A 218,518-nucleotide genomic window follows, 5' to 3' on the forward strand; every position below is an offset into this window, starting at 1 on the left:
AACAAGCTTTCAGGAAGCTTGTCTACAAATTTCAGTTAAATGTTTTTTTCTTGAGAAAGAGTAGTGTCTAAAGGGAAAAGGAGCTGTTCCATTAAATAGTACGCAGAACTCTGGGATTTTTTTATAACAAGCAAAACTGTGGTAAAATCCTATTATAACTCAACCACCATCACATACACATCCATGTATATATAGAGCTAAGGTAAATGCTAAACTAAACAATTTTGACCTAGTCTATAAGAATTTCGACGAACCAGAGAGTACCTCAAATAAGAGAACTTGCAAGGATTCACACAAGTGGAAGAAGCCAGAGAAATCAGTTGTCAGACGCTCTGGGATACATAAATTACATAATTGTATAGACGACCATAGCACAGCATGGATTCAACGTGTCAGGTCTAGAGTGGGAGATCAACTCCGAACACTGCCGGAGATATTACATAAAAATACGTACACAAAGATGTAAATTGTCATTTTCGGAAGATTGCAAAACAAGTCACCAATGAACAATTCAATTTACACCTTGTAAGTCAATAATCAAGTACAAATATGAAAATATTTCATAAAAGCAATAACGTTTACATTCGCATGACCTCACAGCAACAAATCAAAAGAACATTTTAGGATAAAATAAATAATGAATCAGACGATTTTAGAACATTTATGAGGATGAGTCGGGCGGTCGCGGTGGCGAAGCGTGTCTATATATGGAACAACCAACGCGTCGATACATTTATGTTTTGCGAAATGAATTTAATTTTTGAATAAATTACAATGTCTTTGTGAGTTGTGAACATTTTTTATGTTTGTCATTTATCACTAGTATTCATTGTAATATCAACATAACAATTACTATTTTCTAATTTCATAATATATGAATGTTTCTAAACGAAATATATGAGAACACCAATATTTTGCAATTTTTGTTTGTAAGTCCAGTCTTATATTCGAAGTTACTGGACCTGTTTTGGCAGGATCTCTCACAAAGATATCTCATGTGTGTAACATACCTACTTTTAAAGATAACTGAGATTTTTTTTAATATAATCGACTTTAACTTACTTTTACGAACTCTACATCAATTAAAACATGTGTGTATTTATTTTACTTTTAAATCTTTAATTATTTTTTCTTTTTAATTTTCAAAACAGCTTCGAAATTACTTTTTAATAAAGTACCGTAAATCTACTCATATTCAATGTGAATCGATATTTTTTTTGTAAATAAGGTCATATATGAAATATCGTATTTATATCATCATCCTTGCTTTGATATCATCAAGTAAATCAAGCTCCTTGAAGTGGTGAAAATTACTATAACCAGAAAGATGGTAACGGTTTGTAATGTGGCTGAACAGTTCTGGGTAGTCCTGCCTCTCTGCCACCAATATGGTTTATTGTGTTAGCCATCTATAAGTGACATAGTCGCGTAAAACTTTAACGACCATAGGTATAGGCCCAGTAGGTAATAACTCTGCCTAGACGTCCCGGTTCCGAATCCCGGTAGGTGCAGGCAATAAATTTGGATGTTTGTTTATTAGTATTTCTGTTTGTTATATATCGTATCGTTGAATTAAATATATCGTTGTCTTGCACGTATAGCACAGGCTATGCCTAAATTGGAGTAAGATAATTTGGGTAATAGTGTGACAATATAAAAAAATGTCGCCGCGCAGGACTTATACCTACACCACCAGCTAGTAAGTAGTGATTTAGTATTCATCGGACCGGCGCACGTGACGCAACGCGTATATTTGGAGTATTTTAATAATATTGTGTATATAACTACGCAAACTCTTTCACAACTTGCAACTTTACCAATCAGTACATAACATTTAATAATTAAATGTTTTCTTACCTAAACTGCTGTTTTTTAAATAAAATATGTGTTACTATGAGATTCTGAATTTATTCGTATTGCCGTCATTTTTCACATACTTGTAAAAGTGGCTTAGTAGGCACCCAGAGCGTGGCAAGCATCGATCTGCTGTGCCCCGATCCTGGTAAGGATACGTAGGTTTTCCCTACTTAACCCCAAGCCTTACAAGCAGCTTCTTATGGAATGTCAAGTGTTTTGAAGTGTGTTTAACCTGGAGTGCTTTTCCAGAGTTAACTGCATTCCTGCAAACATAATAATGTTAAGAGTAGATTCAGCAAGACTCCTTTGACACACCCTAAAAGAGTTGAGGGTCACATTGAGTGCTTCTAGTGGTGCCAACTGCCATTATTACTAGTTCGTCAGCACATTAAATACCTCCGATCTCCGCATATTGTGACACCTATTGATGACTGCTATTTTGTCCCAGAGTATGTGTATATCAAGAAAAAGGCGCCTGACTGTCATGAGAATGTACAATGTAAATATATTGAGACTGACGTAGCCCTAATAAAGATGGTTTCCGTTCCACACATTTAACTATGACGTAAATCTCCGATTCGAAAACAGAGACAAGATTTCCTTAATTGACAGTTTCGTACTCTACGTTAGTTCCACGGCCAACATCAGATCTTGATAATATGGAGCCATCGGTGCACCATTGAAAGCTCCCATTTGTCAATGTAATGAGGTTAACTAACCAGCCCTCTCTTGAGGGTAATTCAATACAAAAATTGCTACGGTGCGTAACGCACCATAACTTCTCAGCAAGGATTGCTACAGTCTGGACGCGGCCATACAGATGTATGTATATGTATAGGTCAAAATAATATAACAACCATAACAAACATAATTTTATGCTGTTTTAAATGTTTAATTCACCAAATGAGCGTAATAAGGCCGTATCAAACGCTGGTGAATTTCCTTTGTTTCTCGCATGATATAATAATGGAGGTCAAAGCCGCGCCGCGATCGCACTCACAATGCCACTCTGTTTTCCTTTCCATGATAAACTTGACTTACTTAAATAATTAACTTATGCTTTTAATTATAAAATAGTGCACCCGTCATCCGGCAGTTGGAATTTGAAAATTGTGATGTATGTATTTATAGGTATACGTAGTACCTATAGCATAACGTATATTTTTTTTTTATGGAAAAGGAGGTCAAACGAGCGTACCTGGTGTGAAGTGATTCCGCCGCCCACATTCTCTTGTAACACCAGAGGAATCACAGGAGCGTTGGCGGCATTTAAGGAAGGTGTACGCGGTTTTTTTGAAGGTATCCATGTTGTATCGTCCTAGAAACACCGCACAAGGACGTTCATCGAATTTGTAGATAACACTTTTGACGCCAACCCCAATAAGACCTCGTTAAGGAAGGACGTGTTTTATTTACAACTACCGCCATCTACATGTCACCCTATATCTCTCACATCTTATATATTTTTATAATTCGATAGTTCACAATTCACATCGCTTTAAAATCCCTACTAATATAATAAATGTGAATGTAAGTTTGTTTGTTACGCTTTTACGCCGGAGCTACTGAATCGATTTTGATGACATTTGGTACAACGATAGACTAAGGGATGAGATAGGACATTTATCCAGGAAAAATCCATGGTTCCCGCGGGATTTGTGAAAAAGAAAAATTCACGTCGAAGAGCTACAACTATACCAATAGTAGGTTTAGTTTCCCATAGCAATCTTCCACGAAATAAGATTTATATAATATGTTGGCAATTAGAGCGAAAACGGGAACTGGAACAGAAATAGGACATGGGATAAACTTCAATTGCAAACTTGCTTATAATTTTTAAAAACCCTTTATCTAGCGGACGAAGTCGCGGGCTTCAGCTAGTTCTAATTAAACTAAAACGTGTTGGCTTGATGCGATTGTACAATGACGTTATACTTTTTAAAGTGGTTAGGTTGTGAAATTTAAATTTTTAAATCTTATCATTTGTTGTTCATTATTTTCCGCGTAAGTGTTTGTTATATCTATATGTTTTTAAATAATACTAGCTGACCCGGAAGACTTCGTACTGCCTCAATGCCTCAATAAAAGACATAATTTTTTGTATAAAATAAACATAAAACAAACAAAAGGAATCTTTTTAAGTGTTATTTCCCGTGTTTTAAGGAATTTTATTTTTTACCTCCTAAGAAAGTTAGAAAGATATAAAAACTCTAATTAGTTATTCATTTTAAACTATTATTTTTATTTGATTTCTGAACGACACACGGGGGACACATTAAAGGAAATAGAAATTGTTGTTTTTATATATTCCGAGTATTTTCATATTTATTCAACCTTTTAAACCTTCTCCGGACTTCCACAAATAATTCAAGACTAATATTAGCCAGATCGGTCCAGCCATTCTCGAGTTTTAGCGAGACTAACGAACAGCAATTCTCTTTTATATATATAGATTACGTAGCAAAGTGTACATTCCAGAGATTATTTAGTTTCTACTTACCTTGTGAGTATGTTCGGAATTAACAAAAGTAATTTTGTACACAGCATCTCTTGAACGCGGCATCAGAAAGTGGACACACGGTAAAAAGCTTTTAGCACACTTTGAGCTGTGTCGTACGCTTCCTTGAGCTTTACATAGCCTCTCAAAGGCTGCAGCGTGTACCAGAGAACTTTATTTAGACGCTGTTAATATACTTGAAAATTATCAGCCTTTTAAAACTTACACTTAATACAAATAAAGGGCATTTATTTTCTCAAATATTTTTTTCGCTCTTTTTAATAAAATATACAAATAATATTGACGCACTTTTTACACAAATTATCTTGCCCCAAGTTAAGCATATATAGCCTGTGTTATGGGTTACAAGACAATGATATATTTAATACAATATACTTACTTAAACATACATAAATTCATATAAACATACATAAATACATTTAAACATCCATGACTCGGAAACAAACATCCATATTCATCATATAAATGTTTGCACCTACCGGGATTCGAACCCGGGACCTCTAGCTTAGTAGGTAGGAACGCTAACCACTAGGCTATACAAATCGTACTGCTATTTCTTTTAAATTATCATAATCTAGTCCCAGGCTGTCCGATCACTCAGAGCTGTAGAGTAGTAGCATTTACGACAGAGCCATTTTTTAAAAGGACATTTAAATTTATGTATAGATGATGCCTGAACAGTGACTGGGACTTAATTATAAAAGTGTATAGTAGTAGTATTCTTTTTCGTATGATAACATTGATAGCGTGATTATTTGTTAACTTCCACAAAAGTACAAACACTTGAACAAACCAGTATATGCTGAGGTATACTTATTCACGTAATGCTTAACTTGTTCATATTAGTACGTACAAATTTAATTTGTACCAAAATTAATGGACGATGCGGGACATAGATTTCGGATTTAAATTTGTATATATTAATCCCAGAAGTGGGGGACTCATCACTTAAAAATTATAACTGTTTAGATTAGTATGGAATGTATTGGAAACTATTTTACTTGCTCCATTGACTTATAATCTGATATACAGTCGTCATAAAAACATAAATTATCACGTATTAGTGTGAAAGCTGTGTAAAAGACATAAAATAGTGAATGGTGCCCAGTGGCACGGAGCTATAATTGATCAGAAGCAAACATTTGCAATTATAACGTTGTTAATTGACTGTAGAGAAGTCAAACGGCACCATTGGGCTTATTAGAAGACACACGATTTGATAAATTAAAAAAAGAACGTAATCACTTTTAAATTATCCCAATATTTTCTTGCTGGAATTTTATTACAATATAATTAATATATTATACATGCTAAATTCCAAAATATTTATAAAAAAAAAACTAATTAATATAATTTTGTTAGAAATAATAATCATCAAAAATTTTATTTATTCAAATAATAATAAAGGTTGAGCAGGTAATCAATTGTAAATGGAGCTTCGACTGAAAAATCGAGCTAACAGAGAGAGTTTCTTGCGCTAGTAGTGTCAAGTTTATTTGAAATGACATCAAAAAGATATTTAAAGGAATCAATTGTGACAAAATAAATGCCTTTAACATGCCAAGATTGACGTACGATTCGTCTTAGTACGATTAGCTTAGCGATACAGGAGCCGTTAGCTTGGGTTAAAAGCGCCTAAATGAGTAATGGTTCGAATCCGAATCAAAGTTTGTATATATTTTCAGCATCGACGATATCAAATTAAAATAATATTGATTTGTTAATCATAGGGACAGCTAGCGACTCCTACCGTGGGTGATTTTTTTAAGCAAGAGACAGAGTCGCAAACCACAATACACCCGAGTCGTGGAATCCTACTTTCCTTCGGATATTCACACATTAAACGCATTAACCCTTCCATGCATTCTTATTCTTGGTAACATGACTATCGTGCTTCGGGCACCATTAGCACTTTCCAGTGGGAGGCTTCTTTACTAAGGGAGCATGCTAGATAGTACCACAGCGGCGCCTTTGAAGGGAAGCAGTAATGTGCAAGCATTATTGTGTTTCGGTACGATACTTGTTGATACGACAATAAGGTCGTATGTCTCAAAATAAACAGCGCAAATGCGATGACACAGAGAATTTATGTCTCGATCAAGAATGCTAATCGGTACTGAATTGTGCAGAAAAAAAATATCTTGATAAAGAAGGAAAGGCAGAAGTGATCCCAAGAAGTATAAGATAGTATATAAATACATATAATGTGGAAGAGGAGGACATATCGATCGAACCGGGGGGCACCGTGGTGGGAGTCTACGGTTGTGCTTATTGTTACACCAACGCTTTTGAACTCACGCTTTTCAGAGATACGGTAGCCCTAAAATGTCGTCATACATGTTCTATGCTGGGTTGGGTTTCTAGTCTAATTAAAAAAATAAAAATGAAAAGAAACTTCACGCTAAGATACATCGGTAATATCGTGTCCAAAATCGCCGTCAGTTAAATTACATCGACAATTGTTAGATATATTTCCCAGATACATGAAATATACATCGAATTGCTCGTGCAATAATTTAAGAAAACAATATCTTGGACCGTTTTTTAAACAAAGTTGAAATATAAGAAAAATCCTTGAATCACGCTTAAAATCCTGCTAATTATTGTAAGTGCTAAAGCACGCGTAAATCGACCACCTCCAACACTATCGACAAGGAATAAAGACTAACAGTAACTATCGTCTACAAGTGCACAGTCCTCACTAGGAAAATAATGAAGATTATAAAACAACACTTCTGCTAGTAGTCTGTGAGTAGGTACGTAAGGTCTCTGGACTCTCAAGTCTCAACAGAAGTCTATTAGCTGAGTCAAGTAAGTAATGATATCTTGACGAAGTGTAAGTGAGAAGCAAGTCGCGGTCTCCACTCGGTCACGTTTACGACGTGTTTACGGCTTCACTTGATGCTTTTAGCGGTTTTATGTGCGAGTTAACATCACGCCTGGGGCAGAGTGAACTAGCAGCTTACTGATAAATAATTAATATATACTTATTATACTAGCAAAGTCCTTTTGCATATCGTATGTACAGTATATACCAACACATTTACTTATGTACACACAATTAATTGCAATGCCACTGAACATATTTTTTTTGGCCATCGACGTACTATCGTGGGGTTAACTTATAAGTAGGTGATCACCAATAATGCAAGTTTTAGGATCGAGCATTACGGAGTTATAATTGAAGACGTGCCCTGAAGTGCCTATATATATATATATATATATATATCTGGACGACCGAGCCTGGCTCGGATTTGTAAGAGGGTACAAAACTTGAACAAAAAAAAACTAATAGGACATCTGGATTCGAACCGGGTGCTTCTGCTTTCCGGATCACCCCATCTGAGCTATTATAGTCTTGTATATTGTGGCGAAATTTACATTTGTACTCTAATGTTATTGTAGCTGTTTCTCATTAAAACACTGATAAAACTCCATTCTTTTTTTATTGAAAGTAGCTAGATCGATTTATCGCCCTCGAAACTACCTGTATACCAAATTTTATGAAAATCGTTGGAGTCGTTTCCGAGTTTTATATATATATATTACAACATTACACAACAATTGCTCATTAAAGATATAAGATATATATATACATAAAAGAATGACGAATTGTTTGTGAGTATGTTAAGGGAGAGTCCGTTCGTATAAAAATATGATCACTTCTTTTTATCCGTTTGTTATTCAAACAGGCATGTTTAAAAGCATTAATGTGCATAAGGGTAAAGTACCTACTGTATATAATGTATCTTTGGTGAAATAGGTGAATTTTAAAAACATTTGATTTTATAAACAACAAAAACTTAATTTTTTTTTTACATAATCATGAGATTGGCGAGTAAATAGTAAATATCATACCTAGCACATACATATAAAGAAATTCGAAAAATCATTATAATATATGCATCGGGTCATTTACGTGTTAATAAAAATGACATTAAAACCATAAGGTCGGAACGACAAGATGATTTTAGCATCAGTCCAAAACTGAAATACAGCTGCACGTAGATAAACATTACTGGCCCAATGACTTGTAGACAGCTTCAATGGACATTTGTAGAAATGTTTACTCTCGCCTGTTGACAGATGCTAAACGAGCTACAAATTAACAGCCGTTCCCAATATACTATCAACAGATAGAGATAAATTAATACCTGCTACTGTCAGTGATTAACTGTCAATAATCTGAAGCTGTCCCTATATACCCGATACGTCATTCTTATCGCCTTATATTGGGACGCGTGAATTGCAATTTCCATACAAACTTCTATCGCTGGTCAGCTATTATACGTCGTCCCATTGACAGACAGCGTGCACGGATAAGTTTAGATACCGTCGATAAGATTATTGGGACAGAAAAGTCAACGATAGTTACGATTTTTATCTTAAGTAGGAGATAGACTGAATATTGGGAATGGCCGTAAGTGAACGATCGAAGAAACTAAAACGTAAGCCCTACTGTAATATTGTACACTTACATTCTTTTAATAATATTAATACACACTTTTACACAAATTATGTTGCTCCAAACTAGGCATAGCCTATGAAATAGGTTGCAAGACAACGATGTATTTATTACGATATCCTTACTTAAACATACATAAATACAAAAAGACATCCATGAATCGGAAATAAACATCCATATCAATCACATAAATGTTTGCACCTACCGGGATTTAATCTTTAGGCAGGGTTACTTACCACTGAGCTATATGGATTATCATACTGTTTTTCCTGTTAAAAAAATTGCCTTAGTTCATAGTCACAGTGCGCATTCTTGTAAAGCTACAACAATTATTATTGTTGAAGTTGCTTCATGAATATTGTTTGTAAATAAAGTACGCGCCACGTAAACCTAAAAAATGTTATGTTAATAATATTTATTTCAGTTAATTTAGTAATAATGGTTAATAACTTTCCTAACACATAGTAAAGCAAGACCAATGCGACGAGCTATAATAAGAATATATATATTATAAGAATAAAATTCAATTGTGTTCCCGCTATACTCCGAATTTTCACCACTAGAGACAGCAGATTTATTTGATAATTTGGACAGGTGTTTCTGTGTTCTTATATAAGGCAAACGAGCAAGAGCCTCACGTATCAAGGACCTATGAATAAATAATACTCTCATAACTTTGGTGTTATTCTCAGGCTGAGATCTATAGAGCCTACATAGACTTTGCTCAGACTCTACTTACGTATTACTTAGCCGAGTGTGATAAAACGCGAACATGACTTTTGCATTGGGCTGTCTTAGCTTGTTCAGTATAATAATGCGTTCAGAAAGTTACTGCAGCGCGTCGGGGATGTTTGCTGAGGCGCACGTAGATTGTTTTTACGCGACTATGCGTCAGCGGTGTACGTCCCTATTGCGTAGGGTCCGGGCTAGCCCCAATGGTATTCTGAGGGCATTTTCGCACAGGTTCGATTGTCAGTACCTGAACCACTGCTGTATGTTACATGTGCGGACAAGTCGGTACTGAAGAGTTAGATATCTTGTACTATCACTAAGTCTTAAGTTACTTTGTTACTAACACATTATGATCCTTTGTTGGTCGAAATAAAGAATTTATTATTATTATTAAGTTCAAGTTCAACGACTATAAAAACGAAATTAAAGATTATGCTAAGCTTACACTCAAGCTTAGTTTCTCGTAAGTAAAGTCTAAGTATAAGTATCTATAGATGTCACCTTAAGACACCAGGAACATTCATTCAACAATGTAGCAGATATATTGTATTTTTTATCGCCTTAATGTTTGCTAATTCTGGTATACTGCCCATATTTCCTAGCTTCGTATTATAATAGTATTTAAATCTGTGCGTTCTCTCTACGCCAACAATATACCTATTTGTATCGCACAGGTGACATCAGTTCAACCTTGAACAAGTAACGTGATCTTATAATAACTTACAACTTAGAAATCATATTTTTCTTATACATATCGGTACACATCCGTTATTATGTAATTCTGTAGACTTAGTTTTTCTTATTAGTGGGGCAAACGTAAGGGTCACTTGATAGAATAGAAATATATTTGTTTACCATAGGGAGTGACAATACCATAACATATTGCAACAACACTTGGTAAACGTCATGAAGATAAATCAGTTCGTAAAGTGGCTTTGACAAAGGCAGAAGAACTGATAAGAAACTCCCAGCTCACATTCCATGTTGGAGTTTGAGTTGGGGTCTCCAAAATGGCCGTTTTGTAGGCGTCCACAGCTTCTTCAGGTGATGAAAATCTCTGACCACGCAATTTATTCTTTATTTTAGGGAAAATATAGAAACCATTAGGGTTTAGGTCGGGGCTGTACGGCGGATGGTCTAATAATTCTATGTTTTCTTGCTCTAAAAACTCTTTTGTTCTGTGCGCGGTGTGAGAACTCGCATTGTCGTGATGGAGGATGATGCGACGGTTGCGGTTCTCTTTACGGAGTTCAGAAACGACCTGTGGCAAACAAATGCTAGCATACCATTCTGCATTAACCGTTCTTTGTCCCTCAAGAGGAATAGTCGCAACATGGCCGGTTTTGGAGACAAACGTGGCCACCATTTTTTTTGCAACACTCCGTGAACGAACAATTTTTGTTGGCTTTAACTCATTTTTGAACATCCAAACTCGTGACTGGTTTTTTGTTTCGGGTTCTTACGCGTATATCCAGGATTCGTCACCTGATACGATGTTGTATGCAGCATTTGAGGATCCTGCGTGGAATCTTTCGAGAGTTCTGACGCACCAAGTAACGCGAGCCGCTTTTTGCTCTTCACAGAGGAAATGCGGTATCCATCGAGAAAATAACTTTTCTACACCTAATTGTTCATGCAAGATTATTTGTATTTGACTCATGCCAATGTCGAAAGTTGCCTGAATTTCGCGATATTCCACATGTCGATCTTCCTCAATCAGCTTAAGCACAGTATCAACGTTTTCTTTGGTGACTGCAGTTTTTGGACGACCTTGACGGGGATCACCACTGAGCTTGACACGTCCACGTTGAAATTCAGCAAACCAGCGATAAATTGTGGTTTTGGATGGGGCTTCATCACCAAATGCAGAAATCATCCGGTCAACACACTGTTTTTGTGTTAAACAACTTCGAAAGTCATAATAAATCATAGCTCTAGAATTTTCTCGAGTCAATTCCATTTTCTCAACGACTAAACAAGCTTGACAAGACCGAGAATCTTTTTTTAAATAAATAAATGGTATTCGATTTTTAAAACCAAGGAGTTTTCAATTAAAAAGATTTTAATATGACAGGAACAGTGGAAATATTCCATTCCCGATACTTTTAGTGCAGCCTATGTATCTTCTATATAATCTACTATACTATAGTAATCTTCCTTTCTCTAAGTAATATTCTCTAATAATTAATGCTCCTGTCTGAGTGAATGAGTATACTGTCTGGTATTTTATTGTAAAATTGAATACCAAAACCTATGAAGAAGCCCGTAACTCTAGCAAAATTATTAAACTTAATAGGGGATCATTTCAAACGCGAAAGATCCGCCACCGAATTTTTTTTAAAGAATAAAATAGATTATTATCGCCGGCGCTCACACACAACACCTAAAATGCAATGCGCCTAACTCAAACATATTATGCGGAAATCTATAAATACTAAATTTTTTGAATTATCTTGAGTGTAAATTTCGCTAATATTTGTCTTCAATCAATTCGACACGTGTTTCGTGCAGAATTTCGCGAGTCGCAATCTCCTGAGGCTACCTCGTGTAATAATAATAATTCTTTATTTGCATAATGTGCGTATAAAAGTTTGAAAAAAATACTATACGAGTCAACACATTAGCCAAAAGAGCATGCAAATTACATAAGCTCCACATCATTATATAATAATAAAATTCTAACGTTAGGTACAGCACATAATATTTAATTGTTACATTATATTAAAATCTACACAAAATATACGTCATAAACATATGTAGTCAACGTTAAACACAAGATTACAAAAAAGAAAATCACAAATTAAAAAGGAGTTTTAAAAGGACCGATATTTAACATTTTAACCCTTTCAGACCTGGCGTGCACAATTGAGGACATTATGTATTTTTAGAACTATCCTATTAAAATTAAATTTTACGTAGGTAAAACCTACTGCTATCGCTTATGGACATTACAGGCTATTAAAATCTATACTAATACCGCCATCTCTCGCCACGTGTTTGCAGAATTTTGACAGTTTGGCCCAGTAGTTCGACGAATTTTGAAGGGTGTAGGTAAGCGATTTCTTTTATTTTGATATCTTGAGTTATTACGATAGTTACGCCTTGAAATAAATGTACATTGATAATTTATAGTGTATAAATACAGAAAAACGTGAAGAATCCGCAAATATTTAGATATTTGTCCAATAAAACATGATAATTCGTTATGTCCCCAAAAGAGGACAAGTGGTTTTAACTACATATTTTTATAACATTTACAGGCTTCAGCAGTTGAATACTTTTAGATTCTATAACGCATATTAGTAAGTTGTAGTAACTAATTTTAGGGTATAATTTTAATTTTAACATTCTCCCATATTCTATTATCTTTCAGATGATAATTACTCTTTGAATATATTCTCAAGCGATGCATTGAAGACGCTGCAAAATGATCACCTTTTAGATTCGTTGATGTCTTTGGATGATGAAACTGTATTCAGTAACAGTCATAGCCGAGATACTAAATGTCCTTAGTTGGGTGCCGATGTGATCCGAAGAGAGTTCACTTGACTCCCCTTACGAAAATGAATTTGACAGCGAAGGTGATTGTGGGTGTATCTGCTATTTTGATCCTGAACAGTCATGCAAGCCTTTCGAGACTACGAAATAGACAAGTACTTGCTTGGAATACCGAAGGCGAAGAGGCTCTCTCTTCTGCATTTTCGCCGAAAATTGGCCGATACTCTAAATTTTGTGCAGCAAAATGAATGTACGGAACGAGCTCTACAAAACAGAAACAGCCCTATAACAACAGTTACTCCAAGAAGACCTGGAGACGTGCATCCATCTACTGAAGCTCATTTTCCTATACGTCATGTTCCTGCCATGACGATAGGTTTGGAACACATTGCATATTAGGGCTACACAGGAAAATCCCCCATCAAATGCAAAGTGCACTTGTGTGTCACATGACAAAAGCTGTTTTATTGTTTTTTATTAGTAAACAAAGTTCCAAAGTTTCTAAAATGTATGGTTTTTGTTAGAATATACCTTTTTTTTTCTTTTTTTTACTATTATTTAATAATTAAGCAGTAAAAATTAAATTGCGTTTTTATTTTACACTTTTATATAAAAAACATTATAGCATAATATACGTTTTTTATAACATTATCAAATTCCCCATACATGATTTCTACAATCACTGAAACCGAATGTCCCCATTTGTACACATAAAGAAAATAGCGATTTTCTCAGTAATTATTTTCCTTACTACTATTTTTTTATTGTTTTCGCATTCAGTCAGGCGTATTTTAATTGAATAAAAATCAAAAGTAACATACACTTAAAAATAAAAAACCAGGTCTGAAAGGGTTAATAGCATCAGGAAGTTTATTAAATATTTGAATATACATGGCATGACAAAGTAGTCCTGGGTGCTTTTTTGTAAACAAGTCTATTTGGATGTCGTTGGTCGCGGCCATGGGCATGTAGAGGAGAAACACTTGATTGAAGACCAATATTAACAGCATTTACACTCAAGATAACCCAATAAATTTGGATATACAAGACTTACCTAACTAGTATAAGTAATTATATTAAATATTTTTTCTTAAATAAAACTTTTAAACAAACAAAAACATATCCTTTATTTGCATAAAAATCAAAAGTCAATGACAGACAAACACATACAATCAATGACGCAACTATTACCGCATTTACTGTACGAACCGAGACACCAGCGCTAATTGAGCCTCGCGCCAAGTACAACACAGTTCGCGGCCTTTGACAAACGCGGTTCAAGCTTTATCAGTTGCATTGTGCGCCTATACCAGGCTATATTGAGCTCTATTATCCCCCGCATCACGTACGCAATGTAACAAGGTGGAGTGCTTGATGAGGGTCTGATAAGACTGGTCAGGTTTGGCCTGTTTCACATGTGCACTGGTATAAACACCGTAGATTGTAAATGCTGATTCTATTACCGTGTGAACCCACTTCTGACTTGCTTTTGGATATAAACGATAATATATCTCTATGTCTGTTAGTTTTTCGTTGTTTAGAGCTAGAATGTTCTATACTCTTTATTATAATATTGTCACACTTTTTACACAAATTATCTTGCATCAAACTAGGAAAAGCCTGTTCTAAGGGTACAAGAAAACAATATATTAAATACTATACTTACATAAACACTTATGAACATCCATTTTTTTTGCAAAAGGAGGACAAACGAGCGAACGGGTCACCTGCTGTTAAGTGATCACCGCCGCCCACATTCTCTTGCAACACCAGAGGAAACACAGGAGCGTTGCCGGCCGAAAAGGAATATGTACGCGCCATTTGTTTAAGGTACCCATGTCGTATCGTCCCGGAAACACCGCACAAGGAAGCTCGTTCCACAGCTTTGTGGTACGTGGAAGAAAGATCCTTAAAAATCCACATCCAGATGATGGGAATGATATCCTAACTTATGGCGTATAGTGCGAAGGTGAAATTATGACTCGGCAACATCGATATTCATCATATAAATGTTTGCACCACCCGGGATTCGAATCCGGGACCTCTAGCTCAGAAGGCAGAGTCACTATCCACTGGGCTATATGGGTCGTCTATAATATTTACTCTGTGCGTGTTGTTGATACCTATAATACGCGCAAAACAAGATAAAACTTAAGATGAAGTGGAGGATGGAAGAATCTTAGAAAGAAAAACTTTAGTCGTGAAAACTACAAGAAAATCCGATCGTGTCAAAATGTGTGTGGTCTATTTAACACGTGTTACGACTTAATAGGACCTCTTACCAAAAGGTGTTAACAGATTACTTTGTAGGTAACAAAGTAATCTGTTAACACCTTTTGCTTACGTAACCATATTAGTTACTCGTTGTGGTTACTTCGTTTACCAACACACTGACCTCTAATTGAGGCGAGTTGAGTTTGTTTACTCATGCATGGACAACGGATGAAAGTAGATTGTCCGCATAAAGGATACCAGACATTTACCGACACAAGCCGGCCCTGAACTTTATTTGGCGCGTTCACATACGAAAAATACTTCAATTTTCTTGTCAACAAAAATTATATAACATTCAGTTTCAATATTAACTCCATAGTCTTTATTAATATTATAAAGAAGCTCAGTATCAGATCGAACCATTTCACCGCGTGCAACGCAGAGATGCTCGAATTATCAAACGCATCGCCAATGCGTACAGATGTCGCTTCATTGTGTGTCTTCTACCGCATTTATCACATGAAGTATTCCGAAAAGCTGGTTGACTTGATTCCTGCCGCTGAATTCCACCTTCGCACGACACGCCACAAGTTAGGATATCATCCCCACCATTTGGATGTGTGGCGTTCCTTCACTGTGAGGTATTCAAGGAACTTTCTTGCACGTACAACCAAGCTGTCTTGAGTCTTTCCAGGAGGTTATGTCATGGTTACCTTCAAAAAGCGCGTATACCTATCTAAAAGGCCGGCAACGCTCCTGTGATTTCTCTGGTGTTGCAAGAGAATGTTGGCCGCGGTGATCACTTAAAATCAGATGACCTGTACCCTAATTTGGGCTCCTCCTCCACAAAAAGACATCTACAGATCTCTGGATCTACTGAACCGATTTTGAAAATTCTATTATCAATATAAAGCCACATTATTTCATAGGCTATATTATATATTGACACGAAAAATTAAGTTTTTTTTTCGAAAGAAAACGTAAAAGCTGGTATACAGTACACAATTCACTACCCGGATTTTCAGGTTACGAGTTATTAGTAATTATAATGTAGTTTTTAGGAACCAATGACTAATACATATATTGTTTGTGCATAATAAAATACTTTCGATTTAACATTTAAAAAAACAAACAGTAATACGCGATCGAGGGTACTAGCTCACGGTCTATAATCTCTGTCGACCGTTAAACGAAACACAATGAACCCAAAACAATGTCAACATGACTAGGCGAGTTTACTTTTATATCTCAATCCTTTGATCCAATCTACCTACAGTGATACAGGCTCTATCAAAGAATACACCGTCACTGTATACATTTTTGGAGTGAACATTTCATTTTCTTTATTTCGTATTGAATGAAATGATATGAAAAATGTTTATTTGAAACGTATAGTACACATAAATATTCAAATAACTAAAAATAAAACTTATAAAGGTGACAAACAATAAACGTACAAACGTACCTATACGTTACAAAAATGGTACCAGCACGTTTGCTGGTGTGAAAACCAACTCTGGTCTTCCATTGGACCATTTGGTGACGTCACGCTAAATATAATTTAAAATATAAAACAAAAGTTATTTTAGCTAGTAAATTAACATAACGAGAAATTAATACTTGATTAAAAACTTATAAACTTACATGTATAATTTTAAGTTTGTACTTGTATGATGTATATATGTTACGGGCAACGTGATTAACTGGGCATTATTAATAAGGACCGGCCATTATTAATAATGCCCAAGAGCAATAATGGGCAAAGTGATTAATTTATCACTTTGACTGGCTATTATTAACAATGCCCGACGGCCCGTGGTCCATGTAATAAGTCAGTGTTTGGGATAGCTTGAATTTATCACTTATTACATTCTTAATAACTTCCTTGCACAGTCAGTCCTTAATTATTAGATATTTTTGTTGATTTTTCTGAGCTTACTAATTTTTAAACTATTTTTTCGTAAGTAATATATTTGTCAAAATAAAAGCAGTTAACTAATGATCTTATTACATTTTGAACTGTTTATCTTTTAACTACTTTGTTCAATAGTTTATTTTTTTGCTAACTTTTCATGATAATTTTGTAAGTTTAATTTCATTTAATAAACAAAAACACTACAGTTCACCTATTTTATTACTTTGCCCATGATAGGGTGGGCATTATTCATAATGGCCGGGAAAAGTGGTTAATCATGCTGTTTTAATCACATTGTCCAATTGAGTCGGGCATTATGAATACAGACCGGCCATTATTAATAGTGCCCGGACTTATCAAATTGCCCGTAACATATATATATATATATATATATATATATGTACCTAAATTAATTGACGATACGGGACTCGAACCCGCCCATGTCAATTTCCGTCCGAGCGCTCTAACCAACTGAACTACAGAGAGTTGAACACAACATACCAGGATTTACGATCGATGCGTCACTCGGACGGTTAGCTTACGGAGCGCGATCAGTCCAAGCAAAGAGTCATTTATATACGATTATTAATAACTATCTGATACCCCGCGGCTTTAAGCAGACTTTTGGTTCCACTATCAGACTGTGAATGATAATATGTCCTTATATGTGTATAGAACAAAAAAAATCGTATTATTAACTTCACCTTGAAGAAGTTATCATTTCTATCGCGCGGTCAAGCATACGTTTCTTGCTTTAATATACAGTGTGTTTTTTTTAACTGGGACAGTATGGGGAATTCCTTATCCTGTATATATGTGTATAAAAACAAAGTCTACCGACAACTAAAAGAAACACCCTGCATATATCTAATTTTAAACCTTTGGTGCAAAATTCACGTTTTGGTTGCAGCATGTGTATGTCGGAACATTTCCTCACTCAGCGGTTATATACAAATGGTCATGTTTCCATTTGCCGCGGTCCAGACATACTTCCCAGGATTCTTGTACTTGCATCAAATATTTCAATTAAAAATATTTGTGGTCTATTTAACACGTGCTACGACTTAAATGGGACTGCTTTCCTACATAACTTACGTACTCACGAAGGTAATAATTTGTTAAAACCATAGACTTACGAGATACGATATACTAGCGTTAATAGTCAAAGAAAGCGTTCGAGAGAGAAAAATAGAAAAGGTAGACGAATCTATTGTCACTGTAACAGATTTTGATTGACAAGTCGTCAATAGTCAGCCACTATTGAAATTAGCTCCTTAGTATTTTGAATCGAATATATATAAAATTCTCATGTCGCGGTGTTTGTAGTTAAACTCCTTCGAAACGACTTGACCGATTCTTATGAAATTTTGAGTGCATATTGGGTAGGTCTGAGAATCTGACAACATCTATTTTTCATCCCCTAAAATGTTAAGGGTGGTCCACGCCAATTGTTTTTTTTATTTTTTTTTAATTTGTTTGATTATGAGTCTACATTAGAAAATACATACAACTTCAAATTTTCACCCATCTACAACAGTTACTTTTGTATCGCGATTTTAATATCGGCAATACAACGTTTGCTGGGTCAGCTAGTATTATATATAAATCTCTAGCTAACGCAAACATTGACAAATCGGTGACGCATATCGGGCCGTAATATCATCTAAACGCCAGTATATTCTGGGTGTTTGGTTATTGTCATGTTTCTGATCCAGCTGCTGGGTCCATCTGTGTTCATAAAAAATACATCGATTCTATGGAACTCGCAATCAGAACTCGCACGAAATTAACATGTTTAATTATACGACTGTTTACGAGACCAGCCAAGCGTGAACGGACAGTTACATCTAGGGTTGACACCCACCCTCAAAAGTTAACTATTTTTTTTTAGGTTAACTAAGGCTGTGTTGCACCATATTAGCTATAATAATTAAGGCTTAAGTCAAATTTAAGTTTAACCGTAACGCTGACTTTAACATATACTACGGAATGTGTTGCACCATCGTTTTCTTTGGCACAGTTAAAGTTAAAAAGTGAAATAACAAGTCAATATCGAATATTTATTTGAAACTTTTGATAGGTCGCTATTTAACAATAACTTTAACCAGCGAAGATTGGACGGTTACGGTTAACAGAGAAAGTTATAACGTCATAAAACAAATTGTCAAATGGTGCAACACATCGTTTGCTTAACCGGCTAAACTTTAACATGTTTGTTATTGTTAAGTTATTTGGTGATAGGTTGCACCAACTTGCCTATGTATGGGAAAACAAGTTGGAAATTAAATCAAATTCGTTGTAGCATAAGACCTGTTGATAATAAGAAATATAACAATTGAGTGCCATATATACGTGACTGGCGACTCTTTATTATAGAAGGACAAATGAAAGAACAAAAGGACTGATGTTACTAAGCAGCATTGATGATCACCCAGAGCAATCACAAAAGCGTTACCGCCCTTTTTAGAAGGTGTACTGGCTTTTTTAAAGATACTCGTACCAATGTCGTATTGACTTGGAAACACTGAAAACGCATTGCGGAGGATTACGACACATTTTCCTGAGGATGATATCCAAATATATCCAAGTGTGATGTTGATAAGTAGTAAAAGTGAAATATCGAGTAAGTCAGAAGTGGGATTACATTAATTATAGGGTTGATTTATTATTTCGGAGCGACTTCGTCCGCTTTTACATTATATTAATATCCTAGACGTAAGTTTGTATGGAAAATAAAACATTTCTCAAGTAAGGTGTAACAAATAAAAATTAAGTAAAACTGATTATAGTTCTTGTGAGGAAGAGAGAATATACCGATCGAAAGTAATGTAAGGATTTAAAGGAAATTAGTCTTATGTGTTGAGTTGGGAGGAGGGAGGGATCGCAATACGAAATTAACGCGAACGAAGTCGTTGGCAAAAGCTAATGTTAAATATGTATCTAGGCTACACATTACTGTATTTTGTTTAAGCGATTTAACAACGGTCTGAAAAAAATTATGGATAGGTTTATCAAAGAATCGGTACTTAGATGGACAATAGTGTTCACTCCTGATGTGTGGTCTTAAAACTTCAACCCCATTTTATTTCTTAACATTCATTCAACATAAACGGTGGCAGCCCTAATGATATCATTGCTACATTTCTCTCATAAGTATACATTGACGCGCTCTTTTGTTTTATATATCTCATAGTGGCTTTTAAAACGGAGATGAATACAACACTTTCTAGAAACGTACTTGAGTCCGCATCGCAATGAGATACTTGCATTTTTGATGACCTTTGGACTTTTACTAAATTATCTATTAGAATAGGTTCAAGTAAAGAAAACGAATGTATAGATAGCTATTTAGAGTAAAGATAAGAATTGAAGCGATTTTGAAGGAATGGATGCCAAAGTTCTTCAACCTAGGCGTATATTATTCGGTTACGAAGGTCACTCCGTACATTCGTGAGAGTCATAGTATTCGATAGGTACTTAGCGGCATTAAAGGAATAAGTAATAAGCAATACGAAGCAGAGTTGTTTACAAAAACATGTTGTTTTTCTTTCTGTATACTAACTAGAATACTACTTTTCTTTATAGAATCTAGACTGTTCGAGAACTTTCGAGACGTATCCTTACTTGTATAAATAGAAGCACCCTTGGTTGGTTGAGCCGTTCAGTAACTGAGTGATAAAACTGAACATTCGGAGCTATATCACTAACGAGCGATATAGCTCCGAATGTTCAGTTTTCAGTTAATGATGATCATAATTAGTGTTATTGGTACTTACCTAGTATAAGTAGGTATACATAATAACTGCTGCGTCGGAAATAAATTACATGCAGAGTTATACTTGTGTTTTCCAAAGCCTGAGTCGTAACAATACGATCAGTCCGGGAGCCAATTACATGACACTAATAAGGGCTTGGATAAAAACTAAGTTACGCCAGATTCTTGGCTATTATTTGCCTATCCAACTGTTATTATTGTCTGTATAATATGTACGGGTCGGAAATCCGCCAACACCAGACGAGTTAAAGGGTTATTTTCAAGGTACCCATAAGATAGCGTCCTGGAAAACCCGCGAAGGACGCTCATTCTTAATTCGTTCATTCATAATTTTAATTACTAAATGTAGGGATGTATTCATCTTTATAGTTGCTATACGGATGTTTTTCTGTCGAAGCGGCCGCGGCAATGACGTGGATAGTGAGAGTTTATATGGCGCCTTTATTAATACTTAGTCGACAAATAAAAATAAAATTATATGAACGATGCGGATTCGAACCAACGACCGACGAATTTTATTTTCAAATTTTATTTGTGTATTCATCCAAGAAGTGAGGGTTATCACTTTTAAAACATAACAAATTGTTAATTCTTAGTGGACTGTAATACTTAGTGGACTGTGTTATGTAACGCCTCCGCCTAACTCCTTTTAATAGTACTTACCTAAAGTATTGCAAGATAATCAAACATTGGCGAAGGTTACCTTTTTTGCAATACCTAATCCGTCCTATTAATGAATGCAATGAAAAGTAATTCCAAGTTTAAAATTACTTCTCCCTTGTCAAAGTTTAGATAAGACACAGTTTTCAATTTAAAAAATAAATAAATTTGGAATAACTTTACTTTGCGGTCATAAATAACACAGTATGTGATTAACGTAGGCTTCTCTGTTTCAAAAATAATACTAATACTATTGCAACATAATAGTAAATGTTCTAATACACAGTCAAAGTAAATAAATATATATTTCTTTTAAATTACTAAATCTGCCATATGTTTGAAGAAAAAGAGTTGAGCTCGTGAGAAGAACATATAAGATACTCAACGGCCACTCTTTTCAATCAAATAGAGTATTTTACAATGGCTGTAATATACATAATGAATAAGTTTCTAAGCTGCTGCATCCAATATAAAATATTCTAGACTTAGAACTTGAATTCATTGTTTCTGGCTCCACAAGCAGCACCTGTTCCCGAGTTGATGAATGGATTGTTCCCTTCGCAAATATTTGAGAAGGGGACGACCTGGCACACGATACCGCCGCAAGCAATGCACTTTCAGTGAGCATTACGAAGAATGATATAGCATATCGTTCCTTAGAGATAATAATAATACATTCGTATAAAACCCAACATGTTTAGTTTCAGTGTTTGACTGTCCAAATCGGTCTGTGCTAAGATAAGACATAAAATCGTGAGAAGACCGAAACACGCTGATGGCTTGGACTTTGACTAAGGGTTCTTACTTCTTGTCAGCCCTCAGGTTTAACTAGCCATGCCTAGAAGAGACGGAGCTTCGAAGTTTGACTGTAACACATACTTATAGCAGATAAAAAAAAAGATTCATTCATAAAAGTTACGGTAGCACAATTAGGGGACCTTATCGCTATTCAGCGATCCTGTAATAAGATAATATAGAAAAATAATCCAATGAATATAATACTTTTTGCCAAAGTTAAATTGAAACTTGTTCGTTGATACGAACGCAATAAAACCGAAATGCAATGTTACTTTTATTTCGTGCTTCACTCAACTTCACAGTTCCGAACTAAAATATAATGTAGTAAAGTAGAATAGCTGCGAACTTTTTCGTTGACTCAACAAGTTCAGCATTTTCGCGGAGACCCATTGACCTCGATAATGATGTTTCATTACCCAGACTTACGCGGCTTATTCAGGCACTAGTAAAATAATTGGAGTTAGATATGAGATGCTCTTTAAATGGTTAAAATTTGTACGAGTACTCGGTTGGCGTGCGCTGAGAGTTTTTTGGTTACTGAATGACATTGAGCCGTCACGGTCAACTATGTAACGCTCGTTCGTCAGCTAGGGTCAACTAAAGATGAGACCACACCCGCCCATTAGATCGTATAGAGATATGCATATATAAGATATTGAAGTGAATTTTTTTAGGTTCAATAAGCGATTTGTAGGTCGGTATATTATTTTTTGGCGAATTTTGTAGGTCTTAAATCGGTAATCTATCGTGCCCCCTACATAAGCTTCTGTTGGTGGACACCTCAAAATGCGGATATCCTAATGGGGTTTAATTAGGATAGGTCCTCCGTTTGAAATGTGAGGTTCTGAGGCACCCCACATGGTGTATGTCTTAATTGACCTCTTGGCAGAATCTGCAAAGGCTTCACTGAGGCCTTTCTTGGCTAGGTGCTCTTTTAGCTTGAAACGTGAAGACAAAAAACTTGTGAGGGTTCATATTTGACTTCTGCCTAGACTTTTGTATTGCCCGCCTCTGTTCATATCCACCTAAGAGCAGCTAACGTGCCTATGTCCAGGTGACGCAATCCCACTGGATTCAGCCACTGCTGATTCTGAAGGAGTTTAGATTAGGGATACCTCGACACCACAGAGGGGTTCAACTTCAGAAGAACTTTTATATTATGATAAGATTGAGACCTAAGAAATTGAGAACAAAATTCGAATCAGACTGCCATTTGGCACGTTAAAGAAATCTACAGTGGCAAATTCATGGGCGGTTTATATGTATTATTAGGGGAGATTTTCGTAGTGCGTCACAGTGCCACCACAAATTCATAATTCACAAGTAATGACGTCACGTCTCCAGATGCGAGCGTCGTCCGTCGCTACGAGCGAAAAAAGCGACACGGCCACATGTGACACGCACCTAAACCTACGTTAGGGCAACGCACTAGCCTTATAAGGAAAGCTAACTAGAGAGCGGCTTTCTTAACTATAAACGTTATAATTGGGTGAAAATATCGAGCGGGTGCTAATTAAATGTTTTTCTCGTCGTGCTGTGCTCCTGAAATAAGTAATTTAAACTGGATGAGAAATACGGAGATTGTAATTGCCGTAGTCATTATAATATTAATTTGTGTATGTGTGTTCATTTTTTTATTTTTCATTTGTTCATATTTTGTTCTATTTGATACATTATATTGTTTACGACATTTAAACTCAGTTTAACGTGAATGCTCTCAAAACGGTTGGTTTTAAGTATAATTGAGTTTTATTAAACTCAGTTTGAAGTATCATTCGTGAAATCGGGGCTAAATGATACAGTTCATGCTACATCGTGCGACGTGCGGGTCGCGGGTCCCTGCGCCCGTCCCTTCGCACTATATCGTAATGTTCGTGGAGTTGGTACACCGTTCCTCGCACGGGGCACGGCTGGCGACCCCCCTAGCTGCCCCATGTCAATAAGTATTCATTCTTATTATGAGTAAAAAAATCACTTTGAAAATTCCTGTAACAAAGTTTAAGTAACATCATTTTTATTTCGTTTAATTTAATAGTTATCTTGAATATAAGTAGTAGAATTTAATATAATTCTTGTACATACCAATATTATATGCTATTTTTTTCACTCTATTTATCGTACCACGAAAGGGCTCTAACGATTTGTATGAAATTCATTACGCGTATATAAAATGGGAGCGAAAATCCGATCTAGCTTGGTTTCATCTCCAGGAAGCAATGTGGCCCTCAAGATTCTTGAAATAATCAATATTCTGAACGACATCGCAATTGCGCTCGTAACTTTAAGATTACATGTTAAGTTCCATCAGCTCAGTAATATGATTCCCACTAGCTACGGCGCCCTTGAAAAAACGTGTTCATGTCTCATGTATGTCGAAAACGGCTCTTACAAACTACATGATTTTGATGATAACTACACAAGGATACGTTGGTAGATGTTTCACGCAACTTAGGCCCGGTATCCACCAAAGCGGTGAGGAGTGGAGACGAGAGGAGATAAGCCGCGAAGCTGTCATGTTATTTCCACCAAAGCGGAGAGATGTGAGCTGTAAAAGCTCAAAATGAGTCAAGGAAATTAATGTCTACGAAAGGATGACGTCATGTCGTTACAAAAGTTCTCAACGCATCTCCGCTCTGCCGCTCGCTTGATCGCTCGACGCGGTTCAAAATTCTATAGAAAAATGAGACCTCTCCTCTAGATCCATTTCCACCAAAGCATAGCAGAGAGGAGATCTGGAAATAACGAAATCGGATTGGTTATCAAAATATATCTCCTCTCCTCTCCGCTTTGATGGATACTGGGCCGTAGCATTTATTGTGAAACTGGCCTATTGCGAGTTGCTCAATTTCAAGAAGACCTCCTTCACAATAAGATTGTCGAATGAACATTGGTGTATTTATGAATTTGAAAATAAAAAACACACGGCACATGGCGGGGTTCAAAACTCCCACCTCCCGAATGAATGCAACTGTGCTAAATGCAAAAATCCTTTATAGCACCCATATAATCATATATCATTTACTCCCCTCTGCTACCTGGTATCTCACTCTTCTTATTCACATTAAGCTGGATCTAATTCACTTATTTCGAACTATAATATACGTTAATTATAAATGTATATTGTACTATATCACATTGTAATCCATATTTTTATATAAGAATAAAGCCTGCTGAGTTTTTTGCGCCCATTCTTCTCAGGTCTGAGGCAGTCTTTTTTGAATGGATGGTATTTATTGATGTTAAATAAGTGATTTTGAGTCCTATATTGAATAAAAATATTTGAATTTGAATATAAACCAACCAAGTATTGCTTCCAATCATACACAGCAGGCACTGTGTAATTTACTTAACTTGGCTAAATATGCCTAAATGGGTAAAATATGGGGGTAAAGATGTCATTCAATACCTCTTTGGATGAAATTAATGTCATCAATAGTGCTATAATAAGTATAGCTTCAGACATAAGAAGGTAAAAACTTCTTTATTTTTCGTTTCAAATACAACTTGCAACAACAAGGAAACCACAAATATTAGTTATTTTAAAAGGAATATTTAAACATACATTACATGTGCCATAAAAATACTAAGAAACCATAAAATGTGGAAGTTGTTCCAACATTATAGCTTTTGTAACTGCACAATGACTATGTTACTCACACATATACATTTGTTTTTTAATGTTTCAGTTATATATAAAATTTATGGCTAACAAGACATTTAATATTTTTTTAATAATTTTCAAGCAATGTTTAATCATATTCAAAAACTGGCTCTTGAAAATTATCTTCCCAAGTTAAATTGATTTTACTTTCTTGCATGTTTACTGTTAATTAAATCTCTCTTTATTTTTAATTACAATTTAATCACCCTAACTTCATTATTAAAGTCCCATAATACTCAGTGATAAAATTGTTCTACTCACTGTGTGTGTGTATGTGTATTTAAAGAAGTTTACACTTAAACCCTTTTTAAATTAAACCAAAATGGATACCATTTTCTAAAACTGAAATTGGTCTTTATTCTTACTACCTACAGAGATATTCATACCAAAATAAATGATTATATTTTATACGTATTAATAATTAATATTTTTTTTAGATTTTTGTAAAAGAAACATTTGAACACTAGTTATTTACTGTAATGTGAGTGTAAACATAGATTAAATCTATTATTTCAAAAATGGAGGCAAGATGAATCAATAAATTGCATAAATCCAAGATATTATTATAAGTTTGATCATATTGAATGCACCTGCACTAGAATAATATTTTTAAATATGTTTTTATGATAATTTCTCTGGTGGTCTTAAATTATATAGTGAAAGTGTTACTTTAAAACTATTAATATCATGCCTAATATGCAATGTATGTTTTTCAAAATATATAATTAAGAACATCTTCTCGTAACTTAACATGTTCTCATAATATTTTAATTGTTTCTATTTCCCATTGTATTCCAGTATGAATGAAGCCATTATTTATAGCTAAATGTAACGGATTCCGCAAATTAAAGCTCCTTGTTCTAATTACCCTTAAAACAACTATTTAACATGTAAGGCTGAATCTAAAAGAAAATAATAATAGTATTGATTCATTACTGTACTCACCATAACAAGCCGGCGAACTTGAAATAACACACGAATTCACACACTTAGGTACGTTATTGTCAACAAAAATTACTACGTACAACACAAATACATAAACCACTTTCTTATGTTGAGTTATTAGGATGAATTTATCAAATTATCATTCACAAAACTAAAGAAATAAAACACATTCAGATCAGATTATATTATTAGCGCTCAACCTCTAACCAGTAACACCGTCCACCAAACACAGCGACCGCAATAAACTGACGTATTTTACAATTAAACGACATTGACAAGCGCCTAGGGCAACTGACAACTAACCGTGAACGCAGAACGACTATAGACTTTTTTTTTTGGTTCTGTTCGTCCACCTGGACAGGCAAAGGGGTCAAAAGCCCATACAGCCAAGTCTTCATTTTTATTTTTCTATTCTTCAGTCTTCACTTTACACCGCTTGTTCAAAGTCAAGCTAAGTCTTTATATCATCATCTTCAAACATAAATAGTACAATTTCTCATAAAAGTAGTATTTCGTGTTCTTCATGTTTCATTTTCTTCATATACATATAGGTTCGCATGAAAGGCCGAAGCCAAGTCTTTTATTGATAATATTCTTGTTCCAATGAAGATCAAGCTTAGCCCGGGGCTTAATAATAATAAACTTTTATGATGTAATACCTACTAACATATAAATCTCATATACGTTATAAGAAATATATTATACATGAATTATAAGTAATAATGATGAATATTAGTTGAATATAATTATAAGATAATATGAAACTAACTTAAGGTATAACTACAAATATACTATTTACATTTAAACATTAAAATTTACATTATAAACACAAGTCCAATAATAATTTATAGAAGAATATGTTGTTGTCTGTGTAAGGGATTGTGTCAAAAGCCAAGCCGTATTTTCAAATTTCGCCTACCGTTGAAACTATAAATTTGTAAAGCGGCACGAAGCAGTCATTCCCAGCGGAAACTCCATAGGGAGTGCCGCTTGCGCCTCTCTCTCCCCATGAGAAGGTCGCCTTCGATGAAGGCTTAGAGGGCACCTGCCCAAAGCCAACTGCAGGTGGTGTTTAGTGGGTAGGCACCTAGGTTTCACGTGAGTCCCACATAACCAACGCAGACTTAGGCTGCGTTGGTATGCATGAGCATTCACCACCTCCCTCCCGTCGTTATCCCGGAGGGTAGCCCATTCCCTTGCTTGGGCGCAAAAAAAAAAAAAAAAAAAAAAAAAAAAAAAAAAAAAAAAAAAAAAGAAGCAGTCATAAGTTTTCAATAACTGCTGAAGTGAGCGCGGGATGTCTTCAGCATTCTTATAAATATCCAAGAGGCAGTCTATCAATGTAAATCTTTGAACATTATATTGGGGACAGTCAAAGAAAATGTGATCAAGAAGTTTGGATGGATAAATTACAGAATTGACAAGTTGGAGAATCTAAAACACCGATCCTAAATAAATGAGCACCACTACGAGAATGTCCCAGACGTAACCGACAAATTGTGGTGAAAAATTTTCTGTGTAAGTATTTTTTCGTTTTAACAAACCAGGGAGGAGAGATTTCGTTTTTAATGTCGGCTAACCATTTGCCTTTTGTTTGAACAACTTGTTGCCAATAATTCTGAAAGTCTTGCAAGAATGTACCTTTAAAATGTGACAGTGCATCTGTGTGTGGTATGGGAATGTTCAAAGCAGTATGTATCTGATTACTATTCACAATAGATTTAGCAAGATAATCAGCTTGTTCATTTCCTTCCACGCCTATGTGTGAATGTGAGTCCAGAATAAAACAATATCTTTTGTTAGGGATAAGCATTGATATTTGTCTCTAATATTGTAAATGATGAAATTAGTTGTAACATTACATTTAGGATATTGTAAAGCTTTTAAAACACTCATGCTATCTGTTATAACGATCCAATTATTATATGATTGTTCTCCAATATATTCTAGAGCAGCATATATGGCAGCACATTCTGCTGTGTATATACTAGCCAAGGTATTTAACCTATGACCAAACCCACTCTGCAGTTGTATGTCATAAACTGCCATAGAGACAGCAGTATTACTTTTAGATCCATCAGTATAAAGTTGGTTATAATTTTGCCACTCTGACAGCATACTATATACATCTTCCTTATATTTTAATGATTCATTAATAATTATTTGAATAGGTGTATATTTTGAATTATAAGAATTGAAATAACATGGCCAAAGAATACTAGAAAATAGATTATGATCACAAGAAAAATGTAACAAATCAGAGATGCCTTCTACTTGATAGTAGGAATTATTGTCAGTTGGGTTAATATAGTCCTGTATCTTTAATAGGAGTGGATGATTATTAATAGAAGTTAATTTGAGAAAGAATTTTGTTTGTAGATATTTGAATCTAAGAGCTAGTGGGGGAATATTACATTCTACTAGTAATGATATAATAGGAGTAGACCTAAAAGCGCCTGTTATGATCCTTAAGCATTTATTTTGTATTTTTACAAATTTATTCACTAATGTAATTACTCCACCATAACAAAAGAAGGCATACTCAAAATGGCTACGGACTAATGACTTATATAGTGTTAGCAAGATGTGTGGGTCTGCACCCCAATATGTACTTTAATGCTTGATTTTCTAATATTTCAACATACTTGTGCCATCTAAAATTACTTAAAAATGTAACTCCTAAAAACTTTATCGAATTATCTATTGAAATTTCCTGAGTACCATAATATATTTTTGCATCTCTTATTCTTATAGAATGCTTTGAAAATATTACTACTTTGCTTTTGTCAATACTGACCTCAAGATATTGAAAATAAAGCTCAAATTTATTGAATGCTACATTAAGATCTAACACAACATTTGATAATTTAAGCCCTGAACTATACACTACTAGATCATCAGCAAATTGGAGGTTAGAAACTCTATTACCCAAAACAATATTTATTTGATTTATGTAGATTATAAAGAGCAATGGACTCAAAATTCCGCCCTGTGATATGCCTCTATATGAATATCGAGGACCTATTAATTCATTATTGACTCTAACATAAAGTTTACGACCATGCAAGAAATTGAATATCCAACTAACTATTTTTTCAGGGACATTTAAGGATAGAAGAATGGATGTACTAAATCAACATTATTAAATGCTCCTACAACATCCAAAAAAACACCAGCCAATATCTTATTGTCAATCTAGGCACTATGGATGTCAAGACATAAATGCTCTCATAATATACTCTCACAAGCAGAACGACCACATCGAAATCCAAATTGATTATTAGGTAATAGGTTGTTACTTTCAATATAAAATATTAATCTCTGTTTTATTCATTGTTCAAAAATTTTACCAACACACGAGCTTAGTGTGATAGGACGATATGAATCAGCTGAACTAGAATCTTTCCCATGCTTTAAAATTGGAATTAGACAGTCTGTTTTCCATTCTTCTGGAATAGTGGAGTTCTTCCATAGGAGATTTAATATTTTTAGAAACTTATTTAAGTTAGAAGAGTTTAGGAGTTTAAACATTTTATAGGAGAGCCAATCCAAACCGCATGCAGAGTCCTTTCTTGATGATAGACCAGCTTTTAATTCTTCAATAGTAAAAGGGGCAATCATAAAAGAGTTGGTGCTATTTAAAGGATGATTATCTATACTAATATTATAAAGCTGCAGTGTTTGTTTGTTTGAACGCGCTAATCTCTGGTACTACTGGTCCGATTTAAATGATTCTTTCAGTGTTGGGTAGTCCATTTATCGAGGAAGGCTATAGGCTATGTTTTTTTTCAAAATACTAATATTATAAAGCTGCAGTGTTTGTTTGTTTGTTTGAACGCGCTAATCTCTGGTACTACTGGTCCGATTTGAATGATTCTTTCAGTGTTGGGTAGTCCATTTATCGAGGAAGGCTATAGGCTATGTTTTTTTTTTTCAAAATTAGGGATTTTGAAAAAGATATAAATAAAAAACCAAAATCTTGGTTTATTGAATTTTTCACCTAAATTTTGAGGTTATGTGAAAAAAGTGTAATTACAAAAGTTGTAAATCTCTTTATTACCTACAACTTTTCCAATTAACTTTTTGCCGTAGGACTTGTAGTTTTGCCGGAAATCGAGATAAACCGTTTTTTACCCTAAAACACCCGCCCTTTTCCACTCCCCGACCTCAGATCGCCCGTAATTTATTTTTCCTTTAATTTTTGTTATATTCTCATCCTTTACCAATGGGTTTCATCCTACTACTATTTTGTTTCACTTATCATCATTTTCAAAGGCTTCGGCACTGGTCTATAATGTTTGTTCTACTCTCAGTCTACTACCGGTCTGTAGATTGAATTTGCAATCATGGTTAAAACTATTATAAACATACCGGTTTTCTGTATCTTGCCCCAAAGATTAAACTCCAATCCCTCAAATCACCTCATGTCAGACTTCAGACTCCCCCTGACTTATATGGTTTAATAATAATTGACAGCTGTGCTGGCTGCTGACACCATTTTTATCAAGAGAAAAGTCAATATATGAGTCGATTTTATAGGGCTATGCAGGTTGATTGACGGGTAGCTATCACATGTGAGTCGAGTTTTAGTTACCACTTTTTTTAAAAAGGCTTTATCTACTGCAGCCTATTGTAAAATTGATTGCACCAGTTTTCTTTTCTGTTATTATACATTTATTTTGGTGAGTGGTCTTAACATTTTAATATAGATATTAGTTCATCATACATCTAACCTAACTAACTTCTACACTATGGAGATCTCTCCTCCGGAACTCCCGGATCCACCGGATATTCCTGCTCTCACCGGCTCGAAACGACGGCTAGAACATAGTTCTTCAGGAAACGCAGCGCCTAAAAAAACAATTATCGATACGGACATGGCTTCTGCCTCTATCCAAAATGTATATAGTGATCCATCGTTAATAATTGGTATCAAACAGTATACAACATTTGATAAAGGACCTTTTTTGATCCACGTCTCCCGTACGGAAGAAGACCCTGCCTCAGGTCTCACTATAAAGCCAATTAAATTCGGCCAGCTACTCCACAGGCACAAAATTGCTAATATTTGCCCTGACGGAATAAAAAAAGTAGGTAGAAATAAAATTTCAATAGTATTTAAAACAGCCAAAGATGCCAACAGTTTTCTTGATAACCCACTTTTAGCCTCTAATAAATATACCGCAACAATTCCCAACTATAACATCACCAAGATGGGTATAGTTCGTCAAGTCCCAGTGGACCTGTCTATGAATGAGTTTGTGGAGTCGGTTGATCTTCCCACTGGTTGTGGAAAGATTTTAAAGGCTCGCAGACTCAATAGGAAAGTAATTGAGGAGGGTAGAGTGACTTGGGTACCAACCCAAACCATTGTATTAACATTTCAAGGCCAATTGCTTCCACAATTCCCTCCCCATAGAAACATACCTGTTCCCTACTATCCAATGCCAGAACTGTTGCCGCTTTGGCCATATAAAAACAGTATGTAGATCTAAGCCAAGGTGCTTCAAATGTGCCCAATCCCATGCTGGTGATACATGTGAGGTTATTGATAAAGATGCTTCTTGTATAAATTGCTCAGGTCAACATTTTGCCACCAACAAAGCTTGTCCTGAACATGGTAGACAAAAATCCATTAAAGTAATCATTTCTCAGGAAAACTTATGAGGAGGCAGCAAACCGTTGTCCGAAATCAGTAAAGCCTTACTCTGAAATTCTCCTTAATCCCTCATTACCCCATAACTCTTCCTCAACTCATACCACTCAGCCACCCATTTCTCCTACTGTCAGTTACAGGAAAACTGTAACACTCTCTTCACGCTCCAGACCCATTTTAAGTAAGTCCTACGATCATGCTGCTCATCAGGCCATCATTGCCGATGTTCCTTCATCCTTCCCGAATGGTTCTGCACTATCCCATCAATCCAATTTTTCATCATCAGCGCAGGATGATAACCTTTTGGAGGCCCTCCTGTCCATCATTCTATCCCTGATAACTAAACACAGTCTAAGCTTACCATCCAACGTTGCCCATCAACTTTCACAAATTCTGTCCTTAGTTAATAACCATGGCCCCAGTGTCCATTCTGCAATGGAACACCAGAAGCCTACGTCCTAAAAAACCCAGTCTTACACATCTCATAAATAAATACCTTCCTTCTGCCATCGCCATCTCTGAGACATGGCTGGTCCCTGGTTCACACTTCAGGGTCCCCGGCTATGTATGCCTTAGAGATGATCGAGCAGAAAGTGTTGGTGCGGGTTGCGCCTTATTAATACAAAATACAAAAAAAAAATCATTTATTTCGCACTTTTCATATACAAATTAACATTTTATACTGATACAATAAGACGCACCCTTCTCTTCTCATCGATTACCCTTCCTAGTCCTCATCCAGGTATAAATATTGTTGCAGCAAAGGTTATGAACATCTCTCTAGTCTCAATCTATGTGCCTCAACCTCAGTCAACCATGATTGCTGATATCCTCTTTTTAATTTCATCTATTCCCCCTCCTATTATTATTATGGGAGACTTTAATGCTCATCACATTTCATGGGGCTCAAGCCACAGTGATTACTTTGCCCTCTCTCTGTTAGACATATTTGATGAGTGTGATCTGTGTATTATCAATGATGGCTCTCCTACCCGCAGGGTAGATGTAGTAGGTAGGCAGTAGGTTCACCTTCTCATAATCCCAAAAGTGCAGTTGACCTCACCTTGTGTTCTACATGTCTGGCTCCTCTCCTTTCTTGGAACATTTTACAAAATTTCTATGGCAGTGACCATTTCCCTATAATCATATCTATCCCTGACAAAGTAATCCCCCCCGATAACCCTTCCTCATCCTTTAAATATACATTAGTAGATGCAAATTGGCCTTATTACTCTTCTTGTCTAGATAAAAAATTTGCAGAGTTGCCAGTCACTAACCATCTTAATGTAGTAGATAACTATATGAAATTTACAACCGCTATTATTACTTGTGCTGACAATAACTTTCCTTTGAAGAAACCTATTTTAAATAAAATTTCAACTCCTTGGTGGGATGCTGAGTGCACTGCTGCTGCCAAAGAAAGGAAGTTAGGGGAAAAAAATTATAACAGAAACATGTCACTTTCTAACTTTATTCACTATAAAAAAGTTGTGGCTAAAGCTACATATTTATTTAAAAAAAAGAAAAAGCAAGGATGGATTAACTTTTGCCAAAATTTGTCTCCAAGCACTTCATCCTCAATGGTTTGGAAACAAATTAAAAAATTTAGAGGTTCATTTTGTGCTGAAGAGCATGATTTAAGTGTGGATTCATCTTTATGGCTTGAATACTTTTCAGATAGAATGTCCCCCCCTTCAGCTCCAAACATGGACTATTTTCCATCCCCTCCAAGCCCTCTTGCCTCTAGTCATAGTTTAGAGTCTCCTTTCTCTTTTTCTGAACTCCTTGCTTTAGACGGTCTAGCTGATTCGGCTCCTGGCGCAGATGGAATCCCCTATTCTTTCATCAAAAACTCATCAACTACATCCAAGAAATATTACCTAGATATTATAAATAACCTTTTTGATTTTGGGGTCATCCCTCCACCCTGGAAAAATCAGGTAATAATACCAATTCTTAAACCTGGTTAGAATCCATCTAAAGCCACAAGTTATAGACCAATTGCCCTCGCTTCTACTCTTGCAAAAGTTTCTGAAATCATGATAAAACACAGACTTGAGTGGTTTGTTGAAAACAATAATCTCCTTTCCAACTCTCAATATGGTTTCAGAAAGGGCAAGAGTTGCCTAGATAGCTTAGGTATCCTTACAACTGACATAAGAATAGCACTCCTCAGTAAAGAACACCTTTTGGGAGTTTTCCTTGACATAGAATCTGCATATGATAATGTATCACTTCCTCTACTCAGGAGTAAACTCAACCAGCTGAGTATCCCCGTGAAGCTATCTCGTTTCATATGTAACATGTTAATGGAAAGAACAATCACTATCAAAGGTCCATCCTCTTACCTCCCTCCTAAGTCAGTTTGGAAAGGCTTACCTCAAGGCTCAGTCTTTAGTCCTTCTCTACAATCTATATACATATGACCTCAATAGCTCTGTATCCCCCTTCTGCCAAATACTGCAATATGCAGATGATATTGTTCTGTATACTTCCAACAAGTCCATACAGGATTCATCCAATCAGTTAAATTGTGCACTTGAATATCTTGCTGATTATTTAATGTTGGGAAATTTAACCCATGTTGGGTTGTCACTATCAACTGCTAAAAGCAAAGTAGTTTTATTTACAAATAAAAGACTTTTTCCTCATATTAAAATTAAAATTTATAATGTTGAGTTACCTGTTGTTACCAATGTTAAATTTCTAGGGATTTGGTTAGATCAAAAATTATCAGGCATAAAGCATTTTGATTATGTCTCACAGAAATGTGAGAAAAACATTAATATTCTGCGCTCTGTATCTGGTGTCTGGTGGGGATCTCACCCCTTCACCCAAAAATTATTCTACCATGCAATCATTCGCAGCCACATGGATTACGGCACTATATTCTTGATCCCAGGAAATAAAGCAGGTCTGAATAAACTGGACAAAATTCAGGCTAAATGCTTACGCATCATATTAGGAGCCATGAAATCTAGCCCAATTAATGCCATGCAAGTAGAGTGTGTGGAACCTCCCCTTACACTTCGCCGTCAATTTCTTGCCAATAATTTTTTTCTCAAATTAGCTGAATGTTGTGGACATCCCTTGCTTCCAAAATTAGACCAACTATTTGCTTTATACAATAATAATAATATTCCTGAGAACAAAAGACCCTGCATTCTCCACAGTTACTTATTATTCTCTCACCTCTCTTACCCCCTCTTCCAATATTCTAAATTGCCTCTATTTCCTTTTAGTGCACTCACTTTCCAACCATCTGTAATTTTAAACTTAGGTATAGATAAGTTTTCCATAGAAGCCAATAACACTTTTTCTCAGATAATGTACTCTGATTTTCAAAATTGGCATAAAATCTACACTGATGCTTCAAAAACAGACTTGAGCCCTGTTGGTGCTGCAGCATGGATTCCTTCAACAATAATTGTACTCAGTTACAGCTGCCCATCTATCACTTCTGTTTTCACTGGGGAATCAATTGCCATTCTTGAAGCAATTTTATTTGTTAAGGCTCATGACATGAACAATTCTATTATTCTTTCAGACTCCAAAAGTTGCCTTCAATCAATACTGTCAAATCCATTTAGGTCTAAAAGTCATTTTCCAATTATATTTAAAATAAGGGAATCTTTGAAAGAATGCTATGACCTCAATATTAACATCGTTTTAGCATGGATTCCAGGTCATTCAGGCATTCTTGGTAACGAAAATGCAGATGCCTGTGCAAAGACAGCTGTTGCAACAGGTTCCCTCCAATACTCAAAAATTTTCTCCCATGACTTGCGCACCATCCTGAAACCCAAGTTGCATGAGAGTTGGTCCAGCATTTGGCAAGTTTCCAAAAACTCTAAAGGCAAATTTTATGGAAATCTACAACCCGTAATTCCTCAGAAACCTTATTTCTCGAAATTTAAAATTCCCAACAAGTCAGTGATTTCAACTATTTGTCATTTACGTTTTAATCATGATTGTACCCCAGTATTTTTGGCTAAAATAAGAATTAGGGACAATTCCTTGTGTGAATGTGGTCTAGATGAGGGAAACGTGGATCATTTATTCTTCAATTACCCTTTAACGCAACCTTCTTTATACAATTTTATACCTCCTGAAATTCCCCGCCCAACTTCCTTTAAATGTCTCCTCTCCCTAGTCCTCTCACTCCTTTTGTATATCTCCCCTCCTCTCACTCCTTTTGTATATATTTTGTGTAAATATATTAAAATAAATAAGATTAAGTTGTAAATAGCACTAAGTACTTATATCAAATAATTTAAGTAATTATATTTGTGTTTGTCCCTTATAGTCCTAACAGCATGCATATTTGTTTCAGGTATAAGAAAATAAAACTTGTTTCAATCTTAAGCACCGATCACTACCATTAAAATTAGTAAAAGAATACTCTAAGCTTGGTGGTCTACCTTAACGTGACATTGGCAAACTTGTGGTATGCCTTCCACAGGAGCCATAGTAGGAAGAATAGAATATATGAGTCCAAAATCTAATACTAGCCCAATGGTCATAACACTAGGTTATCACAATTTATCTGATGGCTTTAATAGTCACTCAATTTATTTAATAATGTTATTTTTTATTTTCAGAGATTCCAATGCATTGTTTCCCAGATGCTGTCAAATTTCCTGAGCAGTTTAAAACTTGGGTCAGTCTTGTTGGTGGAAACCCTTAAACATCTGATTTTGAATGTTATAAGAAGAAGAGAATTTGTGATATACACTTTTCTGACAGACACAGAAATCGTAATCAACGGCTAAGCACATTGGCAGTTCCGATGCTTCATCTGCCTGGTAAGTCCCCTAATTTAACACATATTGAGTTAATATTCGATTCTATTCCTTATTCTGTTAGATTTAGTCACACCACTAAGAATCTTTGTTGAGTTGATGGTTTTTTTGAAGGTATATTGTATCATTCTGGAAACACTTGATTTTCTTACACACACAGTTGTGATTACAAAATTCAATGGTTGCATTTCTAGCTGAAACTGGTTCATTATCAATGATAATCATTTAATAATGAAACATAATCTTTACATATTCACATTATTTTTCAGGACAACTACAGAGTCAAGTAATCTGAGGACAAGCTTCATCCACACAACATTTACTGCCTACAATAATACAGCAAGACTGTTCAGGTAAATTATTTTTAAAACTTATTTACAATGTCGTAAAGATTACTATCACATAAGTGACATTCTTAATGATACCACAGAAATGGCATGGAGCGGCCACCCTCAGGGTATTAAATAATAAATTTTATTGTATGATTTAACATTTTAACCATATTTTTATGCAAAAAAAGGAGCCCGCTGAGTATCTTATGCCCTTACTTCTCAGGTCTGAGGTATACTTTCTGTAAGTGATATTATATCCTATTTCTAATAAAATATTCAGAAAGAATATAAAGTCAAACTCAATTGCTGATAAAAATCTGTCAAAATTTAGCCTAGAAATGGGCATTGACAATTTGATTTTTTTCTGCTTTTAAGCCCATGTCTTTTATGTATCTTCTTGTCATGTTTTCATATAATATAGTCTTCATAATTTCATTTCATTTACATAAGATTTTACAAATCACAATAAAAGTTCTCCGGTTCTGTGTGACATAAAAATAATAAATAATCATTAATCTATTATTATATTTATTATTTACAGAGCCATATGTAAGCAACTTTATTTTAGAAAAAGCATCAACTTCAACAACATTCCAACCTGGAATGTGGCTGCAGGTAAAATTCACATATTTTTTTCAATGTTTTGGATATTATCAATAATAAAAAATATATAAATTAATGATTATATTTTGCTTTGAAAACATACCAAAATATTATATAATATATTTCTATCTATTATACACAACTAAACCATAAATAAAAACAAAATTTTATAATTTTAAATTTTGTGAGTAGTGTCGGTATGTCTTTTTTTCTATAATGGTTTTGTTTGACAGCTTATTTCAACTTGTGATTTAATTTGAGCTCTAGACTCTTAAGAAATGCTGCCCTGGTTCTACATTTTCTGAGTGCTACTTCATTATGATTTGATTTTTGTTTCTTTTTATTTTTCTCCATTATCGTCTGATTGAAATTGACGATTGAAATGATTTGAAAAGTATAGTTAAAATTCACCTTAACAAAGTGGGCAACAAACTACATAAGTATTATTTCCAATTTCAGATGCATCTCAACAATTTGCTTCAGCAAGGTGCTTGATGCTGGAACATAATTATAGTGTTATTAGCAAGCCTAAAGGAACAGCTGAAAAAGGTATTTTAATATTATTATACTAATATTACAAATGGAAAAGATTCTGATTTCTTTTGAAAATATTGTTTTAATACTTTTTTATCCAAAAATGGCTGAATAAATTTGTATGAAATTTGGCATAGTTTATGATCTTTTGTCTAGGTGGGCAAAGTAGTTCCCTCATAGTCCCGGAGCTGGGGACAAAAATCAGCAAGAATCTTGTAATGGCCCATGATTTATTTTGTAGTATGTGAGTCAGGAAAGTTAGGGAGTAGCACACCTGACTATGGCGGGCTTTGATGTAATATTACAACACTCATAACAAATTAAACATAATAAGAAATTCGAAAGGTCTTTATTTAACAAACATTAACCATAAATGTGACAGTAATTTTATAACAGCAGTTTAATGCATGACATGACATAAGACCTGATAGGATTGAGAACAGCTAATGTCCGTGTGGGAATGAAATTTTGAATATATTTTTATTCATTACTAGTCATGCTGTATATATTAAATTATTCTTCTTATCAAAACCTTTACTGGACTTCCACAGATATTCAAGACCTAAATTAGCCAAATCGATCCAGCCATTCTCAAGTTTTAGCAAGACTAACGAACAGCAATTCATTTCTATATATACTAGACTAGAGAGACTTAAGACTGAATCCCTTTTCATATTGTCCATTTATTTAATACCATATAATACATATATTATACTATACAATTTGTAAATTAAACATTCTTTCACAGATCTAATGGCTCCACAGTGCACAAAGATCAAGCATCTTCAAGCAGAAATATCGCGCTTGCGAAAAAAAGGACAATCTTTCAAAGCAAGGTTAAAAGGTGGTGCAGATCGATCAATCGAATTTTGTCCGGAAAATTAACATATGTGGGTGAAGACGAAACAAAAACAGCTGCCCAAAAATATTATGATAAACATAAACATTATAAAAATAAAAAATAATATGCAAACATTGCTTTTTATTTCTCCCACCCAAAAACTTCAATTACTCATACCAACACTACTAAATCCTATCCTTTATGTTCTATGTTGTGGCAAAATTAATAACTCTACGCGCAATTTCAACATGGTAAAAAATTGCAATACCTACTTTAAAAAGTAGAGTTAGGTAGTTATTTAATTGCGTCACAACATTAAAAATGAATTTCATATTATAGTTATTTTCGGGGCCAATATTCAGATGGCGCTAGTTTTCAAATAGACAGCTCATAATGCATAGAGAGGGGTCTCTTTTTCCCTATATATTATTATACTCTTTGGTTTCTGACGATCACCGTGATTGAATGTGCTCTTGTTTCCCGTTCTAGTTGTTAAGTTTTCCTTATTTCGTTTATCAATTTTGTTTCATTTCATTGTTGTCATAATAAGAATTATGGATGCTGAGCCAGGTTCGTCGACTTAACAGGACATTCTGTCACCGCTGAAAAATGCGTGCATCGCACTCCTATTTCTGTCTGAAAAGGTTATGATAATCAATGCCTTATAGACATTATTTATCATAACAGCATGTCTACAAAAATTGGCCTCAGCATCAGTATTGGTCTTAAGATGAATGCGCATAGAAGACCGCATAGATTATGGGTATTTCTGTAGCGACAGTGAGCATAAGTATTAATTGAAAATAAAACCACTATGAGCCCGTGCAGACAGAGAGCGGTCTGAGTTCTGCGTTGTAGTGACCGTTGACCGCCCAAGACTTCCAACGCACACAAGCGGCGTGCAAATTCTCGCGTTCTAGTTTTGTTTGGGTCTTTGCACATGCAACATGTCACTAGAAAGTTCGTCATCCGATGAAGAATTATTGCTCTTGTGTAGCTCAGCAGCTTCTAAGAAGAAAAGGAAGTATTGGGTGCACCCATTTAACACAATGCGAGAAGAACAAGGCGAATTCAGTAATCTTTTTCAGGATTTACTTAAAGATGAACAAGGATTCTATATTTATTTTCGAATGTCGATTAATAGTTTTAATGAATTGTATAACATCATAAAACCTGATATCGAAAAACAAAATACAAAATAAATTTTTAAGGTATGAATTTATTTATTAAGGTTAAGAAAATACATAGTAAGAGTATTTAGAAATAATAACAAAATATACGAAAGGTTAATTTTTAATCGAATTTTCTAACGAATACGACATGTGTTCGTAATATTCTGTTAGGTTTCCAGTCAACTGCGGCTGCGGTGCACTAGCTGTTTGAAATGTTGGAGTTGATTGTGATGGAAGGACGTAAAACACACTATTTTCTTGGTGAGATGCATTAGCAGGTCCCGGAAACTGTTGAGAAACAGGGCTAGGAACGGCCCACGAACTTGAACTGTGATCATAGGGACTTGGAACCGACTTTGATTGACTGATTGCTGTGCAACTCGAGAAGCACTTGCATCACTCCCTTCTGCCACTTGTAGCTCGTACCGGGCAAAAAGAGAAGCCATTTATAGCTTTACCATACTTTGCAATCTATGTGGAAATGTCTGGAACGTTTGCGGATAACTTAAAAAAAATGATCGATTCCATTCATTTTGGCTTTGTTTTTCATTTTTATTTTTTAAATATTCTAGTATTTTATGACAATACTGCGCTGTCTTCTGTTTTTATTCGTTTTTTAGTAATTTGCTTGCTTGGTTCAGTTGCACATACAGAAACCTCAGAATTTGTAGTATTTTGGGTTCCATTCATCGTAGAGTTCTCTGTGTCGGATATAACAATGGTATGATTGTTGGCTGGAGAACGCTGATTATTACTTTCTGTTTGTCTTTTAATATTAAATCATCTAAAAAACTCAATTGCGAAGCCCAGGGATAAAACTTATACTTTTTATAAGCCTGGTCTGTAGAAGATTCATTATTTTTCTTGTACTTTTACAAATGTACTGCCTACAGTAAAAAGGGTTAGTATATTAACAGTATAAATTTTATGTAAAAGTTATCTGTAATGATATCATTATGATAGTTCGGACATTGGGTTGTATGTATGTATATTGGCTACTCTTGCACTCAAAGTTATTTGACATGGGTGATTAAAATATTTATAATTATTTAAGATTGTTGAAGCTGTTCACTCCGATCCTGATCTGCACGATTTTTCTATGCACACAATGAGGATAGTCCTAAAACATAAATTTAAAAATACAATATGAAGATTTTATGATTACATTTAATAGTAGTAAATACTTTTACAGGTCACGCAACATCGAAAATATGATTTGATACTGAAATTAAAACTCCTAAGCAAGCCTTCTAAGAGAACCTTACCACAGGCTTAAAAGCTCGAACCAGAAAAGGAAGGCGTCTATAATATAATAGTTTCGTAGAGGGAGCATTATTGATGTTTGAACCCAAAAATAACACTGAAAATTCGCTCATTATGAAACGTGATTAAAGGTAATACTGCCAAAGCTAAAAACCAATTCGGTGTTTGTTTTAATATCCCTTACCGCTCCCTAAGATTAGAATCGAACCCCACAACTGCCCGACGGAAAGCGCAAACTATTGAATAGCTCATATCCAAAAATATAAATTGTGAAGAAAATATTATCGCGTAACAACGCTTCGGCGTATATATGATGAGAGTTGTCAAACTTCATATCGTGGAACAACGTACATGACGAGAGTTGTCAATATTCAAGACATTGATAATTTCAACAGCTCCGTCAGTCATACTCGTAGCTCAGCGGAAAAGAGTTTACTTCAGACGCTGTAGACCCGGGTTCGATAAACCTACCAGTGTTAGGAATATTTTGGGTTTTGTAAAATTAAAGGAAATTTCTAGAAAGTTCAAGATCAAATCGAACAGAGTAAAGAGGATGGAAAATGTGTAAGCAGGATAAAAAAAAGATAAAAGAAATTTCTAGTACAATTTAAAGATGGAATGGGAGAATCATTTTGAAAAAAGAACAGATCCGGGGGTATATAAGCCGTACTAAGCGTGGCCTACGGCAGTTCTAGTTCAGACTCGAAAGTGTAATATATACCACTACCTATAGAAATGTTGATAATCTCTGAATTGTCATTTTGACAATGACATTTCTTTGTTTACATTTTTGATCTCGAATTACATTTTCGACTATAGTGACTAGTGAGTAGTGTCAATATTACTATTAACGACCCGCTTTAACTATAGGAGTTGATTAATATACACTCGTCATTGGTGAAATCTAAAAAGGATGCGCCATTAAGCCAAACAAAAGTAATAATAATTATTATTAACGACAAGAGCGCTGGACAAGAGCAATTTTTTTCCTTATTTATTTAGTGGCACGGGATGCAATCCATAGGCCAAAATAAGGCTAGTTATATAAGGCTGGAATTTGCTGGCACAATTTCGTAGAGTCTCAACGCCTGAGAATCGTGGTGCACCGCTTCTACTTCCAACGCATGTGCCACCGCTTCCTTCATGCTGGTATGATGTTTCAATCGTACGGCTGCTCTAACTTCGGCGTCCCGTATTCAATCGATGAACACCTGGAGCAACATTTCTTCTATTGCAGCTGGTGACGACTGATATGGTTTAAGCACTAGCTTCTCAGCTTCCACGGACCCCTGCCGCAAAGGTTCGCTGGCCCTCTGCGGTTCTTAAGTTGCGCCCGATACACATGCTTGAGGTGTTTATCACCATAACGTGCCTCCAACGCGTCAAGAAGGTCCGTGTAGGTAACTTCCTCCTTTCCAGCGCAGTGTGCTTCCAATACGGAGAGTGATTCGTCACGGAGCGCTAGTGTGAGGGCAGAGTGCGCTTCTTGGTCACTCCAACCACTGGTTCTCCTGACCGTCTCTAATTGTAGTTTTAAGGTAGCCCAGGAAGACTTGCTATCGTAGGGAGGTACTTTTAAATTTCTGGTCGATGTGGTTCCGCAGGTGACTCTTGTGTTGGCTGAAGGACACACGACCTTCCTACTAAGTTGATGAATGGTTAGTTCCATCGGAAAGTAATAAAGCAGCCACCCATTAACATCCGCAATACCAGAGATCAAGGAATGCGTTTTTGGCCTTTGAGATGGGAGCATGGTTATCGTATCGATTCGGAGTGAAATCAGCCGGCAAATGATTCCACAAAGTGGCTATGCGTGGTAAGAAGTTTTTAGGGAAATGCGCATAAGTGGAATGCCAGGCATCACCGTGATGCGGGTGAAATTTCGCAATTTGACGTGATGTCCAATGGTGAAATTTGATATTAACCTGAAGAACTCCTCGGAACACTCCCTGTGATATATTGTAGAAGATACAGAGAAACAAAAAAATCTAAGCAAAGCCAAATAATCAATGGGATCGTCGATGACTTGTTCGTCGAGTATTCAGTAATTCCTAATCGCTATACAGTATTCCTAATACTATACGCCATTAATTTTACAGCCTTGCCTTCTGACTTTGCGTATGGGCGTTTTTAATTTTTGGACTCCTCCTATTAAATTGATTGCCGGTATACATCAATAGTATATTGAATCAATAATGATTAATATATCTTCATATCACTAAGAAACAAACTTATCATGACGATTAATGTCGTGCTAGATACATATGGACATATAATTCGCAGTCTGATAGCGGAACGGTAAAATTGTGCTTAAAGACAATTTAAGCACACTTTTCACCGCAGTCATTTGTCAACTGTGTATCAATCACCAAGCCTAAGTGTACTTTTAAAAAGTTTTCAAATAGTGCTTAATGGTGTGACTTTTCACCGGTAAGTTTATGTTATTCACATAAGGTTTGCAAATCTGTCGCAGGCTGCGCTTAAATTGCGACGACCATCCGACATAACTCATACCTGTATAGGTCCCATAGCGGAATCGGAAACTAAACGGCTCCTTGAGCACAATCAAACGGCTACATATTTCGTGTTGTAGCACATCTGCACGGCAGAAACTAGGTGAATGGCTAGGCTCCCGTACCACAGATCATAAGGGGAGACACAACGTTATATTATGCCGCGCAAATTCCAGACGTGGAGCCTTTACTGTCGGACCTACTTGACATCCGGACGGATACCTCATTTCCGTTGACCCAAGTCTTATATCGTCGGGCCACTGCCCGATTCGGAGCGCTGACTGATTACGCGCCTAACACGGCTCTGATTTTCAACTTGCCACCGCGTGTGGCACTACAGGTCTAGGTCAATTGAATCAAGTGAAAACTTCTAGCGGCGACCATTTATTGGGATGGGTATAAAATGTTAAGCTCGCGTCATGACACGTGTCCTGATTGAAAATTCGTAAGACAATTAACACAGTGTTTCGGTACCAGGCAATCATAGTTGCAGAAGAGATTGTCTTACGTATAACGCGACTGTACCTTAATTTTTATCCAAAATAGGATTCAAAATCACTTATTGAACGTCATAATCTACCACAGGTCAGCAGCGTGGGATGTGATGCGGCAATTTTTGCATGGAAGCAGATGTTTTTCGGTGGAAGATTCAGATGCTGCTTCCAACGCTGTTGCTAATGTGTTATTGCACTCTTCATTACATCCCCCTCGGCGCCTATTGGTTGCCGGCAGGTGCAGGCACTAGGTACCATGGATTGAACCCTCCTGCAGAATTCGGACTTCTGATTTGCGGGAAATATTTTGTTTTATAGCACAGTCTCAGGAGTGGGCCAAGACTACTGTGGAGTATGAGACACACAAACCCAACCATCTTCTGCTTACTAGATGTCGCTGTGAGGGATGTAGTAAGGAAGGACCAAATGTTCCGGGTAGACCAGGGTCTCACCTGCTTCAGAGAAAATCAATCACACACATACAATAACAACTCGGGTCACAATATCTGTACTGGCACCACGTATACGCGCTTTCTACATAGGGTTGTTCAGCCTCTAAAATAGAGTATTGTTCATGAAGGTGTATTTTATAATCCGTGTAACTAATAGAGCTGCAGAAATCAGAAATGTAACCCTAAGAAGACAAAAGTTTGTGCGTTCATTGCTAAATAGTCCCTTGTTTTATCCTTGTAATTAGTGTCGTATCCCATCGATTCGAGATCACTCCCCTAACTGCTACAGCGTGTATCAGGATACTCAGCGTCGATATATCGAGCCACGTTAAGTTCAGCAGCCGGATTTCACTAATGGACCTTCTGTCGAATCGTGTCGACGTTTGGCAATCTACACCTGCACGTTTTACCAGAAGTTTCTTTCCTCGTACAGCCACTTTGTGGAATCAAATACCGGCTGCAGCTTTCCCGAACCGAAACGACTTTCAAGCATACTTCCAACTTAAAGGCCGGCAACGCATCTCTTGACCTTACTTTTGTGGATAACCATGGGCGGTTTCCTGACCACTTCCCATCACATCAGCCTCTTGCCCGTTTGCTCCCTCTTATATAAAAAATAATATGTGTAATACAGAGCGATTGTTGAATATCCAACGAGTAATTAATCTATATGATAGGAGACGATAAAAAACATATTTACATATAAAAACCCTTTATTTCTATCTCCCTCTAACATCATTGTGCCTCTAAATTCACTTAAAAATACACTTTACAAATTCACGTACACTTGCACTCAAAAAGAATATAAATATAATAGGCAATTTATTAAAAAATCAATAATAACACAAAATATTAATTAAATCAATTTAAAAAAATCAACTCATCCATAGAAAAATAAGCTCTTACACGACAAAAAGACATCAAATTAAGACGTTACTTGGTTCTACACGAATCAGTAAGCCAAGCCAGCTCTTTATTAAATTGCATAACATTTAATTTGATTAGTTATAATAAATACCAAAAGTTGGCGACGTGTATGCCTACTTGTATTTCTACTTATAAGTCTATTATTTATAGTCTTATATTTATACATTATCACACAATGAATCTCCAAGTGTAACAAAACAAAACGTAAGGCTCTATGGACAAATTACAAGTTAAATAGTTATGGAAACTATTACGATTCTTTGTTGCAATTGATTGTCAGAATAATACACAGCAAAGGATGTTGTTTTTTCTTAAGTATTGTTATTTAGAGAGCAGAATCCTTGTATTTCATAGAAAGTACCTACAAATAATTTTTTTAAAATTTACGTACAGTTGCGAATTTTTTATAATTACATTTATGTTAAAACGACAAGGCGTATTGGGAAAATTGTAAATAAAAAATATATAGAAAATAGGTGTTAACTAAAGCAACTTAAATTACGTAAATCGCATGCAGGACACTATTGTTTATCTCCGTTTTGTGACGTTTTAATTGACACCTGTCATTCACCATCCGCCATCTTTGGCTTAGAATAATGCTGGCATAAGACGTCAGAGGGCGTTGCATATCTTTTTTGACGTTTTTAATAATTTAAATCAACCGTCATTCCAATATGTAAATAAACGAATCTCTTTTATGTTCCATAAATACTTCAAAATTTAATAATTAAAACACTGGTGCTACAGATAAGTTTGGCATCGACTTATATAATACTACAATCATCACTACCTACGAGTGCCAACTGAATTAACTAGGAAATTGAGTTACAGAAATAATAGTGCCAAATACCTCTGGCTATATTCTAACTTTATTACATATTTTTTTAAGAGAGTTTTACATTTTAATGAACGAAGATTACGAATAATTGGTACTGCTAGAACATTTGCGAAAATATTTATTCCTAGGGAACCAATGTGGCCTACGTACTTAGTCCACTGGTTCAAAAAATCTCTAATATAATACATGATTCAGGAAATGAAAAGTAGGTAAATTAAAATTTAATTATTATAACTCACTCACCCAACTATAACATTTATAACTTAACCTAAATCACAATTTCACTATCACATATTCACATTATATTATAGTGTCTTTAAAGTTGATTTTCATGCATCGTCAAATATCCGTGACGACTTAAAATGTTCTTTCAGACCATTTTAGTAATCAAGATTTTAATTTGGGATGCAAATCTCGAACATTCTAATATGACATACGGAAATAATCACAATTATGACACTTTCTGTTTCAGTGTTGCAACATTGTTCACTCTATCGCCCAATTTAATTTCAATATCAAATCTCGAACATTCCATTTTCAAATATCGCAATAATCACAATTTTGACACCTTTCTTATTGGCCTCAGAAAAGCAAATGGCGTGTGTGTGTTGCTATGTCACTCGGGTCATTCGCTCAAAGCGTCCGATGTGTTGCCACTCTCTAGAGATTTGGTTTCGCCATTTTCCTTCTGTCTGGTGAACGGTGTTGCCATTAACGCGGGCGCGTCCTTCTCTAAAGGTCGGAACGACCAGCCCCCAGCTCCATCGAATTCTAGCACGTGAGTGTGGTATCTCCTGAAAGCAAATTATACGCTGAGTAATAGATCATTATTCAATGTCAACTACTGAAGTCTTTGCCAACATAATTTGCAGACGTTTAGGTTCTATAAAACATACATTTGACTTGAACAAGAGACTTTTTGCAGTTATTCTTCTTTAGGCGTGTGACACCCTGACCCTCAACTAGACCATTTTTATCATATTTCAGCTACCAAGCCACTTGTAACTCATATATCTACTGAACCACAACCGACGGACGAGTGTTATATTTTCAATATATAATATTAATTTATATACAAGTTCTAAAAGAAAAAAAAATCTCTCCAATTGTATAAAAATAATTTAATAACACGTTATTTAACTAAATTATGCGTTATAATAATATTTTTATTGGTTGTATTTAATACCTTCATTATTACAATATTGTTCATTCTACAAATGTAAAATAACACGAGGAATATTTTAATCAAGGATTTTAATTTTATAACGCCAAATAAGAATATCTTCTTGCGTGCGAACATTAAAGTATCGGTGGTGGGCTCGTCAGGTTTAAAGAAAGTGTTGTTAAACACTTAGCTGGTACTCAATCTGCATTTGTCAAATAAGTAGTTTTTCCTTTTTTTTTCGTCTTCATTATTTTAATAAGTTAAAGTTATAATTTGTTTTTTCATTTGTTATTTTGTTTTTATTATAGCTTAGATAGTATTAGTTCTATTTTTCAGAAGTAATTAGGGAGTATTTTTTGTAATTTTTATGTTCACAATAATTGTCGTATACTTTAGAACTACTAATTGTAACATTAGATTAAGAAAATTGTATTGTGGTGTGCTTTAATAAATAAGTAAAGTAGATAGTGCGTAAAAAAAGTGTATAGTACCTACTTCTATGCACACACACTTTTTTTTACAAATTTTATTACTTTAGAATTATGATGACCTATATTAATTTTCTATAATAATTTCATCTTTAAAATACTATAAAAATATTACCTATTTTCCCTTTACTTGTGGTGTAAGGGCTAACTACTCGCCACATTACATAGCTCATGTTCGATACAATAAAAAATAATAATAACAAAACGGGCATAATATATGGGACTTATATGGCCATATTTTGTTATAGGTTAAATTTGAAGATTATACTAACTAGTGTGTATGTGTATAGGTATATATATAGTATATAACGGAATCTTCCTTCTCTTACAACGTGATGTACGTCTCTTACATAATTTATACGTCTAGATAGTCTCTTGCTGTTAGACAACCGATAAAAACAGGCTAGGAATATTAGTTTAGTGTGCGTGACAAGCTACGTCTTACACTCGCTATTTGTATGACACTTAGTTAGCGTGAATTGCTCTAAAATCTAAATCAATGTAAGTTCTAAACTTAATTTTTTTCGCAGTTTTCACAGCTGTCATAGCCTATCTAGATTCTAGACGTATAAATGATCTAAGGTACATACATCTATTTCAAGACATCTTATTATATTGAAACATTAGTTTCACCCTGTATCCTTGCCAAGATCCAGAGAGAAGAAGGAATAAAGATCCTTATTCAATTATTTATAGGTTGTCGTTGGTTCTATATTCTTAAAAATACATATCAGTGACCAACTTACCATACACTAGGTCTATGTGTAATCGAGAGCAAAGTGATCCCCTCTTTGATAGCCTCTTCGTACATCACCACTTCGGTTTCCATGGAAACAGCACTCGTACACTCGTCCAGTAGAGCGTACACAGGCCTGTTGATATCAAATAATAGGTTTCATTACAATAAAATCGAAATAAATAAATCTTTGTCTTGCACGCCATTGTACAGGCTGTGCAGAGTTTGGGGCGAAATAACCTGTGTGTTGCAAAAAAAAAAAATTATGAAACAGTTATTTTTTAGGAGAGGCGCTTGGGTATTAGCTTAAATAAAATGCGCGCTTAATATATTTATTTACTTACAGAATGTTTGGATTGATGCATCTACTGTACTCAATGTGTCAACTTTACTTATTAATTTACATTTACATTTTTTAACTTACTCATTTATGGTATTGTGTATTTGATGTTTGAATATTTATTTATTTGCATCACTTTACTTATATTGTAACTGAAATTATTTGTAAAAATATGAAGTTTAAATGTTGATTTAAAAGAGCGGCAATAAGTTTCTTGACACTTGTTCTCATTAAAGCTCAAACTTATCCGAAGTGGTGGTAAAGGTAAAAAAAACTTTTGACAGTCATAAGTGTAATTTCCTTGAATGTTGTTCGATTAAAGTGATTTTGATTTGAGAAATCTATGTCACTAAGAAGCCCCACAGGAAGTCCCACGACCCGCGAGAAAAATAATACTCTGTAGCTTTATTATATGGATCGAAAGACTTTATTATAAGGATTATTTTTTGCTATATAACATGGCACTAGAAATAAAAGGAACATTGTGGATTTTAACATTTGATGTAAAATTTTATTCAGTAACATGAAACCCTGATATTGCCGTAACGACATACAAACCATGTAACCAAAAAAATGAAGGGATTCGGGACTTGAATCCGCGACCTCTCGGGTCAAATTTAATTTAATGTGCACAATATTTTATGAGTAGGATATAGTATAATAATTATATGTGTAATCCTAGAAGTGAGAGATATCGCTTTAAAAATAACAAATTGTTTGGATGTACAACTGTGACTAACATTTACTATCAGACAATTATTTAAAAAATCTATGAATGCAGTTTGAATTGCTTTTTAAACTAAACATCTTACATTAAAATGTTACACATACAAAATCTATTTCCTCTTCATGTGGGACTCACTGTATACACACATGAAAAGGGGTGCATTTATATATATATAGGTTTTTATGGTATTAATATTTATTACCTTTAAAGTACTCAATTAATCTATGATATGTGTTAAAAAAGTTTAATTAATGGTTCTACTTGTGAGTAGGTATGCCGATCTCTACTATTAATTGGTTAAAATGGTTACTCGGACCGTCCCCGTAATGGTAACTGGGACCGGCCTCATCAATAGTTAAACACTAACTGCTTTACTGAAGCCAACACAGGGATATAAATATTTAATTTTATGTACTAAGCAATATTTGTAATACTATAATGCTATTTGATGGATTTACTTCGAACAACACATTGATACAAACGTACCTGTGGTAGAACATCCTCGCGCAGGATGTGGGCCGGGGACACATTGAAACAAACGTACCTGTGGTAGAACATCCTCGCGCAGGATGTGGGCCGGGGACACATTGAAACAAACGTAACTGTGGTAGAACATCCTCGCGCAGGATGTGGGCCGGGGACACATTGAAACAAACGTACCTGTGGTCGAACATCCTCGCGCAGGATGTGGGCCGGGGACACATTGAAACAAACGTACCTGTGGTAGAACATCCTCGCGCAGGATGTGGGCCGGGGACACATTGAAACAAACGTACCTGTGGTAGAACAGCCTCGCGCAGGATGTGGGCCGGGGACACATTGAAACAAACGTACCTGTGGTAGAACATCCTCGCGCAGGATGTGGGCCGGGGACACATTGAAACAAACGTACCTGTGGTAGAACATCCTCGCGCAGGATGTGGGCCGGGGACACTTTGAAACAAACGTACCTGTGGTAGAACATCCTCGCGCAGGATGTGGGCCGGGGACACATTGAAACAAACGTACCTGTGGTAGAACATCCTCGCGCAGGATGTGGGCCGGGGACACATTGAAACAAACGTACCTGTGGTAGAACATCCTCGCGCAGGATGTGGGCCGGGGACACATTGAAACAAACGTACCTGTGGTAGAACATCCTCGCGCAGGATGTGGGCCGGGGACACATTGAAACAAACGTACCTGTGGTAGAACATCCTCGCGCAGTATGTGGGCCGAGGACACATTGAAACAAACGTACCTGTGGTAGAACATCCTCGCGCAGGATGTGGGCCGGGGACACATTGAAACAAACGTACCTGTGGTAGAACATCCTCGCGCAGGATGTGGGCCGGGGACACATTGAAACAAACGTACCTGTGGTAGAACAGCCTCGCGCAGGATGTGGGCCGGGGACACATTTAAACAAACGTACCTGTGGTAGAACATCCTCGCGCAGGATGTGGGCCGGGGACACATTGAAACAAACGTACCTGTGGTAGAACATCCTCGCGCAGGATGTGGGCCGGGGACACATTGATACAAACGTACCTGTGGTAGAACATCCTCGCGCAGGCCACGCGCTGCTTCTCCCCGCCCGAGAGCGTGGCGCGCCAGTCCCGCACCGCGCGCAGGCCGCCGTGGCGCGCCGCACACGCGTCCAGCCGCACCACACGCAGGATGTGGGCCGCGCGGGCTTCCGCCTCCGTGTCGTTGTCGGCCACGCGCGACGGGTACGTCACCTGGTCTATGAGGGACCCCTGGGACATGTACGGCCTGGAAGACATCGCGTAATAAACAATTACGACACCTTTTATAATCTGCATGTGTGGCGTTCCTCCACAGTGCGGTTTCCCAGTTCACAATTCAAGTAACTTTGTAACAAAATAGCACCACCCCATCTCCTCCCGTGGGTATCGTAAAAGGCGACTAAGGGATACAAACAACGGAGGATGGGCAGCAGCATCTTTCGTTAAGAGCACACCATTTACTTCGATCGCCAACCCGCCTGCCAAGCGAGAGGATTGTGGCAAAAACCCCCCGAAAATATGAGAGACACTATAAGGCCCCAGCCCCCAGTCCCCGGCGAACCCGTTCGTGGTGGCCACAAGTTTGAGGAACTGGAGGAAGCTGTGAGCAGCCTACGATGGGATGTCTTGGGGTGATCTGGGGTCCGAATACAGGGTGAGGACTCGATAATCCTAAATTCTGGACACATGGTCTACTTCCGGGAGAGCGACCAATTGTCCCAGGGTGGTGTCGGGTTCCTCGTTCACAAGTCCCTCGTCAACAACGTAACTGAGGTGGGGAGCGTGTCGACTAAGGTGACGACTTCGACACACTCAGACGACGAGTTAGAGGCCATGTATGAGGACATCTCAAAAACCATTCACACTCCGAAGACCCACTTCAACGTTGTCATGGGAGACTTCAATGCAAAACTGGGTAAACGTAGCAGCGATGACTGCGTAGACGTGGACTTATATAATAACAGGTTCGTGGCAGCTGTTCAAACGGCTGGGTCCAAGTTCTTCAAGGTCAGCCCTTCAAAAAGAATCGGATAAATCTAAGACTATACCCTCAAATTAATGGATGTAAGACGCCAAATGAACCTTCAATCCCCGAACGATGCTTCCCAGTATAGGTAGCTAAATAGACAGATCTCCAAGTCATTGACTCGTGATATACGCCGCCACAATACAGATTGTGTAAAGGAGGAATAGAGCGTAACAAAGGCTCAAAAGTATTCGCACGAGATTTGTCTATTAGGCAGAGTCAACTGACGAAGCTGAAGTCCGGTGATGGCAGGGTCGTTTCGTCTAAACCCGAACTTTTGAGGGAAGTCGAGAAGTTCTACGGACAGTTATACACGACCGCACGGGAACCTGTTACCAACAAGGCTGAAGACCCGAGAGCCACATTAACCCGACACTATACCGAAGATATCCCAGACGTCAGCCTGTACGAGATTAGTATGGCCCTAAACCAGCTTAAAAACAACTAGGCGCCGGGTGATGATGGAATTACAGCTGAGCTTCTGAGAGCTGGTGGTACCCCTGTACTTAAGACCCTCCAGAAATTTTTCAATTCCGTCATCCTCGAGGGCAAAACATGGCACAGAAGTATAGTGGTGCTGTTCTTCAAAAAGGGCGATAAAAAGCTTTTGAAGAACTATAGGCCCATATAAATTTTGAGCCATGTATATGAGCTGTTTTCTATAGTTATTACGAATCGTCTCGTGCGCAGGCTTGACGACTTCCAGCCTCCCAAACAAGCCGGATTCCGAATACGCTTTAACACCATAGACCACATACATACGCTGCGGCAGGTTATACAGAAGACAGAATAGTATAACCAGCCACTATGCTTGGCGTTCATGGACTATGAGAAAGCTTTTGATTCGATCGAGACCTGGGCGGTGCTTCAGTATCTCCAGAGGTGCAATCCATTGATTACCGATAAATCGAAGCGTTGTAATAAGTTTTTGTATAGAAACGCCACCATGTCAGTCCGTCTCCAGGATCAGATCTCAAGGCCTATCCGACTGCAGCGAGGAGTAAGACAAGGCGATGTCATATCATAGCGTTCACCGCTGCGTTGAAAGATGTCTTTAAGCTTCTGGACTGCAACGGACTGAGCATCAGCATCAACGGCGGATACATCACTCACCTTCGATTCGCAGACGATATCGTTATCATGGCAGAGACCATGGAAGACTTAAGCCATATGCTCGATGGCCTCAATACAGCTTCCCAAGGTACTCCTTGGGAAGCTGTATTGAGGTCTGAAAATGAACATGGACAGGACGAAGATCATGTCAAATGTCCATGTCCCACCTACTCCCATAACAATTGGGAACTGTACTCTCGAAATTGTCGACGAGTACGTCTACCTCGGACAAACAATCTAGTTAGGCAGGTCCAATTTCGCGAAAGAGGTCACTAGTTGAATCCAACTCGGATGGGCAGCGTTCGGAAGCTCCGTAAAATCTTCTCGTCCCAAATACCACAGTGTCTGAAGACGATGGTTTTTTGGTTTTCAACCAGTGTGTGTTGCGAGTGATGACTTACGGTATGCAGACGTGGTCGTTAACTATGTGCCTGATGAGAAAGTTCATAGTCGCTCAGAGGGCAATGGAGAGGGCTATGCTCGGAGATACCCTGCGAGATCGAATCAGAAATGTGGAGATCCGTAGGAGAACCAAAGTTACTGACATAGTCCAAATGATTGCGAAACTGAAGTGGCAGTGGGCAGCTCACATATTTCGACAGACACATCGCCGTTGGGGCAGTAAAGTCCTCGAATGGCGACTAGGTACCAGAAGATTCAGTGTTGGTACCCACAAGATGGAGCGACAATCTGGTCAAGATCGCCGGAATACGTTGGATGAGGGCAGCGCAGGACCGATCGTTACGGAAATCTTTGGGGGAGGTCTTTGTCCAGCAGTGAACGTCTTCCGGCTGATGATGATGATGACCTTCCTTAAAGGCCAGAAAAGCTCCTGTGATTCCTCTAGTATTGCAGGAGAACGTAGGCGGCGGCTACGACTTAACACCACCACTTAAAATAACCCAAATTACAAAGAGTTTTAGTAGTCTCACAGCTGGATTCAATATTCGATTTGGGGATGTAGTGACCGCCCTCAGGCTATTTAAATCATAATTGATTGTATCGAAATTCTATGACAAAACAAGAAGAAACCCGCTGAGTTTCTTGCGCACGTTCTTTCTAGGTTCAACTTCTTCGTCTGCATCTTTCATTTCCGATTATACGATTCGGACAGTGCAAATGCTCAGTGAAACAAACACACGTTGAACGTTCACGCGGCATAAGAGAGGCGGTAATAAGAGCCAAATGCATTTACTTCAGTAACTCGTCAGCCCTCAGGGACATAATAGTGGTATTATTTATCCAATATTTGACTCAATTTACACAATTATAAAATTAGAACTATATTCGATGTAAATTAAGATAACTATGTGGTTCTTTTACAGAACAAATTATTGAAGTAACTCTAAAATGGTAAAACAGTTATGAGAACAGTCGTTAGTCTTCCTTTCGTATTTTATTTTGATTCGCTTTGTGACCAAATTAAAACTATATGTCACGGCATGAGTTTGTATGAATACAAATAGACTACGTCAATCGTTTCTCGTGTAAGGTACCTCTGCGGGATGTAGAACATGACGGGGCGGTCGGTGCAGTGCGCCGGCGCGTTGGGTTCGCCCGCACAGTGGGCGCACGCACACGGCCGCGGTACGGACAACTCGCCGCCGAACACGGGCCACAGACCCGATATGATGCGGAACAGACTGGCCAACACAATCACACATTGCTTCAAAACAACTATTAACGCAAGTGTTTCACATTTAAATATAACACTTTTCAAAACGATTAAAACGCGTGTAATTGTAACTGTGTTTTTAAATTCGTTTTTGCGTAAGTATTTTATTTAAATGAAAACAACTAACCTATAGTAAAGTAAATTAGTTTTGTTATTTTGTTCACTTAAATTTTAATTTTTACATTGTCATATACATAACAAATTAGTTTGTAAGGTTCTGCATCCAATATATGAGTCGTCTTTAAATAATATAAATTATTTCATAAAAAGTAATAAAGAATTAACTGTATAAATATAAATTATTGTATATTGGATGCATCAACCTTCCTGACCATCAACCGAGCTTGAATTTATTGTTTATGCAAAGATGCTTCGTGAACATGATGGTCGTGATTACTGTCACAATTATTTATCATTTATCACGGGAAGTGTTCCGAAGAGCTGTTTCACCTGATTCCTGCCGCCGAATTCCACCTTCGCACGACACGTCACAAGTTAGGATATCATCCTCACCATCTGGATGTGTGGCGGTCCTCCACAGTGCGGTTTTCAAGGAGCTTTCTTCCACGTACTACAAAACTGTGGAATGAGCTTCCTTGTGCGGTGTTTCCGGGACGATACGACATGGGTACCTTCAAAAAAAGCGCGTACACCTTCCTTAAAGGCCGGAAACGCTCTTGTGATTCCTCTGGTGTTACAAGAGAATGTGAGCGGCGGTGATCACTTAACACCAGGTGACCCGTACGCTCGTTTGTCCTGCTATTCCAAAAAAAAAATATATAATATTAGCCTTTCTCCGTAAAACAGCAGCAATAGGAAATAAAATTTTGCTACGTAAAAGAAGCATAACCTTTTGAATCCGTAAACACATTCTTTTTTATTACAGTATATATATAAAATGTTACCTAGACTTCCCGCATCCGTTGGGCCCCACGATCAGCATATGTGTTCCGGGAGTTATGTCGAGCGTGACCCCGCTGGCTACTACGTCACACGACGGTGTTACTATTGGCATGTTCCTCACGCGAATCGACAAATCGTTCGTGTAAGTCACTTTACCTGAAAAACATATGTGCTACAGGGTATTTGATAATATCCATTAATTTCCATCCCTCCATTAAAACGCGTTAAATGGGTCTAGGAGAGTTTATCAGGGCTACCTGTCTATGAGTCAGGCGTAATACAAAATATTAATGGAATTCAGAATCATTTAAAATAAACAGAAAAACATTGTGGAAAGTTGCTTCTATAATAAATGTCTTTTTAAATGGAACGGCAGTGCAAAAAATCACCGTCCCAAAGAAATTCTCACCACTTCTCATATTAAAGTTCGCTGGTCCGAATGGATTATTAATTTTGACTTTATAGTATCATCTCCTTCAATGTTATCGGCTCTTAGACGCACGCACATACCGCCGTCGTAGCCTAGCGAAACTGTAGTAAAGAAGCGATTATATGAAACGTGCAGTCATTGATAGATTGACAAATGACGGATATATTCTTGTTCAAAACGGAGATCCACTACGTTTTAAGCAACTGTTCGCTTTCAAACTTATCCGGATTATTACTTCGTGGCCATAATATTGTAATTACTATTTCAGACTTATGTCAAATGACTGCACGTCTCACTAAACTAAATTCCGCCTCTTATTACGTAGTATTTACATCCTCTTTGCGCCGTCCATCACAGCGGACTGACTGTATCACGAACGCACGTGCGCTAGAGATGACATAATACTTCCTTCTCTTTCTTTCACACACACTATAATGAGTACGTTGACTTTGACAACTAGCTTTTAGCTGACGTTTATATTATATGTATTAAATTACGTCATCGGGAAGTCACTTAGAGTTCAATGCAACTCACCTTGTGGCACTGGCTGCTTATCCCGGAAGGTGACCTGGAAGCCGCCGTTGGAGGGTGACGACACGTGTACGGCGCGAACACACTTCCCACGAGCCACCTCGCCGAATACCACCAGCATGTCGGACACACGCGTCGCATAACCGGCCAGGGTTACTATCTCCTGGTAATCACAAATAGGTTTAAAACATATTGCTTTGATTTAAAATTGTTTGCCGATCATTAGATATTTTAATATGTTATTTTAATACGCGTATATTATATTATCAATGTCAATATATGTGTTTCAAAATAAGTGGATTGTATCTGCGGATAGATTGCTTCGCCCATAGAGAATATAATGTAACAACTTCGGGCTACGTAGATAATTATACATTTACACCAAGGATAAAACTAATAAAAATACACAAACCATAAAATATTTTCAAATATATTAAAAAAATAGTTTCCTTTTTTCATCTTTACCATTTAGCCACAGCGAAGCATGGCATTTTTTTTTTTTTATTTGGGGACCTTACAGCAACAATTACAAATCGGTCAACTAAACATAATTCTAAATGGCAATTAAAAGCTTCCACATTTAGAAAAGAAATTGACTTATTCTAACTATAACTATAGATTTAGAATAGAAACACTTATACAGAATCAGATATAAAGATATACTTATGATACATTTTTTGATTTCGTAAAATCATTTATACGTAAATAAATTCAAATATTTTCATTCAAAATAGGATTCAATATCACTTATTGGACGTCAAAAACTACCACCCTTTCAAAAAAGACTGTCTCAGACCTGAGAAGAATGACAAGAATCATTATACGTACTATATGAATGGCTTTATTGTTTGGCGTTCCGTAGAGAAACCACTTAATTGTGTGTTTTCGACCATGATAGAAGCGTCGAATTTTCGAGGGAGTCATAAAAATTCCTATAGGTATAGGTACCTACCTAGAGACGACTCACACACTAAGGCAGAGTATGACATACCAAGTTGTTTTGTCAATAACTTGTTTATTCTTTCTTGTTTGTTGTTTATTACCATGCTGTTCGAGATCATTTGAGAATAATCGTTATATACCTACGTATAGAGGCGTACTTGATTCATTCATTTATTCATCATCATTATTCATTAACTAAGCCATCAAGATGAACATGCGGTACGATATAGTAAGCGATACAACTACATAGCATCATAGTATCTACACAGTGCACTTTTCAAATAACTTACTTCCACCATACCTTAATTGTACATTAAAATCAAGTATTGTTCTTTATTTATAGCTTTAGATTCTATATCTGTGCTCTGTAATCTATAAAATGCCACCAAACCACATTAATATAACATAACACAAATAACTTTTACAGAGTAAAATATGTTTGTTGGCTAAAGCCATAAAACTCATGTGTTACATCTACAAACCGATACATCAGTTCCAAAGAATAACAATTCAGAAAAGGGTTCTCAAACAAAATAAAAACAATCTCGAGTTGTTACTGTATGAAACGTAAATATCCTAGACTTATGAAGAAATATTGGAAGTAACAACTAAAATCTTATGAACTTGTTTCTCATTAGTAATGGTGGGTTATCGTTTATGGAACAATTTCTCATACTTATCTCAAACTTACTAAATTTAATACTTGTTACACTTTGGAACTGGGGTATCCAAATGTTCGAGAAAAATTGGCAACTCTACATACCTACCAATACATGAAATGAAACTCACTTGGAATGGTTCTAGGAGAATATATTATTACGGCCGGCGTCTGTCTGAATCTGTGACTCAGGGGTAATGACTTACATTATGTTATCAATGTGCATGTATTATGTTATCAAACTAACCTTGTAGCTCGACATGAGCCTCTCGATGGCGTCGGCAGCCGAGTTGAGCAGGTTTCGCGAGGTTGTCATGTATTCCGTCCGAGCACTGATACCCTCACCCACGGTACCTGCAAGTAATTAATGATAATTTTAATATAAACAAAATAATAAAAGATTTTTTCGGAACAATGGCACAAGACTGAGTATGAGATCTATAGAGCGTATTTTGACTTTGTTCAGATTAAAATATATGTAAAAAAAATACTCCAAGCTCTATAAAGTAGTTTGTCATGAAGCGAAAAGACGGTCCATTGCAGATAAAATTAAAAACAGTAAAGTAAAAGACTTGGAGTGTAATTAACAATGAAACTGGTAGATCGAATTGCCGTAACACCGCTATCTGTATAAATATTAATAATCGCGTTATAAATTCGGAAATAGAAATTGCAAATGAATTTGATAAATACTTCTCCGAAATCCCGATTGTCACGAACAAAGAACTTAACTCTTCACCAAAAGCAGCACATGATATGCTTAAATTACACGTACCAGTATCTTACACTGATTTGAAATTTAAGTATGTTACAGTTAGCGATATAATAAAAATCTTTAAATTAATTAACCTAAAAAATACAAAAGACCATTTGGGGCCATTCGACTAATATTGTAAAATACATACTTGACATTATAGCACCTGAATTAGCAATAATATTTAATGAATGCATAGATGAGGGTGTGTTCCCTGACCTCATGAAATACAGCAAAGTTATTCCTTTGTTTAAATCGGGCAGTTCTTTTGACCCTGCTAATTTCAGACCTATTTCTGTGCTGCCTGTTTTTAGTAAAATTTTTGAAAAAGTTTTGCTTCAACAGCTACAAATGCATTTTTGTAAATTAACGAACAAAAATCAAATTTGGTTTGACTAGGGGCTTATCAACAATTAATGCGGCTACTAAGACTCATTGAGCACATCTTTGACGCCTGGGAAATCTTCCCAGGCGTCAAAGATGTGCACAGGATGCATTGGGCATTTTTTATGATTTGTCCAAAGCATTTGACTGCGTCTACCATATAGCTTTACTCCTAAAACTATTGTATTATAAAGTGAAAAATAGAGCCTAGAGCTAAATCTGTTAAAATTATATTTAAGCGAAAGAGTTCAGATAGTCGATGTAAATGGCAAACGGTCTTCGGGTAAACCTGTGGGAATAGGTGTTCTACAGGGTCTATTCTTGTTTCTTATATATATTAACGATCTACCGTTTGTGGTAGATGATAGCCATGAGATTGTTTTGTTTGCTGATGATACTTCACTTATTTTTAAAGTGAAGCGACGTGAAGATATTGATGACGAGGTAATTAATGCACTCTCAAAGATAGTGCGTTGGTTTGAGACGAATAATCTGCACTTAAACAGTAAAAAAAAACAAAGTGTTTACGGTTCGTTACATCAAACACAGCGGAGGTACAAACCAACGTACTTATAAATGACCAGAGATTGGAGCTTGTGGACACTACGGGTACGGGTACTCTTCTTGGGTATCACGTTAGATAAAAAGCTTCAGTGGGGTCCACATATTGCCCATCTAGCAGATAGACTCAGCTCTGCGGCATATGCCGTTAGAAAGATTAGAGAGTACACGAATGTTGCGACCGCTAGATTAGTGTATTACGTATTATTATTATTTTACTATGGGGTTATGCTGCTGACATTGATATAGTGTTAGTTCTGCAAAAGAGAACTGTTCGTGCTATAATATCAGCTTGGTTATAGACAGTCTCTCAAAGGAAAATTTAAAGAAATAAATATTATGACTGTTCATTGTCAGTACATTTATGAAAATTTAATATATGTTCACAAATATCGTCACCTTTTTTCTCTTAATAGTGAAATTCATTATTATAACACTAGAAATAAGGGATTGCTTGTAACTAATTCTAGTAGGCTTCATAAGATACATAATAGCTTTAAGGGTAAATGTATACTCTTCTATAATAAAGTCCCAGCCACTGTTCAGGCATTATTTATAAATAAATTTAAATGTTTTACAAAAAAAATGACTCTGTCGTAAATCCTATTACTCCACTGCTGAATATCTAAATGATCGGACAGCCTAGGCCTAGATTGTGATTATTTTATAGCGATAGAAATGATTGTAAAATATTGTATATTTTTATTGAAAAGAGCACAAAAAAAGAATGCTGGGAGAGTTTCTTACGCCTCTTCTTCTCTCTCAGAGCGCCATTTGTTTCCGAAGCGGTTGTAGTATCTAGTAGTTATTAGAAATGACATCAAAAAGAATTCTAAAGGAATCAATTTTGAGAAAATAAATGCTTTTTATGCCTTTGTTTGATAAAACGCGCTATTTCAGTTGCCAAATGACAAACGAAAACAAAGATAATGTTAAGCTTATAATCAGCTAAGTTTCATAAATTAAATTAATTAAATAAATTATTATTTATCACTGTGACAAATTCATAACTTGTTATTATTTAAAGTAAAGTATGCATTTATTCATGACAACACAAAATATATATACATAGTAAAATTAACAAACATAAAATACGGCGTCATGAAAAGGACATTCACTCAGTATTTTTGGAATTGACTTCCAACACTGTTTTTCAGGTACCTACCAAGTCGACCTGTTGACAGCAGCTGTAGACAACACGGTTCCTTTTCTTATTGAAGAAACTAAAAAGATTGAATTCGAAAGCGAGTTTAAAAGATTTTCGTTTTAATTTTATTAAATAGGACATATTTTGATTTTTTTATTTATTTATGCTGTTTATTTTTTTATTTTATGCCTTTGAACACTTTTGTACCTTATTTACTGTATCTTATTTTCAAGCTTAACCATGATGTCCGTTTTGACCTTTTTACTTGTAGTCCTCGTGTACCTAAGAATGTCCTTACCAAAGACAGTGTCGATGTAAGTCTAACATAAAAAAGAAGCACTTAATCTCATAAGTATAGAATATAGAACCTATTTTGTATTATATTAATATTTGTGTTATATGTTATTCTGAGCTTAAGCAATTTAAAAACATAATATGTGGAAGGTTGTAATAAGCATTTATTAATCTATTTGTTGTGTAAAAATTTTGTAAAAATGGCTGTCTGTTTCCCAAACAAAAAAAAACTAAAACTTTTTCGTTTAAGGTTGCCTGGAAGAAATCGATTTTAAGAGATAAGGCCGCCTATTGCTTGTTATGTATTCTTGATTTATTTAATTATTTTGTGGTGTGCAATAAGGATATATTTCATTGAATTTTTTTTTCTTTCTTAAACTTCAGGTGAGCCTAATATCTCATTCTATCACTTATTCGTAAGAGCTCTTACCATCCAACTTCTTTCCGGTAAGGATAGGCAAGGCGAGCATCACCATCCCGGTGCCGGACCAGAGGTACTTCATACAGAACTGCTCCAGCATCACGTACCACAGCTTCTTGTTGAACACTGACGTCATCTGACCGACTAGCTCCTTGTAGGCCGATTGCAGTTGGTCCAACTCCACCTATAAGATTCAAATTTTAAGGGTTATTCTGTGAATAAATAAAAGATCTGAAACATATCATTAATTTTACAATTATTATAACTTGACTGGCAAAACGGTGAATGGCCGCGGGACTGGTCGAAATCCGTAATTCTTCCGATGCATAAGAAAGGGTCAACCAAGAGCTGCGGCAATTATCGAACCTTATCCCTCATCTCGCATGCCAGCAAAATTTTGCTTCATATTCTCAATAATCGCATCCACTACTATCTGGATTGGCAAATTCCGGAGGAGCAAGCTGGTTTTGTGAAGGGCAAGGGCACTCGGGAGCAGATTCTCAATGTCAGGCAGCTCATTGAGAAGGCATACGAGTTTGATACACCAGTGCTAATGTGCTTCGTCGACTACAGTAAGGCTTTCGACTGTGTTAATTGGAGTTGCTTATGGAGGGTTCTGCAAGAGCTTGGTGTACCAAATCATCTCATCACTTTGCTTCGCACCCTGTATGGCTCAAGCCAGGGAGTTGTAAGAGTTGATAAAACAACCTCGAAACCCTTTAAGTTTCATCAAGGAGTGCGCCAGGGATGCATTTTGTCGCCCATTCTCTTCAACGCCTATGGAGAGCACATTATGAGACGTACCTGCGAGAAATGGGAGGGAGGCATCACAATTGGTGGCGTGAAAATCACCAACTTGCGCTACGCCGATGACACTACTCTTCTTGCAGCAAATGAGTCAGAAATGGCTGCACTTCTTGAACGTATGGAGCGGATTAGTGGAGAGATGGGACTTCCCATAAACAGGTCCAAGACCAAAGTCATGGTGGTGGATAGATCTGGGAAGTTGGAACTAACTGGTACGCTGGGCCTAGAAATGGTGGACAACTTTATCTACCTGGGTTCCAACATAAGTAACGATGGTTCGTGCGAGAGGGAAGTACGCAGGAGAATTGGCATGCCTAAGAGCGCTATGTCTCAGCTTGGAAGAATCTGGAGAGATCGCAACATTTCCGTAAAAACTAAGACCAAACTGGTACGGACCCTAGTCTTCTCAATATTTTCGTACGGCGCTGAGACTTGGACACTGAAAGCTGCAGACCGCAAACGCATTGACGCTTTTGAGATATGGTGCTGGAGAAAGATGCTCCGTATCCCCTGGACAGCATTTCGATCTAATCTCTCCATACTGCGTGAACTCAGGATCTCCTCGCGATTGTCTTCCGAATGTCTGCGCAGAGTTTTAGAATACTTCGGTCACATCGCAAGGAAGGACGATGGAAACCTTGAGAGGCTCATTGTGGTCGGCAAAATAGATGGGAAGAGGCCTCGTGGACGCAGTCCAACACGATGGTCCGATCAGATCCGCTCCGCCCTCGACTCTACGGTTCACAATGCCTTTCACACCGGCAGAGACAGGAATAGATGGAGAGCGATCATACGTGAGAAAGTGATACAGAGGGGTGGTCACGACCCTCAGTACTGAGGATTACGACGCAGGGAGGAGGAGGAGGATAACTTGACTTAATAACTTCAAACACACTTTGAAGGTTCAAGATTCAATGTGACACAGGCAAGCATATTAGCGCGTTTTTATGAAGTTTCACATAAAAATTTTGGTTGTTTATTGATTTGTTGTGTCACGATTGAGATCATAATATTATCAGTGTAACGGAAAGATAATATCGCTTCACACAAAGCTGCCTTACTACATACCCAAAAGGTAAGTCCGTAGATATTTTATACGTCTAGATATTGCTGCTAGACAACCGATGAAGACAGGCCAGGTTTATTACTTTAGTGTGCGTGAAAAGCTTCGTGCGAGCATTGCTCAAAATAGAGCTAATTTTTTTTTCGACGTTTTCACAGCTGACACAATCATACCTTATGTCCACCATAGAAGGCAACTTCTTCAGCGTGGGCGATGAGTCTCGAGTGCACGTGTCTCAGGTTTGCCTTCATCCTGGCCTCCTCTCCAGCCAGAGCACCGAACCTTGGGCTTAGTATCCTCAGCAACTGACCCGTGCAGCAAATTACCACTGTAGCAATTCCGGGGCCTGCAATTTGGAACATAAGGTTATTTATTTTTTTATGAAAAAGTAGGACAAACGAAGGTACGGGTTCTTCCCCCGGGCATAAAAAGAATAGGGAAGTCCCAGACCCAATGGTGTCGTAAGAGGCGATAAAGGTCATTTACCAGTGGTAGGCTACTTTGCACACGATGCCGGCTAGATTATGGGTACCACGACGGCGCCTTTTTATAACGTGAAGCAGTAATGTGTAAGCATTATTGTGTTTCGGTCCGAATGGGCGCCGTAGCTACTGAAATTACTGGGCAAATGAGACTTAACATCTTGTGTCTCAAGGTAACGAGCGCAATTGTAGTGCCGCTCAGAATTTTTTGGGTTCTTCAAGATTAGACACTACATTGTGATAAGGAGGGCGAATCAATTACCATTATCTGAACATCCTGCTTACTACATTTGCGAAACCTATTTTTTTAATTCTGTACGTTCGCGTTATTTGAATAAAATTATATTATATTATAGATCACCTATAAAGATATTCCCCTTCATCTTGCTGGAGTAGCTGGCCAGGGTAAGCACAATGAGGAGCAGATCGAAGCATGGCTTCGTTAGGGAACTGTAGAGATGCGCCACGGACTGTGTGAAGACCGACACATCTTCGGTCAATCTGAAATAGTATTTAAAACTAGTTATCGTGCGCGTTAAATGCAGTCGAGTGTAGTGCTGTGACATAGTCGTCGCTTATCGATTTATCGCGTTTATATTAAAGTTGCGATTCCGTGTTCTCAAAGTCAAAGTTTTTATTTGCATAAACCTGTTAGATTGATGTTACATAAATATTATAAAATACATGTTTGCCACATCTATGACGTGCAAATTTTACAAAATACATTACTAACAAATAAAAACAATTTAACAAAAGATTAGTAGCAGTATTATGTATATTATTATATTTTATTAAAAAAATGTCAATTTTTTTATATTAAATATTCGTTTAGGAAATATAAGCAGTTTTTACGAAGGTATATTTTCAATTTCGATGAGAAATGCCTTATAAAAGATTATAGAGTTTTATGCAGATACAAAAAACAGTTTCTCTGAAATAATGTACTTCTACAGCAAAGCACTTGTAGTTTTGTGGGGTCCCTGGATGTGAAACGAGAAGTGTTTTTATATTTAGTGTTATTTATTTGAGTTTAATAATACGAGTTTTTATTCATCGCCAAACACTAGAATTGACGAAAATTGTTTAAGACCTTTTAGCGAAAAGTGTGTTGAAAAAAGGCAAAGCAAAACAATTGAGATTTAATTATTAGGTTAAAATTGTAAGCTTGAAGCTTTTTTTAAATTTATCGACACACTCGTGATAATCGTTATCAATTATAATTAGGTCACATCACTATCGCATTCCTAAAATCTGCATTCAACTCGCGCGATGTCTGTACGTATATGAAGGTCTTGGTAATTAATACTTTTTGTAGTTTTATTAATAACTAGCTGACCCGGCAAACCTCTTTACATTTTTGCCATATAAATTATTTTTAGATTTAGACCGTTTCTTGGACATTGCAACATTACTTTAATTTTTCTAAAATAAACGTAGGCTTATATACTCGTTATTACATCAGCTACCTGCCAATAAAAGTCCCGTCAAAATAGGTCCAGCCATTTCAGAGATTCCGGAACAAACAGACAGACAGACAAAAATTGTAAAAAAAATTATTTTTGTGTATGTTACATGTATATATATTCATATACATGTAGTAAAAAACGGTTATTTCAATATTACAAACAGACACTCCAATTTTATTTATAAGTATAAATGTGCGTTTGATTTTTTATTAAATATGTGCGTTTCATAAAGAATAATTCTAGTCAATAAATAAAATAATTTAAAATGGCGCCTTGTATTTGCAAGTACAGTCAGAAAAAAAGTAATACTAGCTTTAGTAACTCCGCTCTTCTCATTGGCCCTTATGATTTTTTGTACTTCATTTAGATTTGATTTTTTTACACGAAGTACTGAAGAATGTATATTGTATACAGTGACAATTATAAAAAATGATAAACGACGCCATTTTGGATTATTTTCCCTAGTGACTCAGCTTATAGACTGACAACTAATTTTCGATGGAATTGTTGGGTAAGGTTTCCCCGAAGCAAATTATACATTGCTCTAATAGCCCTGTTTTGGAGCACAAAAATACTTTGAAGTATCCGCAGTATTCTCCACAATAAAACCGTATGATATAATGCTTTAGAAGTACGCAAAATAGACCAAACGATCTGTATTCACATCAGGCAGCTGTCTGATACGGCAAAAGCTACAGAACTCAGACAGTATTTCAACATAGATGTACTTTCCACAATTAAGTCATGTATTAAGAATGGATTTGGTCAGGAATACCAATAATCAGATAGTGTTAAATGCCAGGAAAGTTTTTTAGGAATGTGATTAATGTAAGAAAGGTAGTCTCTTCCTTTCCCCATTAAGAGACAAAGGAGGTTGTGTTTATTTCTAAATTAAATATGTTGTAGCTAAGCGTGTGAATGTGACTTTGTGTTGACAGGTATCCGACGAGTAACCGCAAATAGCGTTCTCGAGCATGACGCATAAACTAGGCATTTCTTACGACCTGTATAGCCGAGTGGTTAGCGATCCTACCTACTAAGCTTGAGGTCCGGGGTTCGAATCCCGGTAGGTGCAAGCATTTATATGATGAATATGGATGTTTGTTTCCGAGTCATGGATGTTTAAATGTATTTATGTATGTTTATATGTATGTTATATGAATTTATGTATGTTTAAGTATATTGTATTAAATATATCATTGTCTTGTAACCCATAACACAGGCTATATATGCTTAACTTGGGGCAAGATAATTTGTGTAAAAAATAATAATATTTATTATTATTTCTTCCCCCGCCATATATAAAAGAACAATGACTAATGATTCTTTCGGTTAACCTTTATTTTGGGAAAGAGAATCGCTGTTGCCTGCACCGAAATGCTTACAGCAGTATAACTGTAGCTATACAGCTGACGTATTTTGTAACATTAGTGTTGTGTATATCTTATAAGTTAAATTGCAGTGCATTTTTCAAATAGTGTTTTTGTTTGATTAAAATATAATAGAAAATAAGTTTTAATTAATAATGTAATTGTATTTAAACATTATGAAATATTTAATTTTAATACTAATAGTTCTATGTTTTACTTCTATTGGCAGTCTCTACAAATGCATTTTTATTTACCTGTGATCAGCATTCTCTATCCTGGCGTCGAGGTTAGCGACCCTGTAGTAGGTCTGGTTCTTGAAGTACAGCTCGTAGGCGTGGTTCACCAGCCGGGTGCGGAAGGCCAGCGCCAGCCTGCTCTCCAGATACCTGATCATGGAGTTGATGAAGGTGGCCGGGATCGCGATACCGAACCACTGCATCAGAAGCGCTGCGAACGCTCGCATATCCTTTTGTACTATGTGTTTTACTGTAACAATAAATTATAGTACGTGTCGTAGTCAAGAATGTCGAGCCAAGAAACAAGTACGAAGATGATTCGGTATTCGTGTTAGCTCGGGTGTAATCGGCGTGCGGTGCGAGAGCCGATACCGGGCAAGCGCCAAGCCGGTTTGTCAGGGGAAAACTATCGAGCGAGGCGGTTGTGTCACACGCCCATGCCGGGAACACCACGATCTTATTACGTTAATTATTTTGTGAAGTGTACCTGTGTGTTTGCAAGACTTACTGTCGTGTTAATTGCCTACAAACAATGGACAAACATCAGGATCCCACACCATGTGACCCGCTCTCCCCGTCATATACATTGATTTCAAAATTTTAGTTGTGCTAATATTTTCGATCGATGGGGTAAATGAAGCAACATCTATGGAGATAACGTCTCCAGCACTCTTAGTTTAATGGTATTTCGTTTTGTTATAAGAGATAACTTGAAAGGAGTTTTTTTTTAACTCTTTTATTCCACAATTAACTTTATTGATGAAATAAAAAAATAGTATTTACTTCACGATTATTCGCAACCATTCGGGTTTGAGATTTAAAACAGACTGACTACCTTGGTAAGACGGGCACTGGATGAGCTCAGGGGGCGAGAACCCAGGGCTAACTTTTTTTTTCGATAGTACGTTTATTCGATGCTTTATAAGGTCGACAACGCTCTTGTGATTCCTCTGTTGTTACAAGAGAGTATGAGCTGCGGCAATCACTTACTATCACGTGATTTGTATGCTCATTTGTAATACTCTTCCATGAAAATATTAATGAATACCGGTTTTCATAAGCTTTTTTTAACCAATTTTTTTCAATTACGAAAAAGTATTGTTACCAATTACCTTTATAAGACCATAACGACTTACCAATAGATCCTTCCAGGGACGCAACATATATGGAGAGGAAGGTTCTAGAAAACAAGCAGAGTGTGTGCGCCGTCAGGAGCGCCACCTCGTGACTTCGGAACCCAGGCACCATGATCTTGGCCAAGGACATCAGCTGCCTCAGGAACTCTAGGTTGAGTCCTGGCACGTGTTCTTCCACCGATTGTGTATCATCAGCATCTTCCTGAAATTAAAGTAATATCCGCTGTTATTCCTGAAACTTTTTGAGGAAATTATAGGAGTTCTGGTGGTAAAAATGGCTCTGTCGTAAATCCTACTACTCCACAGCTGAATATCTAAGGCACTAGTCCCAGACTGTCCGATCTATTATGATTATTATAGTTAAATTCAAATTCAGTCGGTTAGCGGTGAGAGTAATAGCAGAGCGGGATAGATTCGTATAACAAGCGGCTTCTCTGCCACGAATTAATTAAAAAAAAAAAATATATGCTTTATGCATTTTAATGTCAATGCCGTTAACGACAACCGTAGCTCTTTATCAAGGGTACAGTGAGATGGTCTTTCGGCGGCCTTTATCGAACCTTTCGTTGTTGCGAACAAGGAACACGGATGTGGGTATGTTTATTTTTATTTCTTTATCTTAGGCGCGCGCCCTAGGCCCCATCCCTTACACATATGTGACAGACGCGATAGCTGGTCGATGCGTCATGCTCGTGAACGGGCACTGCTTGTGGCCAATCATGATGCATTCAAATTTATAAAACTACTGCACTCTTTACTCTTTTGATTTTTGTTATGATTGATCATTTCTTTTTTTTTTACTAACACAAGTAAGTCCCTAAGTCAAAACGTTTGAGTAATTTTGGAACCTACATCATTTTATATACCTGCAATTGTATAAAATGCTGAAATTGTAAATACGGATTTAACAGAGTTGCAATGACTTTTTTGTCACTTCTCATTAAAGCTCAACTTTTCCAAAGTGGTGATAAAATCTTCGACATTCATAATTGTATTCATTTCTTTCTTTCTATCCATGATAACTTATTTTTAGCATTTTGGCGCCCCTGTCTATAATTACAATGAAACCCGTCGCCTTCAAAACGGAACACAGCAATAAATTATTCAGCACAGATTTTCTCAGAAAGATCTGTTCATAATTATGCCTGATATAATAATATAACGACAGTTACAGGACCCAGTGTTCTGTGAACGGTTGGATCACTTGACGTTGCATAGAGAAGTCGCTTCATTGTGTGCCCTCTATCGCATTTATAAGAACTGTTTGACCAGATACATGCCACCGAATTCCACCTTCGCACGACACGCCACAAAATGCAGTTTTCAAGCAACTTTCTTCCACATACAACTAAGCTGTGGTCATCATTGTGCGGTGTTTCCGCGACGATACGACGTGGTTAGCTTCAAAAAAAATCGCGTACACCTTCTTTAAAGGCCGGTAACGCCCCTGTGATTCCTCTGGTGGTGCAAGAGAATGTTATGAGTGACCCGTAGGCTCGTTTCTTCTCCTGTTCCATATAATATATCAATAATAACGTACTATATTCTGTTTGTTGTCCGTGTCGACGTCTCCCCGGCAGAGCGCACACTGATCGGCCCCACACCGTCCGCCGCACGTCTGTTTCTCCGCCGCCGCTCCGCCGTTCGCCACCGCTTGAAGCGTACCATTCTTCGCTACCTGAAATTTAGCAGCAACAAATTTACTTGCATGCACTCAAAATATATACATAAAATATTGCTTATACTTACTGTTACAAGACTTGATAAAACTGAAGGCCTACCATCAACTTTTAATTAGCGATTCAATTCCGATGCATTTAGGCACCTAAGCTGAATCTCTAAGATTCGTACCATGAAGTGCCTATAACTGAATGGCGTTTGAATCGCTTATGGAATGGACGAAAGAAATTTCTGTGGTCCGCGGCGTGAGAAAGAGATGACGCTGTTCAGTTGTTGCATAAGTCTGTCTCCCTTATATACCATTTTAAGCTTCGAAACCGTACGTAGAAATTATTAGCCATGACAATCGGTCCTGCGATAAGATCCGTAATATAACATACATCAAACAAATTAATAATCTATTCTTTTTCATCTACATGTATATTATAATATGTAAAAAATCAAAGAAAAAATTAACAATTTATTACTCAGGTAAACGCACTGTATCGAAGCAATGCTTTAATTAACCTTGACCGTGTTGTATTTCTTATTGATTGCTTTAAAAATAAATCATAAATAATGTTAGCACCAAAAATTTATAAATAAATTATAGTGGTTGAAGCAAAACCTAAATTGTAATTAAAAAATCTTCAATACTTTTAGTAAGTTTTTTTTACTAAGTATAATATATTTCATTTATTTTTTGTATTAAAAACAGCATCAAAAGTACATATAATAACTAAACCTTTCTTCTTATACCTGGTCATCTAAAAAAAAAATAGAGGTTAAAGTATGAAATTGCCGTTTTATTGTAATAGGTTGTGAGATTTTGAGTGAAACTTTTTCACATAGTATATGGTACCTATGCAGTTCTTCTTTGAAAAAATGTGCAACATTCGATTATCGACTTAGTTAGTTGTTTTTTTTATTCAGCTTAGACAAGAAAGATGGATACTTCGAAAATTCGAGTGATTTTTGAATACGAGTTCCGACGCGGAACTAACTGCTAATGTTGCGTTTGGAGAGGGGACTGCCAATGAACGTACAGTGCGATTTTGGTTTAAACGCTTTCGTGATGGATACTTTGATTTGAAGAATGAACCACGTGGAAGACCGCTCACACAGGTGAAAAACAATGAATTGAAAGAGATAGTGGAAGCCGATCCGAGTCAAAAGCACCCAGGAATTTGCGGCATGGTTTAACGTTACCTAACCAACAATTTTGACTCATTTGCGTCAAATCAATAAAATAAAATAAAATATGAAAGGGCCTCATGATTTGACTGATCTGCAGAAAGAAACGCGTGTTGTAACTTGTGTTGCCTTGTTGAATCGATACAAAAAAGAAAGAATATTGAATCGATTTGTGACATGCGACATGAAAATTGGATTCTTCACAATAACCGTAAACAAAAAATGCAATGACCTTGTTGTTTGTTTTGACTTGTTTGAGCTGGGGAGATCAAACGCCGCAACAATGTGCTAAAGCAAAGCTTAAAAAGGTAAATAGTAACTATTCGGTAGTCTCAGGTGGTGTTATTTACCGCAGCTTTCTCCGATCTGGTCAAGCAATAATAGCAGATGTCTACTGTGCCGGGCACCGAACAATGATAGCAAAACTAGCAGTGAAACAACCCCGATTGAATCGATCTTCACCATTATTGCACCATGATAACGCGAGACCTCATATACCACGAGAAACCGTTTTAACTCTACAGGAAATGCAATTAGAAACCATTCGTCAGATTTTGCTCCAACGGATTACCATTATTTTCGTGATTTGGACAATTTGTATGATAAAAAGTTTTCTTCTCAGGAGAAAGTACAAAATTCTTTCACACAGTTTGTCGGATCTAGATCACCACATTTCTATTGCAAAGGCATAAATGACCTTACCATTAGATGGCAGCAATGTATAGATAATAATGGTAAATATGGTTGATTGAATAAATATGTTAAATTAAAAAAAAAACGTATTCAATTTTTTCAGTACAAATCCGTAATTTTAACCACTAATATATTGTATTCTCCTCGGACCTTGGTATGCAAATTTCAAGTAATTTGGACAATTCACAGATTTCATTACACAGATAGACATATAGAAAATATTATAAATATATTGATTTACCACAGGAAGTGACAAGAACATAACATTGCGACAACACTTGGTAAACTTCGTGAAGCTACATCAGTTCATAAAGGTGCAGAGAAGAATTGATAAGAAACTCCAGCCTATCTTTTAACATATAATAACATATACAATTTTGCAGAACCAGTCAAGAATCATGCATCATTATCTTCTATATAATCTGCTATAACTATAGTAAGCGTCTTTGTAAAAGAAGCTTTAATATATTAGTATACAGGCGAAGCATATAAAAAAGCAGCCCATGGTTATCTTTGCCCCAGATCACAAATGTGGGACAGATATCAATGTGATCCCCGCAACTTATGCAACTCCTTCACTACGTCAAAAGCACACGAGTTTCCGGCTTATAAAGAGTAAAAACGCTACTCTTCTAGTGGCTGTCACTTAAATTGCCTCCTAATGTTAGTTCATCGAAGGTGAACGGAAGAAGCAATTGTAATAAAACAACATTAATAGCAATTCAGGCGAATAACATTTCGACCCGAATTTCATCACCGGACATCGCGTCTAAATGTGAAATTGCATCACGCTGATGTTTCGCATTCCACAATCGCACGTTCCGCAAGAAAATATTTGCCTCGTACAGCCACTTTGGGGAATTATGTACTGGCAAATGACTACAGTATTCCCGAACCGCTACGACTTGGGATATTTAAGAGCCACGTCGAGCAATTCTTGTATATATATATATATTTATAATCTGAATCTCGGAAACGGCTCCAACGATTTTTATAAAATTAGGTATGCAGGGCATTTGGGGGGTGATAAATCGATAGAGCTAGGTTTCAATTTAAAAAAAATGGTTTTATCCATGTTTGAATGAGAAACAGCTACAATAACATTAGAATACAAAGGTAATTTTCGCCACTATATACAAGACTATTATAGCTCAGATGGGACATTGGGTGATCCGGAAAGCAGAAGACCCCGGTTCGAATCCAGAAGTCCTATTAGTTTTTTTTTTGTTCAAGTTTTGTACATTCTTAAAAATCCGAGCAAGGCTCGGTCGTCCGGATATTATTATATTATTATTATATTGTATCGTAAGGCGTAATTATAAAACTTGTCCAGTTTTTAATTATAAAACTTGTTTAGATACATACTTTATTTTAAGCATACTGCCATCTCAAAGGCCTCTTCTCATACAAAATAAAACACCCTAATATTTTATTTTTCCTAACATTTTCCTATTTACACCAAATTTTGAATAGTATTATAATATATTAAAGCTTACTGATTTATTATTATTCAGGATTATTACTCTCTGAAAGTACATTCGTACTGAAGTTACAACTGGGCCGAAACTGCATCATTATACCGCCGAAGAAATTATATAAATACATCTGTTCATTTTTTTGGCTATTAAATATTTAGTTGATACTTTTACAATTTTTATACAAGCTAAGTATATCTCTTTTTTAAAAGGCTGTCAAAGAGACTTCAAATAGCTCTCATTAGTTTGGTAAAAATTTATTTCATTATAATAATAATTTCTTTTTCTTTTCATCGTATGTGTATTATAAAGCTCTATACATCATCATTCGGGAGAAAATGGGATTCACTACCCTGGTGTATTGAGGCTGGTGTCCCAAATTACGCCGCAGGAATCCCTAGCATTGGTGAACAATGTACTATTTGTAATAGTCAGGTAATAGGCCACCACCTTGTGATCAAAGCCTCAGATTATGAATTATCTACAAAACGTTTCTTCTATAAGATTGTATGATATTTATAAACGCACATCTCGTGATGCAGTTATCCTTGTTCAGAGTAATTGTGAAAAAGTTCATGTTCAAGATATAATCGTGTTTTCCTGTTAAGCTTATTTCTGTTCCGAGGATACATCAGCGTCCAATAATCCATTATCATAATTCAAGTAAACCTTCTTTATCGACGTATCAGAGAAATTTTATATCAATGTCGTCACGATTTTCGGTTACGCGCCATGTTGTTTTTTTTATCAAAGTTCAGTATAGTGACGTAAATAATAATATTATATTAGATTGAAAATGATAAAATAAAAAGACATATTTGTATGCATGTCTATAATAATAAAATAGCTTTAATTTAATACGGATTTCTTCCTTAGCTTTATCGACCCAATTTCTATTAAGTTGTAAATAGTAGAAAAATTTTATGTCAAAAAGAAGTTTCACTTCTTTCCTGTCTACTCTGTGGTTTTTTGAGATGGAGACGTCGGGTCAATTAAATGCGTTTTTATAAGTGGTTCCGTACCCGAAGAAACCGTACACTAAGAGTCGCTGAATCCGTCCACTCACCCACATACATTTCATCATCATCATAATCTCAGCTGGAAGACGCCCAATGCTGGACAAAGGTCTCCCCCAAAGATCGAATAATAATCGGTCCTGCGCTGCCCTCGTCGAAACAATTCCGGCGATCTTGACCAGATCGTCGGTCCATCTTGTAGGGGGCCTACCAACCTTTCGGTAAGTAGTCGTCATTTGAGTACTTTACTACCATAACGGCCATCTGTTCTTCGAACTATGGCCCTGCCCATTGCCACCTCACAACCATCTGGGCTATGTCGGTGACTTTGATTCTCCTACGGATCGTCTCATTTGTGATTTGATCTAGCAGGGAGACTCCGAGTATAACCCTCTCCATTACCCTTTGAGCGACCGTGGGCTTTCTCATCAGGCCCATAGTTAGCGACCACGTCTGCGTACCGTAAGTCATCACTGGCAACACACACTGGTTAAAAAACTTCGTCATACATAGATTTATCGCTCCACAATTTGCACGCCACAAATGTTTGTCACTTTTCGGAATATAACAAATCCTACAACAATTTTAAGACCTTGTCTACAAATGACAATATGCCATTGCAAAGATGACAATTTAAATTAAACCACACCCAGATTGACAGTTCCGACATTTCAAAGATAATAATTAAATCTTGACTACTGTGAGAAGCCGTGAGCCATTATATTAAATTGTAATGTGTCTAAACACGCTGTATCTGTGTGACAGCGACTAGATGTTATCATAAATGAATTATATATGCACGTTTCAATTGGTACTTATAATTTAGAATTGCAACTTTACTTGATTTAATTTAATCTCGTACGAGCTTCGGATGCCAACTTCACCGGCCACTAAGCTTTTTGCTTTATTACCCTTCCTCATATAGACAAGGGAATAAGGGCAATAGGGAAAACCAGCTTGTCATCTGATAACAGCGCTGCTAGGTATAGCGATAATTAATTAAGTTCCCTGTGCTTTCCCGGAGCATAAAAAGAATAGGGAAGTCCCGGCCAGTCCTAGGCCAAAAGATGTCGATGGCACAAAATGCCGGCTGGATTATGGACACCACAACGGCGCCTATTTCTGCCGTGAAGCAATAATGTGTAAGCATTACTGAGTTTCGGTCTGAAGCGCGCCGTAGCTAGTGAAATAACTGGGCGTATGAGACTTAACATCATAAGTCTCAAGGTGGTTGTGTATATGACGTGATTTGTCTATAATATCTATAGAATGTCATTGTTGTTACCTTATAATTATTGTTGTTATTGCAAGGCGGGGGTTGTTTTTTCTCGCGGGTTCCGTACACAGCGCAGGCGGCTAGGGCCACCCCAATTCCTACTCCCACGGCTATCGAAGGCTGTACCCGAGAGGCCTGCTCCCGGATCTTGGATAGTATCGCTGGCATATCGCTGACGTCACTTCACAGTATATACCAAAATATATGTTTCAAGTTATGTTACGTATTCACATGCTGACTCCACTTGAAGTACTCGTCCATATTTCTGAAACAAAAGAAAAAAATTATAACCAAAATGGTTTAAATATAGTTGTTCGAAGTTATCGCGATCGCCAGTCGTAAACAGAATTCATAACTCAAGAAAATAGCATTTTTTTTAAATAGACAGTAAAGTGCTTTTTTCATATACAATATACTTATATATAAACAAAGAGAAATAACGATACACTTTATATACCAATTTTCAGAACTTTTCCTTAACATGTCGTGTGAGAACTTAGACTCGTAAAATTTTATGACTCACTGTCAATGGGAAATACCCTTTAAGTTTTTATGTACCACCGAAGTGTTAAAATATTAAGCTTAAATACGTACGTTTTGATTGATATTATTATCTAAATCAATCTTTAAAAAGGGGCTTAAAAAGCATAAAGTTTGCCAGGCTTACAAATAAACTTGGTATAAAGTTATACCTCAGAATAAACAAAGAATATTCAAAATGTTGAATATATCGCTGACAACACTGTTAATACAATAATTACTCGTGCAGGATTCCGAATGTCAGGCAGCCTTGCAAATAAACGCGGGAAACGTTATACGTCAGAATAAACCAATCATAAGCAAAATGTGTATTGGTTTATTCTCAGGTATAACTTTTGTACCAAGTTTATTTGTAAGGCCGTAAAAGATAAATGCCCAGAAATATAATTATTTGATTTTAATTTCAATATAATACCTGCACAGGTTTCTGAGAACTTTAACAGGCGAACAGAAGAACAACGAAGATTATAACTTTATTGAAGAGATACAGGACCCTACATAGCCGACACAAAATGCATTTAATATCAAAGGTGAAGGATGTCCAAAATTCGACGCAGGACGTGCACGTGAATAATTTTATTTCTAAAAATACTTTAAAATTAATATGCGACTTGAAGCAAGGCTATTTTTAGTATCATAATGCGGTTTTAATGCCACTGACAGACCAGACGAGATGCACTTGATAGTTTTAGTCCAACACCGACCGGAATTCAATATGTGGTTTAGATTATAGTGTCTTGAGAGATTGACGTATTGAATACGAATCTGTCAAAGGTCAGGGGAGTTAAGTATTTATAATCTTTAGTATAGACTTAGAATATACTAACGTAGAGACGATCTGACAGCTCGATAGTGAGTGAATGTCGACTTATCAAACAAAATCGGTTACAGTTACAATAGATTCCCTTTCCTTTTCTATCTTGCTGGATTATCTCCGTTGATTTATTTGAAAAAATAGCACTTGACACACTGACACAAGTTCAAAGTGACAACTAAATAAAAATATCCTGTTATATTATACTGTACTGTGACACTGACAAGACTATTTGATTTATTTGCATTTAATCTAGGAGTAACTTTTTGTCTTAACAAAGTGGTGAAACGTACTTTGAGTTATTCCGAAAGTCAAATCAAGGGACTAATTTAATACCTGGTACAGTTATTCTCGTATAATTTCACCATTGGTGAAATTGGACATAAGTAAATAAAGTAGGTTTCGGATAATTAATCACCATAAATTATATACCATCTCCATCTTTATCAGTGGGAGGCTCCTTTGTACATGATGCCGGCTAGATTATATGTACCACAACGACGCCTATTTATGCCGTGAAGCAGTAATGTGTAAGAATTCTTGTGTTTTGGTCAGAAGGGTGCCGTAGCTAGTGAAATTACTGAGCAATTGAGACTTAACATCTTATGTCTTAAGGTGACGAGCGCAATTGTAGTGCCACTCAGAGTTATTGGGTTTTTCAAAAATCACGAGCGGCATTGCAAGGTAATGGGCCTCCTTCAATTCGTCTCGTCCCTTGATATAATAAAAAAAATCACCTTAACACGCTGCATCTTATGGTACAAGTATTATTTCGATCGCTTCAGTATTTATAGCTCTCCATTTATTATAGGATTTATGACGACCCCTATAGCCTAGTGACCCTATCAACTGAGGTATAACTAATAATAAAGGAAAACGATATATTGTATTAAATACATCGTTGTCTTTTACCCATAGTAAAGGCTATGCCTAGTTTGGAGCAAGATACTCTGTGTAAGAGTGTGTCGATATTATTATTATTATAATTTGAAGACGTCTGTACGACGAACCAGAGAATACCAATTATGGAAGCACTGGTGGCACCGTTTAAGATACTCGAAGCACGCACCACGCAGCGTGTCATGCTGAATGGCAATGAGGATAAATAAAAATTAATAATTAACAGCTCATGAATACAAAGGTTGCGAGTGACGTGCGAATCCGTAATGCGCCAGGATCAAGGCTTGAAAACCGAAAAAAAAAACTGTAACCGGTTAACGTTTAAGCGAAAACTTTTCTGTTTTGTTCTATCTATGGTTATTGCTTAGATCATTTATAGACTATGACAGCTGTGAAGACGTCGAAAACATAGAGATTGACCTCTATTTCGAGCAATGCAGGCACACTAACACAAAGTGACATACAAATCGCGAGTGTAAGACGTAGCTTATCACGCACACTAAAGTAATATTCCTGGCCTGTTTTTATCGGTTGTTTAACAGCAAGAGACGTTTAAATTATCTAAGGGCTATTAGTTATTTACCGGTTTAGAACTATTTTGCATCACTGTTTTTCTCACCCCACGAATTGTAGAAGGGTAGACCCTTTCAAATAAAATCAAATCAAATAAAAACACTTATATACAGATGAAGGAAATTAAACTTTTGACATTTGGTAAACCACCACATTGAAAAATGTTGAGATTTAGTGAGAAGAAACTTGCAAGAAACTAATTGCCACTCTTTTAAATCAACATTTACATTTCAATCGTTTTACAAATCATTTCTATTTCAATATTTATTGTATACTAGCTGACCCGACAGACGTTGTTCTGTATATAATAAATAAAATAAATATTTTTATATGAATTTGTCAATAATATATCATAACATCAAGAATCACTTCGTAAAATATACACCCTGCTGTCGTAATGAAATTGTTTCACAGCAGAACTGTCAAACCGTGCGTCAATAAATTCTCTTATAGAAATTATGTATGGACACATCAAAGGACAGACAAATTTGTTGTTTTTACTTAATTTAGCAGCATTTTCCTATTAATTCACCTTTTAAACCTTCCCTGGACTTCCACAAATAATTCAAGACCCAAATTGACCAAATAGGTCCAGCCGTTCTCGAGTTTTAGCGAGACTAACGAACAGCAATTCATTTTTATATATATAGATGTAAAGTGATGGCATAAAAATATTCAAACGTCAAACACTCACTGTATTAATAAACGCAATGTAATGTCAGTTACCTACTCCAAGTTTAAAATGACTTCTCAGTGTCATATAACTCTGTAGTGACAAAGACAAAAAGTTTTAAATTTGGAATAATAATTAGAATTAATAACACAGTCAACTGGTTAGTGAGAGTTTTAAATAAAATCAAACTCAATTTTATTCACAGCTGTTACAGTCTACCTAGACATATTAATTAATTATCTAAGATAAACCTATAAATTTTGCACTCCGAATTAAATAATAGACACAAACCGGTAATAACCGCTTAATTCAAACTGGTTCCAAGCTTAGGCCAGGATAAAGTTGTTGCAGTTGCAAATTGACATCACCGGACAGCTCCCTGACTGGCTTCATCAATTAAATAATCAAATTAGCTTTTTGTGGTTTATCTCAGGGTCGAACTGAACAAAAGGCTTATAATTTTATATAGGTATATAACGAACTGTACTCAATAGCTAAGGGAAATGTACTTTATTATTTTCTTTGACTAACGCAAGTATTTCATATTTAAATAAAATACTTTTAAAAGGATTAAAACGCGTATAAATTTAACTGTATATTTTGTTACATATAAGTTATTACCGTAGTCACAATTTTTATAACTTATTTATTTAAGCCTACGTTTCGTGACCTTTGCAGAGCACGAAATTATTAAATAAGAATATTGAATTAGTAAATCATTTAGATAATGAAAAAAAAATTGCACGTAACTTATTCAATACACAATTCTTACAAAAACAATCTTTGCGTATAAATTAAAATATTAATTCATAAATAATCATAAATTCATAGTTACACCATATTTATTCATTATTCTTATGGTAATTTCGTGTGAATATTTTGGTTTACGTTACATAAATATAATCTTATATTTTAAAAACGTTTTGATGCACGCAGGGTTTCCTACCATCTAACAATAAATGAGTGAAGTATGTAATTGCGTAGGTGTTATTTATTGATGGAATGACGAAATGGATGATTTATTAAATTTGATCGATTGATAGAATGCGATCATCAAACAAAGACAATTACTGTAAAAAACAACATAAACACAAATACATACTCTCTACAATGTCCTCACAGACGCCCACCCGAAATAGACGCAATCCTTGGCCGTGCTTTGTTGTTATGTGACCCTCATAAAATATATACAACAATATTACTGTATAATATTTCCACTGCCTTGACCTGTGTATTCGTTATATCGCTCCTTCAATAAGCCATTTGTGCAATATAATACGTTTTTGCTAAGTTCTTGTCATTATAAGGTAGTTATAGTCTTGCATTAATTCGTATAAGTATTTCTACTTTATCAAATTTTTGATATATTAATCATTTTATGAAGAGCTTTGATTTTCATTTACGTTGCTGAGCTAAAATTCTATTTATAATTAGCTCTCATGCAGCCTTAAATAAGTTCGCATCGGTATTACATAATTGTCTGATGGGAACTTCAAATTCTGATAAGAATCAGTGAATACTTATTCATCTACTTTGTTTTGTTCATTAGATGAATCCAGGAAGCCAAGATTATCATACAAGTCAAAACTACAGCAAACGAGAATGTTATGTTAATCATTATTTTAATTTACTTCTATCAAATAATTGATTTCACCGATAACGTATTCGATTCGATTTCCTATGTAAGTACTATTTTATCACGTGCTAGAAGTATTTATTGTTGGAGCTAGTTGGACTTAGAATATACAACAGACTACCTGAGAGCCCGATAATATGTGGCATATTGTCATTTATCAATGTTTGCGGTAACTACTAGTTTAATATTCCAAATACTAAGGAGCTATTGCCAACTTAGCTGACGGCATACGACTTGTCAATCAAAATTGGTTACAGAAACAACAGTTTCGCTTTCCTTTTCTATGTTGCTATATCTCCTTTATTATACTAGCTGACCCGACAGACGTTGTTCTGTTCATAATAAAAAAAAACTCTTGCGGGTGGAATTTCGTAAAATCCGTTCTTAGCTGACCTCTGCTCGGCGAAAGAAAAATATCCTTACCAAATTTCACGTCACTCACGCGTCATAGTTCCGGAGATATCGTGATGAGTCAATACATAGATGTATATATATAATATGTTGGAGCATTCTCCGTTTGCAGAAAATTGTAAATACTAAATTGTAAACAACTTGTAAATAACATATTTACTGAATGAATCATCTGAATTGTTATTTGAAAATAAAAGCGGTCGTGCAGAAATGTACTTATAAGCCCTATCTCACTTAGCTGACTTAGAAAAATCTTTCTTTAATCAATATAGAGGAGTCGTATCAATCACAGTAGGAACAAAGACAAAACAAACATTTTCTACTGGCACGTCATCTATACATTAGATAATGTTTGTAGTAACTAAGTGACTGTTTAATATAACAAAGCATTAGCACCAAGATAATGTTTTATCAATCATGTGCCATTTTCAATGTTTGTTCCATTGACAAGGCAATTATATTATTAATTGAGAGCTATCAATACTAAAACAATATTTTCTGATAGTCTTTGTGATAATTGCAAACCTTATTTTGCCGTTGCCAGCCTTAATATAGCGAGTGTACGCTCTTTTGGAGCTAAATGGAATTGATCTAGAAACAACACTGAAAATAATTCAACAAATGGATCACATCCAGATGCTTAGGATGATATTTGAGTATATATTATAGTACGATGATGACAGAAGCCGTAAAAATCAGGTCATACAGCGCTTATAAATACCTGAAATTGTTGCTGTAGAAGACTTTATACGTTCGTACGAAAACATTAAGAAACCGAGTCCAAACATAATACACGTTTGTATATAGATACCTCAGTTCCAGAGTATAACAAGTATGAAATTCAGCAAGTTTGACATAAGTACGAGAAATTATTCTATAAACGATAACCCACCATTATTACCATAGAGAAACAAGTCGTTAAGCGAATGTAGAGTAGTTGTTCCAATATTTCTTCATAAGTATAGAATACTTTCGTTTCATTCAGTACCTAACAATTGAAGTTGTTTTCATTTTGGTCAATTCAGAAAAGGCTTCTTGGAACCCTTTTATTATTGTTACTCTTTGGAACTTAGGTATCTATATAATTAGTCTAGACTCTAACGGCCGTTCCCTATATTCAGTCTATCTCCGGTTGTGGCCTACTTGAGAAAAGAAATCGTACCTATCGTTGACTTTTCTGTCCCAATAAACTTATCGACGGTAACTCATCTGTACACGCTGTCTGTCAATGGGAGAACTTCCAGCTTACCAGGGATAGAAGTTTATATGAAAATTGCAATTCACGCGTCCCAATATTATCCGTATCTGTAGCTGTCAGTAATATTGGCTGCCTCTAGTAATGTATTTGTCAATCCCACGTTTTCGGGAGATCACAAGCCGGATCATTTTTCTTTGCCTAGTAAAAATTATATATCAAATATCGCCCTTACATCAACTATTCCTGACATTACGATTTTACGCTTTGGATAATAGGTGACTCCTATGGGCGTGACAACATAGGAGTAAATCTAAATCAGCTGCAAGTTGTATTGTGAAATACGACTTGAATGAAATGATCAATTTGAATGATTTGATATAATATATATTTGATATAATATATATGATATAATATTTTTTTCAACAGATTCAAACATAGGTGAGGTGTGGAATAAAACACTGGTGTTTTCAGTGAATGTGCAAACTGCAAGATGCCAATTTACTTTTTAATAATCTTGTGGATACATGGCCAGGGATTCCGCATGATGCCAAAATATTTAATAATTCAGAGTTACGAGATGCTTCTTATACTTATTCTTGGTTTTAGTATTAAACTTAAAATTAGTTTATTTACTAATTTAAAGTTTTATTAAAGTTCTTAATAATTATTTTTTTTAGCTCAATGTGAAGGCGGTATTTATGGCAATATAACCTTGCTGTTTAATTCACATAGGTACTCCAAAATCGCACAATCGCAATAAGTATCCGACAATTGAACATGTAATTTCAAGAATTACTGCGATTAGAAAGACGTCTCGTTGTCATCACATCTGTATCTTTCTTATATTTAAACATATAAAATATGTTAAATAATAATTATAATTAATTATTATTATATTTTGTAGTCTTGTTGTAAAAAAAAACTTGAGATAGAAAATAGATAAATGTTTAGATGACGAATTGCTCCCTAAATTTCCTCCGTTATTTTGCGTAAGCTCGAACGCATGGGAGGGGTCAGATAGACCCGGCCTAGTTTAATGCTAGTGACAACTAAAATAATATAAAATATTTTAATTAACTATTAGAAACACTACTTATCCTACGGGATTAGTGGTGCGATTATTTTCAAAAGCATTGTGAATATTTGAAAATTATTTTGATGTATTTGGTGTTGTTTGTCCAGAAAAATATCGTGTATGTTCCATTACTTGTATTGTTATTATAGTATAATAATATTAAGTAGAATTAAGACAACTTACCTACAATGAACTGGCATAATGACTTATCCGGTATATTGGGACAGCTTCATCTGAAGCATTTACAGCTAATTACTAATAGTAGAAGGTAGTAACTTATGTATATCTGTTGATAGTATATTGGGAACGGCCGTAAGACTACCAAGTACCAAGACCTAAAATAACATTGAAACCATAAAAGCAAGGAATATATTCAACTGATATCGGTGGATTGTGTATTGACTTAAAAATATCCTTGAAAAACCATTCTGTTATAACTGGACAAAATGTATAACGGACACTGATAATATTCGAAGCTCTACATAATTAATACAAACATTGAAATGACTTAGTATGCTTGCTGCTAACAAAACGGTGTGATTAATAAATCCAAGGCTAATCTTTATGAACTTATAAATAGAACTCTTACAAAATTTTCAGACTTGTAAGTATCTTATGATTATGACTAACGCATTCTGGTTTTTGTGGTGGAAGCAGACATACATTTGTGCTTTATAAGTTTATCTGTATAATATTCAGTTCCGCTAACTATACATAAATTAGTCATACGCTTCCGCCTATTAATAGAATATGGGGCTTTTTTATTCTTAACGACACTAATTACGTATTAGTTTTTTGTTTCGCAGTTCTAATCTTTTTTTATTGTCTATATTGTCCATATGTATAAGAGGGGTTCTTGTTTCAACACCAGCCTAGCGAAACTCAATAAGAATAAAGAATAAAGCGATTCACTCGATTCTCGCGATTCATTGATAGATTGGCAGATGACGGTTATAACCTTGTAAAAAACGGAGATAGCCGGAATCCGCTACGTTTTAAAAGAAACTGTTCGCTTTTAAACTTAGCCAGATTATACTTTATTGCCAATCGCATATGTCAAATGACTGTTTTAGTAGAAGTTTAACGGCCTTACAAATAAACTTGGTATAAAGTTATAACTGATGATAAACAAAGAAAATGCAAAATGTTTACACTATCGTTGACAACACTGTCAATAAAATGACAATTCTGAAGTTTTACGAATGACAAGCTGCCTTGCAAATAAACGCGGGAAACGTTATACGTCCGAACAAACCATTCGTAAGCAAAATGTCTATTTGTAAACATTTTATATATTCTTGGTTTATGTTTAGTTATAACTTTATGCCAATTTTATTTGTAATGCCGTAAAAGTTTATTTACCAAAGATCTGAATATAGAATAACATTACTACCGCAGTAATAAATAGCAGCAGTTTTATAAATGTAACTATTAATTGGGATATGTTATGGCTCCATGAGGTTGGTAGCGCTTGTTAACATATTAACTATTCAATATTGTAATATTGCGGACATATATGTGTGTTGTACTAAACTACTAAAGAAGGCAAGGGATCAATCGTCTTTGTGAAATGTTCAACAATGTGATTTAATTTTTCTGCAATTATTTTGGTTGTGATTTCGCACAGATAATCTGAAACATCCAACTCTTTTCCATACAGCAGAGTAATTCAAAGAGCCATAATTTTATTATATTTATTATCTCCTCTAAATATAAAAATAATCCTGTATACATAAAGGTTGATTCAGTTGTGCAATAATAAGCAAGCAACTCCTATGGCTTGTAGTTAAATTTATTCAATCGCATCACTGATTTGATTATTGGATATTAATTCATTTCCTGTTTTTATTTTTTATTATCATTTTGCATTTATGGATTTTCAAATTCAAATTCATTTCGTCGATATCTGTAATAAATGTGCTTAATAAGCGTATGCTACATTATGGATTTGAAAATAACTATATTTAAATGTAGATTTAGATGATCGATGACATAAAATCAGTTTGCTAATCTTGAATTAACGATATTTTATTGAAAGCGGTCATAAACTGTGTTTGTAAAATATTTTGTTGAGAACAGACTATCTCCTATATACCTCAGACTATCTAGAAAACCGATTCTTGGATCAAAATATGAAGTTATATTTTTTTATAATATAGGGGGCAAACGGGCGAGAGTCTCAAGTAATGGAACGTTGTGAGACAATCAATCATCCATGGACATCCACAATTATCTGAGAATAATAATAAATGCGATATGAACTTGAATAACTTTGCAGTTTCAATTTTTATATATTTGTCAACCCGTCAATATTGATCGTGAATTTGAAGTTTTTACTCGAACTTGTATTCATTATGTTTCTCACGTTTTCTTCACGCTGCGCCTTTTGTTCGTGTGTTTGGCTCACACACGGATTCATTGTCATTCTTTCATTGTTAGATAATCAATATTGATATATGCGTTAGGTTTTTTACCGACCTTTTAAGACGTTGAAGGTAGCATCAGATTTACTGTACTCACTTCATGTTTTGCCAACATTACATCCAAATTAGTATGAAACCTACAACTTTTAGCATTTCTCGTAAATGATCGCAGTTTTGTGCCCAGCTGAGAACTTCATCATTATCGAACGCAATATTTCAATCGACGCCAACAATATGTGGAAGTTTTGAAAACATTTTGTACACATTCTTGCAGTTATTATTGTATATAGTAATAAAATATGAATAAAATCTATTATATCAGCAAGATCGTACATCACTATAGCATAAACCAGTGGGAGGCTGCTTTGCATAGGAAAAGCCTATTTCTGCCGTGAAGCAGTTATGTAAAACATAACTGTGTTTCGGTCTGAAGGGCACCGTAGCTAGTGAAATTACTGGGAAAATGAGGCTTAACATCTTATGTCTCAAGGTGACGAGCACAATTATTGTAGTGCTGCTCAGAATTTTTGGGTTTTTTCATGAATCCCGAGCGGCACTGCCTTGTAATGGGTAGGGTGTATCAATTACCATCAGCTGAACGTCCTGCTCGTTTCGTCTCTTATTATCATAAAAAAAAAAGACTGAAGACAGCTTGAAGTATAATATATCCTTGCTCTATATCGCCATTGATGAACAAAAAAACGTCATTAAAGTTGTATCTTGAAAATTTTATGAGTAATGGTCGACCTTCAGCTGTAATAAATCTTGCGTCTTTAATATAAACAACTGTTCACACAATATTTTAAGGTTAAACTAAATAGATGTTTTTGTGCGAAGAATGTATATTATAGACTTTATAATAATTGTATAATGAATTTTGTAACTTGATATGACGTTATTTTTTGGTAGTCTGCTTATATAATTTGTGTCCTGAATGGATTATTGATAACTATATAAAGGTTTAATTATAAAATTGCAGTTTTGTACTAATAAATTATAAAAGTTCTTTTCTAGCGTTATTTTTACTGTTCTCAATATGAATTCGTTTAAATAAATAATTCTATTAAGTCTTATCGTTACTCTGTTCATACCGTTAAACAATAGTTATATGATGCAGTGTGGTTATTTAACGATCAATTTTAACTGCTTCGCTTCAGGTATACAGAACAATTGCTGTAGAACAATCACTTTGCGCAATTCGAATCGAACGACGTAATCGCCATTTATCATAGTAATTTATAATAATATTATCGTTTATACGAAACGACAATTGAATAATTAACAACGAGAAGGATGACAAAGGTGGAATAGGTTTTACAAAGATATCTTTGTAAGCAATAGAATCGTTTTTAATACTCTTTATAGTAGCCATTTGGACGGGACTCACAATAAGAGGTAAAGAGTAAAAGACCAAACAAATTATGAATTGGTACACTATTTATAAAACTAGAAAAAGAGGAACACAATATATAAGATGAGAAGACGAAATTAAAAAGTTATCAGGAAGAAAATGGATAAGTCTCGCAAGAAACAGAAAGAAATAGAGAAGATTGGAGGAGGCATAGCCATACTCGAACAAACAGATGAGGCTGTCGACGTCGTCTGACTCCTCGAGGATTCATTATAAATACTTCTCTGAAATAAACTCTTTTATTAACATCAAATTAGCCATTTAAATAATTAAAGTACAAGTAAACAAGTAATAGTTTTGATGACGTTTTTGATAAAACTCCGCTGTGATGTGTTTCTTCATTGGTTATAATTCCTCGTAACTTCTATTATTCTTCATCAAATTTCAAATATCATTTTTAGATAAGATTTTGCACTACTGACAAAATTGCCACATGTTGTAAAAGTTTTTTTCAGATTGGCGTTTTGGCCTCAAGATTATGTACATATTATATATATACTATTTATTATATACGGAACAAGTGACGTAACAAGCAGATTCTAGATTTGACGCATTGCACAAAACTTATCCAACGGAGAACCTATGCTGCTGGAGCTACAAGCTTTAAATTCATCTCAAGGCATGTCACGCGCGTGGGGGATGAGGTGGATTTAATGCACTCAAATAACGAAATTTTCCGAACTTATTTCCTATAGCTTCTTCTTGGGTTTCATTATTGGGGCCATCGCATTGCCCTAGCCATCAACTTCGTAGAAAAAAAGCTCAATCGAGGCGCTTCTAACTACCCTAATGAGACCGGGAAGGATTTCAACTTGAAATTTTGCGCAAAAAAGTTCCTAAAATGACTTAAGTGAGCACCCAAAAACTACCTTAGGCAATTTCAATGCTAAGGGTATTAAAAGATGAGCGATTGTATGGAAGACAGTCATTTCAGATTGAGATCGCTCATGTACTACATAGATATTAGCGTTACTCAAAATTTTAGCACTTAAAGGATGTTTTGGGGGTTGAAATAAACTTTCGAATGGGTAGTTAATATTGAGGGAAAACGCCAAAGTGAAAGGTGTTGGCAAGGCTTCGCTGGTTTATATAGTCGCAATACCTCCTATAATAAGACTTCGCAAGTACCTACTTAAATCTAAAGTACATTTCACAATATCTAAGATTAGAGTGCAATTGAACATGTGTGTAATAATCTCCAAAGAAGCGCTGTTTCATCACAACGGATGCTAAAGATGGCGTGCTTGTGTGACTTCTGTACTGCCAGGGTTGCAACAGATGACGTCTAGCGCAAGATGTATGTAAGGCATCGGTTGTTAAGATCGCAAGCGTAACGCAATTACTGTCGAAATTATATTTGTCAATAAATAACATCTGACTCTTCAAAAGGCATTAGGAAATGAAGTACTTACTTAGATTGCAATGTTGTTTCTGTTGGAATTGCAACATGATAGTCATATTCAACCAAATGAGCTACTAAGATTGTCATTTTGATGGAAAACAATTCACCAAATCCCTATTCATGGCATTAACTGCCACGGCCACTTTCAGTTCGATCGTTGATTTAAGATTATTTTCAATTCAGATTTTATGTCATTCGTCATTTAATCCTTGACCCGCATTTGATTCGCCGTTATTCAAGGAATTTTGAGCTTCCCTGTTGGTAGTTATTCTTGTAGTTACTAGCAGATATTTCCATCTATTGTTTTACACTGTTTTACTGCATCGTACTGATAATGGTTTGTTGATTGTGGTTTCATTTTGAAAAGCAACTCGATCACGGCACATAACTAGTTCCAGGAGATTACTTGTGGGTTGTTTTGCTCGATGCAGTGAATTGAACCCGACTGCAACAAATATTTGGTCCTATCTTGTATTCTGGCTAGTAATCGGCATTTAGCTAGAGGTTAAGGGGATCTTCAAATCATGCATGGAATTAGCCCAGTTACTTGCCCATTTTATAATTTCCAATATTTTTTGCGTAGGTCTTTAACTTTTTTGGATACATTTTGCTTCACACTTAGTATATTCATGATTTTGGTATATTGCGGTGGTGTTGACTACTGACGGAATACCACGGTGAATCAGCTGGTGTCATCAGGTGACCCGTATGCACGTGTGTTCTCCTCTTCGATGGAGTAAAAAAAAGAGCGCACATCCATGAATTGTAATATTTGTATAATATTCAGCTGGACTGGAGGTGATTCGTGCATAAGGTGAAGGTTACATATACAGATTTGGTTTCTTTCGTCCGGATCGACCCGTCACCTTGCCACTGATAATATGTATCATTACGACTTCAATTTGGATATTCGTTAACAGCTAGCATTGCTTTACATTGCCAAAAGGATGATAAGTGCTTTAGTCTATTTGTACATAAGTTATAAGATTGGACCCATTACACTTCCTTGCGGGACCCCTGTTTTAACATCGTGTAGCTTAGTATTTTCCTCTCCAAACTAAACATCGAGTCTAAACGTCTAAAGTTTCAAATACTTTATAACAGCTTACTGGAAGGGTTTTAAGTAAAATAAAATGTAATCCTTCATGCCAAGTTCTTGACTTATATTAAGTGATCCCTGACTCGACGAAATATCAGGGAAGAAAAATTCTTGAGTCATAGCAAATACTCTTTTTATTACTATTTTAAGTGCTGTAAACCATTATAGTTTATAGGTGACATCGATGCTTTCTATGATCTCGTAAAACATTCATACCCTTGACATCAACAAAAGGCTGTAGAACCAGCGACGTGACATTGGTATAAACAGAACTGGTATACGAAATTACGAGAAAACGGAGCCATGCATTATTACATTTTAATGGATCGTTGTGACATTTTTTGCTATCATTTACTAATTTCAACATTTAACTTATTATGTTGGCTTGAATTAACAGAAATATGATTGAATATTTATATCACATACTATGCAAAGTAAATGTAAATTTTGTCCAGATGTGACTCATGAATAAAATTAATAGGTTAAATTATCCAAGCCTTGTAATGCGACAGATTTTATATTTTTCCAATGGATAGGTATTCAAGCTTGTTTAACACTGCAGCCGATATTCTCTTGCAACACCAGAAAAATCGCTCGAGCGAACACGTGGTTTTTGGAAACACCGCGATAGTTTGGTTGGCAAAGCAAGTGCCTTGAAAACAGCACTGTGGAAGAACAGGTCCACACATCCGGATGGTGAAGATCTATCGAGCCTTCTTTAAATAAATAAAATATTAACAAAAAATGTAATAAAATCTTTCGACCATAAAATACATATAAATTTTACATGTGAGACTGGTTTGATTGTGGTCTTACATGTTTTCAAAAATGAAATGAAGTGAAATATTCTATTTACAATATTAAAATTACTTCGTTGTTATGACACAAGCTGACGTGGTACAAGCTATTATATAACATTTAAAAAATGGTTTTAGTTGAATTTTAGCGTTATGAAATAATTCATGTTAAAATTCAATTATTTTTAAACACAGTTATTCAAACATGTGTAAAAATTTATTTTATATGAATTTAAAAATATAATGTATTAACATGCACGCAATTATACAAAATGAAAAGGTAAGATTTGTATATTACGTAAAGCGGACGAAGACGTAATAATTAACGGATTCCATTGAAATGTTTTGGCTACGGAATTTTTATATCGTTTACGAAGTCTTGTCTCACTTTAACACCAAGGTGAAGTCGAGGAAATTTTTATCCAATCATATTCGTAGCTGTTTATGTATAGGCACGGTAACCACCAAAGCGGAGAGGAGATGAGATTTATTTTGATAACCAATCAGATTTCGATATTTCCACATCTCCTATCCGCTTAGCTTCGGTTGAAACGGATCAATCGGAGAGGAAAGGAGATGTCCCATTTGTCTATAGAATTTTGTGCCGCGTGAAGCGATCAAGCGGCTGTCCGCTCCGGTGGAAATAACCTGACAGCTTCACGGTTATCTTCTCTCGTCTCCTCTCCCCTCCGCTTTGGTGGATACCGGGCTTAACACAGCCCTGTGCTTGGCTGTAGCTGAGTACCTAAAAATGCGAGGATAGAGCCGATTAGCGACAAGTGACAGTTGCTATTAAGAGGCTTTTCATATTACATAATATTTACCATTTCTCGGCGAATTAACTACAGACGAGCCTTGGGTAGGGAATCCACATAATATAAGTGTTTATATTTTGCAGTGTCATAACAAGTTTTTGTTTATCGCATTTTAGTTTTAGAGATATTACAAAAAACTTTGTGTTAATATCGCAAATTATTTAAGAATACACACAAAAACATTGACATTGAGCTGCGGGTTAATATTAATTGTTCTTGTCAAAAGTTTATGAATTTTGCTTAACACAACATAATCGTCAAATTGAATATAGAAGAGACAAGGAGAATCGAAGGTCGAAACATAAATAAGTTCAAATGTCAACATATGGATACGACAAAAACAATTTTCCAAATGTAGACTTTCAGACAACTTACAAAATATTCGTGTTGACGTTATACTGGTATATATATAACATATAATTTTACAGAATTTTAATAACGCAAAGTATAATTATAATAATAATTTTAATTATTTCACAAAAGTACGTATTCTTATTAATAAAGAAATCAATTCTTTGCAAATATACAGTAGAGGAACTTGAATTTCAGCAATATATTGATATTTAGGCGATAATAGATATAATAGGCGACACGCACACATTGAGATTTTTGGCGTACATTGTAAAAATGTATATTTAAACTTAACTAATTTCTGAAGGATTTGTATGTACGATTTTTTGTTTCGGTACAAACTATATGTGTCGTGTGACAGGTGTAATACCTTTACGAGACTGTCCCTGTCACAAATTCTCATACTCATTCAAGTATCTCTATCATAGAGATAGATATAATGAAAATGGTCTTTGTTTGAGGCTCTTTCAAGCCAAAATCACTGATCGTATCGACATGAAACTACCACCATTCGATGCAAAATTTATCCTAGATGGTTTATGGCTACTTAATTTTCGAATTCCAACGTTCCATTTAAAATTTGCCCAGCGAAGCGAGCGGGAACGGCTAGTCTATATATATATAATGAAAATGGTCATTGTTTGAGGCTCTTTCAAGCCTAAATCACTGATCGTATCGACATGAAACTACCACCATTCGATACAAAATTTATCCTAGATGGTTTATGGCTACTTATTTTTCGAATTCCAACGTTCCATTTAAAATTTGCCCAGCGAAGCGAGCGGGAACGGCTAGTCTATATATATAATGAAAATGGTCATTGTTTGAGGCTCTTTCAAACCTAAATCACTGATCGTATCGACATGAAACTACCACCATTCGATGCGAAAATTATCCTAGATGGTTTATGCCTATTTTTTTATTGTATAATTTATTTCCTTTTAAAATTCGCCCAGCGAAGCGGGCGGGAATGGCTAGTATAATATAAGAAACGACAGATACAATTACTATAATTTACGTCAACCCCTTATATACGGAGGGTATATGTCTGTACTATCCTAATCAATTCAATTCAGACAATTCTTAGAACATTAATTATGTTTAATAAGTGCAGTTGATATAATGTAGCATGTATTATTTATTTTGTGACTTATGTAGTCAATACTAGCGGGCGCCGGTGACTTTGGCCGCTTATATTTCAATTAACATTTTTGTTTGTAAGTCAATTGGAATGTAACAAACACTGTATTACGGGTACCTTGTCTCAAAACAACAGTGAAAACGGCAAATAAATCGATTTAGCCACTTCCGATATCAGCGTGCAGAGTAACGGAAAAACAATAATTATAAAAACTATAATTCGCACAGGAACAACTGGTATCATCAATACGTTTATTGTTTGTTTATTTTGTATACGCATAAATAACCTTTATTAATTATTGGATTTTATGTTAGATAATTTTTACGTCTAGAATCTTGATAGACTGCGACAGCTGTGAAAACGTCGAAAAAAATGAGTTTAGAGATAGCCTCTATTTTGAGCAATGCACGCACATTAAAGTAATAAACCTGGCCTGTTTTCATAGGTTCTCTAGCAACAAGAGGCTCTATCTAGATGTACAAATTATATAAGGACTTTATCTAAATTTTCTGTAGAGTTATCCTGAAAGTCTAAGGTTGCTTGATAAAACCTATTACAAGAGATAAGACTTTTAAAGATAATAATATGTAATTAAAAAACCAACCGGTCCGTACTTAGCAACTTAACAAAAATCTAACAATGACGTCACTGCACAAAAACCAACCCGCCACCAATTGATTGATTCTCATCATTATATTCAAATCAATGTGTTCAATAAAAAAGTAATTAAAAACAAATGATGTACCTACAGCAGACGTTTTGAGCGACACAAAAACTAGCTTCATAAGTTTGTTTGTATGTGTCTTACTACACACTTTCACTCACAGACCGGTCTTTATAAAATTTTGCAAAGAAACTTGAGCACATAAAGCCACGCCGGTTAAGCTTTTATATTGTTAGCACCAATGATTTTATATATTAGCGGGTTTATACGGCGTGCTGCGACAATGGCGACATTAAAATAACACACGGGTTAGCTATCTAATAGTAAAAAGAAAATAATAAGTTTCACCAGTGGGAGGCTCCTTTGCACAGAATGCCGGCAAGATTATGGCTACCACAATGGCGCCTATTTCTGCCGTGAAGCAGTAATGTGTAAGCATTATTGTGATTCGGTTTGAAGGACGCCGTAGCTAGTGAAATTACTGGGCAAATGAGATTTAACATCTCATGTCTCAAGGTGACGAGCGCAGTTATAGTGCCGTTCAGAATTTTTGGGGTTTTTTTAAGAATCCTGAGCGGCACTGCATTTTAATGGGCAGAGTGTATCAATTACCATCAGCTGAACTTCCGGGTCGTCTCGTCCCTTATTTTCATAAAAAAATAAATAAATGAAATTTCCAAAACATTTTGTTATTTTTAAAGTAACAACCATCACTTCTGGGATTAATTATACAAATTGAATTTGTTACCAAAATTTGAGAACGATGCGGGAATCCTACCATATTCCTATGAAAGTCCTTCCATGACATGAGCCAACCGTTCGAGTAAATTTTGGTATATCTTGTTCAACTCTCAAATAAGAAATTGTTTATATGTTTGTAAGAGCAACATCTTAAGATGACGAAATTTTTTATTTAGGTCAATCAATATTTTTGAATACTTTTTTTATGATTACACTGAAGTAGTTCTAATGGTGTTTTACTTTAATGTCGCCATTGTAGAGTCACGCTATATATATTTTTAGAAGTTTTTTCAAGAATCGACACGTTCTTGAAGTTGTTACCTAGCCTAGAATGATCGCGCCTCTTTACTTGACATAAGCCGACTTCACCCGAACGGGCATTACGAAACTTGAAAAAGCATCATAAGTCAGTCTAATTGAATACCCGTAAATAGTAATAATAATTATTAAGAAATGACTAACACTACTAAGTAATGAATAAATAAAATCTGGATTTAATATAATACAGATATCGTTAATTATTATTCAAGATAACATCCGTTAACGTTGACAACAAAAATATTATCACAAAGTTGACTCGATAACAAAAGAATGATTGTTATATCAATATAATGATGGAGGCGAGACGTGCGACTAATTAAAACCTTATCCACACAATATCCTTGTAAGAACCATTTATATCAGAAGATTACGAACAGCTGTAACTATAATATTTATGTTAGTTTCAGAAGTCACAATATGTTGTAAATAAAAAAATAATTGCGAAAAGTACAATCGTTGTCAAGTCTCATTTCTATCAGAAATCAAAACTAAAGCGATATCATGATATATGGAAATTGTAAAATAAAAGACTATAATTGAAACTTAATAAAAAACTGACGTTTCCTCAAACATGCTTAAAAATTATTCATTATTTTTACAACCTTCTTCGAGATAATATATCAATCGGAATTTTGTATATTGGCTAAAAATACGTGCGAGCAGCGGTTAACAAAAACAAAACTCCGAAACATGGCAACCAAGGAGGAAACTTATCATTGTTTTTATTTAAATTTCGAACTGGCTTATAAAATATAGAAAGCTGATTATTAAAAAAAAAACACTTTAACGCTAGAAAAATTCATTCTGTTCGTTTATAGATTTTGAAAAGTGATTGTATTTGACAAAAAGTTCAGTTATGTACATAGTTCACAGATGAAAAATCGGTATATAGGTTCTTACCGCACTGCAGAAGCGAAAACTACAATCGAATTTAATTATATAAAAAAACAAAATACAACATTTTCAACATTAACATAAGTATCATCATTATGTCAGCCGGAAGACGTCCAATGCTGGACCAAGCCCTCCCGCAAAGATCGCCATGACGATCGTTCGACGTCCTGCGTTGCCCACATTCAACCTACTCATGCGATCTTGACCAGATCTTCGGTCCATCTTGTGGGGGCCTACCAACACTACGTCTTCCGGTAGGTGGTCGCCATTCGAGGACTTTACTGCCCCAACGCGGGGCATCTTCAATACCTGTATAGTCTCATTCAAAACTCAAGAAATAAAGCTCATCGAGCGAAAGAAAAAAAACGCGGATATCTAGACAGACAAAAACACGGATGCGAACTATCGCACTTGAAAGTGTTGTTTCAAAGCCAAATTGGATATTCAAATGCCACTCAAATAAATAGCTCATTCGAAAGCGTCATCACAAATCGATTCGCTTGGCTGCAAGCCTTGGCGTTCACACCACGTCAGTAGCCCGCGGCAGACAAGATAAGTGGCAATATCGACCTGGTGTAACCCACACTAATAAAGTAGGCCTCAGAGATATTGAAGACTTGCACACACCCGCAAGTAGGCTTCAGTGAGAGTCGCGAACGATTATTATCTTAAACTTTCTCCGTAACTGTGCTTCATAATTACGATACAAGCTAAATGTATACGATACCAATAACGTTTTTAAGCATTTCAAAATATTGTTTTGTTTTATGTGACAATACGACGACGAGACGGACGAGACGAGCAGGACTTTCAGCTGATGGTCATTGATACGTCCTGCTGCCTCTGAGCGGCACTTCAACTGCGCTCGTCACCTTGAGACAAGATGTTAAGTCTCATTTGCCCAGTAATTTCACTAGCTGTGGCGCCGTAATATAGTAACGCTTACACATTACTGCTTCACGGCAGATATAGGCGACGTTGTGGTACCCATAATCTAGCCGGCCTCCTGTGCAAAGGAGCCTCCCACTGGTGGCATTGTGAGGCAAAAAAGATTCCTACAAATCGCGCGGTGAAATGCCAGACAACAATGCGGATGAAGTGTCGCATTTTATCGCTAAATGTAATTGGAGACAATGTCTGGTCTCTGTACTGTGTTTGGACTTTGCCAACATATACAGCACAAATAATATAAAGAAAAGCCGTGCTCATAAATTGAAATTGATTGTTATAAGTACAAATTCACAAGCACGATTGCTTATTTGAATATATTAAGTTGATAACAATGATTATAAATCAAGATTATTTAAAAATATTTAGCTACTCTGCATTACAAGTGGTTTGCAATTCTCATGTGGTGAACATTGAACGATGGTGTAAGTTGTTACTGTTGGCATAGGTAATTAAGTCATGGTAACACTGTTGGCCTGTTTATCTATTTAAACATTATCAGTGTTAGTACAAAAAATAAAGTTAAACATGGCTTAGACACGTGTTTTGTTAGACAGCCATCTAATGATATAAACACAAATTTTCAAACAAATTGGTTTAGCCGTTTCGGAGGAGTTTGGTAACAAACACCGGGACACGAGAATTTTATATATAAGATAGATTAAACGCATTTTATAAAAATACATTTTATTTGATTTATATGTAAAGAAGTATTAATTGTGATGCATTTTTTATTAATTCAATGTCCACACACTTTGATTCATGCTTCATTAAGGCTGATCCTGATAAAATAAATCTATAATCACGCACTTATAAAAAACGACGCAATTAAATTATCTAATCAATACTAATTACTTACTTATAATTATGAAGCTACAATCTATTGAAATAATAATGCTAGGTAAAAACACTATTATAACGGCTTTATTAACATTTTGTAACAATGGCCAACAAAGTCTTAATAATGATATAACACCAGCTGTTTACATAATTAGTGATAAATATACGCAATTGGAGATTATACATTTATCTATTTAATATTATTTACAGTAAAGGAAGACAAAGAGCCGGTCACCTGATGTTAAGTGATCACCGCTGCCCTTCCGCCCATTCGCATACCGAGGGACGAAATCAATATATTTTATCTATTTTTCTGTACACAGACTTATCTCTTTTATAAAGCTGTGACGATAATAGGGGTTAAAGTATAAAAATTGAAATTTAATTGTAATGGGTACTTCGAATTGACATAGAAAGATCTTGGTTAGAGATGTGTGAGTGAAACTTTTTACAAGTAATACCTACGCGTAGTTCTTCTTTTGAATTTTTCTTGAAGTTTTCTTTTCACTTTAAATAAAAAAGATGGATACTTCGAAAATTCGAGTGATTTTTGAATACGAGTTCCGGAACTAACGCGGCAGAAACAGCTCGCAATATCAATGTTGCTATTGGAGAGGGGACTGTTAATGAACGCACCGTGCGATTTTGGTTTAAACGCTATCGTGATGGAAACTTTGATTTGAAGAACGAACTACGAAGACAGATGAATAACAATGAAATGAAAGAGATAGTGGAAGCCGATCCGAGTCAAACTACCCAGGAATTAGCGGCATGGTTTAACGTTACGTTACCAACAATATTGACTCAATTGCGTCAAATCGATAATAAAGTATGAAAAATAAATATGTGCCTCATGACTTGACTGATCTGCAGAAAGAAACGCGTGTTAAAACTTGTGTTGCCTTGTTGAATCGATACAGATATGAAGGAATATTGGATCGAATTTTGAGTTGTCCCTCAAGAGAGTAATCTCTTAAAATATCATGAAGTATCGTTATGGAAACTAGCTGGCAGAAATTAAGATCTCACCGTGATAGATCCAGAAGTAGACATTGAAATAATTATGGTGGTCACACTAACAGAACACATTAAAAAAAACTTCTTCATTATTGGCGTACTGAACAGCTCTAAGTGAAGATGAAACTCACAAATGGGTAAAAATCTTCGAAAATACAAGGTAGCACCGAGAAGTCTGCGAACATTCCCAGAAAGGTTTCTGGAACGATCTGCATTAGTTAGAGTGACCAGTCAACCTTGAACGGAAAATGAACTCAACTGAGGAGTTTAGGTACTTGCGGAAACTGAAGCCCCATACGATAGACGCAGAATAAGCGACGGCGCAAATGAAACAGCTTAGCGTAAACTTTCAATTACATCAGTAAATGGCCGTTGTCAAAATGTAACAAAAAAAAAAGAAGATACATGATAAACGGCGCTTTCACTTACGACTCAACTTTCACTTGTTTTTATTAGACGAACTGGTTTGTGTTTACAAATAAACACACAGCTGAGACGACGGTATCATTTATATAATCAAATATACTCTTACTTTTTGCCAATACCTCGCAAATGACTTAGCAACAGTGCCATTAATTCTACGTACTTATATTTTTGCATTTTGCGTAACGCCGTGTGTGTTCTTTAAATGTTTTCAACTTAGATCATTTATACGTCTAGGTAAACTATGACAGCTGTGAAAATGGCGAAAAAAAAGTGTGTGTGTACTTATGTATGCACGCAAGAAAATATACTTATTTGGATTAAATATACTTATAGAAATAACAATTTTGTAAAAATCTTGCAAAGACGTCTTTGAGAATTTATTCTTAAACAATAAATACGGCTGTATGGGCTTGAACCTACCTATGCCTGTCCTAATAATGGACGAAGAAACAAAAAAAAATTACGAATGAAGCAAACGTCTGAAAATTTTAGGAACCTTTCTCAACCTGTTACTTTTGTGTTACAGTGATGCGCGCGCATCTTAATATTTCATTATCATCATTTTTTCCCAACGCGCCTAAAGAAGTATAACTTCAAAAATTGAATTTAAAACCAACGCCTATTTTGAGCAATTCACGCACACTAACACAGCTTGTAAGACGTAGCTTGTCACCCACAAAACTAATATCCCTTGCCTGTTTTTTATCGGTTTCCTAACAGCAGACTATCTAGACGTATAAATTAACTAAGGTTTGGTTTATTGAAACAAATTACGCTAATAAGGCAAAAATCTATGTCTGGTTGACGGCTTATTATTATTTCAGAAACGGCTAAATAGATTTTAATGCAAAGTTTACTAAAGTATTGTGGCTCCACATAACATGTCGTGTTCGTTACATTCCAATCGACTCACAATAAAAAATATCAGGACTTTTCAATTACAGACAGGTTGTAACTTATTAGAACACAGTCCTGAGAAACTGAAATATATAGTTAACCGAATAAAAACGTAGATGTGGCGAATTTCTACAACGAATTATATGTACTGGTTGTACAGAGGCCAAAAATGCATTATTCGCTTATTGTCTCTTTATTTGTGCACACTAATCTCATAATCCATCGCTTCACAAACAAAAAACCAAATTAAAACAAGTTAAACACAAAATTTTTAGTTGGCTCACAAAAAACAATTATAAAACCTTGATTGATTAAATGTTTATGTTTAAAATCATAAAAACCAATAGGAGGAACAGAATTAAATTAAAATTCGCAGTAAAAAATCAATGAAACGCGGACAACGCATTTTTTTTCGAAAGATTAAGTCATTACTTTGCATAACTTTGCTACTATAATACAATACAGTTTTTATAATAGTGATAATTTTATCGACGTATTAATTTAGAAATCATAGTTTCATGTATTGAGCTATAATACACACAAATTTATTAATAACTAGCTGACCCAGCAAACGTTGCATTGCCGATATTAAAATCGCGATACAAAAGTAACTGTTGATCGTAGATGGGTGAAAATTTGAAGTTGTATGTATTTTTTAATGCTGACTCATAATCAAACAAATAAAAATTGGCGTGGACCACCCTTAACATTTAGGGAGATGAAAAATAGATGTTGTCCGATTCGCATACCTACTCAATATGCACTCAAAATTTCATGACGGTCAAGCCGTTTCGAAGGAGTTTAACTACAAACACCGCGACATGAGAATTTTATATATTAGATAATAATATTGACACACTTTTACACAGATTATCTTGCCCCAAACTAGGCAGAGCCTGTACTAAGGGTATAAGACAACGATATATTTAATACAATATACTTGTTTAAACATACATAAATACCTATAAACATACACGACTGGAAAGAAACATCCATATCCATCAAAAAATGATTGCTCCTACCGGGATTCGAATCCGGGACCTCGGGACCGGGAGCTTAGTAGTCAGGGTCACTAATCATTCGGCTATATAAGTCGTCATGCATATAAATTTTATAAAATGTAATCAATTTTCCACATTACTTTCATAAATTTTCTTCGATCACATTAAAAAGTCCCCATTATTAATATCATTTAAAAAAAACTATTGGCTAATGACAACAAAAATAATATCTTATTTATTTTATCGAAAATTATTATTCAAATTTCAAAATTTCTGTTAAATGTATATTCTTTGATTTGTGTTTTATCCTCATCTTAAAAGTAGCCAACGTGCCAAAGGATTTCGTTTCAAAAATGAATTATCACGACCTTTTCCAGCACTACCTACTTAAGTTATATTACAAAACGAGATAGTGCCAAAAATATTATACATTTGTGTACAATTGCCGGTAATATACTGAAAAGGGGTCATGTCAAAAGAGCCTAAGAAAGCAGTGTGTATGAAAGGGTTGTTGCGAATGGAAAAATCCAGAGAAAGTTCGATACGGTCTGAAACACAAGGCTGATTGGGACTGTATTAATATATACAGTATTAATATATATATTATTTCTATAATACAGTTGCCAACCGTCCTGTTTTCCCATGACAAGTCCAAGCTTTTCGTCCTGCGTTTCAAAATTTAAAATCATTGGTATTATTTGCACACGACCTCTATATTTTACAGAAAAAATGTATTTGTGTGCTTGCAAATATTAAACAAAGAGAAAGCTGCAAATCTCATTTCCAAAAACTAAATATTCTATCATTATATCACATATACTCGAAATATGTGAGTTTGTAAGAAAACACCCACATCTATACACTAAAATCATAGACGTGGCCCGGCACAATACACCTCGCTATAAACGTAAACTTTTGCAAACCAAATCTAAATTAACATTACACAGTTCCGGTCCCTACCCAATGTCAGTTAAAATTTATAATAAGTTAACGAATGCTTAAAATCCGAAACCAATATTTAAAAATTCATAAGCTCTTTGAAAAAGTTACTTTTGGATAAATGTTACTATTCTATTAATGAATACTTAAGAGCAAAAAAATATTTGAATGTCTGCCCCTCTGTCGCTCCTTGCTATGCCTTACGAGGTGCATGTGATAATTATTTAGTACTACAATTTTGTTTAGTAACTAAGTCGCATGTAACGCAATTAAAAGTAAATAAAATAAATTAAATTAATTAAAAAAAATATTTTAATCAATAAGAATACATATTTATAAAGAAAGATACTCGTAAATGTGTTTATATTTCATTTATGACCTTACTCCTTTTACGCTTTTCACTGGCATTTATTTTGTATTATAATTAAATAAGTAGATTTTAAATTGTATAACCTTGTTGAAATATATTTATTATAAAATATGATAATTTTAATGACATATTAATTTAACAAGTTATTGCAACTCTTGTTTTTCCAACTTCAAATCCTAGTTATTTAAATTTGAGGTTGGCAACTCTATTCTTTAAGGATATTCAGCCTTAAGAAGAAATAATTTAAAGGCATGCTCGCTTAGTAATTTCCTTTTTAAAAATTGTGCCGGTTTTATTTTTTTACAAATTACTGAGAGGTGCAGTTATTTCACCTTACTGAGATGAAGAAAAATTTAAAGCATAATAATGCACTAAATGACAAAATATTAACAGTAAGTAGTAAATTATATGTGTTTACAATGAAAACTCTACATAGAATAGGTACAAAGAGGCCCTAAGCGTTAAATGATACAAAAACCTTCCAGATAAATCGATAGGGTTAGTTTATAAAAATAATAATAATCACAACAATAATATAATAGTGATATTATCTATATTTGAACTTTGACTGTTGTCTCCTTTGTAACAAACACGATACTATTACGTGTTTTAACGAAAACATTTTGAATAATAATAAAAATACCGAATGTATAACGAAGAAAACTTACCGATTAAACTCACAAATATTCACAATTCACTAACCACTAATTGTATATACAATAAACAATTTTCAATTTAATTCGCACAAAACACGTCCTCTCCTCACGGCACGCGAACACTGACTGACTTTGTTAACACTTAACAGCACAGTGCTGACTGCTGACTGCTGAGTGCACACTGTCTGTATTCGCTGTTGTGACTTCACTATACGTGGTGGTAATGATGATTATAAAAATCACGCCTTTATTGCTGCCGCCATAAAGCATATTATTTATTAATCATATATTGCGATGATAACTCTTGCGGATTGCCATTGTGACTTGTATGGGACGTAGGTGTCTGGTGTTATTAAGAATGACTGATAACAGTCATAAAATATACATTATATTATGTGTGTTACAAGTGACATCTAATATTATTTGATTAATTTCTTAATCAGTAGTGGCCAATTGAGAGTTGGAAACGATGTTATCATCTAGGTCAACAAACGGTTTATAACAGTAAAATTTACAAAATAAAGCTTTTGTCGGACCCGTTAGTCGTGTGGTAAGCGTTTCAGTCCATCAAGCCAAGGGTAGCTAGATGATCTCTGCTGGAAACACAGGTAATAGGCATAATATGCATTTATTTTCTTAAAATTTATTCCATAAGAATTATTTTGAAATCAGTTCAAACACTGCAACCGCTACGGAAACAAATGGCGCTCTGAGAGAAAAAACGGCGCAAGAAACTCTCCCAGCATTATTTTTAGCGCTCTTTGTGATAAAAAATAACATTATTATAGTATTACAAAAGTTATTGCTATAAAATAATCATAATCTAGTCCCAGGCTGTCCGATCGCTTTTCAGCTATGGAGTACCGAGTAGCATAATTTACGACTGAGCCATTTTTAATAAAACATTTAAATTTATTTATACACTAGCTGACCCGACAGACGTTTTTCTCATTTCATAAAATCAAGAATTATTTCGTAAAATATGCTCCATGACAGCAGAACTGTCAAACTGGAAATAATATAATTTTGAGTCCCAAATCGAAATAAAAACTATCGTATCTCTCAAGTTGGACTAAGCTGCACTCCATGAAGTAAAACTTCAATCATTTTATTTATATAGATACTAGCTGACCCAGCAAACGTTGTATTGCCGATATTAAAATCGCGATACAAAAGTAACTGTTGATCGTAGATGGGTGAAAATTTGAAGTTGTAAGTATTTTTTAATGCTGACTCATAATCAAACAAATATTTATATATTAGAAAGATATAATGTGCCATCGTTGATGGTTCTAGACATCCGGACTCTGCGATGCTTACTAAGTTAGTCAGTCAGCCTTTAAGTCAGTCTGGATATTGTGTGTTTTTTACATGTTAAGACAAATGCAAATCCAGTCTCTATAATAGTTTGATTAAATTACATTAATGTAATTCGAACAGATGTCCACGAATGATAATATAATATAATAAATTAAATTATTAGGTATGTTATTCGTCTGTTGATTCATAATAACATGGTGTTGAAAAGGTCAATTTACGAATTGACTCGAAAATGGGTCAAACGATAAATTATAAAGGCGAAATAATGTTATACAAAATTATTATTTTCTAGTACAACTTACAAAGATATCAGTTTATATGTATGTTTTGTCAAAGCTGTCACACTCACCATCGAATCGACTAAGGCAGCGTTTCCCATTTGCCGCGTCGCGGCCCAGTACCGGGCCATCAAAATAAAATACTGTTTCGCGATAATTTCGCCTTGTTTAAAAAATACCATAAGTTAAGGTAAGTATAAAATGGACTCTTTAGTAAAAAAATAATAAGCAGCAACTCCATACTTCGTACTTAAATTTTGTGACTAAATATGCGAAAACTTTTTTACTATTAATAATTGTGTATTATTTTACTTAATGGAACCAGCATGGGTTTAAAAGTGAAAATTACCGGGCCATGGTAGTTCAATGTTTGAGAAACACTGGACTAAGGGTTATTAGTCAGAGCAAAATTTAGCAGAGAAATTTATATCCGATTAAATAAAAAAAAATATTATCGAAGTACCTAGGCGTTATTTTACGGAAATCCATAATTATCCAAATACTTTGAGTTTCCTTGAGTGTTACTTCCGCCAATATATTTATGTTCAAACAATTCGACACGTGTTTCGCCTCTCCACGAAGCATCCTTAGGAAATGTTAAATCGTCAAACTCTGGCACGAGACTCTCCGCCAGAGAATACACGTGTCGAAATGTTTGAAGACGAATATTGGCGGAATGAATACTCAAGAAAACTCAAAACATTCGGATAGTTAAATTATAATAATTTATGAATATTAAATATAGAAGACTTTAATATGCTACTAAGAAAAGTTGTACTTCGTATTACTAACCTCACCTACGTGGTTTTAGGAAGTTTCATATTAGAGGGGGCAAACAAAACAAGTAGCTTACCTGTCGGAAAATATAAAAACCATACCCATGGACATGAGCAATACCAAAGTTCAAGAGATAAGGGATTGTTTTTAACTAATTCTAGTAGGCTTCATAAGATACATAATAGCTTTAAGGGTAAATGTATACACTTCTGTAATAAAGTCCCAGCCACTGTTCAGGCATTATCTATAAATAAATTTAAATGTTTTATAAAAAAAAATGGCTCTGTCGTAAATCCTATTACTCCACTGCTGAATATCTAAATGATCGGACAACCTGGGACTAGATTGTGATTATTTTATAGCGATAGAAATGACTGTACAATATTGTATATTTTTATTGAAAAGAGCGCAAAAAAAGAATGCTGGGAGAGTTTCTTGCGCCGTTTCTTCTCTCTCAGAGCGCCATTTGTTTCCGAAGCGATAGTAGTATCTAGTAGTTATTAGAAATGACATCAAAAAGAATTCTAAAGGAATCCATTTTGAGAAAATAAATGCCTTTTATGCCCTTTTAAGCTGCCGGTATTTAATGTAAAAGTAAGCTTTTCTTAATGACAAGGGACGAGACGAGCAGGACGTTCAGCAAACGGTAATTCAGGCGAAATTCTGAGCGGAACTACAATTGCGCTCATCACCTTGAGACAAAAGATGTTGAGTCTCATTTGCCCGATAATTTCACTAGCTACTCCTTCAGATCCGAACACAATAATGCTCACACATTACTGCTTCACGTCAGAATAAGGCAACGTTGTGATACCCATAATCTAGCCGGCATCCTGTGCATGGAAGCCTCCCACTGGTAAATGTCCTTAGTCGCCTCTTACGACACCGTTGCGCCTGGGACAACCCTATTCTTTTTATGCCCCGGGGAAGCACAGGGTCGAAAAAAAACAAAGTCTATTTTACTTTTCAATGATCAGCTACCATCACGCTACCCCTATATTACTTAAAAACAAAACAATCCATGGACAAAACGTTGAAATACATAGATAATACGTTAGGCAATAGACGTAACATTCAAGAAAGGAAAAGCCTTACGAATTATGTTTCATAACTCGAATGGACCTTAGCGTGCCTCAAGTACTCACTACTAGTGATGTGCATTATACCTGCGAATATCGATAGAAACGGATAATAATTGTAAGGTTTTGTTCTTATATCTGAATAGTTTTTTACATCTGTGTAACGTACATATTAAAAATTGTTTCCTAGCAAACAATTTTTTTTGTTAAATATGAAATTATTGTCAAATTACAGTAAGAACCGTTGAGCAAGTAGGTGTAGCTATCGTAAATAATGTATTATAACTAGTAAGGACCTTGCTTTGCTACAGGTAATATGTCTTTAAATTTCTAGTGATGTAATTAATGGTTTCAGCAAATGTGTGGAAAAACTGTAATTCAACTTTATAGTTTGTAATGTTACAAATAATATAAACACCAAATAAATGAAATAAACAGTACTGTTTGGTTCGTATTACATAAACAAATCGATTTTTATTCATTATAAACAGAAGTTACAAAGTAATTTTTAAGATTTTATTGTTTCGCAACTAGAGTTACATAAATATAGAGAAAAATGATTATTGCTACTCAACAAGAATAAAGAATTCCTCATATAGCTCATTTTCGCTCAGAGGGAAATGAAGAGCTACGCTCGGAGTTTCCCTGCGAGATCGAATCAGAAATGAGGAGACCCGTAGGAGAACCAAAGTCACATAGCCCAGATGGTTGCGAAACTGAAGTGGCAGTGGGCAGGACTCGACTAACAGATGGTCGTTGGGGCAGTAAAGTACTAAAGTCCACAAGATTGACCGACGATCTGGTTAAGGTCGCCGGAGTAGGTTGTATGAGGGCAGCGCAGGACCGATCGTAATGGCCGAGGCCTTTGTCCAGCAGTGGACTACTTCCGGCTAAAATGGAAGAAAATAGTGTATATGTACTGAATGAAAGATCGATATAGATGCGCAGCACTATATATTTATTATTTATTTGTACTATTCGTTTGTAGTTTTAATTATATCACGTGTTAGTGCTAATGATTGTAAGTGCAGGGGTTACGGAGTTGGAGTTTCCAATAAAATTCAAGTGGTGATGAGGTAGATTGAGGATACAAATACAGTTACTTATACAAATAGACATTCCAACAATATTATTTATAGATATGAATGTCTCATTATAATATCGCAGACACAGAAAAGCGTGGCCGGGCTAAAATAATATAAATATGGAAATAATAACCACGTGAGTCATATTATATATCGAATACTTTCCAAGCCAACCGTTATGAATTTGACCATGGAACGGAAGAAAATCGATGAAAGGACTTATAAAATGCAATCTGTTTATGTCCGAAACTAATTATATTTACTGTACCTTACAATATTAAATTTTATACGAAGAATAATATGACAATAACACCAAATACAGGGTTAATTAAAGCTATTAATGTATACAAATAAATATTTTTTTTGTACTGCAATTTAGAAGTTTGTTTTTTAACAGCTTCAAGAGACTGTATGACTTAAGTGTATAGTTTTAATTTAAACTCGATACCGCCATGCGTTCCTGATATGATGTGTCTTGACAGACAGACAGACAGACGGACCGATGGACAGTAAAGTGATCATATATGAATTCCGTTTTTTTCATTTGAAGTACGGAACCCTAAAACTACTGAGAAGGTTGTTTGTTTGATAACGCCAATATCAGTCGTATTTGAGGTATCATAATAGGTATGGAAGACAGGCAACTCCTTCTGGTATACCATTGATAGTGTTGCAAGTGATTATCGGTGACGGTGATCACTTACTATCAGGTGGCTCGTCGTACGCTTATGTGACTTACTATTCCAAACAGCAAAACTACTGCATAACTAATACCATACCTATTCGAATCTTATACAATTTTCCCACTTAGATATGTAAATTATCATTCATTCAATAAATGATACGAAAAAAACTAATCACAGAGAAAAGGAAGGATAAAGCGTGTTTACCAAGAGTAATGCCGAGGAAGGAAAACCGTCTCAACACATCGCCGTACAGAGTTATGACGTTATTCTTGTACACTACAGGGTCCATTGACGTGGCTATAGAAGATTATCGCCAGGAATTGCAGTAAACACACGTAAAGTACCCACGTCACTGTACGGAGTGACGATTAAAAACATACGAATGAATAAATATGGCAAAGTTCGCTGCAAAAGGTCAACATAAAAGGTCACAAAAGCTAAAGCGGAAAAAATGTGTTTTTATCGAAGCTTTCACGAGTACGGGCGGATTAATTGAAAACTGGATAATAATTTACACAACTATGGAGTTTTCGTTTGTTACGACGAGGTCTCGCTCGTAGGCCTCGCTCGTCGTCTACAATATCCACAAATAAAGTGTATTGAGTGCTATGCCGTTAATTGGGTTTTTTTGCCGTTATGACTTATGGCCCGAAAATATTTACTTTTTATCTTGGTTACTATGTATTAAATAATATATTTGAAGTCGGAATTTCATTTAAGTTGTTTTTTGCTTTGAGATTATTCATAACTTTAGACTTAGGCGATCTCTTGACAAAATTTGTAATCACACGTGCAGAACGTTACCAGTGGGCATAAAACCATCTTGCCCTTAAAACCTATCATTTAATTATACTAACACTAGATACAGGATTTTATTATTAAAGTGCTCCAAAACTATATTACAGGAATAAAGTCTTAACTCCAAGACTGACTTCCAAGAGTTAGAAAATAACACAAAAGCAGTTAATAATATTGCCAAAAGAAAACCAGACACCGACCACATCATCATTTAAATTAAAATATCAAACTAATTAATTGACGACGTGACAAATACATATGATTTATAATGGTAGACAGACATCGTAATATTTGAACAGCAATAAAAATGACCTGACCTTATAATATTCAATAGATACCAATTAGTTTCCGTCAATTCGCACCGAAATAATAAATTAAATCGCCAAATATTCATTAATTAGCAGCTCTAATAAATAGCTTAACTCAGTTTTAATTTAAACCGAAAAAAATTAATAACAGGAAAGAAAACATGTATTTTTTCTATACTACAATTATTATGTAATATATTAATATTCAATATAAGAAAGACAATATTAATGTGTTAGGAAGCATGTCTGGTTATTAACTGAATGCTAAAAAAGGTGATCTTAGATTCTATACTGATTATCTGTCAGCAACAAAATATTTAATAATCTAGGATGAATTTCAATAGAGAAGACGGTCTCAAAATATTCTAACACCTTGGATCCAATAATCTCTAAATTAAAACCCACACCTACCACACATACCAAAAAAGAAGAGGACACTGTCAGTAAATTTTGCTAAAAACTATCTGTCTACAGCAAATCCTGCCACCTCCGACTGACTAATACTACTACTGATTATGGTCATAATGTAAGTCGGTTAAAAAGAGCGGCTCTATTGTTTTCATTTCTGACTGTGTCCTTTCATCTGTCCCATTCTGACAAGCGGGTCTTGTCTGGGGACTTGTCGATAATATTGTACCATATTTAATGAAAAAATGTTCGTTTTATTAAATTACTTCCGCTTTTTGCATATCAATCTTATATAAATAAAATAACCCTACCGATGATAAGTCACACCATCATTTTTTTGATTCGTTAATGCATTATTTAAGCACTTTTTACAGCACACTTAGGCTTGTTGATTGACTCACAGTTGACACACCACTAAGAAGAACAGTGTGCTTACATTGACTTTAAGCACACTTTTACCGTTCCGTTATCAGACTGCGAATGATATGTCCATATGTATAGAACGTCATTGCGATTCACAATTAAATTCACAAAACTAGGATGATCATCCAATTTTGACAAGATTTTCGAAATGAAATACTACATATCTATCGAAATATTGTGATTTATAATCAGTATAAATTCCGCTAAGTTTTGTCTTTAATCAATTCGACACGTGTTTCGCCTCTACATCTCAGGAGATGTTGACTCGCCAAATTCTCGATCCAGTATTTGGAGAGATTATGGATTTCCACAAAATAACGCTTAATTCAATAAATTTACCAAATATGTAGTATTTACGACTTATTAACTATACTCCATAGCCGTCTTTTGGTGATAAATACTACTGGTGTTCCCAAATAAAAAGAATATTCATGGAAAAAAAATTATTAATAAGAAAAAATATGCACCTCAAAAAGTTTATATTAGTTCCAATTGTTCTATTCTTATAATTATTGTATTCACTTTTTTCGTTAATTAATACAAGATTATTCCTTGTTTAAGGGTATTAGATTGGTTCTTAATTATTATCTGATTTCCATAGTTTGATCTGAAAAAAATTATATGATACAAAATTATACAATAACACAGTTATAATTTGGTTGAAATCATACAATAAGATTATATTACATACATAGATAAAATTAATAAGAAAAATATTAATATCTTGTAAGATAAGATTGTGTTTCACTTAAAAGCAAGATAACTGTTTCACCTTATGGTAAATGATCACCTCACTGATGCTTACATCGATCACTCTAATAATTCATTGAGGCTTATACTAATATTATAAATACGAGAGTTTGTATGATTGTTACTCAATTGCGCGTCAAAACGACTGATAGGACTCCAATAAAATTTAACACAGTCTACGGGCACGAAGTCGGAGATAACAGCTAGTGCTAAATAGTGAAATAAAAATAGTTTTGTAAAACTAAAAAACACGCTTTAGTTGAAATGATTATGGTTGAAATTTTAAAAGAATATCAATTCCTTATTGACGATAGAAAAAACTATTTCATATATTAACAAAAATCTTATTTTACAAATCCAAATTCACAAATGGAATATTTTTATCAAATTAATGTATTGTCATCAGTCCTCGATAAATCAACGAATTCCGAACGAAATCTGGCCGCTTAAAGTGGGTCAAAATCGCGCCTTAATGAGTAGGTTACAAACAAACATACATACAGGTGAAGCTAATAAAAAGCGTGTAAAAATCGATATAAACTTACTAAGCTATTCAAGCCTATACCTAGATCGTATATCTAATGAATTATTTTTGGCCTTCGTGACCACAATAAATCTATCCGTATAAAAGGTGTTTTGTTTATAATGCCGCTCAGAATTTTTGCGTTCTTAAAGAATCCTAACCGGCACTGCATTGTAAAGGGCAGGGCCCTCATCATCAGCTGAACGACCGGCTCGTCCCTTGTTGTCATAAAGAAACATTTAGAGAATTTCATCGATATCGATACATTTGACCAACACGCTACAGGATAGCCGGAACGAAAGCCCAACATTGCGCGCAGACTCACCGGTGTCTGAATACAACGACGTCTTGACTCCAATAACAACGGTCTAGCGCTTCTGTGTCAACGTTACGCAATCAAAGTAGGCCAAGTTGTCTTGCAGTTGACACTAATGGTTGGAGCTCGAGTATTACAAATAAGTACCAGACTGCTTTTGGCTTCACTATGCTGAATATTTTCTTTAACAATAATTTAAAAACTATATCTTTTTCAATAACTATGTATTCATTTATTCGTTGGAGTTCCTGTATCTAGCTGGGGCAGAGGGCATTCACAGTGTACCTGCATCGCGACCGGTCCTGAACATCTCTCTCGATTTCACTCTAGGTCTTTCCGACGTCTTTCGCTTCGTCAATGACAGTCCGCCACGTTTGCGTTTTCCTTGAGAGTTCCGGTTTAGGGATTGCCTCAGTATATGGCTGGGATCCCTCGGGAGTGTGTGGCCTATCCAGCTCCATTTGCGGCGTTTTATCTGTTGGTCAATTGGGACTTCATGACAGCGTTGCCAAAGATGATAGTTGGAAATTTTGTCGGGCCAGACGTCAACCTGAAGTTGAGTAGAGATGGACTTAGTAACCTTACACGTCTCTCACCCATACAGCAATTTGGTCTTCAAGTTGGACCGGAATATCTTGAGCTTAACTCTCCGTGTCAGTATATATAAAGTATGCTCAGTGTCTGTACACGGTCTGCTAACAGCTATGCGCGATACTTTGGCCATGTTGCCCGCAAAGGAGCCGACAAAATTGATGTTTTGATAGTGACGTGGAAAATAGAGGGTTAAAAGACCTAGAGGCCGTAGCACCAGGCGAAGGAACGATACTGTTGAAGACAGCTCGTTGACCAATTGAATGTGAGTCACAATCCTCAACAGCGAGGGAACGACTAAGTAGAAGTATCGAAGTGGTTGGTAAGAAGACACTATAATTAAATTACAGTTACATATTCTTTAACACTATTTTAATACAGAAATTTGGTAGCGCAATAGTTAGAACGGTTGACTCTCACCCCGGTTCCCCGGGTACGATCCTCGCCCGCCTCGTTCAATGTGTTTTCGGTTTCATTTGTACGATTATTCGACGCTTTAATAAGGTCGGCAACGCTCTTGTGATTCGTCTGAGAGAAGAGTGTTTTCCCGCACTGATAATATAACATCAGATTTAAGATGGCGACCCTAATCTCTAACCTCCCCGCTGGGGGACAACTAATGTATTTGTATTATTCTAATTTAAGGAACCTTTAATTCAAAATTTAAATAGTTTTATTCAAAATCACTTAATGAAAGTCAACAACTGCGTCCCATTCACAATTTATGCCTCAGACTTGAGAAGAACCGTTATTATAATAATACAAAGTCACAGTATAATTTCACACATTAAAATTTATTATTAGATAGCCTGAGGTCGGTCGCTCCATTCCTAATCTGTAGTATCATTACGAAAGTAATTTACCTTTAAATACATAAAGCAACAAGGAAAACCATCTTCGTTAAGAACTGGTGAATCTACCAGAGTCAAAATATGGCCTCCGCAATGAATTAAGTTGTCGCACGATCAAGTATGTAAAAATTATTTAAAGACAAAAATAAAATATGGCTGGCAACATAATCTTGAATGCAGGATATACAAAATTAATGTCAGCGATAAATCAGAAGTGTCCGCAGCTAATGCACTGCATATGCGACTATCATTAATTCAATAAATCATTACACCAGACATAACATTCAAGTTGATACACGGTCGTTACCTCAATGAGTTTTCAGCTACTAGGTCAAATTATAATCAATCAGTTAAGTGATTGATATTCAAAATTTCGGTATACCTCATGTTCATCCCCCTACATAACCAAGCCCATTACTTACCAAATATATTTCCCAAGCTAACCATTATTTCTTCCAAGCTCAAAATTAACATCAACAAAAAGTTATAATCATCAGCCGGAAGACGTCCACCACTGAACATAGGCCGCCCTCAAAGATTTGTCAAAAAGTATACGCGCTTTTTATAAAGGTACCCATGTGGTGTCGTCTTGGAAACACTAACTGAACAAACTTTTATTTTATGAAAATAAGGGACGAGACGAGCAGAACGTTCAGCTGATGGTAATTGATACGCCCTGCCCATTACAATGCAGTGCAATCAGGATTCTTGAAAAACCCAAAAATTGTAAGTGACACTACAATTGCGCTCGTCACCTTGAGACATAAGATGTTAAGTCTCATTTGCCCACTAGTTACGACGCCCTTCAGACTGAAATACAATAATGTTTACACATTACTGCTTCACGGCAGAAATAGGCGCCGTTGTGGTACCCATAATGTAGCTGGCATTCTGTGCAAAGGAGCCTCCCACTGGTAAAACTAATACTAAACTCATTCCATAGCTAACCTAAGGAACTCGAGAGGAGCTTGAATGCTTCATATAAATTTTTTAAACCTATAAACGGGCAAAAGGCTCACGTGATGTAGAGTAATGAGGCAACCGTAAAGGGACATCCGTAACACCAGGGGTCAAGAGATGCGTTGCCAACCTGTAAGTTTGGAGTATGCACATGCACTATGCGTGAAGGTTCGCGAAAACTTCAGCCACTAATTGATTCCACAAAGTGGCTGTGCGAGGGAAGAAGTACGTCACAAATCGCATGGCTAAAAATAACCAGACATCAACAAGATGTGGGTGGAATTTCACATTTGGAATGGTGAATCTTATTTATCATACAAATTCAAGCGATGTGTATAATAAATATTGACCCGAGTGCATAGCTAAGCCACTTATGAGCCGCAGTGTCCAAACAGTTGCGACAAAACACCTTATAACTTATATTTCAACATCACGCGTACGACATTTATGTGCAACAAGTAATGAAACATAGCCAATTAGTACATCATCGTGAATTACACTTCATTTACATTATAATGTGGCAAATTATTGCGATAGGGCAACAAACTACGGCTAACGAAAATTAATTAAATTTTTTGTTTTCTTATACACTTTAAAGTTACGGGTATCTGTTGACATATCATCATCAGTCGGAAGACGTCCACTGCTGGACAAAGGTCTCCCCCAAAGATTTCCACGACGATCGGTCCTGCTCTGCCATCATCCAACGTATTCCATCGATCTTGACCAGATCGTCGGTCCATTTTGTGGGCGGCCTACCAACACTGCGTCTCCCGGTACGTGGTCGCCATTCGAGGACTTTACTGCCCCAACGGCCATCTGTGCGTCGAGCTATGTACCCTGCCCACTGCCATTTCAGTTTCGCAATCATTTGGGCTATGTCGTTAACTTTGGTTCTCCTATGGATCTCCTCATTTCTGATTCGATCTCGCATCCCACTCCGAGCAAAGCCCTCTCCATTGCCCTCTGACCGATCAACCGACTCTTTTGTCATATAAAACTATTAAATTTGAAACAGATTACCTCTATAACTGCCTCTTATGCTTTTAATGCAACACTTATACTGATCAAAGAGTAAAAAAAAAAACAAAAAATTAAAATACCTTCATGAACAAAAATTATGTCAGCGCTTACATAAACAGATTTTTAGACAAATAAAGTTAAGCTGTCTTTTTGAAGCCAGTTTCAAAAAGTAATATCTTTTCCATTTTAATGTATGTAGGTCGTTTGGATAAGTAAACCCCATACTAGCTACTTATTCGTACAGTACTCACATTAATAAAACATCTTTTTTTTTTCATTGTTGCATTATCTTGATACAATAGGATTAAGGATCTTAAAGCTTAGAAAATAATCCCAACAACAACCTCCACCTCCAGACCTCCAGCTTCCTCGCTTCATTAGTGTCTTCTACCGCATTTATCACAGGGAGTGTTCCGAAGAGCTGTTTCACCCGATTCCTGCCGCCGAATTTCACCTTCGCACGACACGCCAAAAATAAAGACATCATCCCCACCATCTGGATGTGTGGTGGTCCTCCGGTCCTCAGTACTACTGAGCTTCCTTTCGCAGTGTTTCCGGAACGATACGACATGGGTACCTTTAAAAAAAGCGTATTCACCTTCCTTAAAGATCGGCAACGCTCCTGTGATTCCTCTGGTGTTGCAAGCGAATGTGGGCAGCGGTGATCACTTATCATCAGGTGAGCCGTATGCTCATTTGTCCTCTTTTTCCATAAAAAAAGTAGACCTTTGTCCTTTTCCATAAAAAAAAGTACACCATAACTGTCTCCCAGAAAGGGAGGTACAGATTACCAAATTCTTTTGGTCATGAGCTTCTTCCACTAGCACCAATACCATGCTGTTTCGTTCTTAGTACTCTTGACTTAAATAGAATATATTTATTTACCATAGGGAGTGACAATAACATTACATTATGCGAGGGAAAAATGTCTCCAAACGTTGCCCAACTACCTCACCACAACGAGCATAGTCATCGATAGGGCGTGCTTCTGAGCGAATGTTGGGGGCACAATAGATCTACAGATTTAAGTGTTCATTTCCGCAGTTATAATAATTTATAATGCAATAACACTTGGTAAACGTCATGAAGTTACATCGGTTCGTAGAGGGGCTTTGACATGGAGAGAAGAGCTGATAAGAAACTGAGCCCGTATCATTACATTCCCGAACCGATCGTAGAGTAAATATAGCTCGACCATTCCTAACTCTCCCAAATTTCATCTACAAATGCACTATCAATTTGTGAATTCAATCTCCTTTCATTCATCCTCTCTACATGACCAAACCACCCCATTTCTCCTCAATAATTCTCACTACCATGTGGGTTGTTTGTTTGTACAAGATGGCTCCTATATGGACACCGCAGTGAGGCATTTTCCGCCTTCAAAAGTTATATGCAATCATTATTGTGATTCGGTTTGAAGGGCCTCGTAGATATAGGTACACAACTCCGTGCATGACAGTCTCACGGGGCGAGAGAAGTCAGCTATTAGCGGATTACGGAAATCTCACGCATTGTCCTTCCCCGCAACACCACCCGCTAACCGCAGACTTCTTAGTTCCCCGTCCCGCCACTGTCTGTCGCCCCGTGGAACGGTCGCGCACGAAGTTGTGAATACTGAATTACTGGGATAATGACGCCTTACGTCTCCACGACTCTTGACTTTTTCTCAAAAAAAAAACATCAATTTGGAATAAGTATTGCAAAAACAAATGCAAAGCATTCAAATATAAAATGTATTTAGAAATAAAATTGGATAACCTGAGTCCTATTGTAGAAATAAATAATCTACAAATTTACAACAAATATTCAGCAACAGATATTATCTAAATTATGATTGTAGAGAACGTTCATATTAATAAAATTATGAATTGTGTTATCGATGCAACTATCGATAAGTTTTTTTATAATTTATAATTTCAACAATAGATTTCTAAATACTCCAATAAGTAATATTACCAATGCCTATATGAAGTAACCAATACGGTTTCGTATTGCAATGTTTGAAGGCGTTACTTTTTCGCAACCCTTGCTCCATGCTGACACACGCTCCTCCCTCTCCGGGCACCGATAGGACACTATTTTTTTATGGACAAGTAGCACAAACTAGCGTACGGGTCACCTGGTGTTAAGTGATCACCGCAGCCCACCTTCTCTTGCAACACCAGAGGGATCACAGGAGCGGTGTACGCACTTTTTTTTAAGGTACACATGTCGTATCGTTTACAAGGAAAACATCACATAAGGAAGCTCACCATTATCTCAAAAAAGATATTCACAAATGTATTGACTTCCAGAAATTTATTTATCGGTATTGAGAATAGATTTCTCCCAAGACTTAGCACGTGACGCCATTGCAATTGAAAAACACCCAATAGAGAAGACGGGCTATAGTTATGTCATAACTGAGATCCAAAAATCTCTAAATTAAAACCCAAAACTACACATACTAAAAAAAATTAGGACACAGTCAGTAAATTTTGCCAAAAACAAATACCACCTTTGAGGCAACAAACGGCGCTAAACTTCATAATGACAACTATAACAAATACTATCTCGACTCCTGTTGAATCAAGTCCCCCTGAAAACATGCTCTGTGACGGTCACGAAAAGTCGGGTTAGATAAAATAATAGTAAAAATGTAACTAATACGCAAAAACTAATGTAAAAACACAGTTACAATCACACGCGTTCTAATCCTTTCAAATTGCTTTATTTGTGTAACACGCGTTAATCAAAGAAAATACTATGCACAACCCCTCTATCAAGAATGGGCAAAATTTTTCTTCATTCTACCGCCAAACAAAGGTAAAAATGGGATAATATGAATGAAAATCAAACAAGCGCTGCAAAAGTTCCGGGCCGCTGCACGTTGTCAAACAAAACCATTAAGAAACAAGTGGAAATATTTACTTTATACATTTGTAGTTTCGATTGAAAGCCACATGTTTATACAATAGCGAACGTCTCAATACTAAATATTTCAACTAAAGGTTTATCTTGAAACATTTATACATCACATATATAACAAAAATCTCCATACTCATGCCAAACTAAGACTGACAACGATACAGCGTACTTAGACGTTACTTACGTAAAACTAAGCTGAACTTAGCTTGGAGATCTATGATTTCAATTTTATAGGCAAGAACCTGATACCCGCGACTTCATCCGCGTAGATAAAGGGTTGTTTAAAGTAATAAGCAAGTTTGAAATTGAAGATTATCTCCAGTTCTGGTTTCCACTTTCGCTCCCGTTCACTTATATATAAATCTTATGTCGAGGAAGAATGCTATAGCCTCATCGACGTGAAATTCATTTTTTCACAAATCCCGCGGAATTCATGGGTTTTTCCGGGATAAAATGTAGCCTATGTCCTTTCCAGAGGTCTAGTCTATCGCTGTACCAAATTTCAAATCGGTTGAGTAGCTCCTGCGTACAAACAAAAACTTATATTCAAATTTATAATATTAGTAGGGATTAACACCTGAAATTATGCAGAGCTTAAGCTAAGACAGCCCAAAGCAAAAATCAAGTTCGCATTTAACATCTTCAGTTAAGTTTAAGTTAGCCTGAGCAAAATCTAAGTTGGCTCTATAAATCTCAACCTAAGGCTGTAGTATTCTTTTGAATATTGGTGCTATATCGACCTAGGCTCTGGGTGACAGTTTCACAATTGATATTTGCCAGGGACAGAATATGAAGGGAACGTCATGAGTTATGCTCTCATAGACATATCTATCTTAGACTAGAATATATTTGTTTAACTACTGGTAATGTTATTAATTATTGCACCTATGATGTAAGCGTTTTATTTTTTGTTTCTTATTCTCACCGAATAATATATTTTTTTATAAGAGGGGGCAAATGACAAATTGAAGGAATTAAGTATGCTCTACGATTCTAAAATATAATAATATTAATATTTACACACTTTTTACACAAATTATCTTGCCTCAAGTTAAGCATATATAGCCTGTATTATGGGTTACAAGACAACGATATATTTAATACAATATACTTACTTAAACATACATAAATACATTTAAACATCCATGACTCGGAAACAAACATCCATATTCATCATATAAATGCTTGCACCTACCGGGATTCGAACCCGGGACCTCTAGCTTAGTAGATAGGATAGCTAACCACTCGGCTATACAGGTCGTCCTAAAAATATGCTTCCTTGGTGTCGTGTCTAGTGGTTAAATCGTCCAAATTTACACGCTACGGTGTATCTTGAGTTTGTTTTCACAAGTAGACAATAAAAGGATATAGCAGATAGGAAGGATATTGCACACAGAAGTAAATACAACAACAACGTTACGAAAAATGGAAGTGTTTCACAATAAGTTATCCACCCGATCAGAAACCGAGGGAATGAAAAAACGTGCGTGAATTAGGCGGCAGGTATCAAGCGGCGCCTATTCACGAGCATAACGCATGAACCAGCCATCGTTTCCTACACATATAAAAAAGACTCTTACAAAAAGACCGTGGCCATTGTAAATGTTGTGAACAAATAACACATTCCATATTAAGTAATGTACACACACAAGTTCTAGAAAATCTAATTAAAGGAAGTTTTGTTTCCTTTTCGCTGCAGAAATGCTTTTGTAACATCGTATTTTATTATTTTTGTTTAAATATGGCATAATGTGACTGAAATAATATTAAGATATTTTTTTAATAAACTTCAAATAAAACAAACGAGAGAGAAGAACTTCTCTAACGAAGATACAGCAAGATAGAAAAGGTAACAGAATCTATTTTTACTGTAACTGATTTAGATTGACAGATCATACGGATGGAATCGAGCCAAGCTTGGCATGACAAATCAAAATTGGTCAAGCATTATTGGGCTGTCAAGTCGTCTATACGTTATGTATTATATGTAAATGTATTTTAATTTTATACGTGCCACAGAGTACTATTGGTCAAAGGCCCATGTGACGTAAAAGCATGACGTCACTAGTACATGTTTACCACTTACACCAAGTGATACATAAATCTTAATATCTACGAGAAAAATATTTAAATTTTAGCAAATAAATTGCAAGTATCCATTTTAGTAGATGAACGAAGCTCAAATAAAATTTGAAAACAAAATTTTATGAACGATGCGGGGCTCGAACCCACGACCTCTGGTTCATAAAATTTTGTTTTCAAATTTTATTTGTGTATTAATCCTAGAAGTGAGGGTGATCACTTTAAAATCATAACAGATTCTTATGAATGAAGCTCTATAAACTATGTAAAGTCTTTTTGACAAACTTCTTAAAAAGATTAATGCTGTCACGGACTGACACAATATATAACGCGGTGGATAATCATGCAAATTCTGTGGAGCTCGCTGGAACGTGAAGCCTCCTCCCGTTCCCCTTTCACCCCCTCGAGCTCATCCTGTTTGCAGTTGATGTTTTTGAAGATTTTTTCATTGTTACGGTTTGACTTTTGTTGTTAGTACCTAGTTCTGCAGATTCTGTTGTTCTATGTCGCTATAATAGTATTGCCAGAAGTATAAATACTTTCTTTACTTAACCCAGATACTTTCATTGATGAATCAGCATCACAACACAACACTTACATCAATCTATGATACAATAATAATGTCCTAGTGATGCACGTTTTGCACAGCGTAACAAAGCGACTATGTGACGTCATCAACGTCAAGTCCAGAGATAATATAACCGGGTACGTACGTATTAAAAGACGGCTGACGCACGGCCCGGTTGTCAATACGACGGCAATTCCGAGAAGGCGTAGAATTAAATGTCATTCATTTCTTAACCTATCCTCTCCACTCTCAGGTTGTGGCATCATGTTGAAGTTGATTCTGCTGTTGTTCATTGCTGAAGAAGAGTTGAACAAGAGATACCAAGATTTATGAACCATACGTCACTCGAACGGTTAGGTCGATGGAAGAGCGGGTTGGAGTCCCGCATCGGTCATAAATTTTGTTTACAAATTTAATTTAATTAATCCCAGAAGTGCATATCACTTTAAAAATAACAAATTATCTGTAGATTAGTTATTTATATTGTCCTAAATATAAACTTTTATTTCGAATTTTCTAAAATGCTTCACTTAAATAAAACTACGACCGCAGTGCATGACATAGCATGTTACAAGCATCGCGTGACCAAGTTTTCTACCTTGGTGAGTCCCCAATTTGTCCATTATCATTTTCTCCTAATGTAACTGTATGCTACGTAGACGAGGTCATACTAACTCTATTATGTTACAATAATCCATTGAGTTTTGTAATTATGTAATATTATAACTCGATTTCCAAACATTTCAAAATTTCATACTATGCCTATTGAAATTATCTTGTACTCGTAGATATCTATATACCATAGTATTTCAATACACTAGGGCAAAAAATTATTATTGTTCACGATTAATCATTTTATTGAAATAAAGTAGGTAAGCTATAAGATTAATTTTTCATCTTACTATTACTAAGTTAACATTCATACCTTTAATAAACGAATTTTTGTATATACAGGTAGTTTGTATTTATTATTTTTTAACAGATTGCGACCCCCTTTAAAAACAATCTCGACATACATCCTCTCTGAATGTGGTCCTTTAATGCGTACACGTTGAAATTTGCGAAGTTCGATTCTACAACCACTTGAAATACGTCCGCTTACCGCAAGACATAATAGTAAGATTCATGAAAAGAATCAATCTTAGCAGTGAGTTATAGTTAAAAGTGGCTACCACCACCACTACCATACATTGGTTGCAGTGAAACAGGGCTGCACTGAACTGTATTTAAATTCGTTTTACCAACCATAAACACATCTTTGTTGCAAATATTTATTTGAAGTGTTTTTTTAACTATTATGTGATTTTAAAAATGTGATTATTAAAATATTAAAAATTAGATTCTGTTTGTCTGAATTAGATTCTAACTATCCAAATGGTGTCTTCTTGAGTATAAATTCCGCTAAGATTCGTCTTCAATCAATTCAAGACGTGTTTCGCCTCTACACGAGGCATCCACAGACCATGTTGACTCGCCAAATTCTGGCACGAGACTGAAATAAACATTTATTATGAAATTCCGCAAAATAAAGCCTGATTCAATAAAATTAGCTTCTAATATCTAAAGTGAGAGGTACCTATAGTTGCACTAACCTGAATTTAGTGAGTAGGTATGTAAAGGCCAGCAAAACTGTGTTAATTGAGGCTTATGCATTTATGAATGCACCCAACTCTGATAGCATTACGTATTTATCTACTAATGCATTAAACTTAATTTATACAATGTTTAATTCAATACAAAATTCGTATATTTATTAATATTTGAAAATCGCGTTTAAATATCGCTGCTTCCTCATATCCATAAGACATATTCAAATTCAAATATTTTTATGCAAAATAGGACTTTAAAGGACTTTTTGGAAGTCAAAAACTACCACTCATTCGAGATATTATGCCTCAGACCTGAGAAGAACGGGCGCAAGAAATTCAGTGTGCTTTTTTTTCTTAAATTAGTAACACTATATATTTAGTATCGTACAATCAACTCGACTTAAGCAAGTACTAGAGATAAGAGGTTTATGTTGTAGCTCGTGTTACCATTATAATTGTCGCAGTTTCTAGCAAATTCATCATTGTGCTTATGAACATATAGAACATTATCAAGAATATATTGAGATTCATCAGTCAATATGTTCATTTCTTTAAATTTTTTCTCTTATGACTCTCAGGGACCTAGGTTATAAATAGCGCAAGAATACAGACACTATCTGATTGAATATGCGTTCGGGCAGCTCGTAGTGTAGTAGCATTTTGGGTTCAATCCCTAGCGGCACTATGTTGCAGTGGACAGGGCGTGTCACATACCAGCAGGTGGACGACTTTCTCGTTAGTAGACTTGAGCCGACTTTACCCGAACGAGCGTTACATAGCAACAACATGAAGTTAAAACAAACGATGTTTATAAAAACCAACTTCAAAATCTCAAAAGTATAAAATAACTTAATAAGAGATTTAATTTAATACACCTCCTATGCAAATCTTATAAATTTATTATTAATAAAATACTGTTATCTGTATGTGTTAACTATTGATAGGGTTTAAGTCGTTCCTTGTCCGCTTGGGTTGTTTGGTAGGTACATTTGGCTTGGCTTTTGTGGGACCAAATGGCAAACATTTCGCATCAAACTAAAGAAGAATCACGAAAATCGGATCACAAATCTCAGCGTTATCGGTGTGTATACATAAAAAAAATACCGATCGAAGTGAGAACCTCTTCCTTTTCGAAGCCGGTTACTAAAAATATACGAAAAAATCAACGCCCGTTTTTAATTAAACCTCGAGCGATAGTTACGTTCAACTCACGAGCATGTTCGCTATAATTAGTGTCAGTGTGTCAGTAACGTGTTTATATACGCTTGAAAGCCTCAGCTCGGGTTGCGGCGCATGATTCGTTCTATTTATATACATACTTCTAACACAGGAGTAATATTATTTGTAATTGTACCCCTCGCACCTGTATATGTTTACGACTAGGTAACAGAGGTGAACACTTCATCGAGGCGAGATTAACGATACAAAATACTATGTTCATAGAGCGAGTCTAGTGGGAGGCTTCTTTGCACTGGATGCCGGCTGGATTATTAGTACCACAACGGCGCCTATTTCTGCCGTGAAGCAGTAATGTGAAAACATTATTGTGTTTCTGACTGAAGGGCGCCGTAGCTAGTGAAATTATTGGGATGATGTTATGAGACTTAACATCTTATGTCTCAAGGTGACGAGCGCAATTGTAGTGCCGCTCAGAATTTTTAGATAAAAATCTGTTAAATAATCTTGAGCGGCGTTGCATTGTAATGGGCAGGGCGTATCAATTACCATCAGCTGAACGTCCAGCTCGTGTTGTGCCTTATTTTGAAAAAAAAAAAGAGTATCTGTCAGACGTCTCGAACCGAATTTAGCCGAAAGAACTACACACAAACTAAACAAGAATTCAGTTCAAATATATTTAGGATTCGTTTTGGAGCATATAATGTTGAACAACACATATTACAAGAATTTACGATCCATGCGTCACTCGACGGTTCGCTCAGTTGGTAAGAGCGAGCGAACGGAACCCTAGAATCTCGCGCGGGTTTGCGTCCCGTGCGAGCGCCTATTCCAACTAAGCCAACCATTCGAGTGACGTATCGTCGATAAATTTATTAAGCTTCGTTCAACTTTGGCTCAGTTGGAAAGAGCGCTCGCACGGCACGCGAGAGGTCGCGGGTTCAAGTCCTGCATCGTTCATAAATTTTATTTTCAAATTTTATTTGTGTAATTTATCCCAGAAGTGGGGGTTATCACAGTAAAAAGTTTAGTTAGTTTAGTAAAAAGATAAAAGACTCCCCTCCACTAAGCGAAACACAATCCGCTACACGACAACGCCACAAGCAATGACATTTTAAATGAGAATGTGGAACAAATTCTATATAGTGAATTACACTTTGGTAGAACGCCATAAGTAAAATGTAATCGCAGTGAAATTATTTATCGGTGAAAACATAGAGAAAGGCGTTAAATACAGCGCCAGTATCTCGGACCACATAGAAAGGTAGACCGGTAGAAAGTTACCGAGAGACGGGCGCCACTCGACAGTTCATCACATTTTTTCTGCTTACATTACATGTAGACAGTAGGACCTGTACCTAACATGTAGACCTACATTTCACATTGGATCTCAAGAAAGGTTAGGTCTTCTTGTTTCATGGGACACTAGCTGTTACCCGCGACAAAGTCCACCTTTACCACCACATTTACCAGTGTCACCATATTACTTGGTGTTCTAAAGGTGTCTCATACAAATACACATAACAATCATATATATCTCTCATCAGTTAAAGTCAAAGTCAAATAAACTTTAATCAATTAGGCTTAAACTAAGCGCTTTTGAATCGCCACTACAAATATTTCTTTAAAATTACTGAATTTACAATATGTTCGTAAAAAGTTGAGCTCGTGAGACCAACATACAAGAAACTCAACGGCCACTCTTTTCAATCAAATAGAGTATTTTACAATGGCTGTAATAAACAAAACAAATTAGTTTGTATGGTGCTGCATCCAATATATGAATCGCGTTTAAATAATATAAATTATTTCATAAAAAGTAATAAAGAATTAAATGTATTATCGTATATTAGATGCATCAACCTTTAGAACTTACGTTCATGCAACGTTCATAAGAAACGTTATCGTCCGACCGTTTCTTCTCCGACTCCCTTCACAAATCCGACTACCACGAAAAAGTCTTTTAATTTTTCGGGTTAATATAAATAGCCTATAACACTACAAATAATGTGGCTTTCTATTGGTAGCAGAATTTTCAAAATCAGTTCAGTAAACAGAAATTTCATAATCAGTTCAGTAGATCCAGAGTTTACTAAGACTTTGCTGAGACTTTGAATATAATCTAATAATAAACAATACAAAAATCCACTCTGAGCAGGAAGTAGCTTCTGCTTTTGAGAAATTTTTTTCTGACATTCCAGTTTCCATCTCAAACACGCTTGTCTCCTCCACCAGTGTTGCCGAGTCACTTCTTTTGGAAAATGTTAAGGAATGTAAACAAAATTTCAAATTCAGTGTTGTTAGCCCAGCAGAAATAATTAAAATTTTCAGATCCTTAGAAATGAAAAAAACTGCTGATATGTGGGGCATATCTGTAAAAATAATAAGTTCTGTTATTGACGTCATAGCACCATATCTAGCAATAGTTTTTTAATAGCTGTATTGAACATGGCGTGTTTCCTGACCTTCTGAAGTATAGTAAAATTACACCAAAATTTAAATCGGGACTCACTTCTGACCCGAATAACTATCGCCCTGTTTCGGTGTTGCCGACCCCTAGTAATATTTTTGAAAAAATTATTTTAAGCCAAATGCTTACTCACTTTAACACTTATAAGTTACTTCATATAAAACAATTTGGCTTTACTAGGGGACGCTCGACTACGGATGCAGGTGTTGAACTCATCAGGAATATTTTTGAGGCCTGGGAGGAATCACAGAATGCACTTGGTATCTTCTGTGATTTATCTAAGGCTTTTGATTGTGTTCAACATTCAACGCTGGTCAGGAAGCTATGCCACTATGGTATAAGAGGATCTGCACTCGATCTTCTGATCTCATATTTAAATAATAGGATTCAGAGGGTAGAGGTGAATGGCAGGAGATCTCCTGGGACTCCTCTCGGTATGGGGGGTACCACAAGGGTCTATTCTTGGACCCTTCCTCTTCCTAATTTATATAAATGATCTACCTAACCTTGTAGAAAAAAAACATAAGGTGGTATTGTTTGCGGATGACACTTGACTTATATTCAAACTGAAACGAAGCCAATTTTTATATGACGAAGTAAACAATGCTCTATCTGACATCGTGTACTGGTTTAGCGCCAATAACTTATTGTTAAATAATCACAAAACCAAATATATTAAATTCACCGCGCCAAATGTCAAAAATGTAGATGCGAATATTTTATTAAATGGAGAGGTGGTAAAACCAGTGGAATCTGCTATATTTCTTGGCATTACTCTTGATTCCAAATTGCAGTGGGCCCCCATATTGAAGGATTGGCGAATAGGCTTAGTTCTGCAGCATATGCGGTAAAAAAAAACAGACGGTTAACTGACATAGATACGGCGAGATTAGTATACTTTAGTTATTTTCATAGTGTTATGTCCTATGGTATATTGTTGTGGGGCAGTGCGGCCGATATTAATACTATCTTTGTGCTGCAGAAGAGGGCTATTCGCGCGATTTATAACCTAGGTCCTAGGGAATCATTAAGAGAAAAATTTAAAGAAATAAACATTTTGACTGTTGCTTCTCAATACATTTTCCATAATGTTTTGTATGTTCATAAGCACATTGAGGAATTTTCTAGAAACTGTGACATTCATAATGTTAACACGAGGAACAAACATAAACTTGTTATGCCTACTACTCGGTTGGGTCGAGTTAGTAAGTCTTTTGTTGGGCGATGTATATGCTTCTACAATATGATCCCAGAAAATGTACAAAACAAATGTGTTACGAAATTTAAAAGAATTGTTAAAAAACGTTTGTGTGGGAAAGGTTATTATCGCATACACGATTTTCTTAATGACACCACGGACTGGGATTAAAGCGAGCACCCTCAGGCTCTTTAATTATAAATGTTTATTGTACGATATTACTTTGTAATCCATATTTTATATAAAAAAAAAACAGCCCGCTGAGTTTCTTGCGCCCATTCTTCTCAGGTCTAAGGCAGTCTCTTTTGAATGGGTGGTAGATTTTGGCGTTCAATAAGTGATTATAAATCCTATTTTGAATAAAAATATTTGAATTTGAATTTTACTTACGTAAAACTTAGCTCAGTGTAAGCTTAGCGTAATAGTTGAATTCGTTTTTAGTCATTCCACAGCTGAAATAATGCTGATCTTAATCTAAGACAATGCAAAAGTCAAGTTAACCTTCTATCACACACCAAGCTAACTCTTACATAAGTAAATTCTGAGCACAGTCTTAGTACTGAGTTTTGTTAGTACATGCAAACACTAAAAATATTTGTCAGAACTTTAAAATAGCCGTACAAAGATTCCGTTACATACATAAAAACATACAGTTGAAGTAATATATAACGTACTGTATATATTAAAATCATCTTAAAGTGAGTTAGTTATGCATAATAGTTGAAATAACGTGACGATTTCAAACAAAAAAGAATTATAAAGTTTTTCTTGGCTTAATTTAGTTTATTAGTGATCGTTAATATTTATAACGTGCTAATTTATTTAATGGTTGTGTTACAATGTGAGAAAACGGAAAACGTGGCGAGTTTTGTTTTAATGACAAAAAGTCAAGGCTCTGTTTTAGCTGAACAATTAACTGATTAGTTATTGTATTACTCATTCTTTACTCTTTAGAAACTAAAGTTTAATATACATTTAATCTATACATACATACATATAAATAAAATTGGAGTGTCTATTTGTATTATTGAAATAACCGTTTCCTACTACATGCTTATGAATATATATATATATATGTATACTAGTCGACCCGACAGTCATTGTTCTGTATATAATAGATAAAATAATGTTTTATATGAATTTGTCAATAATATATCATAACATCAAGAATTATTTCGTAAAATATGCTCCCTGTTGTTGTAATGAAATTGTTTTACAGCAGAACTGTCATTTATGTCACTGTTTATTTTAGAAAAAATCTTTTATTTTAGAAAAATAAAGTAATGTTGCAATGTCCAAGAAACGGTCTAACTCTAAAAATAATTTATATGGCAAAACAACGTTTGCCGGGTCAGCTAGTAGTATAATATAGATTGTCGACATTAACTCTGACGCCACAGAAACCCCGCACAAATCAATAATTTGATGTGTTCTATAACTTCTACGATGTAATAAATCAAATTTAAGTATTTTTTTAAATCATGCATTAATAAGTTTTTACCTACCCTAATATGGGACATGTAGCAACACGGGACGGGGTGTTTAAATACGGTGACGTATGGCAACTCTAGCGATAAAAGAAATCCAGATTCTGTCAATTTCAGCTGACTTGCTGTTGCGGTATTAATAGATATGTCACGCTGACAGACAGACGTTCGGACGGACTTAGGATTAATAGGGTTACCGTGGATTACCCAAAAATTAAAAGTAACTATACTAGACAAAAAAAAGACCTTAGAAGAACGGGTGTTGCAAACTCAGCGGGGTCCTTATTCTTTTTTAATTTCGTTACAATTCATTAAAACGGCCTGAGGGCTCCATAGGGGTAGCTCCATTCCCAATCTGTGTTATGATTAAGAAAGCCATTTATGTTATATTAACCTTTACCACACAAACGTTTTATAACAATTCTTTTGAATTATACATATTTTGTTTTAACCATTTTCTGGGATCATGTAAAATCGCCCCACAAAACACTTACTTGCTCGACTTAACTGAGTAGTTGGTTAGTAGTATATTTGTTCCTGATGTTAAAATTATGGCTATCACATTTTCTAGAAAATTAGCTAATGTACCTATAAGATGAAATTATGACAGACTGTGTATTACAATTTCCTCTCTTAAAACAAATAAAAAAATTCCAAGATGGCCAAAAAGATTAATTTTCCGCGTGCCAACCCGACACGCGCTTGAACGGTTTTTTTCTCAGTCTATAAATATCTTTATATTAAGCTTTTTAACATTTTCCTTATAGATATGAGCCACCATTAAAAATTCATTAATCTTGAAATAAAAGCGATTAAATATAAGTTAGCCTCATTCGACTCTTCTTAAGTCTCACGTGCCACAATCCGACAACTAATTTTGTTGCCTAATTTCTAACGACGTTATAATTTTGTCTAACAATTTGCTTTGCTGTATATCTAAACAGCTCAAAAGATAAATTGTGTAGCACAGGCCTAAACAAACGTAATAATAAAATACGAATTCAAAAATTTTTATTTAAATAATTTAAATCACTTGTATATGTTTAAAGTCAGAGTTTACCAACCAATCGTACATATGCGTAGTGCACTAAATTTTTGATAATGAATGAGACTGTCCTGTCACACTCGGCTACGGGTGACCGGGCCTTGCTCGCTGTGAAAAGTAGGAAAAAGCATTTTTCCAGAGATAGACTTTATAGACTTTCGCCCTCAACGTCGAGTTCCACGGTTTAGTGAATAGACAACGAGCAACACTGTATACTACCAGATGTAGTTTCGTGTACCGTTAAAAGACCAATGGTTTATGGACTCCGAAACGACTGGACCGGTTTTGATATAAAGCGCAAAGAGTGGCCGTTGAGTTTCTTGTGTGTTCTGCTCACGAGGGACATTGTGGTAGATTTTAACTCCGTCAAATTAACGATTCTATCATGAAAACTGTAAGTTTTGTTTAACTAGTGGCTGAATTAATATTTTAAAGAAGTCGAGAATTCAACGTCGTATGGACTTGCCAACCGTAATTAGAACCGTAAAGATATGTGTAACATTGCTTCAAGAAGGCCATCCGCAGCGTTCTGTAGCGTTGCAGCTGGGTTTTTCCCGGAGAGCGATCCAGAATGCTTGGAATTGTTTTCAAGAGACTGGGAGACTAACCAGGAAATGGGGATCTGGCAGAGTTCGAGCAACTACCGCACAGGAGGATCACTACGTGCGCTTGATTGCGCGCAGAGAACACTGCATAACAGCCCCTTCCTTACCGACTTAGGCGACCGGTACACGTCTTAGTGATCAAACCATTTGTAATCGTTTACACGAAGACCAGCAGTTCTCTCTCTTCACCCATGTTATGGTATGGGGAGGAATCTCTATGTCAGGCAGAACCGAGCTGGTATTTCTAAACGAAGGCACAATAACAGCTCAACGTTACATCGAGGAGGTCATAAGACCCCATGTGGTATAATATGCACAGAGAATCGACGCAAGATTCCATCTGATGCACGATAATGCTCGCTCTCATACAGCTAGGGCCACCAGAGAAGCCCTAGAGGAGGCTGGTATACAGCTGTTGCACTGTCAGGCAAACAGACCGTATCTGAATCCCATTGAACACATGTCGGATTTACTGAAACGCTGTTTTCGAAGCACAAACCAACCCGTGCACAATGAAAGACAGCTAATAAACGTTCTAAAATAAAGCTGGGAACAAATTCCTCAAGAAACAGAGGTACACCTGGTGGAGAGTGTACCTTCAAGACTTCAAGAGTGCATTAGATAACGAGGAGGGCTTACTAGATATTGAGGAAGTCACAAATGAACCAACATTTTATGTTTTTTTTTTAGAAATTTTTTCCTCACTAGTTATATTTTTTCAAAAATGTTAATTTTTAGAAAAAGTGGCGAAAATTTCCTTTTTTAATTGTTTGCATCATTATTTTATGCTGTCTCCAATAAAAATCACTCAATTTATCCAATCGAATTATTAATCAACCTTTAAACCTCAAGAAATCATGAGAGTACTGTAAGAATGTGGTGGCCCTTATTTTGTTTTAATTAGTATAGATTTACAGATCATGCATGACTCGAACGATTGGCTTAATTGGTACGAGCGCTGGGGCGTAAGTCATTACCGAGAGTCCTGCATCGGTAATTAATTTTCGTACATATTCAATTCCTATACATATCAATATTCGGCTTGCGCAAAGAAAACTTTGGTGATACATGCAAATATAGGCTGTTTTTTATTTTGATACCGAAAGCGGATCGAGGGCGTGTCACTAGTTCCTCAAAACTTGACATCTATTGAGATAAAGTTTACATGACAGTCGGATTTTTAACTTTCCATACTTATTAGGTACCTTTGTTTAATTCATTTCTAGTTTTATTAATATTTATGTTGTAAGACATTGTTGTTACCTTAGATCATTTATAGGTCTAGACTTTACCAGTGGGAGGCTCCTTTGCACAGGATGCCGGCTAGATTATGGATATTACTGTGTTTCGGTTTAAAGGGCGCCGTAGTTAGTGAAATTGCTGGGCAAATGAGACTTAACATCTTATGTCTCAAGGTGACGAGCGCAATTGTGGTGCCGATCGGCACAGCATTGTAATGGGCAGGGCGTATCAATTACCATCAGCTGAACGTCCTACTCGTCTCATCCCTTATTGCCGTAAAAAAAGACTAGGCAGACTGTGAAAACGTCAAAAAGAAAGTTGACAGTTAACCTCTATTTTGAGCAATGCATGACACACTAAAACTAAGTGTCATACAAATCGCGAGTATAAGACGTAGCTTGTCACGGACACTAAAGTAGTAAACCTGGCCTGTTTTTATCGGTTATCTAGCATCAAAAGGCTCTTTCTAGACGTATAAATTATCTAAGGTTCTTACAGCTGTTTTCCATTATCGTTATGGCTGCATGACAACCGTAACCATGTCGGATGAGACTGGAGGCAACTTAGTTCTCAAGCACAGGCCGCACATTAAGTCGAATCACAACTCAACTAGCGTGACGAACATCCGTTGAGCCCTTGGAGTATTCAACTAGGTGGAAACGGCATTGACGAACAATCAACGTTAAATTACCAGTAGGTAGTATCTACCACTTGCAGTTGTATTTATTTTTTGTAGAAACCTTGCGTGTTGCGCGGTATTTTACCTAAAGATCTAATATTGTCGTATTATTTTTATGTGCGTTTTATATATTTTGAGGCTATCATTGTATTTCAACATTTTTTTATGAAAATGCTCATTACAACCTGCCCATTACAATGCAGTGCCGCTCAGGATTCTTGAAAAGCCCAAAAATTCTGAGCGGCACTACAATTTCGCTCGTCACCTTGAGACATAAGATGTTAAGTCTCATTTGGCCAGTAATTTCGCTAGCTACGGCGCCCTTGAGTCCGAAACACAGTAATGCTTACACAATACTGGTTCACGGCAGAAATAGGCGCCGTTGTGGTACCCATAATGTAGCTGGCATTCTGTGCAAAGGAGCCTCCCACTGGTAAAACTAATACTAAACTCATTCCATAGCTAACCTAAGGAACTCGAGAGGAGCTTGAATGCTTCATATAAATTTTTTATACCTATAAACGGGCAAAAGGCTCACGTGATGTAGAGTAATGAGGCAACCGTAAAGGGACATCCGTAACACCAGGGGTCAAGAGATGCGTTGCCAACCTGTAAGTTTGGAGTATGCACATGCACTATGCGTGAAGGTTCGCGAAAACTTCAGCCACTAATTGATTCCACAAAGTGGCTGTGCGAGGGAAGAAGTACGTCACAAATCGCATGGCTAAAAATAACCAGACATCAACAAGATGTGGGTGGAATTTCACATTTGGAATGGTGAATCTTATTTATCATACAAATTCAAGCGATGTGTATAATAAATATTGACCCGAGTGCATAGCTAAGCCACTTATGAGCCGCAGTGTCCAAACAGTTGCGACAAAACACCTTATAACTTATATTTCAACATCACGCGTACGACATTTATGTGCAACAAGTAATGAAACATAGCCAATTAGTACATCATCGTGAATTACACTTCATTTACATTATAATGTGGCAAATTATTGCGATAGGGCAACAAACTACGGCTAACGAAAATTAATTAAATTTTTTGTTTTCTTATACACTTTAAAGTTACGGGTATCTGTTGACATATCATCATCAGTCGGAAGACGTCCACTGCTGGACAAAGGTCTCCCCCAAAGATTTCCACGACGATCGGTCCTGCTCTGCCATCATCCAACGTATTCCATCGATCTTGACCAGATCGTCGGTCCATTTTGTGGGCGGCCTACCAACACTGCGTCTCCCGGTACGTGGTCGCCATTCGAGGACTTTACTGCCCCAACGGCCATCTGTGCGTCGAGCTATGTACCCTGCCCACTGCCATTTCAGTTTCGCAATCATTTGGGCTATGTCGTTAACTTTGGTTCTCCTATGGATCTCCTCATTTCTGATTCGATCTCGCATCCCACTCCGAGCAAAGCCCTCTCCATTGCCCTCTGACCGATCAACCGACTCTTTTGTCATATAAAACTATTAAATTTGAAACAGATTACCTCTATAACTGCCTCTTATGCTTTTAATGCAACACTTATACTGATCAAAGAGTAAAAAAAAAAAACAAAAAATTAAAATACCTTCATGAACAAAAATTATGTCAGCGCTTACATAAACAGATTTTTAGACAAATAAAGTTAAGCTGTCTTTTTGAAGCCAGTTTCAAAAAGTAATATCTTTTCCATTTTAATGTATGTAGGTCGTTTGGATAAGTAAACCCCATACTAGCTACTTATTCGTACAGTACTCACATTAATAAAACATCTTTTTTTTTTCATTGTTGCATTATCTTGATACAATAGGATTAAGGATCTTAAAGCTTAGAAAATAATCCCAACAACAACCTCCACCTCCAGACCTCCAGCTTCCTCGCTTCATTAGTGTCTTCTACCGCATTTATCACAGGGAGTGTTCCGAAGAGCTGTTTCACCCGATTCCTGCCGCCGAATTTCACCTTCGCACGACACGCCAAAAATAAAGACATCATCCCCACCATCTGGATGTGTGGTGGTCCTCCGGTCCTCAGTACTACTGAGCTTCCTTTCGCAGTGTTTCCGGAACGATACGACATGTTACCTTTAAAAAAAGCGTATTCACCTTCCTTAAAGATCGGCAACGCTCCTGTGATTCCTCTGGTGTTGCAAGCGAATGTGGGCAGCGGTGATCACTTATCATCAGGTGAGCCGTATGCTCATTTGTCCTCTTTTTCCATAAAAAAAAGTAGACCTTTGTCCTCCTTTTCCATAAAAAAAAGTACACCATAACTGTCTCCCAGAAAGGGAGGTACAGATTACCAAATTCTTTTGGTCATGAGCTTCTTCCACTAGCACCAATACCATGCTGTTTCGTTCTTAGTACTCTTGACTTAAATAGAATATATTTATTTACCATAGGGAGTGACAATAACATTACATTATGCGAGGGAAAAATGTCTCCAAACGTTGCCCAACTACCTCACCACAACGAGCATAGTCATCGATAGGGCGTGCTTCTGATCGAATGTTGGGGGCACAATAGATCTACAGATTTAAGTGTTCATTTCCGCAGTTATAATAATTTATAATGCAATAACACTTGGTAAACGTCATGAAGTTACATCGGTTCGTAGAGGGGCTTTGACATGGAGAGAAGAGCTGATAAGAAACTGAGCCCGTATCATTACATTCCCGAACCGATCGTAGAGTAAATATAGCTCGACCTTTCCTAACTCTCCCAAATTTCATCTACAAATGCACTATCAATTTGTGAATTCAATCTCCTTTCATTCATCCTCTCTACATGACCAAACCACCCCATTTCTCCTCAATAATTCTCACTACCATGTGGGTTGTTTGTTTGTACAAGATGGCTCCTATATGGACACCGCAGTGAGGCATTTTCCGCCTTCAAAAGTTATATGCAATCATTATTGTGATTCGGTTTGAAGGGCCTCGTAGATATAGGTACACAACTCCGTGCATGACAGTCTCACGGGGCGAGAGAAGTCAGCTATTAGCGGATTACGGAAATCTCACGCATTGTCCTTCCCCGCAACACCACCCGCTAACCGCAGACTTCTTAGTTCCCCGTCCCGCCACTGTCTGTCGCCCCGTGGAACGGTCGCGCACGAAGTTGTGAATACTGAATTACTGGGATAATGACGCCTTACGTCTCCACGACTCTTGACTTTTTCTCAAAAAAAAAACATCAATTTGGAATAAGTATTGCAAAAACAAATGCAAAGCATTCAAATATAAAATGTATTTAGAAATAAAATTGGATAACCTGAGTCCTATTGCAGAAATAAATAATCTACAAATTTACAACAAATATTCAGCAACAGATATTATCTAAATTATGATTGTAGAGAACGTTCATATTAATAAAATTATGAATTGTGTTATCGATGCAACTATCGATAAGTTTTTTTATAATTTATAATTTCAACAATAGATTTCTAAATACTCCAATAAGTAATATTACCAATGCCTATATGAAGTAACCAATACGGTTTCGTATTGCAATGTTTGAAGGCGTTACTTTTTCGCAACCCTTGCTCCATGCTGACACACGCTCCTCCCTCTCCGGGCACCGATAGGACACTATTTTTTTATGGACAAGTAGCACAAACTAGCGTACGGGTCACCTGGTGTTAAGTGATCACCGCAGCCCACCTTCTCTTGCAACACCAGAGGGATCACAGGAGCGGTGTACGCACTTTTTTTTAAGGTACACATGTCGTATCGTTTACAAGGAAAACATCACATAAGGAAGCTCACCATTATCTCAAAAAAGATATTCACAAATGTATTGACTTCCAGAAATTTATTTATCGGTATTGAGAATAGATTTCTCCCAAGACTTAGCACGTGACGCCATTGCAATTGAAAAACACCCAATAGAGAAGACGGGCTATAGTTATGTCATAACTGAGATCCAAAAATCTCTAAATTAAAACCCAAAACTACACATACTAAAAAAAATTAGGACACAGTCAGTAAATTTTGCCAAAAACAAATACCACCTTTGAGGCAACAAACGGCGCTAAACTTCATAATGACAACTATAACAAATACTATCTCGACTCCTGTTGAATCAAGTCCCCCTGAAAACATGCTCTGTGACGGTCACGAAAAGTTGGGTTAGATAAAATAATAGTAAAAATGTAACTAATACGCAAAAACTAATGTAAAAACACAGTTACAATCACACGCGTTCTAATCCTTTCAAATTGCTTTATTTGTGTAACACGCGTTAATCAAAGAAAATACTATGCACAACCCCTCTATCAAGAATGGGCAAAATTTTTCTTCATTCTACCGCCAAACAAAGGTAAAAATGGGATAATATGAATGAAAATCAAACAAGCGCTGCAAAAGTTCCGGGCCGCTGCACGTTGTCAAACAAAACCATTAAGAAACAAGTGGAAATATTTACTTTATACATTTGTAGTTTCGATTGAAAGCCACATGTTTATACAATAGCGAACGTCTCAATACTAAATATTTCAACTAAAGGTTTATCTTGAAACATTTATACATCACATATATAACAAAAATCTCCATACTCATGCCAAACTAAGACTGACAACGATACAGCGTACTTAGACGTTACTTACGTAAAACTAAGCTGAACTTAGCTTGGAGATCTATGATTTCAATTTTATAGGCAAGAACCTGATACCCGCGACTTCATCCGCGTAGATAAAGGGTTGTTTAAAGTAATAAGCAAGTTTGAAATTGAAGATTATCTCCAGTTCTGGTTTCCACTTTCGCTCCCGTTCACTTATATATAAATCTTATGTCGAGGAAGAATGCTATAGCCTCATCGACGTGAAATTCATTTTTTCACAAATCCCGCGGAATTCATGGGTTTTTCCGGGATAAAATGTAGCCTATGTCCTTTCCAGAGGTCTAGTCTATCGCTGTACCAAATTTCAAATCGGTTGAGTAGCTCCTGCGTACAAACAAAAACTTATATTCAAATTTATAATATTAGTAGGGATTAACACCTGAAATTATGCAGAGCTTAAGCTAAGACAGCCCAAAGCAAAAATCAAGTTCGCATTTAACATCTTCAGTTAAGTTTAAGTTAGCCTGAGCAAAATCTAAGTTGGCTCTATAAATCTCAACCTAAGGCTGTAGTATTCTTTTGAATATTGGTGCTATATCGACCTAGGCTCTGGGTGACAGTTTCACAATTGATATTTGCCAGGGACAGAATATGAAGGGAACGTCATGAGTTATGCTCTCATAGACATATCTATCTTAGACTAGAATATATTTGTTTAACTACTGGTAATGTTATTAATTATTGCACCTATGATGTAAGCGTTTTATTTTTTGTTTCTTATTCTCACCGAATAATATATTTTTTTATAAGAGGGGGCAAATGACAAATTGAAGGAATTAAGTATGCTCTACGATTCTAAAATATAATAATATTAATATTTACACACTTTTTACACAAATTATCTTGCCTCAAGTTAAGCATATATAGCCTGTATTATGGGTTACAAGACAACGATATATTTAATACAATATACTTACTTAAACATACATAAATACATTTAAACATCCATGACTCGGAAACAAACATCCATATTCATCATATAAATGCTTGCACCTACCGGGATTCGAACCCGGGACCTCTAGCTTAGTAGATAGGATAGCTAACCACTCGGCTATACAGGTCGTCCTAAAAATATGCTTCCTTGGTGTCGTGTCTAGTGGTTAAATCGTCCAAATTTACACGCTACGGTGTATCTTGAGTTTGTTTTCACAAGTAGACAATAAAAGGATATAGCAGATAGGAAGGATATTGCACACAGAAGTAAATACAACAACAACGTTACGAAAAATGGAAGTGTTTCACAATAACTTATCCACCCGATCAGAAACCGAGGGAATGAAAAAACGTGCGTGAATTAGGCGGCAGGTATCAAGCGGCGCCTATTCACGAGCATAACGCATGAACCAGCCATCGTTTCCTACACATATAAAAAAGACTCTTACAAAAAGACCGTGGCCATTGTAAATGTTGTGAACAAATAACACATTCCATATTAAGTAATGTACACACACAAGTTCTAGAAAATCTAATTAAAGGAAGTTTTGTTTCCTTTTCGCTGCAGAAATGCTTTTGTAACATCGTATTTTATTATTTTTGTTTAAATATGGCATAATGTGACTGAAATAATATTAAGATATTTTTTTAATAAACTTCAAATAAAACAAACGAGAGAGAAGAACTTCTCTAACGAAGATACAGCAAGATAGAAAAGGTAACAGAATCTATTTTTACTGTAACTGATTTAGATTGACAGATCATACGGATGGAATCGAGCCAAGCTTGGCATGACAAATCAAAATTGGTCAAGCATTATTGGGCTGTCAAGTCGTCTATACGTTATGTATTATATGTAAATGTATTTTAATTTTATACGTGCCACAGAGTACTATTGGTCAAAGGCCCATGTGACGTAAAAGCATGACGTCACTAGTACATGTTTACCACTTACACCAAGTGATACATAAATCTTAATATCTACGAGAAAAATATTTAAATTTTAGCAAATAAATTGCAAGTATCCATTTTAGTAGATGAACGAAGCTCAAATAAAATTTGAAAACAAAATTTTATGAACGATGCGGGGCTCGAACCCACGACCTCTGGTTCATAAAATTTTGTTTTCAAATTTTATTTGTGTATTAATCCTAGAAGTGAGGGTGATCACTTTAAAATCATAACAGATTCTTATGAATGAAGCTCTATAAACTATGTAAAGTCTTTTTGACAAACTTCTTAAAAAGATTAATGCTGTCACGGACTGACACAATATATAACGCGGTGGATAATCATGCAAATTCTGTGGAGCTCGCTGGAACGTGAAGCCTCCTCCCGTTCCCCTTTCACCCCCTCGAGCTCATCCTGTTTGCAGTTGATGTTTTTGAAGATTTTTTCATTGTTACGGTTTGACTTTTGTTGTTAGTACCTAGTTCTGCAGATTCTGTTGTTCTATGTCGCTATAATAGTATTGCCAGAAGTATAAATACTTTCTTTACTTAACCCAGATACTTTCATTGATGAATCAGCATCACAACACAACACTTACATCAATCTATGATACAATAATAATGTCCTAGTGATGCACGTTTTGCACAGCGTAACAAAGCGACTATGTGACGTCATCAACGTCAAGTCCAGAGATAATATAACCGGGTACGTACGTATTAAAAGACGGCTGACGCACGGCCCGGTTGTCAATACGACGGCAATTCCGAGAAGGCGTAGAATTAAATGTCATTCATTTCTTAACCTATCCTCTCCACTCTCAGGTTGTGGCATCATGTTGAAGTTGATTCTGCTGTTGTTCATTGCTGAAGAAGAGTTGAACAAGAGATACCAAGATTTATGAACCATACGTCACTCGAACGGTTAGGTCGATGGAAGAGCGGGTTGGAGTCCCGCATCGGTCATAAATTTTGTTTACAAATTTAATTTAATTAATCCCAGAAGTGCATATCACTTTAAAAATAACAAATTATCTGTAGATTAGTTATTTATATTGTCCTAAATATAAACTTTTATTTCGAATTTTCTAAAATGCTTCACTTAAATAAAACTACGACCGCAGTGCATGACATAGCATGTTACAAGCATCGCGTGACCAAGTTTTCTACCTTGGTGAGTCCCCAATTTGTCCATTATCATTTTCTCCTAATGTAACTGTATGCTACGTAGACGAGGTCATACTAACTCTATTATGTTACAATAATCCATTGAGTTTTGTAATTATGTAATATTATAACTCGATTTCCAAACATTTCAAAATTTCATACTATGCCTATTGAAATTATCTTGTACTCGTAGATATCTATATACCATAGTATTTCAATACACTAGGGCAAAAAATTATTATTGTTCACGATTAATCATTTTATTGAAATAAAGTAGGTAAGCTATAAGATTAATTTTTCATCTTACTATTACTAAGTTAACATTCATACCTTTAATAAACGAATTTTTGTATATACAGGTAGTTTGTATTTATTATTTTTTAACAGATTGCGACCCCCTTTATAAACAATCTCGACATACATCCTCTCTGAATGTGGTCCTTTAATGCGTACACGTTGAAATTTGCGAAGTTCGATTCTACAACCACTTGAAATACGTCCGCTTACCACAAGACATAATAGTAAGGTTCATGAAAACAATCAATCTTAGCAGTGAGTTATAGTTAAAAGTGGCTACCACCACCACTACCATACATTGGTTGCAGTGAAACAGGGCTGCACTGAACTGTATTTAAATTCGTTTTACCAACCATAAACACATCTTTGTTGCAAATATTTATTTGAAGTGTTTTTTTAACTATTATGTGATTTTAAAAATGTGATTATTAAAATATTAAAAATTAGATTCTGTTTGTCTGAATTAGATTCTAACTATCCAAATGGTGTCTTCTTGAGTATAAATTCCGCTAAGATTCGTCTTCAATCAATTCAAGACGTGTTTCGCCTCTACACGAGGCATCCACAGAACATGTTGACTCGCCAAATTCTGGCACGAGACTGAAATAAACATTAATTATGAAATTCCGCAAAATAAAGCCTGATTCAATAAAATTAGCTTCTAATATCTAAAGTGAGAGGTACCTATAGTTGCACTAACCTGAATTTAGTGAGTAGGTATGTAAAGGCCAGCAAAACTGTGTTAATTGAGGCTTATGCATTTATGAATGCACCCAACTCTGATAGCATTACGTATTTATCTACTAATGCATTAAACTTAATTTATACAATGTTTAATTCAATACAAAATTCGTATATTTATTAATATTTGAAAATCGCGTTTAAATATCGCTGCTTCCTCATATCCATAAGACATATTCAAATTCAAATATTTTTATGCAAAATAGGACTTTAAAGGACTTTTTGGAAGTCAAAAACTACCACTCATTCGAGATATTATGCCTCAGACCTGAGAAGAACGGGCGCAAGAAATTCAGTGTGCTTTTTTTTCTTAAATTAGTAACACTATATATTTAGTATCGTACAATCAACTCGACTTAAGCAAGTACTAGAGATAAGAGGTTTATGTTGTAGCTCGTGTTACCATTATAATTGTCGCAGTTTCTAGCAAATTCATCATTGTGCTTATGAACATATAGAACATTATCAAGAATATACTGAGATTCATCAGTCAATATGTTCATTTCTTTAAATTTTTTCTCTTATGACTCTCAGGGACCTAGGTTATAAATAGCGCAAGAATACAGACACTATCTGATTGAATATGCGTTCGGGCAGCTCGTAGTGTAGTAGCATTTTGGGTTCAATCCCTAGCGGCACTATGTTGCAGTGGACAGGGCGTGTCACATACCAGCAGGTGGACGACTCTCTCGTTAGTAGACTTGAGCCGACTTTACCCGAACGAGCGTTATATAGCAACAACATGAAGTTAAAAAAAACGACGTTTATAAAAACCAACTTCAAAAACTCAAAAGTATAAAATAACTTAATAAGATATTTAATTTAATACACCTCTTATGCAAATCTTATACCTTTATTATTAATAAAATACTGTTATCTGTATGTGTTAACTATTGATAGGGTTTAAGTCGTTCCTTGTCCGCTTGGGTTGTTTGGTAGGTACATTTGGCTTGGCTTTTGTGGGACCAAATGGCAAACATTTCGCATCAAACTAAAGAAGAATCACGAAAATCGGATCACAAATCTCAGCGTTATCGGTGTGTATACATAAAAAAAATACCGATCGAAGTGAGAACCTCTTCCTTTTCGAAGCCGGTTACTAAAAATATACGAAAAAATCAACGCCCGTTTTTAATTAAACCTCGAGCGATAGTTACGTTCAACTCACGAGCATGTTCGCTATAATTAGTGTCAGTGTGTCAGTAACGTGTTTATATACGCTTGAAAGCCTCAGCTCGGGTTGCGGCGCATGATTCGTTCTATTTATATACATACTTCTAACACAGGAGTAATATTATTTGTAATTGTACCCCTCGCACCTGTATATGTTTACGACTAGGTAACAGAGGTGAACACTTCATCGAGGCGAGATTAACGATACAAAATACTATGTTCATAGAGCGAGTCTAGTGGGAGGCTTCTTTGCACTGGATGCCGGCTGGATTATTAGTACCACAACGGCGCCTATTTCTGCCGTGAAGCAGTAATGTGAAAACATTATTGTGTTTCTGACTGAAGGGCGCCGTAGCTAGTGAAATTATTGGGATGATGTTATGAGACTTAACATCTTATGTCTCAAGGTGACGAGCGCAATTGTAGTGCCGCTCAGAATTTTTAGATAAAAATCTGTTAAATAATCTTGAGCGGCGTTGCATTGTAATGGGCAGGGCGTATCAATTACCATCAGCTGAACGTCCAGCTCGTGTTGTGCCTTATTTTGAAAAAAAAAAAGAGTATCTGTCAGACGTCTCGAACCGAATTTAGCCGAAAGAACTACACACAAACTAAACAAGAATTCAGTTCAAATATATTTAGGATTCGTTTTGGAGCATATAATGTTGAACAACACATATTACAAGAATTTACGATCCATGCGTCACTCGACGGTTCGCTCAGTTGGTAAGAGCGAGCGAACGGAACCCTAGAATCTCGCGCGGGTTTGCGTCCCGTGCGAGCGCCTATTCCAACTAAGCCAACCATTCGAGTGACGTATCGTCGATAAATTTATTAAGCTTCGTTCAACTTTGGCTCAGTTGGAAAGAGCGCTCGCACGGCACGCGAGAGGTCGCGGGTTCAAGTCCTGCATCGTTCATAAATTTTATTTTCAAATTTTATTTGTGTAATTTATCCCAGAAGTGGGGGTTATCACAGTAAAAAGTTTAGTTAGTTTAGTAAAAAGATAAAAGACTCCCCTCCACTAAGCGAAACACAATCCGCTACACGACAACGCCACAAGCAATGACATTTTAAATGAGAATGTGGAACAAATTCTATATAGTGAATTACACTTTGGTAGAACGCCATAAGTAAAATGTAATCGCAGTGAAATTATTTATCGGTGAAAACATAGAGAAAGGCGTTAAATACAGCGCCAGTATCTCGGACCACATAGAAAGGTAGACCGGTAGAAAGTTACCGAGAGACGGGCGCCACTCGACAGTTCATCACATTTTTTCTGCTTACATTACATGTAGACAGTAGGACCTGTACCTAACATGTAGACCTACATTTCACATTGGATCTCAAGAAAGGTTAGGTCTTCTTGTTTCATGGGACACTAGCTGTTACCCGCGACAAAGTCCACCTTTACCACCACATTTACCAGTGTCACCATATTACTTGGTGTTCTAAAGGTGTCTCATACAAATACACATAACAATCATATATATCTCTCATCAGTTAAAGTCAAAGTCAAATAAACTTTAATCAATTAGGCTTAAACTAAGCGCTTTTGAATCGCCACTACAAATATTTCTTTAAAATTACTGAATTTACAATATGTTCGTAAAAAGTTGAGCTCGTGAGACAAGAAACTCAACGGCCACTCTTTTCAATCAAATAGAGTATTTTACAATGGCTGTAATAAACAAAACAAATTAGTTTGTATGGTGCTGCATCCAATATATGAATCGCGTTTAAATAATATAAATTATTTCATAAAAAGTAATAAAGAATTAAATGTATTATCGTATATTAGATGCATCAACCTTTAGAACTTACGTTCATGCAACGTTCATAAGAAACGTTATCGTCCGACCGTTTCTTCTCCGACTCCCTTCACAAATCCGACTACCACGAAAAAGTCTTTTAATTTTTCGGGTTAATATAAATAGCCTATAACACTACAAATAATGTGGCTTTCTATTGGTAGCAGAATTTTCAAAATCAGTTCAGTAAACAGAAATTTCATAATCAGTTCAGTAGATCCAGAGTTTACTAAGACTTTGCTGAGACTTTGAATATAATCTAATAATAAACAATACAAAAATCCACTCTGAGCAGGAAGTAGCTTCTGCTTTTGAGAAATTTTTTTCTGACATTCCAGTTTCCATCTCAAACACGCTTGTCTCCTCCACCAGTGTTGCCGAGTCACTTCTTTTGGAAAATGTTAAGGAATGTAAACAAAATTTCAAATTCAGTGTTGTTAGCCCAGCAGAAATAATTAAAATTTTCAGATCCTTAGAAATGAAAAAAACTGCTGATATGTGGGGCATATCTGTAAAAATAATAAGTTCTGTTATTGACGTCATAGCACCATATCTAGCAATAGTTTTTTAATAGCTGTATTGAACATGGCGTGTTTCCTGACCTTCTGAAGTATAGTAAAATTACACCAAAATTTAAATCGGGACTCACTTCTGACCCGAATAACTATCGCCCTGTTTCGGTGTTGCCGACCCCTAGTAATATTTTTGAAAAAATTATTTTAAGCCAAATGCTTACTCACTTTAACACTTATAAGTTACTTCATATAAAACAATTTGGCTTTACTAGGGGACGCTCGACTACGGATGCAGGTGTTGAACTCATCAGGAATATTTTTGAGGCCTGGGAGGAATCACAGAATGCACTTGGTATCTTCTGTGATTTATCTAAGGCTTTTGATTGTGTTCAACATTCAACGCTGGTCAGGAAGCTATGCCACTATGGTATAAGAGGATCTGCACTCGATCTTCTGATCTCATATTTAAATAATAGGATTCAGAGGGTAGAGGTGAATGGCAGGAGATCTCCTGGGACTCCTCTCGGTATGGGGGGTACCACAAGGGTCTATTCTTGGACCCTTCCTCTTCCTAATTTATATAAATGATCTACCTAACCTTGTAGAAAAAAAACATAAGGTGGTATTGTTTGCGGATGACACTTGACTTATATTCAAACTGAAACGAAGCCAATTTTTATATGACGAAGTAAACAATGCTCTATCTGACATCGTGTACTGGTTTAGCGCCAATAACTTATTGTTAAATAATCACAAAACCAAATATATTAAATTCACCGCGCCAAATGTCAAAAATGTAGATGCGAATATTTTATTAAATGGAGAGGTGGTAAAACCAGTGGAATCTGCTATATTTCTTGGCATTACTCTTGATTCCAAATTGCAGTGGGCCCCCATATTGAAGGATTGGCGAATAGGCTTAGTTCTGCAGCATATGCGGTAAAAAAAAACAGACGGTTAACTGACATAGATACGGCGAGATTAGTATACTTTAGTTATTTTCATAGTGTTATGTCCTATGGTATATTGTTGTGGGGCAGTGCGGCCGATATTAATACTATCTTTGTGCTGCAGAAGAGGGCTATTCGCGCGATTTATAACCTAGGTCCTAGGGAATCATTAAGAGAAAAATTTAAAGAAATAAACATTTTGACTGTTGCTTCTCAATACATTTTCCATAATGTTTTGTATGTTCATAAGCACATTGAGGAATTTTCTAGAAACTGTGACATTCATAATGTTAACACGAGGAACAAACATAAACTTGTTATGCCTACTACTCGGTTGGGTCGAGTTAGTAAGTCTTTTGTTGGGCGATGTATATGCTTCTACAATATGATCCCAGAAAATGTACAAAACAAATGTGTTACGAAATTTAAAAGAATTGTTAAAAAACGTTTGTGTGGGAAAGGTTATTATCGCATACACGATTTTCTTAATGACACCACGGACTGGGATTAAAGCGAGCACCCTCAGGCTCTTTAATTATAAATGTTTATTGTACGATATTACATTGTAATCCATATTTTATATAAAAAAAAAACAGCCCGCTGAGTTTCTTGCGCCCATTCTTCTCAGGTCTGAGGCAGTCTCTTTTGAATGGGTGGTAGATTTTGGCGTTCAATAAGTGATTATAAATCCTATTTTGAATAAAAATATTTGAATTTGAATTTTACTTACGTAAAACTTAGCTCAGTGTAAGCTTAGCGTAATAGTTGAATTCGTTTTTAGTCATTCCACAGCTGAAATAATGCTGATCTTAATCTAAGACAATGCAAAAGTCAAGTTAACCTTCTATCACACACCAAGCTAACTCTTACATAAGTAAATTCTGAGCACAGTCTTAGTACTGAGTTTTGTTAGTACATGCAAACACTAAAAATATTTGTCAGAACTTTAAAATAGCCGTACAAAGATTCCGTTACATACATAAAAACATACAGTTGAAGTAATATATAACGTACTGTATATATTAAAATCATCTTAAAGTGAGTTAGTTATGCATAATAGTTGAAATAACGTGACGATTTCAAACAAAAAAGAATTATAAAGTTTTTCTTGGCTTAATTTAGTTTATTAGTGATCGTTAATATTTATAACGTGCTAATTTATTTAATGGTTGTGTTACAATGTGAGAAAACGGAAAACGTGGCGAGTTTTGTTTTAATGACAAAAAGTCAAGGCTCTGTTTTAGCTGAATAATTAACTGATTAGTTATTGTATTACTCATTCTTTACTCTTTACAAACTAAAGTTTAATATACATTTAATCTATACATCTATACATATAAATAAAATTGGAGTGTCTATTTGTATTATTGAAATAACCGTTTTTTACTACATGCTTATGAATATATATATATATATATGTATACTAGTCGACCCGACAGTCGTTGTTCGGTATATAATAAATAAAATAATGTTTTATATGAATTTGTCAATAATATATCATAACATCAAGAATTATTTCGTAAAATATGCTCCCTGTTGTTGTAATGAAATTGTTTTACAGCAGAACTGTCATTTATGTCACTGTTTATTTTAGAAAAAATCTTTTATTTTAGAAAAATAAAGTAATGTTGCAATGTCCAAGAAACGGTCTAACTCTAAAAATAATTTATATGGCAAAACAACGTTTGCCGGGTCAGCTAGTAGTATAATATAGATTGTCGACATTAACTCTGACGCCACAGAAACCCCGCACAAATCAATAATTTGATGTGTTCTATAACTTCTACGATGTAATAAATCAAATTTAAGTATTTTTTTAAATCATGCATTAATAAGTTTTTACCTACCCTAATATGGGACATGTAGCAACACGGGACGGGGTGTTTAAATACGGTGACGTATGGCAACTCTAGCGATAAAAGAAATCCAGATTCTGTCAATTTCAGCTGACTTGCTGTTGCGGTATTAATAGATATGTCACGCTGACAGACAGACGTTCGGACGGACTTAGGATTAATAGGGTTACCGTGGATTACCCAAAAATTAAAAGTAACTATACTAGACAAAAAAAAGACCTTAGAAGAACGGGTGTTGCAAACTCAGCGGGGTCCTTATTCTTTTTTAATTTCGTTACAATTCATTAAAACGGCCTGAGGGCTCCATAGGGGTAGCTCCATTCCCAATCTGTGTTATGATTAAGAAAGCCATTTATGTTATATTAACCTTTACCACACAAACGTTTTATAACAATTCTTTTGAATTATACATATTTTGTTTTAACCATTTTCTGGGATCATGTAAAATCGCCCCACAAAACACTTACTTGCTCGACTTAACTGAGTAGTTGGTTAGTAGTATATTTGTTCCTGATGTTAAAATTATGGCTATCACATTTTCTAGAAAATTAGCTAATGTACCTATAAGATGAAATTATGACAGACTGTGTATTACAATTTCCTCTCTTAAAACAAATAAAAAAATTCCAAGATGGCCAAAAAGATTAATTTTCCGCGTGCCAACCCGACACGCGCTTGAACGGTTTTTTTCTCAGTCTATAAATATCTTTATATTAAGCTTTTTAACATTTTCCTTATAGATATGAGCCACCATTAAAAATTCATTAATCTTGAAATAAAAGCGATTAAATATAAGTTAGCCTCATTCGACTCTTCTTAAGTCTCACGTGCCACAATCCGACAACTAATTTTGTTGCCTAATTTCTAACGACGTTATAATTTTGTCTAACAAATTGCTTTGCTGTATATCTAAACAGCTCAAAAGATAAATTGTGTAGCACAGGCCTAAACAAACGTAATAATAAAATACGAATTCAAAAATTTTTATTAAAAAAATTTAAATCACTTGTATATGTTTAAAGTCAGAGTTTACCAACCAATCGTACATATGCGTAGTGCACTAAATTTTTGATAATGAATGAGACTGTCCTGTCACACTCGGCTACGGGTGGCCGGGCCTTGCTCGCTGTGAAAAGTAGGAAAAAGCATTTTTCCAGAGATGAGACTTTATAGACTTTCGCCCTCAACGTCAAGTTCCACGGTTTAGTGAATAGACAACGAGCAAAACTCTGTATACTACCAGATGTAGTTTCGTGTACCGTTAAAAGACCAATGGTTTATGGACTCCGAAACGACTGGACCGGTTTTGATGTAAAGCGCAAAGAGTGGCCGTTGAGTTTCTTGTGTGTTCTGCTCACGAGGGACATTGTGGTAGATTTTAACTCCGTCAAATTAACGATTCTGTCATGAAAACTGTAAGTTTTGTTTAACTAGTGGCTGAATTAACATTTTAAAGAAGTCGAGAATTCAACGTCGTATGGACTTGCCAACCGTAATTAGAACCGTAAAGATATGTGTAACATTGCTTCAAGAAGGCCATCCGCAGCGTTCTGTAGCGTTGCAGCTGGGTTTTTCCCGGCGAGCGATCCAGAATGCTTGGAATTGTTTTCAAGAGACTGGGAGACTAACCAGGAAATGGGGATCTGGCAGAGTTCGAGCAACTACCGCACAGGAGGATCACTACGTGCGCTTGATTGCGCGCAGAGAACACTGCATAACAGCCCCTTCCTTACCGACTTAGGCGACCGGTACACGTCTTAGTGATCAAACCAGTTTACACGAAGACCAGCAGTTCTCTCTCTTCACCCATGTTATGGTATGGGGAGGAATCTCTATGTCAGGCAGAACCGAGCTGGTATTTCTAAACGAAGGCACAATAACAGCTCAACGTTACATCGAGGAGGTCATAAGACCCCATGTGGTATAATATGCACAGAGAATCGACGCAAGATTCCATCTGATGCACGATAATGCTCGCTCTCATACAGCTAGGGCCACCAGAGAAGCCCTAGAGGAGGCTGGTATACAGCTGTTGCACTGTCAGGCAAACAGACCGTATCTGAATCCCATTGAACACATGTCGGATTTACTGAAACGCTGTTTTCGAAGCACAAACCAACCCGTGCACAATGAAAGACAGCTAATAAACGTTCTAAAATCAAGCTGGGAACAAATTCCTCAAGAAACAGAGGTACACCTGGTGGAGAGTGTACCTTCAAGACTTCAAGAGTGCATTAGATAACGAGGAGGGCTTACTAGATATTGAGGAAGTCACAAATGAACCAACATTTTATGTTTTTTTTTAGAAATTTTTTCCTCACTAATTATATTTTTTCAAAAATGTTAATTTTTAGAAAAAGTGGCGAAAATTTCCTTTTTTAAATGTTTGCATCATTATTTTATGCTGTCTCCAATAAAAATCACTCAATTTATCCAATCGAATTATTAATCAACCTTTAAACCTCAAGAAATCATGAGAGTACTGTAAGAATGTGGTGGCCCTTATTTTGTTTTAATTAGTATAGATTTACAGATCATGCATGACTCGAACGATTGGCTTAATTGGTACGAGCGCTGGGGCGTAAGTCATTACCGAGAGTCCTGCATCGGTAATTAATTTTCGTACATATTCAATTCCTATACATATCAATATTCGGCTTGCGCAAAGAAAACTTTGGTGATACATGCAAATATAGGCTGTTTTTTATTTTGATACCGAAAGCGGATCGAGGGCGTGTCACTAGTTCCTCATAACTTGACATCTATTGAGATAAAGTTTACATGACAGTCGGATTTTTAACTTTCCATACTTATTAGGTACCTTTGTTTAATTCATTTCTAGTTTTATTAATATTTATGTTGTAAGAAGTTGTTGTTATCTTAGATCATTTATAGGTCTAGACTTTACCAGTGGGAGGCTCCTTTGCACAGGATGCCGGCTAGATTATGGATATTACTGTGTTTCGGTTTAAAGGGCGCCGTAGTTAGTGAAATTGCTGGGCAAATGAGACTTAACATCTTATGTCTCAAGGTGACGAGCGCAATTGTGGTGCCGATCGGCACAGCATTGTAATGGGCAGGGCGTATCAATTACCATCAGCTGAACGTCCTACTCGTCTCATCCCTTATTGCCGTAAAAAAAGACTAGGCAGACTGTGAAAACGTCAAAAAGAAAGTTGACAGTTAACCTCTATTTTGAGCAATGCATGACACACTAAAACTAAGTGTCATACAAATCGCGAGTATAAGACGTAGCTTGTCACGGACACTAAAGTAGTAAACCTGGCCTGTTTTTATCGGTTATCTAGCATCAAAAGGCTCTTTCTAGACGTATAAATTATCTAAGGTTCTTACAGCTGTTTTCCATTATCGTTATGGCTGCATGACAACCGTAACCATGTCGGATGAGACTGGAGGCAACTTAGTTCTCAAGCACAGGCCGCACATTAAGTCGAATCACAACTCAACTAGCGTGACGAACATCCGTTGAGCCCTTGGAGTATTCAACTAGGTGGAAACGGCATTGACGAACAATCAACGTTAAATTACCAGTAGGTAGTATCTACCACTTGCAGTTGTATTTATTTTTTGTAGAAACCTTGCGTGTTGCGCGGTATTTTACCTAAAGATCTAATATTGTCGTATTATTTTTATGTGCGTTTTATATATTTTGAGGCTATCATTGTATTTCAACATTTTTTTATGAAAATGCTCATTACAACCTGCCCATTACAATGCAGTGCCGCTCAGGATTCTTGAAAAGCCCAAAAATTCTGAGCGGCACTACAATTTCGCTCGTCACCTTGAGACATAAGATGTTAAGTCTCATTTGGCCAGTAATTTCGCTAGCTACGGCGCCCTTGAGTCCGAAACACAGTAATGCTTACACAATACTGGTTCACGGCAGAAATAGACACTGTTGTGGTACCCATAATCTAGCCGGCAACCTGTGCAAAGGAGCCTCCCACTGGTAAGTGGACAAGACGTAAACTGGTAACATGTGACTGCCTTGTGTTCAAAAAATATTACTTAGAGTGAACTTCTCCATCTTCCTCGGCCATTTGTACAGATAGCATCTTCTTTTAGGTTAATACTTTGAGGTAGAGCCCAATCGCCAGCGTACCTAATGATCAGAAACCACAAGACCGTGAAACGGAAGACACGCAACCTCACACCGGTATATAATCTGAGGAACTTAATGAAACCTTTTAAACACAGAGTTAGCTTGATTCGTAATGCTAAATTTCCAAATGTTTTATGTTAGTTATTTAAAGCTGACAAGTTCATCTAATATGATTATTATTAATATTTTTCTTTCACTGATTGATTTTAGCCGGAACACGTCCACTGCTGGACCAAGGCCTCACCCAAAGATTTCCATGACGATCGGTCCTGGCCTGCCCTCATAAAACATATTCTGATCGATCTGGTCTGGCGATGACGATCTCGTCGCTCCACCTTGTGGGGGTCTACCAACACTACGTCTTCCGGTACGAGGTCGCCGTTCGGGGATATTACTGCCCCAATCGCCGAACTATGTGCCCTGCCCACTGCCACTTCAGTTTCGCAATCATCGGGGCTATTTCGTTCTCCTAGGGATCTCCATTCGATCTCGCAAGGAAACCCCAACAATAGCCCATTCCATTACCCTCTCAGCGGCCATAAGCTTTCTCATGAGGGCCATGCCTTTTTGTTTCACTTAGTCATAATTAGAACCCATTCGAAAATATTTATGTCAAAAACTAAGCGGGCATTTTTTTAAACATATTATATACATCCTTAAAAATTTTCCTATCCTGCACGAGATATGAACCTGCGCACTCATATATAACACCTCTGGCGCTGCAAGCCAAACGTTCATAAATTTTGGAATATTTGATATACTCTCCAGTAGACAATTATGCCACCGAAAACATAACGTGTAAAAAAACCAAGTCTCGTAACTCAGTTATTCTACTGTAAAAAGTTGTGAGATCCATGTAATAACAAGTCCATCAATTTATTCAGTCCCAACTTAAGGGTCCTACCTACTGTCTAATTAGCTAACCTAACAAAATCATATAGTTACCATATCTTTTTAAAATACCTCGTGTTTTAAATAACTATACTATACTGTATTTATACAATGTCTGTTTGCTTACTGAAAATTTAGGCTTATAATTTTATCCACTACGTAGTTATAGGAGGTCGAAAATGGACTGAACTGTTTCGAGAAACGGATGGTACGGCAGTGCCGTTTTTGCTAGACTTGGCGGAGGCACTACCGTGCCCTCGGATAAAGGAACACGTCCTTTTCCGATTTACTGACACCTGGATACCCAAGAAAAAATCGCGTATATCAAAAAAAGCCGCTACGCTCTTGTGAAAAACACCTTTTATCAAGAATTTATTAAGTCTAGTTATTGTAATTATACACACAAACTTTAAACACTAGAGGCTGATATAGTGAAGGTGCATGAATCATAAATATCTCATTCTTAGACAGTCAGTGTCATTTGCCCTTGGGTCATTACACTGACGATCTTTGTCGTTTTTTACAACAATAATGCCACAATGAGTCATTTGAGTTAAGTCGCTTTTACTACAATTTTTGTTTTTTTATCACTATGCCGTATAATATTATGCATACTTAGTTACGTAGGTACGCACGCAAGAAGTTATACTTTATTTGGCGTAACAATTCATCCTTAAAATGTTTTATTCCACGTGCTATTTTACATTGGTAGAAAGAACAATATTGTAATAAAAATGGTATTAAAGTAAATAATAAACAATGAAAATAATATTATACCGCATAATTTAGTTGAATAACGTTTATTTAAATATCATTAAATTATTTTATACAATTAGAAATTTTGAAAAGAAAAATTTTGTTTTATTTTATTTTACAACTTATACATTATAATAAAAATTTAATTAAGTGTCGTCCATTGGTTGTGGTTCAGTAGACACATAAGTTACAGGAGGCTTAAGGAAGCTGAAGTATGATACAAATGGTCTAGTTGATCAACTAACGTCAGGGTGTCGAATTTGCGTGACGGTGTGCGCGCGCATCGTAAAGTTCACTTTGATAAATTTCCCTAACGCGCTAACAGAAGTGTATAAGTTCAATAATTAAGCATAAAGTTGCCAACTACAGAATTTTCTCCATTATTTTCTTAGCAACGTCGCAAACGATGCAAGACCACCAGTGGGAGGCTCCTTTGCACAGGATGCCGGCTAGAATATGGGTACCACAACGGCGCCCATTTCTGCCGAGAAGCAGTAAGGTTTAAGTATTACTGTGTTTCGGTCTGAAGATCGCCATAGCTTATGAATCTACTGGGCAAATTAGACTTAACATCGTATGTCTCAAGGTGACGAGCGCAATTGTAGTGCCTCTCAGAAATTTTGGGTTTTTCAAGAATCCTGAGCGGCTGAACGTCCTGCTTGTCTCATCCCTTACACTGTCATAAAAATCATGTCTCATATCTGGAAAAATGATCTATCCGACTTTTCACAGAGAATAAGGCTAGGGTTACTATGGATGCGAGTTCTGACGAAAAATTGTTCTGACGAGTTCTGACGGATTCGTCAGAAGAAACAAACGCCTGGTATCCAATGACAGTGTTTACACTGGCAACGACGAACGCGTCAGAACATGCACGACGTCGTACGTCGGACGTACTCGTCAAGGCAGGGCGTATCAATTATTATCAGCTGAACGTCCTGCTTGTCTCATCCCTTACACTGTCATAAAAAAACAAGAGAACTGAGGAGTAGGCCCCACTCTTTTTAGGGATCTCTTCCACAGCCACTTCACAGGGTCCGTAAAGCAAATACCTCAAAGATAACGCGGTCGCCGAATATCGAAACGGACATCGAAAAAGTTGTATTGGGTTGTACCTCACGGGCATCGGAAGATTGCTCTAAAACATAATAGGACAAAACAGAACTAATCTTATTATACTTAGATAATTCATACGTGTAGATAGAGTCTCTAACTGTAATACAACCGATAAATACAGGTCAGGAATATTAGTTCAGTGTGCGTGACAAGCTACGTCTTACACTCGCGATTTGTATGACACTTTGTGTTAGTGTGAGTGAATTCCTCAAAATAAAGGTTATTCTAAATCGTACTTTTTTCGACGTTTTCGCAGCTTTCAAAGTGTATTTAGACGTATAAAAGATCTAAGATCTTATATTTATCTGTTAGTCGTTTATTCATTGTATATAACAGTTGAATAATATTTATTAAATAAAGACAGTCTTGTTGAGATATCAAGAGTCCAATATATATATACCAACTTGATAGCTAACAGGATTTGAGTGTTATCATTTAATAATTATTGTTATATAAATATTTATCAGTGATAATATTGGTGTTGTAGTTATCAACAAAATGTAATTGTAAATCCTACTACTCCACAGCTGAATATCTAAATGATCGGACAGCCTGGGTCTACATTATGATTATTTATTTATTATTTTATAGCAATAGCAATGACAGTACAATATTTCATATTTCATTAAAAAGAGCGCAAAAAAGAATGCTGCTATCTCAGAGCGCCATTTGTTTCCGAAGCGGTAGTAGTATATTAGAAATGACATCAATAAGAATTCTAATCAAATTAATTTTGAGAAAAAAATCCTTTTATGCCAACAAAAATTTACTAGGCGTACAGAAAGCATGTGCAGTAATGCTCAAGTTTACGGTTTTGGATACAGACCAAAGTCAAATAAACTTTATTCAAAAATGGTTAAACTACGCGCTTCTAAATCGTCACTATAAATAAATTTCTTTTAAATTACTGAATCTACCATATGTTCGAAAATATTAGAGCTCGTGAGAAGAACATACAGGAAACTCAACGGGCTCTCTTTTCGCTTCATCAAAATCGGTCCAGTCGTTTCGAAGTCCATTGGGCACCATTGGACTTTTGACGATACACACATCGAATTTTATATAAATGTAGATATCTGGTAGTAGACAGAGTTTTACTCGTTATCTATAAGACGTTGACGTTAAGACATCGAGGGCGAAAGTCTAAAAATTCTCATATCTGGAAAAATGATTTATCCGACTTTTCACAGAGAATAAGGCTAGGGTTACTATGGATGCGAGTTCTGACGGATTCGTCAGAAGAAACAAACGCCTGGTATCCAATGACAGTGTTTACACTGGCAACGACGAACGCGTCAGAACATGCACGACGTCGTACGTCGGACGTACTCGTCAGAACAAATATTCGTCAGAACTCGCATCCATAGTAACCCTAGCCTAAGGCTCGGTTATATCTTATTATTATATTTCGTTTAAAATACTGAATCTACCATATTATGTTCGGAAAAAGTGGAGACAGTGAGGCTAACATACAACCAGTATATTTACGAGTTTTTAAAGTGTCGCAATCGGCCGGAAAGATCATGGCGACTATTTTTTGGGATACTGAAGGTATTCTTTTGATCGATTATAAAGAACGTGGTGTTTCTATAACGGGAGAGTACTACGCTTCCCTATTGGACCGATTAAAAGAAGCTATTAAAGAAAAAAGAAGAGGAAAACTGACAAAAGGTGTACTCCTTTTGCACGACAACGCGCCCGTTCACACGAGTCATGTTGCGACGGCTGCCATTCATCGATGCGGTTTTGAACAACTACGCCATCCACCCTACAGTCCAGACCTGGCCCCTAGCGATTTTTATTTATTCCCAAAGATGAAGAAAGAGCTGCGTGGAAAAAAATTTAGAGACGATGATGAAGTCAAGTCGGCGATTTCGGCGTATTTTGACGCCCAAGACAAAACCTATTTTTTCGACGGTATTAATAAGTTATATGCCAGATCCCAAAAATGTATTCGTGTTAAGGGGGAATATATTGAAAAGGAAAAATAACATAATGTATCATTTCATCTTTTTTCCCAGTCATTCCGCGAACTTTTTGACCTCCCCTCGTAGTTCTTTGTGTACAAAGAATATTACTATGTACTCTATCGGTGTAGTAATTATAAAGTGATATATACGTGAAACAAAATACCTTATTTTAAATTACGATGGGCAACCCTAGTTATATTTCGGGTATAAGTAGTTAGCATCCCTTTTCGGAAATTAGTAGCCGCAAATTTAAAACAGTGTGACAGTAACACATAATATCAACTATATAGTATATAGACACTGTACATTGCACTTCACAGCGAATAGGTTTAAGTATCTATACTCGTACAAATTATTTAAGTTTTCTTTAGTGTTAATTCCGCCAATATTTGTTTTAATCAATTCGACACGTGTTTCGCCACTACACGAGGCATCCTCAGGACGTGTTGTCTCGCCAAAATCTGGCACGAGACTAACACGTGTCGAATTGTTTAAAAACAAATATTGGCGGAATTAACACGAAAGAAAACTGAAATCATTTGTATAATTATGGATTTCCGCAAAGTAACGCCTACTTCAATAAATTATCTATACTCGTACATCTTAGTATTTCAGACCTTCAAGCAACGTTCCCTTCACCAGATAACTAAAATGCTACTAGACCTAGAATATAGTGACGAAATGCCTAGAACCAGTTTTAAATTAGGGCGTACGATATAATTAAGTACGTTCGTTAACCATATTACGTGCCAAAGCTCACATATATTTCATTTAAGTAATATTAGTTTTTCGATTAAGATTTTGGAAAATATGAGTGTTTGGTGTATAAAAACTACGTTTAAAAAAACCGACTTCAAAAACTGAAAAGTATAAAATAACTATAAATTTTATTTAGTACACCTCTTATACAAACCTTTACCTTTAATATTAATAAAATACTATTATTTGTATGTGCTACCTATTGATAGGTTGTTAAAGTGTATATTATCCCAGAAGTGAGGGATATCACTTAAAAATAACAAACTGTTTAGATTGTAACAGCAACCTAACGAATTGCACATTAATCACGTGATGGGCCTCACAAGGGGAGGAGGGGTTTCGGAAATAATTATGAAATATCACTAGAGGTTAGTATTGTGTAGACTGTAGTATAGTATTAGTTAATAAGTTGACTGGACTATTTGGGCACTTAGCCTCTTGATTTGTGCTCGACAGTTAATCTTTTTACACCAACCAAAGTGCTGCAGGCATCCTGGAGCGATACTGGAGGTTGGAGAATTTGTGCCCATTGTTCGCCCATGCTGTTGCACTCTCTGTAAGCACATGGAGTGGTGTTTCTCCTGCCTCAATGCATCCTCTGCATAAAAGGACTTTTGGACACTTTTCTTACCTTTTTAATGTACTGTATTTTTCTTTTATTGTATTACAAATGGTTGCCTGGAAGAGATCACTATATAGTGATAAATCGCTGACTCATGGAAGTCAGCCCTTGTCCATCCGATCCAAAAAAAAGGAGACAGTTCGGATCCGGCAAACTACAGGCCTATTGCTATAACCTCCCTGCTCTCCAAAATCATGGAGAGCATAATTAGCCGCCAACTTTTGGCATACCTAGAGGGTCACCAGTTGATCAACGACCGACAATACGGCTTGCGCTATCTTCTGGTATACCTAACACATAGATAGGCGGCGGCTATTGAAAGCAAGGGGGAAGGCCTGGCAGTGGCCTGGATATAGCGAAGGCCTTTGATTTGATTGTGTATGGCACAAGGCGCTCCTCTCTAAACTTCCATCATTTGGGCAGTGCTCTGTGAACGGCTGGATCACTTGGCGTTGCGTAGAGACGTCGCTACATTGTGTGTCTTCTACCGCATTTATCACGGGGAGTGTTCCGATGAGCTGTTTAACCTGATTCCTGCCGCCGAATTCCACCTTCGCACGACACGCCACAAATTAGGATATCATCCCCACCATCTGGCGGTCCTCCACAGTGCCGTTTTCAAGGAGTTTTCTTTCACGTACTACAAAGCTGTGGAATGAGCTTCCTTGTGCGGTGTTTCCGGGACGATACCACATGGGTGCCTTCAAATAAAGCGTGTACACCTTCCTTAAAGGCCGGCAACACTCTTGTGATTCCTCTGAGCAAGAGAATGTCACTGATCGGTGAGAGAGAGAATGGCGGTTACGGCACTTAACACCAGGTGACCCATACGCTCGTTTGTCCTCCTATTCCATAAAAAAAAAAAATACAAAAAAGGCCGCCATTTGCACCATATCATGTAATTATGTATGTTAGTAGTTAAGTTATATTTTGTTAATGTGGTGTCAAAAAAGTGTAATAAATAAGTCAAGTCAAGTCAAAGTTGTTGCTGTTAGACAACCAATAAAAACAGGCCAGGAATAATAGTTTAGTGTGCGTGACAAGTTACATCTTACACTCGCGATTTGTATGACACTTAATGTTACTGTGTGAGGTAAGTCCTAAATTAAATTTTTTTCAAACATTTTCTCAGCTGTCATATTCTATCTAGACATATGAATGATCTTAGGTTTGCTTGCATTTTTCACCGTTTTTCCATTTGCTTAAGTGGGTTCCTTCAGTTACTGTGTGCATCCATGTTTTGATTTTGAGCATGATCAGCCTCAGATCCCCTTTGAGCTAGTTTGTCTGCAGCATGTTCATATTTGTGATGGATTGGTGTGTGTTGTGACATTCCAATATGAGGACAGAGGTAATGGACTTGTTTTGTAGCGCAGGAAGTATGGATTTACTGTCTGAGAAACTTTCTTTATATTAAGGTCTCAGATGCCTCTGGCTGCTACCATTGCCTTCTCTGGTAATACCAATACATTCTGCCTGGAAGATTGTGTTTAATTTGCCAAGAGTGGTAGATATTTTGATATTGAAGTCACTCCAGAAGACACCGGCTCCAGTACCACATGCGGTATTGGATCTGTCTATGTTTATAGTCAGTAGCATAATGTGTATTTAATTCTTTGTTAAGCACACAATTTCTTTGGTTGTCATCTGGCAACAAATAGTACACTAGTCCAATAAATATATGGTCACCCATGGGGAGATTTATTGGACTAGTGTACTATTTTTGGATTAAAAAGTTGGTAAAAACATCATGTGAACTGGAAAACCTTGAGTTTAATGAATATTATAAGAATGAGGGGATCCTCTGAACACAAGAGAGGCTCAGTAGAAAAATACAATGGATTCCTTTCATTGGGGTAATAAATTCTATAACTTTCAATTTAAATTAGATAACATACTGATAATTCTAATCCTAATTGTAAAGAATGAATTACTTTAATTGGATTAAGAAAGGAACAGTTAAAAAATCGATAAAAATTAAGTCAATGCTAAATAATATGGAGGATTTTATTATGTACACTTCATACAATAAGATTGTTTTATATAATTTATTGTAACAATGTATACTTCAGTATTTTTCATATACATAGGTAGTTGTTGTCAATCAAGATGTTCGGGTACTAATAAAACAAACACATCTCTGTAATAAAAACTAACATTATAATCAATTTGTTATTTTTTTTAAAGTATATCTGGTATTTGTTACACAAATTAAATTTGAAAACAAAATTTATGAACGATGCGAGACTCGAACCCGCGACTTTTCGGCTGAGTGCGAGGGGAGTTAACAAGACATAAAAGATTTATCAGCAATACTTCGCTTGAACGTTTAGCTCAGCTGGAAGAGCACTCGCCACAGAACGCGAGAGGTCGCGGGATCGAGTCCCACATCGTTTATAAACTTTGTTTTCAAATTTAATTTGTACTAACATATACTTACTTAACTTAGTCGGCAGTATAAAAAATATTTAAATCTTACCGACAGCTTCGAGAAGCAGGAACACACTACGTTTGTATCGGCCACAATAAAATCCTATTCACATTTCACTAGTACAAGGATTTAAGAGAGTTTATTTATCAGTCCGTAATTACATTTGCGCACAAAAATAAGAACAGGGCCAGACATTTTAACATTATCTTTGTTTAGAAACTATTGCCGGAATATGAGTACTTATAGTTAAATTTTGGTGATTTGAAACTACCAAAATCTATCCGGCAATCACGATCGGAATAAAGTCTTATAACTAAAATACTGTTTTTATATTTTTTGTAAACACTAACAAAAGTCTAAACATAAGAATATAATCCAATGCAGGCTCCAAATCCAATGCAAATCAAATATCAATCAACTAAACAAAGGACATGTAACTGACATTTGACAGACGTCAGGAGCACCTGGAGACTGACAGTTAGTATTCATAACAGATGTAGGTACAGCCTAAACAAGTACTTCTCTAATGGGGCGTCTACACGGGCTATATTTTACGACAATTTGTGGCTGCAATACTGTGGCCGGCAACATTGCTAGCAATACCAGCCACACTGCAATATTTTAAGGATGGCCCGGCATTATAGCTACATATTTTTTGGTATGTTAAAATGTTTTTATGTGTAGCCGGCGTGTGGCCGAACGATCGCCTCGCAATCGAAAATACTGCAATATATCTGGGCCATCTATATTGTTGTTCTGTTTTATTGTATATGCGCGTCCCTTTCTCCCTGCGACGTGAAGTACTTTGCGTTTTACTTTCTGTGCGACGTGAAGAAAATTGTTACTTAGTGAAAATTTTTAAGTAAGTATTTATCCAGCATTAATTCCTTGTCTACGGAATCCAAAGTGTCACGCCTACTTAGGTAGGGTCGAATCCACATTCGTGTCCTTTTTTTTCGTTTTTCTGCCAAAACAATGTAAGCGGCTGCGATGAGCGTCATTTCGTCGGCCATTGTTGCTGGATTGTGTGGCTCATTAAAGGGTTCTGAATTAAAGGCCATACTATTGCAGCCATATTGCAACATGTTGCCTGTAATTGATTGCTCAGCCATAAAATGCACTAAAATGTTTTTTTGATGGCTGGGCAATGTTTGCCAATAATTGAAGCCACAAATTGTTGTATAATATGGCCCGTTTAGATGTACCTTTAGATAGAGTATTTATAAAAACACCAGTCGGCAGTCGGCATGAATATGTTTTTTCATTATTTTAGAATGGGCAAACGAGTAAGTGGCTATGGAAGGTAAAAAAGTAACTACATATAAACATATCAGCAAAACCAGATAGGAGTATCTATATGATACTGAATTGACGCCATATATAAATTAAATTAAATAAACTAAATCGCTGCAATTATTACACATTTTTATTTTATGAGTGGTAGGGCTACATTATGTCCTAAAGAACAGAACCGGATTGAACTACCACTTACAACCGACGTGAAATATCTTCTCTGCCTGAGCTTTCCAGGGGCTTAACGCTAAATAGGCACCGGTGTTAAATAGGCTACTCCAGGGTGGTACCAGACTTAGCAGTGCTGAAGAATCTGTCCCTGGATGTCACCAATGAGTATTTGTACCAGGTAGTGAATTTATGGGCTGCACTACGTACTATGAGGGCGATCATTATGGATAAAAACACTGCTGGAAGCGGCTTATAGCTTTACCCCGATCGTGCAGCGGATATGTCGTACTGTTTCCGCCCGAGTCCTCTAATAATATTGTAATAGCATTCCGAGAAGTTATATAAAAGAAAGGTAATTGCCAAGTTTTTAAGTTTTTTAAGTATCTGATCGCAGAATCAAGGCTGTTTTAAATGGCATATACTCTGTCCTATATATTTATATGTATGTACTCATACTAAAATATTTAGCGCCTGCATCCCGTAAGGCAGCGTGCTGTGCTCCACACATGGTGTTGCATACTGCTGATTTGTAGCATATTATTGAAATGCAGACGACAGTACAAGGTTTGCTTACACAGGCTGTCCAAACATCTCTCGAGAATCTGACGAGAACCGGAACAAAGTTGTATCTAATATTTTGTTTTAAAAATACTTTAAAGATGATGAAGTTGAGGAGATTAATATTATATTTGTTTATTAATTATTTTGGCTTAATCGCTCGTAGGAATATATCAACATCGCATCGTATTTACTAGTATAAATAGATATAATAATCTTACTTTGTGAAATTTTTTAATTTAAGTTGGAAGTGTATTTTATTTTAAACAGTTGTTGTATTTGAATAATACCGCGCTTCGATCTCACGCCCAGTTTGACGTCACGCTACGGGGTTCTCAAGAAGGCCTTACCGCACCCTACCTTGGCTCGATGAAAAGGACGAATAGGTTCGAAATGTTATTTAAAATCTGCACGAAACTCTGGGCTGTAGCGTTTATATTCGCATGACAAGACTTTTAGTTCATAATACTCTATCCAGATGGCGCAATAGAAATTGTCGACTTAAGCGCAGAACGCACCAATAGGATACAAGGAACTTTGACGCAATTTGCAAATGGCCGTGAAAAGGATTGAGCTCGAGGGTGTATGAAACGTTAAATGGTGGAATTTAGAAAAGACCGTGTTATAGCTAGTGATTGAGATCTGATTAAGTGTTGTGTTGTTAAAAAGATACAAAATGTGCCAAAAGGATAGAATCCTGTCTTAATAGTGGTTATAGGAAGCGCTTGAAGACCACGGGAGGATATCGGAAAAGATTAGCTGACTGCAGGGTATGTAATGATCTTGTATATTTTACGTTATCTTTCGCATTCTTCCTCTTTCCTGGAATAGTTTGATTATTCATTTTTGTAATGTTATTTGGGCGTTGTCGTTGATATAAAGAGGAACTCTTTTATGGGTGCCGGCTGTTGGCGAGGTGCGTACTCGTATCTAAGTTACATTATCTAGAGTAAATCAATCAATTCCTGGATGTGGGTGCGTGGCGAGATTATGAAGGGCTCGATTCTAAATGGATTTTGCGTTTTTGTACCGTGTCAGGTATATTGGAATTGGTTATTCAGCTACGACTTAGAAAACGGGCACGGCCCTTTTTGCGAAAGCAGTCATCGATTTGTGCGTTCCTCATAACAATATGTATAACTACTGATTCGTACTTATTTGTTTGGACTTTCTAATCGTTATTGGTGTAAATTATAAATATTTTTTGCGAACCAAATTCAATTAGGTTCTTATATCATAAAAATAATAGTTATTTCGTTTATGTGTTGATTACGAGCTTGCTTCACCTAAGTATGTAATTTATATAAAATCTATTGTTTTATTGTATATTATTAAGTATGTTGCTATGAATATCAGAATTAGGACTCTTTTATTACAATAATATTAAATGTTGATTATATATTGGGATGGTAGAAGTCTCTTAAAAAAGGCTTTTGGCTTTGCCTACTGGCAACTGGACATGCAGAAATGGAGAAAAAGTGATATGTACTAATGATAATATGTCTAAATAAAAGGCTAACATAAGGTCATTGCAAGTATTTCACTATTTTTTTGTTGATAGATATTTGGCTCTAGAGCAGAGTGCACATCGAGCAACTCAATATATGCACTCAATCAATCAATAATTATTTTATCTTAAATTTAAGTCAGTCAGCATAGTTGTGCAAGAATTTTAATGGATCCTAGGCAAATCATAAGAGAATTGATTGAAATAGACATTATTTTGTGAAAATCCATGATTATCCAAAAAGTAATGCCTGGCACAGAGCATTTATTTCTACAACATACATTTTTCAAACCAGTGTCTCGGAGTTATCCATAAAATCCTTTATTTTACACCAACTGTTTCACAATTCTCCAAAGATGCATATATAATATGCCCTGAAATGCTTTCATTTCTACTACATCAGTGTGATTTGTACCAATTCTTTGAAATATGACTTAAATATTTTTTATGTAAATTTATTTATTAGCACCATGCCAAAATGTCCAAGATATAAATGTAATAATAGTTGAAAACATGAAAAATGAATCTAGCATTCCTAGCTTTTTCTCACCCTGTTTTGGGATAGAGTTTGAGTTGCTATTGGTATATCCTTATGCCAAATAGTTGCTACCATATAGCTTGTTGCGAGAGTGGGACATCATTTGAATTTGGTACACATATACACACAGGAATATGTCGGATGAGGGTAGCACAGGGCCGATTGTCATGGAAATTTTGTACAGCAGTGCAAATCTTCACGCTGATGATGATGATGGTGCATATGTACTAGTGGACCTCTTTACTATGCCCACAATTTTGGTAGCAATTTTTTTGTGCCTTCATGCTGGGTTCAGGTGGGATGATGAGGTTGTGTAAAATATACCAGATGACACTTGCCTGGAGTCACTAGTTTCTACTACACTAAACTAGAAAGTTTTTGCAGAAGTTATTGTTAAAAACACAACTTCAACACCAACATCACAACATAGAGGGATTGACATGACAAAGACTATATTTATACACATTAGCATTATCAGTGGATGTAAATAAATCAGTAAAAATCTGCGCTTATTATTCATAATAGAATAAAAAAATTAAGTAAAGAAATGACATGTATCATTTAATGACCTTGTTAAATGGTCAATTGTTATTCTTTGGTGTTGCTAGAGAATGTGGTTGTAACTTATCCAAAGGAGATTCATATAAGAATATAATATTGACTCACAAATTATCTTGCCCCAAAGTAGGCAATAACATACATACTACAGGAACTCTCTAAAGCAAACTCCTAAATTTTTCTTCCCAATCAAACTCCTGGAGCGCTCAGATTATAGTACAGATAATCTACAGGGTATTTTTATGTAACAAAACATACAGTAATGTGTAATTTTAAATGTATATTTGCATTAATAAACATCACATTTATTAATTTTTTTTTTAAAGAAATCTAACATTTTAGTTTGTCAGGAGGTATTCAATAATAAATAAAAAGCTTTGTCTCGCAAATTATGGTAAATTATTGTCCAACATAGGAATGTCTACTTTCCCATTCAAGGCATGTAGCTATATAGTGAGTAGGGTGTTTGAATTTCAAAGGTGTTAAGTTTAGAAGAGTTTCCAATTATCTATAATTGGAGGTCCTGCTGTACTTTAACATACATAGATTCATATAAACCTCCATTACTGGGAAACAAATATCCATAATCATCATAATATATATGTTTGCATGTACTGGGATATAAACCAGGGATCTCTACCTCAGTGGGCACGGTCACTAACAACTGGGTTATATGGGTTGTCAAAGTATAAAGCAAGTAAACAGAAGTCTGTATAAAACAGTAAATATTAATTAATAGCAACCATTGCGCTTGATATATCAATAATTTTACTATTCAACTAATTCACCATTTTTTATTAAGCAATAGTAGAAGTACTTCATAGATATGATATTTTTTAAGATTATCTTGAAAGCCAACAGAGTAATGGTATGAGCAACTTGTTGCCCTTTGAGCAACAGTTGTTTTGTTACAGACTTGTGTATAATTCTATATTTTTTCACATTCAAGGATGGTTCATGTACAACATCTCTTATTTATTAGATTTTTTCTTTGTACTCATTACATACAAAAGCCATTCACTCACCTTGTTACGAATAAAAAAAAATCCTTAGTCCATCAGCTGATCTTGATTTGTACACGAAGGACAAAGGTTGACCCTTTCTTACTACTTCAATCAACATTAATGATATGGATTGGTGCAATTAATAACCTCCACTATATGATGGTACAAAATTACATATAAATCATCATGTGTTCCTGTGGGCAAATTTTGCTTCTCGTTTAATTAATATGAGAATTGATTGGTTAATCTTCTTACAAGCAAACAGAACAACTTGAGAAGCATTCACCTAATAGAAACTTGTTTTGTCATGAGAATGTTATTATGAGTAGGTTACACATTACTATGTTCAAATTTGGCATTTACATGATATTTTTTTTATGATATTAAGGGACGAGACGAGCAGCACATTCAACTGATGATAATTGATACACCCTGCCCATCACAATGCAGTGCCACTCAGGATTTTTGAAAAGCCCATAATTTCTGAGTGACACTACAATTGCGCTCGTCACCTTGAGACATAAGATGTTAAGTCCCATTTGCCCAGTAATTTCACTAGCTATAGCGCCCTTCAGGCCGAAACACAATAATGCTTACACACTACTGCTTCACGGCAGAAATAGGGGCCATTGTTGTATCCATAATCTAGCCTCCCGCTGGTGAATTCAAGAGGAGTGATAGAGTTAATTTACTTTTAACAGTAACTCAATGGGACTTCTTTATTTTTATTCACTTAATTCAGGCAGCCTATATTGAGTATGTGATTGTCAAAGGCCAGCTGCAGTTAAACACATCTGCATCATACATTGCACAAACAGGATTCTTTTTTCATTGGTCAAAAGTATTAACAAACAAGGCAATATTGTAATTTTTATTTATTGCAATATTGTCAGACATGATATTTTAGTTATTTTGATCATATGATTGTTGCAGTTTACTATTCTTACTTTGCATCTGTTGGTATAATGTGCTGCCAGGTTCAGCTCATCATGTTACTTATAATTCAAAGAGTATAGCTGCTTCATGCTTAAACATTGGCATACTAACTTGTTGTGTAACAGTGTATCGTATCATTCCAAGTAGAGCTATAGACATTATTGAATTTAACCCTCCCCTTATTCAATTAGGTTATGGACTCTGTAGTGGCTTGTTGTGGATTTAATGTATTTGTAGGTAGCAAAACATGTCTGCTTATTTCCTGTTGTAGATTATATAAGCTGAACTCTGAAAACAATATTTCTCAGCCAATTCTTTGGCGAAATTTATTTATTTGTCACAGAATAATAGTTTAACTAAACAGTATAAAGTTGTAATATTTTTAATTAATTAATAAACCTCTTGATTTTTCTTATAACTAGAAGAACAGCCATGCTTATTTCGCTTCTCAAAGCCAAAAGCAGCAGGCTGAAAAAATTATATCTTAATGATTCAAGTTTATATAAACATTTGGAAGTGTAAAATCATGAATCCTATTCTTCATATTGATGTTTTTTTATTGAAATGTCTTAAAGTATCAACAAAAAAAAATGGGAATATTGGAAATTTTAACTAGTCATATAATATATTATATCTTATTAAGTATAATTTAAATAGAATTAAATGATAATAATATAACACCTCAGAATGATAGAAGCACATAATCAGACCACCAACTTTAATTTGATATGTACAAATCAAAGCATCACTTCAAAATCCCACCATATAAAAAACTAACCACTGTAAGTCGTGAATCACGAAAAGATACCCCTTTGTAGTGTCTTCGAATTTCAAAGTACCTAATATATTGTAAAGATTAAACTTTCAGCCTATTTATTTATTATTCTGTTTGAAAGTGTACCGGTGACATTACCTATAGTTAGTGATCACCGCGGCCTGCACTCTCGCGCAACACCAGGAAAGTTATACGAGTATTTTTGTCTGTTTCTAATCTAAAAGTTCCGAGCAGCACTACAATTGCGCTCGTCACCTTGAGACATTAGATGTTAAGTCTCTTTTGCCCAGTAATTTCACTAGCTACTACTAGCGGCGCCTTTCACATCACAGTAATGTTTACACATTACTGCTTCACGGCAGAATTAGGCACCGTTGTGGTACCCTTTATCTAGCCGGCATCCTGTGCAAAGGAGCCAGTGGGAACTGGTAAAATTATTTATTGTTATTTGTGTGGAGATGATCCTCAGCAGGAACATCTTCCATATGTATATTGGCTTAGTCCATATGTACATTGGGTTTTAGTTGAGTGTACGGCGTAAGCGGTTTGGTTAAAGGTGCCGAAGTCTTGTCGGTGTGGAAACACCGCGAAAGGAAGCTCATTCTACAGTGTGATAATTGGTTGTACGTGGAAGGAAGTTCCTTGAAATCCATACTGGAGAAAGGATCCATGTTGGGATGTGAGGATGAATTTGATAACACTCACCGTTTTAAAGGCGGTATAGGACACACTTTATTTTGCTTTAATGTTATCATGTAGTGGCCACCATCTAGATTTTTATCCCACGTGTCCTACATGATAATTTGTAATAGTAAATAACGAGAGGAAAGACAATTAAATGATAAATTTTACGGAAAGGTTGTTTAAATTGTAGCGTATATTATTATTTTGGCGATTGGCGCGGTCTTACACTCGGACTACATTTAAAATTTCTTATAATAGTTTGTAACAACTCTACGGAAATTTGTTTTACTGGTGCTATTAGACCTCGTTACTCGCTAAAATTCATTATTCTACTGGAAGTGTCTATATTCCATAATATAGATACATGTTATAATATATAATATTTTATGATTTAACAGCGTATTAAAACATTAGTCGTGTTGAAGGTATCTTTTGATTGCGTTGATAGGATTGATTAGATATTTTTACAGACCACAAGTACAAGTCTTTATTTAAGGTTCCTGAGAAATAGGCTTTTAACGATTTGTTATTTGTTTAGTGATCTATCATACATCACACCATTGCATCACATCTATCTATCTACACATTATACAAAACCTGTTCAACAACAAAGACCAACTAAATATGGAACCCTTAAAATATACAGTGGGACAAAAACTAATTACAATTGGCAGTACTGAGAGTGGATTGGCCAATCAATAAATGCCCCAAGAGTTGTTATCACAAATTATTACACCAGTTTCGTTACAAGGGTATAACCTAAGCTTAGATAGTCGAAACTAAGAATTTCGGCCTCGCTTACGTAAGCAAGGTGTGAAATGCGTTGAAAATTGACTGCTACATTGTTAACCCACCGGCCACTTATTTACGCTTGTTATTACGGAATGTCAGATATTTAACAATGGGACAAACAAACGGTCTCGCTTGGCGGTTGTGAGTCTCAAGTCTCAGTCAATTCGATTTGATGCCATTTAAATATTTCCCTCCACGCCTGGATGTCTTAAATTTTCACTTGTATTGTTATCCTTACATAATTTATACGTCTAGATAGAGCCTCTTGCTGCTACAAAACCGATGAAAACAGGCCAGGTCTTAACTACTTTAGTGTGCGTAACAAGCTACGTCTTGCTCTCGCGATTTGTAATTTTATGTTAGTGTGTATTGGTCAAAATAGAGGTTAACTGTCCACCCCAGTTTTATTGGACGTTTTCACAGCTGTCACAGTTTATCTAGATGTATAGGTAAATGATCTGAAAGATCTGGAAGACTTAAAGGATCTATGGAATACTTACGCCATATGCTCGATGGCCTCAATACAGCTTCCCAAGGAGTATGTCTAAAAATGAACATGGGCAAGACGAAGATCATGTCAAATGTCCATGTCGCACCTACTCCCATAACGATTTGGAATGTAGTCTCGAAATTGTCCACGAGTACGTCTACCTCGGACAAAAATCCAGTTCGGCAGGTCCAAATTCGCGAGAGAGGCCAAATCATTGCAAAACTAAGTGGCAGTGGGCAGGGCATCAAATTCGACGGACAGATGGGACAGTAAAGTCCTCGAATGGCGACCACGTACCGGAAGACGTAGTGTTGGTTGGCCCCCCCACAAGATGGACGGACGATCTGGTCAAGATCGCCGGAATACGTTCGATGATAGCAGCGCAGGGCCTATCGTCGTGGACATCTTTGGAGAAGGCCTTTGTCCAGCTGTGGACGTCTCGCTTAAACATATATAAATAAACATTCATGACTCGGAAAAAGATATCCATATTCATCATATAAATATTTGTACCTACAGGGATTTCAAATCGGGACCTCTAGCTCATCAGGCAGAGTCACTAACCACTGGACTATATGGGTAGTCAAATCTTTGTAATTTGTTTAAAGAAAAAAAAAAATGTTATCGTATTTTATCTTGTGGATATCGCGGAATGGATTGGTTCCTGTCCTAGTATTGTAAAAATTTGTTTATCAATAAAGTGAAATAATGGTGAAAACTGGCTCACGAATTTCATTTCATAATCGGCAGCGGCAGAAGAAACGAGCGTGTCGTTCTAGGGTCTATGATAAGTGATTACCGCCGCCTACCTTTTTATCTCTCGATGAGAGGGGTCTTCAAACCCTGTAAACATCCGTGGGTAACCATACAAGAGTTTACCCACCGAATCGTTTCATACCATGACCCTTACTTTCAACAATCTTATCAACTCTCTCTCTCTCAACTTATCGCGCACGGAAACAAACACGAGACTGGTTACTATGCCGACTAGTATTTATTGAGGCAGAAATCCTTACCTAATTTCTGTAAGTATGTATAAAACCTCATGATAATACGTCGTTCAAAATATTATTGTTGTTTTTATAAAACAAGGAAGCCCTGAGAGAAGAATGTAGTCCTTAAGACAATAAACATGAAGTTATTAAAGGCTTTGTAATAATTATGGGCCTGCGTTTCAATTATTTAAATTGCTGTGAACTTTTAAATGGAGAGAAAGAGTTTATAATATAGTAATGGTAATTACATTCACATATACTTAATAATATTGCTGGTATTATGCGTGGACATTTGCATTTTTGTTATTATAATAATTGTTTTACTAACGGCTACTATGGTTTGTATACTGTTTCATAAAGTAATTATTGACATGTTACGATTAACAATAGTTTTAACGTTTAATTAGTCTCTGCAAATACTGACTTCAAATCTTTTAAAATTTTGGTGTCACGTTGTTTTTCCGCGATGAACTCCCTAGTACCTAGTACTGAAACGATTTTAATCAGATTATGTACACTGAGAGATACGATAGTTTTTATAATATTTTTTAAATAAAACACTTTAAAAGGATTAAAATGCGTGTAATTATAACTGTTTTTACATTCGATTTTTACGCAAAAGTTATATTTTTATTTTAGTTAACCCGACGTTTCAAGACCTTTCCAGATCTCCCCCTGAAAACGAGATGTGTAACATTCGCGTTAATCAAAGAAAATACAAATAATTTTAATTAAAAATTTATTTTTTAAAAGAACAAGGGTACAACGAAATAATTATTGTAAAGATTGAACTTGTACAACTTTCGTCATTAACAATAAAGATTTAAAATTTTGATATATACATAAAAATATACTTTTTAAACGGGTGATATACCATCGCACTAATCTTAATGTAATGTAGCCGGTATGTACCCTTCGGATTTCTTTAATAAAATCATTGTACTCAAGCAGTGTTTAGAGTTGTTGTTGTTGATTATTTTTGTCCTCTATACCTGTACGCTGGTGACAAGGTGAAAGCGCTAAGTATGTGGTTTATTAATTTTCTCTACACGATACAAACAATTTATAGATATATTTTCACATCATGAATAAAAAGTGCTATGTAAAATATAAAAAGTTATGACGACTGCGAACCGTAAATTTCAAGTTATTATCACGGTACGTTTAAGTAACTCTATATTATTATTAATAGGACCTACTTGTCAGAAGGGACTGGTAGTAGAAGTAGGTACAGAAATATTAATAATTATTACATGTTACTGTGTTGTCGGTGCTTATAGCGTAGATACGGACTCATATAGTTGTAAATAATTCATCCAATATCCAGAGTGTTATCTCGTCTTCTTATTAACTAGTTTTCCTGTTGTTACATAGACTCCGTGATTTTATATTTGCTATGAGCATTAGAATAATACAAATATTGTTGAGTGGGCTAAACATAATATTATGTACATAATCAATAATGTTGGTGAAATAGTTTTCTTAGCTTCTTTGTTTTTTACTTTTACGAAGTAGAAAGTCAAGGTTGTGGTTAATGCCTGATTTATACGGTGTCAGTTGTCACCAACATGAAAGTACAGCAGCCCAGTCCAGCGCTAACTTGCCACTGTACTTAGATACTAGTATTAATCTAGCTTGCTGACTTCGCGCAATCAAGGAGGGAGGAGGAAGTGGGAGGCACAGGATGCCGGCTAGATTATGGGTACCACAACGGCGCCTATTTCTACCGTGAAGTGTTTCGGTCTGAAGGGCGCCGTAGACAGGGCAATGAGACTTACACCCATATTCTAAGTCGTTACCTCGAAAGTCCCTCGACTCGAACTCAGTCGAGGAGGCCTCAAGGAATGACTTGAAAGGAACTCAAGTTTGGTATTCATAGTTGTCAGTTTGAGGAATTCATGAGGTTCCTCGAATGAGTGTGAGTCGAGGTAAAACTCATGAATTACGTCATCGTTTGGAGGAATGCTAACCTTATTATTGACGATTTTTTATCTGTGGCTTTCAACTTCTTGTGTCAAGTGATTAGTGAAGTGTCAAATGAAAGCGAACACATAAATAAACAAATATTAACGCAGCGTAATTCGAATTCCTTAAATGCACTTGAAAACAAAACCCATGTTTTGCGCAAAAAATACTGTGATATTTGTGAAGTGGGTGGCTTGGAGAAGAAAATATTTTGTTCGCTTCGCAGTATACAAGTGAATTCAATCGTGTGTTGTTCTTATTGAGCAATTATTTAAAATGACTGCAACTGGAAGACAGCTTTTCAATGAAGCCGAAAAGATTTGTCTGCAGGAGTTAGTGATAAAATACAAATTAAATTCAATAGCTACTATGGGGAGCGCAGTGGCTAAAAAAAATCCCTGGCTTAGCCTAACAGAGGAGTACAATGCCATAGAAACGAATTCAAAAGTAAGTACTTACTGTAGTTGAAAATATATTTTATTCTATTATATTCACTTAAGGCAAACTTTACGAAACATTTGAGCAATTATTTCTTTATCACTTTATTTTTAGAGGACTGAAGCTCAACTTAAAAAATGTTGGGACCAGGCGTAAAAATATGTTGGCCTTAGAGAAAAGGGAAAGGATGAGGACCGGTGGTGGTTCCTCTAATGCTTACATACCTAGTACATGTACTGGAGGATGCTCTCGCTGAACAGACAGATGTGGAGTTGGCAGATGTAATCGACAGTGATAACATACCTTGTAGTGCAGGTAAATAACATTAAAGTACTTCTGGTACTTACTGCTTTAAGTTTATTGCCATTTGTGATTTTTTATGACTGTTTTTCTGTTTGGCAGTAATCCAAATTGATAATGTGATGTTGTTAGACATGTCATCTCAAGTACCAGCAGTTGAACATGTGTCAGAAAGAGGTAAAATAACCAACCTTTTTAAAATTATAAAAAATAATATTATGTTTATTGTTAAGTATTAATGTTATACGTAATTTTACAGAAAACATTATAAACACTCCTCCACATTTGACAGAGTCCCGGTTGACTGATTATAGTGCAGCTCCATCACAAGGTAGTTATAAAAATATTTTGTCAAAGTTTAAAATGAATGTACATTCAATTAAATAAAAAAAATGTTATACCTGAACACATTATAATAGGCAAAATAGTTGCCATAATCAACCACTTAATTAATGTCTGACTGTTCATCACTGGTGTCTTTTCTTATTATTTGAAGATAGGGGATATAGAGCCTCAACTCGCCATGCTGATTAAATACTGGTTGATGGGCTTAGATAACTTATTGCAACTCTTTACATTTATTATCAGTTGTTAGTGGTAGTGACTGGGTCGACAGTTTAACTTGTTCTCTATTGATGGTATGGTTAGAGAGACGGAGACCACAGGCCTATTGTTATTATTTAAAAAAAAATCAATAAATGTCTGAAATTGTTGTTTTACATTTACAATATAGGTCTTATTATATGATTTACATTTCAGAGTCAAGAAATATACGGACCAGAGTGATTCAAGAAGAATTTCATATCCGTCAACAAACATATGGAAAATCTCAGAAAAGGGAAGAGGAGATTTTTCTCAAAGCCAAAACTGAGAGAGAAGCTGCAGAGGAACTTCTCCTCTGCAATAGAGCCAAAAGAGAAGAGGCTGAATTAAGTTTAAGAATATTTAAAAATAAAAATTTTGAAAATTAATTTAGTATTAGGTTGTATGTATATGTTTATTTCAATTCTATTGTGTAATAAAAAACTTTATTGCTTAGTATTCATTCATTTATAAATCATTAAAAATTTAGTTGTGAGCAGTATTTAACAAACTTATTAATAGAACAATAATAGTAAAGATTAATATTTAAATTTTCCTTAAAGTAACATTTAAAAAAATAAAGTAACATAAAAAATGTATATATAAAAACATAATAAGATGTAGGTGTTAACTAAAATGTCTTGCTATAAATGCAGCCCTTATAACACTACCTCACACTACCAGTGTGAGGTACTGGAACTACAGCAAGATTGGTTAAGGGTTCAATCATTTCTTGATTGGTCTCAATACTAATATTATGTAGCACAGCACATGCCACTATAATATTACATGTATTTGACAGATTATTTTGCAGTTTTCTATTCAAACATGCAAATTTTCTTTTCCATACACCATTAAACCTTTCTATAATATTTCTAGTACTGATATGGGCCCTATTATATTTGAATTCAGGTTGTGATTGTGGATTATGGACTGGTGTATACATGTATGGTGACTGTGCATAACCACTATCACCAATCAGTAAACCTGCAATTTCCCCTTCTTCAAATCTCATATAACACCTGCTATTATTAAATATTCTAGAGTCATGGACAGATCCAGGCCAGCGTACTACGATATCATATATTTCCATCCGAGGGCCACATACTATTTGCACATTAATTGAAAACCAACTTTTACGATTGCGAAATACTTCGCCGTTTTGTCGGTTTGGATTTTTTATTGGAATATGGGTACAATCAATGCATCCAATAACCCCAGGAAATCCAGCAACACGATGAAATTGAATGTTCACATTAGCTCGCTCAGGGACGTCAGGAAATTTAATGAAGCGCCTTATTTTTAAAGCTAAAGCTTTCGATACATTGGCCACAATCTTTGAAACGACTGATTGACTTATTTGGTGGAAGTCGCCGCAAACAATCTGTAAAAATACCGATTAAAGTAAAAATGTATACATACAAAGCTTTGTATTGCAATTTTATGAATGTAGACAAGTTATAAGAATACTTACTTGAAAGTTTCCAGTTGCGTAAAATCGTAAGGCTGCTGCCTTGCTAAAATGCTATTTGGATCACGGGTGGAATCGGCAATCCACGATTGCTGTCTCCAGTATTTTGGAAGAGCAGGGGTAACAAAAAGCTTGCCACAATATTTTTGGTGAAGCGGAATCTTATTCGAAATTCATTTTCATCATAAATTTCCATCGGATTTTCTGCATCTCGTAAATATCGTCGCGATAAGTAGTCGTAAGGACTATCGTACATATATTCAATAAAACTTTCGAAAGACATTATAAAAAATTAATGAAATAATGTCTTTTGTAGCTAACAATTACTTATAAACTTCCTCAAGGTAGATGGCGATCAACCTTACATTTGACAGTTGGTTCCTCGACTCAAACTCACCTCGAGTGAGGAAGGTGTTTGAGGTAAGGACAAAAATTACAACTGTGAATATGAAAACCCCTCAGTGAGGTTGAGTCGAGTCGAGGAAATCATGAGTTTACGACTTAGAATATGGGTGTTAATATCTTACGTCTCAAGGTGAGGAGCGCAATTGTAGTGCCGCTCAATTTTTGGGTTTTTCAAGAATTCTGAGCGGCACTGTATTGTAATGAGCAGGGCGTATCAATTACCATTAGCTGAACGTCCTGCTCGTCTCGTCCCTTATTTTCAGTAGAAAAAAAACACTGCCGATCCCATCATGTAACCCAGTTGGTATTTATTTAAATAATAAAGTAGTTTAAAATTCGTATGCTAAAAACAGCAACACAAAAATTAATTATTTACTCCAGATATTTTGTGGTCTTTGTTTAATCTATGGTTAGAGCTGTCATGATTTTGCAATTTTTACGAGGCTGTTAATTTGATATTTTACGTGCTAGGTATTATGTTCTTGTTTCTTCGACTTGTAAAATATGGCGGTTAGCCGTGTAGTATAATATATAAAGGTATATTTCAAATTCCTGCACTGCACAAATGTCTGTGTTTTACCAGTTTTAACTAAGTTGGGTCCGAAATTCCGATTCAATGGTCACACAAATACTTTGCTATAATAGTATAAATAAGGCTTAAGTGACCGGCGTTCGAATACAAGACGATGCTTGATTTCAACTAGAAAGAAGTGCTTGTGTCTAAATCATTTTACTTCATTATTAAAACCCATTCGTTTCTTTCAGATACCAAAAAGGTTTCCTGTCCGGTGGTACAAATTAAATTTGAGCCGATTCGCTATTTAGACCAAACAAGGTCTAAATAGCTCTAATAACGTTGTCTCTACATTTAATGTTGAAGTCATTTTATTCCTACATCAGGTTAAACGTTTTATTACTCTTATAATATTCTAATAGGTATGCTTTAAGGGCTATCTATATGTTCAAATGAGATTAATTAATTAATAATATGATTAATTCAATTATTCTTTAATATTCCTTTTTTGTTTGTAATTTTATCTTTTAGTGTTTCGTCTAATTAGTGTAAGTGGCACTGCCGTGCTAATTGGACAGTAAATAAATAAACGAATTGCTTGTTGGTTTTTACTTTTCGAAATGATTCCTACTGATATGACTATCACCAATAATAAAGTTATTATTATATACAAAATCGCGGGGCAAGTTCTTTTCATAATCTGAGTATGGAAACTCCAATTTATTGAAAATTTAACAAAAAAGTCAGCTTATTAATAATTATTATAGATAGCCGAGTACATAACATAGTAGTAGAGATATATGGGTGGTATGAGTTCACGCATCAATACTCCATTGTGCCGTATTTGGTTTGCGTATGACGAGCGGCAAAGGTTACTTTCGGCTACTTTCCAAACCGTGCATTAAGTGATAGTTTTTATGAAAGCCAGTAAAGCTTTTTTTATTTTTATGAAAGATGAGGACAAGGTAGGTCACCTGGTGTTAAATTGTCACCGTCGCCCACCTTGTAACAGAAGAGGAATGCAAGACCAGAGATGACAACAGTACTCCATATGTGGCCGGACTTGCGCTTTGTAGAGCGCTAGAATGTGGGCCGGCTTGAAGTATTGCCGTATTCATTAATAAATGACACCCAGCTTTTTCAAAGCCAATTTGGCTTTGCCATCCCGATGACTTTGCAATCGCTTGAGATTTCGAGACCCAGAATCCCACTATTAGGCAAGGCTTTTCGGAAGGTGTTTGCGAAGAACGGTGGACAAATGGTTTTTTTTAGTGGTAAACGCGTTAACTTCTTTCAATCTTGGGGGGGTTAAATTGGACAAGGTTCATTTTATCCCATTCCGCGACCGTCTCAAGAGAGGACTCGATAGAAGAAACATCTTTCTTCCGGCACTGGTCGTTGAATTCCCTAGAGAGAGCTGCATGGACCGTATATACGGCATCACCAGTCCTGTCGTCTGCATAGTAGTGTACGTCGGAGGAGTCCAACATATCATTGCTATGCAGAAGAAACAGAGTAGGAGATAGCACAAAGCCTTGCGGAACTCCAGTGTTCACGGGTTACGGGTTCGAGCCAGAACCTTAGACAACGCACTCGAGCTTGAACGTGGGCCACTTCTTTTGTTTTTAGGCTCAATCCATGCTCAATAATATGGGAATAACTATTATCTGTAATCTAAAGTTGCAAGTCCAAACAGTCTCTGCATAATGATATTATAATCTTCTGTCGTGGCTATTAGTAATATTATATACTAACTACCCAAGTAAGTTCAGTCTACGGAAATAATATTGTTGCAACAGTGATAAAAATAAAAAAGAGCACGTGCATATTTTTCATAAACAACTTTAGACATGAATCACGCAAGGGCAATATCGTGGTTATCGCGCCAGTTTGGAGTGCGTGATCCGTAATATAAAATTGTCTTTATGTAGAAGTACTTTTCTGTAGCTTCGAGTGTATTATTTTCTTTAACCACATGTCTTTACAATTTCTGTTGCTATGTTATATTATGTGTAGGCAATAAGTATTATTATTTATATATATATACAAATGAATTGCTGTTCGTTAGTAAACTCGAGAACGGCTGGACCGATTTGGCTAATTTTGTTCTTAAATTAACTGTTGGAAGTTCATAGAAGGTTTAAAAGGTGAATAAATATAAAAATTCTCGTAATTAAATAAGAACAACGATTTCGATTTTCCTTTAATGTGCCTCCCGTCGTTCAGAAATCAAATTAAAATAATAGTATAAAATGAATAACTAGTTAGAATTTTTATATCTTTCTAACTTTCTCAGGAGATAAAAATTAAACTTAATTTTAGGTAACCACAGTAGGTAGGTTAACTATCTATCTATCAGACTATTACTTACTGGTTACTTTTAATTCAAAAACAAACAATAATGAATAAATAATGTAAATTATTGTAAACTGATCTGTGATCACATATTATTACTTAATACTTTAATGTTTCGAACTCAGATTGACATTTGACAGAGTTGTCAACTTGTCAGTCAGAACGTTAGAAACTTCAGAAATTGACAAGCTAATATTGACATTGGCGAGTTGTGGTGCCCCTTCCACAGAAGCCACTACAAAGAATAGAATAGACAAGCTAATACATTATCTTGTTTACTCAGTCTACGCATTAGTTACTATATAATTATCTTTAAGGCGACGTCACCAAATGGCCCAACAGAAGACCAGCGCTGGTTTTCAAAACCAGCAAATATGCTGAGTTGGGACCACTTTGTGACGTATAGAAAATAATATTTCTCAATTTTGTTTTATGTTTTATTGTACTATATCGTCATGAATAAACTTTTTTCTTTTCTTCTTTTTCTTTCTTCTATTTTTATGTAAATTAATCAATGACGTTCTATACATATGGACATATCATTCGCAGTCTGACAGTGGAACGGCAAAAGTGTGCTTAAAGACAATGTAAGCACACTTTTTTCCTTAGTCGTGTGTCAACTGTGTGTCAATCAACAAGCCTAAGCGTGCTATAAAAAGTGCTTAAATAATTCATTAACGACTCTAAAAAGGATGGTGTGACCTATCATCGGTAAGGTTATTTTATTTATATAAGATGGATATGAAAAAAGCGTAAGTTATTTAATAAAATTATTATTTTTTCATTAAATATGGTACAATTATTAACAATTCCCAGACAAGATTCTCTTGTCAGAATGGGACAGATGAAAGGACACAGTCAGAAATGAAAACAATAGAGTCGCTCTTTTTAACCGACTTCAAAAAAGGAGGTTGGTCTCAATTCGTCGGTTTGTTTTTTATGTTTGTTACCTCAGAACTTTCGACTGGGTGAACCGAGTTTGTTAATTGAAAGCTGGTGCTTCTCGTGTGATCTCATTGCAATTTGGTTCAGATCTGATAATGGCAACCATGAAAATCTTAAATTTGCTATAAGAATGTACGCGACAAATTTGAGAATTACACAATATTGCGCCAACTGATTTCGATAATTCTTTTTTTATTGGAAAGAATATACTTTAAAAGTAGTTAGGTGAGAGTTTGGTTAGGTTCCGATTATGGGATCCATGACAAAGTAACGAAACTCTTCAATTCTTAGGTAGAATTGAAGAGTAGAATCTTTTATATGCTCTCAGGATATTTGAGTCACCTACCGTCACGTCGTTATGGTCAAATTATTGTCGTAGTCAAATATCAATGGAAATAATGGAACTCCTTAACGACATACAGTAAGGGTGGCAGAATTTATAACTGTCTGTAGTTATATTTGATACTTATTTACATCGCAAATATGTAAAAGCTAATATTCTTCAGCATTCCTGTACACGAGATAATGAAAGAGAATTGGCGCCAGTTGGTAGCAAGAGAGATATGAAGAAATTTACAAACCAAATAAAAATATTTATATTTCATCACTAAAGGATTTAAGTTGTTTGGATTTAACCACATTTAAAATTTGGCAAAAGCTGTCATACAAATATATGTTGATGTCTGCTTAGTGTAAGCATAAACCAAAAAGATATCCAAGTCAAAGTAAAAGACATTTTTTGAATCCAAGGAACTTAACATTTAAATAACCAGTTTAACTAATTATTCTATGTAAATAAAAATATTATATTTGAGTATTAGTTTCTCTCATTAAACGTTACCTTAACTTATTAAATCCAAATTCCTTTAGAACGTAAAGAAGTAACAAATAAAAACACAAGCCAAGAAATAAACATACAAACTTTCCCATTTAAAACATGAGTTTGATTTATGATTAAAAACGTAAAAAACCCTCGACTGAACAGATCTTGATCGGAAAATCGGGACAGACTGACGAACGTAAAACTTATAGCAACCATCTTTTTCGTCTGGGTTTAAAAAATACCTAACTCCTACTCCACCTATGTCACTGTACAAATCGGGTTCTTAATTCAAAATACACAGCTGAAACTGAAATTGTGTTTACATTGCTGCCTATTGACCAATAATATTTAAAAAAAACTGGAGTAAACGCAGAGTTGTATAGACATAGCAGTCTAAGGTTATTATGGTGTCATTTGTGGCATGATGTACCATATTTCGATTTGATTTTGTATGAGGTGCATTGTCTATATATTGTATAGAACGTCATTGAAATTAATAAATCTTAAGTTTTGTCACAAATTAAATTTCTGAACACAAACATATTATATTATTTGACATTTGACAACAAACTATAAAATGTGGATTGATACATCTTAAGTTTTGTCAAAAAATAAAATTTCTGAACCTAACCGCACCACAAAACATTATAAAAAATATATTTTATCTAAAATTTCATTCATATCGAGCATTTTTTTTTATTTGTTTTAATAAAAAAAGGATTCATAATTGTTTGTTTTAAGTTTATTTTTTAAACTTTTATTTATCTATTGAGGCAGCACAAAGTCTTCCGGGTCAGCTAGTTATTTATATTTTTTTAACAATCTATCCAAAGGGTACCGTAACTGTTTCATACATTCTTGTTTCATAATATTCTATGGCAGTTGACAGATGTAGGTCGACATTAATGTGGTCAAAATTAATGGATAGTGTGTGAAAGAAGGAATCAATCGAAATTTTGAGGATAATTTGGTCTACACAATAATCTGGTCTGGTACAATCAGGTACTAAACCTGGGTGCTGAATTTTATAAGATTTAGTCAAAGTTAGGTTGTGGTGCGGCTATTGTCAGAAACCTTCTTTTGCTGCGCTTTGTGTCTGGTTCCCTTAAATTCCAAATGGAAGAAATACTGTTATCGTATGTTATAGTATACTCCATTGAACACTTCAACCGAGTACTGCATACCACCTACCTAGCGTAGTTCAGTGACCAATCAATATACCTGTTTATATACATTTTTTTTTAATATTTGTCATCAGTCGCTACCAACTATATCACTTCCGTAATATTTAGTTGGGGGATTTGGGTTTAGGAGGCTATCGCCTCAACATTTTATTATACAAAAACATTTCATTTTAGTATTTTTGTCATCTGTAAATTAACATAATGTTTAAGCCAAGCTAAAATAATAAAATGCACATTTTGCCCCAACATAATTGACTGTTTTTTGTGATAATAACGGACAAGACGAGCAGGACGTTCAGCTGATGGTAATTGATACGACCTGCCCAGAACAATGCAGTGTCGCACAGGATTCTTAAAAAAACCAATCCTGTGGAAAGGAGCCTCTTATTATATTTAATAATGTTGCTTGATTTGTTACAGGTTGGTCGCGGTGCAGACTGCAGAGTGAGTAGCAGCCTGCGCTAGTGGAACCGGTAGTTGATTGAAGGTCTCCGAGCTGCGTACCACAATGAACGAGTTGGACAGCCTGCGCCAGGAGGCGGAAACCCTCAAAAATGCCATTCGGGTAAGTTTAATAGAAAAAAATAGTCATCACTGGCCTGGTGCGCCCCAGTATCAGCTCCAGCCATTTGAGCGCGTGCAACGCAAGGCTATCCAGTGCTCTGTGAACGGCTAGATCTGCGTGAATGTGTGTCTTCTACCGCATTTATCACGAGGAGTGTATAGAAGAGCTGTTTCACTTGATTCCTGCCGCCGAATTCCACCTTCGCACGATACGCTACAAGTTAGGACATCATCCCCACCATCTGGATGTGTGGCGGTCCTCCACAGTGCGGTTTTCAAGGACCTTTCTTCCACGTACCACAAAGCTGTGGAATGATCTTCCTTGTGCGGTGTTTTCGGGACGATACGACATGGGTACCTTCAAAAAAAAAACGCGTACACCTTCCTTAACGACCGGCTATGCTCTTATGATTCCTCTGGTGATCACTAAACATCAGGTGACCCCTACGCTCGTTTGTTCTCCTCTTCCATAAAAAGAAATAAATAAATAAATAAACCGAATATTATGGTTAGGTACCTTAAAATAGGCCAATCTAAATACGTGGATCCGCATCTACTGGCCTATTCCTATTTTCCATGAATTGAAATTTCTTACATGAAAAGTCAACCATAATATTATTTAGTTTTTGATCGAATCATGTGGAATTATTATCTTCGGACTCGGGGAAAACGTGCGATGAAACTGATAATCTTGCCCGAATAAAAATTGCCCTTGACAACTGCTTACTAATTGAACATCGCCACTGCATAATATTCTATGGCAGTTGACAGATGTAGGTACAGAGGCTGAGATCTATACAGCGTAGGGTAGGGCGGGGCTAGTTGAGCGTAGGGGCAAGTTGGGCAATCAAAATATCTCGGAAACTCGGAACTCCGCACACGTGACACGTCGATCCAGTAAAGTACATGACTGCATTATTTATTTTGATAACAAAGAGTAAAATAGTTGTAAACAGAAATATTTCGTCTGAAATAGTCAGATTTCATTTGTTTTCAATCGGGTAAGTGTTATACAATGATAAATTTATTCTACTTTTGATACATATAAGGTTCTGCGTATAATTCTAACAGATTGTTCATAATGTCACCTTTGTCTTAAAATTTAGGGGTGGGGCTAGTAGAGCTATAGTTGCTCAACAAACATGGATTCAGTGTATCAGATATTTGGATGAGACAGGAGTGTCCACTGTGCTGAAGCCAAATAAGATTGTAGCTGGGAAGTTTAAAGTTTATCACGCGAGAAACATGCATACACTGTCAAGTTTGCAGAAAATGGGCTCATACAAAATGTGAGCCTGGTGGTGGTCTTACTATCGTTAGTGTCAATTGCAACAATGACATGAGTACATTATTCCAATAATTTAGTTTTGTCGTTTTGCCCATAAAAATTATAAATAAAAGATGATTGTCAATAACAAATTTGGTTTCGTGTCTAGTTAACATTAAATCCATCTGAGTGCTCAATTTGCCCCATATCCTTGCTCAACTTACCTCACCCATGGGGTATGTTGAGCAAACATGACTTTCGGTATTTAAACAGCTGTAGCTCTTAATCTCAACTAGCTAGAAATAATTACTATGGACACTTTTGGTAAGGGATAAATTAGTAATTGATCAGTATGCAGAACAAGACATTAAGAGTTATCGTTGAGGAGCTATAGCCGCTCAAGTGAAAAATTGCTCAACTAGCCCCGCCCTACCCTACATAGACTTTGCTCAGACTTACTTACGTAAAACTTAGCTGAGTGTGATAAAACCCAAACTTGACCATTATGTTGGGCTGTCTTAGCTTTAGCTGAGCATAATCTCAGGTGTCAAATTACTATAAAAACGAAATCAAAGATAATGCTAAGCTTATACTCAGCAAAGATTTACGTAAGTAAAGTCTGAGCAAAGTCTAGGTACGCTCTATAGATCTCAGCCTAAGTCTCGGAATGTCGTGATCACTTTAGAAACCTATCAGCTTCTAATCTAGTGCATTAAAGCAAGGTCCAGAAGTAAGAGTGTCAAATATTTCATTCATCTTTCATTATGATTCATCTTTCCATGCAGGAAATAGAACCCATGACCAAATAAAGCATTTGTAAACTTGTGAGTTTAATATTTCAGTAACTTAGAGTTATTTACGTAGCAAACAACTAATTTGTCATTTGTCATTTGGATCAATAATCAATTATTTATAATAAAAATTATTATTCATACCAAGCTTACTTACGAGGATAACAAATAAAGCAATAATTGCCTTTATTCAGATTGTAGTTTCGCCATTGTATTTTTCCACTTGCGGCACTATAATTGTGTCAAGGGAATATAAACTGTAAGCACCCGAAATAGAATCGCTTTTACAGTAATTTCTCTAAGTGATGAATGGCCGATGTGAAATGAAAATATCGAATAGTTTTATCGGTACGTCAGACGGTGTGTGATTTGTGAGAACTAGCAGAGTGTAGACAAGGTCGGGTTACGTTCGCGTGTATGTAATAAATGTATTCGTAAATAACAATTAATACAATATAACATACTTATATCATAAAATATGTGATGCATACTGATATTAAAAAAATTAAATTTCTGGATGAACAAATTATTAGGATCATCATTTCACCATCCATTTTGGAGAGTTTCCTGAGGAGTGGGATTTAACCCAATTTAATGCAAACGAAGCAGCAGGTAATAAGTTGCGTTAAATAAAATGTTATAAATATCGAATTGCGAGTAATGTGTCGCTGAAAATATAATAACTCGTTTTAATATATTTTGTGCCCACGTTCGGCTGAATAACTTATCGGGATGAAACGTACATGTACCTACAACAATTAAATTTGGAAAGTTTAAACCACCACCGTTCTTCTTCTCGTCATGGGGTTTCGTTTCTGTGTGATAACTTGCATGACAATTCTCTTGGGGCAGATAGTTGCAGAGGTTTGCCCATTGCCCGCTGCACCAGACTGTTCTGAGGATATCTAAGCACGAAGGTTATTGAAACCTCTTCAGATCAGTCTGTCAGTTCCGACAACTGGATCACCAGTGCATACTTCGCTGTCTATCAGGGCGACCACGGTAGCCCTGGAGCAACCGCCGCAGTGGATTCGTGTGAATCTACTGCTCGTGAAATATTGGAACTTCCACCCAATCACACATTGAGACTTCGCGGCACCAATCCCCTGGTTTAGATTTTATGTGATTTTATGATGTTCTTCTTATTAGATAAATTTAAACTTGTTTGAATGAGGTGCTAAGTTTGTTGAGGATTTGTACCGCGCTCGCCCGAAGTTTTAATAAATACAGCCCAAATAATTGTTCCTCAGTAAAATTTTAGCAATTTACTTTTGAAAGAACTTTAAAATCGGTTAAGTAGTTTTTAAGTTGATTAAGCAAATAAAAATACACATCTTCCTCGTTTTTACATAAGTATAACATGGTTTCGTGTTTTTTTTGCTATTAAGTACTTGTGGCTGCTGGTACGAGCCAGGGCTATCCTACCACTAGGCTACACAGGGCTACCCACTGGTTAATACATGCCCATCGCTGTTACTTACAATCACAAGGGTAATGTCAATATAACGATGTCATAATCCAAAATCAGAAATTCGCAAAAAAAAATCGGACAGACAGCCCCATACCATGAAAATATCCATATTCAAACTTCAGAGAATATTAGCCACTTTTATAGTATTCAAATGTTTATGAGTGTGAGTTTATAGCGTGCCCCGATTTTTCTTATAGACCAGACCAGACTGTGGTTATTTGAAGCACGTAACTGACTTCCATATAGGTTTAATGTGCATTTCTTTATACACTTGGTACATTGGTTTATACGTACTGAGTGCGAAGTAGGAAAATACAAATTTAAATGTGAAGCCATTGTCGATCCTAAAAGTATATTAATGCCGCCATTGCATATTAAATTGGTATATTAAACAATTAGTTAAGGATCTTATTCATGTGAAACTTCTACTCAACTTGACAGGAAAATTAAACTGTTCATTTTCAAATAGTTTAACTCTATTTTAAAAGTTATATATTATGAAAAAAAAGTAAAATATGGATGTTTAGTATCTTTTAACAAATCATCTCTATTTTTATGTATTTTCATTGATTTTAATCTTCCCATTTTTTACTCATGAAAGTAAATTCAGAACTTTGTTTATTTTTATTCTTATTTCTAGATATTAAAGCAATAAAAATAAATTATGTATAACCTGTGCGCAAAAATGCTGTAGACAGTTGTAAACATGCAGCGTTATGGTGTCTTGTTCCTCTGATCCTGCACTCAAAATTATTTATAAGCCTGATTTGTAATATGACACTCATTTCTTAAATGTCGCGTTCTATTAGAAATTGTTCAATCTATTAACAAGATTAAAAGTTCAGCATTGAAGTAAATAGATAATCTAAAGCAACAGCTTACAGTGTCGCTTCATCTTGCCACAAATCCGTTAGGTGTGAGCGAGCACTCTTTGTATTTCCTCTTTCAAAAATGACAAAGTGATTTTTGTGCTACTGCTATACTGCAGAATTATTTACATTTGTTTTATTTAAACTTTCAATGTGTTACCTCTACAGGATGCCCGCAAATCGGCTTGCGACACGTCGCTCGCGCAGGCGACGACCAACATGGACGCGATTGGACGAATTCAGATGCGCACTCGTAGAACACTGCGAGGTCATCTCGCGAAGATCTACGCGATGCACTGGGGCAGTGATTCCAGGTAATTTGATAGTTTCGTCAAATATCGCAACCACATATCGGCGATGTTTCTATGTGTATTTATTCTGCTGTCTAATACGTGTCTTTTGCTGTGACCTGATGTATGCAAGTAAACTATCGGATAATTTTATGCGTTTAAGTTTTATCTAAGCACAAAAAAGCGCAAGTTGTAACGCACCCTGTTACGACTTCGACCCCTTCCCGTCTGATATACTTGCTACTTATCAAATAAGAAATATTATTAGAAAATCTTAAGAAACGTAATTTTGGTAAGGATTCGCTATGGAAAGCACCATGCTAGGAATTTCTCTGAAGGATAACAATATAAGAAATGAAGTGATACTATCGAGAACTAAGTAGCCGTAGAGTAAACAAGCTGTAGTGGCAGTGGGCTGGCTGTATTAGTCGCAGACAAAACCACTGGGGTGACGTGTTATCGAGTGTATAATAGAGACCGACTAGGAAGAGTAACCACATTCGCAGAGTTGCTGGCAACACGTGTATGAGACCAGCCAGTGGGAGAGGCCTATGACCAGTAGTGGGCAGGCAGCTCATGATGTAAACAAATAATAATGTGCTTTACATTTTTTTGACGAACGAATAATCAGACGACAACAACTAGATCATAATAATATGTATTAGCAAGGAATACCTATGCATATGTGTAAGGTCTTTTAAACCTTTTGTTCCTTCAAATAATAATTCAAGCTAAAATATCAGTATATTAGTAAACTCCAAAGCCTGTAATAATGTAATATTCTGCTGTCGTAATCTATTATTTAAATAAACTTTTTTATGTCACACAGCATACAGCATGTTGCAATTCAGTAAATTTTAATTTACGTTCAAGCCCCAGCTTATAAAGTCACATCACGGAGTAAAAAGATCTTCGTATTTTGTAATATGGCGTAGTTACGTGTATTCCAGTGAAACGGGAAGTGTGTTGAGTGTGTTCCAATCAGTCACCAACCGCAAGGTGAATAGTTTCTAGGAAAGTAAATTGTACATAGTGCGTATTGATATTGGCAAAGGCGTCGTTTCGCTTAAATTTTTTCGTATAAAAGAGTCGTAGAATAGTTGTCATTCCTTTCTATCTGTAAAACCCGATAGCGAAATCAAAGAGCGTTGAGCCGAGTGGTCGCGAATAATTATTATTGTGGCAAAGGACAATTTGTCTCGAATATTCTTGAATAGTATTTGTTATATTTTTGTTATTGATGCGAAAACCTCGCTCGCTCGGAACTGAACAATTGGTTCCCCAATAGAATTGCGAACATTGTATTGCGAAATGAAGGATGATTTTTCGCTGGGTGCGAACTGCGCATGTCTCCCCGCGCGCTCCGTGAGTGAGTCCTTATTGGACGACGATAGAATCGTAGTGATCTATATATTTGTATTACATCTTCAACATTTCAATTCCTGCTAAGAAAGTAAAGATGTCTGATCGCTAGAGCTTTTATAAAATTCTGTTTTTTTTAGGACTCACGTTTTTGTATATATACAATATCTTCTACGCCCTAAAGTGTTGTCGTCTGTGGTATATCGCACTCATATTACATCGTCTATATTTATGTTACCGCTGTGCCTCCATGGCAGTCTAAATTATATATTATAAAAGCTTAAATTAAATAAAATACAATTTCTTGTATTTATTTAAATATAACATTCCGTTTTAAGCTGTTATTGAATTTACTTCAGTAGTAGTGAGTTGCTTTTTAGCACCGTTACCGTACCGTATCGTACTCGAAGGGTAACCAACGATAACCCAGCTAAGACTCCCCTGTCCGTCCGTATATATTCTTGAGTATCGTGCGCTATAATCATGCAATAAAGACATTAAGAAAAATCAGAATAGATATGATAGTTATTTCTTTATTTTTATAAGTTTCATTGGAATCAACGGGCCATAAATCATTTTAGACAAACATTATCAGTTATACAAATATGCAAGACTATCTTCTTATAAACATTGAGCTATATTATTATATTTACAAGTGGGAAGCTCCTTTGCACAGGATGCCGGCTATATTATCACGGTACCACAACGACGCCTATTTCTGCCGTGAAGCAGTAATGTGTAAATATTATTGTGTTTCGGTCTGAAGGGCGCAGTAGCCAGTAAAATTACTGGGCAAATGAGAATTAACATCTTATGTCTCAAGGTGACGAGCGCAATTGTAGTGCCGCTCAGAATGTTTGGGGCTTTTCAAGAATCCTGAGCGGTATTGCATTGTAATGGGCAGGGCGTATCAATTACCATAATAAGTACCCCGCGCCCGCTCATCTCGAATATAATGAGAAATTAGGAGTCAACTTTCTTGTAAATTCGATGACCAAAACTCAAAAGATCTCTTTATATGTGTGAAACTGAATATCATTTTCTTTACGGAGAGAGGAATCCACAGGTGTTACTGCGATATTTTGAACCTTCTGAAGAAATTATATTATTTTATAATAATAACAAGGAACCTAATTGCGTATTCTGAACTTTATCAGTTCCTCCACTTCATCATATGATACTATCGGAACAAAAATTTTATATTGTTTGTATATATAGCTATATAATTTTATATTGTTTGTATATATAGCTATATAATTTTATATTGTTTGTATATATAGCTATATACCTAGCATAGCTGCTATATGTATTGAAATCAGTAGCGTCAAAATATCCGAAAAATCCCTTATGGCTGCTTTTTAAGTACCAACAGCTCTCTCGGCAGTTCTGTCGATAATAAATATGGTGAATATATTGACATGACGCTTGTAACAAACCACAATATTGAGTGTTTACGCGAATCATTACAATATAATATATCGAGCGCGATATAGTTTCGCGTAAAACAAACACTCACTAATCCATTCCGCTTACAGTCTTAAAATAATCCATGACTGCGTTAACGTACGCCGCTGCACGCCGGTTTATCACGGAATTAGGTGCCCATTGAGAAGAACTTTATTACATTAGTGGTCATTATTCCACACAAAAGTTCTCGACTCTTTTCTCTTGGTTTTTAACCCTAGATAAAATTTATCTTCAAATAAGACCATCATCATTATCGGGGCTGTTAAACGACTTAATCATATAAGCCGCAAACAGAGGCCTTGTAACAATATCCGAATAAATAAAAACAGTCGTACACTATATATGTATATATATATATATACATAAATATATGATGTACATTAGCATGCAAACTTCCACCGAAAACTGGTTTGAACGAGATCTAGTTAGTAGTTTTTTTAATACGTCATAAATCGTTAACCGCAATTTAACTTTCATTTAATCTAAAAATCCAGTAAAATATAAAAATAAAACACCAACTTTGTTACTTGTTGCTACGGAGCCCTTCATTCGGTCGGCCCGACTCGCACTTGGCCGATTTTTTATTATAATTTGATATAAAAACGATGCCTGCTGAGTTTTTTTTGCGCCCGTTCAATAAGTGATTCTAAATCCTATTTTGAATAAACAATATTTGAATTTGAATAGGTTCCCTTTTCGGATCCTCTATTATACATATTTATGGGAGTAAATGACGCAACGCAAATAAAACGACCTAACGAGTTGATTATATGAAAATATGATACGTACGAGCTTCGCCTGTATTTATTATTTGAAGGTGTTTTTCAATGATTATCAGAATATTATACATAGTGAATGAATAATCCAGATTGTCTTGAAATACAAAAAAAGAGAATCTCGTTTTTATGATGGTGCTAACGAAAGTGCTATTTATTCTGTTGTTGTTTCCACAAAATATAGCACACTCCGCTCGCATCTCTCGCGATTCCGCAACCGAATCGTTTCGAGAGCGCGTTTGTATACAGAGTAATGTATAATGCATTCCGTCGGTGGATGTCGATTGATAGTTGATTGTACTTCCGACAAGAACTGTTCTAGCGTCCAATAGAAATTATATATACACGTGAATACGTTTTAAGCTTACATCATTAATTATACGTCTACATAGACAGCGACAGCTGTGAAAACGTCGACAAATATTGAGGTTGACAGCTAACCTCTATTTGAAGCAATGCACGCACACTAACACAAAGAGAAATACAAATTGCCAGTGTAAGACGCGGCTTGTCACGTACACTAAAGTAATAAACCTGGCCTGTTTTCATCGGTCCTCTCGCAGCAAGAGATTAGAAGAGTCTAGACGTATAAATTATCTTAGCTCTAAGGTTTTAACTTTCAAGGTACGAACATAGAACGTCTCTAAAATTGTATGAATGTGTGGTTGCTGACTATAATGTCTTTGGAGATACTTTTTCCAAAAAAACATCAAATAAATTAAGGTAAAAAAAATAATGGTTGGTTTTTACTAATAATTGTAATCATGTTTGCATAAGTTTGTTATACATAACAACTCGAATGTCCTTTTTGTATTAGAGCGTACAAACAGGTTAGTGGTTCTCAAGGACATCTGCAACCCGAGTTCCAAAGAGATCACCTGCCTTTGAAGTGACAACAAGTATAACTCTTTGCTTGAAGGTCCCCCAATTTATTTAAGCAATTGTATAAGGGAGAATTGTGCGAGAAGCAGATCTCGCGGTTTTTAAATCAAATCAAATCAAAATCACTTTATTCATGTATTTGAAGGAAATTATACTTATGAGTGGCAAAAGTTTATTTTCGTTTTATATTTACCACTGCTTCGGAGAGGGTTGAGCTTTAATGCGAAGAAGTGGCAAGATACTTATTTTAAATCAACATTTACAGCTTCCTCTTTTACAAATCATTTTAGTTACAATATTACGTTAAGTAACGAGACAAAAATACACGCGTAAGTCAAAAAAAGTTATTGAGTACCTACTGTACTGCATCAAATCCACACATACTATAAACAAATAAAGGTATTTTTCGAGCATTTTAATTAACTGTTACTTGTTAAAATGGTAAACGCCAGACATCAGTGGTGCCTTTATTATTGTCCTATGTATGTTGTATATAAACGAATGTTACGCAAGTGACGTGTTTGTGCCGTGCCCAGGAACCTGGTGTCGGCCAGTCAGGACGGCAAGCTGATCGTGTGGGACAGTCACACCACCAACAAGGTGCACGCCATCCCGCTGCGCTCGTCGTGGGTCATGACCTGCGCCTACGCGCCCTCCGGCTCCTACGTGGCGTGCGGCGGCCTAGACAACATTTGCTCCATTTATAGGTAACTCTACATATTGTTTCCTTTGGAATATTCACTGGGCTAAGAGTACAAAGCCTTAAACATAAAAAAAAAAGTTTGGTTTCAACATCTTTGCGTGTAAAGAGGACGTGAGTTCGATCACAAAGTAGTGGGATCCACGAATTTTTTAAGTGCTTCAACTCTACGCCTATAAAAAAGTTAAGACACTCATTGTTACCTTGAAATAAAAAGTATACACTCATTCATAATAGTCTGCTAACTTAAAGCATTGCTAATTCTCACTCTGTCTTCTTCTATTGACCTAAGTCAGAATGAGAAAAAATACTCCTTAGCGGCTGTTTAAAGTTAGCGGACCATTATGAATAAGGGGGTTATTATTTTGCGTTGCGCTTGAGTAACATTTTTTATATGACATATATTAATTGTTTATCTGTATTTTAATTAAAATCAAATTAAACTGAACTTGTAATGTAATTTAGGTTAAGATTGTTTGTAAATTTATGGGTGAAATGCCTGAATTTTAACTGTTTTATTTTTGTTGTTTTTGTTGATTGTAAGTAAAATAAATGTACCACATGTCCAACAGCCTGAAAACCCGCGAAGGCAACGTGCGTGTATCCCGTGAGCTTCCGGGTCACTCGGGCTACCTGTCGTGCTGCCGGTTCCTCGATGACAACCAGATCCTCACCAGCTCTGGAGATATGACCTGGTACGTACGCATTACACATAACCATAACACGTAATTCGCTGTTGAAGTTGAAGCATACCGCGATATGATTTTATACACTTGTCCGAAAAATTCAACGTTTTTCATTTGTAACCATATATTTTGGCCATCTGATAAGAATGTCATATTTATGACTTTACGGTAGAACTCGGGTTTCTGATCTCTACGTAGTCATTTTGTACTGCTTTTTGAGAAGAACATTTTTACCATGTTAAAAATTGTCCACATCGCAGACAAAATAGTCTGTTGAGCTCTTGTCTGTCGAATGCAGAGGATGTCGAAGTTACTAAAAGTAGCTCCTTATATGTAGGTATTTTTCAAAGTTCAGTACAATTTAAGTGTTTTTACTTGACCGAAGTAACAGTTAATCACAACGTGAGAGTTGAACAAAGCATACAAGATTTTAAAGCGATACGTCACTCGAACGGTTAGCTCAATTGGGACAGCACTAGCACTGAACGCGAGATGTCGTGGGTTCGAGTCCCGCATCGTTCATAAAATTTTGTTTTAAAATTTTATTTGTGTACTAAATCTTTTACTTCTGAAGTGGATATAATAACTGGGAAGAATTAACTAATTAAAACTTTGAAAACTGAACATATATAATTAAAATTAAAAAATAATTTAGGTATAATTTGCATGCAAAAACACATGAATGTCAGATATAAATTTTACTTTGGAACGGTTCTAATCGTCACTGTTTCACATTAAATTGCTATTGTTATAATATAGTTTGATACAAGCAGTGGCCTGCGTGCATTGGTTTTCTAGCAAGGTAAGCACTGTAGATCCAACTAGTCGTAGACCCGAGCTTTAGTCGGACATTACTAGGTTTTGAGATCTTACATACTGAAGTTTTTGTCATTCGAGGTACAAGTATACCTTTAACTGCTTTCCTATTTTATCTCAATAGCATAAGCATGCGTTTTTTAACAATAAATATTTGTTATTAAAATTCTATAAAAACTAAGATTACACATACTGTAATCACTCACTGTCAAATCTAAAATTTCATGCATTTATGATATTGAAAAATACCTATAATATTATTATTGAAAACTAAATAAAGTAATATTTTTTTGAAACGTTTGTGTGACTGTAGAGTGTCATCTCTTTCTCACACCGCGGACCATAGACAAATTTATTTCGTTCATTCTTAATAAGCGATCGAAACGCCATTCAGTAAAAGGCACTTCATGGTACGAATTTTAGTGATTCAGTTTAGGTGGACTGTATCGGAATCGCATTGCTTATTAAAAGTTGATGGTAGGCACTCTAGTCTATTAAAAGAAACGATTTTGATTTTATTTATTATTGAAACCTCTGCCTTTATCATAACCGGCACACAAATATTTTAATTTCTCTTTTTAAACACAAATCACACAGCAACTTTTTATCACAGTAAATCTTTACACGGGTCACGGATGACGGAATGAACTTAAATAAAATACTAATTATTAATCAATGAATATACCTATTAACTCTAATGATACTCATGTAGACAAAAAACCCGAAACTGCCATAAACTCCTAATATGGGAGGGAGGGAGGGAGTGAGACAGATGTGGGTGTGGACTCGGGAGTTATCGGTTTATCTCGCTTCAATTCGTTAGTAGGCATGACTACCGAACGCACCATACGTTGCTGAATATCGTATAAGGTACTACGCGCACTTATTCAGCTCTTTTCAGCTTTTGTCCATAGAAAACAACAATTTTGTATGGAGACGTACGTGTGTACGTGTACGTGTACGCGTCGATTCAGATTTCCGCGTCCATTCTGCTTTCGCGGCAAACCAGCATAAATGAGGATAAATGTGTTTTTATTATGCGAATGCTATAGAGAGCGTTCGGCGCTGTTCCGCCGCGTACAGCGCTGTTCGCTGTCGAATGCGGCGGAACAGGGATGGTTCGCGACTCCTTGTCGATTCTCCTTCTATGAAATTCTCGTTGCGTCGTATATGCATTATCGGGACTGCCTACCGTACGAACTTAGTATCTAGCGTAAGGAAATATTGAATGAGTCGGTTTTCAAGAGAAGTTTGGTTATAGAATAACGGAATGAAATTAAACTTATTTAACTCTGTTATTTAATATTTTATTTTTATTATATATGTATTGGAGTAACTGTTTTTATTTATATAATACTTTCATAACGACGTAGGCAATGCCTAAAGGCATATATGGAATGCACGACCCTGGATACAAGGTGATACAAAAGATAAATACTCCAACGTTACGACTACTTTACTGTACTCAAGTAAAAAACGCTGTAGGTATGAATATGATATGTGTACATTGTAAAATACAATACACGATAAACACATATTATTAGTATTAAAATTTAAAAAAAAAATTTCAAAATCCTATTTACGGCACCAACAGTTCTTGATATTATATAACTACTTGCGTCACGTATCGATAAATTTAAATTTATTGTTTATTACGAAGAAACAGCGCAAGATCGCCAATCGCCCACTTTCAAATATTCTATTATAATAATATATAATCCTTAATTATTTACTGTTTGCGTGTAAAAAAATCTCAGTTCTAGTATCATTAGATAATCGATTCTTAAGTCTAATGATGTACTATCTGTTTTGCAGGATAAATAATTGTCCTTATTAGTTTAGGTTGGACAAATAGATCTCATTTTATGTTTCTATATTCTCAGTTATATTTTAATCTTTCACGATGTTTAATGTAGTTTTTTTGTGTGTAGTTTATTTGATGTTCTTTTTTTTGGCAAGAAACATTCACAGGTATTCACCTGTTCATGATACAGATGAATATGTGCTTTACTTGCGGACATTTCCGTGACGATACACCATGGGTACTTCTCATGTGATTCCTCCGACATTGCTAGGAACATTTGTAAGAGCAACGAAAAATATGGTCTCGGTGGGCGAATACGGAATGGACATATTATCTGCGAAAACATGTGCACGTGGCAACTTCAGGGCGAATTAGAAATTTGGCGAGGGCTATACCCATTACTTGTCACTACCACAATTGTAGTAAGTCTCATATAAAATACAAAAAAACAACAGGACTAGGCTATTATCATAATCATCATTTAATAACAATATTATTGTATACATTCTTTGATTGAAGCCTTATATAACCTATGTTGTACACTACTTACAATGCTTTCAATGAAATAATAATGTAAATCACCGAATAATCATAATACAAACATGTACTACATAGCAATTTGAAGGTTGTTTGAAGGAAACCTACTTGTGTTATGCAAGAAATGTTGCCTGGATAGTTTTTTTGAGAGTTGAGTAGGTATTCAAGAGCAAAGTTTTTAATTATTTGACTTTGAGTTATCCTTCGCCAGGTTTACATAATAATAATATATTGTCGCCGACACGTCTCTCTGTGCTTATTACTCATTTGTTTACGTACTGAAAAGCTCGACCTTAGATCATGTTTGACCCGAGTGTCGCTGTTATTGATCCTATTTCTCGTGTTGTTTTTATTAATCGTTTTTGCAGCGTCCACTAACGAGATGAAAGAAAGTGAAAGAGTATATGTTGCGTATCGAGTGTAAGAGATAATAATAATAATATTGACACACTTTTTACACAAATTATGTTGCTCCAAGTTAAGCATATATATAAGCCTGTGTTATGTGAGATGGTAACACGTTTCGTTCTTATGATTTTCTACGTAATCTTTTGCTTTTAATCCTTATATATTTTTATTTATCCAATTCAACCGCAACGACCGGACGAAATTGGGACGAGCTGCTATATATATTTTCATCAGATCCCAACTGAACTCGAACCCGAGCCGGTCAAAGTAAATAAAATTGTTGACTCTCGCAGTAAAAATAGGAAATAGGACTGCGTCGTATCAATTGGTGTTTTCATAGTGTTGAATTGATAGTACGGACGACCAAGGGAAAGATGATGTACAAATTAGATGTGTTTTGTTTCGATCGCTACTTCGAATCTCACCACCACCATCTTATTATGATGTCACAGTGCGAAATTTCATCCTCCACGTTGATGTCTGGCTTTCAACAATTGCGTCTTTCGCACAGCCTGATTGTGGTTGCACATGCTGGCTGCTGTTTGCCCATATCAATATGATTAAGAGTTGTCATTCAAGTCTAGAGCGTACTCCCAAACACAGCTACCGAAAATTAAACAGTTTTCATCAACAGGTGTATTGTGGACCTTGCTTTCAACTCGTCTCTTACCTATAATACTGTTCGCACACTGGTGGCTGACAGCTTAATCCAATATACGAGTATAGTAGTAATAAGTACGATTTCCGCGACAAACGTTACATTTTTTATATATGTAAGAGGGGGGTAAACGGGAAAAAGGCTTACAGGATAGGGAGTGGTGAGGCAACCGCCCATCTACATTCGCAACAGGTATCAAGAGATGCGTTGGCCTTTAAGGTAGGAATATGTTTTTTCTTTAAGTCCCTAAGTCGCATCGGTTCGGAAAAACAGTAGCCGGTAATTGATTTCACAAAGTGGCTTGCGAGACAAGAAATGCGAGAAACGTAACATGCAAGACACTATTTGACGATCTGGTCAAGATCACCGGAATACGTCTGATGAGGTCAGCCTCTGTCCAGAAGTGGATGTATGTCTTCCGGCTGGATATAATACCTGGCCCATATCAGGCAATGCGAATGTTTCAATATAATAACTTAATTATCATGTAGTTCCGTCATTTTGATTCGGTCGGTTGCGTGCGCAGCGCCCTGTGGGACATCGAGACGGGGCAGCAGTGCGGCCAGTTCACGGGGCACACGGGCGACGTCATGTCGCTGTCGCTGGCGCCCGACCAGCGCACCTTCGTGTCGGGCGCCTGCGACGCGTCCGCCAAGCTGTGGGACATCCGCGACTGCCAGTGCAAGCAGACCTTCCCGGGCCACGAGAGCGACATCAACGCCGTCACGGTCGGTACACACACACGCACACACACACGCGCGCACACATGTAATGCATACGAATGGACTAATTTAAGATGATATATAATGATATTATGCACAGGATTCTGTAGTTAATTAAAAAATTGACGAAGTGACATCAAAAATAATTGTAATGGAATCAATTTTGATAAAGTAAATGCCTTCATCCAGTTCTTCCCGTCCGGGTTCGCGTTCGCGACGGGCTCGGACGACGCCACGTGCCGCATGTTCGACATCCGCGCCGACCAGGAGCTGGCCATGTACTCGCACGACAACATCATCTGCGGCATCACGTCCGTGGCCTTCTCCAAGTCGGGGCGCCTGCTGCTCGCGGGCTACGACGACTTCAACTGCAACGTGTGGGACTCCATGAAGAGCGAGCGCGCCGGTGAGTCGCACCATAGCATGTGTAGTTAATACGACCACCTTGTTCCGATGAGGAATACTAACAATAATGTCTCGACGTCTAGTCGTTACTGACCGACGACACCTCTTTGCTTTATATTGACTTCCAACACTTGATATTATTGTTTCCAACTGAGCAATATGGCATTTAAAGTATTTTTAAATTTTTTTACGTAGCGAACGCTAAAGTGAGTCTACGTGTTCGTTTCGAACAGTATAGTATGTAATATACTGCTAACGTTTGACACTCGTATTACATCCACTTGGCCTTTCTATATCGATTTATTATTGATGTATTGACTCATAATCAATTATATATATCGTTTAACGTTCAAGATTTATTTCTTTAATAGCTTATTTTTTTAATTTTACAAATTACAAAAATTTATTATTATTAATAATCTTTTCAAATAACTATATTATATACCACCTAAGGCATACTAATACTGACACTGGTTTTCTTTGATATCGTATAATTAAATTTGTGAATACTACTTGCATGAAGAATAATTTTTGTGTTATTTTCCAAGGATGGTAGATTTTCTTTAGAGTAGTAAAAAGTAGCCTTTGTGTATCAAAATTATTATGGGTAATACATATTCATAGTGAAACTATAATTGAGGTTCTTCATCTCTTTTCCATAATTACACTATGTAGGAATATGAAAAGAAAAACATTACATAATATATTTATGATGGTTACAATACCTGTGCATTTAAAATATATTTCCGTGTGTTATTGTACTTTAAGATGTTTTTGCAAACCCGCTTTCTTGTATATAATCTATCACAAGGTGCACAATTGGCTCTTAGTATTTACAAGTTAATCTAATCGTGCCCTCTGTTCGTTGCAGGTATACTGGCCGGCCACGACAACCGTGTCTCGTGTCTCGGCGTCACCGAAAACGGAATGGCGGTCGCCACCGGATCTTGGGACTCTTTCCTGCGCATTTGGAACTAATTACACTGTCTCACTCTCGCTTCAGAAACCCCCTATATCCCAAAACCCTCTTTTTCTACCCGCATTTTTATCTTTCGCACCCCATATATCGTTATTGATAAGATTTACTTAAAAATCCTGAAATTTTGTACCTTAATAAGAAAAATGAAATTGTGTCGCATCGCAGAGCTAAGACTCATATTCTCGGGGTGCGACCTTGTTCTTCTACTATTCGATCTGACGTTCCCGATTTTTGAAAATAGAATACAGAAAACACAGGGAATTTGCTATCGCTTTCTTATTTCTTTAAATAGACAATCTCCTAACAGAACGAAAGCATTTAACTACTCGTGGGTAGTGATACGCACTGTTCACGATATATTTATATGTAATTGTATTGTAACTATATATATATACGATTAGCGTAGCCGTTACGATGTCTACTGAAGGCGGCCGCGGCTTCGTTTGTTTCTGTGGCTTGGTAAGTTATTTTTACAATGATTTTGTTATATCTATGTATATTTGTAATAATAAATAATACTTGCGATAATAACAAAACTGTTGTACAACTTATCAGAACATATCATTCAAAAAAAGAAAACTCTTAAGTCACTTTTTAAAAATAATAATAAAAAAAATATCAATTAACGGCCGCTTCCAATATTCAATCACTAAGACTATTTAGGATCCAGATTTTATGATCAATCGATCCAAAAAAACGCTAATCTGCCACATCCATACAAATATCTAGCTAAAAATATCAATACGCCCCAATAATTGATATTTTTGTGTAAGAGTACAAACCTGGTTGAAAGTGATCAACTTACTGCCCTTACCCTCTCCCCTCTCCCTCCAGTACCGGAGGAAACATGGAGCGCTGCCGATCTTTAAAGAAGATGAACGCGTTCTTTTTGATCATCTATACGTACATGAATGTCAATATTTACCACCACTTCGGGAAAGTTGAGCTTTAAATGAGAAGAGGTGTCAAGAAATTCTGTGCCTCTCTTTTAAATCTATATTTACAGATTCAGCATTTTACATTATATTTTATACTATGTATGTAAAGTGTTGTACCAAAATTACTCAAAAACGTTTTGATTAAAAAAAAAGGAAAAGTGATAAATCATAAAAAAACTGTAAAGAGCAACGGTTGTAGTAGAGATATCAATTCGCATACACTGTAAATAATAAAAAGTATTGAAAACTAATAATTTAAAATCGTATATTATCATTGTATTAATAAAAATCCGCGAAGAACGAACCAACCACCTTGTGATGCACAAGCAGCGCCCGTTCACGCATGATGCATTGACTAGCCATCGCTTCCCACGCTCATATCTTGGAAACGACACCACCACGAGCAGTGCCATTTAAGCGACCATGAAAGCCCTGCTCCAGGAGTTCAACTAAATAAACCTAACATAATAATGTGATCAGGTCAGAAAACTCCTCGTGATAAACCTGGAGGTAGGCAAACTAAAGCGGCGTGTCTGCGTTGAGCCAACTCACAATGCCAAAATACATTTGGTTAAAATATTAATCTTGGCGCCAGTTACGAATTGCGATTGAATATCGAAAGCGGCCTTTAAATATAAAAATATATATATATACACATATTGCGCGCGAGTTGAATGCAGTCGGGGCCTTGAGTCTGCGGCTGACAAAAAGTCTGCATTGCGCGCAAAATATCTTTGGCAGATATATTACAGACTCACAGTTAGAACTTTAGAGACGTACACGCAATGGAAGAAGAATAAAGGAATTTTGCGTTCAAATATAGATGGGAAATAAAGATTATTAAAAGGACTGTTTCATGTTAAACATTCAGCTCTAAAACTATATCAATATAATATTGCACACTTCATCCCACAATTTTCTTTTTAAATTTCTGTCATGATACATCTTTGGTGCTGGTCTGTTTTCTATTTCTTGAATCAACATCGATACATCGATGTCTAGCGCCATGTCAATCACTAGCAAGTGCAGACTACAGACTAAAGTGAGCGTAGTCTGCGTTAGCGAATTATATTTTATTTTGTACGGCGCGGTCTGTCAGATCTACGAGGATATTTTGTGTGTCAGACTTTTTGCGCGTCGTTTGCGGTACTGAATATAATTCTAAATGTTTTATTATCACAGACTAATAAGTGCGCCACGGATAGTCTGACGTCTGCGATAGACCTAAAGTTGCGATCCCCTGATATTTTTTTGATTTTTATGACTAATCCGAATCAGTTTCCGTTCCAAAAAAAGAGAAATGGCGAAAAATAATTTAGTCTTCAAATCACATTTTTGAAGAAAGGCAGGACAAAAAGTGAGATTAATTATTACGTTAAAATGGTAAACTTTTAAAGCATTGTTTTAATTTATCGACACGTCATGATCATCATCATCATATTTTATAATTAGGTCACAGCACTATCACATTGCTGAACTCTGCATTCAACTCGCGCACTTACTGTACGCAGAACTTCAATTTTTTTTTGTTCTCCAGCCACTAAACTGGGGAAATAACTAAACTTATAGGGAATAAGCTATTTAGGATGTTATAAATCTAACATTACAATCGGTTTTATTATATATTAATGATTAAAATTTAATTTCAGATATGAATTAATCACATTTCGGGAAAACAAATTAAAACTTCGGGAAAATAATTATGGAACCAAATATTATTATTAACTAATCAGTGTGTATTTGAATGAGAATTTTTATTTCGATGATATACCTATATAATTTAAATTATTGTTATTTTCAAACTAATTTATGATCTATTCGTGTATAGACATACCGTACTCGCAAACGGTATTCTAAATATTTAATTTAAAAATATAACTTAAGTGGCTATGAATGAATGCTGTGTCTTAATTCAATGACTCGTTGTATACTTTGTATAGCTTAAGTTGCCGCTTAGGGCCATTTGCTTATGATGAAAGTAACTGACAGATAGAATTCAAAATGGCATAATATATGGCATATAAAAATAGAATTCAAATCCATTCGGCCTCACAAATACTTTGGTATAAAGTTATACCTGAGAATAAGCCAAGAATATTCAAAATGTTGCCTATAGCGCTAACAATACTGTGAATACAGTGACAATTCAGAAGTATTCCGAATGTTCCGAAGCAGCCTTGCAAATAAACGCAGAAAACGTTATACGTCCGAATAAACCAATAAGAAGCAAAATATTTTGCATATTCTTGGTTTATTCTCAGGTATAACTTTATACCAAGTTTATTTGTAAGACCGTTATTGTTTACCTCCTGTTTTCCTCGTCTTTGTAGCGGTTAAATACTTATTATATGACGTTTGCGAATTCTATCACACTTTCGTTGTAGGTAAGTGGTTACGTGTTTGATTTGTGCGCACGACGCACATTATATATTGGAACTAATATATTGTGAGTGGCGACGGACTAAATGTAATAATGTTTAATATTTACTGTACGTACAGCTATAAGAAAATATAATAAACCAAATGTCGCCGGTAAAATTCTGACGATATGTTTTTATAGAGATTGGTTTTAAAAATAATTCTTATTTCTACAATGTTGTGTAAGCTACGACGTCAAGTCACTAAGAGATAAAAATTAAAAGCAGAGCATAATTTTTCCTTTTTTCATAAATCAATGGGGGTAGTGGTAAATTTAAACCACGTCTATCCTTCACATTAGATATAATGCCTGACAGTTAACTTTTTTTTTCCAATTATCAAAAAACACAGTGAGAACAGTATGTAAAGTTTTTTTTTAATTTGAAATTGAATTTATAGTCATCGCAAATAAGAAAACTTATTATAGAAATTTACGGAATGCAAGTCTTTTGTTATTTAGATATACAAAACAATTACGACGCACCGCTTTGCGATAACTATATCGAATTCATAATTCAACACAATTTATCTATATTTAATTTTTTTTTTATGAATGATCTTTGATACAACTTAGAACGAGGCTACTGACGATCGTGCTGATAACTTTAGTTGCCTCAAAATGTATCATTTCACATAGAAAGAGGTATCTTTCTATGGTCGCTGTGGTTTCAGCCTATATCACATTGTCAGAAGAAGACTGACTTGCAATGATTTGTTTATAAGTCAACAAAGAGTGTTGAAAATATTCTATACGAGGTGTATTTGAGATCTGGTGCATTTTGAGATAACTAAGTACCACAATATCATTTCACAGAAATAGTACTTACTGACGCCGACAACCCGCCACACATCCAACGGGACCCCACGGCTGGTCCCAGGTTCACTTTCCTAGATTAAGGACTAATTATAGGAATTAAATTATTAAGGCATTTGTAACTTTCACATTCTGTGTTGCTATTTAATATGAAAATGTTGATGCGTTCTATTACGTTGTTCCGGGCGACGAGGAAAATTTCGTGGCAGTATTTTTCGAATTAAGCACAAAAAGGTTTCATTTGTACGGCTTCGTTTTTCGATGGATGGTTGTCATGCTATTGTTTTTAAGGTATGCCTCTAGATAGGTTACAATATAATATTTAGGTGTTTATATTTAAGGCAGACGCGATGAAACTCCTCAGTGACCTAACATTATTGCTAACGTCGGGAGCACAAACTGGGCCGAGTGCTAAACTTATGCTCAATAACTACCGCACAATTGTACAAGAGAGCACACTTCATCAAATTTATAATTTAATAAATATAAAATTCAATTTGAATATCGAATCACCGCGTTTATTTAATGGAGGTTGCGCACGTATCTATTTATTGTATGGGTGTTTCGCATTTTTTTTATCTGTCCAGTAACGTTGACAAGGCTTCTTTAGTCTGTGGTCAATATGGCGAACCCATGAATTATTATTGGACGGATAATTATTATGCAACGGATTACTAAGCTACTCGCCTAGGATGTAAGACTTTTTTAAAAATAAAATTGTTTTCTACTGTAATAGCTTCTTTTCTGATCAATGTACTATAAACATACGGTATAATATGTAGCGTTATTATGTATAATATATTATAATTAATATTTAATGAATACTTTGATGGCTCCCATTTGGTTTATATTTTGTATTGTGACCAATTTTTCTCACTTTTACATGGACTGCCATATATTAACGTGTATCTTATAAATTATTAAACCTTACAATATGAATGGGCAATGGTGTTTGTGCAATTGGCTTTTTGTATTTATATTTCACATGGACAAAAAACAGTCCTTAACAAAAATTAGTCTACTAATTTAAAGAGCATTTGAATAAAACATTTGTAAGTGGAACATTTGCACAAACTCCATTCTTTGCCTCAAGTTTGTAAGATGTTGGTGTATGTATGTATGTATATTTATCACAAACGTCAAAGCAAGCTTGTCACACAGAAGTGGAACCTAATAGATATGTATAAGTTTAATTTTATTTGCTAGTCCACATCTTTAATATATTTAAAAATAATTATTCATAGTGGTGTAATACTAATTATAATGTATTGTGTAAAATTTTTTTTTTAGTTATTATTATCAATAAATTAAAGTTTGTTTATTTTATAATTTGTTTTATTTATATAATTACCCTTATGGAAAAATAGATACTATTTTGTTATGCTGGAACTACGTCCTTGTATTCGTGTGAGTTAATAAATTTGTAAAGCTCAAATATTACGTATCTGTGGGCCAACTCATGGTATATAATATGATTACCACGACACCTACTCTATTGTATCACAAGAGCGCTGCCTACCAGAAATACATTGGTACGTGGCGGACGAAGAACAGACTAGGACACCGACAACAGCTCTACGTCCACTTTCGCTTCTTAAAGTTCAGGCATAGAGCCCTAAAATGGCACCCATGGCTCAACCGGCGAGGATAATGGAGCGCTGTCTTTGAGAAGGAACAGTAGAATAATTAAATGAATTATACAATTTCAATGCTGTCCGCGTACTTTAGTATTTCAGAAACAAGGGAAGTCCACACATTATTGAATGGATCCCATTGTGCATTCTTATCTGAGAGCGCGTTGAAAGATGCCAATGAACGCAGTATAGATGCCATTGCTCGGGCAACACGCGTGCGATGAAGCGGGACCACGAAAAGTCTATTTTTTGTGGGCGAAGATTATTACATCTAGGGACACATTTGCTCATGAAGATCTTGAGCATCAACGTTCGTTTCGACAGATAATTTTTAGCTGGTGGCAAGGACGCCTGACCTTCAAGGAGTTATAACCTAAACAACCTAAGATAAATTTGGTTGGCTACATGAAAGGATAATAACCATACTGTTTCATGTTAAACATTCAGCTCTAAAACTATATCAATATAATATTGCACACTTCATCCCACAATTTTCTTTTTAAATTTCTGTCATGATACATCTTTGGTGCTGGTCTGTTTTCTATTTCTTGAATCAACATCGATACATCGATGTCTAGCGCCATGTCAATCACTAGCAAGTGCAGACTACAGACTAAAGTGAGCGTAGTCTGCGTTAGCGAATTATATTTTATTTTGTACGGCGCGGTCTGTCAGATCTACGAGGATATTTTGTGTGTCAGACTTTTTGCGCGTCGTTTGCGGTACTGAATATAATTCTAAATGTTTTATTATCACAGACTAATAAGTGCGCCACGGATAGTCTGACGTCTGCGATAGACCTAAAGTTGCGATCCCCTGATATTTTTTTGATTTTTATGACTAATCCGAATCAGTTTCCGTTCCAAAAAAAGAGAAATGGCGAAAAATAATTTAGTCTTCAAATCACATTTTTGAAGAAAGGCAGGACAAAAAGTGAGATTAATTATTACGTTAAAATGGTAAACTTTTAAAGCATTGTTTTAATTTATCGACACGTCATGATCATCATCATCATATTTTATAATTAGGTCACAGCACTATCACATTGCTGAACTCTGCATTCAACTCGCGCACTTACTGTACGCAGAACTTCAATTTTTTTTTGTTCTCCAGCCACTAAACTGGGGAAATAACTAAACTTATAGGGAATAAGCTATTTAGGATGTTATAAATCTAACATTACAATCGGTTTTATTATATATTAATGATTAAAATTTAATTTCAGATATGAATTAATCACATTTCGGGAAAACAAATTAAAACTTCGGGAAAATAATTATGGAACCAAATATTATTATTAACTAATCAGTGTGTATTTGAATGAGAATTTTTATTTCGATGATATACCTATATAATTTAAATTATTGTTATTTTCAAACTAATTTATGATCTATTCGTGTATAGACATACCGTACTCGCAAACGGTATTCTAAATATTTAATTTAAAAATATAACTTAAGTGGCTATGAATGAATGCTGTGTCTTAATTCAATGACTCGTTGTATACTTTGTATAGCTTAAGTTGCCGCTTAGGGCCATTTGCTTATGATGAAAGTAACTGACAGATAGAATTCAAAATGGCATAATATATGGCATATAAAAATAGAATTCAAATCCATTCGGCCTCACAAATACTTTGGTATAAAGTTATACCTGAGAATAAGCCAAGAATATTCAAAATGTTGCCTATAGCGCTAACAATACTGTGAATACAGTGACAATTCAGAAGTATTCCGAATGTTCCGAAGCAGCCTTGCAAATAAACGCAGAAAACTTTATACGTCCGAATAAACCAATAAGAAGCAAAATATTTTGCATATTCTTGGTTTATTCTCAGGTATAACTTTATACCAAGTTTATTTGTAAGACCGTTATTGTTTACCTCCTGTTTTCCTCGTCTTTGTAGCGGTTAAATACTTATTATATGACGTTTGCGAATTCTATCACACTTTCGTTGTAGGTAAGTGGTTACGTGTTTGATTTGTGCGCACGACGCACATTATATATTGGAACTAATATATTGTGAGTGGCGACGGACTAAATGTAATAATGTTTAATATTTACTGTACGTACAGCTATAAGAAAATATAATAAACCAAATGTCGCCGGTAAAATTCTGACGAGTATGTTTTTATAGAGATTGGTTTTAAAAATAATTCTTATTTCTACAATGTTGTGTAAGTTACGACGTCAAGTCACTAAGAGATAAAAATTAAAAGCAGAGCATAATTTTTCCTTTTTTCATAAATCAATGGGGGTAGTGGTAAATTTAAACCACGTCTATCCTTCACATTAGATATAATGCCTGACAGTTAACTTTTTTTTTTCCAATTATCAAAAAACACAGTGAGAACAGTATGTAAAGTTTTTTTTTAATTTGAAATTGAATTTATAGTCATCGCAAATAAGAAAACTTATTATAGAAATTTACGGAATGCAAGTCTTTTGTTATTTAGATATACAAAACAATTACGACGCACCGCTTTGCGATAACTATATCGAATTCATAATTCAACACAATTTATCTATATTTAATTTTTTTTTATGAATGATCTTTGATACAACTTAGAACGAGGCTACTGACGATCGTGCTGATAACTTTAGTTGCCTCAAAATGTATCATTTCACATAGAAAGAGGTATCTTTCTATGGTCGCTGTGGTTCCAGGCTATATCACATTGTCAGAAGAAGACTGACTTGCAATGATTTGTTTATAAGTCAACAAAGAGTGTTGAAAATATTCTATACGAGGTGTATTTGAGATCTGGTGCATTTTGAGATAACTAAGTACCACAATATCATTTCACAGAAATAGTACTTACTGACGCCGACAACCCGCCACACATCCAACGGGACCCCACGGCTGGTCCCAGGTTCACTTTCCTAGATTAAGGACTAATTATAGGAATTAAATTATTAAGGCATTTGTAACTTTCACATTCTGTGTTGCTATTTAATATGAAAATGTTGATGCGTTCTATTACGTTGTTCCGGGCGACGAGGAAAATTTCGTGGCAGTATTTTTCGAATTAAGCACAAAAAGGTTTCATTTGTACGGCTTCGTTTTTCGATGGATGGTTGTCATGCTATTGTTTTTAAGGTATGCCTCTAGATAGGTTACAATATAATATTTAGGTGTTTATATTTAAGGCAGACGCGATGAAACTCCTCAGTGACCTAACATTATTGCTAACGTCGGGAGCACAAACTGGGCCGAGTGCTAAACTTATGCTCAATAACTACCGCACAATTGTACAAGAGAGCACACTTCATCAAATTTATAATTTAATAAATATAAAATTCAATTTGAATATCGAATCACCGCGTTTATTTAATGGAGGTTGCGCACGTATCTATTTATTGTATGGGTGTTTCGCATTTTTTTTATCTGTCCAGTAACGTTGACAAGGCTTCTTTAGTCTGTGGTCAATATGGCGAACCCATGAATTATTATTGGACGGATAATTATTATGCAACGGATTACTAAGCTACTCGCCTAGGATGTAAGACTTTTTTAAAAATAAAATTGTTTTCTACTGTAATAGCTTCTTTTCTGATCAATGTACTATAAACATACGGTATAATATGTAGCGTTATTATGTATAATATATTATAATTAATATTTAATGAATACTTTGATGGCTCCCATTTGGTTTATATTTTGTATTGTGACCAATTTTTCTCACTTTTACATGGACTGCCATATATTAACGTGTATCTTATAAATTATTAAACCTTACAATATGAATGGGCAATGGTGTTTGTGCAATTGGCTTTTTGTATTTATATTTCACATGGACAAAAAACAGTCCTTAACAAAAATTAGTCTACTAATTTAAAGAGCATTTGAATAAAACATTTGTAAGTGGAACATTTGCACAAACTCCATTCTTTGCCTCAAGTTTGTAAGATGTTGGTGTATGTATGTATGTATATTTATCACAAACGTCAAAGCAAGCTTGTCACACAGAAGTGGAACCTAATAGATATGTATAAGTTTAATTTTATTTGCTAGTCCACATCTTTAATATATTTAAAAATAATTATTCATAGTGGTGTAATACTAATTATAATGTATTGTGTAAAATATTTTTTTTAGTTATTATTATCAATAAATTAAAATTTGTTTATTTTATAATTTGTTTTATTTATATAATTACCCTTATGGAAAAATAGATACTATTTTGTTATGCTGGAACTACGTCCTTGTATTCGTGTGAGTTAATAAATTTGTAAAGCTCAAATATTACGTATCTGTGGGCCAACTCATGGTATATAATATGATTACCACGACACCTACTCTATTGTATCACAAGAGCGCTGCCTACCAGAAATACATTGGTACGTGGCGGACGAAGAACAGACTAGGACACCGACAACAGCTCTACGTCCACTTTCGCTTCTTAAAGTTCAGGCATAGAGCCCTAAAATGGCACCCATGGCTCAACCGGCGAGGATAATGGAGCGCTGTCTTTGAGAAGGAACAGTAGAATAATTAAATGAATTATACAATTTCAATGCTGTCCGCGTACTTTAGTATTTCAGAAACAAGGGAAGTCCACACATTATTGAATGGATCCCATTGAGCATTCTTATCTGAGAGCGCGTTGAAAGATGCCAATGAACGCAGTATAGATGCCATTGCTCGGGCAACACGCGTGCGATGAAGCGGGACCACGAAAAGTCTATTTTTTGTGGGCGAAGATTATTACATCTAGGGACACATTTGCTCATGAAGATCTTGAGCATCAACGTTCGTTTCGACAGATAATTTTTAGCTGGTGGCAAGGACGCCTGACCTTCAAGGAGTTATAACCTAAACAACCTAAGATAAATTTGGTTGGCTACATGAAAGGATAATAACCATAGCAACGTTTGTACAAGTATCTTAGGAATTCCTTCTGCACTTTTTCTAATAAATAAGTACTTTTTCTCGTAATGATCCCAGACAGGTGCTTGTTTTATATGGGAATCGTATTACAAATGGACTATGGGACTCTCGAAAGTTTAGCAGCTCAAATCCTAATCTTCGAAATGTGTTAGCTGCTACTATGTTGCTATGGTCTCTGAAGGTTAATTGGGTGTCAAAAATTACGCCCAGGTCACTTACCTTCTCTATTTGGGGATAAGAATTCCATCCATTTTGTACTCATATATCACAAGACTGCAAACTCTACTAAAGATTTGACAACATTTGTTTGTTCCAATTGATTTCTGTGTATTTGTTTCTTTATTGAGGATTAAACAAAAATTGGGAGGTATTTTCTTACTTTCGTTTTCAATTGTATAATATCAGAAGTCAATAAATAATAGCCGCGACGCGGCTTCGAGTTACCTGAATAATGTGAGTAGTTGTTTCATACTTGAAAAGTTTAATTTTAATAAATACCTTCAAATTATGTCAACTCTTTTATTTTACAGCCTTTAATACTTCTTATAAATCATATGTTTCAACTCTCCTCGACCCCTGTTTCAGTAACCTCAGTATGACGGGAGTTGAAACAAGTTGACCTGTTACGGTTGTTTTTTCACGAAAATATTTAACGCTTACTATTGCTTTACGTTAGTCATTCTCAAGTGTAAAGAATGACCGTTTGTTACTGATATCATACGATTTCTGTCTGTAGTATTTGGTATATGAAACAAAATGTGCAAATTTTTTCAACTCCTCTCGGTCTCAAGGCCTTATACGGTATGCCACTTGTTACAAACAAAAAAAAATACAAAAAGTGAAAACTCAACTTTCGAACTAAGTAGGTACAGGACTCGTCAATTACATTTCAAGGCTACATTGTGTTTACAATACGATATGCTAAAGAAAGTAACAAACAAAGAGTGTTACTTAGTGTCATATGAATCATTCAGAATCTGGAGTGTGTCACTTGGTCAGAGTGACGATTGACACGTTTTTCTTTATGCGTTGGTACCTACTATATCGCATAGACACAATACCTAGAATATAATGTAAGTTGTATCATTTATTCCGAACAAAGTCCACATACAGTGAGAGATGTATAATCCATTTATATTAAGTATAAATGCGAAGGTAAGTCTTGTCTATCTGTTCTAACTTTTTCACGCTTAGGGCTGTTTCACAATGCTACTTATCCATCGATTAAAGACATCATTTTCGTTTCAAAATGTACAAATAGTGTTATCCTTAGAATAATAACGCTTAGATCGTGAGTAGGCCCAAGCGAAATGAAGCAGTTTCAATGTGGTCGTTTATGACCACTGTATACGTTTCCCGCCGCGTCAGTGTCATTCTGTCAACTTCCAGGACAATCAGTGCGCGACATTTAATTGAAAAATTACTTACTGTGCAGTGAAAGGGTGTCACAAAGCGTCTTATAATAAAAATGTTGTTAAGAAAATCACCTTACACACCTAAATACTATTTTACAACTTTTAATTTAAGCTAATACGTTCGTCAAAACAGCAAAATATTTTGTAAACAAAACAGATGCCATTAAAAAAATATGTTGTCAGCTATGAAAGTCTATATACCCCGAGTTCCTCTGCTGGGATAGCTTTTTGTGTTTTTTGATAGGAGGCTATAATGTACGACGCCACATGATGTTATAAGTATTCAAAGTCAAGAGCAAATAATCTTAATAAGGGTTAACCCTTAAGCTAAGCGCTTTGAATAGTCACTATAAATAATTCTTTTAATTTACTGAATTTACCATATTATGTTCAGAAAAAGTTGAGGTCAAGAGAACATTAACGGCCACTCTTTTTAACCGACTTCAAAAGAGATGGAGGTTCTCAATACGTATACGCCGGTATGTTTTTGAAGTGAAACTTCTTTATCGAGCAGCGGCCATCTTGGATTTCAAAACAGATCCCAAATTCATTCTCTGCACCCTCGAGAACCTCGGATACGATATCCATATTGTTTAAATCATAATTTTGCACGGCGGCCATCTTGGATTTCAAAAATGATCCCAAATTCTTTCTCTGCACCCTCGAGAACCTCGGATACGATATCCATATTGCTTAAATCATAATTTTGCACGGCGGCCATCTTGGATTTCAAAAATGATCCCAAATTCATTCTCTGCACCCTCGAGAACCTCGAATACGATAGCCATATTGTTGAAATCATAACTTTGCACGGCGGCTATCTTGGATTTCAAAAATTATCCCAAATTCGTTCTGCACCCTATAAAACCTTGGATATAGCTGGGAACGGCGCCTCTATCGTCTCGTTTTTTTCGTTACATCGAGTTATAATTTAAAACAACGATTCTAAAGAACTCCTTTACTTGCACTTTAAAAATTGTTCCAACAATAATTAAATACGTGCTGTTTTTATTAAATTCTTAATTTATATTTTATTTCTTCTTTCTTATTACATAGTATAGCCTTGTATTTATTACAATTTGATGATTTAGGGAAATATCTATTCACTTGCAACATTATTTGGTTGGCTGTGTGCGAGTTGGCAAATGTAAGTACGTGACGCTCAAGCACACATGAATTATAATGTTACTTCTATATTGACAGGAACTATGAATGAAACTATCGTTCTGAGCGTTATTATTCTTTGGTGTTATCTACCAGGTAAGCACCATTTCAATTATAGGATGGATGTAGTAGCAGATATCATAGTTATCTGATGGATCGCCTGACAGTGGCAAGTATTTGACATAAGAATGTCAATTTATATAATAGTAGGGGAGCCCAAGAGACTTAATAAGGATTTACTCGAGTGTCGTGGGCACCTTATGGATTGTGAAGATTAGATGTTTAAAAGAAAAAAACCTGTCACTAGGGGGGAGCGTGTACAACAAAGTAAATAAAAAAGTCACAAAGAAATACTCGTGTGCTTCAGATTATTATACGTACGGTTGATCTGAATGTCCTTGTCATACTGACCCATAATCTGACAATAATGTGGAGGAATTACCTTAATCAGGTTAAGAAGAGTTTGAAATTTTTGGTTTGTCTTTCCCATTTGCTTATGTCACGCTCAAATTGTCAGATTATTGAAATACATTATTTTTTCTGTATGTAATCAATTAACCGTATCTCAATCTGATCGTTGTTTTTTACTAATCTGATTTGCTGCGCTAGGCGTTCGACCCTATATTATACAGGGCTCAGGTATGATAGGAGCACTTCACAATGTCCAAGTTTGCCCCTGTGATGTTATCCTGACGCACTCGAATTAATTCCAAAATCCCGGCTTGGGCTCCTCTACTATAATGTTTGTTTATGTTATGGCGGACAATATTATGAAAGGCTCATGACAATTGATTAGTTGACATTCTCAAATATCGTTTCACAAAAGCGGAATACAATTAATTTGTGATGATTGATTTTATTTTGACAATAGTGTTTTAGATACTATTTAGAAATATATACAAATAGAAAATTGTAAAAAATGAAATAAGATTGGCATTAAAAGCCATTAGGCTTGTGTTACGTTATTTCGTATAAGAAGCAGTTTTTAATATTTTCATTTGGCCGAGTCTATTGATACGGGTACTGGACAAATAATTTATTATTATTCGTACAGAAGTCGGATGAATAATTTCATTTTAGGCTGTTGCTATTCGTCCGGCAACTGGACGAATGAGTCGTTCGATTATCGGATTAGAGAGAAAAAAGACATCATTGAATGAAATTTGGGTTAAAACTTAGAATCCCGTAGCACGAATTATGAGGTAATAAATATTTAAATTGATAGAGTTTTAGTCCACGATTATAATGCTACCACTCTAATTACAAGGTAATGCACCGTTCCAGAGAACAAAGCATTATAACCTAACCCCAAATTATGAAATTTTTAAGGGTTGGACATTTTTATGGGGAGGAAAGAAAGGGAAACGCCTAGAATTCGTTTCTGGCACTCGCCGGCCGCTGCCGCGGCCCGCTATGCTCGGCTCGTGCGTTGTTTTAACTGTTCTAACATAACCTAACCTAACCAATTTTTATAAATCATTGTGATAAAGATTTGGTCCACGTTTATAGTGCTACTAATCTTATTACAATACACAATTTTCAAGAAAATAACGAAAAAATATTAAAACCCCTAAACGGGTAAACACGTAAATAAAACACAGATCATACATTTGAATAGGTAATTAAAAAATCAGACAAATGTGTAATAAGTTTTTTAATACATAAAAAAGGAATTATAAAATTTAAAAAAAAAAAACAGTTTCCAACTGAGCTAGGTCATGAAATAAGTAAATAAAAATTCACAGAAATGTTGAAAAAGTTTTACGTTAAAATTTAAAAAAAAAATTATAAATGTACGAATAAATATAATTTATTCGTCCAGTACCCGTACAAATAGTCACTTCGTTTTCATTTCGTCCAACGGAACTATTGAGTGCGAGGTTGCCAGACCAATCTACCAGATAAATCATCTAGTAATTAAATATAGCGGTGAAGTGATTGTGAAACGCAATCTATTTTATCTGGAACTTATAAGTAGCCATTTATTTATCTAGCCTATGACAATCTGCTACTTTACTTGGACATTGTGAAACAGCCCCTCAATTTAAATGAAATTTCGAATGAAGTTATATATATTGAGAATCAAAACTAAACTACTTAGGATAGGTTTTATGGTGCAGCCATACATGTACAATAAACAACAAGGCTCGTAATCACGCCCAAAAATTGTCTGAAGCAAAACTCTGCCAACGCATCTATTAGGCAGAGTTTTCATTCAGTTGTGTTTCGACCGCGCTTTATACAACGGCACATAAACAGCGTTCAGTGAAAAACTGTCCAAGTAATAGCATATCCAAGCATAAAAAGGATGAATGTCGTATTTCAGGTGATTGCCTCATCAAATTATATCTGTATTCAATCTCAAGTTACGAAGTTAAACGCGGACGAAGTCGCGAGAAGAAGCTAGTATTGCTGTAAGCATCTCACGCCCTTCTTCGAGGTGTCATTCAGAGATTACAGAATCTAATTTGCGTTGGTCCTGACATTCTTCCAGCCGAATAACCCTTTCATACTCCCTTTTTCTAGATCATCTTCACTTGATCCCTTTTCAATACATCTCTGATTTGATGAAAATCTAACACTTTAGTCTTCTTGGCATAAATTTGTGCAGTCAATCCACTTTCAACCATATTATCTACAGAAAACCTCAAATTTTTTTTTGTCAACAACAGTCATTATATAAATTTTATCTTTTTTAAGTCTATCGCTCAATAATTTCACTGTTTTTTCTCAATTATTATACTTATTAGATGTTACATTTGCACAAGTAGAAAGAAGCTTTTAGTAAATTTGTACGCAATGTCCTGCGGGATCCAGTTATCACTAAATGTTTTTTTTACTAAATGTGATCACCAAATCCTTACGTAGTCCATAAAAATAAAAATGAAAAAAAAGTAAAAAGTACTTTAATGTGCCACCTTTATTAACATTTACATCGTATCATTAATGGACCTCATCATGCTATTTATATTACACTGTTATATCTTTTTGTATATGAAACTTACCTACTATATATTTTTTAATTTTGTTTTGCAAATAAATGCTAAATAATCTTAAAAACGCATGTTTTCTAGACAATTGAACTACTAATTAGTAATCACAGACTTCTAATGAAAGTAATTACCAAATGTAATAATGTTTCAAGGCCGCTTGTAAAGAATGTGTGACATTTTTACTGATATCTTCTCGTTAATGTGTTGCCAGTTTCTACCCGTTTCTGTTGTTTAAAAATAAACTTTTCTTTATATCTCTTATCGGTATAAGATGTGGCATAATTATAATATCTCTGATGTAAATTGTCTGTTATAGGTGAATTATGACACCACTGAAAGTCCATTATCCGCTAGTTATATATCTAACCATTTTTCATCGTTTTCCTTCATCGTTCCATCACCATCAGCTATTTTACCAATGAGAATCCAAGCGTCCGATTGCATGATGTTAATGGTTTGGGCGCAGAGAAGGCTGGTCAAATGAGTCTGTTCCGGCGTTGCTACGTCTCAGTGAGTTGATGTTGGCTCCGTTTGATATCGAGAAACTGGTCGTGGAGCCAGCGAATTGCGGAGGTCATACAGAGTTATCAACGCATCTGAATACGGCTTCTGGAACCCCAAGCGTTGACAATTATGTTGATCTGTCTGGCTTAGCTATCCAATGCGGATATACTGCCGGTGTTCTAAGCCTTCTATTTACTAATTTATGTTTAGCTAGCTGACCCGCCAGACGTTGTTTTACCATATAAATTAATTTTTCAGATAAAAGTCCCATCAAAATCGGTCCAGCCATTTCAGAGATTTGCCGGAACAAACAGACAGACAGACAAAAATTGTAAAAAATATTATTTTAGTGTATGTACCGTATATATTTTCATATACATGTAGTAAAAAAACAGTTATTTCAATATTACAAACAGACACTCCAATTTTATTTATATGTATAGATTTTAATATGTTGACTTTTGTAAATATATTTATTAGCATTGTCTTCTAGTAATTTCCTCATTTTTTAAGTTGTTTTATAAATAAAATAAATATGTACGTCATAATTTACTTCCCCGTATTGTAATTTTGTGTTGAAGATGTATTTTTTTAAATCAAAAACCTGTGCTAGATTATGAAAATAGTTAACCAATGACAGGCTAGCTAAAGTGATAGTAATGAAAATAATTCAGTAATGTTTGAGTAAAGTGTAAATATGAGTGGCTGTGTCGAAACTGCGAATGTTCAGGCGGAGTTGAAGACAGAATTAGACTCTGGCAGAACGCCTTCGTTGCGTACACCATGCGTTTACAAAATCTGCGATTTTAATTAATAATTATATTTGTGTTAAAGTTAGGAAATAAATGATTAATAATGAATATAAATATAATAAAAATTAATATTAAATGGTTTTATAAATCTCTTAAATATTCGAAGTTATTGCATTAGCAAAAGTGTCACCTCAATCACCTACGGTCGTCAGATGATGGTTGAAATAAGAAAACACTCCCACTCCATGTAAAACCGTCAAACATTCGTTAAGTAACCAAATCAAATCAAAACAATTTATTGAAAGTAGGTATATACAATACACTTTTCCACGTCTTAAATATTTACAATAGAATAATTTAATACACTATCGTAAGCACATAAATGTAACAAAAATAACAATATAAATGTCAATAATCCAAATATACATATTAGTTTTCCAAATAATTGTGTCATTTAAATATTCTTCTATCTTATAATACGCTTTTTGTGATAGTATGCGCTTAATAACAAACTTAAACTTATTTTCACTAAGACTTATAATATTTTCAGGTAATTTATTACTATTGCATTTAATACTTGGACCCAAAATTATTGATTAAAAATTTATTGCCATTGTAATTAATGAAAATATACCAACTTTCCTACGAAACGTGTGCACGTAGGACAATAATTAACGGAAAATTAAATGCTTATCGGAAAACATGTTTGCTTTTTATTCTTGCTTTAATTTAGTAACCTTTTAACGAAATGAAGCACTAATCTAGCCTTATCTTTGGGACATGATTAGTGGCAACATTTACACATTTTAAAACTCGTACTCGAATGTATGTCATGCAGAAAAGTTACTCTTCTTATAACTGGTAACAACTAGTTAAATTGGTGTTGCAAAGGAGCTCAAGTCGATAAATAAAAAAAAATATGACATTATTGTCATAAAAAATATGTTATATTTCGTCGTATCGATTCGGGAATATAACGGCCGACCGGCAGATAGTTCCACAAACCGGTAGAATGTGTGTGAAGCGCGCGGCTGTAGAATACCAGACATCAACGTGTGTCAAATTATGTAGAAGTTACATTGATGTGTAACATCTTGCCCCTTGATTGCTGGATATTTTTATGGGAGTGAATTGCACTTTTCAATGATAATAAGGGATGAGGCGAGCAGGACGGTAATTCTTGACATACCCAAAAATTCTGTGCGGCACTACGATTGCGCTCGTCACCTTGAGACGTAAGA

At 35.7% G+C, this 218,518-nt stretch overlaps 2 protein-coding genes, 1 long non-coding RNA gene and 1 pseudogene across 6 annotated transcripts; 2 read left to right on the forward strand and 2 right to left on the reverse strand.

Moving 5' to 3' along the window:
* Window positions 1-36,678: 36,678 nt before the first annotated feature.
* On the forward strand, window positions 36,679-39,942 carry LOC126979855 (uncharacterized). Its single transcript, XR_007732891.1, has 5 exons — window positions 36,679-37,499; window positions 37,766-37,849; window positions 38,370-38,443; window positions 38,891-38,980; window positions 39,714-39,942. It is a non-coding gene; the product is annotated as an uncharacterized LOC126979855 (long non-coding RNA).
* A 6,453-nt stretch (window positions 39,943-46,395) lies between these two features.
* On the reverse strand, window positions 46,396-161,402 carry LOC126979706 (ATP-binding cassette sub-family D member). Of its 2 annotated transcripts, none has more exons than XM_050829174.1 (15): window positions 161,066-161,402; window positions 77,152-77,407; window positions 71,370-71,507; window positions 69,830-70,031; window positions 68,712-68,943; window positions 65,983-66,122; window positions 65,313-65,485; window positions 63,279-63,453; window positions 59,956-60,062; window positions 58,112-58,271; window positions 57,150-57,303; window positions 56,066-56,212; window positions 52,452-52,676; window positions 49,865-49,990; window positions 46,396-48,259 (listed from the first exon to the last, which is right to left on the reverse strand). In XM_050829174.1, the coding sequence occupies exons 2-15, from the start codon at window positions 77,308-77,310 to the stop codon at window positions 48,091-48,093; spliced, it is 2,307 nt and encodes a 768-aa protein (XP_050685131.1). In that variant the 5' UTR covers window positions 77,311-77,407; window positions 161,066-161,402; the 3' UTR covers window positions 46,396-48,090. The 2 variants fall into 2 exon arrangements, with proteins under 2 accessions (XP_050685131.1, XP_050685130.1); XM_050829173.1 differs by lacking the exon at window positions 161,066-161,402 and adding an exon at window positions 104,128-104,294.
* A 2,164-nt stretch (window positions 161,403-163,566) lies between these two features.
* Window positions 163,567-209,696, forward strand: LOC126979777 (guanine nucleotide-binding protein G(I)/G(S)/G(T) subunit beta-1). Of its 3 annotated transcripts, none has more exons than XM_050829309.1 (10): window positions 163,567-163,809; window positions 182,721-182,865; window positions 187,431-187,576; window positions 192,576-192,746; window positions 193,312-193,434; window positions 198,175-198,376; window positions 198,560-198,776; window positions 199,647-200,213; window positions 202,342-203,753; window positions 208,197-209,696. In XM_050829309.1, the coding sequence occupies exons 2-8, from the start codon at window positions 182,809-182,811 to the stop codon at window positions 199,751-199,753; spliced, it is 1,023 nt and encodes a 340-aa protein (XP_050685266.1). In that variant the 5' UTR covers window positions 163,567-163,809; window positions 182,721-182,808; the 3' UTR covers window positions 199,754-200,213; window positions 202,342-203,753; window positions 208,197-209,696. The 3 variants fall into 3 exon arrangements, with proteins under 3 accessions (XP_050685266.1, XP_050685265.1, XP_050685264.1); XM_050829308.1 differs by having other exon boundaries at window positions 202,342-203,478; window positions 207,924-209,696; XM_050829307.1 differs by lacking the exon at window positions 202,342-203,753 and having other exon boundaries at window positions 206,784-209,696.
* LOC126979776 (putative nuclease HARBI1) lies at window positions 175,231-176,589 on the reverse strand (annotated as a pseudogene).
* Window positions 209,697-218,518: the final 8,822 nt, after the last annotated feature.

The sequence above is a fragment of the Leptidea sinapis genome, chromosome 4 (assembly GCF_905404315.1).
Source record: "Leptidea sinapis chromosome 4, ilLepSina1.1, whole genome shotgun sequence".
Classification (NCBI taxonomy): Eukaryota; Metazoa; Arthropoda; class Insecta; order Lepidoptera; family Pieridae; genus Leptidea; species Leptidea sinapis.

Bases quoted from the DNA above. Each gene is read 5' to 3' on its own strand.
- LOC126979706 (XM_050829174.1), bottom strand. From the start codon at position 77,310: ATGCCAGCGATACTATCCAAGATCCGGGAGCAGGCCTCTCGGGTACAG. The intron at 71,508-77,151 runs GTAACAACAATG...GCTAAATTTCAG, and splicing joins ATAACAACAATAATTATAAG to GTAGCGAAGAATGGTACGCT. The intron at 48,260-49,864 runs GTAAGTTGGTCA...ATTTGCTTTCAG, and splicing joins ACACATAGACCTAGTGTATG to GAGATACCACACTCACGTGC.
- LOC126979777 (XM_050829309.1), top strand. From the start codon at position 182,809: ATGAACGAGTTGGACAGCCTGCGCCAGGAGGCGGAAACCCTCAAAAAT. The intron at 192,747-193,311 runs GTAACTCTACAT...CATGTCCAACAG, and splicing joins AACATTTGCTCCATTTATAG to CCTGAAAACCCGCGAAGGCA. The intron at 198,377-198,559 runs GTCGGTACACAC...GCCTTCATCCAG, and splicing joins GCGACATCAACGCCGTCACG to TTCTTCCCGTCCGGGTTCGC.